The sequence below is a fragment of the Narcine bancroftii genome, chromosome 11, assembly GCF_036971445.1.
Source record: "Narcine bancroftii isolate sNarBan1 chromosome 11, sNarBan1.hap1, whole genome shotgun sequence".
NCBI classification, from domain to species: domain Eukaryota; kingdom Metazoa; phylum Chordata; class Chondrichthyes; order Torpediniformes; family Narcinidae; genus Narcine; species Narcine bancroftii.
This window is the reverse complement of record NC_091479.1, coordinates 6,815,046-7,062,909: the sequence shown is the minus strand read 5'-3', so window position 1 is coordinate 7,062,909 and position 247,864 is coordinate 6,815,046. Positions and strand designations below refer to the sequence as shown.

The 247,864-nt window shown below is 42.4% G+C and overlaps 3 protein-coding genes across 9 annotated transcripts; 1 reads left to right on the top strand and 2 right to left on the bottom strand.

Moving 5' to 3' along the window:
* Positions 1-10,664: 10,664 nt before the first annotated feature.
* Positions 10,665-16,666, bottom strand: senp8 (SUMO peptidase family member, NEDD8 specific). The gene is made up of 2 exons (XM_069902411.1): positions 16,589-16,666; positions 10,665-11,808 (listed from the first exon to the last, which is right to left on the bottom strand). The coding sequence occupies exon 2, from the start codon at positions 11,799-11,801 to the stop codon at positions 11,166-11,168; it is 636 nt and encodes a 211-aa protein (XP_069758512.1). The 5' UTR covers positions 11,802-11,808; positions 16,589-16,666; the 3' UTR covers positions 10,665-11,165.
* Positions 16,382-193,291, top strand: myo9aa (myosin IXAa). Of its 7 annotated transcripts, none has more exons than XM_069902406.1 (43): positions 16,382-16,551; positions 40,931-41,846; positions 75,595-75,689; positions 77,280-77,342; positions 79,709-79,808; positions 81,470-81,526; positions 92,660-92,757; positions 95,510-95,636; positions 96,667-96,756; positions 102,153-102,266; positions 102,892-103,026; positions 116,322-116,443; positions 119,764-119,905; positions 121,283-121,478; positions 127,136-127,255; positions 129,469-129,544; positions 134,530-134,673; positions 136,434-136,473; positions 138,897-139,019; positions 142,178-142,258; positions 143,679-143,789; positions 144,575-144,697; positions 145,385-145,534; positions 146,377-146,681; positions 147,021-148,685; positions 149,922-150,027; positions 151,391-151,603; positions 158,605-158,711; positions 159,231-159,442; positions 159,629-159,858; positions 160,250-160,366; positions 160,665-160,853; positions 161,498-161,545; positions 165,678-165,789; positions 166,698-166,759; positions 167,664-167,856; positions 168,247-168,375; positions 169,090-169,195; positions 172,704-172,835; positions 178,126-178,249; positions 186,130-186,332; positions 187,786-187,928; positions 190,152-193,291. In XM_069902406.1, the coding sequence occupies exons 2-43, from the start codon at positions 41,004-41,006 to the stop codon at positions 190,622-190,624; spliced, it is 8,019 nt and encodes a 2,672-aa protein (XP_069758507.1). In that variant the 5' UTR covers positions 16,382-16,551; positions 40,931-41,003; the 3' UTR covers positions 190,625-193,291. The 7 variants fall into 7 exon arrangements, with proteins under 7 accessions (XP_069758507.1, XP_069758504.1, XP_069758510.1 ...); XM_069902403.1 differs by having other exon boundaries at positions 92,657-92,757; XM_069902404.1 differs by lacking the exon at positions 16,382-16,551 and adding an exon at positions 16,574-16,919 and having other exon boundaries at positions 92,657-92,757.
* Positions 193,292-200,636: 7,345 nt separating this feature from the next.
* nr2e3 (nuclear receptor subfamily 2, group E, member 3) lies at positions 200,637-216,276 on the bottom strand. The gene is made up of 8 exons (XM_069904526.1): positions 216,219-216,276; positions 214,678-214,828; positions 209,906-210,009; positions 209,488-209,730; positions 208,121-208,302; positions 205,450-205,690; positions 203,560-203,665; positions 200,637-200,769 (listed from the first exon to the last, which is right to left on the bottom strand). The coding sequence occupies exons 1-8, from the start codon at positions 216,274-216,276 to the stop codon at positions 200,637-200,639; spliced, it is 1,218 nt and encodes a 405-aa protein (XP_069760627.1).
* Positions 216,277-247,864: the final 31,588 nt, after the last annotated feature.

Genomic DNA, 247,864 nt, shown 5'->3' with positions numbered 1-247,864 from the left:
TAACCTTTCCTTTAGAGAATGGGAAGAAAAAGGGATTAAAAGAATAGAAAATTGTTTTTCAGGAAATAGATTCTTATCCTTTGAACAAATGAAAGATAAGTACAATATAACTGGAGATACAGTGCTGGCATATTACCAATTGAGATCCTACTTGAAGGATAAATTAGGAAGCAGTTTGAGTTTGCCAGAGGGAAGTAACCTTGAATATGTGATTACAGATACAATGTTAATCAAAAGATTTATAACAAGTATGTATATTAAACTGCAAGAAAAGGAGAATGAGGAAACAAATGGTAAAACTAAACAAAAATGGGAACAAGATTTAAATATAAAGATAAAAAAGGAAACATGGGAGAAGTTATGCTCCGGAACGATGAGAAATACAATAAATATGAGGTTACGTATGATACAATATAACTGGATACACAGGCTATACATTACACCTCAAAAGTTAAATAAATGGGACCCAACAGTATCTGATAGATGTTTTCGATGTAAAAAAGAAATGGGAACAACAATTCATGCAATCTGGACATGTGAGAAAGTAAAAAAATTTTGGGAAGATCTAAATCAGATATTAAATAAAATAACAGAAAACAATATACCAAAGAATCCAGAGATCTTCCTCCTAAGTGACGTAAAAAACAAAGAATTTGGAATTGATTTGGAGGATGCACAAAAAAGATTTGTTAAGATAGCTCTAGCCGTAGCAAAAAAATGTATTATGTCAACCTGGAAATTGGAAGATAATTTGAAAATACAACAATGGTATATAGAAATGAATAAATGTATTCCATTAGAAAAAATAACATATAGTTTAAGAAATAATATTGAAGTATTCGAACAAATATGGGAGCCTTACATTAAATACAATAGCGAAAACCTACCGGGGACAATCATTACCTAAGTTAACGGAAGGAAAAGGAAATGAAAAGAATGGACTCAGTAGAATTTCTGGTGTATTTTTATTGAATGACAACATTGTCTGACTGGTTTAATGTATCCTAGATTGTATACTTTAAATGGACGGGAGGGGGGAGTTAGGGAGGGTGGGATGGGAGGAGGGAGTGGGGGGGGGAAGAAAATGGCACTGTATATGTGTGAAAAGGAAAAAGTGTGTACCATGGTTAATGTGATTTATGGTGCGAAAAATAAAAAATTTAAAAAAAAAACAAAACATTGTGCTTCTGCATTGAAGAAGCAGATCCATCTTTTGTGTTTAAGGCTCTGGAGGATGAATGAAACCAGAAGCTGCAGAATCAGAGGTTTACAGGTGGACAGGGTTGTGAAGAGAGCTTTTGGCATCTTGGCCTTCATAAATCCAAGTCCTGAGTCCAGGAGTTAGGCTGTTATGGTAAAGTTGTACAAGATATTGGTGAGGCCAAATTTAGAGTGCAGCCTTTACCCTACTTCCGACCATCCGTACATACGGCTGAAAAATAAAGACAGTACAAATTTTTTAAAAAGAAAAAATAATTAAATACAAAAATTACACTTGGCCATCTGCCCACCAGTGCTAACGGTGCGTGTGATAGCGACCAATAAAATTGAAAGAGTGCAGAGAAGATTGACTAGGATGTTGCCAGGACTTCAGGAACTGAGTTACAGGGAAAGGTTAAACAAGTTAGGACTTAATTCCCTGGAGTGTAGGAGAATGAAGGGAGATTTGATAAGAGGTGTTTAAAATGATGAGGGGGTAGACAGAATAAATGCAAGTTGGCTCTTTCCACTGAGGGCAGGTGAATTACAAACCAGAGGACATGGGTTAAGGGTGAAAGGAGAAAAGTTTAGGGACAACAATAGGAGGAATTTCTTCACACAGAGAGTGGTGGGAGTGTGGTACAAACTACCAGCTGAAGTGGTGAATGTGGGCTCAATTTTAGCATTTAAGAAAAATTTGAAAAGGTACTTGACTGGGAGAGATATGGAGGGCTAAGGACTGGGACCCGGGAGAATAAGAGCTCAGCACAGACTAGAAGGGCCAAAGGACCTGCTTTCTGTGCTGAAATGTTCTTGGATCTAATAGTGAGGACAGTAAACTTCAGTTAGATCATGAGATGAGATGAACTGTGCGAGCCCTGAAATCAGATCAGGGCTTATCTTTCATCTAATGGACACAGGAGTGTGACGAGGATGGAGGAGTATCTCTCTTGCGCTAGGAGCTGAGTTTTTGTTTCATTTTCACATCATGTTTGGCACTGACTGACACAAAGACTGAAGGGCCTGTTCCTGTGCTCTACTATTCTATGTTCGATAAACAGTAAAAGTCCTAACATTTAAAAAGAAAGTAAATTTTTTTTAAAATCTGGACTGCTCGGGAATTAGGTCCATCTGGACTTTTGGATTTTCCTGATTCTCAGGCAGTACATCTGTAGCGATAATGCAATGCACGCTCGCATGCAATGCAGGCAAGCAATGCACGCATGTAGGCAATTCATATTTGCCACCACGCACGCACACTAAAGCCAAGAGTTGTCGAGAAGTCCAGATTCTCGGGTGGTGCAGATTTCTGGCATCTGGATTTCTGGACTTTTACTTTATTCTAATTCATGCTTTTCCTCACATACTTCTGGTTCACAAAACATTCTGTTCATCTCAGATTTAAAATTAACAATCGGCACATTATCAATTGACATTTATGAACGAGATCTAAGTTTCCACTTCTCTCTGTATGCTTTTAAAATTCATTCATGGAAAACTTGGCGCTAATTTTTAGAGTCCAGAATTCCCCAAACAGCAGAAATCACCTTTAATCTCCAAACAACCAATTGCAAATTGTTTTGAAAACTTCAATCAACCCAATGAATATGCAGGTTGATACAATCTTGCTTCTTGTGATTTAATTTTTATTGGAGCCTGGGATTAACCTGGTCACTCTCTCGAGGGCCAGCCTATCCTGGATGTGACGACCAGATCTCTTCGATATGCTTCCACCATGGCCTAACCACTTCAACGCCAGCATCTGTTTGCTCTGTTTTCCCTCTCTGCCTGTGGCATTTTAAACATCCACAGGCAGCCAGAGACTCACCCAGCTCACCTGCAGCAATCCCAAACTTCTTTGAACCATCACTGTTTTTGTTTTTCACCATTTGCTGCGTCTGCGAGGCCGACATTTAATGATCTCATATTTGCTTTAGTTGCAACCCACACCAGTCTTTCACAATCACATTCGATGCTTATAATGTGGCCTCTGTGTATCAACATTAAACAGATATATGGATTTATGGTCTATTATCACAATTATTTATAAAGAGTGAACATGAGCAGTATCCTGTGGGATCCCCACTGGTTTCATCCTGCCAATCTGGACCCTGCCGCTTCTCGAGTCCACCCAATAATCGGCCTTAATCGCACAACTTCAGGAGATTGCAAATTTCCCATTGTATCTACAAGGCAGTATATTTAGAAGATGAAATATTTGCATGAAAAATATTATTATCTTTGATATTTAATGGTGAAGAACAAATCATTTTAAATCCTAAAATTGAAAAAAAGTATCTTAAAATTGCAAGTTTTACATTTGGTTGAAAATCAAGGCCGAAGTGAGATGCAGATTTTCAAATCACTTTGAGTTAGCTGACAGCCCCACCTGATGGATTTGGGATGAACTGTGATTGGGTGGCAAACTTTGGTGAGGATTGGGGAGAATCTGAAATTTTCTGCTCTTGGCTGCCACCTAATGTAGTTAAACACGAAAATCTACAGATGCTGTGATTGGAGTGAAAACACACTGAAATGCTGGAGAAACTGGGTAGGTCTCACAGCATCCATCGGAAGGCTGGACTGTAGCTCTGGTCTGCTTTATATACAAGGTCACCGGGTTGACCCCTGGTGACCTAGTGGTGTAATTACATATCACCATATTCACCCCCCCCTTTAAAAATTGTTATTCCCCCCCACCCCTCCCCCCTGTCCTCCTTCCCTTGTTTGTAAGTTCTTGTCCAAAATTTTCCGTGGCTTCCGATGTCTTCTGGACCTCCTCGGTAGTGGTATAGGGGTGGGGAGTGCGGTTTTCGGCCTTTCTTGGTGGAGGTGTGGGAGTGGAAAGTACAAGATGGCCATGTGGCCGTGTGAGCAGGGATCCTCTTGTATGGGATTATGTCCTGCCATCAAGTCTAGGGTGGTGATATTTTTTGGGGCGGGTGTACCCAGGGTCCTGATTTCCAGGGTGGGTGGTATAGTCTTCTGGGGTGACTCGATGGACGACTGTTCTAGTGACTGCTGCTGTGCTCCTTGTGGATCTGTAGACATCTGTGTTTCCTCCGCATTGTTCACACATCTGGCTGGCGCGAGATCCCTGGTGAGATCCGAGTCTTCTCTTCCATCCGGGAATGTGATGAAGGCGTACTGAGGGTTCGCGCGCCTCAACTCCACTTGATCCACCAGCGGGTCCACTTTGTGGGGTCTGCAGTGCTTCCGGAGGAGAACAGGTCCTGGTGTCATCATCCATTTGGGCAGCACTGTGCCCGTCGTGGCTTTCCTTGTGAAAGAAAAGATACGTTCATGTGGGGTCATGTTAGTGGCAGTAGACAACAAAGAAAATATAGAGTGTAGGGCTTCTGGCATCACTTTTTGCCATCTAATAACAGGCAGGTCAAGAGGACCGTTTTCCAGATAGTGGCATTTTCCCTTTCGACTTGTCCATTTCCCCTGGGATTGTAACTTGTAGTGCGGCTGGTCGCAATCCCTCTCTCGTGCAGGTACTGCTGTACTTCTGCACTCATGAATGCAGCTCCCCTGTCTGTGTGTATGTAGTTCAGGTACCCAAATATGCTGAAGATGGGTTGGAGGCACTTTATAACAGTGGCTGCAGATACATCAGAACACGGGATTGCGAAGGGGAAATGGGAATATTCATCTACTATTTGGTCCATTTCTCTTTGAAACAGGAACACTCCACTGGAGACACCGAAGGGGAGTCACAGAAATTGATACAGCCTGCCGTCTGCCTCAAATGCCGTGTAAATGGGATCGCTGTTTCTAATGGGCAGTTGGTGGTATGCTGCCTTCAGGTCTATGGTGGAGAATACCTTATACTGCGCAATGTTGTTGACCATGTCTGCTATGTGTGGCAGGGGGTAGGCATCTAGTTGTGTAAATTTGTTGATTGTCTGGCTGTAATCCACTACCGTGTGCAGTTTTTCTCCTGACTTTACTACAACCACCTGGCCTCTCCAGGGGCTGGTGCTCTGCTCTATGATGCCCTTCTGTAGTAGCCTGCAGACCTCTGTCCTAATGAAGGCTCTGTCCCTTGGGCTGTACCTCCTGCTCTTTGTGGCTATTGGTGTGCATTCTGGGGTCAGGTGTGTGAACAGCGGAGGGGGTTCTATGTTCAGGACAGACAGGCTGCAGTATTGTTTCTTTGTAAGGCGTAGTGGGGGGTGAGGCCCGTTGTGCACTATTGGAATGCTTTCTAACTGGCACTGAAAATCTAACCCCAATAGTACCGGGGCACAGAGGTGAGGGAGTACTAGTAATTTGAACCCTTCGTATGTTGTGCCCTGGATTTCTAGATTAACCCTGCAAAATTGTTTTACCTCAGCCGCAAGGCTGCTGGCTGCTAACAGGATCTGGTGCTCACTCGGGCATGTGGGGAGGCCAAGGCGGTTGACTAACCCTTGGTCAATAAAACTTTCAGTGCTTCCACTGTCTATTAAGCAATTTAATAGCCCTCACATCATTAATTTTGATGCTCACAGTGGCATCAAATAAGTTGTTTGGACTCGCCTGATTCATGCGAGTCTGGCATGAATCTGGGAAGCAAGTCTGGCGTGTCCTTTGATCCGATAGTACTCGGCGTCATATTCATCTCCTGAAGCCTGTGTCCTCTGCTCTGTAGCATTTGTCCAAGATGGCCGGCTGCACATGGCATTCTTCTTCTTCTGTTTGTCTTTGGAGAAAGAAGAGCTTTTTTTGTCCAAAGAAAAAGCACTTGGGACCCTCAAGGTGCTGCTGTGAATTCCTGCGAAGCAGCATACTTTTCTTTTCGTGGGGCTCAAGAGTCCAGCAGTGTGACGTTTGTCCCAGCCCCAGGGTCCTGTGAGTACTCCTCCAACTGTTTCCTGGTGCTTTCTAAAGCTTCTGCAGTAGTCTCTGGCTCTGGAGTAGTCGGGAATTCTGCACATATGCGGCGATCAGGAGCACGACTTGTGGAGATCCTTCTACCTGCGCTTGTAGTGGCCCTCTTCTCATCGGACCGGGGTTCAGGGTCAGCGGTGCCTGTACCAGCGAACCCACGGGCAGGCAGGGCTCTTGGCCATTTCTTACCTGCCCTATCGTAGTTCTGTGATCTTCCCCATATTCCACCACGATTCCAGAACAGCGGTCCCTCTGTCCTTGGATGCACGTGAGTGCTGGTCATCCCCGGATTCCATTCCTCAGGAAGGTCGGGAATGCGCGTTGGAGCAGAAGCAATCTAGTAGCTATGATATTAGCTTATTAAATTGTACTGACAATAACCACACCAGCAGTGTGAGTATAAGACAGCTTTAATAAACTAATATGTACACTAAGGTCTTGTCTCTCTGCAAGACAAACCTGGAAGGCTAGAGTGAAGCTCTGGACGGCTTTATATACAAGGTCACTGGGATGACCCCTGGTGACCTAGTGGTGTAATTACATCTCACCACAAGGTGAAGATATATTACTGACATTTTGGGCCTGAGCTCTTCTTCAAGCAAAAAAACAAGGGGGTGGGGTGGGGTGGGTCAGATCAACCATCTGATGTCTCTTGCTAAAAGGTGCATGAGTAAACGAGCACTCTCCAAGCAGATGTCATTAACCTTGACCTCTCGTTTCCGGCCCCTTTCTCTCCGCCTCCTATCATCCAGCTCCCCACTCCCTTCCCTCCCCTTATCGCTTTTTTGTTCCACTCTCCAACTTGTATCCACCTATGACTCCTTATCTGTTGGCCTGTACTCCTCCCCCTGTCCCTTCTTCCCCCCTCTCCTCCCCCCCCCCTTCTATCTTTATATCCAATTTACACCTTTTGTTGGTCTGGACTCCTCTCCCCTCCCTCCCCCCCCCCCCTATTCTTCAGTCTTTACTGATGCTTTCCTGTTCTTTGCTTTTACCTTGAACCTTTGGGCTCAGGCCTGAAACCTCGGTAATATATCTTTACCTCCTGTGAATGCTGCGATACTGGCTGAGTTCCTCCGGCATCTCTGTATTTTTACTGCAATCACATCCACCCAGCCTGCTTTTTGCTCATACCTTGAAAAGGGCAGAGATCCAAAATGTCAGTAATGTATCTCTACCTCCTATGGAGGCTGCCTGACTGGCAGAATTTCTCCAGCACTTTTGTACATTGAGCTGTTGGAGGGACTCTGTGGATCAGGCAGAATCCAGGGGTAGAAATGCTCAGTCCACATTTCGAGTCAAAACCCTTTATTGGGGCTCAGGGCACATCTCTGGACGTTCACTTGAAAAACACCCATTCTTCCTGGCAGTCTGTTGACACTCTAGTTACTATTGAATGGGGCAGGAGTTGAAAGGAATAGAGAAAGGTGGAGAAGTTTGGGAGGCAATTCTTGAGCTCATGGCATTGACTGCTGATGCATGGTCACCAAAAGTGGAAGAAGCTCAAGACATTGGAAACCCTGGCAAATTTCTACAAAAGGTGGAAAGGCTGCATCACGGTCTGGTACGGGGACACCAATACCCCCAAATGTAAAGACCTGCAAAAGGTAGTGGACACAGCCCAGGACATAACAGGCCAACCCCTCCCCACCATCGAGAACATCTATGGGGAATGCTGCCGTGGGAGAGCAGCAGCAATCAAGGATCCCCACCACCCAGCACAGGCTCTGTTCTCGCTGCTGCCATCAGAAAAGAGGTATCGGTGCCACAAGACTTGCACCCACCATGTTCAGGAACAGCTGTAAATGTTGAGTAATTTTTTTTTACTCTATCAATAAATGGCAATTCTGCTTCTCCCGAAGGAAAAAGAATCTCTGGGTTCTATGGGATTTCATGTATGTACTCTGACAATAAATCTGAAAATTTTGGGGGGGGGGGGGGTTGTAGAGCTCATGCAGTTTACAGCTGGACTATGATTATTTATGAAGAAGGACGACAACTTTAAAATTAAGGCACAACTTACCTTGGAGCCAATGTCGATCAGCAAGTTTTGGATATTGGTGAAAGCGAGGCGCACATTAGGATGTAAACCTCTCATATTTAACATTGCAGCAAAGACCTCTCAATCTAAAGGCAGAGACAACTGGAATGTCAGCCGTGACTCTATTGTCTCTATTTTCAGTTTTGATTCAGTGAAGAAATCCTGGCCAACATCCCAGTCCAGAATTGAGGGCATACAAGCTTGTTGGAGGTGCCTTCTTTTGGACGAGATGTTGCAGCGCCCTTTCTGATAAATAAAAGAGATTGGTGAAGCTGAGCAGTGGAATTCTCCTGAGTGCCCTGGCCAGCATTTATCCCTCATTCCACAAATGAGAAAAAGAGATTACTTGGTCATTTTAATGCAATACATGGAACCTGTACTCATCACGTATCAGTGAGATTTCAATACTGCCACTTCAAAATGGACTCTCCTACTGATGCACGTCAAGTTGTGTACTGGTAACTGTGCCTTGAAATGCTCAGATGCTGCAGAGGTTCACGGGTGCAATTCTCTCCGTGCAGTGAGTGGTCTGATTAAAGCGAGCATATTGGAAGGCACACTTATAGTTAGCTTCTCTGGAGAGGATGTGGTCAGCCAGGGCTTGTGTTTATGGCTCTGTGAACTGGCCCTTTTCATGATAATGTGTGTGAAACTCGACCAGGCGCTGGTGTGTTACTCTCTGACTTCAATTTGTAATGCAAGGATCCACATAAAAATCAAGGTAACAAATATTTTTGTTGTTTATATTCTGATAAACCCGGCTCCAGGAAAGATGGCATTGATTTAAAAAGGGTGCAAAAAGGATGTTTGCAGGATTGGAGATTTGGAGTTATAAGGAGAGCCTGGATTGGTGGAGCTTATTTCCCTGGACTGTTGGAGCCGATGAGACCTTTAATCATGGTTCGTTTCCCTCGGCAAGGGAGTCTAAAAGTGATTTAAAGTGTGAGGGAAAAGATTTAAAAGGGACTGGAGGGCAACCTTTTCTCACAGGGGGTGGTGAATATGTAGGAAGTGGGAGAGGCAATTACAACATTTAGAAGACATTTAGACAGGTCCATTGAGATGAGGTGTCAAGGGAGATGGACCAAATGCAGATAAATGAAATTAGCTCAGGTAGACAATTTGGTCGGCATGAACTATGTTGTAAAATAACTCTGTGTAACTAGAGTTACCATATATACTCGTGTAATAGTTGAACTTTGTGGACCAATATTTAGTGTAAAATTTAGGGGGTCGACGATTACATGCATTGGCGCCTCACAGTTCGACGGGCAGCAACCTCCTTTGAAGAAGACCGCAGAGTCCACCTCACTGACAAAAGGCAAAGGAGGAAAAACCCAACACCAACCCACCAATTTTCCCCTGCAACCGCTGCAACCGTGTCTGCCTGTCCCGCATCGGACTTGACAGCCACAAACGAGCCTGCAGCTGACGTGGACATTTACCCCCTCCACAAATCTTCGTCCGCGAAGCCAAGCCAAAAGATAACTTTTGACTGTGGTAAGTGTCTACGTCATTTGAGGCATCTGAAGCTCAGATGGGTGGGCAGCCAAGATGTCGGGTGCTTGTATAGGCTGATGGCCTGGGCTGAGGTCAGAGTTCACGGTGGGGCATTGGGAGATCTGGTGGGTGGGCGTCTGAGGCCCAGGTGAGAGTCTGCGGTCAGGGCATCAGGAACACGGATGGTTGGGCAGTTGGTCCAAAGATAGGAAGGGAGTGCGGAGTGGAACATTGGAAAATGGAAATCACGTAGAGGTCTTTGTGGTTCTAGTCACCACATCGTTACCTAATTGAAGAGGGCACAGAGATTATTTACCAAACTGCTGCCCGGTGAGGACTGTTTCAGTTACAAGAAGAGTCTGGGTTTCCTTTCCTTGGAGCAAAGGAAGCTGATGAACCAGACAAAAGTACTGAGATATGAGGGTTTAGATAGGGTCAACTGTAGAATACATATCCCATTGCAAAATATCTAACTCTGGAGGACATAGGTTTAGGGTAAGAGGTTCAGTGAAGATTCAGATAAGAACTTTATCCACCCAGTGTATGGTTGGAATCTGAAATTGACTGACGGCATGTGTGGTGGAAGTACACACTCTCAAAGTTTAAGAATATCCAGATGAACACTTAAATTGTCATGTTCTGGAAACCAGGGTATCTCACGGTCAGCAAGGATATGATGTGGTGAAGGGGCAAGGTTCTGCTACACAGTTTCAGAGATTCCAAAGCATGATTCTTGCAATTCCAGAGATCATCAGAACATTGGATGTAACTTGGTTAAGGTGAATGTAATGATCCATAGCACAAAATGTACCGTTAAACATTTAGATACTGGTTTAAAATGTACTTTGTGAATATGATGCTCTCAATTCCTTCTGCCCACCCAAATAACAAAGAGTTAAAAATGACGACTGAATCGTCATCAATCAATCACACCATGATTGAAACCAAAAAGAAAGATAAGTTACCGTCAATCAAATAACTATCATTTGAAAAGTCTATGGTTCTTGAGGATACTATCTGAAAAACTAAGGCATTGCAATGCAAGTTCTTTGTTAATTCAATTTCTATTGTTGCATTGAGTCACACAAAGTTTGCAGATTCAAAATAAATCAAAGAGAAAACATCAAGGAAAATCTGTTTGTGTAGCATTCAGCTACAGGTGAATGCAGGGTGGGAGAGAACCAATAACATGGGGTCAAATAATGAGCTACATGTTTCACATAGACAGTTGCGACATGTCGCTATAAAGTCTACTTTTTTTTTCCCTCGGACCAATAGAGATGTAGCTTTTCTTCATACGGTTTTCTGCAAGCAGTTCTGTAATCCCACTGCAATGTCACCTCAATATTACAAGGGAGACAAGAAGCAGGAAGATACTTTCGTGGAGAGTGGCAGATGTGGAGGAATCAGAGTCCCCTACATTCATATAAAGGACAACTTTCACAACAGGCAGTCCACACAGCCTTTTATATTGTATGGAAAGATAAATTCCCAATGTCCATAAAAATAGTGCACAAATCAAGGCCAACACTTTTGCAAGGACCAGTTATTCCTTCGACATACGTTCAATCAGCTTTTTCCAGTTTGTTCGCTTCAGGGTGATGTAAGGTGGAGTGACAACTGTTAACGGTGGTTTCTGGTCCCTCCTGAGATGCTGCTCACAGAGAACCTCTGCGTTGCATATGACGTACATCCCACAATCATAGCTGTTCTTCTGGACTGGCGCCAACTCTTCTACGAAAGGCACTTTGGATTTGGCTCCCAAGAAGTGTTGCAGTTTCCTGGCTACCTGACGGGCATGGCTTTCATTCATATTGCTGCAGGAATCATAGTGACTGAAACAATTCTTGTCTCTACTGTAAAACAGCAGGCTCCAATGAGACCCTCCAGCTGCCTGCATGGAGTTGTCATTGACTGCCAGGAAGACCAAGGACTTCCGGTTCAGGGCTAGTGGTTCCAGGAAGATGGCGAGCTCATCCTGACTGGTTGTGCACTTGATGAACTGAGTAACTTCAGGGCTGATGAAGCATATGTTGTCCAGTAGCTCCTTGTACTGTTCAGTGGCAAAATATTCAAAGGCAAACCCTATGATATGGTCATTGAGCCAATTGGGTGGGTTGAGGAGGAGTAGATCTGAGTGCCGTATTAAGCTGTCATGGTAGCTCAGGATCACTGAATTCATACTGTGCCTGTGAAGTTAAAAGATACATTACACTCTTCAGTCATATCGACTTCAACTTTATATAGATAGTTTCATGTCAAAGATAGATGACAAATTACACAAGATAATATCGAGAATGAAAGCAAGGAAAGTCATCTTTAATCATCTATCTGAAAAGGCTCTCATGATCCCCCATTGCAACATTCTACAGGAGCTCTGTCGAGAGCATCCTGGCTGGCTGCATCACTGTGTGGTATGGCTGCTGTAGAGGATTCGATAGGAGGTCAATCCAGAGGACCATAAGATTGGCAGAGAGGATCACTAGAGTCTCCCTCCCTCACTCAACATGATTTACCGGGATCGTTGTCTGAAGAGGTCACGCAAAATCGTTCAGGTCCCCAACCACCCTGCACGCAGCATCTTTCAGCTACTCCTGTTGGGGAAGAGATCCAGGACGATCAGAGCCAGCACCACCAGGCTGAAGAACAGCTTCTTCCCACGGGCAGTGAGAATGCTGAACGACCAAAGGAACTGCTCTCACTAACCATGCGAGACTCTCATACTCATGTCACATTTATCTATTTATTCGTAGAGATGAATACTTGTCCTGCGTATGTATTGTGTGTCTTTATGTGTGTTATGTTTGGTTGTGTGCCTGCATGTTTTTCACCATGAACCGGAGAACACTGTTTTGTTGGGTTACACTTGTACAATCAGATGACAATAAACCTGCCTTGACCTGAATTGAACTGGTTCTTCACTAGTCCATGTTCATAGTTACGGAGTCCTTCAGCATGGAAGCAAGCCCATATGCCCTGCTTGTCTACGATGAACAACATGCTCTCTTACTTCACTTCCACTTGCCTGCATTAGATCCATACACCTTCCATTACCTCCCATTCATGTACTGTAGTTATCCACATTTTTTTTAAAAGGAAGCTCAGTCTGTCATTTACTAACTCAGCAAGAAATATGGCTCCTTTCAATTTTATCATGTTGCATTTTACTTCGTATTCCAGCTAATTATTTCTTTACAAACACCTTTTAAATGATCTCTGGCTTGATTCCCGCCGAGGCTGAAAAGATCCAAACATTCCCAGGCTTTTGATCTGTGATCAGCTTTCTGGCTTCCCCGTGTATTCTCTCTAATGCTCAAATGTTTCCCATATGTCTTGATATCAGAAATTGATCAGAATATAATCAGGATATAATCTGATCAAAGAACTTTTGATCAGATATTTTTATTTTGAGGTGGATTCTGCAGCTTAGATCGAATGATGTACACTTTATGTAAACATTCCAAAAATACTCAGTATTTCCATTATCCACTGCAGCAGATAACTTTACGTTTACATTATTGAACTTCATCAAACATCCTGTTGGCCATTCACTGTGCTTGTCCAGGTTCTCCTCAGAATCAGGAGACAAGGAAAGAAAGGGTGGGGTGAGAACAGACCAACAGACAAAAGGTGCTCATTGGGCATGGGTAGGAAAGATGAGAATTGATCGGGGAGGGGGTGGCTCTGGGAATGCAGAATTGGAGGAAAGGAGACAGAGGGAAGGGGAAAGAGAGGGAGAGAGACAGAGGAAATGAAAAACGGGGAGAGGAGGGAGGCTAACAGAAACCGAAGTCTATGTTACTGCATCTAGGAGGGTGCCCAGATGAGGTGTGGTTCATCCATTTTGCTGGCGGTCTCAGTCTGGCAATGCATGAGACCGTGGACATACATGTTGGCATGGGAATGGGGCAAGGAATCGAAATGGGTTGCCACTGAGAGATACTTGCTATAGCAATGGATAGAGCTATGTCACGAAATTCATTGTTTTGCAGCAGCGTCAAGGTGCAAATGTTAAAGGAACCGATGGTGTTTTATAAAAACTCTGTGACCATGGGGTCTGAGCCAGAGAGGGTGGGACCTGTGTTCAGCAGCGGCCTCGAGGGGCTGCAGACTGCAGAAGAGCAGTGGACTGGTGTGCCGGGCACCATTAATAGGATGAACACCATCTGTTGAGAAGGAGAAGCAGAGGAGACGACCCTAATGAGGGTAACCATGGTGTCAGACGAGAGAGAGGCTCTGAGGCTGAAGGGCACACGCAGGGGGTGAGCTGTTGTTGACTTGCGGGCAAAGAGCCCAGACAGACCGCAAGCTGCTGACGACTTGAGGTCGAGGGACTCATGCCAGGCCACGGGACGCTGGCTTACGGGGGATACGAGGACATGGAAGTGCTCCTGAAGGGCGCTGGGTGCTGAAGGCTTCTTAATTGTGTCGGAGATGTGGATCTGGAGCTCGGGTTGCCGATGGATCAAACACAAGTTTGTGTGGCTGCAGAGTCTGCGGGAATACTGGAGGTGAATCCACAGACACTCAGTGACTCGGGCTTGGAGGGGGGAACTCCCTTTTGCTTCTCTTTCTCTGACCGTAAGGGGCACTGGGCAATCACAAGATACAGGAGTAGAAGTAGACTCATCAGCCCATTGAGTCTGCTCTGCCATTCTGTCATGAGCTGATCCATCCTCCCACTCATCAGCCCCACCCCTCAGCCTTTTCTCCGTAACCTTTGATACCCTGACTAATTAAATACCTGTCAATCTTTGCCTTAAATACACCCAATGACCTCACTTCCACAGCCGCCTTAGTAACAAGTTCCAAAGACTTACGGTCCTCTAACGAAGAAGTTTTTATGCATCTCTGTTTTAAATTGATGCCCTTTTATCTTGAAGTTGTGTCTTCTTGTCCTAGACATCCCTACCATGGGAAACATCTTTGCCACATCTACTCTGTCCAGGCCTTTCAGCATTCAAAATGCCTCTGAGGACCCTCTCATTCCTCTGTACTCCAACAAGTTCAGTCCAAGAGCTGACAAACATTCCTCATCTGCTGACCCTTTCATTCCAGGTATCATTCTAGTAAATTGTCTCTGAACTTTCTCCAACACCAGTATGTCTTTTCTCAAAAAAGGCATCCAAAACTGCTGATATGGTGAACCTTTGTCAGTAGAGTCATCTTCGTGAAATATTACATTTCTGTTTATTTACGTGACATTTCTGTTTTACTAAATGAGAAATGGATTGGAGGTCAATCCACAAGACATTAAGAGTCTCCCTCACCCCAATCAACGTGATTAACTGGGATTGTTGTCTGAAGAGGGGACGCAAAATCATTGAGGACCCCTTCCATCCTGCACACAGCATCTTCCCCTGTCGGGGAAGAGATCCAGGAGGATCAGAGCCAGCACCACCTGGCTGAGGAACAGGTTCTTCCCACAGGCAGTGAGAATGTTGAACGATCAAAAGAACTGCTCACACTGACCACTGACAATTTTTACTGGATTGATGAAATACTTGTCCTGTGTATGTATTGTTTGTCTGTATGAGAGAGATGTCTGGTTGTGTGTCTGCGTGTTATGCATCGAGGACTGGAGAGCATTGTTTCGTCAGGTTGTACATATACAATCAGGTAACAATAAGCTTAATTTGACTTTAATAGTATCTTATCTAATCTGAACAAATTTATCTTCCTTAAAAGACCACCCTTCCACTGACATGTCTCTAATAAGCAGCTGAAAGCAAATCCCACCCTAAATGACAACTCTGGAAAACTTGCTTTAACCTTGAGGTTAAAGCCGGAGCTGCTGTAACACAGCGTGTGGCGTGGACCCGCGGAGTGGAGGTGCAGCATTCCCACAGGGTCCAGCCGTCTGCTCCGCAAAGGCTTCGAACAGCTCGTTGAGGGAGCCAACGGAAGTTTTAGTTGAAATTCTATGATTTAATCAGCAGGCCACGAGGGGTTGCAGGCTCTGGGGAAGTGGAGGACTGGAGCAGGGCACCAGAGGACAGGAAGATCATGCAACTTCGGAGAGGGAGAAGCAGAGGAGACGACCCGCGGGGACGGTGATCGTGGCGACAAACCAGTGAGGGGGCTCTGCGCCCGAGGGACCAGTGCATGCGGAGGGCTGTTGGCGACTCGAGGTGAGGAAGGTGTGGGCTGCTGGAGACTGCCGTCGGGACACTCGCGCCGGGGGCTGCGGGCTGCTGGAGACTGGCTCCAACTGGCTGGAGGGGTAGCGGGTATCGGACCTGGGACGCGAGGAGGTGCCGAGGGCACTGGAGGGTCCTTGACCGTGTTGGAGGTTCGGATCTGGAGCTCGGGTCACCAATCATTTGGAGTGGACTCCATGTGGCTGCAAAGTGCTGGAGCTGAGTCTTCGGACACTCAGTGACTCTGGGGGGGGGGGGGGGTCTCTGCTTCTCTCTCTCTGACTGTAAGGGGCACCAAGGCAATTCCTGCTGATGGCAAATCTGTCTGCAAATGCAGCAGGCAAAAAGAAATTTCATGTAATACGACACTGTTTTATTACAATGACAATAAATTGAATCTTGAAGTCCTGTTCGAGGAAAGCCCCGCCTTCCACAGATGACTGACACTCGAAAGAAACCCCGCCTCTCGTTTCATCTCTGACCACTCAGTGAGAGGCAGTGCCGCTGATTGACAGCGGAACCCTGACGACCAATGGCCGTGAAGGCCAGCCTCCCACGGTGATTGGCAGTACGCCGTCGCCTTTCATTGGAGCATAAAAGCCAAGCCCCGCCCTATCTCTGATTGACAGCTCACTTGACTCAGACTGCGGGACACCCGCCCACCACGGTGATTGGCACCATTGTCGGAAGGACGGCCGCACCCGATTGGTCACTCGAGCGCCGATGTACCCCGCCCCGCCCCGCCGCCTCAGCAACACGGGGATCCCGTCCAGGAAACCAGTGGCGGCCAAAGTTAGTAGGATGCTTCGTCGGCGCCCAGCGCTGTTACCTGACGCCGCGACCGGCCGCCGCTGCCTTGCTCGCACGTCGTTACAGCCGCTTCATGTTGCCGCGCGGAACCCACCCCCCCCCCCCCCCACCCCTTCCCCGGCCAGCCGCTGCCGTAAAAGCGGAGCGCTCTTTTCGCGACCGTCGCTGCCGGCGTCGCCAGGTGGCGCTGCAGCGCGGACCTGGATGGGCGGCGAAGGGCGCATGCGCCAGCCTCTCGCCTCTCCGTGCCCGCCGCCTGGGTGAACGGGGCGCCGGCGGCTGCCGAGCGGAGGAGCCGAACGGGCGATGAGGGAGCGGCAGTGACGGCCCGGGCTGGACCGGTCTCGGGGGTGTGTGCAACGGCCGGGGCCGGGGGTCGGGGTGGGGGGGGGGGGGGGGGGCAGGCGGATGAGGGGAGGGTGCCGTGCTGAGGGACCCTGGTGAAGGGGCCGGGCCTGGCAGTGCCCGGGGGCACCGCGACCCCCCCCACCCGAGCCCCGACCTGCAGCCCCCCCCCCCCCCCACCCCCAGCTCCCCTTCAGCCCGAATCTCCCTGCTGCAACGCGGCCCCTTGAGTGTTCGGACCTTGCCTTGAGCACCTCTCACTGGGAAATGCCCCAGTCAACCCGGGCTGTCCCTGCCTTCACCCCACTTGGCTCCCTGTGCCCCCCAGTCTCCACTGAGTCGTCTGGGTGCCAGATGTGCCCTGGGTGGCTCTTCAACCGGACTGCCATCTCTCAGCCTCACCCTAACCCATCTCTCAGCAGCACGGATGTCAAGAAGGCATCTTGGGGCTTTTATTATTGCCCTTTTATTGTCTTCGATTATGTTTCCAGTCGAGGACAGTGGCTCTCAACCTCCCATTGCCATCTTCAGGAATCCCTTATTAACCTCAAGAGCAGCAGTGCCCCTCAGGTGCCACCTTGAGTCATAATCCCTGACTAAGCGCAGAGCATGGTATGGGTGAAGTGGGGAGAAAGGGGTCTCGGACCGGGGGTGGGGGGGGGGGGGCAAACAAAAAAGGGATGTCCTTTTGGAGCAAAGAAGTGACTTCAGTCAGAGGACTGTGGATCCATTAAATCGTCTGTGGAGTACTTAAAGCGGAGTTTGGTAAATTCTCAAGTTAAATAAATCGGCTGTGGTTGGAATGCTGGAGCAGATTTGATGAGCTGAACCTCTTCATTCTCAATGTGTGTGGTGTTAATATCTTGTGTTACGTTATTTCTACTCACCATGACTTCATGTTGCCTTTCAAATATTACGATGCGGCACGCTTTCATGCTATTGTGGATTTTTTTTAAGGTCAGAAATTGTGATGTACAAGATTGCCTTGAGCTACATCTTGGGACAATAATTTTTTGATGCAATTTCATTAGAAATCCCTCCTGATATTCAAGAAGGCTTTTATGGAGGTGCAGATTGAGTCTCCGAGATCTTCTCATCTTGATCGATTGATAACGTGACAATAAATTTTAATTTAGGTTGCATGCATCTTAGTTGTACTTCAACATCTAAAGTATGGAGACGCAAGACTATGTAGTTTGGAAGTCAAAATAATGCTTTGGTGAAGCAGAATGCGTGGAGGTCAAGGATAGTTCAGATTTTGGACCAACTAATTTGATAATGTGCTGTGATTTCTCCACCCATCCCTCAAAATAAAATCTTGGTTAAATTATGAAGGATGTCAAGTTGAATATGGCTTGAGATGTTTAAGGTTTTGTGTGAGAGTCGGGAAAATGATATAGTTATCTTCGAAATTGTGGGTTTTTGGCACCACAAATCATTTGGACAGAGGTTGAAATGTGGGATTTTCTGCCTTTGGTTGAAGCCAAGTTTTATCAATGGTAATCAATATAGAAGGAAGGGTGACTGACATGTATGGCAACAAGGGACAAATGTGCAGGTGAATTGTAATGTTAATATTGATGATGGGCTATGTGCTGGAATGTGCTATAATTTTAGAATGAATTAAAACAGATTATTGAATCTTGTCATCTGTAAAGATGAATTTCATAGGCTTTGCTACTTTGACATTACATTTCCTTTCATACCTAAATCTCAATGTTGCTACCTGGATATCAGGTGTATACAGAACAGTGTGTTAAATCTATTGCAGAGCTTCACTCTAAACACTTACCTGAAGAGCATTTTCTGATCATTGTCCAACTTATCAAATGATAATGCAATGCATTTAATCTTTCCAATCACTGACATATGATTATTGTATTCAGAAAGAAATTTTTCTTTTGTAACAAGTTGAAAACACGTACTTAATGGGGTAGACTAAAGTTATCTGGACATTTTAGTGGGAATGAAATATTTAGCAAGATGATTTCAGAAAATAAATACTGTAACTTGTTAAAAGCCATGAAGATCAGAAAATGTGATCCTGCTTCCACTCCTGGGAGTCGACAAACTAAGTGGCAAATGTTTTTGATGTTGTCTTGAATGAATCCAGTGAGATGAGAATTTACTTGAAGATTTAGAAAATGCATCCTTCTACCACATAGTTACTTCAGGCGAGGTGAGGTAGTAAAATGAAATAATAATGTCAAAGACCCTTAGAAATCTTTAGAACATTAGAAACTTTTTGAAACATCATTCATTTATGACATTTTACTCCCGATTTATCACACACCTGACCCATGTTGTCCTTTTGTTCCTCTGTGCCCACTTCAGGGTCCTGACCCTCGTGTGGGAATTAGGACAACACGTTATATTTGACAGCACCTTTATTCCCCCTGGTTGAATCCTCAAGCACTTATTTTCCCCTGGGCAAATCCTCAAGCCCTACCTTGTTTTCTATCAGCGAATCTTCAAGCCTACCTTCTCTGGACAAATTATCAAGCCCTACTTTCTGTGTGCCCAGGATGCAACACTCGGTTCGTCTCGATCCCGTCAGACTTGTACTACTGGAGGAGGGAGATCAGTTGGACTGACACCTTAATAGGAGAACCGGGAAAGAGTCCCATGGCCCATTCTCTCGTCTTTGGTTGCTGACTCAGTCGGTCACTTACACCGTTTAGTGAACACTTCTCATTTGGGCTCCTGGCTGGCTTGTCAAAGGGGAAGCTCTTTGTGGACATGAGCAAGAATGAAGAAGAACTATCTTTTAGTCGAATTAGACAAAGTTAACAGAATTATGCAGAGGACTTGCTGGTTTCTGTTTGAAATGTCCCTTTTTTAAAATTTTAAAAAATTTTTCACACTATAAACCATATTGACCAAGATACATGCAGACATTTTTCTTCTTAAATATATACAGTGTCGTTTTCTCCCCCTTTTTACCCCCAAAATGTCCCTTTTTTTTACTGGGTAGTTCTGTTCGCTTATTGCACTGTAACTTTTTATTTCAGTTTGAGTTTTTGTGTTGAGCTTTTTATTGCTGTATTTGCATCTTGCCCGAGTTAATGCTGGTATCTAATTTGAAAGCTTCGATTTTTTTTGCTCCATGACTTTAGATAATTAATCTATATAAACCATTGCTTATTTTTCTCTATAATTTCTGGATACTTAAACTGAAAATCTCTTCTTCATTTGTTGTGTTAGTGACCTCTTGAGATAAATATATGGCATAACTTGATTATTTTGTGCATCAGTGAGAGCTTAGAATCTCTTGCCTTTCTGGTCCACAATGAATTTGCTCAACTTACCAGATGGAGAATAGAGTAGATCTGCGATTCATCTTCCAGAATGTTGTTAAAAATTCTAAATGAGCTTGTTTAGAATTGGCTGAGGATATTTTGGGATTTTCTGCAGTCCACTCTTCAATTTGTTTGCTTTGTCTGTTTTCATATCTAGCTGTCCTTCCTGTCTGAAAGATGTGGATAGATCCATTCATAAAATGAGTTTTGATTTTTGGTCTATTGTACTTTGTACTTTGATTTTGAGTGATCATTTATTTTGACTTGATATTTATGCATAAAGGCAATATAAAATAATAATTTTTGAATAGATGGCCATTTGGATCTCAGACTCGTGCTGAATTTTGTAAGAAGACTTGAGGTTTTATTTCCTGATACGAGTAGTGTGTTCTGATGGGGTTATTTTGTTTCATATCTACTTGTTCCATGAGAAAGATTTTTCTTTTTGTCTCTTGGTTTTTTACCATTGACTTTTAATGTGTGGTGTGGTTTTTTTTCAACCCATTGATCAAAGGAAACAGGTTTTTAAAAAAATTTGTACCATTGAGACTTCAAATAATTTTCAACAATTCATTCAAATCTGGATGATTCTACTTCCAAATAGTAAAACACTTTTTACAAACTAACTGTAGCAGCCATTGTCCATGGCCCTGAGCCCTCATGTATGTATGTACTAATTTGAAACTTAGATTTGTTTATAAATTCCTTTGTACAGCTGTTAAAATAAATATTTGATTCACTCTGTTAGAAAGAACCATTGTGTAGCTGAAATATCGTCAATTAATTTTGTTTTCAAGGTTTTTTAATGCCATCCATGTAAAATTTGTAATTTGTGGTGTGGTAGAGTTCTGCAAGTATTCAAATTCCAGGGTATTTTGGAACAGTAAGTATTCCTTCTGTAGTAGTTGAAGTGCAGTTCTATACTTGTCTAAGACATCTTTCTACATGCAAGGAGTGTTATACAAAGGCAATGAATTGTTGCTGGTTTCCATATTGGCAAGCTTTCCAGCAGAGATTACTAGAGAAGAAACAGGTTTGGGAATCTCAAATAACATTCATTTCATAGCCAGGGAAAGAGGCCAACTTTTATCAGGTCAAACTGTAATCAGTTAATTGTAGATAGAATGGACGACAATTCCTGGATCTAGTTCGAGTTTATTGATATCTGACTACAAATACAACCCGACGAAATAACGTTTCTCTGGACGCACATACACACACAAAACAGTGCTTAATGATCACTTTATAGACATAAAGATAAAAATTTTGGGACAATTTTACTCTGTTTCAGGATACTGTTTATCAATCTCACAGCCTGTGGGAAGGAGCTATTTTCCAGCCTGGGAGTCCTGATTTTGGTGCCCCTGTACCTCTTCCTTCAGGGTAGTGGGTCAAAGATCCTGTTTGCTGGATGGAAAGGGTCTTCTATCACTCTTTGAGTAACACTCCAGATAAATGTTGTCAATAGAGGAAAGGGAGCCCCAGTGATTCCCTCTATTTACTTCTGGTCCGATGCTTTATAGCTGGACAGGACCCTCTTGATTCTGCTCCTTTAAAATGTCGAGATGGAGACTGGAAACATTGCCGTCAGCTGGCTTTGGAGGTTTAGGTGCTGTTGTTAATTGCTGTTTGTGAAACACTTCTTCACAGAGCATTGTGCTGTGACACTGAGTGATAGGGGCATCACTTTTATCCCTATTTTGGGCTTGATGTGATCGTGATGAAGGGCTCAAGTCTGAAATGTTGGTTATGTACCTTTATCTTTGTTATATAAAGTCCATTATTTGCCCTGCTGAGTTTCTCCGGCCTTGCATTTTTACTAGAATCACTGTCTGCAGATGGACATGGTTTTGCACCTGTCGTGTGCCCTGTGAAGCACCAGAAACTGCAGATTCTGGTCAGGCAGCATCTGTGGAGGGGAAGCAATGGTCGATGCTTCCAGTCGACAGCCTGCATCGAGATATTTTTGTAACATGGATTCTGAAGCAAGGATCAAAGCTTGCCATGATGCTGACTTTCTCCTCTGACAAAATAATGATGGTCTTGACAAGATTGTGATTCAGACCTTTTGCTGCAAAGAAGTTTCTTGGGAGTTAACTTTTTCCATTCCCTCGTTGGTTGGTCCTTATCAGAGTTGTATGCCTTGGCTCACTTGGGTATTGATAATTTTGGAAGCACTGAGGCAATCATGAATAGATGACACACAAACCTTTGTGCACTCTATTGGTATGACAACACTGATGTGTTTTGAATCCCATTCCTGTGAAATAACTGATGTCTCATATTAAAAACAAATTAATTTTATTTCTGAATAGATGCCAGAGTGGTTAAAAAAGCATTGCTCCCTCCCCCCTATCCCCACAATGGTTTCCTTCCACATCCTGATTGGTAGGTTCATTTGCTTTTGGAAGAAACCCCAAATTGAGGTCACTGGTTGGAGGATTGGGTTGGAATTGATGGACATGAGACAGAATGGATTGCAGGGAAATAAGTGGGGGTATGGGATTGATGATCTCCGAAGCATAAGAAATCTGAAATGGAAAAATTGTATTTGAATTTCTGTGTCTCTATTAGTGCGTTGTTAAGGTGTCTTCAATGTGTCAAAGCCTATATTTAAATTACTGATGAAAGAATGAAAGGTCACGTTTTTTTTGGCATCTGGGTGTCTTTGTGTACATATTACTGCAAATTGACATGCAAACAGTACTCACAATTAGGAAATCATTTGGTATACTGGTTTTGCTTCTGGACCACAACGGGTGCAGTGACTGTATGCCTGACTTTCTTACCCCAAGGAACAACGTACTTGAGGCAGAGGCGAAAGTTCACCAGATTGATAACTGGGGTAGGGTCAGTCCCAAGAGGACATGTAAGCAGACTTGATCTGTATTGCCTTGAATTTTTGAAAAATAAAGTTGAATCTTTTTTTAAAAAATAAAGTTGAATCTTGAAGCGTACTCCGTTCTCTTGGGAGTTGCCAAGGGAGATACCAGAAATGTGTGTCTTGTGGCTGGGGAATCCAGACAAAATGATTGCAGCCTTAAAATAAGGGGTCAGGTGTTGTTGTATATTTATTTTTTTTCCACCTTGGCGATGGTTAAGCTTTGGAACTCAGTGCTCAGTGCTCACAATAGATTGGAGAGAGCTGGAGAGGGTTGGTACCTTTTGAGGTCCTGGGAGTCCACATGTTGGAGGACCTCTCCACACCAGTAGCTCAACTCTCGATATAATCTCAGGAGATGAGGCATGCTGACAACTCCATCACACTTTGATAGGTGTACTACTGGGGGTAATATACTGATTGGTTGCATTAGGGTCAGATTTGGTCATTTGAGAATGCCCAGCAATGCAGTAGGTTGCATTCATGATCAAGTCCACCACGAGTTCCAGGCTCCCATCTTTGATGACATCTATATTAGGCATTACCTCAAGGCAGCCAATATCACAAAGGACCCCCATCATCCGGATGCAGCCTCTTCTCACTGCTACCTTTGGGAAGAAGGAAAAGAAGCACCTCTTGGTTGAGGAATAGTTTTTATTCTAATGACTATCAGGTTCTTGAACCTTCTCTTGCATCCCCTAACGATAAACTTACTTCAGGGCCACAAAAGACCTGTCAGTGCTATTCTGCGATTTTTATCGACTGAACTTTTTTCTTGGACTAACTATAACTTATGGGAGAGGAATGGAGGGCTATGGACCAGGTGCAGGTCGGTGGGACTTGGCAAAAAATAGTTTGGCACAGACTAGAAGGGCCGAAGGGACCCTATTTTTGTGTTGATTTGTATATTTATTTCCTTTCTGGGGTAATTTAATGTTTACTATTTTATATTTTGGCTGTCATCAGTAAGAATTTTGGTGGATGGCTACGTTGTGCTTGTGCGCACCACAATAAACTCATGATTGACATTATATTCAAGATCACTGGGTTATGGGTGGCTTGGTTGATGCAGAGAAATGACAGAGGTAAACGATCACCCAAGATGTTGCACAATTGAGCAGGCACAAGGAGGTGAATAGTTTGTTCCTGTTTCTTAATATGGTCTTGTTGATAATATATAGTGGAGTACCGTGATTGAAGGATCGCTGGCGAGAGTTTTTTGGAAAGATTTTTCAGCTATGTTTGACGTATATCCTGTGAACACTGGGTATGTCGTGGATGGTTGTGTGATGGTGACACAGGATCTAATTATAGTATGAAAAGTATTTACTGGGGTCATGCAAAAATGTCTTTAAAAACTTCCCCTTGCAAAGTAGTTTTTCAAGAGCCGCGTCTATTTCTGTTGTGGTGCACCTTCAGTTCACAAATATATTTTCAATGGATTTGATTATATCCTTACTTCGATAATTTTTTCATCCTATTTTCAGGTTTCTAGTTCAAGTTCATCATTATCTGACGACATAGACAACTAGACGAAACACCATTTCTGCAGATCACAACACACGTTACATGCACATTACATTTTATTTTAAAAATGCTGTTTTTCCACTAAGTTTGGATGACAAAATGGTGATACACGTGGTTGCAGTGGCCACTCTGGCTCCAAACAAAGGTTTGTTTGTCCTGTCTATGATCAGAAAACACTGAATGCTTAAACCCGCTGGTCTACCAAGCGAAAGGTCCAGTTCACGCAGGTACTGTGCGAATATGAGTCGATGAAGGAAGCGAGCCCTCGCGTCGAGCTGAACCCAACATCAAGTCCAGAGAAGAGATCATTGAAACTGTATGCAAGTTGAGGAAGAGGTCATCGGAAATGGTGTGCAAGTAAGCAGAAGTGTGTTAAGGGCACCGATATTTGTGTAAGATTCAAAGTGAATCGATCCAGGACTGCATTCAAGATGACTTTCCTTGCAAACGTACAGTTTTTGGAAAAGTAACTGGATTATAGGCGGCTGCATCTGAACCCGGGGGAAATGAAGGGATGCTGTAGTCTGGAATTAAAGAAATGCGGCTCCAGGACTCCACTCTGGATCTGGCCATCCAGCGAGCAATAGATTTGATTGTTTTCATGATTGTTGTGTACTGGGTTTTGTGTTTTTGTGTGTCCACTTTGGTCCAGAGAGATGTGTTTCAGGTTGTAAAGTACAATCAGAGGATAATAAACTTGAACTTGATATACATAATACAATTTAAATAAATATGTATAAAATATTTACTCAGTTACAGGCTACTGTTGATCAATCTCGCAGTCTGCTGGGGGAAAAAAAGCCTGGAAGTCCTGGTTTTGATGCCCCTGTACCACCACCTTGATGGTAGTGGGTCAAAGATGCTGTATGCTCCATTGAAAGGGCCCTCAATAATTCTTTGAGCCCTATTGAAGCAACACTCTGGTAAATGTTGTCAATGGGGGAAAGAAATTGAGGGAGTTCCAAGTGATCTTAGCCATTTTGATGATCCTCTGTATCGACTTCCGGTCCGATGCTTTAACAGCTACCGAACCACACAATGATGCAGCCAGGCATGACATTCAATTACATGCTCCTCTAAAATGTTGTCAAGATGGGGCCCCTCCTCTACCTCCTAAGGAAGTATCAGTGCTTTCCAAACTTCTCCCACTCTCCAGCCTACATTGCTCTAATGTTGCCTCACAAGCTTGAGAAACAGTACTTCAATTTCCAGCTTTGGAATATTACAATATTAGCTCTCCAAGGGGTAATATTGAATTCACCAATGTTGTGTGACCAGAGAGTATCATTCAATTTTTCTTTTGTCTCTCGGTGCCATTTTCAATGTAATGACTGTTTTGACAACTTTCATTGATGCCCAATCACAGATATATTCCCTCTGTTCTATATTCAATTTAACTATATAAACATTTTGGGACAATTTGACTCAGTTACAGGATATTGTTCATCAATCTCACAGCCTGTGGGAAGAAGCTATTTCCTAGCCTGGCAGTCCTGATTTGGATACCTCTGTACTTCGATTTATCTTCTCAGCTTTCCAGTTCTAATGAAGCATTCTTGACCGGAAACAGCTTCTTCTATTTTTGTCAATGGTTTAGGCCACTTAGTTATTTTGAATCTTGGATCTCCCAGTGGTCTAAGTCGCAAATGAAAATGCTTTTGTAAACCAAAAGTAACTCGAAAAAGAATAGTACATTTGCAGTAAAGGCAAGCAAATCTGCAGACACTGATAGTAGCAAATAAAAAAAAAATTACTGGAGGAACTCAGCAGGTCCTGTGCAATCCATGGGAGGCAAAGATATGTCACAAACATTTCGGGTCTTAGTCCTTAAGGTAGGGCTCCAGCCTGAAACTTTGGTTATATATCTTTCGATATATGGATACTGTTGAGTTTCTCCAGCAATTTTGTACAGTAAAAGCCGTCTGCTGGAGGAACTCGATTGGTCGAGCAACATCATTTTGGGTGGGGAGGGGAAAGAAGAGGTGAAAGAAATTGTCGTTTCTGGGTTGAGAGCGTTGAAGTCTCAAGGGGTTTGACCTGCTCAACTAGCTGAGTTATTCCACCAGATTGTTTTTTGCTCCAGGTTCCAGCATCTGTAGTCTTCCACATGTTTGCAGAGTCTGATTTGGAACTGCTTTGTACACATTTTGCAAATGGGAAACCAGTTCCAAATTTCTATGGGCATTTAATGTCTTCTACATTTTAATCAGCTCCATTTGAATCCCAGATTTTTAGGATGGTACATGAACAATTCATTTAAAAAAAAAGCTCCAGCTCTTGAGGCTTGACCTAACAAAGAACTAAATATTTGCTTCCTTTGCTTTTACTTCTGTTGAGGTAATTTCTCATTGTTAAACGGAAATTGGTGTGAGAGAGGTTGAGGAGAAAGGAAGAGATTGCTATATATGTCACATCTGGAAGGCAGTTTGTTCAAATCTACAGTCAGTATCACAGTTTCCTGACTAACTCTTTCAAAAATAAAAATCAGTTCCTTTCAGTAATGTTTTATTGTTAGGAGTTATTCCAAGCTTCTTTGCAAATTTACTGCAACATCAGTTCTTCCCTCTGGAAGCTGTGTGTTTGCAACTCTGGAAACAATGTAGAGACCAAGCTCTTGCACAATTTCTGAGAAAGAAAGCTGTGTGTATCTGAGCAGCCAACAAGCTGTGGCGTGGTTGGGTGAAAACTGCTCCTGTGGAGGTGTGTGTGTGTGAACCCATGGCTTGATAACTGCTAAATATGTAAAGGAAAGATTCAGAATTTGCATGAGCAGTGGAAATCATGGAAAAGTCCTACTCATTCATCCACTTGGGCATGATCTGCTTTCTGTTTTGAGTTGAGTTTTGCTGATCACGTGTGAAAGAATTGTTCCTCTCTGTTGAATGCAATAAAAAATCCCTTTAAACAAGCCTGTTTAATTCTGAAGTAGTTGTTTGATTATGCAGTGTTTTCATGTGGAATTTTTTCCCCAGCCTTTTTAAAAAAAAAATCCTGGATATAGTGTTGGGTGCAGTTTGCAAAACCTCTGAGAACTTGCAAAATGGTGATTGGTGACATTTGATTCACTGCTCTGTCGAGCTGCATAATGTGGAAAAAAAAATCATGTCTAGGTGTGGCATTGGACGGAAGGCTGGTGACCTTGCTGGAAAATCCTTTTCACTTGTGTGATGTGGATGCTTGGCTCCTGTTGTTGCCAAGGATGCAGTGATTTGTTTTCATTTCATAATAATGTATATGTTGAAAGTGGGGATACGAAAGTTTCAATCAGTTCCATGTAAGGTAGGTATCTACAGGAGTCCTTTCAATAGAATGTTCTTGCTTAAATTTTAAAGGCCAAACAAAAAAACCAAAATTTTTCAAAGGAATTCTTGTTCTTTGAATACTCTCTGGTTATTCCCATGGCACGGTATAATGCAGCGTGCATAGATAACCTGGTGTTATTTGTATTGATGATGAAAAGTGATTTTTGTTTTTGGCAGATGTGAGTCAAGATTTTGCATATAATGAGCAGAAACAAGGAAGTTAGGAATTTACAAAGGTCATTAAAGTGGTGTCTTTGGTAAGGGTTTTTTAAATGGTATCAAGTAATGGTATTTGATTAGAGGCAAGCAAAGATATTCTGTAAATGGTGCAAACGGCAGTGTTGTGTTTTTATTCTTTTGAAATTGGTGGGGCAGGCTTTAATTTAAACATTTTAGAATGTGCAGAGCTTAATTCTTAGTGAAATCAACTCGAGTTGTGGGTTAAATATTGAAGTAGCTAAATATTAAGGAAGTAATTTCAAGGTACTACGATAACTTGCTGGACATTCACTATGCAAAGTTATTAAAATTTAAATCGGTGACAATCCAGGGGTTGTTTTTGTGCAGGTTGTGATGAATGGAAAACAATTATGGTTAATCACCCAGCTCTGAATTTGTAGGAAAACTACCAAAGTCACCTTGAGAGAAGTGAGATTTCCATCTTGTGTTGGCATCGTTTTTAATGTTTCCATTCCCACTTTTTTTGCCTTCCCCTGTTACGGAGTCCAGAGGACACCCCCAAAACCACCAGCAATGGATACACACCACCACATTAAACAAAAGTTGTTTTTAATTATATCTGAACAAGAAAACAGAATTAAACTTTAATATTACTTAACCTACCTAACTAACCCACGTAATCCCCCCTCTAATACTAAGTGCAGGTGTGTGTTATGTGTATTTCAGATTAGAAAAGTTCTTTGGATCACAGTCCAATCTCACTGGTTGCAGGCAATTCTTGGACTGTGCACAGAAGTTAGCATGAACAAAGTTCACCAGGCTTTGGTGCTTAACAGGCAAATGGTTACCATTCAGGAGGGTTCTTGCTGGTTTTCAGAGAGAGATTCCTTTTCCAGGACATCCGCAACTGATTCCTCCTCAATCAGTCTTGCTGACGAAACTTGCGATCCGAAACGAAAGATGATCCTCTTTCTTTCAGGTCACCTTTTACGCCGCCAGTCTTCTCCTTTGACCAGGCAGCCTTCCAAAGTTTGCCAGCTTGTCCTTTTGGAATAGATTTCTGTCTCTCTCCTCTCTGTTTCACGGCCTCCCTCTCTGAGAGCAAAACTCTTCTCCTCTGCTTGCAAAGATCACGTGCTCTCCCAGGCAAGTGTTTGCCTCCTGCATTCTGCAGAAGTCCTGTAAATATTCTGTGTTTTTAAAATGTTTGTGTGCAAGCTGCTCTAACAATTCCTCTCAAACCACCTCTAAATACTCTGTCACACTCCTTTGACTTGAGGTGTTTTTCTTGACCTGCAAGAGCAAGATGTTAACCTTCACTGGCTTGGAGGAGGGAAGTAGTTGCATTCGATTTGATTTTATCTGGTCTACTTGTCATCCTGTCTATTTCATGCTCTGATGGAAGGGAATGTTTCTGTGCTCTGCTTCTGACTTGGCAAAGGTGTGTTTGGGGTTATGATATTTTACTTTCCATCTCATCCATTTTGTCGCATTATGAAGTTATTCCTGGAATCTCCTTCGGGGGATGAAGATTGAGATTCATTGAGTTGGATTTCTTGCTCATTCACCAAATTTGGCTCTTCTGGAGGGACAATCGACTGTGATCATTTAAATAATGCTTTGTAACAGTTTCTGTTGATACCTGGTACTCCAAATGAATAGTCGGCTTTGATTTTGATATTGTATTGCATGTAGGATAGAAGGTGCTTTTAATTTGAAAGCAAGATTCAAAATCACAGAATTCTGAGTCTAGATAGAGTAAATGCAGGTAGGCTTTTTGCACTCGGGTTAGGTGAGCTACAAACCAGAGGACGTAGGTTAAAGATGAAAGGAGAGCAAACAATAGGCTGAATTTCTTCACACAGAGAATGGTGGGAGTATGGAAGGAGGTGCTGATGAGGGGAATGTCGGCTCAGTTTTAACATTTAAGAAAAATTTGGACAGGTACATGGATGGGAGGGGTAGGACTGGGTGCAGATCAGTGGAACCAAGCAGAATAATAATTCAACACAGATGAGAAGGGTTTGTTTTCTGTGCTCTCACGTTCTTCTCTGGTTTTGTGATTCGGTTTAATGAGTTAAAGACTTTGAAGCTGAACGAGAGCCCGTCTGCTGCAATGGGAGTGGAGTTTCTGTCTGATGTCATTCTGCTTTGCAGATACTGCCTCTCGCTCGCTGCAGTGTTTTTGATTCAGTAATAACACAATGTGCTGTAACTAGGCGGCTGCCTAGAACAGTTTGTATAATTGGGTTTCAGGACATTGATTTCTGATAAAGGTTGTTAATCTCGTTAAGTTACTAAATCAGATGCAAGTGACACTAAAGGAAATGCTAGTCTGTGAGTGTGTGTGTGTGTACACATTGTGTGAAAATCTGTCCTATTGGTGAATTGTTTGCTTTTTGCCATGTTTCAGATATTTTCTTGAATGACTACTTATAAACTGGGGAGATGTACCATTCCCTACTTATTCAATGATGGAAAATTAATATTGATGTGAAAAGGATTATGTTGACCATCGCGATGTTGATGTTTATTCTTCGAAATTGCAAGGGGAACCGACAGGTCTGTCTCTGAGGGGCGTTTGGCAATTGACTGATTGTGTTGTGTATGGAAAAACAAGTGCCAACATTTGTTAACAATAGAATTCCTCCTCTCAGTTCAACTAATTATTTTTCACTTTTGCTGGATGCGACACGACTTATTTTTGTATACCAGATGTTAAAGAAAACTTGTATGTACAAGGAACAATTGAGATGAAACTTGGTTATTTTTTTCCTTTGCTGTGGAATTTTGCTTTCTTTTCCTATCTGCTTCCTTCATCTTTGTTTCACAGGACTGTATGTGCACTCTTTTCTCACGTTCTTTTTGCTTTGTATTCATCATCCTATGTGCTTGTCATCTTGCTTTAATCTCTTCTTGACATACTATTGCTTGATTTTTTTCAATGCTGTTTTTACCTATATATTTAAATTTCTTGTTTGCCGGTTTCCAAGCTACTAGTCCTTGTGTACATTGCTCTTTTTCCCATGAGGTGTGACTCACCAGTGAGTGTTTTCAGTTTTGATCTCCTTATCTCACTGGTTCTCAACCTTTATTTCTACTTGCATACCACCTTAAATAATCCCATATAAGAACAGAGCATCTATGGCATAGATTCTCTGTGGTGAGTGAGGGATTACTTAAGGTGGTATGTGGGTGGGGGAAAAGTTGAGAACCATTGCCTTATCAAACAGCAGATGTTTGCCAGAGAGGCAGTGTAGCAAAGATTCACAAGACGGGTTGTGGCAATGGGTTTGAGGAAGAAAATCCGTTGTGATCTTGGTGAATGGAAGAACAAGTGTGAGGCTTCCAGCTGGACCTAATTTTTAGGTTCACATTGTGCAAATCATCCTTCACTTCCGTTAGCGACAAATTGATTATTTCCCGTGGTTTTTGTTTCTTAAAAGGGAATACATTCATTGTTTCAACTGTAATTCTACGTCTCAAAGAAATTTTCCAGTCTGTTTGTTTTATCACGTAACTGCTTTTATTTGACTGTAATTTTATATCCAACATTCTTGTTTCTAATTGCTTGTGACTTGAAGAATTTGAGTGAGACATCAAAATGCTCCAATAAAATTGAAGTTCAGGGGTGAAACAATGAAAAGGTTGGACAAAGGAACAAAATAGGGAGATGCTTGCTATTAATTACAGGTTGGTCATCACAACTCCTGGCTATGTCCTGAGGAGTCACTTAATGACCTGTTCCCAACCATCTCCCACCACTGCATCAGTTACCAATCTGGCATAGTAGGTGAAGCAGTTGAGATGTTTGCTGCTCAGTGTTCAGTTCTAATGGCAGCATAGAAAAGGAAACGATTAATGCTTGCATGCAGCAAGACTGAGATTAGGTTGATGCTTGGCTGAGAAGTTGCAAGTGGCTCAACTCTAGTGTTGGGTATAATTTCCAAGGGAGAGTAAAAGAATATAAAGATGATGAAAATGTGCAGACTATTTGGGAGCAAAAGAGATCTTGGGGTTGAGATTTTCCAGATTCCTTCGACAAGCAGCTATATTTTTGTTTTCAATACTAGGGTATCGTGCAAGAAAGATCAGTGCAAACATGATTAGAATATAGATCCATTTTGATTTTTGTCAATTGTTATTTTTCAAAATCCTGCTGGTTTTCAACACTTTTTGCAATAATCAGAAAATTAATGACCATAATATTTCTGTTGGCGTCAGAAGAACATGGATTTCAGAATAGACCATTTGTCCTCCCTGAAATTTTTTTCTGCTTCCCATTTAAGCATCAATACCTTTCTATCTTTTCTACTCTTGTGTTTTTCCACATTAAATTCACGTGTTTTTGGTTGGTGGCTTCAGTTCAGTTTGGTCCTTTTGTTGTTGAGATCACAAGATATAGGAGCAGAATTAGGCCCATCCAGTCTGCCATTTAATCATGAGCTGATACATCCTCCCACTCAGCCCCACTCCTCAGCTTTCTCCCTGTAACCCTTGATGCCCTGACTCATCAAATATCTATCAATTTCTGCCTTAAAAACACCCGAACGACTTTGCTTCCACTGCCGCCTCTGGCAACGTTCCACCTATTCACGACCCTCTGAAGAAATTTTTCGACGTTTCTCTTTTTAAATTGATGCTCTTTTATCCTGAAGTTGTGCTGTCTTGTTCTCTAATCCCTTACCATGGGAAATATGTTTGCCACATCAATACTGTCCAGGACTTTCAGCATTCTAAATGCCTCTGAGGTTTCCCCTTATCCTTCCGGACTCCAACGAGTACAGTACAAGAGCCGAGAATTGTTTCTCGTATACTAACCCATTCACTCCTGGTATTATTCAATTAAATCTCCGAATCCTCTCCAACGCCAGCAAGTCATTTCTCAAATAAGGCGGCGAAACAACACAGTACTACAAATGAGGTCTCACCAATGCTTTATAGAAGTGGATGGGCCTCGACTTGACTGTCAATTTATGCAAAGCATTTGAATAATTAAAACAATGAGTGACAAACTTTGCAGTGGAAATAAACAGCCAGAGAACTATATCGATGGGGAGAAAATTCAATCCTCGGAGGTGCAGAGAGACCTGGACTTACTTGTGTAGAATAATCTAAAAGTTAATGCACAGGTAGGATTGGCAGTGAAGAAGGAAGGCAAATGCTATGCTAGCATTCATTTTGAGAGTTATTGTGTTTAAGAGCAGAGAGGTGTTGATGAGGCTCTCTGGGGCACTGATGAGACCCCATTTGGAGTGCTGTGTACAGTTTTGGGCCCCCTATCTTAGAAAAAAAATTGATGATGTTGGAAAGGGTGAGAAGGAGATTTACCAGGATTATTCCTGGAATGCAGGGGCTGGAGTATGGGGACAGTTTGGCAGCTCTTGTTCTTGTTGCAGTATAGGAGAGTGAGAGGGGAATCTCAGAGACATTTTGAATATTGAAAGGTTTTGACAGTGAATGTGGGTAAGATGTTTCCCTTGATGGGTGAGTCGAGGAGAAAGGGTCATCGTCTTAAAATTAGAGGATATCAAATCCAAACAGCGAGGAGAAAGAACTTCTCTCGACAGAGGATCGTGGATCTGTGGAGCTCACTGCCGCACAAAGCAGTGGAGGCCAAATTACTGGGAGCATTTAAACAGGAAATGGATCTAATTAGTAAGGGTATCAAGGGATACGGGGAAAAGGCTGGTAATTGGAACTAGGTGTGAGTTTAGTTTAGCTTGGTGCACAGTCACAGAACAGACCCGATGGGCCTCGTGGCCTGCTTCTGTTCCTTGACCTTGTGAAAGTTGAAAAGTTGCAGATTGGGTGGTGCTTAAAGAGCTGGAGTATGATGACTAAAGTCCATTTCTGAGAACCAGTGTTGCAGCAGACATCAGGAAATAAAATTAAGCGAGCTTTATTTTTAGGAAAAATTGTTTTTTTTTTGCTAAATTAACAATTACAGATTTAAAAAAAAATAAGTCGGAAAGTTAAGTTTCAACTGATGAGTCGAGCAGTTTTTTGGGGGGTTTGGTTCATTCCCATGTCTACTTCCAGCAATCCATATTTTATGCAGAATGTACTGAAGAGGGAAAATAGAAACTAAATGTCAAACTCGGGGCATAACCAATGGGAATCCTCTTCAGCCTTGGGATTTGAACCATGCTAAACTGTGGAAAATACTGATGGGCTCCTTTACTGAGCCCCCCCGGCATGAATGATTGTTTCTGTCCAACTGTTTACGACAACCTTACCATTTCTGACCAAAATGGAATTGATTGTATAATTTCCTCATCAATCAAGTATGATTGCAGTTTGATGGAGAAGTCACCGTGTCACTTGACAGAAGCCCATCTTCATGCAGCCAGTTCTGTTTTGTGTGTAGCTTAAATAGACTCTACTGAATAAATACTGTTTGCTGAGTAAATCAGTTTGTTGCAATGTCAACTGATAGCGGTGAGTTTTGCCGTAAATTTGGCTTTGCCTCCGCACACTGGTTGACATTGGTGTCTTTGTTTCAATCATTTTAATGTCTCACTAAGTAAAGACTGACTGATTGTGAATAATTGTCACTTTTCATTTGGACCTGCAGTCGTGGGTCCTTTGATGTGCAGATGATTTGTGAGCTGCTTTCAACTTCTTTCCTTACACAAAGCTGGGTAGTAAGCATGGTTTTTTTTAATTGCGGCCCTATCCTCATGTTTCTTATGTTTTGTGGTACAGTATCTTCTTGAAACAATTTCTGCTGTCCTTTTGTATTGCTGAAGTAGATGACTGGATTTTTGTGTCGTAAATGTGTAAGGAATATTTAAGTTTTAATCTCAAAAAAAATTAAATGACTTTAAATTATTCCAGAATCTGTGAAAGACAAGTGAAATCTATGTAATATGTTTTTGTTTTATTACAATTGCTACAGAAATTGACAAAAAACCTTATCAAAACTTAGCAATATCAAAATCTCCAAACTTTTAAAAAATGCTGAAGTTCAGACAGCAGTGGGAAATTTGTTTTAAAAAAAAAAAATCTCTCTCTTGGCCTCGCCTTGTATTCTGAGGGACAGTTGACATTGATGCTACTCTAGATTCTTTAAGGGTGTGCATACAATCTTGGTGAATGATTACTTCAACCTTTTGCTTTCTCAGGACCTATTTGGACAGCAGGTGTTACTAACTCAAAGCTTTCAGAGGACCTGGGGAAGATTTAACGTTGTTATTTGGCAGAATTTGCCGTTGACCAAATAGAACCGATGATTGGAAGTGAGCAGCAGGCGAGGCGACTCTCAGGTTCAGGTCAATGAACTGAAAGACAGCTGTGTTTTTTGTACAGTTGTACTCGTCCCAGGAAATTACACCATGTCATTCAGGTTCTGAGTGGCTTGTATCTCCCCTATGTGTTGTAACTACTTTTGTGTTATAATTTTTTTTTCACAGCAGCTGAGTTACAATCTTTCGAAAATCGTTAATTTCTGTCAAGATCATCAACGAGACAGAGTTTCACATCAGTTTTTGAAATTTCTTCTTAATTGTGTTTGCATTCAGAAAATGATGAAACCGACTTTTATGTCTGATTAAATCTGTGCTTGGAGCACATAAGCAAAGCACTCAAACCAAGTTTTAAGCATTCCTTGAAAGAGCAGTTTAGAGAGAAAAAAATACGTTCTTGAGGATGTTTCCTAAGAAAATATTCTCTATCTGCAGAAGGTTAAAGTTTGATAGAAAGTTGAAAAGTTTTAGAAAGGAATATTATTTTGTAGTTTATTGTGATGTTTTTAATTTCTTAAAGTCCAACAGATTGTTACTCAGACAAACTGCAGTCTAGTTTTCACAATCATTTGATTTATTTCACAATCATTTGATTTATTTATTTTGCCTTCACTACAGATTGAATGGCATCTTTTAGAAGTTTTTTTGACATGGGAATCATTGAAACCAAATTTTAGTGGGTTTTTTTGCAATACATCATTGCAGAATATCTTAAAACTCTGCAGTCCTGCCTTTGAGTTGAGTGGCCATGGACAATTAAACAACTGCCTTGAATTATCTGTTAATTGGTAAATGCTTGAAAGCAAAGTTTACGGTGAGAGATTATGACCCAAGGCTGATAAAGCAATGCTGAGAATTGGCTGAATCCTGAAGAAGGTTGTTGTACTGGCCTTGCAGGACAATGAGAGAAATGGCACATGGAAAAACCACTTCATCCTTGCTGATATATTTGCTGCAAATGCATGTTTCCCTTTTGGCATTAATAAGGGAGAAAAGTCCCCAGTCCTGAGAAGAGCTTGATGCTGTGTATAACCTCCATTGTGGCATATCGATAATATCTCTTGTGTTCAAAACTGCTAACTAATGAACTTGGTAAGCATTACACTGGGTAACATTTTTTCAAAAGGTTTGTTTCCTGAAAAAACGGGGGATTTTGATAGATAACTTCAAGCTGAACACGAAGATAATTTCAGTTTTGCTGTATGGGAAGTTGGAGAAACATTAAATTAATGAATTTAGCTTGTTTAATCGCAACATAGCCTAAGTTCAGCTGGCCTAAAAATGTTTTGCCGCTGATTTTCGTTTGTACTCCGCGTTTGATGCCTCTCGTGTCAGTGTCCAACAATAGTTGGATAGCATTGATGGATTCCAGTTGCCCTGATGCCTCTTTTCCATGGTCCCAATGTCCTGGTGAAACCTTTCACCCTGTTTGTCACTGACGGCACCGAGATAATCAGGGAAGAAGTGATATGTTGCACTCGTGGTTTTTTAATGCTTGGTCGACTTGAAATATGACAGAAAATCTCAAAAATAAATTATGCCCTTAAAAAAAAAAGGGACTAGATAGGAAAAATTTTAAGTTACTTTTGTGATCAGCAGGCCAAATTCAGAAAATAAATGCAAAAGTGGACAGGAAGAAAAACCTTTGTTGTCCAGTGTTATCAGTAATTGTTGAGTTGTATTCAAAACCGAATACTTATTGTGCATTAGCAGATCCATCCCTCCATTGTAGCAATTAAACTCTGGCTATGAGGAAGGACTCGGGGTTAAAATGTTGGTAATATGGGCCCAGAGGACCCCCCCAAACCCAGCAGCAATAGAAATTCACCAAGACAAATGGTTACTTAAACAAAACTTGCTTTTAATTATCTTAAAACATGAAAATAGGATCACACATAAACTGATTACTATGAACTTAACCCCCTTCTAATCTTAAGTGCACATGTATGTAATGAGTAGATAAGTTCAGAAAAGGTCATTGATTCAGTCCAATTTCACTTCTCATTCCTTCAATTTCACTGGTATCAGGCAATTCTTATTCTGTGCACAGAATTGAACATTAATGAATCTTCACCAGGGTTTGGTGCCTGAAAGGTAAATAGTTACTGCTCCGGAAGGTTCTTGCAGGTTTTCAGAGAGATTTGTTGCTCGTTGGTCACGCACACAAACTGATTCCTTCTGATCAGCCATGTCAGTGTCTTGCCAAAGAAACTTGCCCCATCAGGGTTTTCCAGATGTTAACCTCTTTCTTTCATGTCATCACAGCATGTCCAATTAACACCTACTTGTGAAATCTCTATAGGCGTTCTTCAAAGTTTTTTGCAAAGGCACTCGGAGCCTGGACTGTCTGCCTTGAGTAGAGCTCTAGCATTTTAAATGACATGTTTGTATCTGTGTGTGATCCAACTAAAAACCCCACAATCTATCTCCTTTAAAAGCTATCTATATACCATACAAAATATAACCTAATCCGTCACTTAATCCAGCATTTTATGATTCAACATTATTTTATTGTCATGTCATAAAACAAAAAAATGTGTTATGACATGAAATTTCCTTTAGTCCACCATAAAGTGGACAACGATTCATGATTTGTATATAACTACAATCATGGTGTTTGGAGAATTTCTTGTTTCGGTTGAAGAAGGCAGCTTGCCACCACTTTCTCAAGGCATTAAGGGTTGAGCAATTAAATACTGACTCAGCCTACATCCCTGGAATAATTTATATTAAAAAAATCAAGCCGGAAGACAAATCGTGAGTAAAAAAGAAGTTTCATGGAAGAAGCAGTAGGCATTTTTGAAAATAATTGGCATCAGTTTGATAAAGTAACATTTCAAAGTAACATTTTCCACACTGATCAGAAGCCTTGTTTTGCAGACAGCAAGGCAATATATCATTGCAGAATATCTTAAAACTCTGCAGTCCTGCCTTTGAGTTGAGTGAGTGGCCATGGACAATTAAACAACTGACAGAAAATAGATTTGTGAACACATTTGGCAATGAAAAGGTTGAATCCTTTATAGCTACTTCCAGCATGAAGTGCTTCTTGGATTTCCACCATCACAAAATAAGTGTTGGCCAATTTACTTTATTCCATGTGATTTTTGGAAATGCTTAAGCACACGAGATGCAGCTAAGGTTGAGGAATCTGACAACAGACTGGCTGCCGTGCTGAAGACTTTCTTTCTCCAAATTCTTCCAGGTCCTCGACAATGCTGAGAGCCACCACAGAAAAGAGCATTGCGTTTGTTTGTCACGACTGAGCTTCTCATTCATCAGCAGGAGAGGGTATAAAGTGATCAAGCACAATTTCCACTGAGTTTCCTTACTGTCTCACGATGAAATAATGGGGAAATTAACCTCCCCAAATGCAGAAAATGTGATTTCATTTGAAGCATTGTTTTTCCTCATCAATGGATTTCTGTGCCCAGTTACAACATTCTCCGTACTCCATTCTGTAATTTTCCTAATCACTTTCAGGCCATCTGGTCTGGTTTTCTCTCTCTCTTGAATACTGCAGTTGATTTAAATTAAATTTAGACATACAGCACGATAACAGGCCCTTCTGGCCCATGAGCCCATTCTGCCCAATTGACCTACAACCCTGGTAATCTTTGAAGAGTGGGAGGAAAGGGAAGCACCCTGACAGACACAGGGAGAATGGACAAACTCCGTGCTGACAGCATAGGATTTGAATCCCGGTCACTGGTGCTGTCACAGCATTGTCCTGTCCTTCAATTTGCTTGGATGGTTCCAGAATTCAAGGGATTTTGCAAGATAATCACCCATGGATCTCTAAGCTGTTTTAGCAGTTAGTTTGAGCAATTGGAGAAAGGTTCCAAATACCTGCATTGTAACTGTATCAAATAAAAAGAAAGCAAACATTTGTAAAACTTGTTATAGCAATGGTGCTTGTGGAATGGTGCACTGGACCACTGTAAAATGGCCTTGAATATTTTGTGTGCATTGCGTTAGTTCAAATGATGAATCATGAGTGGTGGCATTATTTCTGTGGGGTTTTTTCTTTCTCATTCTTTTTAGATAAAGATATCAATGTTTGTGAATATCTGACTGAGAGGAGATGATAACCAATACACTTTTTTTTTTGGAAAATGAGACTGGTTTATACCTCAGGCCGTCAGGGCCCCACATCATCGAGCGCTAGCCTGGGATCGTCCGGCATTCACACCACAACTCACTGACTTACAGTGGGCAGGTCACTGCCCCCTGGTCCGCATGGTCGCCAAGTACTTTGGCCATATTGTGGGCCAGTCTGCATCTCCCTCCCCTCATGCCCATCTCCCTCCCCTCCATCACCCTCTCCCCTCAACCCTATCGCACGCTTCCCTCACCCTCCTCATCTCTTCCCTCACCCTGTCTCCCTCCCCTCACCACCATTTCTCTCCCCTCACCTCCATCACCTTCTCCTCTCACCCTTCTCCCTCCTCTCACTCTCCTCATCGCTCTTCTCACCTTCTCTCCCCTCACACCCATCTCCCTCCTCTCACCCCCAACTCCTTCCCCTCACTCCCATCTCCCTCCCCTCTGCCCATCATTCCCTCCCCATCCCATCACCCTCTCCCACCCATCTCCATTTACCCCCGTCTCCCTCCCCTCCCCTCCCCTCCAGTCATCCCCATCACTCCCTCCCCTCACCCTCATCTCTCCCCTCTTCCCATCCCTCCCTTTGTGACCAATACACTTCTTAAATCAGTGAAGTGACGGGAGTTTCAACCTCTGTGTACTTGGATTTTATTCCTCTTTTGTCGTGGACCTCTCTTGCATGTTGATTAGCATCAGTGGATTGGGGTTTCTGATGAGCCCAATAAATAGTTGTGGTATGCTAACTTCAAACCAAAATTTGGAAATCCAATTGTGCTACTTGTTGAGATGCCTATTCACACGAAGGGCAGACCAAAGGCACCTGAACATTGAAGACTGGTGCAAAGATGATGAAAGATTTATGATGAAAGATTAAATCATCTAGGATTGTATTTGCTCGAGTTCAGAAGAATGAGAGGAAATCTTAGAGAAACATTGAGGATTATGAAGGGTATGGATAGGATAGATGTAGGAAGGTTTTTTGAGCTGGCCGGGGAAACTAAAACGAGAGGACACAGTCTCAAGATTTGGGGGAGTAGATTTAGGACAGAGATGAGGAAAAATAGATTTTCCCAGTGAGTAGTGAATGTTTGGAATTCTCTATCCAGGGAAGTGGTTGAGGCTGCTTCATTAAACATATTTAAAATTCGGTTAGATAAATTTTTACATGATAGAGGAATTGGGGGATATGGAGAGAAGGCAGGTAGGTGGAGTTGGGTCATAAATTAGATCAGCCATGATCGTATTGAATGCGGAGCAGGCTCAATGGGCCATTTTTGGCCTACTCCTGTTCCTACTTCCTATGTTCCTATAAAGATCCACAAATATTTTGTTTACTTCACATTCTAAATATCCGGAGCTGCTAAGGTGTTCATTATTTATTCATCTTCTGTTGTCAGGCCATTGGATTGTTATGACAAAATTTTATTTTCTCAAAAGAGCAGCTGATAAATGGGATTTTTGGTTGTATTTTAGGTCTGATCTCCTGAAGAAGGACCAGTCCCCTGTCTGGATGTGTTATCCGTGCTGATGGCACAACTGATCCAGTATGAATGTGCATGATGTTGGTGGAAGGCGACGCTGTGAAAACAATGAGTTGACGTTGCAGATTTATCCAGGGAATATTGCGGAAGGCACCATTTATTGCCCCGTTGCTGCAAGGAAAAGCACCAGCGCAGCAGAGGTTATAGAAATTCTTATTTACAAATTGCAACTGGAGAAGACAAAATGTTACGTCCTGGCAGAAGTGAAGGAGTTTGGTGGGGAAGAGTGGATACTCAATCCAACCGACTGTCCAGTGCAACGTATGATGCTTTGGCCACGCAATGCCCTAGAAAATCACTTTAGCAGCGAGGATTATCGCTTCCTGCTGCGAGAAAAAAACCTTGACGGTTCTATTCATTATAGCAATCTCCAGTCATGGCTGAGGGTGACCGAGGAGCGACGGAGGATGATGGAGCGAGGTTTTTTACCTCAACCCCAACAAAAAGATTACAGTGATCTGTGCAATCTACCAGACTTGAATGAAAACACACTTCTGGACAACCTGCGTAATAGGTTTAAACAAGAGAAAATCTACACTTACGTGGGAACGATTTTAATTGCCATAAATCCTTTCAAATTTCTTCCTATTTACAACCCCAAATATGTAAAAATGTATGATAATCATCAGCTGGGTAAACTGGAGCCCCACATTTATGCCATTGCAGATGTAGCCTACCATGCTATGTTGCAACGCAAGAAGAACCAGTGCATAGTTATCTCGGGTGAGAGTGGCTCAGGAAAGACACAAAGTACAAACTTTCTCATCCATCACCTTACTGCTTTGAGCCAGAAAGGATTTGCCAGCGGAGTGGAGCAGATTATTCTTGGAGCAGGACCTGTGCTGGAGGTAAGATGCATCACATGATTTCCTCTTGAGGGAATTGAAAGAAAATCGTCCTTAAAAGTGAACAGATGTGTGCTTTTCTGTTATTCTAAAGCCAGTTCTGCACAGGAAGCAAGTATCGTCATGTTAATTGTGAGACGTACCATTTACATCTTGTATTTTATTTCTAAAAATTTGAAGCTCAAGCCCTTGCAAGCATATTAGCTATATAAGATGCCTCATCAGTTGTCTTGAGTTGAGACTTATAGACTTCCTCAACCTTAATCTTACTATCAGAGCTTTTTTGTACCCCATCCCTTCATCATTCTTCATATAAGTAGTGAATAATTCATATTTTTGAATTTTCCCACCTTGGATTTCTCTCTTCTCCACCCCACCACCTGTTTCTTTTTAAAAAAAAATTAAAAAATTTTTTTTCACACTATGAACCATATTAATCAAAATACACACAAACATTTCCCTCTTGAATATACACAGTCTTTTTTCCTCCCTCCCTTCCCTCCCTCCCTCCCACCACCTGTTTCTTGATTGGAAAACCAAGGATCTGGTCTATAAAGTACACTGATTTATTTGAGAGCTGTAAAATGTTCTGTATAATTAGGGATTAAGTATTCTTCACTTCCTTTTCTCTTAAAGATTTTAAATAAATTGGGTTAAGTAGTGCCAAAAAATAGTGATTCAGGATCTAGGAATATTAAGGAATGGGAAGAAACTGACTTTTGCAATAAACTGCATTTTGTTCAATATCAATGAAGTTATTTTGAAGTGAATGTTATTGTTATTTCAACTGGAAGAATGTTGGCATTTTAAGTGCAGAATGGACCAAAGGGAATTTATTTCTTAATTGCCACATCCCTCAATCTCTTTCTCTCCATAATTAATTTAAAGGTATCCTTAATGCAGATTACATTTCTGATTCTGATACAACTGATGGCCTGCAATTTATTCCACTAACATAGATCACTGCAGCACAGCGCAGGCCCTTCAGCCTTTGATGTTGTACTGACCCACGCATTCCTTCCAAAAAAAGTAAACCCGTTCCTACCTCATAGCACTCTATTTTTCTTTTATCTGTGTGCCTAAGAATCTTAAATGCCCCTAATATTTCAACCTCCAACACCACACCACCATCCCTGGCAAGATGTCCACAACTTTATGTATTTATATGTAAAAAAAAACACGTTTGGCATAATGGTTACCACATCGCCTTTTCAGTACCAGTGATTGGGACCAGACCGGGTTTCGAATCCCGTGCTCTCTGTACTCTCCGGAAGAAGTTTTCTCTGGGCACTCTGGTTTCCTCCCACCGCTCAAAAAGTACCAGGGTGTAAATTGGGGGGCACGGACTTGTGGGCTGAAATGGCCTGTTACCATGCTGTATGCCAATGTTTTAAAAAAAACCAAAACACTTCCCCCTGATGTCTCCCCTTCACTTGGTACACATGTCCTCTGATGTTTGTTCTTCCTGTCCTGGAGAAAAAGGTGCTGGCTGTCCACCTGATGATTGAACTCCATCTGCCACTTTTCTACCCAACTCTGCATCCTGTCTCTATCTTTTTGTAACCTATGGCAACTTTCATATCATCCGCAAACTTACTGATGCTTCCTTCCTCCTCTTCACCTAGGTCATTTATAAAAATCATGCTCCTCGAGTTAAATTTGGACACAAAAACCCAAGCAATGTAATTAAGATTCCAGGAATAATTATTGTATAGGCAGAAAATTTTGTGAACATCGTTCTCCTTTGATAAATGAGAAATAAATTGATTCTGACTTTGCTTTCCCTGAAGTGTAAATGTTTTAGATGACTGCCAATATGCTTTGAAGCTGGAATGCTCTAAATTTCAAAACTAATTGTCTTGAGCAATCTGTTTGCGATACTTGAAGGGCTGATGGCCTTTTCACTGATCTCTCCAGGACCGTGCAATATGCTACAATGCTGGCAATTTGGGTATGAGGTGAAGTGAATTCAATGGGGAAACAAGACACAACAAAGTACCATATCAGAGAGGAATGGAAATTAAATTCTCAAACAAGTTATTGAAGTATGTCTACTAGACTTACTAAAAAAACACTTTTTGTGTCGACTGTCTCATGGATTATTCTCTTTGTGCAATTGGGTGCTGCTTGTCGTTTCTCGGTTTTCTTTTAAAAATAATTTTATTAATTTGATAGAAATGTTAAGTTTAGATTATATTACTTTTATATAATGCAATACAGAATGAGTCACGTATCAATTATCCATGAATTTCACCTCCTATTCTAACACATTGTGATTATCTAAATAGACCAACTCGTAAAAAAAAGAAAAAACCCATACTAATCTCACCCCTCCCAGAAACTTGGTCACCAGCAAATAAATTGTAAGGAATGGAGTATCGGCTCTCGGATCTCCTCGTTTCTCGGTTTTCTAAAGTGGCCTTTGAAACCGTTTGCAGGCCAGTTTAAAATCTTAAAGCCAGGAGATGTTGATTTTGCAGACCCATTAAGACCTTTGAATAATGATAATTTTGTGTGTGTGGAATATAATTTGTATTGATCTTTCAAAAAATTAACCCAAAGCAGTAATTTTACTGGAGCAAAAAAAAACTGCTGGTGGGTTTGGACCCTGCCACAGAACTGAGTGGAGAGGTTAGATGGTCTTGTAAATCTTGCTTTGAACACGTTTGGACTGCATCATTATAGAGTCAAACGGGGCCTTCAGCCAAATCTGCCCATGCCAACCAAAATATCCCATCTGATTGGCCCATGTCTATCCAAACCTACTTTAGACAATAGACAATAGGAGCTGGAGTAGGTCCTTCGGCCTGTCGAGCCAGCACCGCCATTTTACAGATCATGGCTGATCACTACTATCAGTACCCCTTTGCAGCCTTATCCCCATAACCCTTAACTCCTTTGCCTACAATAGTCTTATCTAACTCTCTTTTGAACATAATCAGCGAATCTGCCTCAACCACCCTCTGTGGCAGAGCATTCCACAGATTCACACTTCTCTGGGTAAAAAAATGTTTTCTCATCTCCGTCCTAAAGGGCCTACCCTGTATTCTTAAACTATGCCCTCGAGTCCTCGTCTCCCCCATCATTGGGAACAAGTAATCCGACTTCACCCTGTCTATCCCCCCCTGATAATTTTGTATACCTCAATCATGTCCCCCCTCATCCTTCTAAACTCCATCGGATACAAGTCCAGTTTTTCTAGCCTTTCAGCATATGTCAACTCCGCCATCCCTGGAACTAACCTTGTAAATCTGCGCTGCACACCCTCTATAGCTAGTATGTCCTTCCTCAAAATTGGAGACCAGAACTGGACGCTTTATCCATGTGTCTGTCCAAATTTTTCTTAAATGTTGCAGTAGTTCTTGCCTCAAACTACATTCATGTCAGAATACATACATGACATTCACATACAACCCTGAGATTCCATTATCCTGCAGGCACAGCAGAATGACCACTAATTGGTAGTGCAAAAAATTGTACACAGTGTAAACACATTAGCAAATAAGGAACAGTAAACAGATAATGAATGTAAATAAACTGCAATACAGAGAGACCACAAGAAAAATCAATAAAGTGCACAAGTAAGAGTCCTTAAATGAGTCTATGATGGTGGAGTGGTCGCAGCTGTTCCTGAACCTGGTGGTGCGAACCTCTTTCCTGATGGCAACAGCGAGAACAGAGCTTGTGCTGGATGGTGTGGATCCTTGACGATTGCCGCTGCTCTCCAATGGCAACATTCCCAGTCGATGGACTCAATCAAGCAGCCTGTTCCAAACTCTCACCACTCTTGTGTAAAGATGAGGAGCAGCAAATGGGATAGAATATTACACAATCGTCAGTAACTGTTTGGACCTGAGCCAAAGGGTAGGAGAAGGGGCAGGACAGTTGTAAAATGCAAGCATAATTGAGCCAAGATTAATGGAGCTGGAGAATTTGCATGTTATATCGTGGGGTCGAACAAAAGCACACAAGATAGGGTTAGAGGTAATGGAGAGGATTCTCCTTGAATCTTTGTCTAACTTAGAAGGTGGTGGTGATTGTGGACATGTATCCAGAATTGTGTGGTGAATGGAAGAAGTTAACAAGGTGAATATTTTTAATATCTGTTCCAAAACCAAACCCTCAGGAATTGATTCTGATTTGAAGATGGAGCTGCCAGATTAAGTTTTTTTCATTCATCATCACACTGGATGGCAAAAAAATTTCAATTTGTTGATAATTTTGAAAAAGTGTCACAAATGTTTTCCAGCTGTGTGAAAAGGATGGATTGACCTAAGCTTCGAACAGCACAGGATCATACGTCCGCCGCGCTCTACAAGCGCTAACGCTGGATGAGGGTCTTTGTAGTGATAGCTGGTGATTTAAAAAAAATAAGAACAGCACAGGATCATGATGCCCAAACGAAAAATCTTGATTCAAATATGTCAAATCTTTTTCAACCTGTGTTAACTTTGTTCTTGTGATCTACTTGTTACTAATGCTCCCTCATTTTTACTTCTGACTTTCATGTTTGATTTTGAGTACAATCCCAAAAAATTCTTGTGTTCTTTAGCAACTTTTACACTTGCAAGTGATCTCAGGAATTAACAGTCAATCAGCCTTTAAAGTGCCTGGTGTGAAAGCAAAATCAGGTCAATGCTGGCGTCAGATGATGTCATCTCACGCTGGGGATTGACGGCCTTGACCTCTCGTACAATCCCCGGCCTAAGTGCAGGAAGGTGAAGGAAGAAAAGATTAAAATGAAGGTATAAACTTTTCCGTGGGAAAAGCGCAGAGGAAGAGAGAGGAAATAAATAGCAATAGCGGACAATTTTTAAACAGCGTGGGAACGTTTGTGGTGTTGTTCCTCACAATTTATAAAGAACGTGGGGGGAAAAGGCAATGGCGAACCTGAATTTCAGAATGCCATGCATGCTGCCGTGCATACAGCCCTTTCTCTGCCTCATGGAATTCTGGGAGGGCAGGTCCGCCATCGCTTTTTCCCATGGTATTTATAAATGGTACGCTATAGCGCTACAACTTTCCCTTTATAACCATATAACCACTTACAGCACAGAACAAGCCAGTTCGGCCCTACTAGTCCATGCCATAGCAAATCCCCACCCTCCTAGTCCCACTGACCAGCACCCGGTCCATACCCCTCCAGTCCTCTCCTCTCCATGTAACTATCCAGTCTACCCTTAAATGTAACCAATGTTCCCGCTTCCACTACGTCTCCCGGAAGCTCATTCCACATCCCCACCACCCTTTGCGTAAAGCAATTTCCCCTCATGTTCCCCTTATAATTTTCCCCCTTCAATCTTAAACCATGCCCTCTAGTTTGAATCTCCCCCACTCTTAATTGAAAAAGCCTATCCACATTGACTCTGTCTGTCCCTTTTAAAATCTTAAACACCTCTATCAAGTCCCCCCTCAATCTTCTACGCTCCAGAGAAAAAAGCCCAAGTCTGCACAACCTTTCCCTGTAACTCAAACCTTGAAATCCTGTCAACATTCTTGTGAACCTTCTCTGCACTCTCTCTATTTTGTTTATATCTTTCCTATAATTTGGTGACCAAAACTGTACACAGTACTCTAAATTTGGCCTCACCAATGCCTTGTACAATTTCATCATAACCTCCCTACTCTTGAATTCAATACTCCGATTTATGAAGGCCAACATTCCAAATGCCTTCTTCACCACACCATCTACCTGAGTATCAGCCTTGAGGGTACTATTTACCATAACTCCTAAATCCCTTTGTTGCTCTGCACATCTCAATAGCCTATCATTTAATGCATGTGACCTATTTAGATTTGCCTTTCCAAAATGTAACACCTCACACTTATCTGTATTAAATTCCATGAGCCATTTCTCAGCCCATACCTCAAGCCTTCCTAAATCACCTTTTAATCTACGGTAATCTTCCTCACTGTCCACACCACCACCAATCTTTGTATCATCCGCAAACTTGCTTATCCAATTCTCCACCCCTACTTCCAGATCGTTAATATATATAACAAATAATAGTGGACCCAAGACCGATCCCCGAGGAACTCCACTAGTCACCGGTCTCCAATTGGACAAACAATTTTCTACCACTACTCTCTGACACCTCCCATCCAACCATTGCTGAATCCATTTCACTACCTCCTTATTTATACCTAATGCCTCCACCTTTTTTCCTAACCTCCTGTGGGGAACTTTGTCAAAAGTTTGACTAAAGTCTAAATAGACAACATCCACAGCTTTCCCTTCATCAACCTTTTTTGTAACCCCCTCGAAAAACTCAATCAGGTTTGTCAAGCATGATCTACCCCTGACAAAACCATGCTGATTTCTCCCTATCAATCCCTGTACCTCCAAATATTTGTAAATACCATCCCTCAGAACACTTTCCATCAACTTACCCACCACAGACGTCAGACTCACGGGCCTATAATTTCCAGGTTTACATTTGGACCCTTTCTTAAACAGCGGAACCACATGGGCCACCCTCCAATCCTTTGGCACTACCCCAGTGACCAGTAACATCCTAAATATCTCTGTTAATGGCCCAACTATCTGTCCAAAAGTCTCCCTGCGTGTCCTTGGGAATACTTTGTCCGGTCCTGGAGATTTATCCACCTTTATCTTTTTCAACACAGTCATCACTACCTCCTCGGTTATCCTTATATGCTTCATTACCTCCCCACTATTTTTCTTTACCTCAACTGGTTCAATACCGAGGCAAAGAAATCATTCAAAATTTCCCCCATTTCCTCTGACTTCTCACTCAGCCTACCCTCACTATCTACAAGGGGTCCAATTTTATCCCTCACTAATCTTTTCCTTTTAATGTATCTATAGAAACCCTTTGGATTTATTTTTACTCTGTCTGCCAAAGCCTCTTCGTGCCTTTTTTTTGGCCTTTCTAATTTCTTTCTTAAGATTCCTTCTACACTCCTTGTTGTCCTCCTTCAAACTCTCAGCTCCCTGCTCTTTATACCTCTTGTACACCTCCCTTTTTCTCCTAACCAAATTTCCAATATAAAGGCTTATTTCGGTTGGCCGAACAACAACAGGGGCTGAAGAACTTGTACTGTGCTGTACATAAAGCTTAATTATGTTATAATTAGGCATGATTAATTTTATTCAAATACAAGATCATAATACATTGACCAGGATTTAAGGCAAATCCATCGTTACTCTGTGTCATGAAGATAGAACAGTTCTAACCCCAAGGATGGCTGAAAGCATTCATTGTCCCAGTTAGGAGTGATCAAGTGTGAAAAGCTATGCTATGTAGAATTAATGTTTTGTTTTTAAAAAGATTTCTGGACCCATTGTTTCTAAACTAAAATGTTGTTAAATTGTTCTCTCTTTGTCACAGATTTCAATAACTTGATATTTTGAAAGTCTTCAGTAAGAAATCAGAAAATAATTTGTCCCCCTTCTGGTGCATGGAAAATTTAGATTAATTTCTTGTTTAAAGTGGCTGACAATCCAAGATGATTAAATATCAACTTGATAGTTAAATTTTTGAAGTGCTTTTGGCTGAAAATCTAAGGTCATTAATTTTCAACATGGCAGTTAATGTCAAACTGTTTGGGTTTATAAAAACAGTTGAAGTGTTATGCATTGGGAATAGTTATTTGAGAAATCTGATTTGCTATCAGTCTGTTACTGATTGATTTGGTTATCAGAGAATTGAAGTGCCTGCTTGGAGGATGTTTGATGAGCTGGGAAGTACTGAAGGTCAACGTATTGCAAGCAGAGTTCATGTTGGTGGGGCATGTGGGTGGAAAGCCAGTGTTCTTCATGTTTCACAATATTAACTTGAGTAATTACCATTACTTTTGATTGGTTTTGTTTATTTGCAAGATTTAAGTCCCTGAATACTCTAAAAAATAATTAATTGGTATTCAGTGTTAGGTACGTAGTTCTCTGATTTCTTTTCACTTTCTTGATCACTTGGTTTATTTTCAAGATTCCTGTTTTGTCATGTAATAAAGATAGTGCAATATTGCGCAAAAATTGTTTTGTCAGCTGTAAAATAGACCGATTTGCCATTGGCATAAATTGCCTGAAGCGCCTCTCTCAGTCAGAGAAAGAAAGTGAGAGTCCCCTGAGTGTCACAGAGTGTTGGTGGGTTTGCCTCCAGTGCTCCTGCAGCCACACAGAGTCCAGTTGAAACCATCAGCACCCCAAACTCCAGATCTGAACCTTTGTTCTGCACTTGTCTGTCTCTAGGCTCTTTCAGGTGGCCAGAATGCCCCAAAGTAAAGCCGCATATTCTACCCTGTGCAGCTCTTGAGGTACACACCTGAAAGAGCAGGAGGCGTCTCCAAGGGGCACTTTCTCACTCTCCTCCGGGAGGGATAATCGCCAGAGCACTGAAGTCCCCCATGGCACCTGAATGCAACTGCCTGAAAGCGGCTGCTAAGGGGTGGACTGATGATGTCGCAGTGACGTCGTCAGCCTGAGACGCTTGGCGTGAATTTGGAAACACAGTGTGCAGGCAGGGTATCTCGTTCTGAACACTGAGAAAGACTGAAACCATCATTAGTATTTCTTTTGCCTGCTCTGGGTCCGCCATAATCCTGTGTTCCTTCTGCTTCTCCTTTGTCGCGCTTCAAATGACGCCACGTCAGTGGGTGGGAGTACAGCTACAGTGGACAGGAGCCAGAGTGCGCTCCGAGGCGGCTCCCGTGCAGCTGTCCTTTTCAGGTGGATAGTGCAGCGCTTTCAGGGCTGCCACCTGAATGATGATTCCAAAACTCTGCATCTGCTTCTGCAGGCACATTCTTGGCGGAGGATGCACCCGAAAGCAGCTTCTGTTAAAAACAGATTCCAGCTCTGGTTGTCTTTCCTCCCCATTACCCTGCCTGTCTCATCTTCCTACACCTGACTGCTTTAAAAAAATTTTACTTCTCCCTCTCCTTTACGTCTGGCACTTCCCAGTCAACTGCCTCCCCATCTGAATGTCATCCTTCACCCTTCCATCATTTACTAACCCTCTTACTGGCTCCTGTCCAACCCTTCCCACCCTGTTCTCATTCCTTTGGCAATCTTCCCTTTGCACTTTGCCTTAATAACTGGTTCTGAACTAAAATGTTGACCATTCTCGTTCTCCCAAATATCTTTTTCCAGCAGATATTTCTTTGATCCAGATTCAAGCATCTGCAGTATTTGTGTACACGTTTTGTCAAATGGAAATGTAGAACTTGTAGCCAAATCTTAAGAAATGAAGGAAATTTAACAATTTTTTGTTTTTTTGTTTATCCATCTTGTATTTCCATTTACCAAATGATCCTCAAGCAGACATCGAGATAACATACCAAAAAATCCAGAGATCTTTCTTCTAAGTAATATAAGAAGTAAAGAATTGGGCCTCAAATTGGATGAAGCACAAAAAAGATTTATGATGATAGCCTTAGCTGTAGCAAAAAAATGTATAATGTCAACTGGAAATCAGAAGAGAGTCTGAGAGTAGAGCAATGGGACATGGAAATGAATAAATGTATTCCATTGGAAAAAATAACATATAATTTAAAAAATAAAGTCACATTATTTGAGCAAATTTGGGAACCGTACATGGAACACCACAGAGAGGGCTTGCCTCGGACCTCCACCCCCTAAAATGAATGAATGAGAAGAAGACGAAATGAACTGAACCCAGTGACCCAGTAAATGACACAATTTTCTTGCTTATTTTCATGGTGTGATGACATGGTTTAATGGGTTTAATGTATTGTATATGTTGAACGTTTAGTGGGTTTGGAGGGGGGTGGGAAGGAGGGAGGGGGAAAAAGGGGAGAAAATGACACTGTATATTCAGGAGGGAAATGTTTATGTGTATTTTGGTTAATGTGGTTCATAGTGTGAAAAAAGAAGCAGACAGAGAGATCATTTGTCACTATATTCCAGTTCAGGATCTCTGACCAAAGCATGCCAGATTTGCAATACTGATACCGTATTCAGGATACTAGGTTCTGTAAAATTTGATATGTGAAAAGTTGCATCTGTGAGATGGCAACTCCCAAACTCTGTTGTTCACTGAAGAGTAATGATAAAGAAGTCAGTTTGTTTACATTTCTTTCTTGTTTATATTTCCCTTTTGTATTCTTATCTTGTACAATTTTTTGCACTATTGTTAAGTAGTGATTCTGCCTCACCCACAGGAAAAAGAATCTCAGGGTTGTATGTGATGTTGTATATGTCTTTCTTTAGCTTGGCTTCGCGGACGAAGATTTATGGAGGGGGTAAATGTCCACGTCAGTTGCAGGCTCGTTTGTGGCTGACAAGTCCGATGCAGGACAGGCAGACACGGTTGCAGCGGTTGCAGGGGAAAATTGATGGGTTGGGGTTGGGTGTTGGGTTTTTCCTCTTTTGCCTTTTGTCAGTGAGGTGGGCTCTGCGGTCTTCTTCAAAGGAGGTTGCTGCCCGCCAAACTGTGAGGCACCAAGATGCACGGTTTGAGGCGAGATCAGCCCACTGGCGGTGGTCAATGGGGCAGGCACCAAGAGATTTCTTTAGGCAGTCCTTGTACCTTTTCTTTGGTGCACCTCTGTCACGGTGGCCGGTGGAGAGCTCGCCATATAACACGATCTTGGGAAGGCGATGGTCCTCCATTCTGGAGACGTGACCCACCCAGCACAGCTGGATCTTCAGCAGCGTGGACTCGATGCTGTCGGCCTCTGCCATCTCGAGTACTTCGACGTTAGGGATGAAGTCGCTCCAATGAATGTTGAGGATGGAGCGGAGACAACGCTGGTGGAAGCGTTCTAGGAGCTGTAGGTGATGCCGGTAGAGGACCCATGATTCGGAGCCGAACAGGAGTGTGGGTATGACAACGGCTCTGTATACGCACATCTTTGTGAGGTTTTTCAGTTGGTTGTTTTTCCAGACTCTTTTGTGTAGTCTTCCAAAGGCGCTATTTGCCTTGGCAAGTCTGTTGTCTATCTCGTTGTCGATCCTTGCATCTGATGAAATGGTGCAGCCGAGATAGGTAAACTGGTTGACCGTTTTGAGTTTTGTGTGCCCGATGGAGATGTGGGGGACTGGTAGTCATGGTGGGGAGCTGGCTGATGGAGGACCTCAGTTTTCTTCAGGCTGACTTCCAGGCCAAACATTTTGGCAGTTTCCGCAAAACAGGACGTCAAGCGCTGAAGAGCTGGCTCTGAATGGGCAACTAAAGCGGCATTGTACTCTGACAATAAATCTGAAATTTGAACTTCGAACTAAATTTCTAATTTACTCTCATTCCACCTGAACTATTAAAAATAGTGTTTATTTTCTATGAACCTGGAGTCCGATTTCTGTGTTTCTCTACACTGCTAAGAATTCTGCTGTTAACTATTTACTCAACCTTCAAGATCAATCTTACAAAGTATATCAGATTTTTCAGATTTATAGTCAGAGGACAAACATGACAACACATACAATCCTGAGATTCTTTTTCCTGTGGGCCAGGCAGAATTTCCATTTATTGGTTGTGCAAAATAAAACTGGACTTGTGTAAAGTACAGAACTATAAACAAACAGTACAGAGAGGAAAAAATCAATACAAGTGTAGAAGTGAGAGTCCTCAAAAGAGTTTTTGATTGAGTTTGTTGTTGAGGAGTCTGATGGTGGAGGGCGAGCAGCTGTTCCTGAACCTGGTGGTGTGAGTCGTGTGGCACCGAGACCTTTTTCCTATGGTAGCAGCGAGAACAGGGCGTGGGCTAGGTGATGTGGATCTTTGATGATCGCTGCTGTTCTCCAACAGCAGCATTTCTTGTAGATGTTCTTGATAGTGGGGAGTGTGTCCACGTTATTTTGTAGGACTTTGCGCTTGGGGGTGTTAGTGTCCCGGTCAGCACATTTGCACTTCTCTGAATTTAACTGGTAAAATTGAGAATGTAGTTTTAAATATTTGCACCCCTAACACAAAATCTAGTCTTACAACCAATCAATATTGTGTTTTTGTAGACATTTGGAGAAAACTGCAGTCAATTTTAACTAATTGCTCATCATACCACATTTTCTACATTTTTTTTGTGCATTTTTGTGGACCAAATAGGACAGGGACAATGGAATAAAAGAGAAGGCAGGGTTTATTGTTCATGACAACGTTGCATTGTTGAAACAGGGTGGGGTGGGGACAGGAAACTGCATAAAAATGTGTAGGAAATAACCATGAACATTCCTCAGTGGTTGAGAAGGTTATTTCCTTTCTGAGATTGTTGGAAATATTTTTGGGAAACCATTCATATTATTTTTTTTAAAAAGCTATCTTTAGTTTCTGCTATTGATAAAGTTTTTTGATTAATTGAGTGGGTGTATCTCAGGTCAACTCAATACTCCAAGAATGTCTTATGAAAAACCACGAGTGAAAGATACATTCCCAGAATCATCCTGTAGGGAGTTTGGGAGAAAATACTTAAGCTATTCCATGTATTAATAATAAATTTTAAAGGTTTATGTTAAACTGGAAAATACTGGAGATTGGATTAAAAAAAAACCTTTGGACAAAGCTGTGAGTTGTTATAATACACAGACCACGCCCTTTCACCCAACTTGTCCATGCTGACCAACACCATTCTGGGCCAGTTCCATTTACCTGCATTGAATTCATTATCCCTTCCAACCCATGTATCTGTTCCAATATCTTTTGAACTGTAATTGCATTTACTGGCAGCCTACCATCTAAAGTGGAATAATATTGTCCCTCGGCTCCCTCTTGTCTTTCCCATTCAACTTCAACCTTAGCCTACTAGTTCTGGAATCACTAACCCAGGGAAAAAGACTGAAAGCATTCACTTAATCCATGGTCCTCATGATTTTACACTGCTCGGGTCACTTCTCAGCCTCCTTTGCTCTCAAGAATGATGATCCAGCCTGTTGAACCTCTTATTGTAATATTAGCTCTTCATTGATGAATCTCCACTATACCCCTTCCAAAGTTATCTTTCCTGTATCTTTCCAACCACAAGACTCTGTGGTCTAACCAAGACCTTTGAGGTGACATGAGGTCCCAACTTCAATGACCCATCCAATGAGTCCACCTGAATGGCCACTTTCAAGGAACTGTGCACCCATGCTCCTCGATCTCTCTTTTGTTCTACAACACTCTCTGACCTTGCCAATTAAAATGTGCAAGTCCTCTGGTCTCACTTACTAAAGAGCAACTTCTTGCCCTTGTCAGAGTTAAATTCCATTTGCCACTCTTTGACCCACTTCCAAACTTGTCTGGAGTTGCTCAGTTGAGGTTAGGAACCAGAATTGAGATTGGTGAATGAAAGAGTTACATCTTGTCTGAACAATTCGGGTGTTATTTCTGAGGATTTGCTTTGTTGACGGAGTAGTTCGGAGAAAATGTTAGTCTGGTTTACTGAGGTTAAATGAGAACTCTGCAGTTGATGGAGAACTGGAACAATGTACAAGAGTGCTTGGTCATGGCAGCATCCTTGCGAAGCAACAGGTAGTTCATGTTTCAGTCCTCAGTGTTCACCTATCACCCTACCAGCCTCTACATCCAACAGATTCTCTGCAGTTTCTGCCTCCTGCAATGTCTTCTCATCAGCAGGCATATCTGCCCCCATCTTCAGTTTCTTTTGGGTTTGCTCTTTCTGTGTCTCCCTTGTCCACTCATTCCTTCCTGCCAATTGTTCTGGTTAAAATAGAAAGGAAAGATTAAACCTTCCATGGATACAAAACATGGGCAACATGGGATAGTTGGTGCGGGGTGTTTTGCCATTGAATGTTTAGTGTGACGATGACTGCTGAACTCTGGATGTAGGATGCAAGGATTGTTATGGCTCTCAGTTCAGTCCACAATTTAATGTTGTTGTTGAGGCAAATAAAGAAAGCTCTGGTCAAGTGTAAGAAATGAGTCTGTAACTCGAAGGAAAATGGAAATTATATTTGTATTTGGGGAAAATCTAACAAAGAAGTCAGATTGTTAGAAAAGATTTTATCATCAAACCAAATTTAAGAAAAAAACAGCAGGGAAATTTGTTTAAGTCCCAAAGATATTGAAGCTTCAAATAAAACAATCAAGGATCAAATTAATTAAAGTGGAATTGAATTAGATTTTTTTTTGTCTCAATTTTGTGATAAAACACCACACTTCAGGATGTGAAAGGTGCAGTGTTTTACTAGTTGTTTCTAGGAATGAGCACCTTTGTGGGAAGGCTGTGTTAAATCTGAATCTTGGATTCACTTCTAATTCACAAAATTATGATTGAATTGATTTTGAAATTCATGAGATTTAATCATTTTGTGTTTGATAAGCTGGCACAGTTATCACAGATGGACCTGCAATTGTTTTATTTCTGAAAATTTGATCAGAATTCATTATACAAAACCACACAGACTGTTTGTCTGTGTTCACTCATTTACTCTCCGATTATCTGAAATTGGATTCATTATCCAAAATTTCATATAAATGAGGATATCCCAAACAAATCAAAAATCCTCATTTACCTGAATTATTACTCTATCTCAATTCTGGTTCCCAACCTCAACTGACGGGCTCCTGGCATGAGCGGGTCCTTGGTGGGGAAGTGTCGGTGATTGGCAGTGGCTCGCATTTTTTAGGTGAGAATCAAACATTATTTTAATACTCTAAAAAGCCTTCCCTTGTTGTTTGTTGTTTCACCATTAATACAAGTGATTTGATGTTGCTACTGGGCTATTTTTAAAAAATGACAAATTGTATGAAATAGGCCTGGTCCGACCTTTTTGGATAATTGGAGTTGTGCTGCATCTCTGGACCTAACTTTTCCCTCATATATTCTCTCAATTGAAAATAACAAAAAAGAGTATTACTAGGTTATATGGTGAGCTCTCCACTGGCCACCGAGACAGAGGTGCACCAAAGAAGAGGTAAAAGGACTGCCTAAAGAAATCTCTTGGTGCCTGCCACATTGACCACCGCCAGTGGGCTGATCTCGCCTCCAACCGTGCATCTTGGCGCCTCACAGTTCGGCAGGCAGCAACCTCCTTTGAAGAAGACCGCAGAGCTCACCTCACTGACAAAAGACAAAGGAGGAAAAACCCAACCCCAACCAACCAATTTTCCCTTGCAACCGCTGCAACCGTGTCTGCCTGTCCCGCATCGGACTTGTCAGTCACCAATGAGCCTGCAACTGACGTGGACATTTATCCCCTCCATAAATCTTCATCCGCGAAGCCAAGCCAAAGAAAGATTTATTCCTTAATTGCTCATATTACATCATTTGACCTTCTTCATAATAATATTCAATATTTTTGATATCTTTGCTAAACCAAATATTTAAAAATTGATTGTCCTTTGAAAAAGGTACAAGACCGTTTTAATTCAAAAGCACCTTAAGCAATGGGCCTAGTGGCCTGCTTCTGTTCCTTTATCTTGTGAGAGTTCCTCTTGTTCTAATTAGTTATCAAATGTTTTAAAAATGGTGTTTCTTTAATACCAATTATTAATTTTGAATATTATTTATTTTATCCAACTCTATTTTAACCCATGCTGGTTTTTCTACTCCTTCAAAGAAAGAAGTAAGGAATCTTCGGTCAAACTTTTGTAAATTGGATGAAGGCTTTATATAATGATAAAGTAGTAACCAATAGACAAATAAATATTCCGTTCCAACTGGTAAGATCAAGTGGACAAGGGTGCCTCTTATCTCCAGCTTTGTTTATACTAGCTATAGAGTCCCTCGCGGAGGTAATTAGGAGTGATTTGGAAATTAAGGGATTTAAAGTTAGTCAAGAAGAACCATAAAATTAGTTGCTGATTGCATTTTGATATATTTGTCAGAACCTGAAACTTTTGAAAATTACATTTTAGTTTGGAAGAATATAGTATGATTTGTGGTTATAAAATCAATTGGGACAAAAGTGAAATTATGCCCCTTAAGGAAGGAGATCAAAGTCATTGTCGAAGAAGTGGTCTGTGGCCAAACGATGGAATTAAATATTTAGGAATTTGTGCAGATAACAATCTAAAATGTTATCTAAATTAAATTACTTGCTATTACTTAAAAAGATTGAAGATTTAAAAAAAAATGGATGCATTTCCCTATAAACCAGGGGTGTCAAACTCAAATTCACAGAGGGCCAAAATTAAAAACTTGGACTAAGTCGTGGGCCAAACTAAATATTTATTGAAAATTTTCAACAACATCTGCATGTTTTCTCTTCTTTAAACATATGTAATGTTAAACTTTTTCTTATTAAAATAAAGTTTAATAATTTGGTTAAACTCTTTCCAGAAGAAGCATTAACAAATGAGAAATAAAATATTCAATCAATAATATTTCTCTATAGCCTTTAAACTCCTTTTAAATATATATTTTTTCACAAGCCAACAAGTCAAAAAAATAATAACTTGCTTCAATGAAAATTCAATCTTTCAACTATGAACAGTCCAAAGTTAACCAAAGAAAATATTAATCCAAGCTTAGCTTGCTCCACTGTGATTTACTCTGATGCACCTCGGTCTAAACCAGATACTTGGCATCTCATCTTAGATGCAAGTTCATCAAACTGTGGGGTCAGAGTTTGCCTCCCACCTGTCTTGAAAGGTCCTGTTTTCTGTCTTTTGTTTGGCCATTTTTTGTAAGGGGTTTATTACATGTGAGTTGGGTGACAGGTCACAGATGGTAATAAAAGTAAAGAGAGGAGGTGGGGGCGATTAGCGGGCTGATGGACCGGCGTCAACGCATTTGCAAAGCATTCTGGGATTTGTAGTATTAGCATGCATTATACTGGCGTGGCGGCCAGCGGGCCAGCTCTAATACATATTTGATATGATCTTGCGGGTCAAATATAATTATATCACGGGCCAAATTTGGCCTGCGGGCCTGAGTTTGACGTGTGCTATAAGCGATAGTAGGAAGAGTAAACTGTATTAAGATGAATATATTCCCAAGAATACACCATCTTTATCAAACTTAACTATATTATTACCACTGAAACTTTTTCAAGTATTAAAGAAACCTGTAAGGAAATTTCTTTGGAAAGGAAATATATCAAGAGTTTCTACAGAAAGATTAACTTGGAAATTAGCTTTCATTTTCAAGAGAGATTTTTCTGTTGGTCAGATAATCACTTTGAAATGCATCTAATCAGGATGATTATAAAGTGATCCTGATTCATTGTTAATTTCACTGACCTAATCTTGCTTGATTATCAATTTGGAGATAATTTTGTGGTCCCTCACTTACTGTTATATAGTTAATAATTTGATCTGTATTTTCTTTCCACAGCTTCTCCCCCACCAAAAAAAAATGGCGTCCTTAATGTGGCCATTCCTGAATTAATGTTGTACCAAAGTTTTTCAAATAATTGCCAAGTCCAATAATGTTTTTTAAATACAGTATAATTTTATGGCTATTAGTTTATGGAATTGTACAGTTCAGCCTTTACAGTGCATTATTTATGGTGTTGCTTTCACCTTCCTGAAGTTTGTCACAATTCAGAATGAACATCCAAGTCATTTTCATTAAAATTTTCTTAACAAGTTCAAATTAGTATAAAACATTTCTTTGCATATACTCCAGGCAAACTTTGGGAAGCTCTTCACAAATTCATATGAATTTTCTTCCTGCAATGAACTACACAAGAGTTGGCAGACACGGATTCTCCTCAACTCTTGCTGAAGTTCTTCATTGTCGGGAGTGGCAACTTTCAACATTAACATATCTCGCTCTCATTCATGTCTTCTCCTTTAGACTCTGCTTCCTTTTGCCTACTCCCTGTCTGATCATCCTCAAACTCAGACTCATCCAGTTCATTTTTACTTCTTTCCTGTCTTGTGGAGCTTCATTGTTCATTTTTTAATTGTTGCAACATAATGTTATTTGTATTTGCGCTGGACTTTCTTTCCTGTATTGTTTCTTGCCCTCTTAAACTCACTGAGCCCACCTCACTGACAAAAGGCAAAGGAGGAAAAACCCAACACCCAACCCCAACCCACCAATTTTCCCCTGCAGCCGCTGCAACCGTGTCTGCCTGTCCCGCATCGGACTTGTCAGCCACAATCGAGCCTGCAGCTGATGTGGACTTTTACCCCCTCCATAAATCTTCGTCCGCGAAGCCAAGCCAAAGAAGAAAAGAAGAAACTCAGTTCCTGACTCCATTCTTGCAAACTCTATTGTTTATGGCTATGTTTTCAACAATAGATCTGCAGCTTCTGCAGTTAAATATTCTGCTTTAAACCCAATACAGGTTGAGTACCTCTTTTCCAAAATGCACAGGACCAGAAGTGTTTTGGATTTTGGAACACTATTTAAAATGCACTAATTCATTCAAACTTAAAGATATTACAATACAAATATTTACATATGCACAATTAACTGAAGTAGATGTATATTGAAAAATCTACATCAATAATGCACAACTTGTGTTCGCTCTGTCCCGGTCACTGATCGGGATTTCTGAACTCTATTACATATTGCCTTATAGGACCACAGACAAAAAAGTTTTGCATTTTGGATAAGGGGTACTCAACCTGTATATAAAATGAGTTTTGTATCACAAAAGTGCAGTATGAATCAAGCTTTGATTGCTCGCTCGAAGTACTTGTACACATTAGGTTTGTAAAATCGGGTTAACAATGTATAATTTTAATTTTTGTTCTTTTGGCGAAACTTGGATTTGAGAATTTGCTTTGCATTAAATCTGAATCAATACGACAATGATCTGTTGAACTTGGTTGGTTTTGATTACAATGGATCCAAAAATTCCAATGCATTTTCAGTGAGGTGTTAGCAGGCCGAACTGGTGACAAAAGGCAGTTTGGAATTGCTGATTTTTAAAGAAAGAAGAAAAATCAGCAATTTTTTCAGATTATTGTTGCTATTGACAAAAGGCAAGTTAAAATGCGTGTTCAATCTTCAAAAGGCCAAAATTAACTCGTACCCAAGTTAAAACCTGAACTAACTGTTATTCGCCTTCCGCCCCATTTATTCCACAGCAGATGCGATCTCACTGGTTCTCCCCTCAGTCCTGGATCACCTGGACAATTGGCACATGTACATCAGGCTGCTTTTCCTCAATTCAAGCTCAGTTTTCAACCCCATCATCCTCTCACTCATGGTCAGCAATCCTTCCTTATTGGAAGACTACAGTCAGTGCAAATCGGTAACAACTTCTCCTCAAGGATGTGTGCTTAATCCACTGCTCGACTCTCTCTGCATCGATGACTGTGTGAATGCCATTTGCACATTTGCCAATGACACCACAGTCGTCGAATGAATCACAGATGGCAATGAGGAAGTGTGCAGGAGTGAGATTGGAGTCACAACAATCTTGCACTTGGCATTAGCAAAACAAAGGAATTTGGGGAACTAGGAGTACATCAACCAGTTCTCATTGAGTGGTCAGTAGTGGAAATGGTAAAAAACTTAAACTTCCTGGGTGTCAACTTCTCTGAAGATCTATCTGGGGGCCATCATGTTGATTCAACCATGAAGGCTCGCTAACCTCTACTTTGTTAGGGGTTTGAGGAGATTTGCTATGTCACCAAAGAACCTTGAAAATTTTTACAAGTATACCGTGGAGATCATTCTGACTGGTTGCAACACTATCTGTTATGGATGTGTCAATACACAGGACAGGAAAAAAACTGCCGAGTTATGAACTCGGCCAGTGCCGTCACAGGCCAATGTCTTCACTCCAAGGACATCGGCAAGAGGCAGCTCCTGAAGAAAGCAGCCTTTGTCCTCAAGGATCCCCACCACCCAGGCTACTGCTACCATCAGGAAGATGGTACAGGTGTCTGAAGATGAGCACCCAACATTTAAAAAAAAAAACCCCAGCTTCTTCCCCTCTGCCATCAGATTTCTGAATGGACAATGAACCACATAGACTACCTCACTTTTTCTCTTTATAATTTATAGCAATTTCTGCACCCATGACGCTGTTGCAAAACAACGATTTTTAAAAAATTTTTTTTTATTTTTCACACCATAAACCACATTAACCATGATACACACTTTTTCCTTTTCAAACATATACAGTGCCATTTAACAACAAATTTCTTGATGCATGTTCATGACAATAAATTCTGACTTTGATCTTATTTAGGTAACTGAACATTTTTCAAAGCAAAATTGTTGTTAATAAAAATATGGTGTAATAGAAGATCTTGCTGAATGAGATTGGGGGATCTTGTCCCGAGATTTGCCAGCAATTAAACCCACAATGCCATCTATTTCGGAGCTTGTGCTAAAATGCAGCCTACAGTTCCGACACAAGGATAGTTGTGGACTTAGTTGGAACATCTTTGACTTGCGCCGATTTCTCAGCTGCCCGTTTGCACCAACAATTGTGTTTAAAATTAAGGGGGATTCAGTGCTTGATGAAGGGAAAGTTAATTTTACTTTGACTAAGTTGGTTTAATATTTTAAAATGTTTTCTGTCTTTCATTTTGAAAAAATTTTCAACACTTTTAAAAAAAAAAAGGATCCAAGTAGTTTTGAATGCTATGAATATTATTGCCAACTCTGGGAGTATTGGCCAAGAGTAGCTAAACCTGTTCTGTCAGTGCAACAGATTGTTAATATGGAGAGGGAGAAAGATGAATTTCTGCACTGAACTGCTCAAGTCTTGCTGGTTACTGGTCTCTGAACAGAAGAATGTGTTCAGGACTGGAAATGACAGCATGGTCTTGGGCAGCCAACCAGTGATGGCAACAGGTACAAAGTCTTGAACACGATTGGTACTATTTTGTCAGCCATAGTCCACCCACAGTTTTGATATTGCAGGAAAACGTGGGTTATATTTCCCTTCACTTTGCAGTGCCTGTCTGCAGCACATGACATTTTCTAATACACTGAGATTGTGTTTATCTTTGAGGAATATTAGTAAATTGTATGCCCTTCAAGAAGCCACGGAGAGAAGTCTTTTGTGTCGTAGCATCCTCTTCATTGATCATATTTGTAAGTTTTAGCACATTGGATCAGTTCACAAGTGATAGGGCCATCGAGTCAGCTCCACCATTCTAATCATGAGCTGAGCTCATCCATCCACTCAGCTCCACTCCCTGCCTTTCTCCCTGTCGCCCTTGATGCCCTGACTAAATACTTGTCAATCTCTGCCTGAAATACACCCAACGATCTCCCTTCCACAGCTGCCTGTGGCAACAAGTTCCACAGACTTGCGACCCTCTGATGAAGGAAACTTTTCCACAGCTCTGTTTTAAATTTAAGTTGAATGGAAGAGGAACAAAGTAAAGAATGGCACCTAAAATGCAAAACTGTTGCACAATTCTCAAGGTGTCCAATCAGGCTTAAGGATTTCATTCTAGAGGTTTAATTGAAATATCCTCTGCATGTGAATCACAGGGGCAAGAGGGCCTTGTCTACCTCATCAATAAAATTAACAAAACTGCAGACATTGGAAATCTAAAATAAAAGCAAAATATGCTCTCGATCAGGCCATGTTTCTTTGTGAAAGGATTGTAAGAGAATGACATCTCTTAAGGTGGTGACCAATGAGATCTGAAAACCCCTCTTCACACCCAAGTTATTTGCAACAGGTCTCTGGGATGTTATATCAGGTAAAGATTGAGTTTTCAAAAGAGAATGGAATATTAGAATAATGAGATGAGACATTTATAGTTATTTTCAAAAAAATGAAAATAGGTTGTGTTTTTCTTGACAAGTTATGAATTACTTTTATAAAGAAAATGGTGCATTTGACCAAGATCTTTCTTTCATGTGAGCAGTCTGAGAAATGCTGTACAGTTCTGGAACTTACACAGAAAAGTTTAATTAAGAACACTTGGTTCCCAGAAGTTAAAATGTTTATTGCCACGTGTACATGCCTGATGTTTTCACCTGATCTACCCTGAAGTGATTGAGACTTGAGGGCCAATTAAAAATGCTAAAAGTGAGAATAATACATTTTTTGTTAGGTTGTCGAAAGGTATGGAAACAAAAAAGAAAGTGGAGAAAGATTATTGCATTGCAAGTAGTGAAGGGTCACTCCTGTTTCCATATTTTTATAGATGGTATGAAAGAATACAAATGTCATCTCCATTCAGACCTAATTGTGGGGGAGTGGGGGAGGAGGTGGGTGGTGGTCCTGTCCTCCCCTCATCGTTCATCTTTGCCACTGCCTCAAAAATCATCATCAATTTTGTGAGACTCTGCCACCCCTGACCATCCCGAAGAGGACCACATTTTTGAGTGTGAATAAATCATAAATTTTCTCCAGTCGTTACCTACCACTGAAGAATGGCTCACTGACCCATCATTTCCTGGTTTTCCCCGTTGCCCTTTTTAAATAGAGGAATATCGTTATCGGTTCTCCAGACTTCTGGTACTTCATCAATGGCCAAAGAGGACACAGATCTTTGTCGATGCCCCAGCATCCTCCCTTGTTTTCCTCAATATCCTGGGATAGATCCCATCAGGCCTTGACGACTTTTCTACCTTCATGTTTTCAAGATATCCAACACTTCTGCTTATACCTACCATTGTATGGCTCGACTCAAGGCCCTGGAGCACCTGGACAGTAAAGATGCTCTTTATTGACTGCAGTTTGGCATTTACACCATCGCCCCCTCAAAACTGATCAGCAAACTCCAAGATCTGGGATTCAACACCCCGATAATTGGACCATGAATTTCCTCAATACAATCAGTAAGGATTGGTAAGAACATCTCCACAATCTCCATCAGTACCAGAGCACCATAGGGCTGCATTCTTTGCCCCCTGGTCTATTCACTTTACACCTATGACTGTGGCTTGGTAAGACAATAACACCATCTACAAATTTGTTGATGATGCCACCGTGGTGGGTTGTTTCAAGGAGGGGGATGAGTCAGCGAACAGGATGGGGTTTGAAAATTTGCACCAACAACAACCTCAAAGTCATTGTCACCAAAACCAGAGAGCTGATTGTTGACTTTAGGAAGGGAAAACCAGTGGTATACAATCCACTGTTCAACGGGGGATCAAAGGTGGAGAGAGTGAGAAAATATAAGTTCTTGGGAGTCACTGTCTTGGAGGATCTTGACTGGACCCAACACAAAAATAGCTGTGAAGAAAGCATGTCAGTGCCTCTACTTCAACAGGAGTTTGCGGAGGTTTGATATCACACCAGAAATCCTGGTTGCAGGCAATTCTTATGCTGTGCACAGAACTTAATGTGTATAAAGTTCACCAGACTTTGGTGTTCAAAAGGTAAATAGTTACCGCTCAAGGAGGTTCTTGTTGGTTTTCAGAGAGAGATGTGTTGTTCCAGGACATCCACTATTGATGTACTGATGTACTTCCATCAGTCAGCTCAGTGTCTTGCTGGCATAACTTGCCCCATAAGGGTTCTCCAGATAACCTCTTTCTTTCAGGTTACCACAGAGTTCCTTTCTGTTTCCCTTATTCCAGGTGAAACATTAGACAGCCAGTCCTCTCCTCTTGCATGAACCACAAGGGCTTTGACCAGGTTGTCTTCCAAAAGCTTGCCAGCTTGTCCTGTTTCATTCCCAGCAACTTCTGCTGGCTGACACTGTCAAGTGATCTCTGCTTCTCTCTCTTTCTCACACACACACTCTGAGAGAAAGCCGATTTGACTCTCTCTGCTTACAAAATCACATGACCCTCTTACAACCGCAAATTTTCCTTTTAGATGGCAGTGGCTCCAGTCTGCTCTTTTATCTGCTGCCTTAATAAACAATAATCCATTAGTGATATCTCTTGAGCACGCTTCAAAGCTCTTGCAAAAAGGTGTGTGAAGCCACTATGTTTAGCATAGCTCCAGTATTTCAAGCAAGATCTGTTTTAAAGTGTTTGTATGTGACCTACTCTAACAAGCCTTTCCCAATTCATCTCCCAAAGACATTGCTATGTGCTCTGTTACACTGACTTGTGAAAGAACCTGTGTAACAAAATTTTGTGGGGGAAAAAAAGGTTGCACCACAAAATTAGAATCAGAATTTATTGTTATGAAATGTGTTGTTTTGCCGCAGCATCACAGGGCAAACATCTATATAAACCACCTTACAAAATAAATAAAAATAGTGCATGAAAAGTCCAAGGTAACGCAGTGTTGTTGGTTCATTGTTCATTTCAGAATCTGATGTCAGTGGGGAAGAAACTGAGTGCTTGTCTTCAGGCTCCTGTACCTTTTTCCCGATTGCCTGGGTGGTGGTGGGGGGGTGGGGGGGTGCTCCTTGAGAATAGACGCTGCTTTCTTAAGACACCACCTCATGTAGATGTCCTCAGTGGGTGAAGTCTGGCACCTGTGGTTTTGCAGGCCGAGTGATCAATCTTCTGCAGTTTATTCTTGTCCTGAGCTTTGGCATCTCAGTACCAGGGCAGTGATACAACCAGCCAGAATTCCAAAATCATTTAACAATTCTGATTTGAGTTGGGGTTGATTAGAATTTAAATTAAATCCAGATTAATTAAAATTGGCTCAAACCTGTGAGAACATTCGTGGCATCCAGAGATTTCTGTTTTGAAATGAGATGTGTAATTATTCTTCGTTGAACTGTTAAAGCTTGTTGGGAGGGAGTGTCTGGATTGTGATGTGTAAGATGGAATAGCTCGTTTTTCTTGTTCAGGTGGAATTGCGGCCATCGTGAAATTCTGAGTTGAGCTGTGTACGTTTTAGCAGTGCTACACTTTGAATATTGTAAATATTTTAATAAACTTGCAATGATGAAATAGTTTCAATTGGATCTACTGGTTTTGGGTTAAACTGACTACTGTTCATTGGAAACGTAGAGTAAAGCCCCTGGTATCCGGAATTCAAGCAACCTGCAAAAAAAATTAGAATAAAATAATAGGTAAAAAGTACATTCATTTAAAATGGTAAAACCAAATTTTCTCTGAAGTAAAAGATGAGCTTTTGGTGAAGATGGAAGCAAATATTCAACCAGTGAAGGGCCTTGGTCATGCTTTGCTCATGGAAGCTGTTTGAATAAAATAACGTTGCCCAGGATGAAGGGCTGGTTGATGCTGCTCACCATTGGGGTGACTCTCAAAGTATCTTCTTATCCCTGTTTAGTAAGAGTTGCTCCGGTCAGAGGCTTTATCTGTAAACTTGGGTTTAATTTTAGATAATGTTATTGCTTATCTTTCGGGCGGCTTTGTGGAGGGAGAGGAATCTGCAGATGCAGCGACAGTTAAATATTTTCTTTCTTTTTTTTTTATTTTTTTTTTAAATTTTTTTTTCACACCATAAATCACGCTAGCCATGATATACACTTTTTCTTTTTCACACATATACAGTGACTTTTTCTCCCCCCCCCCTCCTCCCAAGCCACCCTCCCACCCCCCCCTCTCAGACAGTTAAATATTTTCAATGTATGTGACTGACATCCAACTCCACAATATTGCTCTCTTTACACCACATGGGTTATTGGAGACATCATCATCGTCTCCCATGTTCACTATCCACACTTGAAAATTTGTAGTTTTCAAGACTTACTAAAAGTCAAAGTACAAGTTGTAGGTATTCTATCTTAAGGATGCGTGCTTAGCCTTCTGCTCTACTCGTTATACACCCCGTGACCGTGTGGCCAGGACAATTCCAATGCCATCTACAAATTTGCAGATGGCTCCACAGTTGTCGGCAGAATCACAAATGTCAACGAGGAAGTGTCCATGAGGGAGATCAATCAGCTCGTTGAGTGGAGTCATGTTAATAATCTGGCACTCAATGTTAGCAAAACCAAGGAGATAATTGTGGACTTCAGGACCAAGTCAGGGGAACATGATCCAGTCCTCATCGAGGGTTCAGTCGTGGAGAGAGTCAAGAACTTCAAATTCCTGGGTGTCAACCTCTCCGAGGATCTGTCCTGGAGCTTCCATGTTGATGCAATCACGAAGTAGGTTCGCCAGCGGCTTACTGAGGTGTTCTGGCTGGTTGCGTGACTGTCTGGTATGGAGTCGTCAACTGTCAGGATAAGAAAAAAAAATTCCAGAGAGTTGTTAACTCTGCTTGCGACATCAGCACCAGCCTTGGACATCTACAAGAAGCAGTGTCTTAAAAAAGCAGCCTCTATCCTGAAAGACCCAGGCCATGCCCTCTTCACCCTGCTACTATTGGGGGAAAAAGGTCCAGGAGCCTGAAGACGAGCACTCAGCGGTATCAGGGACAGCTTCTTCCTCTCTGCCGTCAGATTCCTGAATGATCAACGAACCAGAGACACGGCCTCACTATTCTTGCACTATTTTGTATTTTAAAATTTATTGTTGTAAAAATGGATTATATGAATGTTTACACTTTGATGCTGCCACAAAACATCGAATTTCACGACTTGTTCATGACAACAAATTCTGATAATTGATGCAAGTATTTTCTGATTCTGGTGGAAACCAGAATTTGAGCAAATCATCAGTCAGATGTCGATGTAGTTTGTGGTAGTGGTGTTAACATTTTTAACATAAGTGCATGGAAGATCACCATTTACTTTTAATATCTTCTTTTGCAAGGAGAAATTGCAAACATTTATTGACAAGCAGTGTCAACATTCCCAAAATGTTTTGGTTGTTTCAATAATCATTCAGAAGAAGAGCAGAATGTGTGCAATCCAGTTGAGACTGCCCAAAGGTGATCTGGTGTGGTCCACCTTTTAGCAAAAAAATCTTGTTCACAACTTGATATGGAAGAATTTGTTCTGACCTTGTTTTCACTGGAGTTTCCAGCACATTGTATATTTTTTAATGATTCATCAATGGGTGTAAAATTACGTCAGAAGACGAGAACGTAATCGGGAGCAAGAGTAGCTTTCTCTGTAATTCATGGCTGATCCAATTCGGGCCTCAGTGCCACAATGCCCTCTTCCCATCCTCTTGTTTGCTGTTTAAGTATGTTGTAAATGTGCCGAATGTTTTGTGCTGTGCATACGATGAGTGAAATACCAGCTTCCACTTTGTTAGACCCAAAGGGCAACGACTGACACCAGTGTTTTCCGAAATTCAAAGAATGAACCCTTTTATTTACAATTGGAGAACCATTTATAGAGTTTACAATGCCCTTGGTGCTGAGGGGACTCTCGCGAGCCACCCCACACGCGTGACTGGTTGATGGCTCAAGTCCTGAGAACTGGGTAACACCCACTCCTAGTGACAGTGGGGGGTCACTCCAAACACACATCAATTTCATCCTTGCATAAATTCAGTGACTTCACTTCCACGGCTATGGGAATAATTCCAAAGATTCACCGCCACAAACGAAGGAACTGTTTCTCATTTCCATCATAAATTATTGGCCCATTTATGTCCTGCTTCTCAATAACCCAAGAGAGGAAACATCATCTCAATGCTCCTCAGAATCTTCTTTCAGTAAGATCATCTCTCATTCAATCTCAAATGCATGCATGCCCACCTTGATCAAGCTTTGATCGCATGTCATTTTTTTCATCCTGGAAACACATTGGACTAACACATGCAGCACAGAAACAGGCCCTTTTGGCCCATGAGCCTGTGCTGCCCCATTGACCGACAATCCCCGTAAGTTTTGAAGGGAGGGAGGAAGCCGGAGTCCCAGGAAAACTCGTGCAAACACTGGAAGACCTTACAAACTCCTTACAGACAGTGTCAGTTTTGATCCTGTGTCATTCGCACTCTTAACCATGCTGAGGTTAGTGGGGACGGATTCGCTGGATAGATTTGAGAGAGAGAGTTGGATAAGGCTCTTGAGGGCAGGGGAGTTGAGGGTTATGGGGATAAGGCTGGGATTGGTTCTTGAAAGAAAAAGATCAGCCATGATCTGATAAATGGTGGTGTTGGCTTGACGGGCCAATTGATCTACTCTAGCACCTATTGTCTATCGAACCTTCTCTGCATTGCCTCAAATACAAGTTATTCTGGCGTAAATATGGAGAACAAACTGCACGTTGGTACTCCAAGTGAGGGTTTGTCAGAGGCCTGTAAAGTTGTTCCAAGGATCCCTTCTCTCTGTGTAATTTTATTTTTTTGCACTACCAATTAGTGGTAATTCTGCCATGGCCGCAGGAAGAAAGAATCTCAGGGTTGTATGTGATGCCATGTATGTACTTTGACAATAAATCTGAATCTTGTATTCAGTATACCCATTAACCTTCCGATTACTTTTATTTAACAGTCCGATGATCGAGGCTCGAGATTGATTTCAGTTCATTTTGAATGTTGTTTCCTCTCTCAGACACTTGTTCCTTATGAATCTTCACATTTTCTTTGTATTGCTTCTGCTGTCAATGTAATCTTTCTGACCTCCACCATGTCACAGTCCCTGAGATTCCAGTCTTCTCACCTGCAAATTAAAATATTTTATGTCCGATTATTCCCTATTCAATCATAAAAGTCATGAACCTGAATGGTTAATTTTCTTTGATAGTGGCCTATTTCTAACATTTTCTCTTTTATTTCTTAGTTTAAATATCCACAAAATGTAGCCTTTGGATTCCATTTGTATTTAAATTGATGTTACTTTCCTGAATTGGTTGCTTCATCATCGATTTCCTAATTCTGAGCACAGTTCTTGACATCATTTGAAATTGAAACATTCCTCAGCAGAAATGATGGTGGCATCTTTTGATGTGATGTAATAGAACCTTTCCCAATTTCCAGAATTGTTTGTTTTAATGCTCATTCCTGTAAAGAAGAGGGAATTGGCATCGTAACGACAGAATGTAGGAATCTCGGGTCTTTGAAGGCCGCCAGAAACTTCTGGCTGGAGCGAAGAAGTGGTCAGATTTTGGCGACTTGCTGCTCCTTTCAGGTAGTAAGATCTGTCCCAGAGGAGTTGTAAAGTGTTGGTTTAAAAATACTTGTGTTTTCTCTCCTCTTCTTTGTTAAAGCCAAGAATGAGCAGCATCTTCAATGTAGAGCCATTATTGTGAATCTCAGGATATGTTTCCCATTTTTGGGGTGTTGGTTAAAAATAATCTTCACCTCCACATTCTTAGGCATCATCGTCATCTAAGGAATTAAGCAACAAATTTCTTCTTGAGTGCTTTCAATACTCGTGTATCCTTCCGTAAATAAATAAAAGTTGGGACGCCCTGGGATGTGAAGGACCTGAGTGACAGAAAACTAACTTTGCACAGGTTCTCCCACATATAAAAGGTTTCAAATTTATTTCATTCATGCAGCACACTTACAGTCCCTTCTGTCTCACGAGTCTCTGTTCCCCAAATACCTCAATTAACCTATGCCCCTCATATGTTTTGAAGGGTGGGAGAAAACTGGAGCACGCAGAGAAAATCCATGCAGGCACAAGGAGAATGTACAACCTGACAGTGCCGGATTCGAACCCCGGTCGTTGGTGTATAATAATAATAATATTTTTCATGGTATTCATTAAATTATAGGCAGTATGAGGGCAATTAAGAACGTAGACTTGTTCGTAGAGATATACGATATGAACTAAACTTTTTTTAAAAAAAAATGTTTCTGACTTGAGGAGACATCTGTTTCTGGGATATTTCTCAGGAACAAAATCCTTGGGTAACCCAAGAACTGCCGTTCTTCGTAAATGCGCTTTCTCCTTGTCACTCAAGCCATGTAGTACTGGTAACGTTCTCATTATTTTTGTTTTTGCACCTTTTCCAGCTCAATTCCAATATTGTGGAATAAAACAAAACTCTGACCGTAAAGCTGTAATATGTCCTGACTTCTGTCCTAAATACTGATGAAAGCAAGCATGCCCGTATGCTTTCACCGCCCTGTCGACGATCCTGAAACACTGGTTACTCTTTGCTCTCTCGAGATGCTGCTTGTCGTGTTGGGTTTCTCCAGCAATTTTGTGTATTCCAGCTTCTGCAGACTTGTTATTCAATACTGTACTCCCTGTTTACTATGCTCTTTTTTTACTGCATCTCGTCTGGCCTTTATGTGCTGCACTGCTTGGTTATAGGATTCAAATTGTGCACACCATTCTGGGCAGTCTCACCAAAGCACTAAAATGGAACCAAGACTTTCTCCACTAATGCTCGCATCTCTAGGGAATCGGGGCCAACAATTGCTTTCTAATTGTGTGCTGCACATTTGTGTTGGCGTTCATCGTCACTTGGTTTGAATCCCGACCCAAAGATTGTATGGGAAGACTGCAGCAGGTCATGTAAGTGGCTCACCATGAGCCCATTAGGTACTTGGTGATGGCCTTGCCATGAAAGCTAAGATCATGAAACATTTTATTAAATCAATAAAATAGCTCACCACCATGACTAACTCTATTCTATCTGTTCTATTACAAATTTACTGGTACCTTGCATGGATTTCAGCTGTAGATGAAGCAATTGACCTTGCTCGAGCTCACGGTTCTGCTCTGCAACTAGAGATGTCCTTATTTTGCACATTGACTCATTCCACATGTGAAATGCTGAATCCTTCCAGCACTCCCACCAAAGGAACGTGGCATGTGATGAGTGGGTATATCAGATTGATGAATACCGCTTTCCAGAGCTGTTCATTTCTGAGACAACCGGCTGAACTTTGAGCAGGATGTGGGTGTTGGACTGGCATTAGAAATTCAAATATTTGTTTAAACAAATCGAGCATTGTACTTGCATTAAAACAAAAGCAAAACAAGCTAAAGTCAGATTAAATATTGCTTAATGACTGAATGATAACGTAAATGAATGCAGTTGGTATACACAGATTGGAAGCAATTTCAGGCCTTGGAGCATTCTGAAGTTTTTATAATGTTAGATTTGAGAAACTATCCAAGGCACTGAATCTGATGCTTTTTATCAACAATTCACAAAACTATCCCTGTGACATTTTCATCGTGTTTCTGCCACTTCAGCTGTTGCCACCCTGAAAGGTTGTGGTGTCATTTATGGAAGGCGGCTTCAGGTTGAGAGCAATGTTGTTTTAGGACCACAGACTCGTACACCCCAAAAGACTATTTGAATGTACAAGATTTTAATTGTTTATTGAGGTGTAATTGCTGCTTGACTGCTTGCTTGGTCTGGTTATTTTGTGTGGACAGTCATTACTTTGGGAAAATACTTAAATTCTATCCCATTTTAAAAATATCAATAATTTCAACATTTCGAGATTTTGACTATAATCTTGTGAATGATTCAATTGACATTTTTCTCTAAAATCGTGTTTCAAGGTTGTGCTTTTTTAAAAATTCCTGGTCAGTGACAATTATCGAGTGATTAATCACTTTGACTGATGACATCATTGCTGGTCAAGAATTCCAAGACCTGTCACCTGATAGCATCCGATGTAAGGAATCTTTGCCAGAGATAACTATAGATCTTGACAATCAGATTTCTTTGTGGTCAGCAATAAATACCATTTGCTCATTACTGAAAAGAAGTTGTATTTCAGGCTTCTATTTTAACATTCATTCCACCCCTTGAACTTCCTTTCCTATCTTTCTCACTTTCCAAGAAAATTAAAAAAAAAAGCTCTTGGCTTCTGAATTGCAAATAACAGGACTCATGTTTTGGCATTAAAACTGCACAGTTTATGGATGTACATATAATTTAATAATAAAGTAATCCCATGTTTGGGGATTTCTTGCATCATTTTGAGTTGTTAACATTCACATTTGTCTGGTTAATGTGAAGTAATCTCTAAGGAAAATAATTAAAACAGTAAATCATTTGTCCTGTAAATGAGGGTGGGGAAGTTTAAAAGTTGTCCCAATGCAGCTGAAATGCGGTGTTAGTACAAATGAAGGACAAGTGAATATGGTGTTCAGTAAGAATGAAAAATCAAATCAATGTCGGTGTGGGAGCAATGCTGTGCTGTGCTCAGATTGGATTTGTTCCAAGAACCTGTGGCCTTCTATTTCGAGTTTTGTGTTTGTATACTTTGATTGGCTGGCAGCCATTCAACTGCACTCCTTTTCAGTCACTTTAAAAAAAAATGTTTGAACCCTTTCTTGCATATTTTAATCCTGTAACAAATAAAACCCCCAAAAAGCCACAGACATTTTACCTCATTCATCCGGATAAAGTGGTTGCAAAATGTTTGCATGGGTGTAGTGTGATTTGTTGAGCCTACATATACACAAGTAAAGTCTACACAGAAGACTGGTCTAAAAAATTTCAGCTATGGATTCCAAGGCAAGTTGGCAAAATCATTCCAAATTTGGCTTGGAGATGAGAGGCAGAGATTGACCCTTGTTTTTGTGATTAGATGCCTGTGACCAGACGTGTTGCTCAGGGGTCGGTGCTGGGACCCTTATTACGGTATTTGTTATATACTTTAACAGTTTGGATACGAATGTACAAGGTATGATTTGTAAGTTTGCAGATGATGCAAGAATTGTTGGTTTTGTTGACCGGGAGGAGAATAATCTTGCACTAAGGATGATCGTGAACAGATGACAAGATAGACAGTGTAACAGCATGAAATTAAAACTTGATCATTGTGAAGTGGTGGACTTTGGGGGGGGGGGGGGGTGTTGGGGAGATGAATAAAAGTACCTAATAATTGCATATTTACCCAAATCAACAATGGTGTCTCTCATCACAGCTCACAACCAACCATGAGATGAAGAAGATCATTAACTTGCTGGGAGGAGTATTGGACATCTGTTGTGCAGATGACCGACTATCGAGGAATGTGGATGGGTCAAGTTAATGGGCTGACAGAGTCAAATGCTGGAAATGTGAAATTCTCCACTTTAGCAGAATTTAAAAAATCTAAATGATGAGGGGATGCAAAGGAATCTGGGTGTCATGTTTGGATTTTACGAGAGAGGAGTGTGCAGAGAAGCAAATAATTGGACAAGTTAACATTGACACAGAAGTTGAATGGAAAATCAAGTTCAAATTTATTATTATACCATTGTCAAGTCCCCCGGGTGAAATGGCGTTCTTTGTCTTGGTGTGAAAACATGCAAGCACGCATAGAGACAGCACACACATTTACAAGCGAACTTATATGCAGTACATACAGTATATAAAAAAAATAAATTATGTTAAATAATAGTAGATTCTCGGAGGGATTGTATCAGCTGTTCAGCAGTCACTGCCCATGAGATGAAACTGTTTCTCAGCTTGGTGTTTCGGGCTCTGATGTTTCTCAGTCTCTTTCCCATCAGGAGTAGCTAGAAAATTACTCATACTATGTTTCCGTTTTGTAAAGATTTGATTAGACCACATCTGGAGTACTATATATTCATGTTATTTTAAGGAAGGACTAATTGTGTTTGAAGCATTTCAAGGATTTGTAAGATGAGATGAGCATGTACTGTATGGAAAGGATGAACAGCTAGACCTATATCCAGCTAAGAAGAGTGAGAAGTGCCATGATTGATATACATCTGGTTCCTGAGGAGACATTACAAGGTAGGTGCAGAGAATGAGGAAGGATCTTCAACGAGGTCACTGTGTAAACGAGGGTGTTGTGAAAAAGGAAGACATTGGGGCACAGATGCATATCTGTGCATAGTTCCTTGAAAGTGGCACCACAGGTAGACAGTCATAAACAAGGCATTTGGTAGGCTTGCCTTCATCAGTAGGAGCCAATTTCAAGCAGATGTGCCAGAATTATTTCTCTAAGAGACCATGAATCTTTGGAACTCTTTCCCCAAGGGCATTGGAAGCAGAGTTGGCTAGATTCCTGAGGAGTGAGGGTGTGAATGGTTATCAGAGTGAGTTGGAAATGCACAACTGAGATGAGAAGCAGATCAGCAGGCTCAAGGGGCTGAGTTGCCTTCATCTCCAACCCTAAATTTGTCAGTTTGGATGTTATCATTTTGAATCTAAAATAGAGACACATGGGGAAACTATGAATCCCTTGTATGTAGTAAATTTCTTAAATGATGGTAAATATTCCGTGTTCAGTAGAAATGATGAGGATCGAAAGTAGTCATTTTTCCAATTTTTAAATGGTGATGCTCTTTGTTTTTTAAAAACAGGCTTTTGGGAATGCAAAAACCGCTCACAATAACAATTCCAGCCGATTTGGTAAATTCATTCAAGTCAACTATCAGGAAACCGGCACTGTGCGAGGGTGAGTACGGTGTGAATGTGACCTGGTTGATTTTTGTTGGAGCTGGTCATCTTGTTGCTCTTAGCTCTGGTAAGAACATTTTGGAATTAAGCTGCATCAAAGAATTGAGCACAATGGTTCAGGCTTCTGTGTGAGTGGCAGCAATGGTGAATTGCAGGGCGTTCCGTTGAAATCTTAAACCAAGGCCTGCTTGCTGTCTTGGGTGGACATGAAAACTCGCAAGGAGTTGGATCAAGAGTTGTCCTGACAAATAAATTACATCTCTCAGCAGAGGTGTTTTAAAGCATTAGCTATATCATTATCTCAGTAAGTTTGTGGCCCAAACTGTGAGCAAATTGACTGCCATGTTTCCTTTCTAATAACTATAATTGTATTTCAAAAGTACTAATTTTGCCACCTATAATTTTGTTGCCTTTCAGTCATGAAAGGCAAGACTGATGTTATGCAAAGATTAAGGGATATGGTAGAGCTGGGGAACGTGCTACCTTCTCTTAAAAAGTACTTATTTTTTTTTTGGACCTCAAAATACTTCTGGTGTTCAGGCAATTGGAAACTTTTGGGGTGAGTTGAGGACCAGGTGTGTGGTGTCAAAGTGCCTGCAGGCTGTTCAGATTTGAAGTAAGGCATTGCATCTGTACTTGAAGGCATTGAAATAAAATCAATCATCAATTTTAAATCTGAGATTGATGGATTTTGTTACCTTTTGGCATTATTGAAAATAGTATGTACACCACAGATCATCCATGGTCTCATTGGATAAGAGTACAGGTTTTAATGGGTTTCTGTCAGTCAGTTTTACAGCATTGAAAACAGACCTTTGACCCCATTTGTCCAAGCGAAACCAAGATTTCTCCCCAAGCTTGTTCCTGTTACCTGGTTCCCCTCTTAGCCTCTCCTATTCATGTACTTGTCCAAATATTGAAATTGTACCCAGTTCTATCGTTTCCTCTGGCAGTTCATTCCACATACCTCCCACTCCATGGAAAAAGTTCCCCCTTAGGTTCTTTTAATATTGCTGTGCTCTGACCGTTTGGCTGTTTTCTTTGCCCTGTGGAAAAAGACTGTGACCATTTACCTTATCCATGGTCCTTATGATTTTATATACCTCTACAAGGTCACCCTTTGATTCAGGGAGAGAAGTCCCAGCCATCTATTCTCTCCATATAGTCCTCCTGTTCTGGTAACATCACTGTGAAGCTTTTCCCCACTCTTTTCTACCAGCCAGGTAAGCAGAACTATGAACAAAGACCATCCTTTGTCTTATCTTGACATCCCAGCTCCTACTGATGAAGGCAAGCCTACCAAATGCCTTGTTTATGACTGTCTACCTGTGGTGCCACTTTCAAGGAACTATGCACAGATATGCATCTGTGCCCCAATGTCTTCCTTTTTCACAACACCCTCCATGTCGTGATGCATCTGTGCCCTGATGCTGCCCTCTTTCACCGAACTTTCCACGCAGCGATGCATCTGAGCCCCAACATCTCCCTCTTTGGCAGCACTCTCCACGGTCGTTGTTTAATTTCATTGATGCATTTTTGTTCTTGTATTACCACTGATCAAGCCAAGAGCATCAATTTACTTTTTCAGAGCTTACGTTGAAAAGTATCTGCTGGAGAAGTCGAGGCTCGTCTATCAGGAACAAAATGAACGGTAAGAGGCAGGCAGAATATTTCCAGAGGCAATGTAACATTGATAGCTTCAAGAGCAGCACAGGCAAGTGGTGTTCATCTCTCTGGCACAAATATAAAACCAGACATGCAAAACAATACCATATGGTGTCAAGGTTGCGCTCAATATTAATCTGAAATGTGTATTTTAAAATACAAGTAGGATGCCCTCATGTTCATAATAATTCTGATACTGATACCGAGCCTTTAACCAGGTATCAAAGAGAAACTGTTGAGATTGATTATAGGCTAAAGTACATTTTCTGGGTGATGACATTAGCATGTTTATGAAGATGTTAGAGTTTAGCAGTAAGATTGGGACTATTTGAGCTGAGTTTCAACCTACATCTTATTGCACAAAATTGTCCTCAAATTAGAATACTGGGGAGGAGGACTGACTGAGGTTTGAATGGACATTATTGAGCAGAATTAAAAAGGACTTGATGGAATCCACCTTGCAATAAATCTGATCTGCCAGTGGTTGAATCATGATGGACTTTCAGGACATGGAATGTTTGAAAGCAAATGAACAGAAGAACCTTCACTCCAGAATGTAAATTGATAGGGGGCATTGTGGGAAAAAATGTTCCCCTTTAACTGGGTGATTTGTGCATATTTGTTACTGCTCAGAAGAATCTGAATTGGGAAGTGTTTCCATTTGTCAGGGAGCATCATCTGAATGACGATTTTTATCTTCAAAATGAGAAGATTTGGGTCAAAATTTTAATTTTTTAGACCTACAGTACAGTTACAGACCCTTTCACTCTCCGAGCCCATGTTACCCAAATTGCGTTCAATTGACCTACAACCCCGGTCGGTACATTTTGAACAGTGGGAGGAAACTAGAGTGCCCAGAGGAAGCCCACGCAGACACAGGGAGAACATACAAACTCCATACAGACAGTGCTGGATACAAATCCTGATCAGTGGTGGTCTAACAGTCTTCTGCTAACTGTGCATCTCCTTCGCCTGTTCCATCTTCACACCATGTAATTTTTTAAACCATTTCATCCAGTGGTTTTCATACATTTTCTTGCCACTCACATAATGCCTTAAGTAATCTCTATGCCGGAGGTGCTCTGATTCATAAGGGATTACTTAAGGTGGTGTGTGAGTGCCAAGAAAAAGTTTGAAAACCACTGTTTTAATCGTCCCTCATTGACTCGTTATGTGCAGGGTTTCAGAACTCCAAAGAAAATGGGCCAATGACAATTTTTCTCAAGCAAAATATTTCAGTAACAATTGGGTCCAGAGCAGTGCTTCTCAACCTTCCCCCCCCCCCCCCCCCCCACAAACCACCTTAAGTAATTCCTTGCTAATCACAGCACCTGTGACATAGGGATTACTTAAGGTGGTATTTGAGTGGAAAGAAAAAGTTTGAAAACCACTGATTTAACCATATTTATTGTGCATTATTTGCAAATGAGTGGCCATGGGTGAATCCACTATGTTGTTTGTGTTGCAGTGTTTAATTGAACCTTTTCCAGTCAGTCTTATAAAAATTGGATTAAAGGTTCTAAAAGGTGTAATGATTAACACAAAACTGAAACCAAAAACTGGTGAATTCTCCTTGAAAATGTTACTTGATTGACACTTTAATGGATTAATCTAAGTGAAAGGATTAATCAGGAATTGGTCTGAAATAGAAATGGAATTCATTGTTTCTGAGGAAATTTGTTTTAGCACAATTTGGGCTTTTGAATGAATAATTTAATGATGTGAATGTTTTGATATGTACTTGGTTATGGCTGAGTGTTCAAGGGGAAAAAAAAATCAATAGACACGTCACTTAAGTTGCAAAATCATGTTCAGTTCCTGCAGCTGATGCAGTAACTGAAATGACTTTTTGTTCACATGCCCAAATGTCGATTTGTATATAAATTATGGTCTATGTGCTTTTAATTCTTGTGGGTGACTGAGAGATCCTTTGTTTGAAGGCATTAATGAGGTGATCAACAGAGATATCCCCCCCCCTCCCCCCATCAACTTCACATTGATGTACTGTTCCAGAATTGGTGTGTCCCAGTCCTGTTGCATAATTCATTTAATTAGATCATATACTTCCTCATGCATTTGTATGAGGGTCCAATATTGAGATAAATGATCAATATTAAAAGCTGAATAGAAAATGAAATTATAGTTAATAAGGACACAATTTTGAGTAGATTTTCCTCCTCATGTCGAACAACTTTAATAAAATAGTGCACGTGTTTATATCTCCAGCTCTGAGTTGACTTGCCTGGAAAGTACACAAAACCAAGTTTTTCTTTTTTTTGATGATGTCATTGCTTTCATGTCCTTTAGTCATTTACTGAATGCAGTTTTCAATGTCATCTCATTGCAATTTAGAAACTATCATGTATTCTACTACCTACTGGCAGGAGCCAGTGAAGAAGAGAAAAAGAGATTCCACCTGCTGAAGCCTGAGGAATACCATTATTTGAAACAGGTCAGCTCCAAAATCTCGATTATTTGCATTGCACATTTGCAGGTGACGGACTGGAGCCTGCAGATACGGGAATATGGAACAACAAACAATCTACTGGACTAACCAATGGAGGGAGCAGTATCAATGATACAAAGAGAATGATCAGCTTTGGCTGGAACCCTTCATTAGGGCTATGAGGAGAGGTGGGTAGTATTATGTTGGCAGGGGTGGAGGTTTGATGGGAACAGTGGAATTGGTGAACCAGGGAGGGGTGAAGGAGGATGCACAGAAGCAGCTGATTGACAGGTGTCAGATGAAGGGAGAGAGGGTCAACTGGAAGATGAGTTGTACAGCGTGTCGTGGAGTAATATGTAGAGGCAAAGTAAACTATTGCAGCGCTGCTACCATTTTGTTTCTACTTATCAGGGAAAGCAATATGGCAGTGCTCGGGGGGGGGGTATCTTGGAAAGATCAGTTGATAGCAGAACTTTGAAATATCGAAGGGCTAACAGTCTATGCTGTTGTCCTAATTGCCAGCAGGAGGCAGAACCGATCTGGAGACAAATCACAATCGGGTGGTAACAGTAAGGTATTTTATTTTTCTAGTTTTAACTGAGATTGCTCTAGTGCAAGGGGCTTGGATGAGATGGTATTCATCCAAGAGGACTTTTTAATGCAGTCTATGCAGGAGTCACATCTGCACTTGATCTTCCATTTAGAATTGGGGATGAACAAGAGGAAAGATTTCAAGAGGGTTTGTGAATATGGGATATTAAATCTCACGTTTAAGAGATTCAAAAAATTTGGGGAATATTGATCTAGTTTTTAAAGTACTGAGTCAAGTCGATTTTAGATACAAACTGACAATTTTGCACGAGGGTGAATAATTGAAAACATTAAAATAAACATGATTCAAGCAGAATTTGAGCTAACCGATCTACCATTGTTAGCAATCTAAACTACCTAAACCAATGGAACATCATTCAAAACAATAAAAATTGGGTTGAATTTCTCATGAGAACAAGGACATTGTTAGAAATTGGCTTATTAGTTAAATTTAAAAAGTTGGTGCATATTGGGGAAAAATTTCAGTTTTAAAACCAGGGCATCAAAGGTAATGTAACATTTGTGGATTCGTGGTTTAGTTTTTCATTTTGGTTCCTATTTTAAGCTGTTGAGGTTTTATATTCTCTGTTGGGTTTGCAAAGAGAGTTAATTATAATTTAGCAGCTTTGCTCAACAGTAGAGTTGGTGGGGTCTGGTCTGCAGAAAAATTGGATTTCATGCTTATTATGTCTCAAGTTAGATAAAAGTAAAACATTCAAGTTTGCAGATGCCGTGGTTAAAGTAAAAACACAAAGTTGGAGAAACTCAGCAAGTCAAACAGTGTACTTTATGTAGCAAAGATTAAAGATACATAAGCAACGTTTCAGGCTTGAGCCCTTCGTCAAGGTATGAACCAGGTTAGATAAACTTTATCGCCATAATTGCGGAGGCACAATGACCTCCACGCATGTATTCTGAAACATTCTTATGTTGTGAAAAAATGGCTATTGGGCAGAGAGCATGAGGTAGCTGCAGCTTAAAATTGAGCAAGGATCTTGATGCTCTGTCAATAACTGCAGAGCTAACTTAGATTTTAGGAATGCACTTCTATAACATCATTTTGCTTCTTTTCTTAGATGACAAAGAAACAGGTCAGACAGACATGGAATGATTATTACAATGACTCAGAGCCGGTTAGTATTCAAGTTTCATATTGCCAATGGCAAGATCTCGAACTACTCCGATACATCCTCAAAACGCAATGGGATAATTATGGGGAAAAAAAAGTAATTTTTCCAATCGACATTTGTGATTTGTATTCTATGTAAAGAAACCCAAATTCGTCATTCCAGGTGATGTGATGGGGGGGGGGAGGGGGGAAAAATTAAATGTTGATTTTTGTATCTTTTTCTTGGTTAAAAGGATAAACTTGCTTTCCAATCTCCAACAGTCTTTCCAAACACAAAAAAACCCCCAAAAAACTGCAGATGCTGAAAATCTGGAGTTAAAAACAAACTTTTCAGCAGGTCCAGGCTGTATCTCTGGGTACAGAAGCAGGGTCAATGACACCTCGTCTTCAACTTGATGAGCAGACAAAAGTCATCACTTAAAATTTAGAAAAGTTACCTGCAGTAAAAGTTTAACTTCATTATCGAACTAAAGGAAAATCGATTTTCTCCATTGTTTGAAATATGCAAAATATTTTAATGTTTAACACTCTGGGGTCACCTCTTGTAACATTTTCCAAGTCTTGTGCATGTACTAACATTTGTGTTTGTGGTCACTACATTTCTTTTTACAATGTGAATAAGTAAATCTAACCATGTGAACTTAAGGCAAAGAGGAGATTCAGTAAATTAGGTTGTTGGGATATTTGTGTTCTTTGAATTGGTTGAGACCGAGACAATCCTGCTCCAACCATCGTTATTTTAAGATCTTAAGTGACATTCAACTTCAAATACACTGAAAATCCAGATTAGAATGAGACTTCTAAAGTTTGCAAATGTATTTGAGATGGTCAATATTATCGCAATAGGCTATTTGCAAATTATTAATATGGATGAATTATTAATAATTCTTGAGAGAAGGATTATTGAGGGTTACAGTAATTAAATTGTTGGGTGAATGGGGAAGAGACAAGTCCACAATGGAAAAGGTTGCACAAAGAAGGCAAAATATTCAAATAACCATTGTCTTTGTTCAATTAAGGCTAAATGTATGAAGAATAGTTTCGATATTTACCAACAAAATAAAAGCAACGACACATGAAAGTAATTGAGTACATATGAAGTCTTTTGATATGTTATAAAGTGCATGTGTCAATCCACACATTTTTTTTGCAGCAATAACTATTATCTCAGGAAAAAAATATTATTTATCGCAGTCGGATCTCTGACCCACTTTCATATGTGTGGTGATTATTTTTATAAATTCTGTAATTACAGATTTTGTTTATAGACAGCACTCACTCTGGTCACACAGACACATGAGAAGATAATTTCAGCACATTTTTTTAACCTATCTTTTGCAGAAACAAATCACAACATGCCTAAATTGTTATGCAAGCAGAGCATCTACTGAACTGTAGTGAATCAATTTGAAGATCCGTCAGGATTTTTGAGATCCGTGATCATTGATGTTAAGCCTCCAGTTGTCTCATTGAAATAATGAGATATCACACGGTCATTTGTAATTAAGAATGCATATTTGGTCTCGTCCTTCCGCAATGCCTATCCTGTCATATGAGTTTATCTTCAGTTGAAGTCGTCTGAAGCAAGTAGCTCTAACTTTGGAGTGTGACCAGAGCATCGCAATCAAATGAAACCACTTCTAATTTGAAGTTCCAGCATGGAGCTGTCTGTTAGTTCCATTCAGACATCTTTGCCTATCTGAGTAAGTTGTTTAATAAAACGATCATTATTAGATTTCAGATTTATTGTCAGAGAACCTACGTGACATCACATACAAGCTTAAGATTCTTTGGGCGAGGTAGAATCTTCACTTATTGGTCATGCAAAAAACTGTACACAACATACACATGAAAACAAATGAAGAACTGTAAACAAAATGAAAACTGTGCAATAGAGGATTTTAAAAAAGTCAATTGTCTAAAAGAGTCCTGTAATGAGTCCCTGACTGAGTTTGTTGTGGAGGGGTCTGATGGTGGAGGGGGAGCAGCTGTTCCTGGGCTGCATCCATAACCTTTGGGAGGACTTTGCTCAGGGCTATTGGTGATCCCACACCAGTCCGTGATGCAGCCGGTCACCTGTAGAAATTTTTCAGGGTTTCTGATGTCACACCAAACCTCTGCAAACTCCTGAGGAAGTAGAGGAGCTGATGTGCTTTCTTTCCAACGCCATTAATGTGTGGATCCAGGAAAGATCTTCCGAGATGGTGACTCCCAAGAACTTATTTCTGTTTCTCTACACTTCAGGACTCTTCCTGTCCATCAGGGCTCATTCTATCCATCTGTTTGTTTGTGTTCCCATTGCAAGCCACCCCTCTTGCACTGCCTGGCTAAAATATTTAACCTGACCTAGTAAGTACTCAGCTGAACAATTTCATTATTTAGCTCAACAAAAGAGCTAACTTTAGGAACATGGATGTTATGTGCTGTAGTGGATACAGATGTGCATGCCCTAAAGTTAGCTTGCTCAGATAGGTGGACAAAGATGTCTGGATAAAATTTGCAGGCAGCTCCATGCTGCAACTTCAGTCCACTAAAAGGGTTGATTTACATTTGTTTACATGCTTACGCTGTGTACAGTTTTTTCTCTTTTGCACAACTAATAAGTGGTAATTCTGCCTGGCCCACAGGAAAAAGAATCTCAGGGTTGTATAATGTTATGCATGTGGAACCAAAGAACACTACTCCACAGAAACAGGCCATTTGGCCTTTCTTGTTTGTGCCGACCATTATTCCGCTAGTTCCATTGACGTGCTCCCATTCTGTAACTCTCCAGACCTCTCCCATCCATGTATCAATCCAATTTATTCTTAAAACTTAAGATCGAGCCTGCTCATTCCACACTCCCGCAGTTCTGTACAATAAATCTGAAATCTGGTTTCATTTAATTGTGATGTTTATGGTCACACTACAAAGTTAGCTACTTGTCATCAATGAATTTACATTCTTGTGGACTTGTACTCTGTGGTTTGCCCAGAATTACCCAGACTTGCCTTCAGAGTTCATCTTTTGGCACCACATTCAATGAAATATGTTTAACCAGCAATAATCAAGATAGTTTAGGATGAGGGTAACTGCTCAGGTCAGCACTCAGTTGGAATAAAATAAGGCAATGCAAACACTGTGAATATGAACCTTGGGTTTTTCATTGGTGAAAATAGCAGATATCCCTCAAACATGGTTGTAACTGAAATTGTATGTTTTTAGCAGAATCATTCCCTTCCATTAACCTGGATATCAGAATTGCCCTCTCAGTATTTGTAATTACTCTCATTTAATGACTCGCAAGCCCGAACCTTGCGTCATTGCCTCACATACAACAGATCTGCCATTTTCCATCAGGTTTAACAAACCTGTTGTTTTCTTGCTCCAGCCCAAGTGTTGATCAGTATGATGTGAATGAGCTGGAAGCTGCCTTATTTGAGATGACACCGACCAAAACACTATCGGTTTCCTTTGGTGTCGGTGAAAGATCCTGTTATATTATTCAGAGTTGGAGCATTTTCCTGATTAACTCATTTCATGAAAGCAGTTCAATTGATCATTTACTTCTGTCCCATTTTCTTGCACTGCAAAAGAGACTATGAAAAGTTCTTCATTTGCTTTGAAAAGTAGCCTTGTATCTGAGGTCATGAAAAGAGCAATTTTCAGATGTATTGTCTGAGTTTTTTTTTAACTGCAGGCGAGGCACAATTACCACTTAATGGTAGTGCAAAAACAAAACAATGTACGCATAAACAAATGTAAACAAACTGACTGTAAGATACAGAGAGGAAAAAAATCAATAAAGTGCAAAAATAAGAATCCTTAAATGTGTCCCTGATTGAGTTTGTTGTTGAGGAGACTGATGGTGGAGGGGGAGCAGCTGTTCCTGAACCTGGTGGTGCAAGACTTGTGGCACCTGGACCTCTTTCCTAATGGAAGCAGCGAGAACAGCGTGTGCTGGGCGGTGTGGATCCTTGATGATCGCTGCTGCTCTCAACGGCAGTGTTCCTCGTAAATGTTCTTGATGATGAGGAGGATTTTATATGTGATGTCCTGGGATGTGACCACTACCTTTTGGAGGGCTTTGCACCCGGGGGTCTCAGTGTCTCCATACTAGACTGTGATGCAGTTGGTCTGGATACTTTCCATCATGTATTTGTAGAAATTTGCCAGGGTTTCAGATGTCATACCAAACCTCCACAAACTCCTGAGGAAGTTGAGGCGCTGATGTGCTTTCTTCACGATGCCATTAGTGTGTTGGGTCCATAAAAGATCCTCTGAGAAAGTGACTCCAAAAAAATTAAATTTGTTCACCCTCTCCACCTCTGATCTCCCAATGATCACTGGATCATGAACATCTAGTTTTCCTTTCCTGAATTCGACAATCAGTTCCTTGGTTTTGGTGACATTGACTTCAAGGTTGTTGTTGGTGCACCATTCAGCCAAGTTTCTGATCTCCCTCTACGCGGACTCATCACCCCTTTTCACAACCCACTTCTGTGGGTATCGTCAGCGAATTTGTAGATGGTGGTGCTGTCATACCAAGACACACAGTCATTGTCAAGTCACCTTTATTTATCATTCATACCTCACTTGCATGGTAAAGATGAGATGACGTTTCTCCAGGACCACTGAGCATATTTACATAAATACATTAGAATAGAAGTTAAGCAGATTAAAACATTAAAATAGTAAGACGAATTCAGTTACAGCTCATGGTACTGTATCCACATCTGTTCTGGGAATACAGGAATCTGATGGTTTGGGGGGGGAAGAAACTTGCCCAATCTAGATGTAAGGGCCCGAGTGCTATGGTACCTCCTACCAGATGACAGAAGGGAGAACAGTTTACGTGAGGGGTGTGGAAAGTCTTTCACAATGTTTATTGCCTTTTGCTTGCATTGTGTTATAAATGTCCTTCACGGTAGGAAGAGAGGCCCCCAATGATCTTTTCCGTTGACTTCACCATCCTCTGCAGGGCTTTGCTGTCCGAGGGGGTACAGCTTCCAAACCAAGTGGTGGTGCAGTTGCATGGGATGCTCTCGATACATCCTGTGTAGAATGTAGTGAGGATGGAGGGTGGGAGATGAGCTTTCCTTAGCCTTCGCAGGAAATAGAGGCGCTACTGGGCTTTCTTGGCTATGGAGTTGGTGTTAAGGTGAGATTTTCACTCCAAGGAACTTGATACTCTTGACAACCTCAACGGTGGAGCTGTCAACGGTCAGTGGAGCGTGGTCCTCCCGGGCCCTCTTGAAGTCAACAATCATTTGTTTCTTTAGCATTCAGACACACAGGTTGTTGGCTCTGCACCAGTCTGTTAGCAACTGCATCTCATCTCTGTATGCTGATTAGGTCATCTCATCAGTGACCTTGATGTGGTTCGAGCTGCGTTTAGCTGCACGGTCATGGGTCAGCAGAATGAACAGCAGTGGACTAAGCACAGCCCTGGGGGGCTCCCATACTCAGTGGGATGGTCTTGGAGGTGCTGTACCGATCTGGACTGTCTGAGGTCTCCTCAACAGGAAGTCGAGAATCCAATTGCAGAAGGAGGTGTTTAGACCCAGCAGGCTCAACTTCCTTATCAGGTACTGAGGTACGATTGTGTTGAATGCAGAGCTGAAGTTAATAAACAGCATTCGAGCATTCAAGTCCTTTTTTCTCTGTGAGTAAAGGAGGGTGGTGGTGATGGTATTGTCAATAGAGTGGTTGGATCTGTATGTGAACTACAAGGGGTCCAGTGACCGGGTGAGCAGGAGCTTGACGTGCCCCATGATGAGCCTCTCAAAGCACTTCATTACAATGGATGTGAGTTCGACAGGCGGTGGTCATTGAGGCAGGGTTCAGACGATTTCTTTGGCATGGGGACAATGGTGGTGGATTTGAAGCACGTTGGGACCACGGCGCTTCTCAGGGAGATGCCAAAGATGTCAGAACATTTACTAGCTGGACCGCACTTCCCCTGACTGGTCCAGCAGCTTCCGCAGGTTGACCTTGCCAAACTCTCTCCTCGCGTCGGCCACTGCAAGGCACAACACCTGGTCATTTGGAGGAGAGGTGGTCGTCTTTGCTGAAACCTTATTTTTCATTGTTCAGTGCATCTAGGAGAGAGGCATCACCAGCAGATGGTGCAGACTTGTGGTTGGCGATATCTTGGATGCCCTTCCACGTGCGCCGCGTGTCATTGCTGTCCAGGAAGTGACTGTGAATGTGCTGGCTGTGCGCACGCTTTGCTTCCCTGATGGTCTGAGACAGCTTGGCTCTTGCAGTTACTAGGGCTACCTTGTTGTCCGCTCTGAAGGCAGCGTCCTGGCTCCTGAGCAGTACGCGCAGTCATCCATGGCTTCTGATTAGAGTGGGTTATGATGGTCTTGGGCACATGCACCCTCCCTGATTGTTCAACCATCCATCGACGGGAGGGGGAATTCAGTGGTCATCAAACTGCAAGCTCGGTGTGGGATGCAGGAGGAACTTGGATCACCCGTGTGTAATGCATGCAATGACAGGAAGAGTGTGCTCAATCCATATGGGCAACATCAGTGGTCAGGATTGAACCTGGATCACTGGGGCTGTGCGGCCAAACAAAAATGATGCCTCTGCAGAGTTTCGGGGATGGCAGTGCCACTGTTGGTGTGGAACAAGGGAGAGCGGGGAGCAGAGCTGCAGCACTCCCTCACCCTCTCCTACTGCCAGGCTTTAAACTATTTGTTAAAGGAGCCAACATTGTTTTATTTTAAAATCCTGTGACCAAGAGAGCAGCGCCTGGGCTTGGCAATGGCCTCGAGGGGTTGCAGACTCCAGGGGAGCAAAAGACTGGTGCAGGGCCCCAGCAACAGGGAGTTCTTCTCCACCCCTCCCCCGTTGAAAAGGGGAAGCAGAGGAGATGACTAAGGATGGTGACCACGGTGGCGGACCAGTGCAGGGCTCTGCGGCTGAAGACCGCACACACACATTGAGCTGTTGGCAGCTTATGGGTGAGGAAACCTCACAAATTATGGACTGCTGACGACTTGTCGTCGAAGGACTCCTATCGGGCTGCTGGAGACTGGCTCCTGAGAAACAGATACTGGATCTGGAATTCGAGAGGTTGCTGAGGACAAGGAGGCTCTCGAAGGGCCTGGTTGCTGAAGGCTTCCTCATTATGTTGGAGGTTTGGATCTGGGCTTGGACTGCTGATGGTTTGAACTGAACAGGAATCTTGTGTGCTGCAGAGGCTGCGGTACTGCTGGAGGTGCATCCACGGACAATAAGTACTCTGACTGTAATTGACCCCAGGCAATGGTTATGGAGAATCTTTGCTTTATGGCAGACTGAAGGCAATTTTGTGCAATATTACATCTGTTTTATCACATGACAGTGAACAGAATCTGATCTGAAATCACCAATTTGACCTTTCAAAGGGAATGACTATCTTGAAGTTGATGAGAAAGGTGCATTTATTTTGTTATCCTTTGCAAATTGTTTCAGTGTTCATCCTAATTAAGAAAAGGCCTTGCAGATGTAAAGCGCAGAAAGAGATGAAGTTTCAATGTTGCAAGACCTTTCTGCACCTAGAAATGTACGTATGAGTTTTGAGATTACTGGCAGGTGAAATATTCATTTGCATAGCAGGAATCTCTGAACTCAGTTGCCAGAGAGACAATTTGGTGTTGCTTGTGCCGAAATTACAAGCTACAATTGTCCACGATTTGATTTCTGACAGCTCCTCGATTATGCCGGGAAAACTGAAACCGAGGCCAAGCAACAGTAGCAAACCAATTTGTTTGCTGGTTGTTGTGAACTTTAATAACCTGCAGCGGCTTCTCCAGGTTCGGTGAATTTTTTAATGTTGTGGATGAAGTCACCGGAACTCGGAGCTCAAGAAATGAATCTTGTGAATCTCCTCATTTTCTTTTGTATTGAACTTCCTTTCAAATTTTTTTTGATTTTCCAAGACACTCAGAAATCCAAAACAGCAATACAATCTTTCTCAACAATGACATTACATTCAGAGTCCATTTTCCCCCTGTCCATCCCTCTCCCTTCCCTCCCATACCACAAGGAAAAGATTATGTAAATTAAACAAACATAAAGAACCAAATATAAACCCAATGTAACCAAGTAAAATGAAGATACGAAACAAGAGCACGTCATCTATGCCATGACCCCACTTCATTTATCTCAATCGTTTGGATTTTTACTTTTCTATTTGGAAGGGGTGTGACTATATCTGTGTACCTATAGGTTGCAGATAAGGCTGCCCCACCCCATATTTTCTCTTTAAATTGTATGTGATTTTCTCTCGGGTAATACAACTCTGTATCTCTGTTTTCCATCATATAATGTTTAGTTAGGAGTCGGACTTCCACATGACTGTTGTATACTACCTGGCTACCGACAAGGCAACCTTCACAAACTGATCTTGATATCTGGACAGTTTAAAACTCGCATCCATAATGTTTTGTATTGAACTTTAAAATCTATTAAACAGGTTTCACAATCAATAGAGGATATATTTTAAAGTGACAGAATGTCAGGGCAGATGTTCTGAGCTTGTGGTTTTAGCTCCTTGGTAGCTGAAGATCCAGCTGCGCTGGGTGGGTCACGTCTCCAGAATGGAGGACCATCGCCTTCCCAAGATCGTGTTATATGGCGAGCTCTCCACTGGCCACCGTGACAGAGGTGCACCAAAGAAAAGGTACAAGGACTGCCTAAAGAAATCTCTTGGTGCCTGCCACATTGACCACCGCCAGTGGGCTGATATCGCCTCAAACCGTGCATCTTGGCGCCTCACAGTTTGGCGGGCAGCAACCTCCTTTGAAGAAGACCGCAGAGCCCACCTCACTGACAAAAGGCAAAGGAGGAAAAACCCAACACCCAACCCCAACCAACCAATTTTCCCCTGCAACCGCTGCAACCGTGTCTGCCTGTCCCGCATCGGACTTGTCAGCCACAAACGAGCCTGCAGCTGACGTGGACATTTACCCCCTCCATAAATCTTCATCCGCGAAGCCAAGCCAAAGAAATTGATTACTGATAGGAATGGTCCAAGATGCCACTCGTACGGATTCAAATTGTTTTCCATTACTGTCATTTATAGTTTGAAATGTGTGGTCTTGCTTTGCTGTGCTCGCATTTGCTGGTGATTCTGGGAGGATCTTCAGGTTTCACTTGGTAATTTTTAATCCCTTTAAGCAAAAGTAAAACAAACCAGAAGCTGGATCCTGTTGATTGGTATCAGACAAATAGCTTGCTTTCAAAAATAGAGTGAGCTTTTTGGACAAGTACATGAAGAAAGCAGGAAATTGATGATGTTTTGAAGACTTGTATAATGGTGGCAGTTGGAGAAGGTCACCTATTCGTCAGGCTCCCATTCCCAATTTTTTTCATCCACTGACTCTTCCTTGAAGTCTTAAAAATGTGGAATTTGGGTGATGGTAGTATTTGTTTCCAAAATAAAATTTTATTCACAATAAAACTATCTACAGAAGAAAGTGCTTAGTCTTTTTATATTCTTTGTGTCATGTTTCTACCATTTAATTATATAACCTTCCATCATTATCGCAAATATGGTCCCTTCAGTTATTCCCCCTTCAGTTCTTTGATGGGCTTTCCCACCAGTATTAGACCTTCAATGCTCAGTAGTGGAAGACCCAGGCCTGTGGTCCTTTCCAACAAAGCTGCATCAAACCTCAGCATGTACTCCTGCAGCCTGCAATTCACTGGTTGGTAGCATTCCCTCACTGATATCTCATAGCACTGCAAGTCCAGGTTTCGAGGTCCAGTCAGCTCAAACCGAAGTTTGAGCCTGCAACGTCCCAGTCAGCTGCACATGCTACATTTCCTATCCCTCATGGAAAAAATCTTTTAGACATTAGGGTTAGATCTTTGACCTCGTCTATCAGGCACTAGTCAGCATATAAGTCCTTATCACTCAGTGTCTACAGGACATTAATAGATACCTTGGATGGTTTCCGGAGTAGACCATTCAGATCATCTGGCAGAATGCCTCATCAGGATAGCTCCAGAACAAGCACCAGGACCTGGCATAGCGAGCACCCACAGGAGTACTGCCTTCCTGCGTAACTGGAATATCACCCCAACACATGTTGCCCTTGAGATGTTTGATGGGAGGAGACTGTTGCCAGGCTCTTGACAGACTTTCCAAAGAATGTGTGGAGAAGGATGCAAGTCACAGTTCATCCCTAGCAGCAACGTAACAGAAGACTCTCCGATTTACAGGCTGTTCCCAGGGGCACATGGAAGGTAGACATCCAGTGCAGAGGGAAGATGAGTGAAAGAAGCAGTTTAACATAAACTGCAAAGTTTATTGTAGCCAAACTAGAGGAAATGGGGTTAAGGGTGAAAGGGGAAAAGTTTAGGGGGAAACTTCTTCACAAATAGAGTAGTGGGTGCTATCAGCTGAAGTGGTGAATGCAGGCTCAATTTTAACATTTAAGAACAATTTGGACAGGTACGTGGATGGAACAGGTTTTGAGGACTTTGGACTGGGTGCAGGTCAGTGAGACTAGGCAGAATAGGTTTGGCACAGACGAGAAGGGGTGTTTTCTGTGTTGTAATGTTCTATGGTTCCACGATTCAAAGCCCAATAATATTGTGATATTTTATCTGTCCTCGTTGTGAACATAGGAACATAGGAAGTAGGAACAGGAGTAGGCCAAAAATGGCCCATCGAGCCTGCTCCGCCATTCAATACAATCATGGCTGATCTAATTTATGACCTAACTCCACCAACCTGCCTTCTCCCCATATCCCCTAATTCCTCTATCATGTAAAAATTTATCTAACCGAATTTTAAATAACCTTTGCACTTGATGTTAAACACAACTTGTGTTTAACAACAAGGTTCTTGCTCAAATGAAAGCCACTTTCAGGTGATGGTGACTCATGTATGAAATAGAGTGGGAGGAAGGAGAGAGGGACCGCCAGCGTGCAGAGGTGACTCTGGAGCAGGAGAGAGCGCTGCTCAGGGAGCCTGAAGAGGGCGCACAAAATCAATGAACCGGTGCGGACTCGAAAGGCCAACATGGCCTGTTTCCGCTCCGTGAATGGTTATATGGTTATATGGAAAGAGCCAATGTCTTAGAAGTTTGAACATTGATCTTAGAATTTCTGTGTAATGATTCCTAACTCAAAGTTATTTGATCTAATTTAGCAGGACGGTTTTACAGTTGAGGGAGAAGATCTGAAACATGACTTCGAGCGCTTACAATTGGCAATGGAGATGGTTGGATTCTTGCCTAAAACTCGAAATCGGTGAGTTGATTGGTCAGAAATATGCAACATGATTGTGTATTTTTGAGGCAAACCTTGAGCTGCCTAATAATATTCCATGTGAATGTGTTTCTGACTGGAGAATTCAGAAGCTAAATGGTGGATCATTTCTTGTAGAGAAACAAGAAAGACTGCAGATGCTGTGATTGTAATAAAAACACACAGAAATGCTGGAGGAACTCGTCTGGTCTTGCAGAGACCATAGGAGGCAAAGATCTATCACTGACATTTTGGGCCTGAGCCCTTCTCCACATAATCTAACAACTGCTCTTCTAGTGTGGGGTCTAACTCCATCGCTTTCATTGCAGATTTTGGTTTTTCAAAATGGGAGTAAAAAGGGATGTTATCCAGTGTTGTTTGGTTTTTTAATGTTTTCAATTTTATTTATTTCTGTTTGACAATGGTTACCACAATGCAGTTACAGCGCCAGTGATTGGGGTTTGAATCTGGCACTGTCTGTCAGGAGTTTGTATGTCCTTCCCATGACGGGTGGGGGGGGGGTTTCCTTCCACCCTTCAGAACGTACTGAGATGCAGGTCATTTGGGTGTAATTGGGCAGCATGGGTTTGTGGACCGAAATGCTCTGTTACCTTGCTGTATGTCTAAATTTAAAAAACTGCACAGTATACCCTGACTGCTGTCTGCTGAGTGTGGACAACAGTCAGTGTGTTCTTGGCACCAGAAAGCCCAGTTAACGTCATACCATCGAACTCAAGGCTGGGTAGAATTGCAAGATTGTTCCGCCTAAATAATTGCTGGCACAAAGCAACTGCAGGCAGTGATACTGGGCAAGGAGCCAGATTTATGAAAATTGGAATTCATGTGAGAGTGCTCCACATGGGGCTTTGACCAGGAAGTGAACTTTTGCAAATGTATTTACTGTTTTTGGAAGAGTTGGGTTGAACTAAATCAGTGAAATAGAAGCAAAGCTTCTCTGATGGAGGAGCAAATAATCATCTCTGGAAGAAAGGCCGACTACTAGACGTACTTGGTGGCTTGGGCACCATATGTGGCAAGAGACAATTTGATGACCTGTCATTCTGATATTGGTTCCATTTACAGTACTGGGAACATAATGCCTGTGTGAGAAAGAAGATGAGGAGTTAAAAGTTGTGCAAGGAATTATAGACAAAAAAATGTTACAGTGGTGGCAGTTGCCACTGAGCTCAATGTGACTTCTACTTTGTTGTGCCATGAAGGTTATTGGTAGACAATAGACAATAGGAGCTGGAGTAGGCCCTTCGGCCTGTCGAGCCAGCACCGCCATTTTACAGATCATGGCTGATCACTACCATCAGTACCCCTTTCCAGCCTTATCCCCATAACCCTTAACTCCTTTGCCCACTAATTGGTCGTACAAAAATTAATGTAGAATAGATGCAAATTTTCTCTATTTTAATTCAGTTTGATGTAAACATAGTGAGATATGAAATTAAAGCATGATAATATTTTCTGAGAAAGACTGAAATGTATGATGTATAAAAGGCTTTTAAATACTAGGAACAAACAATAGAATTCATTAGATATCAAACATTAAATCTTATATATTCATAATTTGTGATTGTAGATTTTGACCTAGAAATCTTTTTTTAACTATTAAATTGGTACCAGTGACTTAGGAATATGAACAGAATATTTGTTGGTGAACGTGTATGGAAAAAATAAGTCTGATGCAATATTATTTATCCTCCTTGGCTCATCCTAATTTGTAAAGCTGAAATGGTTGAAGAAGTAAATGGTGCTAAAGTTGAGTTCAAACCTATAATTTTCACATGAAAGACACTGTTTATCATCCTGGTTCAGAAAAAAGGCTTTGCTTTATTTGGCCTGGATAAATAATTATTGCTCAAAGGACATTCTTGTGTGTAAATAAGTCCATAACAAATTGCAGAAGAAGACCAGATGAGCCCTCGGGTCATTCTACAATGTCATGGTGGATTAGATCTTGGCCTCAGCTCCACTTCCATGCATGTTTTCATGATTTTTTGGCTTCTTTACAGTATAAAAGTCAGCCTATCTTGGCCTTGAATGCATTCATTGATTTGTTCTCTAAAGCTGCCTGGAGAGATAATTCCAAAAATTTACAGTTCTCTTGGAGAAGAAATGTCTTCGTCTTGGTCTAAAATTGAATTGATTGTGTATTGTTCATTATTGTCATGTGCACTGAAATTCAGTGAAAAACATTGAGTGCCATCCAACCCATAGTGCAGCAAGCTCAGGCAAAAAGCCAAGGTGCAGTAGGTTGTGTTACAGAGAAACTGCAGATAAGAAGGTCAAGGGCTGTAATGTGGTAGGGTTTTGGTCACGCTGGAGTCGACTTGTCCTTGACTCCAGTGGCACAGTTTTTCAAACTCCTGTACCTTCTGCCTGACGTGACCAGGTTGAGATAGGCCCTTTATTATGCCGGTGCTTTCCCGAGACAGCAGCGTGATGGTCTGGGCCGCATTGACAACTCTGCAATTTCTTGTGATCTTGGGAGAGGAGTTCCCGGACATGTCGGTGAGCCTTTATTCTGAAACTCTGCCAGCTGTTCTCGGTTCCAAAATGTCGCTGTCAGGATTGATTTAAAAAAAATTCCTTTCTTGATGAATTATGTTTGCAAAGATTTATCCCTACGTTAGATGGGCTTTCATAGACAAACAATTTCTGCAGGAGGGCATTTTTGGATTCAGAGACAGTAGAATGTCTTGAACGCCATTAAAATGATTTTAATTGAAACATGTTTCATTTGCAGAATATTTTCTCTTCTGTCTGCAATATTGCATCTTGGGAATATAAAATACAAAAAGAAATCCTACCGCGATGATTCCATCGACATCTGCAATCCAGAAGTGTTACCCATTGTCTCTGAACTTCTGGAGGTAGGATCATTAACTCAAAGCCAAAGCAGAATTGAGCTGCAGTTTTCATGTGCAGAATTGCTCTCGGATATGTCCTTTATTTGACCTCTGAACATTTTTTTGTTGCCCTACAAAGTTCATGAATCCTAATTCCATGCAATGGTTGAAAAAAGTGGGCTGTATTCTTTGAATGTCAAAAGAACAACTTGTGTTTATTTTGCACTTCTCCTGTAATTTATCCCAAAGTGTTTCATGAGAGTCCAAATAAAACAAAATTTAGCACATTGTGTTCAGCTAGATTTGGTGACGTTAGCTATGTTGAGTTTGTTTTTAGGCTGAGAGGAGGGTAACATTTGCAGAAGAGAAAGGAATTCCAGAAGTTTGGACTTTTGCGACTGAAGACGTGACATTGATTGGTGAATTAGCTCCAATTGGGATGTGCAAAAAGCTAGTACTGGATGAGTGCAACATTGGTATTTTGTACTGAGTTTCTGCTCATCTCAAGATTCAATTTGTCGTCGTGCGATAAAGACAGTGCAATATTACACGGAATCTGGTTTTGTCTGCCTGAAGCAGTCCGAGAAAGACAAGTAAAAGAGAATCCCGTCCCCCCCCCCCCCCCCCACTCATCAGAGTCACTGAGTGTCCATGGATTTGCCTCCAGTGCTCCCTCAGCAACACAGAGTCTAATCCAAGCTATCAGCAGGCCCGAGCTCCAGGTCTGAACCTCCGACGTGGTCAGGAGACCTTCAGCGCCCTTGGCACCTCCTCGCATCCCATCTCAAACCCTTGAGTAGAAAAGGAATCACTCTGTATTTTGATTGCAAACAAGATTTTCGATGTGTAGTTGGAGATTAGGTTAATCTCTAAAGTTGGGAGAAAGATAAACTATGTCAAATCCACCCTGATCAAAAAACAAACTACAAATGTAAAGTGGAGAAATTACCAAAGACGGCTCAAGTTTGTAATAATAACTCAAATACCATGATCTCTGTCAATAACGAAGTCTGCAATATAGTACTTGCTTTGATATGCAATGTTCTTAAATTAGGTTAAAGAGGAGACGCTGTTTGAAGCTCTGACCACCCGGAAGACTGTGACAGTTGGAGAAAGACTTATCCTTCCCTACAAATTGTCCGAGGTAACATAAAATACAATTTCACATTTTGCCTTAATTAAACCATAATACAGACAGTGTATGAAGTTAAAAGAAGTTTAAAATCGACATTTCATTGCAACAATCTTTATGGTTTGAGTTTCCTTTGCACCCGGAAACTGAATTTTCATTGACCTTTCTGAGATTGCCGTCTTTAATTTCCTGGTCTGTACCTTTAATTATTTGAAAGGAAAGGGAGAATTAGTTGCTGATTCTTGTAATTTTTTGCAGGAATTTGTCCTGTTCTTTCTTCCTCATGTCATATTGACATGTAAACTCCAAGCATCCTTTGCATCAATGTTGGCTCAGTTGGTTTGACTCCAAATTGGGAACAAAATGAACAATTGCACTTATAATTCTGCTGGAGAGGGGAATGAGTTAAAGGGGACTTGGGTAACAATTTCACACAGGGTATGTGTGTGAGAGGAAACTGTAAAGACGGGTGTCATTAATTTATGTTGAAAATAGGGTAAGTTCAAAAACATGTGGGCCAAACTCTGGCAAGTGGGACTACCTTAGATTAGCCACTTGATTGGCATGAACGTGTTGCCAACGGGTGTGTTTCTGACCTGTATCCCAAGGTGGCACGATCTTGCATTTTACATCTCTGAAGTGAATCTTGGGCGAATTGACAGGGAAAAAAATTTGCAGATGCTGGGTTAATGAGAAATCTTTCCAATTTGAAATACAATTTCAGTTTTTATGCCCAATATATCATTTAATAGAATGAGTGGATTAAGTTGGAAGTTGGAATAGTACTTTAAGGTCTTTTAGAGGAAAGGAGCCACATCTAAAGGAAGTGACCACAGCTCTCAAGTGCTGCCTGGAGGTTAGAACTTTGGCTGTATGCTCACTGAATTCTTCATGGCAATTCAAGATGGAACTAAGATATCAGTGCTTCTGAACAGAATTTACAGAAACCCATTGATTTTTGTTGTGTGTGCCAAGCAGATTGATGAGCTGTTGTCGTTTTTATGTTGGATGCAACACTGCAACTTGAATTGCAAATACTGGAAGACAGATGACACCAATGTCATGATTTTACAGCTCCGAAACAGGCCCTTCATGCCAACTCATTCATACCGTCCATGTGTCGACCAGATCTAGTTCTATTTGCCTGTGTTTGGCCTGAGTTCCTCAAAACACTTCCTGATCATGGCCTTGTCTGAATGTCTTTTGCAACATCGTACCTGCATCAAACAACGTTCTCCATCAGCTCATTCCATTTTAATGTTTGCGTGCTTTTCAAAAAAAAGTTAAACCTCAGGTTCCCTTCAAATGTTTTCCATGCCTTCTAATTTTAGATTCCCCTACCCTGGGAAAAGGACAATGATCTTATCTCTGCCCCCTCATGATTTTGTATCCGTCTAAGGTCACCCCTCAGCTCTGAGGTTCCATGGGGAAAAAGACCCAATTTCTCGTCTCCTTTTAACTCAAACCCCCAGTCTTGTAAATCTTCAATGCATTATTTCTAGCTGACTGACATGTTACCAACAGCTAGGTGACTAGAACTGCAGACAACTGTGGTCGCACTAATGTCTTGTGCATGTTTAACATGATGTCCCAGCTCTGATACTCAGCACTCTGACTGATGAAGGCGAATGCCACCTTGTCTACTTGTGTTTCCAAATTGGTTAAACTATGTACCTTTACCCTAAGGTCTCTTTATTCAACAACTTTCTCCAGAGCTTTGTCACTTATTGTGTTAGTTCTGCTCTGGTTTAACCTCCGAAAGTGCCACCTTGGATTTATCCAAGTGAAATTCCACCTGCTGTTCATTGGACCCCTCCCACTCGTAATCTTAGATAACCTTCAGTATCCACAACATCACCAGTTTTGGTGTCGCTAACGGCATTCTCATCCAAATTATTGATATGGATGATGAACAGTGGTGGACCCAGCACTGATCCCTGTGGCACACCACACCACTGGTTACAGACTTTTGAACTGGGAAAAAAATAACCCTTCCCTGCTACTCTCTGACTCCTTCCACCAAACAACTTTTGCATCCAATTGGTGAGTTACCCCAGATCCCATCTGACCTGACCTGACCTATTGGACCAGACTACAATGAGGGATGTTGTCGAAGGCCTTACTGCAGTCTGTACTGGGGTTCTACATCTTTTATGCATTAACAATTCATGTCATGCTTTGTAAAATGTGAGCAGGGCAACAGAGCAATCAAAGCCTTTTCAGTTCAAAAGCTGCCGTTAAATGAATAATTAATGTGAAATGTGGTGGATTTCTGCAAGGTTCTTTGCTTTGGATCTTTCCTCCTGTGTTTGATTCTGTGCTATTGATAGCATAGACAAATAGCTCTTCTCTTCCTCTCGCACTTCAGTTTTAAAGTGCTTATTATCAAGATCCTGATTGCTTTGTCTTGTCATGATCAAACAGTAAGAATGACTCTTGTGTAATCTTTTACATTGTCAGTTATATAATTGTTCAGTAATTATTGAGATTTCATTGTTTTCCTAAGGTTAACTCAGCAGGTTTCATGAGTCACTTGGTAAACACTTTGAACGCCCATCGAATTAATGTTGGGAATAGAGGAACTTTTTCTGTTATGGATGAAATATTTAAAGTGGCATGGCTACCACTGTGCGATTCCTGCACCGTCTGTAAGGAGTCTGTATGTTCTCCCCACATCTGCGTGGATTTCCTCTGGGTCAAGATCAGGATTCAATTTATTGTCATAGTAATAAAACAGTCAGGAAATTTCTTTTTGCCTGCTGCAAGGCAGACCGATTTGCCACTGGCAGGAATTGCCCAAGCGCCTCCACAGTCAGACAGTTGAGAGAGAAGCAGAGTCCTCCCAGAATCACTGAGCATCTTTAGATCCACCTCCAGCACTTACGCAGCCACAGAGAGTCCAGTCCAAACCTTGGGCAACCTGAGCTCCAGATCCGAACTTCCGACGCAGTCAGCGCCCTCGCCATCTCCTCGCATCCCAGTTCTGATACCTGGTACTCCTCCAGCCAGTTTGAGCCAGTCACCAGCAGCCCACAGCTTCCATGGGTTCCTCCCCTCGAGTCGCCAGCAGCCCACTGCACGCACTGGTCCCTCAGCCGCAGAGCCCCCTCGCTGGTCCACCACCATGGTCGCTGCCCCTGTGGGTCATCTCCTCCGCTTCTTCCGCTTCGACGGTGCGTGAACTTTCTGTCCTCTTGTGGCCTGCTCCAGCCCTCCTGCTTCCCTGCCGGTTAATAGGCTTTGCCATCTTTGGCACAGACTCGCAGTTGCGGAATTTCAATGAAAGTCACCATCGGCTCCCTCAAAGGGCCATTCAAATTGGGTGGTTGGACCCCGCGGGACCGCTGCATCTCCACAAGTCCACACCAGCGGCAGCGCTGCCATCTTCAAAAGATCTGGTTTACTCCCCACTGTCCAAAACAGATGGGGTTGTTGGTTAATTTGGGTGGCACAGGTTAAAATTTCTGGAATCGTCTTCGACTATGCAGTAAATAAAACTTAAATGTGAAATGCTGGAAAGTTTTAAGCTGGATTTTGGTGCGTCTCTCAGATGGGAAACAGCTGAAGTAAAATGGTAGCATTCCTTCCTGTCAGTGCAACAGCAGGCATGGCTGGGTTGTATTAGCTCTTATCACGTGTTTGGTTTCTGAATGAGGTGTTACAAATTTGATGTCCATTTATTGGAACTTCATTAAGAAAGCTAGGCTTCAAGACTTTTTTTCTTTTATCAGATAATATGCAAAAATATTTGTTGGAAAATACTGGAGGAAATCCTTAAAAATAATCTGAATTAGAAAGCATATCATGTGAAAAATACATGGTGGTAATGAAAGAGAAAGAAGTTATGATTTTGGCTGCAGACTTCAGTGAAAACCCAGAGGTTTTTCCCTTTACATGCGATCAGAGCTCTGACATGCTGCGGCTTTAGATTTCTGACATCCGCATTTTTTCTTTTCATCTCGTTGCGAGCAAATTTTGGAATATTTAATTTATCATTTTGAATATATTTAACAATCAACAATTATACCAAATACCCAACATTAATGGAAATCCTCCCTCCACCCTTTCCCCTCGACACAAGTCCTATTAAACAGAGAAAAAAAATGAAACACAAAAAGATCATCTAACTGTCAGTGCACAACAATAAAACATGGAGACCACAGGGTTAAAGTCTTTACACAGGTCGACTGGCGAGGCGGTAACGTTTGGAACCCTACATTGGCGCCAGTGAGGTACCTATATGCTCTCAAGAAGACTGCCAGATTATAAAAAAAAAAAAGAAGACTGCCAGATTAAATTTGACACTCTTAACTAACTGTTAACATTCCAATTAATTTGCCCTTGATTTTTTTAAAGCATGCAAACGTGTTTTGTATTTTTCATAAGAAAAGGTTTTCATTTCTTAATCACTTATTTAAAATTGTTATCAAACCCTTGTCAAAGACTTGGAGCTTTTTGTATTTTGTGCCTGGCTGAATGTGGCCAGCTGGTCCACATTTGTTATGCATTCATACTTCCAGTTTATCTCAGAATACCTTATGATGTTTCACTGCGAGTCTGTTGAGTTCTGCTTCTGGCCAGAAGAGGCAGCCAACACCATGGGGCGGCGTGTGCCAGCGATCGGGACCGGGGTTCAAATCCTGTGCTGTCTGCAAGGAGTTTGGACGTTCTCCTTGTGTCTGCTTGGGTTGCCTCTGGGGGCTCCCCTCCCACCAATGGGAACGTACCGGAAGTTATAGGTTAATTGAATGTAATTGGGTGGCGCGGGCTTGTGGGCTGAAAGGGCCTGTTACTGTGCTGTTTGTCTACATTTAATTTTTTTAAAAATTAAAAAAAAAAGAAATGACATGAAATGCAGTGAATTAGCTTTTGACTGGCTGATTTAGTTGGACATTCCCAGATTTCTTTGATTAGTGCTATGAGCCTTCTACCACCAGTAAAAATAGTCGACTCACTCAAGGCTTGCTGTCTTTTCTCAAAGGCGACACTTCTGCCAACATGGTAACCTCACTTGACTGCATTACAGTTGGCCTTGATTAAGGGCTTGTCTGGAATGCAATTGAACCCATAGTCTTTTGGCTCTGGTATGATTCCTTCCAATGTGTCAGGACTGATGTTTTAATAAACAGATCAGTCAATATGCCAGCTTAGTCAGAAGGGAGTATTTCTTTTAAAGAACTCATTAGTTCAAGCTTTAAAGTGTCTGATTAATTGTCAGTTTAACAGCTGATGCATGCAAACTGTTGAACAAGACTGGAGCTACAGAAGCATTTTTTCTATTTTAATTCTCTTAACCCAAATGTAAAAAAATTAAAATCAGCTAATGAATGATCTGAAAAGTACCGTCATATAATTTTCAATTCATACTCTAAACATGGCCCATCATTGATTGTTTCTTTCTATTGCAGGCAATAACTGTACGAGACTCTATGGCAAAGTCATTGTATGATGCCCTTTTTGACTGGATTGTGTTCCGAATTAACCATGCTCTTCTCAACAATAGAGACCTGGAAGAGCACAAGGTGAGTCGCATTGACAATTTGGTAGATTCATTTTCAGGAGGCAGTTGGCCAGATTATCATTATATGTAAATAAAGTTCAAAATATATTTAACTGCTTCCATGTTCTTTTCCTCAATATATCAAAGTGCAGTAAAACCCTTGGTATCTGGCACCTCCAAGGATTGGCAGATGCCAGATGAGCGAGTTTTCCGGTTGCTTGAGACTGCGTGATGCGTGAATGGAGAAGTGATGACGAGGCGGGCCATATTTTTTTACTTCTGTGTTTTTTTTTACACATTTATTTTCCACAATTATTTTTGCCATTTGCTTGAGGTTGTTGCTAGAATTCTGGATAACGGATTTTTCTGTATATACATTCTCAGTGAGAATGTGGACATTGTAAATATTACGCAACCCTGCATGTTTAGAAATTGCTGATTTCACTGTCTGACCTGCTGGGTTTCTCCAGCATTGTGTTTTTACTTCAACTACGGTGTCTGCAGACTCTCGTGCTTGACTTAAAAACAGGAAATGCTACTTGGTCAGACTCAGCCTGTCAGGCACTATCTGTGAGAAGAGAAACTGGGTTAACCTTACAGGTCTATAAATGCCATCAGTTGCCAATAAAAGAAAACTTTTTTTGTAGATTCTCTCAATTGGTGTATTGGATATCTTTGGCTTTGAGGACTACGAGAATAACAGCTTTGAACAGTTCTGTATTAACTTTGCTAATGAGCAACTTCATCACTACTTCAATCAAGACATCTTCAAACTGGAACAGGTAAAATTGAGTTCATGATCCTCATCTCCCAGATCCAGATTTATCACCAGACTTCATATGTGACGTCTCATACAACCCTGAGATTCTTTTTTATTCAAGACGAGGCACAATTATCTTAAGTGGGCAGTGCAAAAAATACTAATTCAACAAGTCAACCAATAAGAAATGTAAGCAAACTGACTCTTGATTTTTTTTCCCCCTCTCTGTCTTGCACAAAGTGCACGAATCCTTAAATGAGCCCCTGATTGGGTTTGTGGTTGAGGAGTCTGATGGCGGAGGGGGAGCAGCTGTTCCTGAATCTGGGGGTGTGGGTCTTGTGGCACCGACACCTCCCTAACGTCAGCATTCCCTGTAGATGTTCTTGATGGCGGGGAAGGTTTCGTCTGTGATGTCCTGGGCTGGGTCCACTACCCTTTTTCAGGGGTTTACGCTCAGGGGTATTGGTGTCCCCATACCGGGTGAAAAGCTGTTGTGAGTGAAGCTCATTACCAGCAAACTGAGCATGCAAGCCAGGAATCATAATCAGTTATTCTGCCCCAGAACCAGTCTTGGAGAAACCCATAGCCAAGCAAGGCTGCACCATTGCCCAACAGTTTTCTTGTCTTCCTTGCAATAGCAATGTCTCTCACAACCAGCAAACTTTCTGTGGGAGTGGAGCTAATGTTCAGAATTAATGTGGAACTGTTCAATATTTGATGATGAAGTACCAGAACCAGGGTCACCTGAAAATTGATAGTCGAGCTTGACATTTGGGTTTAGACAATAGACAGTAGGTGCTGGAGTAGGCCAATTGGCCCGTCGAGCCAGCACTGCCATTCAGCGGATCATGGCTGATCTTTCTCTTTCCAGCCTTATCCCCATAACCCTTAACTCCCCTGCCCACAAGAGCCTTATCTAACTCTCTCTTAAATCTATCCAACAAATCTTCCCCCACTACCCTCTGTGGCAATGTATTCCACAGATCCACAATTCTCTGGGTTAAAAAAAAAGTTTCCTCATTTCTGTCTTAAATGGCCTTCCCTGTATTCTTAAAATATGCCCTCTAGTCCTAGTGCGCAAAAGCCATACTTTTGAGTTATCATTACCTCGTCCTTTGAGACATCTGAAAGTTCAGCTTTGCTCTCGACACTTGCTCGACCAAGGTCTTCTGCTAACCAGCTCTTACTCCACCGCAGTGCCGTATCTCGGGAGTTGCCCTAGGTGCAGGTAGATATGATGAACTTCATCATTGCCTTCGAATAAGAGCAGACACCTCTTGCCACTAGAAAGATCTCTCCAGCAAAGCCTCTGAAGAATTCTCCAAATTCGTAGGATTAGTGAAACAGTCATTGTCACTCCCAGATCAATATTCTTAGCATTGAGGCCTTATTTAAGCTCAATTGGTGCCATTGGGAAGGCCATGTAAAATGTTCAATGATCTTTTCCTTGAAATACAATATCCCCCTTCTTCCTGGAAAGCTCTGGCCCGTGACTGATTGAAGTCAAAGGAGCAGTATTTAGAATGGTCTTGAGAACGTAAGAGTGGTTGCATTAGGAGTATACAAAAGTTCTCTTTGTCAGCACAGAACACCTCATAAATTGCACTCCTTGTCAGGGATCCTTCGCTCAGACCCACGAAGGGTCTGTTCTTCTTTCACCCACCACAGAATCCAGGAGTGCAGGATTTCTTCGGGATTTTCTGAGAAGAAGATCCAAAACTGGGAATAGCACTTCAGATAATTTTAAAAATATGAAATAAGACTGGTATCGTTTGAAATTGATCCGGAAAAATCCAGATTGTCACCAAACTCACCTGAAGTCTTTTTGGTAAACAAAGCAGTCATCCTGTCCTGTCTGACTCACGAAAATAAACAGTGAATAGAGAATGAATATTAGTTATTGAAGAATGGCAGTTGATCTCATTGAGATGTGTAAACTTCTTACCATCTTGACTGGGTGGATGGATGTGGGCATGATGTTTCCCAGAGATGAAATGTTCAGAACCAGGGGAGTCAGGATCAGATTTATTGTCAGAATATATGTATGACCATCACGTACAGCCCTGAGGTTCTTTTTCCTGCGGTATGGGGACACCAATACCAAGAGTTCAAACTCCCTCCTGCATGCTGACTCATCAGCCCTTTTTGTATTGTTTTCCTTTCTTCTGTGCTCACATACGAAGAGGGTGACTTTATTGTTGCATACCTGAAGATTGTGTCACGGCAAAGAAACCGCTGACATTTCAGGTTCTTGATTTTATGTCATGAGCTGCGTTCTTTGAAGTCAAATATTACAGAAACCCTTCTGTCTATTCTGGTCAGCTGGTCCTGCTTTGTAGGCCCGTAATGCTAGTCAATCTGAATGAATTCATTCATCAGGCAGCATTGCATGAGGTGCAGTCATCCGCTCCTTCAATTAAAACAGAGGCATGCCCACAGCTCTCAAATGTAGACTGCAGTAAATTTTAACCAGGAGGTCTTGCATGTTTTTTGGACTAAATTTAATCGTTTACATTTAGATATACAGCACGGTAACAGGCCCTTTCAGTCCTCAAGCCCATGCCATCCAATTAACTTACAAGCCCTGGTACATTTTGAACAAAGGGAGGAAACCGGAGGCCCTGGGGGAAAACCCACGCAGACACGAGGAGAAAGTACAAACTCTTTACAGACAGCGTGGGATTCGAACCGTGGTCCCAGTTATTGGTGCTGAAAAGGTGTTGCACTAATTGCTATCCAACCGTGCTGCCCCCAGAATTGAAAATGTCTGAGAGTAACTTTAGAATTGTTTTTCTTTGCAATGATCTGCACCATGTTTTACAGAGAAAATATTCATTCATCAAGAAAATCTTGATGGTTGATCTTTGCATCTCTCATGAACTAATAGTAGAAAAAAAACTTTAAAAGATGCTTGGAGGACTCAGAAGCTTGGGTTGCATTGGTGGAGAGAGAAATTGTTGATGTTACAGGTCTGTGACCCTTCATCAGAACATGTGTTGAGTCTTTCCAGCAGTTTGTGGACTTGTTTTTGGTCCATTTTCCTTTGAGTAGCACCAGAACTTTCAATCTGCTTCAGCATGATGCTGAACCAAGCCATGAAAGACCCCAACAATGAAGACGCTGTTTACATCTGGTACCGCACGGATGGCAGTCTCTTCAATCTGAGGCGCCTGCAAGCTCACACCAAGACACAAGAGAAACTTGTCCGTGAACTACTCTTTGCAGACGATGCCGCTTTAGTTGCCCATTAAGAGCCAGCTCTTCAGCGCTTGACGTCCTGCTTTGCGGAAACTGCCAAAATGTTTGGCCTGGAAGTCAGCCTGAAGAAAACTGAGGTCCTCCATCAGCCAGCTCCCCACCATGACTACCAGCCCCCCCACATCTCCATCGGGCACACAGAACTCAAAACGGTCAACCAGTTTACCTATCTCGGCTGCACCATTTCATCAGATGCAAGGATCGACAATGAGATAGACAACAGACTCGCCAAGGCAAATAGCGCCTTTGGAAGACTACACAAAAGAGTCTGGAAAAACAACCAACTGAAAAACCTCACAAAGATAAGCGTATACCCACACTCCTGTTCGGCTCCGAATTATGGGTCCTCTACCGGCACCACCTACGGCTCCTAGAACGCTTCCACCAGCGTTGTCTCCGCTCCATCCTCAACATCCATTGGAGCGCTTTCATCCCTAACGTCGAAGTACTCGAGATGGCAGAGGTCGACAGCATCGAGTCCACGCTGCTGAAGATCCAGCTGCGCTGGATGGGTCACGTCTCCAGAATGGAGGACCATCGCCTTCCCAAGATCGTGCTATATGGCGAGCTCTCCACTGGCCACCGTGACAGAGGTGCACCAAAGAAAAAGTACAAGGACTGCCTAAAGAAATCTCTTGGTGCCTGCCACATTGACCACCGCCAGTGGGCTGATATCGCCTCAAACCGTGCATCTTGGCGCCTCACAGTTTGGCGGGCAGCAACCTCCTTTGAAGAAGACCGCAGAGCCCACCTCACTGACAAAAGGCAAAGGAGGAAAAACCCAACACCCAACCCCAACCAACCAATTTTCCCCTGCAACCGCTGCAACCGTGTCTGCCTGTCCCGCATCGGACTTGTCAGCCACAAACGAGCCTGCAGCTGACGTGGACTTTTACCCCCTCCATAAATCTTCGTCCGCGAAGCCAAGCCAAAGCACCAGAACCACACTGTATGTCATCATCTTGCATATATCTCTAGGAACTAGACTTTCAGATGATTAATTTGAAACACAATTCTCAATATTTCATAATTATTCAGAACTCCCAAGAGTCACAGTTAATAGCCCCTGCTGAAGGTTTGAATCTGCCCCCTGGTGATGAATTGATAACTTCATGTTACTTGAGAGATTTTGCAATAAAAGGTAAAGGTTCCATTATTGGAACGTAATTACCTCATTCAGAATGTCACATGTATGAAATTCTTGAACTTTTGACCACCATAAGGTGGACAGAGAATCGCCACTTTGTCCAGCGCCCCTCAGAAACCCACAGCACCTGGTTTTCCCGGGCGGTCTCCTCCCCTCCAAGTACCGACCAGGTACTGAGCCTGCTTAGCTTCTGAGATCAGACAATCTCAGGCATATTCAGGCTATTAGGCCTCTGCTGTTGTGGCATGTCCTGTTCCGATCACAATATTATACTCTGTGCTCTCCCTCCTTTACCCAGGGTGCAGGGCAATAATGTTGTCATCACAGGTGCTCCAACTTCAGCTGAGAAAGCTCAAATGAGGGTGTGTATTTAAATGGGAAAATTAATATGCTTGAGAGTGTGTTTTTCAGGTTCTGTCACACTCATTTTTTCAATATTTAAAAATCATGATTTTAAATCATATAATCTTGAAGTCAGTAATTTGGTGACCAATGATTTGGTGTGCATTTTAATGTAAAACTAATGCTTTTGAGGGTTATTTTCTAGGTTCTGTGTCTCTCATTTTTGCTTCATTCAAAAATTATGATTGAAATGATTTGAAACCATTTCAAGTCGAGTTTATTGCCATCAGATTGTACAAGTACCGCCCGGTGAAACTGTTCTCTGGTCCCCGGTGCAAAACACGCAGACACACAACCAGACTTGACTCACATACAGACAAACAATACATATGCAAGACAAGTAGTCATAGATATAAATAAATAAATAGTTTTTAATGAATAAGAGGGTCTCGGGTGGTTCGTGTGAGCAGTTCCGCATTTAAACTTGAAGTCAGTCGTAGATCTGTTAATTTGAACTGAAGCCCTTGTGAGATGTTGGTTTCCAAGAATTGTCCTAACAGATTTTAAATAAGATTGCTCTTGTGGTTGCCCATGTAGAGTTTTGCAGTGTCAACTTCAGTGTGAAGATGTATTCAGCCTCAACTATAACTGGTGCATGCTCCAGTTGGACGATGACAAATACAAGTGGCTCTTCCAGTCCTTAGCAGAGTCATTATGAGAACTCGCAGAGCATTAAATATGATGAGACCTATTGGCTTGGGGCAATTAAGGATTGACCTGCATTGAGAGTGTTAATGTTTTGATAACATGTACACACATACGAGGTCTGACCTATTGGGACTCTGTGCTCTCCCTCCTTTACCCAGGGTGCAGGGCAATAATGTTGTCGTCAGAGGAGCTCCAACTTCAGCTGAGAAAGCTCAAATGAGGGTGTGCATTTAAATGGGAAAGTAAATTTGGATCCCACAACTGCAGCTGGGAATTTAAATTCAAGTGATTAAATCATTTGGCAATCAGAATATCAATAATGGTGACCATAAAACAACTGGACTGTTGTTAGAACTTGAACATTACAGTACAGGAACAGACCCTTCGGCCCTTCTAGTCTGTGCCAAACTATTTTTCTGCCTCGTCCCACTGACCTGCACCCAGTCCATAGCCCTCCCATCCACGTAGCTGCTCAAATTCTTCTTAAGTGTTAAAGTTGAGCCCGTATTCACCATTTCAGTTGGCAGCTCATTTCACACTCCCACCACTCTCTGTGTGAAGAAGTTCCTCCTCTCCCCCCCACCCCCCCACCAATGTTTCCCCCAAACCTTTCCCCTTTCACCCTTAACCCACGTCCTCTGGTTTGTATCTCACCCACCCTCAGTGGAAAAAGCCGACCTACATTTACTCTGTCTACCCCCCTCATAATTTAAAAAACCTTTATCAAATCTCCCCTCATTCTTCCAAGCTAAAGGAAACCCTTCCCTGTAACTTTGTTCCTGAAGTCCAGGCAATATCCTAGCAAATCTTCTCTGCACTCTTTCAATCTTAAAGACATCCTTCCTAGGGAGTCACCTGATGGAGTAGTGGCCGGTCGGGGAACTCCAGCCCTCTCCGGTTAAAGTTTAAAAAAAACAGAAGACATCCCTCCCACAGTTATGTGACCAAAATTGCACACAACACTCCAAATTTAGCCTCACCAATGTCTTATCCAACTTTGCCATCACATCCCAACTCCAACATTCAGTACTTTGATTTATAAAGGCCCATATGCCAAAAACTCTCTTTTCAACACTCTCCACCTGTGATTCCACTTTCAAGGAATGATGTATCTGTATTCCCAGATCCCTCTCCTCAATGCCTGACAATTTCCCGAACAAGTCCTTCCAAAAAGAAACACCTCCCCTTTTCTGCCATTTTTCAGCTCATTTTTCCTGCTGCTTGAGGTCCCCTCTGAGAGCTTTGAAAACCTTCCTTGCTGTCCACAACGCCTCCAATCTTAGTGTCATCTGCAAACTTGCTGATCCAATTCATCACATTATCATCCAGTTCATTGATATCGACGACAAACAACAATGGTACTAGTACTGATCCCTGAGACATACCACGAGTCACAGACCTCCAGTCTGAGAATCAGTCATCCAGCACCACACTCTAGCTTCTCCTGCATGGCCAATGTCAAATCCAGTTTACTACCTCACCATGAATACCAAGCGCCTGAGCCTTCCTGACTAATCTCCTACGTGGCATCTTGTCAAAGACATGATGGAAGTCCATGTGGACAACATCACCACAGCCTTTTCTTTGTCAACTTTCCTGGCAATTTCCTGGTAACCAATCTGATTAAACGCTAAAATTTTTGACTATTATTTTGTAACATACACAAAAATGCTGGTGAAACTCAACAGGTCACATGGCATCTACAGGAAGTAAAAGGGAACCAGTGTTTCAGGTGTGAACCCTCAATCTCACTTGGTTGACCAATATCCTTTTTTTAATATTTTTATCAAGTTTAAGATTTGAGCATTTATATTCAGTGACTATTTCATAATTGAGTCAATTGTTTACAAGTAAATACACAGAAGGGAGAAAAAGTAGAAAAAAAATGAAAAACGCATAACTACATTATAATAACAATCTAGAGATAAACATAATGCAGCCATGTCAGATCCATTTATTGGACTGTTATATTAAAATTAAAAAAAACTATTTCAGATCTTTAGTTTTTAATCTGATCTTTCCCCTCCCTCGAATCAAGGTCACCCTTTGTCATAATGAGAGAAAAGAAAAATCATTCACGATCTGGAATACCATTATATCCTTCAGTGAAAGGAGATCTTCCACCACGGCCTGTTATCTTCTGTGTGTCACTGTGAGCTGCTTTTCTTCATGTATTTAGGGGCAGACAGTAAAGGTTTACATTTACATTTTGTGAAAGAATAAACTAAAAAGTACACACAAGGGTGTAAAGAGGTACATACAACATGCATACTTTGCCCAAATGCACACCTTGATAAACAAGTTTGATTTGGTTGTGAAACATAGAACATTGGGGCACATGTTAATATCAAACTGCAGGGTGACCCACCTTCTTTATATATTGTCTTCGATCATATTTGCTGTGATGTCGGTTGATAAATTCATTTTTGAATATGATACTGAGCCAGGAGCCAATGTGCCCGATTGTATTCCCAACAGGTGCTGAACCAGGCCATCTTGTTCCTCTATCATAGTTTTATCATCCCTCTCCCAAAAATTCTTTTGCAAAGCGGCCAGTGAAGTCATCCATTGTTGCTCTAAAGTTGAGCGCTGTCTTTTGTGATGTGTATAATTTTAAGATTTTCAGACAGCCCAGTAGCCGAGCTTATGGGGCTTGCTGCTCACAGCATCAGGCTTTAATTCAAAGCACTGACACGGAGTTGGTTTCCTCTGGGTGCTCCATTTTCCTTTCCCAACCCAAAAATGTGTGGATTGATAGATTAATTGACTGCAGTAAATTTGCTTTGTGTGTAAATGAATGTCAAAATCTTGAAGTTGATGAGAATGTAGGAGAATTTTAAAAAAATGACATTAGAGTAAATGGGGTGGTACCTAGCTGGTAAAAACACGATGCTGGAGAAACCCACCAGGTGGAAGATAAAGATACGAAACCAACGTTTCGGGCCTGAGCCCTTCTTCAAGGAATAAGCAATAAGGATTCTGCTTATTCCTTGATGAAGGGCTCAGGCCGGAAACTTTGCCAATATGTCTTGGCTTTTTATGGACACTGAAAAGTCCGGCTGAGTTCAGTGTGTTTTAAACTACAATTGGTCTCTGCAAAACTTTCGTGGTTCTCTACCTTGTGGTTCTCCAGCCCGAAATGTGGGTTCTATATCTTTACCTTTGCTATATAAAAGACACTGTTTGAACTGCTGAGTTTCTCCAGCGATGGGGTTTTTACTTCAACCACGGTGTCTGCAGACTTTTATATTAGAATGGTATCTAACTGGCATGGGTCCAATGCTCTTTCCTCACTGAATATTTCAGTGAATATGATTTTGGCTTCTAAATGACAGTGAGTTGAGAGCAATTTTAATTTACACTTTGGTAAAAATGTGTTGGCGATTGTGATTTCTGTGTTGAAATGAACATTCACGGGGAAGAGCAAGGAGTTGTATTTTGTACATAACTAATAGGCTGACCTAGTTTTTAATCTACCAAATTGATTCATCTCTAAAAGACAAGGACACAGGCTATAAATTTTTATCTGCTTCAGTGTCTCCAAACCAAGCAGCAGTGATTTGAATTTCAAATTCTCCTGCTTGTGTTGTCTTCCTTTCCTTCATTAATTTCCCCAAACCTTTTCTGACTTTCAATGTCTGGCCTCTTCCATATCCTCGATTTCCTTTGCTCTACTAATATTAGCCAGGCCGTTATACCAGAGTTCAGGGATCCAACCTCCTGCCTCATCCCTTTGAGAATATTATTGTTGCCTTTGATCGTGCTATTGTGCCTTTCACTTGTTTCTGGTTTTCATAACTCGTATCAAATTATCCTATGAAAAGCACGGTAACAGGCCCTTTTGGCCCACGAGCCCGTGCCCCCCAATTTGTACCCAATTGACCTACAACCCCAGTACATTTTGAAGGGTAGGAGGAAAACCGAGTTCCTGGGGAAAACCCACGCAGACACGGGGAGAACGTGGAAATTCCTTGCAGCATTTGGATTCGAACCCCGGTCCCGATCGGTGGTGTTTTAACGGTGTTGAGCAGTGAGCTCAACACTGCAAAATAAGGACAAATTTCCTTGTTATTTATTATCAGTAGCTGAATCAGAAATGTCCTTCAACTTGAGGGCAATTTGTTTACACTGTCCTGGCTATTTCACAAACATTTTTACCATTTTCATTTTCTTTTTATTTTTCATATTCTGAGAACACTCCAGCACAGTACTGACCCTTCAGCCTTTGATGTTTTGCCGACCCATATATTCCTTTTGGAAAAAAAAAACTAAACCCTCCCTATCCTGTAACTCTCAATTTTTATTTCATCCATGTGCCTGTCAAAGAGTCTCTTAAATACCCCTAATGTTCCAGTCTCCACTACCACCCCAGGCAATGCATTCCAGGCACCCACAATTCTGTGTTTAAAAATAAAACACCCCTGATGTCTCCCTAAATTTCCTTCCCTTCACTTTGAACATATGTCCTCTGGTGTTTGCTGATCTCGTCCTGGGAAACAGGCACCGGCTGTTCACCCTATCTTTGTCTCTCAGAATCTTATAGAGTCCAGTCTGTACTCCTTTCCCTGCCCATCCCTCCCTTGTTAATCTCTTGACCAATTGGTGGACAGGGTGCAGAAAAGATCCATGAGGATGTTGCCAGGACTGGAGGGCTTGGGTGATCGGGATTGGATTGGTGGAGATTGATGAGAGGCATAAATAGGATAAATGATCTGTTTCCCAGCATAGGGGAATAAACAAAAGACCATTGATATTAGGTGAGAAGGAAAAGATTTGAAAGCAATTTGAGGGACCCGTTTCCATGTTGTGAAACTTGGTTTTCCGTGGTCAATTCCAGATTTATTGACAGAGGACGTACAACCTTGAGATTCTTTTTCCTGCAGGTGTGGCAGAATTACCACTTAATTGTCGTGCAATAAAAAAAAAACTGTACTCATGGAAACAAATAAAGAAATGTAAACAAACTGCACTACGAAGAGGAAATTAATGAGGTCCAAAAATAAGAATCTTTCAATGAATCCCTGATTGAGTTTGTGGGATTCTGATGGTGGAGGGGTCTGAGAGGTGAAGACCATGATGGGGAGTGGGTTTGGAGGTAGCAGTGTTGCATGTCGATCCAGAGTTTCACCGAAAGAGGCTTGTGCAAATAGCCGCAACGTGAATTTTGTCTCAAACGTAAAAGGATGAGATTGATTTAATTCCAGGGCATCAGATTTAATAAATAACTTGCCGGAATTGATTTGAAGGCAGACGTGCCAAGTAGATTCAAAGGATTTGCATCATAAAAGGGCCAGCATCTGATCATGTACTTTGAAGGGGGACCTTGTTTTATATCTCCTGGAATAATTGTGCTGTATTCAGAAATACTTGAGAGCAGTGAATAAAATATCTTGAATACTAATAGGGGAAAATAATGAATTTTAAGCTTGGAACCACTTGACTGTCATCACCAAAAAAAAGATAAAATGAACCATGTCCTGATTTTGTGTGTGTCATGTGGAGGTCAAGTAGGATTATGCTTTATCTTTAAGCTTTGAAAACTGTTCAAGCAAAGCAGTTCCAAATAATAGTAGAGTTAAACTTGGCTGTGTGATTGAGAGAACATAAAGATGCTGGTTGCCCAGAACGGTCTCGCTGCACTGTCTGTGCACTTGCCTGAGTTTGCTTTGAGAATTACAAATAGTTTAAAAGCTTTCAGGCCATCTGCGACCCAAACACTAATGGTGCTAAGCAGTTTACAGCCTTGCCAGATCCTTAACCACATGTCTCGAGGGAGTGCTGCAATATTAATTCATGTGAGTCTCCTTAAATGGTAAAGCATTGTCATTGGATGGTGTTATCTCCTCGTTAGGCTATCTTTTAGCCGCTTCATTTATTAGTTGATAAACCTGCTATTTGATGGTAGTGTTTTAGAAAAAGATTTTGTATTTTGTGACATTTATATTCGAAACAGGCGATTAAAAGTCTTATCTGTGAGGTGTAATTTGCTTTTCGACATTTTTTTTGTTTCAATAAATTCCAGGAAATGCAGGCCATGCATGGAAATGTTACAAATGCCTTTCATATTAATAAACCCTATGAGACCAGAGGCTGATTTAAAAAAAACTACAACTTGCTGGAACACAAAAACACAATACATTGCTGTTATTTTGTTGGCTGGAAATGGGCCAGTGTCACTTTGGCAAACAGCTTGGAACCTTAAAGGAGAGAAATGAATTGTAGATGAGGTCATACATGGCAGCGATAACTCCATGTGATGCCCTTTCTCTCCAGAATCACTTAGGAAATGCACACTGTGTAGTGGAGAAGTGTTTCAATGGTGTTTAAATTTGCTGAATGATTGGGGGATGAGGAGAGTCAACTTTACAGAAGGGATAAAAATGTTCATTTATATATTTCAGTACAAAAGAAATAAATCAATTCTGTAGGCACTGCAAGTTACGGGCTGGACAGTATTCATTTTGAACCTAACAACACTGAATAAATTGCAGTGTGACAACTGGTGTTCTTAGAAATGGTTGAGGGACAACTGTTGGGGAGTTCCTTGTATCTGTTTTGGTAATGGTGTGAAATCTGTGATGATTACTTGAATAAGTGGAACTGGCATTTGGACTGCCCCACCAATTTCTCCTACAAGATTATTTTGCTGATATTAAATGATTCCCATATTTCTCTTCCATTTCGTTTTTCCAAGATCAATGAGGAAATATCTAATCCTTATTGGGCAGCACGGTTGGCAGAGTGGTTAGCGGAACGCCAGTTTGAATCCTGCACTAGCTGTGAGGAGTTTGTACGTTCTCCCCATGTCTGCATGGGTTTTCTCTGGGGAGGGGTTCCAGTTTCCTCCCACCCTTCAAAACATATCGGGGTGTAGGTTAATGGGGTGTAAATTGGGCTCATGGGCCGAAATGGCCTGTATGTCTAAATAGCTGGAAGAGCCATCCTATTCGAATGGAAAGACTCTAAATCTCCAACAGTGTTTCACTGGTTTTCTCATATTATGTCCTGCTTAAGTTCAGAAAAAAATGAGATGTCATGTATTTGATTCATCAGTGAAATTTGAAGAGGCGCGGTGACCTTTTCTATCTCATTTTCATATGACGTAAATGTTTTTAATGTGATGGGATGTACTCACTCTTCCAGATAAGATCTAGTCTTACCCTTATTTTTTTTGATTCACGGTATGAATCAAAAACTCCAAAATATATGTAACCCTCAGGATAAGTTTATCAGATATATTGCCTTTTCTGTCTTTCCCCAGCAGAATGGTGTAAAGTGAAAAATCAAGAAAGTTTTTCTTAAAAAAATTTGAAAAATGATTTCCACTTCTCTCCTGGTTGCTCGTGGCATTGGAAGGGGCCATGAATATCACCAAGCCTGTTGGAATTTTTCTCAACAGCTGGAATAGTGGCTTGAGAAACATATCAACGTGAGCTTGCCTTGGTGGTTCCCCCCACACTTTTACAGGGTCAGCGGCCCAGGTTTGAATCCCGTGCTATCTGTCAGGAGTTTCTGCGTTGGCTCCCTCCTGGGACTTCGATTTCTTCCTACCATTTAAAATGTACAGGGGCAGTAGGTTAATTGGGACAGCATGGGGTTGTGGGCTGGAAGGTCTTGTTACTGTGTTGTGTGTTTAAATTTAAAAAAAGTTAAATTTACAATAGATTGGGAATAATGTTGAATGTGCAGATTACAACAAAAATCATTACCTGTCCACTCTGCATTAAAGATATTCACAGGAAAGGCTGAGGAAGAAAGAGTGAAATAGTAAAGCATTTTCCACGATCAATCATTTCCTCGTCCTTTGGATTCTGTATTCGATTTGAATGTCTGTAATCTCAACTGAATATTTTGTGCCACAGGCAGAGTACAGAGGAGAAGACATCAGTTGGCACAATATCGATTACATCGACAACAGTGGTTGCATTAATCTCATCAGCAAGAAGCCCACAGGCTTACTCCATCTACTGGATGAGGAGTGCAAGTAAGTACTGAGAGTTGCTGATTGACAGCTGTGTGAGATGATGGCTGAGCTTTTCTTATGGAACCAAAGCTTCATAGTCTTCCTGGTTTGGTAACTCAACATCCCTCCTCTTAAACATTTTGCGATTCATGCTCTGCACTCGATCCCCTGGCTCAGTCATCTCTCTCAATTTAGATACAGTAAAAGTCCAAAAATCTTGATACCAGAAATCTGGACCACCCGAGAATCTGGACTTTACTACAATTATAGTGTGCGTGCATGCATTGAGTAAGCGCCATTAGTGTACTGCCCAAGAATCTGGAAAATCTGAAAACCCAGACCAACCCGATCCCTGAGCAGTCTGGATTTTAGGACTTTTACTGTAATCGTTCCTCTCTGTGACATCAGTGACGTCGCACTTCTCCACTTTAATCTATATTTGCCAGGTTTTCACCCAATCCCTCAATATATCTAAGTATCTTTGTAGAATTATAATGTCCTCATCATAACATTCCCTCCCACCTATTTCTGTATCACTGTCAAACTTGAATTCCTTGCACTTCGTTCTCTTCTTTGGGGCATTAATATAATTAGTTAACAAGTAGAGGCCAGGAACCAATCACTGGAGTTTGTCTCCCTACAGCTTGAAAAGACATTTAAAAAAAAAATCAGTCTTTCTGAAGCCTTCAAAGTGTTTTCAGCAGATGGGCTCCTCCCAATCAAAAAGTTACATTTTGGGGGTGGTGGGGCCTGTGCTCCCACCATGTTTTCCTTTCCCCTTGTGTTCATGAGTTCAATCCAAACCAATTCCACATTAATGCTCTGACACCCCTCCTTTCACTTTTGGCTGGACCCAGTCCTTGTCACCCTCCAACCATGTCTCTATTGTATGTATTAGATTTTATTCATGTGTTGATCTGTGTGCTGTCAACTCATGGCAAATGCTGCTTGCATTCAAAGAAACTTGGATTTTTTGGACAGATTTTACTAACCGAATTTGCTTGGTATTGCAGACATCTGTTTAAATTTTCTGCCCCAGCCTGTCACACCACTTGCCGATTTACCCCTCACTATTCTGTGACACCACTCTCTCACTTCCTCTTGCCATATTAAACATCCATAAATCAGGGTTGATGTGAGAAGATATCTATTCGCAGGGCATTAGGATAACCGTGGGGGTGGGGGCACAAACTGCCATTGGAGAACTCACTCAACGGTGGGGGAGGAAAGCAGTGCCATACCTGCTGCGGACCTCCTCTGTCCGCTGCGCCATCACACTTTCTCCCCCCCCCCCCCACCCAGCATTTCAGACAAATGTGCGTGGTTATAGCACATGGGGACTAAACCACGTGATTAATTTGGTGATACCTCCTCTGATGGTGTCACCCGGTGTGGACTGCAACCCCATAGTGATATTAGGGTGGATGGGGGGGAGGGGTGGGCATGGTCCATGAATGGCTCCATCCCCCCACCCCATGACGCCAAGTCCCTTCTGTTTAGCTTAAAGCTCTGTTTCTAACCCTTTTCAAGCAGTTTTTGAAGTTACTGTTTCTGGATTCCGGTGAAGCCTATCCCATTGATTAGCTCTCTCCTTCCTCAGTTCTGGCGCCTGTGACTTTGAATAAAATCCATTTCGACCACATGACACTTTGTTTTTCCATAATCCTATTTACCCTTGCCGATTTGCATATGGACCAGGTAATAATCCTGAGATTTTTAAGGTTTGTGGATCTGCATTTCAGTTTTGCCTCAAGCTCCTGGCAATCCAGTTTATTACGATAACTGGATCCTTTCCTCCCCACTCCCAAGTTTTTCAGTCCAGAAGAGTCAACGCAGCAATGCATCCTTCTGCACCACTGTGTGGAAAACAGGGTCTCTTCCCTCAGTTATTATTCTGACCCCCCTATGGCTGCTTAGTTTCTTCTCTCCCTCCAAATGGAATGGTTTCCTGTGCCTTGGACAGTTTGCACGTACCTACCTTTAGTCCTCACTCTCATCACAAGAACATTCACGAAGACATGAATAAACACTGATCATCCTTCAGAACTATCCTCTGGGAACCCTCTACCTGCCTCTTCCACAGCCGCACTTGTCTGTGCCTGACCATTTGCACATTTAGAGATGGTTAATCTCGGGAATGTGTCCTGTCCCAATTGTGTCAAAGTGTTTGGAGCGTGAAAAGTCACTGTAAATGTGTGGAAAAGAAAAAGTGTATATCATGGCTATTGTGATTTATGGTGTGAAAAATAAAAAATTAAAAAAAAAAAAAAAAAGTGTTTGGAGCGTGGACTCTAATTTTTAGACCTTGAGTCAACGTTCCTCCAGCAGCCAAACGAGCTCCAGTTGTGACCACTGTTTAGTGTGGTGAGGTTCAGCAGCTCCAACACGTCTGTCTCGGTCTATTTGTACTGTATTTATTACTTTAATCTGTTTGTCTGAGATTTCACCCCTTGAAACAGGAAGAATTTACTCATCCAGATGTGTCCTGATTAGCCAGGCAACATCCTTAAAGTCTGTGAACTAGAGCTGAGAGCTGGAGCTTCCAGATGTGAGAGGTCACAGGATACCAAACTGCGACCTGCATAACTGACTTTGACTCAGGCCAAACCTTGGTGGCACACTTTGGCGTAACTCAGGCGATCGTTGTTGACTTCGGCAAAAGGTTTTTTTTCCTTGTCCGCGTTTTTCCATTTTTCTCTCTCATTTTCCTGTTGTATTCACGGTGAGAATTGGCTGTGTTCCTCTGTTGTTTGAAGAGGAGCAATCATCGTCACTTTTGCTGCTTCTTATAGGCCTCTTATCGTTGAATGGAATAAAATGGTTCAATTGGTTTGATAGCATTAATCAAATTTGGAATCCAAATGATGAACATAGAACATTACAGCACAGTACACATACCCTTCGGTCGCAATGTTGAGCCGACCTACATAAATCCACAATAATCTAATGCTTAAATCGTTGTGACTAACTGTTTTTAGCAGGAGCTGCTTGGCTCAGATGGCCACATGGCTGAGATCAAGTAGATCTGACTGACAAATTTTCTCCACAGCAGAAGCAGTGGCGTCAACTTCAATAAATATATTTAAAACAAGGTTGGATAGATTTTTACATCTGTGGGGAATTAAGGGATATGGGGAAAAGGCAGGTCGGTCGGTAGAGACGAGCCCATCATCAGATCAGCCATGATCGTATTGAATGGCGGAGCAGGCTCGACGGGCCGGACGGCCGACTCCTGCTCCTATTTCTTATGCTCGCAATGAATAAATGATCTTTGGTGCAACAAAGATGTTGATTCCTTTGTCTTAGCTTTTAAAAAAATAATTGTTTATCTTTCAATTCAGTTTTCCACAGGCAACAAATCAGACACTGCGAGACAAATTCAAGCGACAACATGAGGGGAATAACTATATCGAATTTCCAGCAGTAATGGAACAAGCGTTTATCATAAAGCATTATGCAGGGAAGGTCAAGTACCAAGTGAAGGTCGGTGCTGTGTGAAAAAGTAGCGTTGATTATTTGCATTTGTGAAATTCGTTGTTTTGAGGCAGCATCGCGGCAAACATTTATATAATTCACCTTACAAAATAAATAAAAATAGTGCAAGAAAAAAAGATAAAGTAAGCCCATGTTTATGGTCCATTGTCCATTCAGGAATCTGATGGCAGAGGGGAAGAAGCCGTCCTTGTGCCGTTGAGTGCTCGTCTTTGTTCTCCTGTACCTTTTTCTTGATGGTAGCAGAGAGAAGAGGGCATGGCCTGGGTGGGGGGATCCTTGAAGATAGATGTTGCTTTCGTAAGGCACTGGGAGACAAATGATAAAAGATCCTGCAGTGCCCTGTTTGAGAAACTGTCTGCATGTACATTTAACCAAGCCTTGAATTAGAGGAACTGGGTTCTTGAAGATTTGGGATGTTGACGTTAACATTTTGTGGAGACTAAAAGGATTAATTAATGAGTGGTTTATATCTGAGATATGCCTTCCCTTTGGCAGAGTGATCAAAGAGAATCGAAAATGCTACAGATAATAACAGAAAACGCTGCAAACACACAGCAGGGCAAGCAGCTAGCATGGAAAGTGAAATTGAAATAGGACTTCAGGGTCAAGGAAGAAAGGTACAAATTCCTTTTGTGGAATGAAGGAGGCACAGCCAGTTCAAGCTGGGTTTTTAGATGATACAAGTCTAGTGGAAATTGTAGAAAGCAGGGTGCTGAGTTGGGAGCATAAGTAGCGTTGGGTGTTTGCTGGATGAGGTCAATTAAATCTACGGGCAAGAAGGGGATGAGAACTAAGGCAAATAAGTGAAATTGGGAAGAATGCTGGAACTCAGCTGCGATCAAATCAAGTGACAGAAAGCTTCAACTGTTGGTTATTTCAGTTGCCCATATGTTGAATAGGACATGGAACAGCATAGTTAAGGAGCAGGCCCTTCGGCCCTTAATGCCTGTGCCAACCGTTATGCCAATTTAAACTCATCTCGTCTGCCTGCACGTGGTCAAGATCCCTCTGTTCCCTTCTTCATGTGGACATCTCGAGCTACCACCTCCCCTGGCTGTAAGTTTTAGGCCCCTTTTTAAAAAAGAAGCTACCTTCCAAATCTCCTTATTTCAAATGTATTGTCAGAGTATATTCATGACATCACATGCAACCCCAATTCTTTTCCTGCGGGTGAGGCAGAATTACCAGTTATTGGCAATGCCAAAAAAAAACTCAACGTACACACGTAAACAAATAAGGAAACGTAAACGGATAATGTGGGGTGCTAATTATCTTCAAATAAAAAAAAAATTAGATAAATTTCAAAATGAATTACAATTCAAAATATGGACAGAGACTAAGCTTCATCAATCTATGTTGATGTAGGACTTTCGTGAAAAGAACACAGATCACATGCGCCCTGACATTGTGGCCCTTCTGAAAGGCAGCAAGAATGCCTTCATCTGCAGTCTGATTGGTATTGACCCAGTGGCTGTTTTCCGCTGGTCAATGCTGAGGTCCTACTTTCGAGCAGCCGTGGCCTTCCGCGAGGCTGGAAGACACTTTGTTGAGAAGAAACCTGGTAAGCGACAGGGTGGGTATTTTGGTGATTGACAGTGTGATTGATGGCGCAGCACCCACTGTATGTTGTCAGCTGTTCTGATAACACAGAATGATGTGTTGAAAGTTCCTTCGAAAGATACTGCACAGTTCATTCCAACTGAGATTGAGCATGTTGATATAGAAGTTGTTTTGATATCCTCCAGTGGACTGCAGAAGTTGTTAATGTTAATAAAAAAACGAAATGCAGGAAATAAATTTAAAATTAGACATACAGCACAGTAACAGGCCATTTCAGCCCACAAGTCCGTACCACCCAATTTACACCTCCTTTGAAGAAGACTGCAGAGCCCACCTCACTGACAAAAGGCAAAGGAGGAAAAACCCAACACCCAACCCCAACCCACCAATTTTCCCCTGCAACCGCTGCAACCGTGTCTGCCTGTCCCGCATCGGACTTGTCAGCCACCAACGAGCCTGCAGCTGACATGGACATACCCCTCCATAAATCTTCGTCCGCGAAGCCAAGCCAAAGAAGAATCTACACCCCTGGAACATTTTGAACGGCGGGAGGAAACCGGAGCCATTGGAGAAAACGCATGCAGACACGGGGAGAATGTGAAAACTCCTGACAGACAGCGTTGGAATTGAACCCCAGTCCAGTCCCGATCGCTGGCACTGCAAAGGCGCTGTGCTAACTGCTGCATCAACCGTGCTGCCCTAAACAGGTTCATGGAGAGGAGAATAATAGTAACTTTTGGGCTTGATGCTCTTTCAACAGAACAATTCTGCTGGAAGGCCACTGACTTGAAATGTTATTTTATTTCTCTCTCCACAGATGCTGCCTTACTTGCTGAGTATTTCCTGCATTTGTTTTCTTTATTGCTCATATATTTTTCAAAACATATTCTCATCATTGATTCTGTTTTCTAAATTCTGCTAGTTAAGTTTGATGCAATAAATCTTTTGAATGGTTCAAAGGATGAGTGGATATTCCTGATGACGTTTAACCTATTGCATGCATTCTTCTGAAATGGATATGCAGGTCTTTTTTTGGTCTGACAACACTCAACCAGTCAGGCAGACTCAGGGAAAGAGAATCACAGTTTGGTTCTTAGTACAGAGTATTTTATGACGTATGAGAGATGAGCAGAAATTTAAGTGGTTTGTCCAGCATATTGCATCAAAATGTTATATCATTTACACTTTTAGATTTGATATCTCTATCATCAAATGTAATATTTTTTCCCAAAAAAAGACTTTCATCACAATAAATTAGTCACCGGCATCTCCATGTGCCGAAAGCCCGACAAGGTTTGGGCAGACCAAGAAGGCATCTTTCACCGAGTTGATGGTCTTCAACATTTCTGGATTTCTGTCTCTGCATTTGTTCCCGAGAGTCACAAGTTGTTGCTGGAGATGATCCATGACAGGGACCCTTGCATCCTTCTCCACACCCTCTTAGCAAATCAGAGGTGGGCGACTGTCACCTCTCCACCACAGTCATCTCAGAGACTGTGTGTTGTGGATGATATTTTTTATTGTACAGGAAGGATATGACCAGGTGAAGTCCTGGTGCTTGTTAGTAAGTACTTTAAATCAGGTTAATAAAAACAAAATAACAAAAGTCAGATGAGAATAAACATTGTACCTGTTTCAGGACAATATGTGGAAAACTCTCTTTGACAAACATGGAAAATTCGATCATTTCTGCAGGTGGTTTTGGAAATGTCATAATGGATCACTTCAGTTATCAGGTTATTTTCACAGCAGATTTTTAAAAAAACTGGAAGCATTTTGGTTCGATTTCTGGGTCCTCTCAGTCATTTCTTGAATTTTCACAGCCCAACTCATCCATCTGACCAAGTTGCTTATCTCCACTGATCCTATTTGTGTTTGTTCCAGTTCCAATCCATGCACCTGTCAAATACTTTTTATACACTGAAATACAGTAAAAACCCCTGGTATCTGGCACATTTGGGAGTTAATAGATGCAGGATAAGTGAATTTTCCAGTTGCTTGAGCATGTGTAATTGGCGAGGCTCTAATGACGAGGTGCACCGATTTTAAACTTCCAAACTTTTTACCTATTTATTTTCAGTGGTTTTCTTTGGGCGCTGGTTGGTTGAGGTTGCTGGAATTCCAGATAACAGGGGTTTTATTGTTTATCTGTCTCGACCACTTCCTCATTCAATATACCCTCTACCTTTTGTGTCAAAAAGCATATCCCTCCAAACCCTTTTAAATATTTCCCCTCTCGCCTTAAACCAGTGCCCTTTAGTTTTAGACTCCCCTGGCCTGGGAGGAAGGCTCTGACTGTCCAGTCCATGGTTTTCATAATTTTATAGATTTCTGTAAGATCACCACTCAGCCTCATCCAAACTCTCCTCCACCCCTCAAGTCCATTTGTCTGTTCAAAGGCATGACAACCAGGACTGCATACAAAACTCCCACTAACAATGTGTATGACTGAAACCTGACATCCCAACTCCAGTTCTCAATGTCATGGTTGATGAAAACAAGCATGCCTTCTTCACCACGGTCGACTTGTGCTGTCCATCTTGAATACTCAGCTGGGAAAATGCATTCACTCTGCAAATGCAGCCAGTTCACATGTGGATCTTAAACACTTCCCCTGACGTTTAAAAGTGGGCAACTTGTCTGGAGTGAGAGATGAATGCACTCAGCTTGGCTAATTATGGTTATCCAGGTCTTCTGAATAATTGGGTAGGAAATCTCTGTGAGCTTCTTTATCTTTCACTCCATAAAATAAGATTAAATTTAGTAGATTCTGTTTTTAAATAAAGCAATTTCTTCATTTTACCCACCCCATCCCATTTTGCTTCTGGTTCCTGTCTGTGTGGCTGGTGAGCAGATACCTATTCTCAGTGATTAATCAATGTATCTGAGCCAAGGAGTTGGAGGAAAATGGAAAAACAGCTGACACCGATCTTGCTCTATTTGATAACAACGCTGCGATCTGGACCCTGAATTTTGAAATCTGGTGAATTATTTCTCATCGTCAAGTTTCCTCAGATGGATGTGGCAATCTGCTTCATCTGAGGGAATGAAGCTGGAATCCTGGTGTCAATGTCACGCTGGTCATTCAGCTAAAAGGTGATAAGAAAGCTAACTGAATAAACCAAAGTGAATTGTCCCATATCGACCAGCTTGTCAAATGAACCATCAATTAATGGAAAGCCTGGAAGCAAGAAAAAAGTTTTTGAATACAAGTAAAACATTTGGTAGCTGAAGTTAGGATCTGACTTTGTGCAGTTTCAAGTTTTTAATCGGCAAACAACTAACGATTGGAAAAATGTGTTGAAAGTGACCACCTTTCCATTTTCTGCACAAAGGCTCTGACTTTGGTCAGAAATACAAGTGCTTTGGAATTGACGAAGAGGTTATTTTGCCAAGGAAATTGTTAGAAATGTTTACATGCTGATTTGAATATAGTGTGTCATTCCAATGACTTAGATATCTGTAACTTGCCATCTTGGAATGGCTTGTCTATGGATTCAATCCTCTGATTTACTGTTGGAAGTTATTATTGGATTTGGGCAGTTTCTGATGGGTTAAGTAGCTATTAAAGAACTTAAAAAGCTATTTTACAGCATGCAATTATTTGACCTAATAATGATAAACTACGGTAACTATTATCAATGGGATCATCTGGAATATTATTTCAAAAATGAAACTATCATGTAATGTTTCACTATCAATAAAAATCTGTTATTTATCTCATACATAAATAAATAACAGCTTTTGAATATAAATACCTGACTTCAGAAGGTGGAGGATACATATTTCTTGCAACATGCTATGATCGAGGACCTCTTCTCATGAAAAAATTCAAGCTCCCCAACATTAAACATTATTTAATGGTGGAAATGTTAATTTTTGTGGTGTTTCATTTGAATTTGATTTGGTAATCTGCGCCTGACCTGTTTTTGTAAATCAAACAACTTGTGAACAATTCAGATAGATGCCCATCTGTACTGTTGTGATGTCGGTCAGCTGCTTCTCAATTTAATCAGTGCACATCTTCCTTTCCAAAGCGAGGGAGACATATCCATTTTGCAGAAAGACACATCATGGTGTGGCAGCTGCTCCACACACTGATGGCTCTGCCTTGTACAGCCTTGCTCTGCATGGATCTACTCCTGCTGCAGAAATAGAACACTGCTCTTTATATCTTCAGCTGTTTGTAGAGTTACATCTATTTCTTCCAGCTTCTCCGTCCCGAAACTTGTGAAAACTGACAGTCAGTCGATCTGTGAATAACCATTCAGTTCCAATAATTTAAAACTAAATTCATCATCTCAGTTTAAAACGTATGCACTTAATTTGGTGATCTGTTCTCTTTCACAGGCCACTTACTGATATTTATTGCTCTCTTGTCGTTGGGAATACAGTGCATGCGTGGCATTAACAGCCCCATGCAATGTCAACAGTCGGTCACCCTTGGTGTCTGTGCTCAGTTAGTTTTTAGTACCCCCTTTTGTTTGTGGAAGAGGACAGGCTTCATGTGAAGTTGTATCAAAAGTAAAAACATAATAGTGGGGAAACTCAGCAGGTCAAACAGGGCACTTTATGTAGCAAAGGTAAAGATACATCATGAGCCCTTCATCAAGATAATGAAAAATGTTGGCAGACATCGGAACGAAAAGCTGGGAGGGGGGAGGGCTGGGAGGAGGAGCATGGTCCCAAAGGCAGGAGGTAATGGTGGAGGAGGGCACAGCAGCAAGCAGGGGGAGAAGGGATGGCTCAGTGAATAGAGGGGGAAGGGGGTGGAGAGCTAAGGGAAAGAAAATGAGGGGAAGGGAATGGAGGGAGAATGGAGAGTAGGTTAGCATAAACTAGAGAAGTCGCTGTTAATGCCATCTGGTTGGAGAGTGCCCAGACGGAAAATCAAGTGTTGTTCCTCCAATTGACGGCTGGTCTTGGTGGGACAGTACACGAGACCATGGACAAACATGTCAGCATGGGAGTGGGGCGCGAAATTGAAATGGTTGGTCACTGGGGATCCCCGTCACTGACTTTGGTGTGTTCCATCATTCAGTTCATTGGTTTTGCTGATTCACAGCCTCCGTTTCTAGATTACTTGAACAGGTCCAGTTTAGAGCTTCCAGTGCTTGAAAATTGCAGAAGGGTTTGAGTCAAAAACTGGGATCAGCAGAGATTATAAATAAAATGGAATATTATTGTTTAAAAATTATTTAGCTTTACTTCTGAAGAAAAGGCTTTTGAGAACCTTGTTCAAGGTAATGGTTTGTTTCAGAAAAACTAATCAAGATGGGTGGCAAATGATGAAATTCTTACAAAAGGGGTATTTTTCTGTATTTTTATGCATTTCACTGCTGGCTGGTTTTTTTTTTGGTTTGTGCTGACGTTAAAAAAAAGTTTGTAAATTTTGCTTTTCTCTCACATGTCTTTACCTCACTCAACTGCACAAATTTGTTTTTGCAAGTCACTGGAGATTTAACTCACAACCGTTAAATTAGATGCCAAGGCTGTCTCATTCTCTCACTGCAAAATAGATATTAATGATTAAACATGCTGTACTATAATTGTGTTTAGATCCTTGTAGTTGTTTCTCAACCTTTTCATATTCCTATCATGAATATCTTTACTTTGTATCTCTTTTATTTTTTATTTATTTTCAATTTGCTTTCCAAGGACATGATGATGCTGTTCCGTATCCGGTTTTGAAAGGTGTCGATAGTTTTAGCTTTCTGCATCATCCAGTCCATCAGAGGAGTTTAGAGATCCTCCAGAGATGCAAGGAAGAGAAGTACAGTAAGGCTCGAAATCCAGCAATATTCCACTTGCCTGCAGGAACTAGAAGCCCAGGAACATCTACTCGGGGTCGTGGTCTTCGTTCACTCTATTATCTGCATTTAAAAAAAAGTTGTTGATCTTACCAAGTAATTGCAAGTTAACGTCCAGTAATGCCAGTTGGTACTTTGCTGGATCATGCTTTAAAATGATCCAACTGAGTGCTTCACTCACCGTTGATCACTCTGGGTAATGAAGACCACTGACCTGAAGCCAAAGAATTGTGGGATGTCTGTGGTTTTGAAACCACAAACTTTACAAACAAGGCACGTTATGTCATCAATATTCATATGTACTTCGAAATCTTGCAGGAATGATATGAGAAACTCTTTATAGCTTTGGAAAAAAAATATTGTTTATTTAAAGCACTGAAACTCTACAATTTCATTTTTAACCAGAGCAAATAAGCATCCCTTGGTTCTTTGGCTTTGGGTTTCGAGTGAATGTTGCTGGCCTTATTATCATGTCTCTCCTTTTTCCCAGCTCTTGTGTGTCGACTAACTCTCGTTTTGCATGACCTAAGCAGACCTCCTTGCCTGTGTGCTCATAATTTCATTTACCTCCTAATCCAACCAGGCAGTGCCCAGCAACACTCCTCACTGCTTGCACACAACATTATTCATAGAGAAATGGCAGACATAAAATGATGAGTTCTTTTTCTGTTGGACATCTCCCACCCTGTTCTAGTCCTCAGCTGTGTGTCTTTAGCTGAAGATGTGGTGTCTCAATAATTTCAAGCAAGAAATAAAATTTGACTTGGAATGAAGTTTCATTAAAAGCTCAAGTGATCTCTATTACATAATAAAACATAGTGGTAAGAAAGCATTCACTTACATAAAGTTGTAGCGTTTTGCTCCAAAGATTCATTCTGTTCTAAACTTAAAAACAATATGGGAATTATGCAAAAAAATGTTGAGGATCCAACATTAAGAATAGATGTTTTTAACCACAAGATCTATTTTAGATTTCCAGAAATTAAAATAAATCCTCTTGTATTTTTATGTTGGATATTTTTTCCTAGTTCATGCCAAGTAATTCATATTTGAACAGATTTAACGATCTTGAAAGTTAAGATAAATTTTCCCCAGTTGTCAGCTGAGAAGATTGTGCTACCTGAGAGTCGAGGAGGAGTTTGTCGACAACGGTGATGTTCTTTCCCTCTTCAGTGGGAAGCGATAAATAAACGTTCATTATCAAAAAGAGATGGTTGCATGTTAATCACAGGTGACCGTACATTTATTTGTTGAGAGAGTTTGATCCCATGTGATATTTTCCCCAAGCTAACTTGAAACTTGTTTGATAGATATTTGTATAGAAATAATGAATTTGAGCCCTTGAGTTTGAATTCCAAACTAGACTTCTCGAGTATTTTCTTGTTGAATGAGCTTCAAAGCACTTTTTATTCAGACACTTGTTCAATTTGTTAAGTAAAATTTGCATGTTAAAGGAATAAAAAAAAAAGCTGGCCCTAATATTTGGTCAAGCCTACTGAGATAGATACCTTCTTGAAATTGGTTTTGTTTTGGTCATTTGAGCTCGTTTAGTTGCGCGATGTGGTTTCCTCTGGCAGCCATTTCAAAGCTATTCCACTTGTCTATCTGATGGGACTCGCAAAGATCGAGCAAGAGCTTTCAGTTGAAGAGATGAACAGAGAATATGATTCAATAGGCTTTATTTGCTCTGGAACCCTTGCTTCTGTTGCAACAAAGGGTGGTCCCCAGATCTTTAAACATTTTCGTTTGTGTTCTCTGCTTTTGATTTTGTGGCCTCATTGACCATTGTTTTATTTTGTATGTGATGCATCTTCACTTCTGTGCTCAATCCTCTACAAATCCATTATTTTCTGTGGATTAGGCATTGAAAATCTAAATGTTTTGTCTGTGAATTTAACCTTAGAAACTGGATCTTGCACTGGTATGGCGAATAAAACAGCTGATCTTAACACCAGGATGTAATTTACCAATTGTTTTTCCCTTTTGTTCGAAAGTGCTTGTTGCAACTACTTCCCGCTCCTTGGCTGCGGAGTAGTTCTGCATTGTACCTGCAGTAAAGGAACATTTAGGTTGTGACTGCTAATCTGCCTGCAGCATGCTGTAACAAATGCATGCTTCTTTTTGTCCTTGTTCATTTCTGTCCAATTAACCAACATTTTAGCCTTTGTTTTTGTGTGATAGGTATTACAAGAAAAACCCCCAGGACACCATTGTCTAGTTTGCAAGGAACAAATACCATCAACGACAAACCCCCACGGTAGGGACAGATCTTTTTATTTCTATCTAAGACGGTGTTCTTAATCACAATGAATTATTTGTCTTTTTAAATTCAACTTGCTGCAGATATAAATGAGATTCTTTAACTGAATAGAAAGGAGAAAATTTGAGAAAACAGTGGCTTCTTGACCATTTCTAGAATGTAAAACTTTGTGATTTTTTGACATAAGAAACTGCTATAAACTTGGAGTTTTCATGTTCAGGTTAGTAACTCAAATTATTGTTGGTGACAAGGTGAGAAAAATAATTCTCCAAATAATTTCAGTCGATTGTGTGAAGGATGTTCAAGCAGCTTTCAAATCCAACTGTCGCCGTGACATCAGTTATTTTCTTCACTGCCCTCCTGGTGAATTCAAAATTCACAAAAAGGTGAAACACGGAAATGATATTTCATCCGTTAAGTCACTGGGTTAGAGACCAGAAATTGTCCATGAGACAGTGAATGAAAAGGGTTTGCTGTGTGCTCCTGCTCTGCCTGAATCAGAATTGAATTCACAATGTGATGGTGCTTTCGGCACATGGCCATCTGAGCACTGTCAATGCTGGAGGTAAAGCAGGAAATACTGAAAATGTGCATTGCATTTGTTAGTATCTTAGAGAACAGTGTTGATCTCAAAGTTTGGTGTTTCCTTCTCTGAGGCTTGCTTTTTTAAAGTTATAAACGCAAACTGCAGGTGGATAATGAGCTTTGTCAATCGATGTCTAGGAATACAAAGTTAATGATCGTACTGTCATGTCTTCCGAATGTGTTCAGAAACAACTGATTAATTCATTGCATTTGGGCTGAGTCTTTGGAAGTTTGAATTCATTTTCAGCCTCACTGATGTGGGAGTGATTTGATTTTTACCTTGATAGATCTTTTTCATGAATGTATGTCACACCAGGAATTCTTGGAAAGAAAAGGGTTTGGATTATTTTATCAGATCGGCCTTGATTAAAAATAGTTCAGTGCGGGCAAAACTGAAATTGGATCAAATATGGGTCTCTTTTATGATTCATTGTACTGAGTCTTGTCAAACCTTTCAGGAAAAATGGAATGCTTACACACTAAAATATAGCATTGTAATGTATATAGAAAATGCTGCAAATATTTAGTAGTTTGGAGCTCAGATTTTGTGTTGGCGTCCTCTCCTCAGAGAAGAGAGGTTAGAAAACAGAGGTTAAGCAGGCACACGGTACAATTCTCTTCTAACAAGGCTGCATAAAGGGCTTTTTGTGTGGTAGATCGTGTTTAACCAATCAGATAGTTTTCCAAGGTTAACAGGAAAGTTGATGAAGGAAAGGCTGTAGATGTTGTCTACATGGGTCATTAGTAAGGCCTTTGACAAGGTTAGTCAGGAAGGTTCAGAAGGGTCGGGTGGCACAGGTGGCAGAGCAGTTATCACAAGGTTGTCACAGCGCCAGCCACCTGAGTTCAAATCCCGCGCTGTCTGTTAGGAGTTTGTACGTTCTCCCTGTGTCTGTGTGGGTTTTCCTTGGGGGGGCTTAGTTTTCCTTCCACTGTACAAAGCGTATCGGGGGTGTATTGGGCAGCACCCTGAGATTCTTTTCCTGTGGGCCAGGCAGAATTATCACTTATTGGCAATGCAAAAAAACTGTGCTCATGAAGAGGTGTATGCATGGCCGGCACCGGAGTGGGGGGGGCATTTGCAGGTATGCATGGAAACATTTAAAGGAATACAAGAGAGGAACAAAAATCAATAGAGAGCACAAGTAAGAATCCTTAAATGAGCCCTTAAATGGGTGGAGGGGTAGCAGCTGTTCCTGAACCTGGTGGTGCGAGTCTCTCCTGAGGGCAGCAGCGAGATCAGAGCAGGTGCTGGGTGATGTGGGTCCTTGATGATGGCTGCTGCTCTCTGACGGCAGCATTGCCCGTAGATGGTGGGGAGGGTTTTGCCTGTGAGGTCCTGGGCTGTGTCCAGATTCTTCTGCAGGGCTTTGCACTCGGGGTATTGGTGTCCGCGTACCAGACCGTGATGCAGACGGTCAGACTTACAAGCTACACTACCCCACTTCCTCTGTCGTGTCTGTAAGCCAGTATTGTTACCCTCACCGTTCAAAATGGTGGTATATTTTGTCACGCTAAAATAGAAATTGTCTACATGTCACAATTTTTATGACTGTTTTGGCCACATGTTAGCCAAGTGTATCTATCTTTAAAAAAAGCATCAACACAAAATATTTTCTTTCTTTACTTTGGATACGGGTCAATTAAAAGATGGCTCCCTGTATTTACAGTGTTAATTTACCTTGTGCTGCCTAATGATTAAAGTAAAAATGCTACTTGGAATCTAATGAGAGAGGAATAAACGTAACTTGTACCTGCTCTTCACAAGTCACGAATCAAGAGCACATTTTTTTTTCCAAACCTAGAGGCAGTGAGATGAATTGTTGCTGCCCTCGGTGGTGATTACAAACATGGAGCACATCAAGACCCAATGGCTCTTTGTAAGACCAGCTGAGGACGTGAGCTGGATGTCTGCATTTCTCACAAGTGCAGTTGGCATTGAGAGTATTTCTACGAGTTTGGCATTTAATTGTTCCAGGAAGTTGATGTTTTAGTGCATTTCAGTAATGTAGCTTTAACATGGACACTATTGCATTTGAAACTAATTGTTTAATATTTGCTATTTTTATTTAATTTCACCAATCCTGTTATAACAAGACCAATCACATCCATTTTTAAGTGCTAGGTTATGCAGAAACAATATAGTAAAGTCCCTGTTATCTGGCACCTATGGGTATTGGCAGATGTTGGATAAATATTTTCCATTTGCTTGAGACTCACTCTTACAATACCTAACTAATACATCTCCATTAAGTATAAACAGTTTAAAAGACAGGTAATACCACACTGTAATTATATTGAACAAACTTCACATGCATGAAAGCATTTTACTTCATCTCTTTGTCCTGGGCGAAGCCATCACTGTTTCACACAACTTTATTCCAACAGCTGCTACAAGCAAAGCCCGACCAAGGCACTCGCTGGCTGAATATTTGCTCCCATCTTCACCAAAGGATAATGTGTTACTTCAGAGAACATTTACTTTTTCAATTTTTAACTTGTATATTTTTTACCTATTATTTATTTTAATTTTTAAAAATTTATTTTCCTTTTTTTTGCCAGTTGCTTGAATTCCAGACACCAGGGGTGATACTGTATTAAGCAAATTTTATAGCAACAAATTTCAGACTGCAGTAGTTATCTGATAAATTTGATTGTAACAAAAAAGGAAATTAAGAGGGGTCTTAAATTAACTTGTATGAGAGTTCTTATTCTGGATGAGAGCAAATGGAGAGAGGCAGTGGAGTTAAAATGGAGACAGAGTATAAAAGGGTAAACTGATCTCATTTTATTGCTAATCAATTCTGGAATCAGTTTGCATCAACATGGGTGAAGGCAGACTTATTTTGCATCCTTTTAGTTGTTTTCATAACCTCATAAAACTTACCGCTGCGTCCTGTGTGACCATTCTGAATGTATAGGATTGTCAGCAAGTTAATAAAAAGAATCTTGGGTTCTTTTCTCCCCGCTATTATAGCTGTGATAATCTTTTCATTTTGTGTTAAGATGAAGAATTCAGATCTTCCTCCGAAGTAACATAAAAAACAAAGAATTTGGACTTGATTTGGACGGTGCACAAAAAAGATTTGTTACGATAGCCCTAGCCGTTGCAAAAAAATGTATTATGTCAACCTGGAAATTGGAAGATAATTTGAAAATACAACAATGGTATATAGAAATGAATAAATGTATTCCATTAGAAAAAATAACATATAGTTTAAGAAATAATATTGAAATATTTGAACAAATATGGGAGCCATACATGAAACACAATAGCGAAAACCTACCGGGGACATTCACTATTTAAATTAACGAAAGGAGAAGGAAATGAAAAGAATTGACTCAGTGGATTTCTTGTTTATTTTTATTGAATGACAACATTGTTTGACTGGTTTAATGTATCTTAGATTTTGTACTTTAAATGGATGGGGGGGGGAGGTAGGGAGGGTGGGATGGGAGGAGAAAATGACATTATATATTTGAAAAGGAAAATGTATGTATCATGGTCAATGTGGTTTATGGTGTGAAAAATAAAAAATTTAAAAAAAAGATGAGGAATTCAACCTGCACATATCATGAAAAGATTAATTTTGTTGCTCTTGCTTCAAGAAGAAGTGATTTTTGCTTGTTCAGCAGGCACTCATCATGGACCACCTGCGCCATTTTAAAAATTAATCAATTTGGACCATTCTCCCCTTTGTTTTACAACCCCTGCTGCCTGCTTATCTCTGGGGCACGTCCAAATCTACAAAGCCTTGGCAATCACAGTGTTCTGGTCAATTTTGGCAGGTCAGAGCATTAATTGGCCATGGCGTAGCATTGGCACACTGGTGGTGCGTTTAAGTCACTGTGTTTATTACAGAGACAATTCCTTACAGAATGATTTCAATTTGGTGAAATTGAGTTTCTTGAGGAATGGCAGGTTGAGGCAGTTATTACAATCAGCGGAGAGGTTCGGGCATGGTGATCAAATCTCTGGCTTTCGATTCTTATCCACTGAAATGGAGTCATCTTGGTTTTCCATTAAAAATAAAATTAGCTGGTTAAAGCACATTGAATCCAGAAGATGTTGGAAACTCTCAGGAGGCCGAGCACGTCATGATGAGCCCAGCAAACCTCACGGTTAATTTGAGAATGATGAAATATGCCCAGTTTCACTGTTGCAAAGTGATAAACATACCTGATGCTCTTTATTACATTTGATAATTATAGACCGTGCGCATGTATAATAGGATTTGCAAATCAATGGAGTTGTGTTTTATATAGCACCTGAATTAAGCCAAATGAAGGGCAAATGTTAATCTGCTTTGCTTTCTCCCGCTGATAGGTGGGATCTGGGTATCGAAGAGTTGCCTTTCTATTTTAGCAATGATCGTTTTTCTGTTTGTTTCATGCAGTGAGCTGCAGGGGATAAGCTGGAATGGAAGAGCAAGTATCCAGTCTCCGAGGCTTACCTCTAGCCATTCCCTGATTGAAGATGAAGGGATCTTTCTAAATTCTGCCAGCACCAAGTTGTTGGAAAGAGCTCACGGCATTCTTATGTAAGTTTGAAGCGGCTGCACTGTCGTTCAAGTGCAAATAGCTTTTGGGTTTGGCTGTCTTGTTGCATTGCACAGGGGCTTCTTTTTAAAAATTTTAATTTTAATTTTATTTTTATTATTTAAAAAAAAAATATTAAATGGCAGACTGCCACGTGCAGTGCCTTGCTTGGATGTGTTTGAAGTCTTGGAGCTTGACTTCCCTACGTGCTCCGCCTTTGATGAGGTTTAGACTAGCAGGGGAGTAGCTATGTCATATACCCTCGACCGGCGGAGCGGTCTTCTTCTAGGGGGCCATCCTCTGCAACCGAGCGCTGAGCTTCGGGAGGGACGCACACGGAGCTGTGAGGGAAGGGTGGCAGATCTAGCCAGCCAGATCAGCCGAATCAATGGGGTGACAGATGTCGCAGCCAGATCGCCCTCACACCCAGTACACAGGGGCTTGATGAAACCACAGCTGGAGGTTTGTGCACTGGTTTGGTCACTTAACCAGAGAAAGGATTCACTTCCAGAGGGAGCTTAACAAAAATTCACTGGACAGGTTCCAAATGGGTTTGGTACAAAGTTAGATTGATCAGACTGTTTACTTTGTGGACTCTTGCATGAACCATCAGCGCGTATGAAATATATTTTCACAGAACTGTTGACTTGGCGACATAAAATAAATGCTAGCTCTTTTAAATTGAATCTGAATCGTTGCTGCTTGCGTGCGCACACGGAGATCCACTCGGACTCGCCCACTGACCGCCCACATCCTTGCACCTGCACACGCCGGCGCAGGCAGACACACACCTCCAGAAGGAGACCAGGGAGAAGCAGCCAGTGTCCTCTTCTCAACTGGTGGAAAGTGAATGATGCCGTCCCTCATCATTAAAAACCTTGACCGTGCAATGCAAGGATGTCACTTGATGAGTGACCCTGCTTGTGGCACTGTTTTTTTTCTTTGGCTTGGCTTCGCGGACGAAGATTTATGGAGGGGGTAAAAAGTCCACGTCAGCTGCAGGCTCGTTTGTGGCTGACAAGTCCGATGCGGGACAGGCAGACACGATTGCAGCGGTTGCAGGGGAAAATTGGTTGGTTGGGGTTGGGTGTTGGGTTTTTCCTCCTTTGCCTTTTGTCAGTGAGGTTGTGGCACTGTAGACAGGTCAAAAACCAGGGTTTTCAGGAATAGAAACTGGAAAGTAACAAGAGATTAATAGATTTAAACATTCTGGCACAACAGCACTCGTCTGAGGTTTTTGTGGTGCCATGCAACACACTGGGGAATGAGTGTCTCGCTGCAGTCCCCCACAACATTTTTGGTTTGTATCTTTCTCCCAGAGTTTATCAGGAAGTCATGTCTTCCACATATCATGTTTAAGAGGAAATATATACAAGACATTAGATGTCTGTCTCCAGATCCTTGTGAAAGCTGGGGATTCCAGGAGGTGACTGAAGGTCCAAATGTATTTAAATTGTCGAACAAATGTTTTATTCATTTGAATAAAACATAACCTTGGACATTCTGTGAAAGGGATTAATTGTAATATTATGTGAGTAATTAATTTACATGCGCAAGGTTTGCCTCTTTTGCCACCTCATGCTCAGGAAGTCTTTCCGATATTTAGAGGGTTTTCACATGAAATTATTTTCCCACGATTATCCTCACAGGTGAATGTTTGAAGAAACCCATTGGGATAGTTTGTTTTCATGTCTCTGACAATATCTGACCAAAGGAGCAGATTGTCGGGTGTTTGTTCTAACCTCTGTTGTTCTTTTACTAGGAGGAGTAAGAACACAAAAACCAAGCCAGTTTTGCCGAAGGTAAGAATGTGTCCAGATGCACGCTGCTCCTCTCGCCCTTTCCAAGTCGATTAGAATCTCACTGTCAATTGTACAAATAAAATAAACTCAAAAGCAGTTTTTGCTTCCTGATGTGGCAATTGGAGAGACATCTTTGAGCCTTGTGAATTCATTACTCAGAACCTTTGTTTTTCTGCCACCTTCCCGAACCCCATTCAGTCTCAACTCAGTTCGTGGGACAGCTCGAGTTGTGGCAATAAAGCTCGAGCTCGAGTTTGTGGCAATAAAGCTGCAAGTGATTAATTGTCTGTGAATGATGAATAACAAACACACCGTTATTTTTGAGGTGGCGAACAGCTTCCCTCCTTGCAGTTTTGTGACCGAAGATGGAAACTAACAGGATTTGCTGATGAGTGAAATTTGCCAGGTCGTCCAGTAAATCCACATCCCTGTGACTCAACTTCAGTTTCATTCATTGAATCGTAACCCTGCACCGGATGTGGAGCAAAGTGTCCGTTAAGTTCCCGGCTGTTTGTTGAAGTATGGAAAAATACTGCTCATTGATTAGGATGTTTTCCGTGCTCCTGTAACTGGGAAAGGTTTGTCTACTTGTGCTGAATGAAGGATAATTCACAGAGGTGAGGTATGATTCCTCTGTCTGACTGATCCCATCGCAGGGCAGGAAAGAACTCCAGGGCAGAGTCCTGAATCCAATGACCTTCCTTTCATCGTGAGATTGGTGAATCCATTTCTAAACTTAATCACAATTGGGCTGATGGATCAATTTAATAATTTCCCCTTTACTTTAGAAACAGACTCCAAATATCTCACATGGTAGTAAATATTTATTTATCTTTTTTATCTTTACTATTTCTTTTCCTGCTTCATGGTGCGTAATGTTAATTTAGTTCCTATTGTTTCTGCTGGAATATCTTGTGAACCTGTATGGCGACACCAAGTAAGTATTTTAATGAATCTGTACATTGGACTTGTACGACATTGAAATCTCATATCATTCCATAAAGGGGCAGTTAACATTTTCTCCTCTCGTACCTGAGATTTTGAAAATTGTTTTCTTGTTTCCCTCCCCCATCAGTCTCTTTTTTTTGTTCATGCCACCATTCTCATTCTCTTTGTCGGATTCCAGCACTGGCACCCACTCCCCCCTGTATGGCATCCTCCTGACCCCTTTTTTCTTGCCCTTGTCTGGCATCTGCCCACTGCCATGTTTCTCTAATTCCAGATGGGCCCCTGTCCCACCTTCCCACGATGACCTCTTTACCTTCTCGACTACATTTTCCCAGTCTCAATGAAGAGTTTCAGCTTCAAATATCGACTATTCTTTTCCTCCCACTGAGCTCCTCCAGATTGTGTATGGCTTCAGATTTCAACTAGGCTGAAGGCGGGTGTTTCTTCGCCTACTCTATTCCTTACGTGCCCATGATTACCAAGTAGCCAAGTTCAGCTCCAACACCATCAAAAATTCACTGACAGCACCTCCATCATTGGCCAGATAATGGGAAACGATGAGTAAGAACGTAGGATGGAGATCGAGGATCTGTTTGGGTGGAGCCAGAACAACGTCACCAAGACCAAGGAGATTCATGTAAGTTTTGGGAAGGCGAGGCCGAAGGCCCACGTGCCTGTCTGCATCAAAAGATGGAGAGGGTTTTTACTGGGCATCCACTTATTGGAGGACCTATTCTCGAGCTAATGCATGAACCATGAAGAAGGCACACCCTATGTCTACTTTTGAATATGTGTGAGGAGATTTAGCATGTTGAATGTCTGCAGGTGGACTGTGGACTGGGTGCATCACTGGTTTGGAAATTCAGGAACCCAGGAATGCAAAAAGCTGAAAGATGGTAGCAAACATAACCAAGTCCAGCCGGGCTCCAACCTTGATTTTATTGAAGACATCTGCATGAGGCACTGCCTGAAGAAGCCCCAGCCAGCACCAAAAAAAGACCCCCATCAACCTGGCCACAGCCTCTTCTTGCTGCAACTTGTGAGAAGATAGAGAAGTTGGGAGTCGGCCTCTCTCGTTTAAAAAAAAAGGTTTTTTTTTCAACAGCTGTCATGCTCCTGAACCTCCCCTAGCAACTCAAATATAAACTACTCGGATACAAACCCCAATCTGCATTATTGAACCATTTTTTCTTGCACAAACTGACTGGATTTTATATTGGGTATCTCTGTCCTGGGGTAATTTAATGATACTGTGTTTTCAAACGTCTGTTTAGCTGTAAGAATTTCACTCTGTACTTGTGTACATGACAATCAATTCATTATTATTACAGTTGCATATTCCTCTCACTGCAGTTTCCATTCCAACTTGCTCCTCATAGAAGCTGATGAAAACATGCAGGTTCTGAAGTGAACATTTGTGAAGTTGATCCCAGCTGGTTTGAAAACGGTCATTTATGTCCCTCTTCATTCTGCAGCACTTATTAGATGTGAGGTCACTGAAGTACCTGGCGAGCCTGACCCTTCACGACCGTATTACCAAGTCTCTACTTCACCTGCACAAGAAGAAAAAGCCGCCCAGTATCAGCGCTCAATTCCAGGTCAGTGCACCATGGGCTTCCCTTCGTGAATGTTGCACATGGTGTCAAGAGTTCACCTACTATTCCACGTTTCAGTGTTTGTTCAGGGAGTAACCAATACTTCAGTGTTACTGGTAGCTCATTGAATGACCTTATTGTTTTGGGACATCCTTTCGGTCTTATCAGGCTAATAAAAGCACACAGAAATGCTGGAGGAACTCAGCTGGTCTTGCAGTGTCCATTGGAGGTAAAGATATGTTCAGGCCTGAGCCCAAATGAGTCAAGTTATCTTCACCGCCTCTGGACGCTGTGAGACCAGCTGAGTTCCTCCAGTATTTCTGTGTGTTTTGACTACAATCACAGCTTCTGCAGACTTTCATATTTCACTGCGTAATTAGGCTGCTAATTTCACTGAACAATTTCTAATCTGCCCTATTAATTTAAATTTAGATGCAGGCCCTTTCGGCCCATGACCCCATGCCACCCAATTGACCTACGACCCCCATTACATTTCAAACAGTGGGAGGAAACCAGAGCCACAAAGGAAACCCCTGGAGTCACGGGGAGAACTGACAAACTCATGACGGACCCCGTACTGATCGCTGTTGCTATCACAGCGTGGTACTAACCGCGAGGCTAACTGTGCAAGAACTAACTTCCAAGAACATGCAGAAAAACCAAACAAATTGAATGTAGGGATATAAATAGTTTTGGAGGAGAAAAACCATGGATTTATTGTGCTTCCCTTGTACCGTGGAGTTCTGTCCACATTTTTAAGCCCATTTGGTTGGCTTCTTGCTACATCATGCCTTGAATGAAAGTTTTATTTCTGGCATGATATAGCACAGCATTGAATTGAAAATTGGCACAAGTTGCTGTTGGAGGTCATCATCACACACGTGCAGCTGGAGAAAGACTAACTGTGAGCATTGCCTCATCAGAATCCTGTACTTGCTTAAAGTGCCAGTTGCATAGATTTTAAAATCTTCCTTTCTGATAACAGCAGCCCCCTCATTATGGGATTACGAATCCTCTTCCTCGGCAGATGTTTTACTCTCCTTTATCATTTATCAAGTTCAAGTTTGTCAGAATACATACATGACATCACATCCAACCCTGAGATACTTTTTCCTGCTGATTGGTTGTGTAAACTATACTCAAGAAAAATACATGTATTCAAAAGAGAAAAATGTAAATAAGCTGCAAATATTAAAAAAAAATAAATTCAGTAATAAATGATGTGCAAAGTATGAGCCCTTAAATGAGTCCCTGATTGAGTTTGTTGTTGAGGGGGAGTAGTTGTTCCTGAACCTGGTGGTGCGAGACTTGTGGCACCGACACCTCTTTCCTGATGGCAGCAGCGAGAACAGAGCGTGTGCTGGGTGGTGTGGATCCTTGATGATCACTGCTGCTCTCCGATAGCAGTGTTCCACATAGATTTTCCCAGTGGTGGGAGTGTTTTGCCTGTGACACAACAGGCTGAGTCCACTACCTTTTGAAGGGATTTATGCTCAGAGGTTTTTTTTTTACCCCATAACAGGGCCAGACAGCACACTTTTAGAAGCTTGCTAAAGTTTTCGATGTCATATCGAACCTCCACAAACTCCTGAGGAAATGGAGATGCTGATACACCTTTCTTGACAATAACATCAGTGTGATCGGTCCGGGAAAGGTCCTCCAAGATGGTGACTCCCAAAATTTAAATTTGTTCACCCTCTCCAACATTGATTCCCCAATGACCACTGGATCATGCACCTCTGGTTTTCCCTTCCTGAACGTTTTGGTGACACATTGATAGAGAGGTTGTTGTTTATTCGGCCAAGATCTACCTCCTGTGTGCTGATTCACGCTCTTTTATATTGCTCATTACAATGGTATCGTCAGCAAATTTGTAAATGGTGTTGGACGTGGATCTTCAAGTAAAATGAGATTTAAATATTTTTTTTCCCATTGCTCTCCAGTAGACCTGTCCATTTTTATTACATTTTTAGGATCTGGGCATTGCTGTCCATAACCGCTTCTATTGCCTGACTTTATTTATCTGAGGGCAAGTTGGAGTGAGCCACTGTCTTGATCTGTTGCTGTCTCTCCTGACGATGCTGTTTGGGAGGACGTTCGAAGTTTAGACCCAGCTCAGACAAAAAGGAACAGCATTGCACATCTCTCTTAACATGGTGTAGAACTGGGAGGAGATCAAGCAAGTGACGGTGTTGCCATCTGACTCCAGATTCTGTCCTTTTTGCTGTTTGAATTGGGAGGCGCTAGGAGGGTGTCTGGGCAAGTAACTGTGTGGAGATGATGAGAGTTCATTGTCATCACTGCTAAAGAAGTGGTCCCTTGATCTTCCTTTCCTCAAGTGCTGATGTTGAGAAGAAGATTATTATTCTGGAACCTCTGAGCCAGATTCTCAATCTCCATCCTCTATTTTGACTCAGCATTATCTGGTAAGATGGATGTCCTTTTGAATCAGGTGTGATCCTGAGACAACAGTTATGTACTGGGTGTAGAGGGACTGCTTTGTCTGTCAAACTGCTTGTGTGTTTTTTGCGGCTGCATCTATCCAAGCAAATGGAGAGGGTTCCTTCCCTTTTCCTTGTGGATAGTTAAATGGTTTCTATGGTATGAGGAGATGCAGATTATCCATCCTCTTGTCTGGTTTTGTTATCACGTATTTTTGTGGCTGCCCCATTTGAATGGCTCTGCTCTCATTGAGGATGGGATGTTCTGGAAGCATCCTTCTCTCGTTAATTCTTTAATTGTCTATTGTTGTTCAGCTGGATATTGTAGGACCACAGAGCATTGATCTTTGTAAGTAAGGACTCTTGTGGACTTTATTGATTTTCTTTTTATTCTCTCTGTATTGCACAGACACATTGTTTACATTTGTTATCAATTTACTGATCTTTGCATGTTTTACGCTGTGTACAGTGTATTTTTTGCACCGTCAATTCGTGATAATTCTGCCGTGCCTGCAGGAAAAAGGAATCCGAGTTGTATGTGATGTCATGCATGGACTCTGACAAAATCTGAAAATCTGAATAAATTTACAGTCAGTGTAATTTTTAGCTGTAAAGTAAGAGATTAATTCAATTCTGATTTTCAATGTTATACATTTGATCTTGATCCTTTGACTCAAAATAAGGAAATTCACTATACTCTGGTATTTGTTTGTCACACAGGCTTCTCTCAATAAGCTCATGGAGACCCTGGGACAGGCGGAGCCTTATTTTGTCAAGTGCATTCGATCAAATGCAGAAAAGGTCTTGGATTTATTCCTCAACTTTAAAAAAAAATTTATTGAACCATATTAACCAAAATACACACAAACATTTCCCTCTTGAATATACACAGTGTAATTTTCTCCCCTTTTTCCTCCCTCCTTCCCACTATTTATTCCTCAACTTGAAGATGAATTGGTTGAGAAATCAAAATTGAAAATAAACATTTGTAGCGTACAGCAAATTGACCTAATGGGAGAAGGACAAGACGGTTGTTTGACCGAAGTGCGTGTGTGTGTGTATATATATATATATATATATATATAGCCTCCTTTGAAGAAGACCGCAGAGCCCACCTCACTGACAAAAGGCAAAGGAGGAAAAACCCAACACCCAACCCCAACCAACCAATTTTCCCTTGCAACCGCTGCAATCGTGTCTGCCTGTCCCGCATCGGACTGGTCAGCCACAAACGAGCCTGCAGCTGACGTGGACTTTTTACCCCCTCCATAAATCTTCGTCCGCGAAGCCAAGCCAAAGAGACAAAAAAGACATATATATATATATATATACATGCCTGTCCCGCATCGGACTTGTCAGCCACCATCGAGCCTGCAGCTGACGTGGACTTTTACCCCCTCCATAAATCTTTGTCCGCGAAGCCAAGCCAAAGAAGAAAGAAATATATATATGTGTGTGTGTGTGTGTATGAAAGCAGAAATTGCCAGAAATATGTAGAAGGTTGGATTGCATTTCTGAAGAGAGTAGAATGATAATTCGTTAGAATAACAGCTTGCACTTGCATAAAGAACTTGAGGTCCAAAGGCAAAGTGCAGTAAAAGCTGGAGGAGATTACAGCTATGGGAGGTTGGGTTTTATCAAGACGAGTTTTGCTATAAAATCAAAGTTAGTGATATGGTAATGGAGTGTACACGTGAAAGGTTTTGTCACTTCAAGATGACGTCAGTTCAGCGATTCAAGAGTAGAGATAGATGTATGCAATTTGGAGAGAGCTTTGAAATAATGTGCTGGGTGAACATGATAAAATTATTGTAATAAGAAGATAAATATGGAACAATAGGAAAAGCAGTTTGGACAAAATGCTGTGGTCTGATCCGGAGAGATAATTCACTTTGCAAAAGTCTATTTATGGTCCTGCTGAGGCTTGTTTCCAGAGAAACCAAATTGGAATATTTGAAGCGAGGATTCCGAGTGAGACGGACAAACCTGGCTAATGATGTAACGTTCTTGGGCGAGAGGAAATAAAAGTGGAAGTGTGAAACTGCAGTGGGGCTTAAGTGTGAATTTTTGGGGAAACCTTGTGATGGGATTGCGGGGTGAAAGAAGTGTGGTCAGAAATTGAGTGAAAGTGGGATCAGGGGAGCAGGTTGAGGTTTGTTGGCAAGCTCCGGGAAATGCTGCCTGCAGCTGCCTGTGACGTTTACTTCTGTCGTCTTTGTAGCTTCCCTTGCGCTTCAATGATCATCTCGTCCTGAGACAACTGCGGTATACAGGCATGCTAGAAACTGTCAGGATACGACAATCAGGCTACAGTATAAAGTACACGTTTCAGGTGAGTGGCTCTGGTTACTCTCGAGCTTTGCTGTTTGTTCTATTCAATTCGGCATTGAATCAAATTTAGAAATTATATCTATTTGAAAAGTGGAAACCAATTGATTACAATTTGAATTAAATTCCAATGAATTGCACATCACTGAAGCCGAATGATGGTATCTGGCCCATTTTGAGTCAATAGACAATAGGAGCTGGAGTAGGCCCTTCAGCCCGTCGAGCCAGCACCGCCATTTTACAGATCATGGCTGATCACTATTTGAATTTGTCAATTTACATTTTTAAAATGAAAAATTGTATCAGATCGGGTAAGAAATCAAAGACTAAACTGAGATTTTGTGGACATTAAAGTTGAAAGATCTGGGGATCTGTGCATGGCCGACCATCTCCCAATCCATACCCATTTTAGCCACTTTACCTTTGTCAAATAACTTCAAAATGCAGGGCCATAGATTTTGTCACTTTTCCTGAAGATATTCAGTCTGTAGTTCATGGGTGATGTTATTTTCCCTTCTGCCCCACTCCAAATTGGCTCGTCTTTAAGTACAAATCCAGAAGTGAGTGACATTGGTTATTTGAACGTTTATAATGGCATTTAATGTTCACGGCAGGGTTCAACATTAAATCATGAGCTATATTTTTGGTCCTCTTTGTCTCCTGTAACACCACTGAATAAACTGGGTTTATTCTCCCAGTTGCTTCATAACGTTCGAGCACTTATTTAAAACAAATGATAAGAATTGAATGTACTGAATATAGCTAATGTAAGATTTTGAAATATTTCAGGAATTTGTGGATCATTTCCATGTACTTTTGCCGCAAGGTATCACAACTTCACAAAGCAGCATTCGGGAGTTTGTGAGAAGCGTGAACCTCAACGTAGACAGTTATCAAGTGGGCCAGACAATGGTGCGTTTTATGATATGAATAGCAACTGTTTAAAATTGGGAATGCAAATTGATATTGGCAGCAAAATATGAGGTGCGCGTGGAAACCTTACTTTGTTGGCATTATAAAGGTTATATTGTTTATATTTTAATATGTCTAGGACAAATTGCATTACTTCTGCCCAAAGTAAAAGTTTTCATTGCTCATCGAGAGGAGACGGGGTGTTTTTGGAGTAAAAGCTTTGTTTAAATGACAAGTATCTTGTATTTTTTTTTGAGTACATTTATTCATGCTAGTTCTGAGTAGAACCATAATTTTCCCATGCCAGTTTGATGGTCATAGTTTGTGGATTTGGGGATTGATCGTGACCATCATTCTTGCTTGACTCAATATCCATTATCGTCAGAGGTCCTAGATGAGAATTTCAGTACCCCATTTCTAATTCTCCATTTTCATAAATATCCAATGACGCCAAACTCAAGAGCCTAACTTCTTCTCCATTCTTTACCTCTTTAAGATTCCTGGTCCACACTTTAGTTCAATTCTTCTGACCGCTTTCAAACACTGTTGCAGTCCCCTTTTCTCCCACCCTGTCATACACCACGAAGGTTTGCTTCTTTGGAGGTGCAGTTGCATCTGCGTACTTAATTGTTCATCCTTCCATTATGGTGCCATACTTCTGCATTTGTTCTGCGTGTTCCTCCATAGATATTTATGAAGGAGAGTGAGCGAAAAAGGCTTCAGAACATGTTGCATGAGGAGGTCCTTCGGAGAATCATTTTGCTTCAGAGCTGGTTTTGCACTGTGCTTGAACGGCGGCAGTTTCTCCAGATGAAACGTGCAGCAGTCGTTATACAGGTTTGTATGAGATTAAAAGTTTCAGTGGTTCATTTTTAATCTATCTGAACCCTGCATGGTGGTTTAATATTAATCATGGGAAGAAGGCAATCTGGTGAGATCAGCAAGTGCTGCGTGCACTGTCCAAACTGTTGCTTGTTCGCTGCCCATAGGCCACAAAGCTTGATTGATTCTCTTTTGATTGGACTGCTCTTTGCTACTGGTTTATTCTGTTTGAATCTTCTGAGAGGGGCAGCATGGTTGGCGCAGCAGTCAGCTCAACGCCTTTACAATGCCAGCGATCTGGTGCAGGGCTCGAAAACCGCGCTGTCTGTAAGGAGTTTGTTCGTTCTTCCCGTGTCTGCTTGGGTTTTCCCCGGGGCCTCTGGTTTCCTCCCACTGTACCGCGGTGGGGGGGGGGGGGGTAGGTCAATTGGGTGTAAATTGTGCAGCACAGACTCGTGGGCCGACATGGCCTGTTACCGTACTGTATGTCTAAATTTTAAAATGTAAAAATCTGACTTTAAAATTTTTTTTTTTGTGCGAATATTTTAATTTAATTGTCAATTCCTTACCAGATTTACATGAGATCCTTTTCACTTGGGATTGGACTAAGACTGCCCAAATAACTTTTCTTTAGGATTCTTTGCAGATTGGATTTGAATATTTGAGGTGTCTAAAACCAGCTCTTTTTCAAACCTATATGCTCCCCATGGCTGGTTATTACATTTAATTTTGTTTTAATATTTAGGACATCATGTTGAATGTCCTTTTTGCAAAATGTTATTTAACTATTTAATTTTTTTTACGGCAATGAGACAGATGTGATATATTCCGATTTTCTTTACAATATTTCTCTGCAGAATTATTGGCGAAGCTACAAAATGAGGCAGAGCCTCATTTGCACAGACCTCAATGTCTCCTATATAGCAGCAACCAGTATTCAGGCAATGTGGAAAGGCTACACCCAGAGAAAGATGTACTTGCGAATGCGTAATGCAGCTATTGTCATACAGAGGTGTTGGCAAAATTATTACAGATGCAAGCTTGCAGCACTCTGCATCCAGACCTATTGGAGAAGGTACAAGGAAATGCAAATGTACAGAGCTTTCAGGGACAGTATCATTAAGATTCAAGCTGCAAACCGAGGATTTGTTGTGCGACGCAGGTAATTGCACCGGACTTCATTTTTGTTTCTTGTTTGAACAGCCAAAATTCGAATCGTAGTTAGACGGATAGACTGGTGGGTGCATATTGCAGGTGGTTTGTTTGAATAACCGGATCGCAAAAATTACACATTCGCGCACGCTCTCTCCCATTTGGTGGCTGAGGTTAATTACAATGTTTTTGCAGTTGTGAGAGTGCATTTAGTTTCAAATTGAACTTGGAACAAGTCTGAATGGATGTTAGGTTTGAAAATTGATGGCCTTCACTTGACTTTCTAATTGAACGAAAACAAATCAAATTGGTAGATTCCACCCCCTTGATGATTTCTTGCCTTTTTCAGATTTCAGGCGTTGAGAAGACAAAAGTGCAAAGAAAAGAGAAAACAACTGGATAGCGAACAGAAAAGACCATTGGATAAGCACTTGGATGGAAACCTTTCTCAGCGCGCTGCAGCTGATCTCAACAAATTAGAAGCTGAGCTGAATGAGAACCCTGCCTCACAAGAGTATGACCTGCAGGCTGTACCTGCAGACCGTAATGACGGATCTCTGGATATGCAGGGTGGAACTTTCAGATCTGCCGATGGTGCAGATTTGCTGCAGGATGTTGTAGTGAGGGAGAGGCCAAAGTCGCTGTCTGGAGACCCTGAGAAGCAAAAAGTGGTGCGTGCCAAACGACACAGCCGGAGAATGAGAGAATTAGAGCAGGCCAAGTTCAGCCTTGAACTACTGAAGGTGAGATCCGGAGGTGTGTCCCCCTCGGAGGAGGGGCGCTGGTGCAATGAAATGATTTCTGACGGCGTGAACTCCTTGTCTCCTCAACGAACACCAGATAGTGATAGCTCACGAGGTAGTTTTGAAGTCCCCAGTGGTGATGATGGCCAGAGGAGGCAACTTTCTTTAAATGCTTCTGATGACCTGGTTTCTGATTCTGGCCTGCATAATGCTCGTGGGAATCTTTCAACTAATCCAAAGCTCGATGATCACGGTGTGCTACTGAATGAAACTGACCTGTCTTCCAATTTTCCTTCTATCAATAATTGCAAAGGTCGTATTACCCCATCTTTAGAAATAGCCAACCAAGAACCTAGTTTTCAACGACTGAGTTCTGAAGGTCGCTCTCCCAGTTCTGGAATTCTAGTTGGATCCAAGCTGGATTCTAGTCTCTCAAGCTTGTTGCCAAATCATGGTGGTGTGTCCAGGACCCCAGTGCCAAATGACACTGCTGTTGTAGGTACTGACAACTATAAAATTGAAGGCCGTGCCATTGGAGCCAAAGCTTACAGAGCAGAAGGTGACAAAGCTTTGCCACTCTCTTGTGAATCTGCTGTGCTGGATGATGCATGCGCAGATTCCCTGTCGTGTACTACAATCCTGGAAAAACTGGAATGGCTAAATGTCCAGCAGGCAGAGAGGCAAAAGCAAAAGCGGCAGCAGAATGAGAAGGAGATGATGGAACAGATAAGGCAACAGACAGAAATCCTTGAGCAACAACGCAAAGTTTTTGAGAAGCAGGAGAAGGACATGTTTGAAAGACAGCGAGGCGAAGCTCTGCAGAAAATAGAACGTAGCAGACAAAATGATTCCATTCAGCTCCCTTTCAAATCTGCAAGCACACAGGCGGATTTGCACTTCCTGCAAACACACAAAGAACAGGATCCAAGTATCAGTTCAACTGCCATTGAGCCTCAGCTATTGAAGGCTGTGGAATCTTCTGATACTGAAAATACTTCACGTCAGCCTGAAGTAAAAAATCGACCCATCAGCATGTTTTTTGAAACAAAAGACCTGCGACCAAGTGGCCAACAGGAAATCAATAAGCTGGACGGCTGGACCCCCCAGCTGAGCTTGGAGACTCATGAACCTCTCTCAAGTGTCGAGCGCTTCAGACGTGCTCAACCTCAAAGAGGGAAAGCAAACACAAAAGGAGAGTCTACCAATAATATTGCCAAGGACAAAACCAATGCCTTGTTCTTTTTGCCAAAAGACAAGAATATAGACAGCAAGTAAGTGGTTTATCTCGATTATTGAGGAATACAAGTCAAAAGTGAAGGTTTGTGTGAAGTGCACTCAAATTATTTCGATTATTGAATACAAGTCAAAAGTGAAGGTTTGTGTGAAGTGCACTCAAATTGAGAGGTGAATTATAGTGTACTAATGCACAGCACCCGTGGAATAACCAAGTACTTGACTGTAAGATGAAGCTCTGCCCAAAAGTAATGGAGAAATTTCCCAATTTTGGTAGTTAAAATGTGGGATGGGGTTAGCATTTTGGATACTGGAAAAATAACATCCTAAATGATTCAAGAAGCTACTGAACAAAATATATGGACCTTTTCTTTGGTGTCCTAATATATTAACTGATTAATTCTCTTTTCGTCATCATAAACGAGCACCAGTTGAAAACAGGAGAGGTTCTGTCAGGTGACACCTGACTGAGATTTGAGGCAGAGGGGTTGTGGACAATTTTGTAAATCTGGGAGAAATGTAGAAAGTAATGAGATGAATATTGCCTCCCCCACTGTAAAGGTACAGGTAAAACCTGCAGACTGTAAGTAAAACTTGGAACTTTTGAGAAGGGTTGTAATAAATGTTATTGTCAGATAATGGAAGACAACAAATGTCTTGCTGTTACTTAACATTTTTTTTTCCATACCTTCCCTCTAAACAAATTAAAATTTTTAAAATTTCTATTTAGATGTACAGCATAGTAACCAAGCATTTTGGCCCAATTACACCTACAATCCCCAGTATGTTTTGAAGGGTGGGAGGAAACCGGTGCACCCGGAGGAAACCCACGCAGACACAGGGAGTACGTATAGACTCCTTACAGACGCAGCGGGATTCGAACCCATGACCCGATCGCTGATGCTGTAACAGAGTTACGCTAACTGTGTCACCCCATCTGAAAGTGCTGCGCTTCAACATTACTGAACTGGATTACCATTTTGAATTACATGCTTAATTTGATGCAGCAGCTGAGAACAATTCACCAGACAAATTTGGGACGGGAATCCAAGCTCTTGTGTCTTTTCCAGTATTTCCTACTCTTGCCACCCTCATCTAAGCCAGGGAGAAGACCGTATTTGGTACTTGAGCACTCTTAGATGTATGGTTCAGTCTGTGATGGTCATTGTGTTTTCCCGTGGCCATTAAGTACCAATGTTTCCTGCTGTTAGATCTTAGAAATTTGTTTTCAGTGTATTTGCAACATCATTCATTATTAATACTGCACTTTATAGGATTGACAAAGATTCTGTGAATCTGGAAAAATCTCTTGCTTTATCCAAAGAAGATCAAGCTTTCAGAGAAAAGATGATGAAAACATTACCCCTGAAAGTAACTGATGTAAGCAATCTAATCCTCTACAGATTATATATTGAGGATATGATGAAACTGTTGAGAGAGCATGAGCTTGTGGTAAATTAGACGTTTAAAAAAAATGCATCCAGCATGGTGAGCAGCTGCGGAACCTATTAAGACAAGGGTGGCCAAACTATAGCCCGCAGGCCAACTGTGGCCCGTTTCCCCTTTTTAAGTGGCCCATTGGAGCAAATAAATTGGACTGTATGTACAACCGCACTTTGTAGTTTCAACACTAGACGTCGCTGTCATGTGAACAACGACTAGACCAACTGTTGCAATGTTACTCATTGATGAGAACATTTATCTCAGTTTAAGAAAAAGTTAACTTCAAATTAAAAAAAAAACAGTTGGTCTCAACACCGCTTTCTTGCATTGTAACTGGATGAAAACTGCCAGGCTTAATATTGTTTGGGCTGTATTTTTCTGTATGTGGCCCACAACCAAACAAGTTTGGCCACCCCTGTATTAGGACCACAGCTTAAAACTGGAGGTTTGGGATATTAAAGTCACTTTGGCACGAGTTTTCAGAAGCACCGAAGGATTCTATTTTTGAATTTGGCTCCTTATATTTTTCTTTTACCCACACCCCGATTTCCTGAATGAGCAACCTGCTTTTGTTTGTTCTGCCAACCTTCCTGCATCACTCCCCAGTAGCCACTGTTCATGGGCAAATTGGTGTGTTGGGGCTGACTGTTGAGGGCACGGGTGAGGAACAATACTTCCTCTAATTTTTAGCCGTCAGTGTGTGCAAAAATCTTAGGTGGTGCAATTTTTTTTCCCCCTGTGACAAAAGTCTGTGAACACTGAAGGCTTGAAATTGTTTCAAGATAATTTTTGGCCCAGCCTACCTCTCATGGCTGATCAAACTCTATTGGCATGTTTTAATATAATACAGATATGTATTTATTTCAAATTTTATTCTCGGCTTAAATTTCATTTGTGCGCTGGTTACAAACTACGTGTGCACATCTTCGAGGGAACAGGGTGGGGGGGGGAGAGATAATATCCAAGCACAGTTCTGCAGGGTGGGGGGGGAGAGGGGAGGGATAATATCAAAGCACAATTCGGACACCTGAAGACACCTTAACATCACTTTCCAGCAGAAGTTGCAGGTGCCATCGAGAATTCGGAGGAGGTGCTGTGAAGCTTGACGTACCCAGACCGGTTCACGAGATTCTTTGTTTTTGTTCTGCATTCGACCTCTTGCAGTATTTACATTCTTCCCCACTATAACAGTGTGACTGTGATGTGTGTGTAGTCTCCATCAGGTCTCATGGTGGTCCAGTGTGTTATATACTCCTCACAACTACATGTTTTGATCTTTGTGTGTTATTCGGTCAATCAGGTTGCAAGACCAGTGCACAAAAAGAGAGCCCGCATGTCGCGGACCCGCTCTGATTTCTTGACTAGAAGCTCTAATGCTGAAGGGGAGGGAGAGACTGAGGAAGAGGAGTGTGATGACCCCTCCATTGAATCCCCTCTCTCCCCCAACCAACCTAGATCTGAGCTGAGGCCAAAGGACAGTGCTGGACAGGCCTGTAAGAGTGACTCGGAAATGGTAAATAAATTGTGGCCAGTTGGGTGTGAGTCAAATCTGGGAGCATCTCCTTGCTAACCCTGACTGTTGAGCAGAAAGCAATACTGACATCTGGAACGGCTTAATCTCCCCACCTTTCGAATTTAGAAGGTAGCACTCAATGAACAAACGTAGTGCTTTTTCCTGTGGATTATTGTGTCACGCTCACTGTGTTGTGTACTGCGGTTATATTTCTATACACAATACTGCTCTTAACGCAGGACTTTTCAGTTTGTTGGGCACAGTGTTAATTGGATGATTGAAAGTGGTGCAATTTCATGCACATCCCATATCCTTCGATAGAGGAACATTTCATTTAAATAATAAATTATGGATTTTGCTGCCAAATGACCAATATTTTAAAAATATTTTTTGTTCAAATTGTAAACCACAATAATAATGACATTACATTCAATTCAAAAATGATTTCAAAAAGTTATACATGTGGTATATAAGACCCCTCCCCTCCCACAACCCCGAGAAAGAAAGAAAAAAGAAAATAAACTAGAAAATGAAAGACCGGAGAATGCCAAGGGAATAGAGTATTTATATCCATAAAGTATAATACTGGAGGTTACCAAGAAATGAGGTGTTCAGAGAGTTGATTAGTATACAAACCCACATTTACAATGTCGAGCGGATTTTCTGCACAATTAATATAAAAATATTTTGGGGGTGGCACAGTTAGCCTAGTGGTTAGCGCAATGCTGTTACAGCACCAATGAGAGAGACCGGGGTTCAAATCCCACACTGTCTGCAAGGAGTTTGGATGTTCTCCCTGGGTCTCCGTGGGTTTCCTCCAGGGCGTTGGTTTCCTCCCACCGTTCAAAACGTCCTGGGGGGTTGGAGGTCAATTGGGCGGCACGGGCTTGTGGCCTGTACTGTGCTGCATGTCTAAAAATAACATTTATAATGAAAAGTACGAGAAAATACTCAGCAGGTCGCTGAATAGTTCTGTGAGGAGAGAAACAGAGTGAACAGTTCAGGTTGGTGATCTTTCACGCCTGCCCTGCTGAGTATCTGAAGCCTTTTGCTGTTTTCATTTCAGGTGTCCAGCACCTGGAGGGTTTATCATTGTTCAGACGACCACAGATTGTCATGTATTGGACCATTTTCTCAGTTCAAGCTGCACAAAATATTACATTGGCACCTCACAGCACAGGAGGCCCAGTTATTCCACATATTTAGTCTCTTACCTGAGGATTAATACACAGTGTATTCCATAGGTTTTTAACGTGACACTCAGATTTACACCAGGATATTTTGGTAGTTCCCTTTTAACCACTCACCTGTTGAAGCATTGAAGCATTCACTTTCTGCTTCACCCAATAACGCTGATGTAATATTTCATCCTCAGTAATAACACCATCGATTGGGATTAAATGGAGAGATGGATGAAAAACTCCATTTTTCACATCATTTTGCTTAACAATTGCAGTGATGCCTGGTGAACTGAGGCATAATTCATGAGTGAAGTGTAAACTGCAGCACAGTAAGTTATGGAGATATGAGATAAATACAGTAAAATCCCTGTTATCCAGAATTCAAGCAGCCTCCAGCAACAAAAAAAAATGTGGAAACGAAATCGTTTAAAAATACGCAAGTTTAAAATTGGCGCACCTCACTATTATTTCGCCTATCACACAACACATAACCTCAAGCCACTGGAAAATACCTTACTTACCTGGCATCTACCAATCCCCATAGTGGGGGGGGGCGGGGTGGGGGGGGTGAAGATATCCCACAAAGTAAAGGCTATGTTGAGAAAGGTCCTTTTGAATGCGATTTGAGTGTTACCTTTTAATTGGGACGTAGATGTCTGCTGCTCTCACAATTCCTGCTAAACACTAGAAGATCTGGTCAGGTTATTCTTGAACTAAATATGGGCCGTTCTAATACTCAGCCAACTTTCTTCACCAGCCACAACTACTACCCAAGACGGTGACCACCATAGTATTCTGGTCAATTGTATTCACCAAATTACTGCATGACAAAGCTTAACTAATTCCACTGCTTGGATTTCATTTCCGCATCTATTTTACTACTTTCCCATTTAACACCTGAAATCAATCTCTATTCTAATATCTGAGATTTATTAACAGCACGTTAGGTGGCTCAGTGCTACCACTTTGGTTTTCATTCTTTCACTGCCAATTTTGTGATAACTTTACAAAAAGTGCTGAATTTTTGTTTAAGTTTTTAATGTGTGAAGTGTCAATACTAGTTATGTGAATATCTTATAAGGCACCTCGTGGATGTCTTTCATGTGGTTGCAGTTTTCATTATCTGCCCAAAGATTATTAATTTTTTGCAAGGAATGAGAAAAGATCCATTTTAAGGTTCCAGGTCCATTCAAGAAGTTACTGTATGGTGCCACCCATGGCTGATTCCCCCCTCCCCAACCTTTTGACCTATGCCAAGCTTGATGTTGCAAATGTTGGCTCCATTTCCATTATTTGCACAAATGGAAAAGCGGTAAATGCTGGAAAACCTCCACAGGCCAGGCAGCATCTGTGGAAATGCAAGGCAAGAAAGATTGGGGAACCCTGGTGTCCATAGATAGTGAGGTCTGTGCAAGTTATGGGCAGGTGAAGTCAAGCAAATCTATTCAGTAGTTCAGAGGATGTAGCAATTCACAAGAGGACAGAGAGAGGGTATGAGATGGTCTTGGCAGATTAGACAACAAAGACTCCCAAGAAATTCTGCATCTAATAAAGGCAAAAGAGTAGCTATGGAAAGAATGGTCAATGCCAACAGAACCCTGGGGAGTGTGAAGAGCAAAGAGACTGAGGGGTACAGGTACTTAGTTCCACGAAAGTGGCGGCAGAGATAGACAGGGTGGTAGACAGGCATTGACAGCACAAAAAACAGGCCCCTTCGTCCCTTCAGTCGTCATTGAGTCCAGGTGGAGGGATATCATGTTATGATTGCACTTGGGAGTATTATGCACAATTGTGGTCTCACAGTTATTGGAAATGAGGCATTAGTCTGGAAAGGGTGCTGGTCAGATTCACCAGAATGTTACGGCACTGAATTATACGGAGAGGCTGTATAAGATGGGACTTTTCCTCCCTGGAACCAAGGAGACTAAAGGAGACCTTTGAGGTTTATAAAATCATGGTTTAGGTAGGAGAATCTAAAACTTGATGGCAACATGAGAGGGGAAAGAGTTAAAAAGGACCTGAAGACCATCTTCCCACAGCAGGTGGTGCTCATTATATGGCAAAGGCTGCCAGTGGAAGCAAGGACGTTTGTGGTATTTCTGAGAAATCAGGTCCAGTAAAATCCCCGTTAACTGGAATTCAAGCAACTGGCAAAAAATAAACCGTAAAAAAAATACAAAAGTTTAAAATTGGCTCCTCTTTCGGACAGTTCACCAATCCATGCAACACCCGAGCAGGAAAAAAACCAAAAAATTCACTTGTCTGACATCTACCAATCCCCATAGGTGCTGGATTCCAGGGGTTTTACTGGACATGGAAAGGCTGCAAGGGACATGGGCCAAATACAGGCAGATGGGACTAGCTTGGTTGGCAAGGGCTGAAAGGGCAAAGAACTTTTAATGAAAGAGAAACTGTTCACTTTGTTCATTTTGTTCTCTTGGCCTTGTGACTGGACAATATAAACGGAGGACAGATTTGTGAGGTTGAACTGTGTTGTACGAGAGGCGAGTGGGTGTTTAGCCACATCTTGTGTTAACTCTGCTATTAAATTTGATGGGTTCCAAACTAGAGCAATTTACTTTCTAACAGAACCTCATGATCCAATTAAAAATAAACTTCCTGCTGGTATGAATGAAGAGATGTTTTTGGGGAAGCACCTCGAGGCTGGTGATGTAATTGTTCTGTTTTTGGAAAATCTGGCATCCATTGTGATGAGAGTTGAGAGAATCCTGGCAGCCTTTCTCCGCACAATCACTTTGTTCTGTTCCTAGTGCATTTCCTCATCCTGTGTTGAATGGCCCCTCCCAAAACATTGGCCTTTGTTGTCAGTTGTAGAAGATCATTGGGGAGAGGGGCTCAAGATGGGGAACAATGTAATAAAACACAATGGTATGGGATTTATGAAGAGTGTTGTCCCTTAAATTAAAATGCAGGTCATACTGCCTCTTAGGGCCACAGAACATTACAGCACAAAAAACAGTCCCCTTCGTCCCTTCTCGTCTGTGATGAACCATTTTCTGCCTCGTCCCACTGACCTGCACCCAGTCCGTTGCCCTCCACGCCCATCCCAATAGAACCATAATTCTTGAGCCTTGACTTTTAATAAATTAGGTGTTGTGTGACATAGTTACAGATGCTCATTGATGTTTCACAAATTATAGCACTGAGATTCATTTTCAATTTTGCGTCAATATTATTTAAGAAAAATCCCATTTATTTATTCCTGGTCGCCGGTCAGTGGGAGTGATATGATTTCCTTTGAAGCCCAAGCCTGGTCCTTAATTGGAACAATAAACGACTGTTTTTCGCTCTCTGAGTTTTGACCTGCACTTAGCTCCATTGAAGAGCATTCAGGGCTCGGAGAGTCATGATCTGATCCCAGTGATGCACTGCCACCCTCAGGCCTCTGGGGGCATCGCCGGGATTCTTCACATGCCACATTTAACTTCTGTGGATGTTTCAATGCAACTCCACGCACTTCATTCAAATCATTAATATACTTCAAGTGATTGGGTCATTTCAATGCCTGTCTCAGAAGATTTTGCTTAGTAAGTATCATTTTAGTATTAAAACCAGGAAGGGCATGGATAAAGTGAATGGTCAGTCTTTTTCCCCAGAGCAGAGGAATCTAAAGCTTGAGGGCATGAATGAAAGGTGAGGTGGGAAGGATTTAAAGGGAATTCCGAGTTGGTGGGTAGATAGAACAAGTTGCCTAAAGTGGTAATGGTGGGGACAATCGGAACTTTTAAAGATAATTTAGGTAGGTTTGAACAGGGAAAGTTTAGAGAGTGACAATTTCAGAATACCCACGTGACGTCACATACAACCCTGAGATTCTTTTCCCTGCAGGCGAGGTAGAGTTGCCCCTTATTGGAAGTGCAAAAAGAATGGTACATAATGTACACAAGTAAATCAATAAAGAAATGTAAACACCGAGACAAATAAAAGTACGGGTCCTTAAATGAGTCCCTGATTGAGTTTATTGTTGAGGAGTCTGAGGGTGGAGGGGGAGCAGCTATTCCTGAACCTGGGGGTGTGAATCTTGTGGCACCTAGACCTCTTTCCCGATGGCAGCAGCGAGAACAGAGTGGCTGCTGGGTGGTGTGGGTGATTGCTGCTGCTCTCTGACGGCAGCGTTCCCCGTCGATGTTCTCGATGGTGGGGACGGTTTTGCCTGTGAAGTGCTGGGCTTGATATGAGGCAAACTCGGGCAAATAGGACTAGTTGAGGTTGGCATGGATGATGCAGTGCTGTAAAACTGACTACAATTAAAAAGTTAATGACAAAAAAGTACAGATTTTAATTTGATCTTCAGGTTTGCTTTCTGCATTTGCTGTTAAGTAATTGAGAGGGCATCCCTTTAATTGGAGTGGTGAATGGACATGGGCCATTGGAATTAGGATTGTTCAACATAATACTGTTAATTTCCTGGAGGGAGCCCTGGAGTGACAGCCTAGTTGTTTGCACCCAACTCACTAATTAGATTGGGGCAATTAAAATCAGTAATAGACTCTGCAGTGTTCCTCGAGTTGTGATACACCAACGTGATGTGGACCTGAGATCAAGTGTGGAACTTCACTCCTTGTCATTCCAAATGGCACTTTGTTCAGTGAGATATTTCAGTTTCTCACCCATTCATATGTTCACGCTGAAAGACCATATCTTTAATACTTTATATGGAATGTGAACAATTAACAGTTTTCTAATTTTGTGTGTGCAAAGCAACAAATGTTGGTAATTTGCATAACTAGTAAATAGAAGTTCTTTTTGCAGTTTCAGGTTTGCATCCTGTTTGGAGTTGGCCTAATTTGAAGCCAATGAGGCTTCTTCAACACTAGAGAAGAACCTGTCTGCCAATAATTCAGCTGTTTCATTCTCCCGTTATGCTGCCATCTGGAGAGATACATTTTTCAATAATTTTTAATATGTATAAAATGGCCCAGGGTCAATTTTGGCAATTACAGGACATTTTACCTTTGTTCAGTGTAGAGAATCCGGCTCTGTTTATCATCCACCAATATTAGTACACATTCATTCCAACTTGCCTATAAACATGAAGCGAAAAAGAGTTTATAATTGTTTTCAACGCAGGTACGTCATTCACCTTGGGCTACCACAACTGCGCCATCAGTTTCCTGATTACTTTCCCACCCCACACCACTTGTTTGCAAAATGTAATACTTGTACAATAAAAGCATAAACATAAAGCCAACAGCAAAACTATTAAAAATGGATTTATGAAGTTATTTTCCTTTTTAAATGTGTTGGTAGGCTCTCAGCTTCATTGTAGTATATCTAATAAAGGAACAATTTTTAGCTTTGTCGAGATGAATACGTAGTTGAAGTCGAACTTGAATCTCGAACAGACTGATTTTCAGGTTCTGTCAGTACACAGTAAATTTGACCTTATTACTGAACTTCATTGTGTGTGAAGCTTCCTCAGTCTTCCATGTGGACCTGATGTTTGGTAGGTTTGGGTATTTGCAGATAAGCTAACCTTACTCCCCAAATGAGAGGCACCTTTTGTTTGTTTGCCAAGTTCATTGTAATCGAATGCTTCCCAGTTGAATCAAAATCAAAGTTGACGTTCTAGTTTCTGATTTGTATTCTTCGGCTCCTGTTCTCTGATCATCAAACCCTTGTTTTCATTGGATGCTTCAGTGACTGTGCGCACAATTTTAAACTTCCATTCATTTGATTGACTGAACTCTGCAAATGAAACTAAGGGTAGTTTTCCTTTGGATCAGTAAACCACCAAATCAGCTGTCGGCAAAGAAAATCAATAATCCCCACGGTGCTAGTTTGTGCTCTGTGTTGCAGATACAATCGCCAAGAAATGAAGACCTAAAGAAACTCCACAAAGCACAGTCTCAAGATGAATTGGGCAGATTGGACACTGTTCAGAAGAATAGTGTCCTGGATGGCAGGTGATAAAGATGAGCATTTTAAAAATTGTAAACAGGTGGTGATCCACACAATATTTGAAGTGGCCGAGTTCATCCTCCAATCTGATGCAAAAAATATGATTTCACCAGATCATGTCAATTATTATAGGTATTTTTATTCATCTGATTGAAGGATACTGTAAATGTGTTGATTCATCAGCCACCATTATCTACAGTGGATCTTGTATCAGAATTACTTGTAACAGTGATGTGAAGGACAGCACAGGATCAGGCCCTTTGGATCGTGTGTCTGTTCTGAACGTGAGATGCAAAAACACAGCAACGTGGATTGAAGCAACTGGCAACACGTTGCTCCCATCCTATCATAGGTGTGTTTTTGATCCACTGCACGAACTACTTTTACTGGTATGGGAAATAAAAGTTTACAAGGAGGCTAAAAATTGATTGAAACAAATGGCCGTTCCTTTTTGCAGTTTACGGCCAATGTTGGTTATCCAAGTTTAATGATGCGTATTTTCCTGACTTGATTTCTAAATGTAGAGCTGTGAAGGGTCGAATGAGATTCTGGGGAAATAAAAAACAGGGAGAAAAAAAGTTGTCAAGAGAGAAACTGGCCACTCAGTTGGAGCTCCAGGAATTGAATACGGATCAGGAGATCCCAGCACCACTGTGGCACCGAGAGTTTACACCCAGCGAGATCTCACTCAGTCTGCCACTGCCAGAAGGAAGAGAGAGCACATTGAAAGGTCAAGGTAAATAACCCAATTAAGGTAAATGTGGAAAGTTTGAGTACATTTAGTCTTGAATGGTGCAATGAACTGCAAAAGTAAAATGGACTGTAATTTCCAATAACTTGAAAGATTGAATAAGAAAATCAGTAGCTACACCGGTGTACAGAGGCTGGTTTCATGATTCTTCTGAACTTCCTGTCACCACAGGTCAAGCTCCTTCACCTCCCAACCTAACTCCACCAAGGAGTCCTGACTTGGGAACAGAGCGAGGGAAAGAATTTAAGGAGAACAGAGAACCATCACCCAAAGTAAAGAGGAGGAGAAGTGTGAAGATCAGCAACGTGGGCCTGGAGCCAATCCAATTGCAGCACGACACCTTGCAGATCATTACTTGTGCCAACGATTTCAAGTGTCTGAATGAATTCCTGCAGAAGAAGGTAAATCTGAAAACGCGTTCACCAGTCTTCAGAAACTAAAATGAAATTTTGTGGGAGTGGGGCAGTGAGGTGGAATGTGCACAGAATAAACCCATGAGCTATTTTATGGTCCTGCACAGGTCAATGGGTTTTGGACAAAATCAGGATAATGCAAATTAGACTGAGACTGGGTGGGGAGAAGTTCAAGGTCAGGAAATATGTTATTTGGAAAGAATGGAGTATATTTTTCTTTCTTCAGTACTGCTGTAATTCTAGATTTGTGCTGAACACCAAGACATTGCTCTACAGAAAATAATAAATTTCCAACCATGCATTATTTTGTTTGACAAAATAGAGATTTTCTGACATTCACCACTGTTCACATCATCATTTAAGAGTGTTTTAATTGCAGATCACTGACCTTGACACCGATGATTGCAAGAAAGATACATTTGTGGATGTCGTTTTCAAGAAATCTCTTAAAGAGTTTTGCTTAAATATATTTAACTCTTATTCAACGGCTTTAGCGGTGAGTACAGGACTGTGGCTTGTTGAATGAGATGTGAAGCCGTAAATCACAATAAGTTGTATTCCTCATGGCTTTTGGGTTTTCTGGAATGGCAGTTCCTTCATTGCTTCTGTGGGAATGCCTGAAACCTTACTTGTGAATTTATTTTTCCAGGATGGAGGAACTTGCTCTTCTGTCCCATGCAGGAGTAAATGAATGAAGTGCATGTTATGAGTGATTGTGCACAAGAGGTTCATGATGAAGAAGAGGCTCTGACACCCCATCCCACTGTTCAGTTGTGACGCTGTTTCTGTTGCAGATGGACGATGCGAAGAGTATCCGGTACAAAGATCTGTATGCACTGTTTGAGCAGATTCTGGAGAAGACCATGAGGCAGCAGCGACGGGATTGGAATGAGTCACCTGTCAAAGTATGGGTCAACACTTTCAAGGTGTTCTTGGATGAGTTCATGCTGGAACACAAAATTCTTGACAGCAGTACTGGAAAGGTGAGATGTTTGAAACATCACTCTGAGTAATATTTATTATATTAGTGAACTTCCAACGATCTACACTGCAAAGCACCACCAGGTTTGAAATAAAAACAAAGGAAGCAAAATAGAGAAATAATGTTTTGAGAAGCCCCGAGTTTACTTTTCAACTTTCTTTGGAAAAGCAATACGGTGGAAGGTCAGGAATCTAATTTTAAAATCTTGATGGAAATGATGGGTGGCTTGAGTGGAAGATACAGAGCATTGGAGATGCTTTGAAAGAGGCACTGAAACTCAAACATCATATTGGGTAATCGAATGAATATAGGGCCATCGAAGCTTCATGTTCATTTCTATTGCTTGTGTTGAATTAGGGATCTTAGTTGCAGAGGTATTACCTTGCCCACAATGGATGTCGGTCGTTTTCAGTTTATCTGCCAATCTTTCAATGAGTTCAAGCCTGTCAATGCTCGAGGTTTCAGCTGGCAGATGTTGAATACATATTAGGTCTGGCTTCAATGATGTTAATCCTCAAGTTGGAGCAGCAAGTTTTCAGTTGGATTCAAGGGCTTTTATATTCTCATAGAAAAATTAGAATCAAGAGTTTCATGCATGCATGTATGTACATATTCACTCATTTCAAAATCAAATTTATTTTTCAGGTGCAAAAAACTGAAAGAAAAAAGAGACGGAAAAAAGAGACGGATATTGTAAGTTATCTGATTCTCCTGTCATGTTCTGGACTTGGTTCTGAGCCACAATTCCTATATACCCAATGATATCTTTAAACTGCACATAATTTTGGCATAGCAGCCTGTCTTGGGTCCCCTTCTTCCCACCTGCCTCCATCACTCTGTAATTTGAATAGAGCTGACACCATCTGCTGATGCAAGGTATTTGCTACTTGTGCCTTCTTCAAACAACTTGACCAGCTCACAGCTTTCATTTTTCCAATGTTGCAGTGTCCCTAATTTCGGGCAACATTGTTCTATCTTGAGCATGTATTGATGGTCTTTTACCCAAAGATGTTCACACTCTTGTTACCACGTGTTTACTGGCAAAAACTTATAAAAGGGGTTCTCTCGGAGTCAAAAAAATGCAGGTTGCTTTGGGAACACTGCTCATCTGCACATTAGACACTAATTTTGCATCGGATTACAGAACGTGCCAGTGGATTGGTTGAAGGCTGACATTTGTTTTTCTGGTCTGATAGCCCTATTTTCCCACGTTACGTTAAGCAATGGATGTCTTCCAGTTTGTCGCCCACATTTCATCCGTGAGCTTCACTTTTCTGGTCTGATAGCCCTATTTTCCCATGTTACGTTAAGCAATGGATGTCTTCCAGTTTGTCACCCACATTTCATCCGTGAGCTTCACTTTTCTGCCATCTCAGGAAATGTTGACTCCTTCCGCAAGGTAGAAAGCTCAGCTGATTGTGATCCATCATGAAAAGATGAGATCATTCTGTCTGTACAATAGTCACTGGTAGTTGGAGGTCATGACTTTACCTTGGTACAGTCTGCGGTGCGGCAACATTCAACATTTTGTCCTTTCGCAAGGTTTTGTGCCTTGATTAACAATTAAATGGATATTCATTGTGCTTTGATGCATGTAGCTGTTCAGTGTTAAATCCCTTTTTATCTGATATAACTTTGAAGTTATTTGATTTTAAAGAAGACATTAAATTAATAGTCTTACCTCGATCCTCCTCAACTGAGAACGTAGTGCACTATCCACATTTAAGTTTGCCCCAAAGTATTCCTTTGCTCTACCTGATATTGCACTTAAATCTGGTGTTGATCTGTTTAAAGCACTCGCTGATACTTTTAAAGAATGTTGGGGATCAACTGCCTACCCTGACTCCAAGCTACTGTTTGTAACTTTGAATGTAGGTCTTTTAAAAATATGTACAAAATTGTTTTTTTTTAAATGGAGTTTAATTTATATTGGAGTGATTTTTATGTTTCAAGGAATCTATCTCAAGCTGATTTTCGTTAAGTTCCATTGAAGTAGATGTGCTGGTATTCTTTTGATTTTGACATCTCGATGTAGCTGGTCCATGCTTTAAAATATTACCGTTCCCTTAGTGCCCTAGAGAAGATGGTGGTGAGCCATTTGCTTCAACCGCCTTGAACTTCCTGATTGTTTTTTCTTTGTGATATTGTACGTGCAGCTCTGGGATTTAGACCAAGTGATAAAGGGGGAAAAATAATATGTTTCTTAGTTTGGATGGTCTGGAACTCAGAGACCCTGTGGACCTGCTCCTTTAGTCTTCCTCATTGGTGTTGACAATGCACCTTTGGGAAATACCATTGAAGTTGTCTTGAGGAGTAAATGTAATGCACTTTGTTGATCATGCACAATGCAACCATGGCATGCCAGCAATCGAGGGAAAAGATGCTTTGGATGGATTGGGAATAATCAGGCCTTCATGTCAATCTTGAGGGTTACATGGTGAAAAGAATTGATGGCATCAGAAGGATGTGTAGAGTAGCTCATCAGTCGACTGGCCCAACTGAGATTCTGGTCAAAGGTAGCTGTTTATGATGGTTGACTGAGAATTACTAATGCTATTAAATGGTAAGCGTTTGTAGCCAGGCAATTTCTTGTTGGAGATGATCACTGTTAGGCATTTGAATGCACAGATTGTTGCTGTGAAATGCTATCTCGTCTTAACCGTGTGAGCGTGGTACCTGTGATATCATGTTAGCAAATCATTTATGAAACAATATGCTTGGGCCTGGCTTACCATCCTGAGAATCTCCAGGTGCTTGCTTTTCAAAAAAAAAATTAAACTTAGACCTACAGGATGGTAACAGGCCCTGATCCCGTACCTCCCAATTACACTCAATTGACTTAGAACCCCCGTACATTTTGGAGGGGGCGAGGAAGCCAGAGCACCTGGAGGAAACCCATGCAGATTCAGGGAGAACATACAAACTCCTTACAGGTAGCCAGGTCTCTGGCGCTGATGCAGGGTTGCGCTAACCGCGCTGCATGTTCAACCTTCAACTGCCACAACCATTTCCTTTCTTTCCTCCTGCCATATCAGTTGACCATCATCGTGTCACACACGGAGTTAAATTTGCCAACAATCGTGTGGGGAAGGGGATGTGGGGAAACGTGCTACTGTATCCAGTTTTGCAGCTGACAGAAAACTGAATCAGCATTTTGCTGAGAAGCTGAAAGGGATAGAACTGAAAAGGTAAAAGCCAAAGCAGCTGAAATTGTGAAAGGAGAGAAAGAAATGGCTCCAAGAACCTCTGCAAGCCAGAAGTATTTCTGGAGTCATTGTTTCAGATTGAAACCAGATTGTGAGAATTGGCAACAACATGGCAAGTGAACTGTGATGTGGAAAAAGAATTGATCCATATTTTGGTTTTGGGGGGGGCTAAAGTGGAAAATTTATTTTTTAAAGAAATGAAACATTGCAAAATTTCAGTGCCCTGTGTATCCCTGAACATGAAATCACTGAAAGTTCACATGCAGTTAAAACAATCAGGAGGGCACGAATTATATTGGAGTTTATTGCAAAAGGATTGATTTCAAGATTAACAATGTCCTGATGAAATTAGTTGGAACCTCAGCATGGTTGCAGTCCCCCAGCTCCAGAATATTGTCAGCTGATAATAGTGGGAACACAGCCTACTGATTCCTGAATGAGAGTGATAAGACAGAAGACATTATAACCATATACAGCACAGAACAGGCCAGTCTGGTCCTACTAGTCCATGCCGGAGCAAATCCCCACCCTTCTAGTCCCACTGACCAGCACTTGGTCCATACCCCTCCAATCCTCTCCCTTCCATGTAATTATCCAGTCTTTCCTAAAAGGTAAATAACGTCCCTGCTTCAACCACCTCCGCCGGAAGCTTATTCCACATCCCAACCACCCTTTGCGTGAAGAAATTTCCCCTCAGGTTCCCCTTATAATTTTCCCCCTGCAATCTCAAACCATGGCCTCTGGTTTGAATCTCCCCCACTCTTAATTGAAAAAGCCTATCCACGTTGACTCTCTCTGTCCCTTTTAAAATCTTAAACACCTCCATCAAATCCCCCCTCAATCTTCTACGCTCCAGAGAAAAAACCCCTGGCAGCTCAACCTTTCTCTGTCACTCAAACCCTGAAATCCTGTCAACATTCTCGTGAACCTTCTCTGCACTCTCTCTATTTTGTTTATATCTTTCCTATAATTTGGTGTCCAAAACTGTACACAGTACTCCAAATTTGGCCTCACCAATGCCTTGTATAATTTCATCATAACCTCCCTACTCTTGAATTCAATACTCCGATTTATGAAGGCCAACATTCCAAATGCCTTCTTCTCCATACAGGCCCTTCGCTGTCTCGAAAATTGAGAAATGACCTTATTACACGTACAAAATTCTTAAGTGCCACGATAAATGAGATGCAGGAATGATGCACATTAGCGCATACAGCTGTTGCAGCGCCAGCAATCTGGGTTTGAATCCAGCGCTCTCTTTCGGTACGTTCTACCCGTGTCTGCGTGGCTTTTTCCCCAGGTGTTCCAGTTTCCTCCCATGTTCCAAAATATACAGAGCAGTAGGTGAATTTGGGTTTAATTGGGTGACATGGGTTTAAACCGCCGCAGTCTGTTTTTACCGTGCTGTAAATAACATTTTAAAAAAATATTTACCAGCTGATGGTTCTCCTGTTGCTTTTGCTGTGCAATACCTCATGGACGGCAAGATTTAACCTGTCAGAATTCAGTGCAGCGGTAGTCCCACAGAACACCATAGCTCAGGAATCGTGCACGGTTTTATCTTTATTGCCAATTCTGAGTCGGAATGATTTAACCAAGCCAAGTATCTCTAATTGTAGGTGGAAGAGTACAACGGTCATATTTTCAAATCCACACAGTACAGTATTCCCACTTTTTGCGAATGTTGTTCCTCTCTCATCTGGATGATGGATCGAGCTTGTGTCTGCAAATGTAAGTACCCAGAGATGTGGAAACAAAATGTAAGGAAAGGAAACGCCTCTTGGTCAATGCATTCTTATTCCTTGATTCCCTTTTCCTGTCTCCCTGTTTTGATGAGAATGTTTGTACTGTCCACTTCAGGGGCTTACTGACCTTGTCTGGTAACTTACTTGATCATAGTTATACAGCACAGAAGAGGCCCTTCAGCCCAGCTCATCTCTGCTGACCAAATTTCATGATCACAAAATCAAAGTTCCTGCTAACTTTTCATTCCATTGTACATTTCTAACGATATTGATACCCAGGGCAAAATGTGGCAGCACTTGGCATTTTGGAAATAGTGCGTGATTTAAAGATCAAAGTTCCTGCTAACTTTCCATTCCATTGTACATTTCTAACGATATTGATACCCAGGGCAAAATGTGGCAGCACTTGGCATTTTGGAAATAGTGCGTGATTTAAAGATCAAAGTTCCTGCTAACTTTCCATTCCATTGTACATTTCTAACGATATTGATACCCAGGGCAAAATGTGGCAGCACTTGGCATTTTGGAAATAGTGCGTGATTTAAAGATCAAAGTTCCTGCTAACTTTCCATTCCATTGTACATTTCTAACGATATTGATACCCAGGACAAAATGTGGCAGCACTTGGCATTTTGGAAATAGTGCGTGATTTAAACATCTTCCTGCCACGAGTGTGACAGGGAGCAGTCCCTGCGGAAGGTGGCGATAATGAATAAAGTTATCTGTTATTATCAATTTCTTTTAAAATCACATCAAAATGCTGGAGGAACTCTTTTGGCGTCCAGCGGAGTCAAAGAAGCATTGCCAAAGTTTCGGGTCTGAGCAGGAAGGAATAAGCAGAAACAATTTCTTTGCAGCTTCATATGAGCAAGTTAACCCACTTTTGTTTTCCAGTGTGTCGGCATGCTTGTCATAGGAAATGCTGCTTGAAAACTGTCAACAAGTGCTCCAAAAAGGTAGGAAATCCTGCATTGATAGAGGGTATGGCATATGAATGTCAGCTTTTTAATTATTAAACTATAATCATTGTTAAAATATAGTGACAGTTGTACAGCACAGAAGGAGGCTGTTCAGCCCATCATCCAACTGCCGACGACCAATACTGATCCCATTGACCAGCACTTGATTTTATTGGGTTTGCATGGCCAACAACGCTGACTGTTATGTTCTGATAAAGGATCTTGGACCCGATATGTTGGGTTTCTTTTTATTGCCCCATTGAAGATTTTTAGATCTTTCCAGTATTATTGACTTTTGTTCCTTGTGGGACGCAGCGGGCATTTGTCCATGATTAGTGTCCTTTAAATCATGAATATTGACAGTTATGTTTGCCTAAATCAAATGTCCGATGGAGTAAGTGCACAAAATCAAAAACACGATCCTGGAGAAACTCAAAAGATACGGCAAAGATACATCTGTGACGTTTCGGCCTAGAGCCCTTCATAAAGGTGTGTAGAAAGTCAGCGTATCCGAATAAAAGGGTAAGGGGGGAGGTTATAGGTGGGAAGGGGAGGGAGGGCACAGCAGCAGACGAGGGAAGGAGGGATGGCTCTGTGAAGGGAGGGGAAAGGTGAGCAGGCTAGCAGAAACCAGAAACGTTGATGTTAATGCCATCTGGCTGGAGAGTGCCCAGATGGAAAAATCAGGTGGTGTTCCTCCAGTTTACAGGTGGTCTTGGTGGGACAGAGGCTGCATAATTCTGCAGGCCCATGGCTAGTTTGTTACTGAGGCCACCTATGGTTTTAAGTTTGGATCTTCCTTTCGTGAATTGCTTTCTTTGTAGGTTTGATTCATTGGAAATGTTTGAACTCCTCAAATTTCGCTGCCAATTGCCTGAACCCTGTCTTTTCATTCACACAGAACGAACCTGAGCTATCATCTCGGCAGTTTGGAGTGGAAGTCTCCCGTCTCACCAACGACGAGAGGACAGTGCCGCTTGTGGTAGAGAAGCTGATCAATTACATTGAAATGCATGGCCTGTACACCGAGGGAATTTACAGGAAGTCAGGATCGACCAACAAAATCAAGGAGCTAAAACAAGGCCTGGATACAGGTAATGGGCACCAACTAATCGAGTGGCTGCATTGACAGACTCCTACACCTCTGCAGGAGGGGTGAATGGGGATCAGTGAATTTAAAGCAGAACAATATACTGGGGATTTGATTGTGATCGAGGATTGTAACAACGGTTGGGTGCATTTCAGTAATTCTAGAAATTTTATTCTAGAAATTACATTGTAGAAATTCTCACCCACATTTTGGGAGTCCCTTTTATCACGTGCGCCACAAATTTTGGGGAAAAAAGCAGAATGGCAATAGGGACGTGGAGTAAATATTGACTCCCGGAGGGCCACACACGAAGTTCACTTTTCTATTTGTCAGAAGATGAGAGGAAATTATATGGAGAGCTGCTTCTGGATCTGACTGGAATTTCTTTCTGCAGATATTAACAGCATGAATTTGGATGAGTATAACATTCACGTCATTGCCAGCGTTTTCAAACAATGGCTGCGAGATCTCCCGAATCCTCTGATGACCTTTGAACTCTATGATGAGGTTCTGCGTGCAATGGGTAAATGCAAGTTATCCTTCCATTTCTGTGTTAATATTAGAAATAGATTCATTGGCAAAGTGAAAAATAAAAATTAAATTTGAAAGGAGTTGCTTGTCGGCTCATCTTTTCCACTAAAGACTGAACTGCATTCCTTGTGTGACGAAAGTTTCTGGAATCATGTAGCATTTTTACTCTATTGTACTTTCATCAAATCAAATGTTATGGGGCAAGGCCAACTTCTCCCGCATCCCCACCCCCCCCCCAACTCTTCCCGTCTCTCTCACCAAACCCTTGTGCACTTTTTCCACGTGGAATTACAAATTAATGGTCTTGAAAAGGAACTGACTAATTTTCATGTTCTCAAAGAAAGAGTATATGTTATGCTGTATCGAATTATACAGTTCAGAATCTAGAATATATAGACATACAGCACAGTGAGAGGCCCTTCCGGCCCACTAGCCTGTGGTACCCAAATACCCCAGTATGTTTTGAAAACCGAAGCACACGGAAAAAACCACGCAGACACAGCGCCACAGCTGGGGCTGTTATAACATTGCGCTAACTGCCACGTTAACCGTGCCACCCTTAACAGTCTTGCTTTGTTTGTGAAGCATTTTTGAATACGTTAATGGAGTTTATTATAATTGCAGCTTTCTTGTCTTGATGTGGTTTGCTTACGTCTAATTAAGATGTGACTTTTGCTGAAGTGAAGGTTGTTTCCATTATACACAGGTCTACAGGATCGGAAGGAAATGATTCATGGTGTATATTCTATAATTGATCAGTTGTCACGAACTCATGTCAATACGCTGGAGCGACTCATCTTTCATCTCGTCAGGTAAATATTTAGATGATTTGGATATCTTAATTCTGCAGTGAAGGATTATGTGAAGTCGATACATTCTTGAATTGATGACGATGGGGAACTGGCAGAGAAGAGGAGATTAAGGCTGGAGCAAATTAGCCATGATCACGTTAAATTGTGGGGCAGTCTTCAGGGGTCAGGTGACCTCCTCCTGCTACTTTGTTCTTTTGTATTCCAAAAATTTGTTCTTACTAGTAACAATGAATGAATGAGTGGCTCTACACAGACATCCATTGCGCAGTCCAAATCAGTGGGTGGGAAACAGTTTCCCCATCAAGTCTAGAGTTAGGCAAGGCTGCTCACTCTCTCCAGTCTTGTTTGTGTACTGCATAGAGCCCTTTACTGAATCCACCAGGATGGATGAGGGCATGAGAGGAGTGACATTGCCAGGCAGTTGAGCCATTCAGGTCAAGTACTGCTTGACTGTTGACAAAGTCCACACTTGGAGATCCTTCTGAGCAAATCTCTTGAACATGGTGTCACTCAGGATCAGAATTTATTGTCACGAACATGTCACAAAATTTGTTGTTTTGTGGCAGTGACACAGCGCAAACATTTATATAAACCACCGTACAAAATTAAATAAAAATAGTGCAAGAACAAGAAAAAGACTAAGTAAGACCGTGTGGTTCCTCTGTTTAAGAAAGGGTCCAAATGCAAACCTGGGAATTATAGGCCTGTAAGTCTGACGTCTGTGGTGGGCAAGTTGAGGGAAAGTGTTCTGAGGGATGCTATTAACAAATTTTTGGAGGTACAAGCGTTGATAGGGAGTAATCAGCATGGTTTTGTCAGGGGTAGATCATGCTTGACAAACTTGATTGAGTTCTTCGAGGGGGTTACAAAAAAGGTTGATGAAGGGAAAGCTATGGATGTTGTCTATTTGGACTTTAGTAAAGCTTTTGACAAAGTTCCCCACAGGAGGTTAGGAAAAAAGGTAGAGGCATTAGGTATAAATAAGGAGGTAGTGAAATTGATTCAGCAGTGGTTGGATGGAAGGTGTCAGAGAGTAGTGGTAGAAAATTGTTTGTCCAATTGGAAGCCGGTGACTAGTGGAGTTCCTCAGGGTTCAGTCCTGGGTCCACTATTATTTGTTATATATATTAACGATCTGGATGTAGGGGTAGAAAATTGGATAAGCAAGTTTGCGGATGACACAAAGATTGGTGGTGTTGTGGACAGTGAGGAGATTACCGTAGATTAAAAGGTGATTTAGGAAGGCTGGAGGTGTGGGCTGAGAAATGGCTGATGGAATTTAATACAGATAAATGTGAGGTGCTGCATTTTGGAAAGGCAAATTTAAATAGGTCATATACATTGAATGGTAGACAATTGAGGAGTGCAGAGCAACAAAGGGATTTAGGAGTTATGGTAAATAGTACCCTCAAGGCTGATACTCAGGTAGATAGTGTGGTGAAGAAGGCATTTGGAATGTTGGCCTTCATAAATCGGAGTATTGAATTCAAGAGTAGGGAGGTTATGATGAAATTGTACAAGGCATTGGTGAGGCCAAATTTGGAGTACTGTGTACAGTTTTGGACACCAAATTATAGGAAAGATATAAACAAAATAGAGAGAGTGCAGAGAAGGTTCACGAGAATATTGACAGGATTTCAGGGTCTGAGTTACAGGGAAAGGTTGTGCAGACTGGGGCTTTTTTCTCTGGAGCGTAGAAGATTGAGAGGGTGTCTTGATAGAGGTGTTTAAGATTTTAAAAGGGACAGACAGAGTCAATGTGGATAGGCTTTTTCACGTAAGAAAGGGGGAGATTCAAACTAGAGGACATGGTTTAAGATTGAAGGGGGAAAATTATAAGGGGAACATGAGGGGAAATTTCTTTACGCAGAGGGTGGTGGGGATGTGGAATGAGCTTCCGGCAGACGTGGTCGAGGCGGGATCATTGGTTACATTTAAGGAAAGACTGGATCGTTACATGCATAGGAGGGGACTGGAGGGGTATGGACCGGGTGCTGGTCAGTGGGACTAGGAGGGTGGGGATTTGCTACGGCATGGACTAGTAGGGCCGAACTGGCCTGTTCTGTGCTGTAAGTGGTTATATGGTGTCTGTGGTTCATTGTTCATTCAGCAATCTAATGGCAGAGGGGAAGAAGCTGTCCTTACACTGCTGGGAGCTCGTCTTCAGGCTCCTGTACCTCCTTCCTGATGGTAGTAGAGTGAAGAGGGCCTGGCCTGGGTGGTGGGGGTCCTTGAGGATTGAGGCTGCTTTCTTAAGTCATTGCCTCTGTCGATGTCACAGTGTGTAATTAAAAATCCCAGGATTTTGTAGCTTGGTAGGGGAAACTATAACTGATGATTGAATTCGTTTACTTTTATGGAAAAATACCTTGGGCATTTGACATTCATGGGTTAAGTTGGCCCATGAAGTTGTGGCTAACATCAGAAAAACTCTTGACTGTTTGGTCAGACATTTTGCAGATTTATTCAGAGGTTATCGATGTGAGGGATCTCTCATCAGATAACTGCATAAAAGCAGGTTTTTAAAAGTGTGGTGGCTCGCATAATCTTCTCCCTCTTCTCTTCTGCTCTGCTCCAGTCTGGCAAATGTAGATGTTTTGAAATTTACACTGATTTGGGAATGGTGGAGAGAGTGAAATATATTAGAACCAGAGAATATTTCAGTGCAGAAAACAGGTCCTTTGGCCCTTCTAGTCTATGCCAAACTATTTTTCTGCCTTGTCCCACTGACCTGCACCCAGTCCATAGCCCTCCATTCCCCTCCACTCCATGTACCTGTCCACATTCTTAAATGTTAAAATTGAGCCCACATTCTCCACTTCAGCTGGGAGCTCCCACCACCACCACTCTCAGTGTGAAGAAGTTCTCCCTAATGTTCCCCCTAAATTTTTCCACTTTCACCCTTAACCCATGTCCTTGAGTTTGATTTTCACCAATCCTCAGTGGAAAAAGCCTATTTACATTTACTCTATCCATACCCCTCATAATTCTACGCTCCAGGAAATCAAGTCCTAACTTGTTTAACCTTTTTGTGTAACTCAGTTTCTGAAGTCCAGGCAGTCTTCTCTGCACTCATTCCATCTTATTGATATCTTTCCTGTAGTTAAGTGACCAAAACTGCACACAATACTCCAAATTTGGCCTCCTCAATCTTATACAACTTTACTATAACATCCCAACTCCTTTACTCAGTCCTTTGAATTATGAAGGCCAAAAGCTCTCTTTACAGCCCTATCTTCCCGTGGTGCTGCTTTCAAGGAATTATGTATCTGTAATCCCAGATCCCTCTGTTCTCTCACACTCCTTAGAGTCCTCCCAGTCATGACATTTATTGAAGAATTCAGTTCACAATTCTCAAATATGAAATGGAATTTTGCTCAGAAATATATTCTTCAGGAGATCTCTAGCGAACATGTTCTGACAATACACTGGTGAGAGAGGAGAACGATTTTCATAATTCTCTTTTTTGTTACCCCCCCCCCCCCACCGTTGTTGTGCTACTTTCCAGGATTGCCCTGCAAGAAGATACAAACCGGATGTCCTCAAATGCATTGGCCATCGTCTTTGCTCCATGCATTCTTCGATGTCCCGATACCACGGATCCTTTACAAAGTGTTCAAGATATTTCAAAAACAACTGCGTAAGGATGCTTTCATTTCTTAACAAGAACTTTGGTTTAAAGAGAGTAATATCACTGCAGTGTTTATTCCATTAGCTTGTTTTCCTAGTGATCGGAGAATAAAATAGTGGTTGCTTGGGTTTTCACCTTGTGATGAGAACTCATTACATCTTGGCTAAAATCTGAAATTTCGATTGACTAAAATTGGCTCATTTGGCCTTTGTTGGGATAATATTGTTCAATAAGTAATTTTAATGGATTCAAATCAGTTCATGACATTTGTGGGAAATTGGGAGTACTCAGAAAAACCGAGAATTATAATTTGCCTCTGTCAGCCCTTTCCTGCTTCATCTGTTTTAAATTCTATTTGAGTGTGCAGTTTTTCTGTTTTCGTTTGGCCACATTGAGCCAAATGTTGTGGGTAAATATTGCATCAGTTAAATTGTACTCTTCTCAGAGAAAGACCAGAACAAATTCCCATCCATGCAGTTTTTGATTGGAATAATCACTACCAGGTTTGTAATGCCCTTCATTACAAGGGGAGTTGAGTCTAGGAGCAAAGAGGTCCTTCTGCAGTTGCACGGGGCCCTGGTGAGACCACACCTGGAGTGTTTTGTGCAGGTTTGATCTCCAAATTTGAGGAAGGACATTCTTGCTATTGAAGGAGTGCAGCATAGGTTCACGAGGTTAATTCCTAGGATGACGGGACTGTCACGTTGAAAGATTGGAGTGATTAGGCTTGTACACACTGGAATTTAGAAGGGTGAGAAGGGATCTGATTGAAACATGTAAGATTATTAAGGGATTGGACACGGTAGAGGCAGGATACCTGTTCCCAATGTTGGAGGAGTCCAGAACCAGAGGCCACAGTTTAAGAATAACATAACAACATAACAATTTACAGCACGGAAACAGGCTATTAGGCCCTTCTAGTCCACACCGAACCAAACACCCCTCTCTAGTCCCACCTCCCTGCACAATACCCATAACCCTCCATCTTCTTCTCATCCATATACCTGTCCAACCCTTTCTTAAATAATACAATTGACTCCGCCGCCACTATTTCTCCCGGAAGCTCATTCCACACGTCTACCACTCTCTGAGTAAAGAAGTTCCCCCTCATGTTACCTCTAAACCTCTGCCCTTTAATTCTTAACTCATGTCCTCTTGTTTTAATCTTTCCTCCTCTTAACAGAAATAGTCTATCCACATCCACTCTGTCTATCCTTTTCATAATCTTAAATACTTCTATCAAATCCCCTCTCAACCTTCTACGCTCCAAAGAATAAAGTCCTAATCTGTCCAATCTCTCCCTATACTCTAGATGCTTAAACCCAGGTAACATTCTGGTAAACCTTCTCTGCACTCTCTCCACTCTGTTTATATCCTTCCTATAATTAGGTGACCAGAACTGCACACAGAACTCCAAATTAGGCCGCACCAACGTCTTATACAGTCTCAACATCACCTCCCAACTCCTATATTCCATGCAATGATTGATAAAGGCCAGCATACTAAAAGCCGCCTTCACCACCCTATTCACGTGAGTTTCTACCTTCAGGGAACGATGTACCGTTACTCCTAAATCTTTCTGCTCTTCTGTATTCATCAATGCTCTCCCATTTACCACGTATGTCCTGTTCTGATTCTTTTTACCAAAATGAAGCACCTCACACTTATCAGCATTAAATTCCATCTGCCATTTTTCAGCCCACTTTTCTAAGCAGCCCAAATCCCTCTGCAATCCTTGAAAACCTTCTTCATTATCCACTATTCCACCTATCTTAGTATCGTCTGCATATTTACTAATCCAATTTACCACCCCATCATCTAGATCATTAATGTATATAACGAACAAAAATGAGCCCAATACAGATCCTTGAGGCACACCATTGGTCACCGGCCTCCAACCTGACAGACAATTATCCACTACCACTCTCTGGCCTCTCCCTTTCAGCCAATGTTCAATCCATTTGACTATCTCAAAATTTATACCTAAAGACTGCACCTTCTTAACTAACCTTCCATGTGGTACCTTATCGAAGGCCTTACTGAAGTCCATATAGACAACATCCACTGCGCTACCCTCATCCACATTCCTAGTCAAAAAATTCAATCAGATTGGTCAAACATGACCTTCCTCCCACAAATCCATGTTGAGTGCTCCTGATCAGACCCTATCTCTAAGAATTTTCTCCATTAATTTACCTACCACAGACGTCAAACTTACAGGCCGATAGTTGCCAGGCTTCCTCCTCGAACCCTTTTTAAATAACGGAACCACATGCACAATGCGCCAATCCTCCGGCACTATCCCCATATCTAAATGGGTGTAGGCCATTTAGAATGGAGTTGAGGAAAAACTTTTTCACCTAGAGAGTTGTGGATCTGTGGGACGCTCTGCCTCAGAAGGCATTGGAGGCCAATTCTCTGGATGGTTTCAAGAAAGAGTTAGATAGAGTTCTTAAAGATAGTGGAGTCAAGGGATATGGTGAGAAGGCAGTGAATGGCAGTGCAGGCTTCAAGGGCCAAATGGCCTACTCCTGCACCTATTGTCTATTGATGTGACTCTGTAGGTAAAATAGCCTGGATCCTAATATTGAAGAGAGGAAAGCTGAGGCTTGTCTGTTCTATGAATGAGAAGGATGGAAGCATCAGCAGAAACCACGGCCCCTTTGATGCTGCTCAGTCATTCAGTGTGACTGCAATTGCTCCTCTGCTTAGTTGCATTTTCCCCACCTCTCCTCGCGCTCCTCTAGCCTCACAAATCTTGTGCATTCCTCTTGTCCATTACATGTTTCTTTTTATTTCCTCATTTTATGCATTCATTAATTTGACTTCCACAACGTTTTGTGGTAGACAAGTCCATAGGTAGCAGTGAAGCAGCATCTCCTCTTCTCATCCTAAACATCTCCACAATCTCCATCAGGAAAAATACCGTACCGGTACATCACAGCGTCCCCGCTCAGTGCAACAGTAACACCATCGACAAATTGGCCAACGATACCACAGTAGCGGGTTATATAAAGAATGGGGATGAGTCGGTAGACAGGATGGAGATTGAAACCTTGACTGGATGGTTCACCAACAACAACCTTGCACACACTCAATGTCACCAAAACTAAGGGGCTGATTGTTGACTTCTGGAAAGGAAAATCAGAGATCATTGGGGGGGATCAGAGGTGGAGAGGGTGAGCAAATTGAAGTTCTTGGGAGTCACTGTCTCAGAGGATCTTTTCTGGACCCAACACACTCATGCATCATGAAGAAACCACGTCAATGCGGCGATTTCGTACGACACCAGAAAGTCTGGAAAATTTCTGCAGATGTGTGGTATCATTCTGACCACTCTTCAGGCACTCTTGGAAAAAAACCATATCCACTCTCTGGTAAGGAGATTAAAATTCCGGGAGTCGTTACACAAGGTAATTGTGGAATGGCATCCTCCTTCTTTACTGAAAACCAGCTGCAATGAATTTTGGTATCATTTGCTTTCTTTTGACTGCCATGTTTGCTTTCAGCAGTGGTGTGTATGGACGTCAAAATCTCTCTCAACATCTTTTCGTTAGTCACCCAAATGATGAATTCACATTTCTCCGTGTCATACTAGATCTCCCATGTATGTGCCCATTAGTCAACTTGACTGAATTTACATACTCACAATCCCCATCCAAATCCAGATAAATTGATGTGGTTAGCCAACTAAAAATATTTTATTGAATTCCGACATTCAAATAATTTATGTAAACTGCGAATATTTGGGGCACAGTGAGTGGCTTTGATATTCCGATGAGTCTCCCCTTGCTAAAAACTCACTGACATGCTGGAGGAACTCAGCCGGTCTTTTCAGTGTCCTTAGGTTATATTGTCAGTGTTTCAGGCCTGAGCGCTTCATTAAGGAAATAAGCAGAATAGGGCCAGATGCAGGGAGTCTCAGAATCCAGACATTGCAGCTGGGGGAGGAATCCAGACCAACAAAAGGTGTCAATTGGATATGATCAGGGGAGAGGTGAAAGTCCCTTATTCTGAAAGTGTGATCAAGCCCTTTTTCCCTTTCATAAACCTTTGACTGATATTTTCCAAGAGTCCTGTTATCAAATCCAGGTTTGATTTTTGTCTAATTCTCTGATGTTCTGTACGTGTCCAATTATCGTCACCTTTAATAAATAAATAACCAGCTGACAGTTCACTATAAGTCCCTTTCACACTGGCACTTTAACCCAGTAATTAACTGCCAATCTACCAGTTAACATGTCAGTGTGAATGCTTGTGAACTGGCACGCAGGGATCAAATCGCCCTAGGGAGGTGGTATCATTGCCATTTCATTTTGAATTGGCGTACCAGTTCGCCCAACAGGTCAAAGATCATGCAGGACGTCACCACTGGAGGATAGGTGCCCCTTTGCTCTGTGATGCCAGGTGGTGAATGTGAAAGGGTGCAGAGAACCAGTTAACGTTGGTCCAGTGTGAATGCTCTACCAGTATTTTAAAACGGTTCGTTGAACCGCCAGTTTAGGGATTCGCCAATGTGAAAGGGGCTTATTTCTCTCTTCTTTCTCTTTTAAATCTTTTAAACCTTCCAATTTGGAGGAACCGTTCCACGATCTGTAGGATCATGGCCAACGACAATCAATCTATTCAGTCTTGTTAGTGCTACCATTTTGTGGGACTCTGGGGTTGCAGATTGTCACGCTCTTGGGATTTGACATCTTTCCGTTTCTTTAATTTCTCCATCGCTGGTTTCACTGGTATCACTTTCCTTTAATTCGACTCTTGGTTCGCCAACATTTTGGTCAGTAATGTGTGCCCTCTTCTGAAGCTTATTTAATTGCTGTGCGTGGGACCTGAGTTTGTCTTTACTGGTTGTTATCGTTTAACATATTTGTCGGTTTTACAGCTGCTTTTATGCTCTTTTCAAGTTTACTCTGCTTCTATCATCAAACATTTGTCCTTTTGTTTTCCCGAATTCCAAGTGAATAGAATTGACAACATTTCATTCACAGAAGTGATGGGCTTCAATGCTGAGAATATAAGTGTGTAAAATAATTTTGGAATAAAGAGTAGGACCTTGACATGCAAAATTTGAATTGTGGATTTCTGCCATGAGATATTGTCAACAAGGCAATAAGACTGGGTTGTTAATTCATTTGGTTGTGTTTCTGGAGAAAGGCTCATGAGCTTTGATTTAAAAAAACAAGATGATAGCTTGAGTAACTGAAGTGGAATTTCCCTGGATCTGCAAGATCATTCTTTGGTGAAGAGAGATTCTTCAAAAATAAATACTTCAGCAACACACTGATCTTCTCTGCAGGTGTGTGGAACTAATCATCATGGAGCAAATGAACAAGTACCGAGCACGTCTCAAGGACATCAACAGCTTGGAATTTGCCGAGAACAAAGCCAAGAATAGGCTGTCACTCATCCGACACTCCATTGTAAGAATTTTACTCATATCTATGATACTGTCATATTGTTTCTTGTTCTAACTGCATTAAATGAAGACCCATTTCCCACTGAATGTAACAAAAATTTATATTTGCTGAGAGTCCTTGTACTTTTGGAAATCTTGTGCATTCCTCTTGTCCATTACATTGGCTGGTCAATTATTTTTATGTTTTCTTTGAGTACAGAGTCTCTGTGGCTTTCCACCGCAGTGTTGGTTCAGCATGAATGTATGTTCTCGCTGTCCTGAGGTTCTCCTGCTGCTTCAGCTGTTGATATCGATCAGTCGCTATTTTTAGGACCAACAAAGATTAAGTGACCTGAGAGACCTTTGGATTAGGACTGTGCAGTCTCCTGGTGATTTTTATTTGAGTTTCCATTGTATGTTTGGGAAAGTGAGCTGTTGGTAGAGAAAACGTGCTCTTCTGTGATCTTAAACTATATGTAGATATCTCTCTGGAGGGTAAAACACAGGATTCTGTTGACACTGTGGTTAAGCAAAAAAACACAAATGCTGGAGAAACTCAGCAGGTCGAACAGTGCCTTTATGTTACAAAGGTTATGTATACAGAACCAACGCTTCGGGCTGGAGCTCGTCATCTCTCTCGAAGTAATTGTAGCTGTTGACATCTTGGCTTGTTGCTCATTTTGACTTCTGTCACAGGGCAACATTTAGTCACCAAGGGTAAACCCACTCCACTTGGGGCAGCACGGTTAGTGTAGCGGATAGCACAATGCTCTTATAGCACTATCGGGACCAGGGTTCTAATCCAGTGCTGTCTGTAAGGAGTTTGTACATTCTCCCTGTGTCTGTGTGGGCTTCCTGTGGGTGCTCCGGTTTTCTCCCACCGTTCAAAACTTACAGGGGTGTTCTAGGTAAATTGGGTGTAATTGTGGGCAGCACAAGGCTCATGGGCTGAAAGGGCCTGTTAATTAAAAAAAATTAAAATAATTTGGAATATAAATTCATCGTGGCATGCATTGTTTGTAGAGTGGTCAGGATATTTCTCAAATCTTTTGGAAGCTGTGAATAATTTCAGGAATTTGAGATTTCCAGCTGATGCACAAAAAAGGTACAATATTCACCTGGCAAGTTATGTTGTGCTGTTAGTTTGGAAATCCATATGCACAGCTTATGAAGCAATGTGAAGTCTCCTGTTTTGGAATCGTCTATTTGGCATGGAATCATAATTATACAGCATGGACATTTGTCCCTACCAACCAGCGGGCATCCTTCTGTATAAATTCCACCACCCAGCACTTGGTCCATAGCCCTTGATCACAAGGCAATTCACGTGCTCCTCTGAGCATTTCTGAAATGCAGTTTTTTTCGACTTGGGCAGTGCATTCCAGTGACTTGCACTCTGAGAGGAGGTCCCCCTCTCTGATCCTCTCCAAATATCTCTTTTCTTGCCCCATACTTTTCCTACTTTTATCTACCTCCGATATGGGAACCATTTCCTGCTGTGTACAGTGTCCAGAAGTTTCTCCTTTGCCGTACCACCTGTTGCAGAGAAATAGACTGTATTTTTATTTGAGGCAAAATTGCCTTGAAATTTTACATGGCTCTGTGTACGTCAGGATGAAAGGACTGATATGCACATTGTTTGCAGGGTAAGAGCCCTTCATTCCATCACTCATGGTTGCAGGATTCAAAGTCCCATGCAGCACTGGTTCTTTTTTCCTTCATTCTTCTCAACTGGAAATATCACTGTTCATCTCTTGATTTTTGTTATGTTGTCTCTGTGATTTTGGCACGTTAGCTGCCCTTTCTTTTAACCTAACAATGCAAATAATCACTGCAGCAGAAAATTACACTAACATTGGAAAAGCAAATGAAATATTCACTGGTGCCTCTTGTCAAAGGCACCTTGTTGTAACTCCCACCCCTCAAAATGTGGAAGAGGTCCAGAAAAGGTAAAGGCATTCCTCCAAAAGGAAGCACTTCCAGAAATGCTCTGAGATTCTTTGTGCTATTAGGTCAAAAAAGTCTTTTACCTTCCAGTATGTGTTCGCACAACTTTTCCCTTAGTTTCCAACTGGCCTGGTCAAAACTGCTGCAAAATGAAAAGCTGATTAAAAGGTGAGATTTAAAACAAAGTTTTAAATTTAATAATAAATTTGAAGTTCTCCAGCAGCGTAATGTGTAAAAGATTCTGGCAGTTCGTCTGTGATCTGTGTACGAGTTGATCTCCATTTAATTGTAATGCAGAGCCCACCTCACTGACAAAAGGCAAAGGAGGAAAAACCCAACACCCAACCCCAACCCACCAATTTTCCCCTGCAGCCGCTGCAACCGTGTCTGCCTGTCCCGCATCGGACTTGTCAGCCACAAACGAGCCTGCAGCTGACGTGGACTTTTACCCCCTCCATAAATCTTCGTCCGCGAAGCCAAGCCAAATAAAGAAAGATGTTTCAAATCAGTGCGAGTTCTTGATTGCTGCCCAGTGAGTTCTATTGAACTGTGTACGCATGAACACAGATGAAGTCAGAGTTAAGGGGACCTATTGATAGTTGTGCGATGCTTCCAAACATTGATATTGACCATTGAGTTCACCTTATGTAATCTTAGAGTTTTAATCTGACTGAAGTTATCTTCATTAAGTGAGAGAGTGGGGATGGGTGAAAAGTGAAAGGTACTTGCAGTTTACAGAATAATAATCTTTGAAATTTGGTGAAAAGAAAAAAAAAAATCTGGAAACAGGCAGCATGAACGGAGGGAAGAGAGCAGAACTTGATATTTCAGGTCAAAGATCACTATCTGAATTGGAAAAATGAGAAACAATTGCGCTTGAAGTTGCAGGGAGTGGGAGGGATGGAGTGAACAGAGGAAATAGACTCTTTGGTGACTTACAACAAGAAACATTCATTTTCCTTTAACCTGTATGTGCCTGTTGATTGCATGGTCAGACTAACCTGATCCTCTACTTTTCATGTTCTTTCTACTATAGAAACCAGTTATAATAGCGGTTAGATTCATGAGCATGAATCGCAGTTTGATTCCGGTAGGTATTCCTCCTCCACACCACCAATTCCTTTCCATAATCCCATTCATCACTTGATAATTTACCTCAAGCCTTGGAAATCGACCAGATGTGCACTGCCTTGGAAAAGAATGAGTTGTGTTCTCTGGAGTTTTTGTTCTTGTGATTTGTGTTTATTTGTGGTAGTTTGGTTATTGGACTTTGGTTTTGGTCTGAAGGTTGGATTGTTTGAAAGGTTAATGCTACAATAATGTGAGCTCCTGTTGCGTTATCTGTGAAAGATTTTCACGTTTACACAGAGCAAGGTGTTTGCTGTTCACTTGAGATCACTTCTCCAAATTATTTCCACATTGAGCCCAGGTGATCTGGTCACCATTGTTTGCAATGGTCATCTTCTCGAAATGATTAAATAGTAAAATCCTTAGCTTAAGGGACATGAATTCTGTATCAACTGCACACTTCTCAATGAAATAAGTGTTCTTCATGTTTGGGTTTCTGCCCCAACCTTTGTGCCCCTGGAATTCTCCAGGGCCAATTAATTCCCCACATCTTGGTCAAGTCTTGGTTTTAGTAACGTTAGTTGATGATGAGTATTTTCAAATCTTCGTCCGCGAAGCCAAACCAAAGAGAAGAAGAGATATCATGTGGAATCTAAATGGAGTCCTTGCAATTGAACAAGAATCAGATTGACTACCATTGCGCTGTATCCATACACATTTTATTGCTTAAGTTATATCAGCAAACGTGAAGGTTGAAGGATTTACGAACTTTAGCCAGAAACGCTGAGTGGATGACCCATTTCTTTGCCGCCTCAAGCCCCACCACAGCTGAAACTGGTCCTCAGCTAATTTGATTTTTCTCCATCTGTTTATCAAGAAATGGTGGAAAGCGCCCTGTGGTGCAGTGCTGAAGATAGATTCAACCGGCAAGCATCCGGTCACGATAAACGGGGAAGTTGAGATTGTCATGCGAGGTACAAAGGTGCTGGAGAAACTCAGCAGGTTGTCAAGGGTAACAAATGTTTTGGGCCTGAGCCCCTCATCAAGAGCCTGATGAAGGGCTAACCTTGATGAAGAACTCAGGCCCAAAACATTGGTCACCCTTTTGGGGCGGCATGGTTGGCGTAGCAGTTGGCGCAATGCCTTTACAGAGCCAGTGATTGGGGCTGGGATTTGTGGGTTCTGCCTGTGTCTGTGTGGGTTTTCCCTCAAAATGGACCAGGGGGTGTAGGTTAATTGGGTGGCCCAGACTCAAGGGCCAAAATGGCCTTTACCATGTGGTGTGCTTAAAATTTAAAAAATCATGTCCTATAGATGGTGCGTGACCTCCTGCATTTCTCCAGCAATTTAGTATATTGCACTGCACCCCAGCATCTGTAGATGTTCTTGTTTACCTTGGGTTTTACGGTACCCCCCCCCCCCCCCCCCCGACTGTTCACTCAGAGTTTGATAAAATATCGTACAGAGCAGTCAGACACTGGGTTTCAATGTTGGCGCTTGTCAGATGGGTGAGAGCTCAATTTTAACTGATTACTCCTGTGGTTCCGAGATGAAAACTTTGCAGAGATCTGTGCCATCTGCTTGAAAGGCAGCTGAGGTTGACACCGGCCTGGATTCTGAGCATTGCAGCAGTAGAGTATTTTTGCCAGTGGCACCTGACGTGCAAGTTAAGCACAAGCCATCAAAACTGAGTTCTTCAAGCTCCTTGTAGGAGCACAGTTTGTTTGGTTGTTAATGACAGCGCCAAACGTTCAGGTAAAGCATTGGAAGTGGTAGTATGAGAGAATACCAATAAAGGAAGAGCTACTCCCAAAACAGTACTGTCTAATTTACTCAGGAACCATGGGCTGTTCAGTCAACTTTCTTTATTTACATTAGCATCAATTTCCTTTGTTAAATGGTTTGTTCTGGCAAATTTCTTTGCGCATAGGATAGCAATTGAGAGTTGGAAGAGTATATTTTTGGTTCATTTGTTTTCACTTTGAACACGGTCAGTCTTTTTGGACCATGAGAGATTGCTTCACAGAGGTTTGGATATTTTTTGGAAATCTGAGCATCAGGTTCGTGGATTCCTAGTCTAAAGACACAGAATAATACAGCAGAGTGTGAATCCTTTGGCCCATGATGTAATCTATCCCTTCCCTCCCTCACAGCCCATAACCCTCTTGTATCCACATTTAAGAGTCTTTTAAATGTTCTACTTTATCATCATAAAATAAAGTTAAACCCTACCTCTGGCACCCACCCCTCCCCCTGAACTTTCCTCTACTTGTCTTAAATGGATGTCCTCTGGAATTGGCCATTTCCAACCTGGGGAAAAGGTGTTGACTGTCCACTCCATCTATGCCTCTCATAATCTTATATACCTCTATGAAGTCACCTCTCATCCTCCAGCCTTTCTGTCATTGAATACATCCAAGGCAAAGATCCTGAGGTATTTGAATACCAAGGAAAGACACAGTATGTGGTGGAAGGCTCAAAGGAGTTTGTTTATCCAGGCCTCTTGGTCTGGAATGCAGCAACATCAATTGTTTTTGATTTTGGGTGAACATTTTTAATCCCCATTCAATTTAGCAATCAGATTCTGGGGTATGATCTTCATTTGTTAATGCATTAAGATTAGATTTCCAGGTGCAGGAATAACCAAGATCAATCTGCAATTCAGAAATGTGTGTTAAAGTTACAGTTTTAACTTTTGATCCTGTTCTTAATTCTGCAGATTGATGGTATAAAACTAAGCAGCGTATCTACACAAAATAACTCCTATAGCAGGGGGTGGCCGAGGCGTCAAAATAAACAGCGATAAGGAGGTCTCGTGAGACCTGGTCTTGGTGGCCACCATGCTGTATTTGTATAATTGAGAGCGAACAGTAGGATGAGGAAAGAGGGTGGGAATACCAAACAGGTGTGTTCCTTGTATGTCCAGGGTTGGGGGGTGGGCGCTCCATCCCCTTCGTGGACCCCCCTGGGCATGTGCCATGCCTGCCATACCCCAGTATATGGCCATGGGAAAACTCGGGTGTTTTTTTTTCCTTTCAAAGAGCATAAGCCGAGGTATTTTAATTTCCGGAGAGTGAAAATGAAGAAGAGTATGAAGGCAGTTGTTTAAACACGAGGCTGCTGTACGTGATGTTGAAGTGTATCTATCACAGTCAGTAAAAGACGAGAATCTACAGACACAGAGAATGAAGTAAAAACACAATGTTGGAGAAACTCAGCAGGTGATGGAGCAAAGATTCATCACCAATGTTTCAGGCTTGAGCCCTTCATTAAATTAACACCGATTTCTCTGGTTTCTGCGAGCCCACTCCTGGTTCTTCCTCTCTTCCCCATCCCTTTATCTTCTTTTCTCCATCTGTCCAGTCCTTTCCCTTTCCATTCATAGAGCCATCCCCCCCCCCCCCGCTTGTTTCCTGCTGTGTCCTCCCTCATCCACCAATTTCCTTCTGCCTGTGGGCCTGTGCTCCTCCCCCTCTTCCCCTTGTCCCCCCACCATATTGTTTAGACACCTGCCTGCATGATGAAAAGTTGGTGATGTACCTTTATCTTTGCTGAAGTCCACTGCTTGATGGGCTGAGTTTCTCCAGCATTGTGTTTTTACTTTCTATAGTTGGGTTAACTAATGTGAGACCACACAGCTCTTCGTCTATGCAATAATAATGTAAATAATGAATATCACAATAATATTTATGAAATAAATTGAAGGGAGCATTGAACCATCTTGGCCAACACCATATCTGTGCCATTTCACAAATCACATGATCTTTCTGGAAAGAAGTTTAGCAAAAGTTGTTGAAACTTTTCATGTTTTCTCTTTGTTGCTCACGCAGCCGAATGGTAATAAAAAGGTAATTTGGTTTGTCTGTTGTATGTGCTTTTTGTGATGTCCTTTTCTTGGCGATGGGCTCTTCCAAATGCAGCACCACATTGCAACAACTCTAGTACACAAGGGATGTCCATCAAATGTTTAGAATAAAGAAGAAAGCTATTCTCAACCCATTTCCTCTTCCTATTGGGTTCAGTCTGAACTTGGACTTGTAAGTTTTACTGTGATTTTGAGGTTTGTCCTATCACAGTTAAATTTTAATTGTAGATTTAATGTGCTTTGACCAAAATACCCCATGGGTGCAGTTTGTGTGGGGAATAGCAATGTTGACTTCAGGAGTAAAAGCACAGAAGTCTACAGTCATCGTGGTTGAAGTAAAAACACAACGCTGGAGAAACTCAGCTGGTCGGTGTACTTGATCTAGCAATGATAAAGATACATCACCAACATTTCGGACTTGAACCTGAAACATTGGTCATGTATCTTTTATCTTTCCCATGCACTGTTTGACCTGCTGAGTTTTTCCAGCGTTGTGTTTTAACTTCAGGATTTGATTTACTATCAAGTTAGGGGTAATCTTAAACTTTTCCAGCGTGTATCCAAGCTGGAGTGAGATGAAGCGAGGTGGGGGGGATAAACACTTTTCTGGTTTATTTTCTCTTCGTTTGCTGTTCATGTCTTCAGTTAGAATTCTCACAGAGGTGTTGTCTTCAGGCCACGAAACCTCTGGTGCATTCTGTGAGCCATTTAACTAATAAGGTGTGGTTGCAACAGTCTGAACCTCGCCAAATGTTCACATCTGCTTTTGGCGGTAACCAGTGGAATGTCGTGACCAGGAACCCTGCTCAATCACACTAAAGAATTGCATTTTAAATTTTTTAGGTCTATGCACTTTGAATGCTCACAGCTAAGACATTCCTGATCTTGCTGACTTCGATGACATTTTATCATAATCTTGACCCTTTGCCATGATTTTTAATGTTGATTTTTTTCACAATTGATCACGCTTTGTATTTTAATTCTTTTAATCTTTGACTGACTGGGATCTTCTGCAACTTTCATAGGGAAAAGGTCGGCTTCGCCGCTCCAATCACAACAGTCCTACCTCTCCAGTAGGAATGCGTCTGCTCTCAGTTACAGATGTTCCTGAAGAGATGGCGAGTGCTGATGAGTCGATCGATGTTGATCTGACAGAGCAACAGAAAGCTGCTATGCAGCAAGAGGAGCGAGTGTTAACTGAACAAATAGAGACGCTACAAAAAGAAAAGTAAGAGGGACAAAGTAGTTGGAGAAAGTGAAAGGTACTCCGTGCAGAAGCTGTCGAGAGGTGCACAGAGTTAAAGTAGCCATGTGCTAAAATATCTTGATTAAATAGCAGATTATGTGGATGAAGAAAGAAAATATCATAAGGTATTCGATCAAGTCCCCCAAAAAAGTTAGCAAAATGGAAGCTGACGTAACCCTAGATGATAAATTACCTTGAAACCGAAAGCAGAGATTTGAGGTAAAACATTGGTTTTCAGGCTGGAGAATGTCAGTTGGTGGTGTTTCTCAAAGATCAGAGTGAGGACCATGTATTTTTTAAAGATCTATACCCCTCGGTCTGACCATCCTCAGTGATAACCATCCTAAGTCATGTTACACCTCAGGAATGAAACAGTCGATGCTTTGAAACAGCAAAATATTAGGCTGTGAGCTGATTGCTGATAAAATAACATTGGCCACATATTCATTGCTTTTAAACAAGAGAGACTGTAACTATCTGTCCTCAATGTTCAGATACAATTATGTTGATCAGTGTCCCATTGTAAGTATCTATCAAGTGTAACCATGGATGTGTCTGATCAAATCAAGTGTGCAGAGAAACGAGTCCAGACACAGGCTAAACAAGCAAAGGATCATCTTTATTGCACACTTGGGGAAATTGTAACACAAAACAACACGAGGTCCTAAAACAATGCAAAAGCAGTGACATCAGATGGTGCAACCTCCAAAACCAGTGGCCACCTACTCTTTCTCTCACGTGCAATAATATTCAGTAACTAGCACCCTCTTCAACACCTGCTTCCCTGTTCCAACAGGGTATGGCTCAATGCTAGGTATTGCCATAAAGAACTAAGGTCCCGTTTTAGTGCAGTCCACACCTGACGACGACTCCTCCAGCAATGTCCACAGTTCGCGACCTAGCTTGGAGCAGCGTTCGTCGTCAGGACCAAGGAGCAAAAAGAATGGGCTGATGCACGTGCTGGGCTTTTAAAGTGCAGTAAGCTGGCAAGTCTGGCCCAGTAATCAGTAAATGATTTAAAGGGGCCAATGGCCAGGAATGCTCTAATGAGGGGGGGGGGGGGGGGCATAGTCCAACCTTGATCGGCGGGTGATGTGACTTTCGACTGGGCTCCAGGCGGAGATGTCACGTGACCCGCCACAATCCAACTAGGTTTCAGACGGAGAGGTCACATGACCGTCCAGAATCCACACGACAACCACTGACTGGAATCTCAGCTGGAGAGTGAAGAACGATGAGGTTGGATAACTGCTGAGAATGACTTGCTTTCAGATGCTGAAACGCTTCCACTTTTTCGTGCAAAATGCTCTTTGCTTGAATGTTTGCAGCTCTGACCACAGTTTTAAAAAAAAAGCAGAATGTTTTATTTCAGTGCACATACATCTCATTGTCTGTATTGATGGCTCACACTTTGACAAATTATACCCTGCTTTAGGGACGAACTGACATTTGAAATGCTTGCTCTGGAGCCGCGAGCCTCAGATGATGAAACCCTGGAGTCAGAAACGTCCTTTGGAACTACTGAAAGCCTCGAAAATTTAAATCTGGATTCTGAGGGTGCGTTGTCGGAATTTTCAGGTAACTGACATTTGCTCTCAAAATAATTCTGGATGGTAGAAATTCATACAATTCGAATGGAAAGCGAGAGAGAGAGACAGTAATGCCAGGTTATATGCAAGATAGGATTTAAATGCTCAGAACGCATCTCCTGCCTGATACATGGCCAATTGCAAGGGGCAGGCGGAAAGTCCAGCAGGGCACATAAGCTCACGCAGCCAAATGGAAGAAGAGCACAGTGGTTTGGAGGGAGCAAGAGGAGAGAACGTAAGAAATAGGAGCAGGAGTCGGCCATCAGGCCCGTCGAGCCTGCTCCGCCGTTCAATGCGTTCATGGCTGATCTGATGATGGGCTCATCTCCACCGACCTGCCTTTTCCCCATATCCCATGTAAAAATAAAAAAAACTCTATCCAACCTTGTCTTGCATAGATTTACTGAGGTCGCCTCCACTGCTTCATTGGGCAGCGCATTCCACAGATTCACCCCCCTCTGGGAAAAGCAGTTCCTCCTCATCTCTACCCTTAATTGACTACCCTGAGGTCAAATCATCCAGTGCCTACAGAAAGAGAACGTTTCAGTTCAAGAACCCTTTGCCTGACGTAGGGTGTTCAACCAGAAATGTTCATTGTTTCTCTTTCCTGAGGAGTTTTTCCAGCCTTTTCTATGTTTGGATTTCCAGCAACTGCAGTTTTTTAAATTTACTGCAGGGGCAAAGAGAGGGTCATGGGTCTGATTGAAGGGAGGAGAGTGCAATGTTGGAGCTACAGGGATCAACTGTTAGATGAGGACAATGCAGAAAAGGAACAGTGCAACACTAGGTCTGGCTTTTCGGCCCGCTCTGTCTGCACCCAACACAATACCAAATTCAACAAAGCTTCTCCTGCCTTCTCATGATCCATATTCCCCCCCCCCCCCATTTCCCTCCTATTTCTGCATTTTATCTAAAAGCCTCATTTTTAAAAATTTTACTTTGTAATATTTATCATTTTAAATATATTTAACAATCAAACCAAATACAAAACATCAAGAGAACTCCTCCCTCAACCCCCCCTCCTCGAGACGTCCTATTAAACAAAGAAAAGAAACACAAAAAAGATCATCCCATTGTCAGTGCGTACAGTAGAACTTGGAGACACGATAATATCACAGCTTTAACATTTTTACAGAGGTTTACGGGCTAGCCAGTAGCAATCGTAACCCTATATTGGTGCCAGTGAGGTACCTACATGCTCTAAATGTGGCTGCCAAATTTTTTAGGATGGCGTTATGTCCCTTCCTGAGATTGTATGTGACTTTTTCAAGTGGGATGCAGCTATTCATCTCCAAAGACCACCATCCATGATTAGATGGGAGTCAGACTTCATGTTACTGCTATGCACTTCCTGGTCATACATAAGGCAATTTCTGTGAATTTAATTTGAGAATTAGTCCATAAATCTAAAAGCCTCTTAAGTACAACTATCATGTCTGCTCCCACCACTATCCCTTGCATTCAGTTGGTATAACCAGTCCTTTATCCTCTTTCCTTCAGTTACTTCTCCCAGTCCTTGGAAATCTGATGTATGGTTATTAATCTTAAGATGCATCTTGAGTTTGATTCAAATCTCATTAAAATGTTTAGAGAGCAGGATATTCGGAAGAGACCACACTTCGAGTGTTGTGTTCAGTTTTGGTCACCTCATTGTAGGAAGGATGTGGAAGCTGTGGAGAGGGTGCAGAGGAGATTCACCAGGATGCTTCCTGGATTGGAAAGTAAGCTTCATGAGACAAGGTTAGCAGAGCTGGGACTTTTCTCTTCGGAGTGAAGAAGGATGAGAGGAGACTTAATAGAGGTCGACACGATTCTGAGAGGGTGAAATAACAAACACCAGAGGACATTTGTGCAAAGTGAAGGGAGGGAAGTTTAGGGGAAACATCAGGAGTAAGTTTTTTTCCACACAGAGTTGTGGGGGCCTAGAATGCCTTGCTGGGGATGGTGGTGGAGGCTGAAACATTTGGGGCATTTAAGAGATTCTTAGACAGGCACATGGATGGAAGAAAAATAGAGGGTTACAGGGGAGGGAAGTTTTAGTACTTTTTCTTATGGAATATATGGGTTGGCACAACATCAAGGGCTGAAGGGCCTGTCCTGTGCTGTATTGTTCGATGAAATTGGGTAGCTTTTGTTAGCACCAATATTCGAGTTGAATCAATCCAACAGAGAACTCGTTGATACTGACATCTCTTTTACTGTTCATGGACAGAAAGAAGTTCAATTGTAAGTTCTGTTGGTCAACCCCAAGCTGAAGCAATGAGAAGGTTGAGGCGGCCACAGAGGAAGAAGATGGATCCTGTAGTGTCCACTGAATTGACTGTGCATTCGTCACCCACAGTACCACAATCGTCTGGTTTACCTCAAGGAGGAAAACGTTTCCGTTTCCGCTCAAAATCACCTTCACCAGCATTTTACCGCTCACACAATGTCACGAGCAGCACTGAGCAGAGGGCGGATGGAGATGGAGCGAAGAGTCAGGAAGAGAAGGCGCAGTTTACAAGCAGGGGGACCTTCAATCCGGAAAAGGGCAAACAAAAACTGAAGATGATGAAGCGCTCGGCGCAGAAGTCCAAAGACGCAAGTGATGGGGCTTCGGGCACAGAGAAAAAGTGCAGTACTGAGCCTGACTTTGGTGCTCCCCAGCAGTTGGTGGTGTTCGGGAATAATGAGTTCATGGTGTGAGACCAAGAGTCTTGTAAGTTTCTGTCTGAATCGAGTGGAGGTCTTTCATCCATCCCAGCACATCTTCCTCTGGTCCCTGCTATCTCAGTGCATCACACGCAATACGTCCAATCCTCATTGATGGCATTGCTGCGTCAAGATATGACAAAGGGAAGTGAATTCTCTATTTAAAGAAAAATCCGCCAGAAGGTTTACACCGTGGCCTCAATGATGTAAACACTGAGGAGACATGAACTCTGCACCTGCCGCGTGCCAAGAAGGATCTGGGCTGCAGATGCATTCACAAAGAGCAGTTCTTGAGGATCAGAAAGCAAGACTGCAGTCCAGGGGAGGCCATGCTTAAAGAAGCACTTGTTTAAACGGTGTTTGCCATTCAGGGGACTTGCCAGAATGCTGAAGGAAGAAAGTGGATTAAAACTGTCATTGCAGTCACACTCCATGAACACTTTATGGTCAAACAGTATCAAGAGAGCTGATTTAAGAAATCACAAATGACCAAGATGCTTACAATCAGACTCGAAAGCACTTCTCATGAACTTGAGCACTGCTGTTGGTTAAGCATTTTTCAATGTTTCAGAAACAGCCCGTGAATCGTAAGCCAAAACGTCTGTGTACAAAAATGCATTAACCGTACGTCCTGTGTCTGACATTTTTACAGGGTTTCAGGAACCACTTTACCAGTCAAGTTATGCTGCTCCTCCCTGCGTGTGTAGAACTTGGGAAGCGTGGAGTTGAAGGGACCAACATGACCAGTCTTTGAGCTTGCCGATCCAACACCTGTCCGCGTAGCAGTGGGCATGGGCAAAAATACCGTTATGTTACAGCTCATCGACTGTGATACATGGTAATAGTGTAGGTAAGGCAATATCATACATGATCCTTGAAACTTAGCCCAGAAAACAATCTTTTTGTCGAACTGTCAGTATTAAAAACAATAAGGACTTTAAGAATTTTTAGTCTGATTTCAACTCGATGTTTTTTTTTAAATATCTTCCATTTTATTTGATTTTTCTTTTCACATTTTGATTTCTGTGATACAAGACTGTAGCTTCCTGTCCAAAGGGAGTATCTAAGGAGTAGATTAGGAACCAAACTGAATGTGACAATCACTGGAACGGGCATGCTGGGCCTCTTGTAGCTTATAGTATGCTCATGACTGTATATTTCAAGAAATCTGTTTGTAAAGGATATATTATCCCGTGTCATATTCTATAGTAAGTACTTGTATAGCCCGCTCAGTAGCCTCCATCCCCCACTTACGAGAGGTTCTTGTGCAGCTTCAACTCTGTAGTTTTGGACATCGCCAATTGGGGTGGCCATCTTGTGTATGGAATGCAGTTTCTTAAATATCTATCCATGTGTGGCATACCACAGCCCACAGCTTATTAAAGAACAAGCTGTACAACTTGCATCCTGATTTTATTGTGCTTCAAGGAGGAATCTGAAAGATGTGGTCACAAATGTGTGGGGCCAGGAAGACTAAAAGCATCATTGCATAAAGAAAAGAACCTTTATGCCCCATTCCCGGAGACAGGTGATGGGAGAGTGTTCGCTCTTTCTACATGTGTGTGCCTTTATATAGGTTTGAGTGTGTGTTAATGATCCCTGAAACACTTTGAACCATAGTCGAGGTGATTCGAACTGCTTCCGCATACATCTTTAGAATTCATTCAGTGGCCTACACCCTTGGATTTGTATGGTTCAAATCTTCTTTGTTCAAAGCTATTTATTCATTGTAACTTGCGAGTTTACCTTTGCCATCCTGGCACGTTTTATGGAACGCGAATGGTTCAACGAATCCAATTTTTTAATCTCTCTGGCGACAGAAAAATATTTATTAAGATGATTGTCATTGACTGTTTTTCATTTGAGTGGGAATGTAGAATAAAACTGGATCTCATACAGGATGAGGTGCGGGAGGAGAGCTGACCCTAGGTTGTTTGAATGAGCAAATATATTAGCGTTGCCGGGATCATTAGTCTTGCTTGTTGTATTTTGCATGAAAGTTTATCGGGTTTTTTTGTTCATTCTTTGCCTCTCCAGCCCACCTGACCCCCCCCCCCCCCCCCCCCCCCCCCCCCGCCCCACCCCACTGCTCCCCTGAAACTCTGATTCCCGATTTAATGCTGCCTTCACCTAATATGTTCAAGCGTACTTTCTGGCAACGATGACTGCTGAGGAACACAAGCCATTACAGACTTTTTTTTTTCCATTTTGTGTCCTGGGATGTTGACTTTTTTTTTTGGACCCTGTTGGCTGATCACCCACCGGGTGTGAAGTAGGCCACATGGGTATGTGGGATAAGATTGGAAACTAAGAACAGCCCAACGTCTCCAGGACGGAACGGGTTAAGTAGTGTTGAGTAACCTGGAGTAGCAGGAATGGTTGCAGTTAACCCCATAGGAGCACGCGACCCTGCCTCCGTGGATCTCCTTCTTGTATCTGACATGATTAGGGCACATCTGGAGGAAGAACCTTTCCCTTTCTGTGAAATAAATTTCAACAAAAGTGTTATACAAAGTTTATAAGGAAAGTGTCCATGAAATGTGACTGAAACATTGGTATTACAGGGTTGGTTTTTTGGAACACGTTTCTGGGTTACTGTTTTAATTGTATGCTAATTTAATGATTTGCCATGAGCTAATAAAGTACTTTTCTGTCTTTTGATGGAGTTGTAGCCAATATTTTTTCTTATTGAGAGAGGTGATAGCACATCATGTTTGAAACTTCTTCAATCTTTAATAATTTCTCATCCTTTTCTCCTGAATGCGTTGACTTCTTGGAGTGTACACTTTCATTATTCTTTGGCTGACGTCTGATGCTTCATCAAGAAGCAGTTCTTCAATATTTGACATTGAATTGAAAGTTTGGAAGACAGTTGGTGTCGCAATTGTGCGACATTCAACTGGATGATTTAGCGATATTAGATTTTTAAACTTTTCTGCATTTTAAAAAAAAACAATCACTCTTCGCATTACTTTTGTGCCATTTACCCTCTGGTTGTTAATTTGTTCCATCGATGAAAAATGTTTCTCATTTATTTTTCCAAAATACAAACTGGCAATGCTGATGATGTGTTCCAGAGACACGTTTAGCGGAGTGGTTACCTCAACACCGTTACAGCGTCAGCGACCAGGGTTCAAATCCCACGCTGTCTGTAAGGATCTTCTCCCTATGCCTGTGTGGGTTTCTCCCTGGTGCTCCGGTTTCCTCCTCCTCTTCAAAACGTACAGGGGGTGTTGGTTGATTGGGTGTGATTGGGAGGCACTGAAGGAGAAAGGGACCAATGGTTGGAGTCCAACTTGCTCAGAGAAAGATGATTGAGCTTGCTGGTTGATCATCCAAGCCCTACGATTTTGCAGCATGAGGACCTCATCACAGTGTTGGAAGTCCAATCATCTTTAGTTGCTTTCCTCAACCTCCTTCCTGGCATCATAATATTGGAAGTGGGATATCCACTGCTGATTGCACAACTTTCAACTCCATTTGCAACTTGGCAAGTGAAGTCGTCCATGCCTCCATGCAGCAAGACCCTAGACAAAATCCGGTTTCCTTTCAACATTCAACTCATGCCAGGGTGTAATTTGGGCCAAAAATACCATGCTCTGTCTAAATTTAAAAAAAAAAATTCTGCCATCGACTTGTAAGCGGCAAATAATATTTACATTACAAAATTGGAAGGCAATGACCATTTAACATAACATAACATAACAATTTACAGCACGGAAACAGGCCATTAGGCCCTTCTAGTCCGCACCGAACCAAACACCCCTCTCTAGTCCCACCTCCCTGCACAATGCCCATAACCCTCCATCTTCTTCTCATCCATAGACCTGTCCAACCTTTTCTTAAATAATACAATTGACTCCGCCGCCACTATTTCTCCCGGAAGCTCATTCCACACGGCTACCACTCTCTGAGTCAAGAAGTTCCCCCTCATGTTACCTCTAAACCTCTGCCCCTTAATTCTTAACTCATGTTCTCTTGTTTTAATCTCTCCTCCTCTTAACGGAAATAGTCTATCCACATCCACTCTGTCTATCCCTTTCATAATCTTAAATACTTCTATCAAATCCCCTCTCAACCTTCTACGCTCCAAAGAATAAAGACCTAATCTGTCCAATCTCTCCCTATACTCTAGATGCTTAAACCCAGGTAACATTCTGGTCAACCTTCTCTGCACTCTCTCCACTCTGTTTATATCCTTCCTCTAATTAGGCGACCAGAACTGCACACAGAACTCCAAATGAGGCCGCACCAACGTCTTATACAGTCTTAACATCACCTCCCAACTCCTATATTCCATGCAATGATTGATAAAGGCCAGCATACTAAAAGCCTTCTTCACCACCCTATTCACGTGAGTTTCTACCTTCAGGGAACGATGTACCGTCACTCCTAAATCTTTCTGCTCTTCTGTATTCCTCAATGCTCTCCCATTGACCACGTATGACTTCACAAGTGAAGTCATCAATTTGAAACAGGAACTCTGTTTCTCTTTCCTCATCTGCCGTCTGGCTTCCTGAGTTATCAACCAGCATTTTGTTTTTCTTTCTCTCCATCAGCTACAGAATTTTGCTTTTAGAACATCTATTCACAATCTACCCATGACATCCATTGACGTTATCCCTATTAAATTCCTGGGGTTCAACATTGACCAGAAATTCAATCGGGCCAGTTACATCATAAATAGCCTGTCTGCAAAAGCTGGAAGAAGCTGTTTATCCTGAGATGGCTCGGCCCATACACCCAAAGGTCTTTCACGTTCTACAAAATACAAGTAAGGAACATGATGGGATATTCTGCAGAAAACCATCAGCTCAAAGTCACCAGGCCATCATCCACCACCCAAAATATTTACTCTCTCCACGACTCGGCCATGTGACATCTGAGTAATGAACTGAAGTTGCTCACTTAGCCAACATCAAGGAGACCTCCAACAGTTGTGGTTTCTTATAAGAATAAAAGCACTGATTGTTTGGAAACAGTAATTTCCAAGCTCATCTCCAAGTCCCACACCTTCATGAATTAGAAATATATCACTATTAGTTCTAAAGTCCTTGAGCTGCCCACCAACAGCATTCCAAAACTTCCAAAAGTAAAACACGCAAGTCTGCAGACACCATGATTGAAGTAGAAGCACATAGTGCTGGAGAAACTCAGCAGGTCAGATGGTGTACTTTATTTAGCAAAGATACATAACCAATGTTTCGCACTTGAGTCCTGGAAAAATGTCTTTGCTATATAAAGTACACTGTTTGACTTGCTGACTTGATCCAGCATTGTGTTTTTACTCCTAGAACTTCCACAACCTTCAACAGAAGGCTGCAATGGTTCAAAAAGTTGTCTCATTTTCTGAGAAGTTGTGAATGGATTTGAATGTTCATCCTCAGCGGTGTGGTGGGAGTACTTTCCCACACAGAGATCTAAACCGTTCACAAAGCTCACTCACTGCTGAGTACTCGGGCATCTTGAAATTGGAATCCAAGAGTATCCTTGACCTCTGAGTGAAAGTCAGAAATCACTGCGTAATTCTTCAAATGTCTACATTGCTACTTCTCTCAGTTTTACATTGGACCAATCTGTAAGTTTACTTCAATATATTTTGTCCTGGATATGGCTCTTACTCAGGTGATGCACCTGTGTGGTTCCCTTTTTCTTCCAGGGGCAAATATTCAGAATAAATAAATTAATACAGTGAACTTTTGGATTGATAAAGAATGTTAAATGCAACTGTCTTAGGTTCTTTTAAAAAAGAAAAATCATGAAAAAATAACTTCTATAGTTACCTTGCCATCAATTCCCAATTCTCTGATCTCTCCAGAGAAGACTAGAACATTACAGCATAGTACGGGCCCTCGACGTAGTGCTAATTTGTATATTCCAACCCAAAAAAAAACCCTTTACTATCCCATAATTTTCCATTTTTCTTTCATCCTTGTGCCTGTTTAAGAGTCTCTTAAACACCCCTAACATCTCATCCTCCACTTCCATCCCAGCAATGCATTCCAGACTCCCACAACTCTCTGTCAAAACAAAACTTGCCCCTGACATCTCCCCTAAACTTTGCTCCCTTCACTTTGTAAACATGTCCTCTGGTGTTTGCTGATCCCACCCTGGGAAACAGGCACTGGTTGTCCACCCTATCTATGCCTCTCAGTATCTTGTAGACCTCTATGAAGTCTTCTCTCATCCTTCTTTGCTCCGTTTGAATAGAGCTCGTCAATGTCCTTGAAGCCAGAAGCTGCTTCAAGTTTGCTATTCCCTTTTGTCTGGTTAGTCTCATCTGTGCGTTACTTCACTCGTATACCCACTTTCTCTGTCCATGAACCACGAGCCAGTTATTCCCTTGCAGCCTTATTGTCAATACGCAGCTTAAGACCCAGACGACTTCCCGCTCTTAACTGACAAATAATGATGGCTCTTTCTTTTCCAGTTCTTAATCTGTCCTCAGAAGCCTTCACATAGCTACCCAGTGAAGTTTTAAATTCCTTGGTCTGGGACCCTTGGGACCCGATTGTTACAATAATGTCTCTGATCATCTTCCTGTGAACAGAACCATTCTTTTTAAGTATTGACACTCCCTGGGGAATGGAAGGGTTCCGAGAATTGTCTGTAACCCAATGTTTCTGTGAGTTAGAAATGCTGTCAGCTGAGATCGTAACTGTTGGATTGGTAGATTAAATATTTAAAACTAGATATTAGATAATTTTATATCTCAGTTACTGCTGTTTTAAGACGTGCTGGAAGAGAGTTTTAACCTATTATTTTTTTCTCTTGCAAATTGCTGCTTCCTTCTCTTGCCGACCTTGAAGGTGTGGTCTCTGGAATCTTGGTCTTTATCCACGAAAGGAGTAGCATGTTCAAATTGTACTGCGCTGTTAGAAAATTATATGGTAGTAAATCAAAATGTAGAATTGTATTCATTCTTCTCATTTTAATGGCAAAATATTATCAGTCATGCAGCATTTCCTGTTGTTTACATTCTTCTCCCTGCCCTGGGAGATAACAAGGCTGAGTGGAACCACTTGACCTGATCTCCCTTTCCAGTCCAGTTCAAATAGATTATCCAATTCAATTGACGGTATGTCTGAGGACTTTGGCCATCTGCCAATGCTTGAACAATCATGCGATCCTCCTCTGTTTTAATACCTTGTTTATACAGAGGAAAATAAGTTTCGAGTGTTTGCAGAATGAACAAATCTTCTCTAAGCTGATTTTCCCAGTGGAGCACTGAGCATTGCTTTGTTCAGAGTTCCTAAATTGCAGTTGAGATGTCAGACCGATGCCCATATGCTGTTTTTAGTGTATTTTTCAGACAACTCCAACTAATGTCCTTTTAAATAATGACTGCAGTCTTGGCCAATGTTCATGCTGTCTAAAAATAGACGCGAGGTCATCATCTTTTGGAAAGGCTTGATGCACATTTGCTGCCCTCTTCTACATTACAGCACTTACCGGACTCAAATATTTGATTAGCTGGAGAGCCCTTTCGATCATGGAGCAAAGGAAATGAGACTTTAAACGAAATGTAATTTCACTTATAAATCAGTATTGTGCTTGCACTTCATTGGAAGTGCTGTTGAGGTCCAATGACCCATCATATCCATTTCCTCATCCTTGGATCTGCTGATTTACTGAACTGAAGCCTGTCACTTCCATTGCCTTGTCCTGCCCTATCTCCACACCCTCCTCATTCTTAGATCCCCATGATAAAAGTCTTGGTTCCTGGTTCAGTTAAAGCTGTGGAAATGAAGAATTTTCCACGTACAAGCAAAAGCGCTGCATTGTTTAACTTGCTGATATCTACGGCTGTGCACCAAGCTTCCACAATTGGTCAGTCCAAGTGCCCCCAAGAGATGCTCCTGAGAGGAGATGTGAAGACTAAATAAACCATTTTTAGCCCCAACTAAACTGATCTTCCCCAAACCCCTGGATCTCTCTGTAATTGCTTTTCTCCCCTTAATTTATCAACTAAGAATCTTTGTCTTGGGTTTTATATGTGGAAAAAGATGAATGCCAATGTGCTAGAAAAATAAAAATCAATTTTTACAGAAATGGCGCAAGTTTATAGTGGATTTTGACGTCGTGAATGGAAAGCCTGAGTTTCCTACCCCCTTCCCGCTGAGATGGGAGCTGGTTTCCTCTTGGATTGGCATAGTTGAATTCAAAGCATGCCTCTGGTATCTTCCAAACAGTCTCTGCAAGAGAGATGATGAGCAGTGTGTCTGTTTGCAATGATTTGGAGACCTGTCTTGGTCCACTGTGGCATGTTTACTTCCATGGCTGACCACTATGACGAAACATTGACTGGATTTGGAATCAGGCCCAAGTGGAATTGATTTATTTGGCCTGTCACGGAAGCCCTCACCTTCTGTTTGTGGCATGCTCTGTTGGATGTGGTTTAAAATTCATTTGATGTTAAGCACCGATCTACATATTATGTTTGCAATATTGGCAGCTTCTGGACTTTGAACTTCTGGGCCTTTCACATGGCCTTCCAGTCAAAAACTGTATTTCGCCTTCCAGTTCTTTTTTGAAATAATTCCCTGAAGGATTCTACACACAGAAATAGGATTTTTTTTTCTCTCTGTAATTCATCTCCTGATCTATACAAGAGTTGTATTAATTATTGTCACCGAGTTTCTCCTAACTCTCCATATTCTGTCATTTCCTGTACTGGTGATGGTCTCCGAGCTGCAGATAAACATGGTACAGATTGGATAACATTACAATAGAGAGAGAGGCAGTGAAGCTTTCACGTAATTAACCCAATGAAATGTAATTGATTGGAACACTGTGCTTCAGCCGACATAGATGCTTCCTGGTCATAGCGGTTAGCTATGTTACACTGTTACACTGCCAGCGATCGGAGTTTGAATGCAGTACTGTCTGGAAGGAGTCTGTACATTCTCCCCGTGTCAGAGTGGGTTTCCTTCCACCCTTCAAAACCTACTGGAGCTGTCAGTCAGTTGGGTGTAGTTGGGCGGCACGGGCTCGTGGGCCAAAAGAGGCTGTTGCCATGTTGCATGTCTAAATTTAAAATTTAAATTCTTAATCTCAAATGTCCAGCATCTGTATTTGTTTTACTCTTCACTGAGCTTCAGTGGATTTGTATTTTTCATGCAAGGATCTGTCTTCCTTGAATTTTATTCATAATTATTTTATTTACTCAACTTAATTCTTGAAGACGGGCATTTTCTTTTATATTCCTAGTAATATTCCTAGTATAGAACGTTTCAGCTGGTTGCATCACTGTCTGGTAAGGAGGGGGCCACTCTCAGGACAAGAATAAACTCCAGAGGGTTGTTAACTCAGCCTGCGACATCACAGGGACCAGACTTCACTCCATCGAGGACACAGGCAAGAGGCGCTGCCTTTCAAAAGCAGCCTCTCTTCTCAAGGACCCACACTTCCCAGGCCATGCCCTCTTCACTCTGCTACCATGGGGGGGGGGGGGGGGGGGGAGAAAGGTACCGGAGCCTGAAGACGAGCACTCAGCAGCAGGAGGACAGCTTCTTCCCCTCCGCCATCAGATTCCTGAATGATCAATGGAAAAAAAGACCCTGCCTGACTTTTCATGCACTGTTATTTATTTTTTAAATTTATAGTAAGATGGTTATTATACGTTTCCAGTTATGACAGAATTTCATGACGTTCTTGACAATAAATTCTGATTCTGATTTGAATCTTCAATTTGGTGGTTTTCCTTTTCAACAATATTTTTCTGGTTGGTTAAAAAAAATTGCATACAATTTGGGTAACCAGATTCTAGCTTTATTGTAATCTAGAAATATATTCCTGTGTTTTGGAATTTATCAGGATATCTGAATGTAAAGGGGGGATATACATGGAGATGATAAATGGTTAAAGTGACAAATTGGGAAGATCAGGAAAGACACAGAAACACAGCGAAGATTGCAGGTGTGGGGGGGGTCTTTTTTTCTGGGGCGTTAGCAAGTGCATGCTAGAAAATAAGATGAGAGCAAAGGTGGGGGCACACTTGTGAAGTTCAGCTCTTAAACATATCGCAAAGAAGCTTTTCCATGGGAGTATTGCCGATGGTCCTGTGAAAGAACAACAGTTCAATTCGTTCTGCTGGGACAAAGCGGAGTGAAGGCAGGAGCAGGAGCAGCTTTCCAAATCTGAGGAAAGAGATGGCAAAAAAATAAATTATGGAACGGATAGTTTTCTCCCCACCCTAACCACCTCGAGGGTAAAATATCTTGCAGATACAAACCAATAGACTTGTCAGCCAAAAAAGCAAGTGGAGAGAACCTCTCTTTAAATAGTGTCTTAACGTGATTTTGAAAAAATCCAGAATACTTTCCATATTATGAATAATATTGTAGAATTATGCAAACTCGGCATTTTAGCAGAAAATATTGGGATGCCACAAACTGCTGGAGGAACCCTGTGGGTCAGACAGCGTTAGTGTGGTCGGTTTCTTTGGTCTCCAGGGACATTGTGGTGTTGGCTGAGTCGGGACTTGCTTTTTTTTTTCCCACCATTTAAAAAAAAAATGCCGTGGTATCTTAAGCGGTCGCTTCAGAAAATTGTTAGAGCCTGCATTTAAGATTTCATCTGTAGGAGTGATTAAGGGCAGCATCGTTAGCATCGAGGTTAACACAATGCTATTACAGTGCCAGCAACTTGGGTTAGAATCTGGCACTGCGTTAGGAGTGATGCTGGAGAAACTTAGCAGGTCAAACAGTGTCCTTTATATAGCAAAGGTAAAGACACAGAACCAATGTTTAGAGCTTGAGCCCTTTATCAATCAAATACTAGCCCTTGATACTGTCTTTGCTGTAGAAAGGACACTGTTTAACCTGCTAAGTTTCTTCAGAATTGTGTTTTTACTTCAGCCATGGTGATTGCAGACTTTTGTGTTTTACGTTTGTCTGTTAATCCTGTATCTGTGTGGGTTGCCTCTGGACTCCAGTCGGTTTCTTCCCACTCCAAAATGTACGGGGTTGTAGGTTAATTGGGTGAAATTGGGCAGCGTGGGTTTCAATGGCTGGAATCAGTTTCTACCGCTCATAAAATAAATAAGAATGTGAAAAAAATGTGTTTGAATTGGACAGCGGGTCAAGACAAGCTGCACCATAAGTACCGAATCTACTTAGCTGTGGAGATGGAGTGTGTTTACAGTCTGAAGGTCTTTCAACTTGCTGCTGTGTGACTTAGTAAACATGAGGAAATCATGAAAACTTTGATAATTGGGAATGATTGACAGATATAACTTTAGTCATATTGGGTAGCTATTAACATAGAAAAGTAGAGGATGAATAACATTTCAGTTAATATCTATCAAATAACATCAGGTTCAAACTGATTTTAACATGTTAATCTATGGCTGTGACACACACTGGATCTCTGGATGTCCTTGATTGAAATAGGAAAGAAAGATATTAAATATCATTTTCAAGAGATGTTAACCTGGCAATGCCGAGTGTATCAAATTCTTTTGTTTAATTTCAGATTTGCAGCATCTGTCGTATTTTTGGTTCACGTAACAATTGTGCATTTGCTTAAACTTGTTTGATGACACTGGACAGTGAAGATTTTTCTTCCTGTAGGTGTATTTGATGGATTTTAGGCTGCTGATCGCAAAAATCACCTGAACATTTTCCTATCACGTACTGTCTTTTAGATATAACCTTTTTTTTGTGATTTCCTCTCATTTTAAGTTTACTTCAAACAGACAAAACCATAAAGTGCAACATGTCAGTGAATTTTCATTTTCTGCATTTACACTTGGACTTTTTCCCTGCTGATCTTGGTGCCTAGTAATGAACACAGTGAAAGGTTTCACCAGGACATTGTGACCCTGGAAGAGCGGGATCAGGGCCACTGGAATCCATCATTGTTGGACACTGACATGAGGGGCATCAGATGCTGAGTACAAACGAAAATCAGCAGCAAAACGTTTTTAGGTCGGTTGAACTAACGCAACGTGTCAGCGTCACGATCCGATTACACACGCTAAATTCAATAAAAGTTAATTTAACGTTTCTCCAACTTCCTACGTGATATAGTAAATCTGAAATTATCCCTGTGTTCAACTTGAAGTTGTGCAGTGTGGATTGTGGAGGGTCACGTGTCCGGAATCTAATGGGAATGTGGATTGAGGAGGGGCCGATGACCTCTCCATCTGGAACCTGATCGGAAGTCACCTCACCTGCCAATCAAGGTTAAGCCCTACCCACAAGTCAGAGCACACCTGGTCATTGGGCCCTTTAATTGCCCCATTGATAGCTGGGCTGACCCTCCAGCTAATGGCACTCTAAAGCCCCCACATGTGAGCCATCTTTCTCTTCTGGGACGTACCCAAGCTCCACTTCAGGTTGGGAATTAAGGACGATGCTGGAGGATCATTGGTAATGTGTGTGCAGACAAAGGGCTGGGAGCTGTTGTATTGTGTGCCTAGTTCCCCTCGTTAGATAAGAGCGTGCCTGCCAGGGCTATCGAGGGGAGGTAGATATCATGAGTGATAACTTGATTGTAAAGCTTTTTACCAGTAAGTGGCTGCGGGTGTATCTTTAATCTGATGAGTGTGCATGTGTGTGTCTTTTACCCTGTTCCAACTCCCCTACACGTGTAAATAAATCTCTACTGTTCAATCATCTGTGTTCAAACTCGTTACCCCTGGGACCATTATAATCCCCAGTTTTTATCAGGAAGCAAACCTTGTGGAAAAAAATTGTTGTCCAGTGTTATAGAAAATAGTGAAGATTTATTTACATTTATCATTTTTATTTTTATTTTTAAAAATTAGACGATTTTCTTTGTATTTCTCAGGAGTTAACCATTACTCATGATCGAAGAAAGGCAAAGTTGCGATCTTATCATTAAGGTGGACACTGATATAGTTTGATGAAAGAAACTAATACAGAAGAAACGCTGGCCTTGCTTTGAGATTTGCCTCTCCTTACCTGACTGGGTGGATTGGGTAGTGTGTCCGACTGTGCTGACCCAACATCACTTGTGACTGATCCTGCAGATTTTCGACCTGCTCAGGGTCCTTCAGACCCCGTGTTTCTGAGGGAGAACACAGATTTAGTCATTCTTTATTTCACAGCTGCAACAAATTCTTCGAGCTCATTAAAAGTACATGTGCATCTCCCGTTCCCATTATGGTATAGTTGGTAATGGTGATTTGTATGTCCAGGGAAGATCCCTGCTCCCTTTTTTCTCAATTATCTGATGTTAGCTGAGGATAGGAATTGGCAAGATGTTCAGTAAAATCCCCGGTGTCTGGGGATTGTGGATGCTGGATATGCGAATTTTCCGGTTGTCTGAGACACAGTCTTACAATGCCTTAACTAAAACACCTGCATTTAGAATAAATAGTTTAAAAAACACAAAAATACCACACTGGCAAAATGTAAAGTACTTTGGGAAAAATCAGTATTGTAGTCCTTAATTATGTAAAGCCACTTTAGTCGGGTAATTCCCATAACTGACTAAATTTAAATTCGAACCACAGCCACTAACACTATAGCAGCATTGTGCTAACCACTACAGTAACTGTGGAGCTGTCCTAATTAACGCCCCAAGTTTACAGATCAAGTCTTACTAATATAATTACTAATATACTAATAAGGATAAAGTCTCTGACTAGGCAGGGAGAGGGACGCACTTTGGGAGAATCACCCCAGCGGCGAGCAACATTGGCTGGCTCTTCATCCTGGGCGTCACCATTTTATTCAAACACAACTTTGTTGAAACTTTGTTCAAACAGCTGCTGTGGACGGGGCATGACCTGGGTATTCTGCCAGTTGAATGTTCACTCCTACCTTCGCCAAGAGGTTGTGTGTTGCTTTGGAGAACATTTACTTTTGCAATTTTAAACTTATTTACATTTTTATTTATTCTTATTTATTTTAATTTTAAATGTATTTATTTTTCAAATTTTAGCCAGTTGCTTGAATTCCGGATACTGTGGATTTAATTTAAATTGAATTTAGACATAGAGCACAGTAACAGGCCCTTTCGGCCTACAAGCCCATGCCACCCAAATACATCAAATTGACCTACAACCCCTGGTATTTTTTGAATGGTGGAAGGAAATGGGAATGTCCAGAAGAATCCCACGCAGACATGGGGAGAATGTATAAACTCCTTACTGAGAGCGCGGGATTCGAACCCTGGTCGCTGGCGGTGTAACAGCATTTTGCTAATCATTCCTCACGCCATGCGGATAAGGGAGAGGAAAAGTTGCCAGCTATCAAGCTGCTCTGTGATCTCTTCTGAAAATGTGTTTGTGAGCAGCAGGTTGGGATTCGCTGGGGATCTGCTCCATATCTGGGATGACGTGCTGCAAGAGCATCAGCAAATGTGGGACTTGATGTGGAGAGCAACAACCTGATACTCAAAGTGGACAAGACAAAGGAGGTCATCATGGACTTCAGGAGGACCAGGAATGACCACCCTCCACTGCACATCAGCAACTCTACAAGAGATTTCCTTGGAATTTGATGAACTAGTGACCAATCATGGACACTAAGAAGGTGCAACAGCGACTGCATTTCCTAAGAAGACTGAAGTGGGCAAGGTGACTGGCCACCATTATGTCAACCTTCTACAGGAGCTCTATGGAGAGTGTCCTGGTACGGTTGCTTCAGAGAAATGGATTGGAGGTTAATCCACAGGAACATAAAAGTGGCAGAGAAGATCACTGGAGCCCCTCTCTCCCTCCTCCTCCTCCCCCCAAACAATGTGATCTACCAGGATCATAATCTGAAGACAGTACGCAAAATCACTGGGGACCCCTTGCTCTTCCCACAGCACATTTTAGCTGCGCATCGGGGAATGAAACCCACCTGGTTTAAACAGCACTACAGCCTTCAGGCAGGCAAACTCTGTGGGATCCACCATAAGGACCTTGAACCGGCTTATGATCTCTTGCAGAATGCGAACATCTGCCATGGTGGAGCTGCTCTTTCCTTGAGGGCTATGGGAGAGTTCAGGTAATGATAATAAAGGGCACCCTTCCAGGGGCATAGACCACTGGATAGCACAGAGCAGGAAGAGCTCATTCCACGCTTCCTCCAGCAAGATCACCTGCAAAATAAAAAGCCTTCAGCTGATCCATGGACAATCCATCAATATCCCGGTCAGAGCTGTTTCCCACCTTCCAATGTCATTGCTCCTCAGCTCTTGCAGGAGGAGGTCATGAATGCAACTCAAACCGTCTCATTAAATTTCTAATTTTCACCACCTCCTGACTATTAAGCTTTAACCTCCTTGTATATGCTCTTGCCCACAGGCAGTTGATATTTTAAATTAAAATTACATTTTTAAAATTGGACGTACAGCACGGTAACAGGCCATTTTGGCTCCCACTGCCCAGTTACACCCAATTCACCTACAACCCCCTGTATGTTTTCTATGGTGGGAGGAAACCCAGGCAGACATGGAGAGATCGTGGGATTTGATCTCCGGTCCTGATCGCTGGCACTGCAACAGCATTGTGCTAACCGAACCGCCTGTATCTTCCCTGTAGTTTATCTGCACGGAAATCAAGACTCATGGCATCATCTCCCACCTCATTTACTTTTCCAGAACTTTGGTGGTAGAAACCTGAACTCCCTCCGCCTTGAAGTACTTCAATAAATCAACATTCGTGTACCTTCTTCAACTCTTCCACCATCTGCTGTCACTCTTTTAAAACAGTGATGGATTGTCATGTTATGCATTGACCTTGATTTATCTGCTCATCACAGGAATGCAGATCACTGCAGGTGAGACTGCATGGTAACATCAGCAGAGAAAAGCTGGCATAAAGAGCTCAACAACGCAAAAGGCAGCAAAGTGATCCACCAGAAGATCAGAGCAAGGGATGTTTGCCGTTTCAATCGATTCTGAACTTTTCAGCAATAAAAGCAGACTCTTCGTATTTGGGCAAGACACAAGTCGGTCGAAGTAAAAACACGATGCTGGAGAAACTCAGCAGGTCAAACAGTGCCCTTTATGTAGCAAAGATAAAGGTACAGAACCAATGTTTCAGGCTTGAGCCCTTCATCGAGGTAAATAAAGAGAAGGTTGGGTATCCTGATGGCCGATTGACCTCCTGAAGTCTTCCCACCTCTGCAGGGAACAACTCTGAAGTGCAACTCCCAACAACTCTCAAGCAACTTGACACCAACTAGAACAAAGAAGTTAAACAAGAATCTGCAGACGCTAGGGTCGAGTGCGACGCACTGATGTGCTGGAGTAACTCAGCAGATCACACAGCATACCTGACAAAGGACCCAGGCCCGAAATATTGGTTACTCTTCCAATGGATGCTGTGTTTCTGCAGCATGTTAGTCTAGAGTAGTGATTCTCCGCCTTTTTCAACTCACATACCACCTTACTAACCAAAGAGCACCTTGGCATTCCATCAAGTCCCCTGGACCTTTATTCGCTTGTGCCACCAGTGCATAGTGCCTGCCACCTACAAAATTCACTGCGCCGGACATCTCCCAACTTCTCCCAAACCTCTGCCATTTACCCCCACCAAGAAGAATGGGTGCATTGAAACACTGCCCACCTGCAGATTTCCCTCCAAGTTGCACCACATCCTTGATGGAAATATATGGCTGCTCCTCTACCATCCCTGGAACTTTCTACCCTATAGTCAGTACTGTGGTGTACCTTCACTGGCAGGGTGACAGCAATTCATAATGGTTCTCTAACACTTCTCGAAGGTCAGTGACACCCCAAATCCTGAAAAATGGGTGAAAATGAGTGTTCAGTCCTGATTCCAATCTCCTGAATATGCACTTATTAGTGTTGCAGGAAAATCCCCAGGTATCTGGCACCTACAGGGATTGCGGATGCCGGATATGCGAATTTTCCGGTTGTCTAAGTAAGACTCACTCTTCCAATGCCTAACTAATAACATCTGCATCCAGAATAAGTGGTTTAAAAGACAAAAAATAGTGCAAAATGTAAAGTAATTTGAAAAAGAGTCAGTATTATAGTCCTTAATTAGGTAACATTCACTTTAATCAGGTAATTCCCATAACTTGCCATTCAAACCCCGGTCACTGGTGCTGTAACAGTGTTGTGTTAACTGCGACTCTAACCATGTCACCATCATAATTAACCCCCCCAAAAAAAGTTTATAGATAAAGCCTAACATGAATAAAGATGAAGACTCTGACTGGGATAGGGAGACACTTTGGGAGACTCGCCTCAGCAGCGAGCGGCGTTGGCCAGCTCTTCATCCTGGGCGCCGTCATCTTATTCAAATGCAACTTTATTGAAACTTTATTCAAGCAGCTGCTGTGAGCAGGGCACAACTGGGGTGGGTGGGGGGGGGGGGCTCCACTGGCTGAGTGTTTTCTCCCATCTTCACCAAGGAGACGCGTGTTGTTTCAGAGAACATTTTGCAATTTTAAACTTGTATTACATTTTTATTCTTTATTTCCTCTTTTTTCTGCCAGTTGCTTGACTTCTGGATAGCGGGGATTTTACTGTATTTTCCCCAACATTTTACAGACGTACCTGGTCTCTGAAGGGCAGGTTGGAGAATACAGGAAGGTTCTTGGCCCATTTCACTGCCATAAAGAGCAATCTGGCTGAAGCTTCGTACACATTTTCAGGGCTGCTGGGTGGGTAGGCGGACATCTGGTATTCAGTCGATGCCCTCTCAGGTTCATTACTCATCACATCAATGTTCTCGTCCACTGCAATCCCAACATACAACAGTGAGATGTAAACCCTGCACTCTCCTGGCTGCTGTCCATGTCTTTCACTTTGCCAGTTAGAACCAGCAGAATTATTTACATGGTGGCACAATGGGATGTTTCTTGTGAACCCTCTTCAAGTGAAGCAGCTCTATTGTGGTGTATATTATCCCATGTTCTTGAATATTTGATCAGAATCCATTAATCACCCCCTTTGAAGCTATCAAATTACATTAGCCCATGTGTGAGAGAGTAGTTGTAGGTTCTCACTCCCAGTGGTATCTGTGAGGCTTGTGTGTGCAGGATTGGGCTCACATTCTGAGGAGTTCCTCTCACTCTCTCTTTGGGCTGACACCGCGTGCCAGCTTTGGTGTGTCTGGAAGCCAAAGAACGAACAGAGAAGAGTGAAATGGGAGAAACCTGTATTTGTATTTAGTGTATTTTGTAAATTCACCCCAACCCTAATTTTAATGGAAATAAAATGTTCTCTGCAAAGCAACCATCATCTGAGGGGCAGAGAGGTCATTGACATTTTTAACAGACTGGATTAATGCTTTAATCAATGAGGGATTGAGTCCAAGAGTTGAGAGGTGATCTTACAATTCTACAAATCTCTGGTGAAGCCGCACTTGGACCATTGTGTTTAGTTCTGGTCGCCTCATTACAGGAAGGATGTGGACGCTGTGGAGAGGGTGCAGAGGAGATTCACCTGGACGTTGCCTGGATTGGGAAACAAGGCTTATGAGGCAAGGTTAGCAGAGCTGGGACTTTTCCAAGCAAAGAACGGTGAGAGATAACTTAATAGAGGCCTACAAGATTCCCAGAGGCCTGGATGAGGTGGATGGCCAGCGCCTTTTTCTCAGGGCGGGAGTAGCAAACACCAAGGGATGTCTGTACAAAGTGAAGGGAGGGAAATTTAGGGGCGATGTCAGGGGTAAGTTATTTTACATATTGTGGGTGTCTGAATGCCTTGACAGGATTGGTGGTGGAGGCTGAAACATTAGGGGAGTAAGGCACTCTTAGGCATGTGCATGTAAAAAAAATGGAAGGTTATGAGGTGGGAGGGGTTAGTTTTTTTGTAGGTCAGCACAACATTGAGAACCGAAGGGCCTGAACTGTGTTTAATTAATTGAGTGGTGAGATGGCAAATAATAGTTTTTGGATCTTTAAGACTGAGCAACTGACCATCCTCGGGCTCCAGTTTGGCACAGGTCTCTGCGGTCATCAGACTGGCCATGAACCTGTGGTGGTTTTGTGGGCTGATGGTCCTCTGGTTACTGCTGAGATTGGTGGAGATTGGTCTCTGGGTGGTAACAGCCGCCGATGTCGTCTCTCTGGTTGTGGCAATGTGCTCCTTGTCCGAGTCGAGTTCAGCTGCGTCCACCCGGACTTGAGCAGTGCTCCTGGGCTGGCGTTCATTCTGCACAGCTGGAGGGATAATGACCCACGAGTCAGCAGAGTGGGAGTGAAGACAAAAATCAGGGAAATGGGCAGAACAGCAAAAGCTAAAGCACAGTTCCAGCTGCTTTAAACCAGAACTTTCAAAGCAATCGTTTCGTGCTTGCTCTCAGACGCTTGCCCAGAGACACTCGCATCCACTCACCGTCTTTCTTCATGCCGGCGTGCAAGCACTTCTTCAGTCTACATGCTTGACACTGATTCCGATGGGCTTTATCGACAGGACACACCCCTGTACCAGCCTGGCATCTGAAAACAGAAAAGCAGCAACAGTCCCATGAAGTCAGGCACCTGACGCTGGAGGGCGCTCTGGATGTGACGGCCAGGAGCACTGAACCGCCTGAGGGTGTTGGATGCATCACGGTAATCTGCTCTCACTCCTGACGCAGAAAGGGGGAGAAAGGAAATGTCTTGGGCTCTTGTCCACGCGTCATGATTTAATTCTGTACGTTATACCTAATTGACGCAGGTTGTCAACGGACATGATGATGAGTTCCAACTCATTCAATTTTTTTCCATTGAATAATATTAGCTTGACTGTCACGTACTTACTAGAATATTGAACATTCAAGCCCCACAGTGGAATTTCACTGCAAAATTCGATCTTTTTCTTTGGTAAGCGAGTTGTCAGAAATGTGATCTCACAATTGAGATGTTATACACAGACTTTATATGCAAACCTCAAGAGGTCTATTTGAGGAGTAGGAGATTTTAGCAATCTGACCGACGGCTATCTCAGCCTTCACCATGAGGCGGTCTTTTGTTTTATGATATCTTGTTGGTGCCACCGCTTCACATGTAATCAGTCAGCTGCCTTGAAGAATGAACAATGTTTTATAACAGATTGGTTCTTTTCGAGAGTATTTGTATCTCATATTGTTACCCACCCCTCTTTTGCTGAAATTACTGATGCATGCCCTGGACATGGATTGTAAAATTGTCCACAATTCTGATTTTAATGGTTATAATACTTGGGAACAATCAGCTCTCAATCCCATAAAAATATAAATCTTGATCTTATTTTCCCTTCTTGACACCTCACCATCTCACAACGACTCTCGCTGAAATTATATGATCTAAGAAATGAGCAAATTCAATAAAATCTATCAGGAGGACATGAACAATTTGCAACATCAATGTCCTGTACGTGCAAACACGAGCACATAAAAAAATGGGAGCAGGAGTCGGCCATCCGGCCTGTCGAGCCTGTTCTGCCGTTCAATGAGATCATGGCTGATCTGATGCTGGGCTCATCTCCACTGACCTGCCTTCTCCCCATATCCCTTAATTTCCTTCCTTTTCCTGCAACTCATGGGAATTTTCTCCGGGTTGGAAAACCCCTCCCCTCTGCCAACCCTGCATCCTTCCTCACTCTTCGTCTTCCCTGCTTCCACCTTCCATCTGGAACAATGGACCATGTCCAATGTGAACTGCAAGGAATTGTTCAATGGAATTTGATGATATTCATGGAGCTGGGAAGGAGCCAGTGAAACCGATAATATAATTCAGAGAGGGTCCTGATTAGTGTTTTACATCTCAAACTGAAGAGTATCAACTGACGCATCCAAGCCATGGTACTGAATGCGCAAGAATCCTGTTCTCAATCCAGTGTTTGGCTCTATTCCAGATGTTATGCTTCTTCACATCAGTTTATTATGCTTTCAGATCCAGGCACCCCCCTCACTCACCCTTTTATTTGTACTTTGTATTTCGCCTGAATGAGATTTTGATTAACAATTCTAAAGATTAACAATTCAATAGACAGGTTCAGGCACCTGCCAACATTTTAACAAAGGGCTGTGATGGTACAGACCTATCACCAATGTGTATAGTTACAGTATCAAGAGTGTAATGACTGTGCTTACAGCGATTGGCTGAGAGCTTAGCCACGCCTACTGTCTGGGCCTTAAAGGGTTGTGTCCCTAGCCAGGTCAGACTGGTCGGCCACCTGTGAAGAGCTCCTGTCTTTTGCTAATAAAAGCCTTGGTTTGGATCAACAAGTCTTTGGTTCTTGCGACGAGCTCTACAATTTTATTAGCAAAAAGAATTTTTTAAAAAGGGATGGAGCGTCTGACTCGGCCTACAGTCAGCTACAGCCTTCAAAGCCTTTATGTTCTGGCTGATGAACTTTGAAAACTTCCTAAGGCTCATTGAGGTGGAGGAGGATAACCAGCGTCTAACAGCATTGCTGTCTGTGGTGTCCTTGAGAGTCTACGAGAACATCCAGGATGAGACCACTTACACCGCAGCCATAAAGGTACTGAAAGAACTGTATGATCAACCAGTGAGCAGAGTTCATGCCCGGCTCGTGCTTGCGTCGAGGAAGCAACAGCCCGGCGAGTCCAGCAGGGCATATTTACAAGTATTAAAGGCGTTGGGCAAGAACTGTAACTGTTCTCTAGGGACTGGACCCCACGTCCTGATGTGAGTAGAGTGCCCTTCTACCCTACCACCCCCCGAGATACTGACGGCCTGTCGGCTGCTGCTACCCTGCCCCCTGCGAACCCAAGATGTTATTTCTGCAGGAGGGACAAGCGCAGCAGGTCCCAGTGCCCAGCAAGAAAAGCCAGGTGCCAGAACTGCCTTAAAAACGGTCACTTTGCTGCAGTCTGTAGGTCTAAAATGGCCACCGGCAAACACAGTGCCTCGTGTGAAGCCCAACCGCCACTATCCCATTCAAACTCTTCTTCCCCAGAGCTCTCGTCCAATGAGAACGAGGGCTCCCCTGCACGGCAACGCCTGACGCCACGGAGACACCGAACCTGGAAGGGGCAGCCAACCCTAGCAACCATGATGTTGACCCGCCTCTCGCCCCCGTGCGGAACACTCGACCCGGCCTTGGTCCCGACTGTGGAGCCCACTATTGCCACGGCCACGACCATCCCCGGGCCGACGCTGCCGCTGCCACCTTGAACCAGGCCGGTCAGCCTGTAGCCTTCTTCTCCGGAACCCTCCAGGGTCCAGAGAGTAGACTCTCCTCGGTCGAGAAGGAGGCCCAGGCCATAGCTGAAGCGGTGCGTCGTTGGAGACATTACCTCGCTGGGAGGCGCCTTACACTGTTGACTGATCAACGCACGGTCTCCTTCATGTTCAGCAGCACCCAGCGAGGTAAGATAAAAAACGACAAAATCGCCAGATGGAGAATCGAACTCTCCCACCTTTAACTATGACATCCTGTACCGGCCTGGTAAGCTCAAGGACCCGCCTGACGCGCTCTCCAGGGGGACGAGTGCCAGCGTACAGATGGACAGATTACAGAAACTCCATGAGGCGCTCTGTCATCCAGGGGTCACTAGGTTTGCCCACTTTGTGAAGGCGCGCAACCTACCCTACACAGTCGAGGAGATTCGCTCCATTACCCGAGCCTGTTCGGTGTGCGCTGAAAGCAAGCCCCACTTCTTCCGTCCGGCGAACTCCCACGTTATCAAAGCCACCCGCCCCTTCGAGCATCTTAGCGTAGACTTTAAGGGGCCCCTACCGTCGACCAACTGTAATAACTACATCCTTACGGCCATCGATGAGTACTCCCGCTTCCCATTCGCCACCGCCACCTCAGTGATACAGGCCCTTCACAGTATCTTCGCCATTTTCGGGTACCCCAATTCCATCCACAGTGATAGGGGATCCTCATTCATGAGTGCAGAGCTGCAACAGTACTCTCTGGAGTGTGGTATCGCTTCAAGCAGGACCACCAGCTATAACCCACGCGGTAACGGACAGGTTGAGAGGGAGAATGCCACCATCTGGAGAGTGGTTACACTGGCTCTCCGGTCTAAAGGTCTCCCCACCTCTCACTGGCAGGAGGTTCTCACTGGTGCCTTACACTCCATCCACTCCCTCCTATGTACCGCAACAAATGCCACCCCCCACGAAAGGATGTTCCTTTTCCCAAGGAAATCCGAATCAGGAACCACTGTACCGGCATGGCTCACCGTCCCTGGCCCCGTCCTTTTGCGACGCCACGTCCGGCACTCAAAGAACGATCCCTTAGTCGACCGAGTGACTCTACTCCACGCGAACCCGCATTACGCCTACGTTGAGTTCCCAGACGGATGGGAGGACACTGTTTCGGTGCGGGACCTAGCTCAGGACGTGGTAGGCCCAGCAACCTCCCCAACCCAACCTTCCCCAACTCTTTATTCCCCAAGCCCCGTGCCGGAACAGAAGGACCAACAGCACCCCAATGACCCGGGCCTCCCTGCCGACATCACGGCTGGGGAATTGAGCGAAGGAGCGGTCGCACCTGATGAGCCTGCTGGCGACACCACTCCAGCGACCCCAATCCCGGCACCACGGCGGTCACACCGGATGGTCAGACCCCCTGACCGCTACAGTCCTTAACCTACCCCTTCCATTCATTCTCTCCCTCGTTTTTTTTTCCTTCCCTTCTCCCCCTTCAGCCCTTCCACCCCAGGGTCAGTTCTCCAAGAAGGGGTGAATGTGATAGTACAGACCTATCACCAATGTATATAGTGTATATAGTTGCAGTATCTAGACTGTGCTTACAGCGATTGGCTGAGAGCTTAGCCACGCCTACTGTCTGGGCCTTAAAGGGTTGTGTCCCTCGCCAGGTCGGATCATTCCGGACTGGTCGGCCACCTGTGAAGAGCTCCTGTCTTTTGGTAATAAAAGCCTTGGTTTGGATCAACAAGTCTTTGGTTCTTTCGACGAGCTCTACAAGGGCTCAAGCCCAAAACGTGGTTCTGTCTCTTTAACTTTGCTACATAAAGTTCACCGTTTGACCTGCTGAGTTTCTCCAGCACTGTGGTTTTACTTCAATCACTGTGTCTGCAGACCTTCGTATTTTACTTGCAATAGAATTATTCTTGACACGTTAGGTTGTGAATTTGTAGAATTGACCCATGATCCAATTTCTGCATGATTGGCAGATATGGCAGTAACCGAGTCACATTTTACCTGTAAATGAGCTTTCTTCTGACACTCCTCTTGAAGAACCCACTGCAGCCATTACAAGCGTAGATGCCATAGTGTTTCCCGCTGCTGGTATCCCCACACACCTTACACGTGAGCACAGGGCTGAGCGACTTCCCTGGACTTGGACTCTTTACTAAAGCAGACACACGAGAGAAAAAAAAAGCAAAATAAAAAATTACCTTGGTGCTGGAGTTTTACAACGTCAGTAGAGCAAAGGGGTTAGGTCCATCTCCACCACCAAGATTTAGTTTTGACTCCTGATTGAATGGCTGCGTTCATCTCTGCATCAAGAAGTGTTCACTCTTTGAAGTGTAGCATCAGTGAGGTTTGGACTTACCTTGTCTGAAGACAATTAAACATGAATGACACCATATCAAAAATATAGATGCTTCATAGTACGTAATGCGAAAGAAGAAACCACACTGTATCTAAGAACAGTAAAACATTGATTAAAGAGATGTTTCTCTCAGAACCTCAAAGGTGATTCTTGCTGTGATCCAAATATTTGGGAAGTTGGTTTGAACTGATTTTAGAGCTGAAGGGCTTCTTGAAAGTCTTCTGTTTCATTGACTGAAAATTCTTGCTGTCACATTACACGGCTCATTTCTGCAGACATTCAATCTTCAGATCATTAATACATAGATAACCAATAAACAAATACTTTAATTCCATATTCATCTTATAAAATCAGCATCTCAAAATCTTTATTATAATTAAAATGGTTTCATGACGCAGTCTGGATATAATGACATTTTCTGAAAGGGATGGTGGTGTTTTTATTTAAATCTTTTTAGATTGATGGCTCGTACACATTTGCAGTTACCTTAATTAATATTTAAATGCATGCTTGCTTCAGGAATGCTGAAATATTCTTACTCGCCCACCAAAGTGTCTGGCTTTGTTCGTTCTAACGCTACTTGCAGCCAGGACTTGGCCTAACTGCATTTCAAATACTGGAACGTCCGAACCTTGTTACTCTCAACCTTTCCACCTCTCTCTCGATGTGTGTTGCTGACTCTCTGTTTTTCTCCTCTCATTCCCCAAAATTCTTTCCCCAAAAGTATTTTATCCATGATTTCTCATTGAGGTTTCACTTTATTTTACTTCCTCTCTCATTTGTGGCTGGCTGCCCTTTTTGTTTTGCTGGCTTTCGATCCACTGGCAAGTCCGTGCACTTCTCTCATTCCTATGTCCATCGTGAGCCATTTCTCCTGGCTTTTCTGTTCTCTCTCTCTTTCTCATTCCTGTGACCTTTGTGGTGAGGTGTAATTCCACCACTAGGTCACCAGGGGTCATCCCGATGACCTTGTCTATAAAGCCATCTAGAGCAACAGTCCAGCCTTCCAGGTTCATCTTGCAGAGAGACGAGACCTCTTAGTGTACATATTAGTTTATTAAAGCTATCTTATACTCGCACTGCTGGTGTGGTTATTGTCAGTACAGCCTTGTTATTTTTTCTGCCTTCAGTCCTTCACAGTTTCATTCTCTCATTCAGATCCTCATTCATCCTATCTTTTACATACCTGCATTGCTGTCCTCCAACTCTGGACTGACTGATAATTCTGTTGGGGATCTGCTCATGTTTCTGCTCAGAGGAAGATCTGGCCCCAGTGCAGAAATTCTTGCAGCTGGGGCTGGCAGCCACGGATCAGTAGAAACCGATGTCCATGATCCAACTTTGGGAATGAAGGTAAAATCCAACTCCTCAGTGAAAGCCCGGGTGCAGCGTTGAATGTGGGAACATAGCTGTCCAGATATCTCTGCCACACTCCTCTCACTTAACACTGGAAGGTTCACACTGCTGTGTGTCTGAGGATTTGATGAGTGAATGAGCCTTGCTAGTCTCCCGTGCTCCTCAAACCCGCAGAGCAGATTAGCCTCTAACACTAAGATGCCTATTTGTCAGTCTCTTAATCTTTACTGTCCACTGCAAAGGTGGATCAATCAGTCAGCAGACAAAAAATGTGGATGCTGAAACCTTCTCTTCCTTAGAACGAGAATCTTAAACTCGTTAATGCACCACTAACTCTCTTCCTGATGAATACTGTTAGAATCTGCATAAAAGTGCTTCTTACATCCCATTCCATCCTTATTTTCCATAGAATAATGGCTATGTTATAGAACATTACAGCACAGTGCAGGCCCTTCGGGACTAGAGGGGTATGGACCGGGTGCTGGTCAGTGGGACTAGGAGGGTGGGGATTAGCTACGGCATGGACTAGCAGGGCCGAACTGGCCTGTTCTGAGCTGTAAGTGGTTATATGGTTCGGCTCTCGATATTCTAATTTTTAAAAAAGTAACCCTCTCTTTTTGTTTCATCCATGTGCCTGTCTGAGAGACTCTAAAATGCCCCTAATGTTCCAGCCTCCACCACCATCCCTGGCAAGGCATTCCACGCACCCACAACTCTGTGCAAAAAAAAAACACCTTTGATGTCTTCCCTAAACTTCACTTTGTACAGACTTCTTCTGATGTTTGCTGTTCCTCCCCTGGGAAACGAGGGCTGGCTGTTCACCCTATCTATGCCTCTCACAATCTTCTAGACCTCTATTAAGTCTCCTCTCATCCATCTACGCTCCAAAGATAAAAGTCAAAACTCCACTAACCTTGCCTCATAAGACTTATTTTCTAATCCAGGCAACATCCTGGTAAATCTCCTCTGCACCTTCTCCATAGCTTCCACATCCTTCCTGTAATGAGGTGACCTGAGATTTGTAGAGATTATTCAGGTAAATTTGAAAAACATGAATTATACCGTTTGTTAGCATTAGGAGAGTTATTTCCCTGTGAATTTAGGCAGTTTCCTAATGTAAAAGTGATCTATTTGATTGCTTTGGATATAATTGGACACCATTTGCTTGGATGCTCAGATGCATTTTCCTTTGAAGGCGAACAGGCGTTTTGATTACACAAATAATTGAATTTTTAATCATGGTGTTTTGCTCACACAAAATTAATTTCATTTTCTGGCTGCAACGACAGCCCATGAATTTTGAAACAAGCAAAAGTAAATGACATCATACTGCACTAATTATAAGCTCTCTTGAAGGGAGTTCTTCTTGGGATGTGAACCTTTGACAGCTGAACTGTAAAGTTCAAAAATTGTCGCGGTACATTCAGAGCCAGTCGGGATTCAAGCAGCATCTTGAATTATTATTTTTTTCAAATATAATTTTGCTTTAAAATTTGGGCATTCAGCATGGTAGCAAGCCCTTTCACCCCACGTATCCGTGCTGTCCAATAACACCCAATTAACCTACAACCACCAATACGTTTTGAATAGGAGGAAACCGGAGTCCCCGGAGGAAATCCATGCAGATGCTGGGAGATCGTACAAATTCCTTACAGATAGTGCCACATTCAAGCTCTGGTCTGATCGCTGGCACTGAAATACTGCTTGTGGGATTTATGTCAAACTTTAAAACATTTTCCAGTGGACTTAAATAACATATTTATTTTGCTTATTTGCCTCCTGTTCTCTGATAACATGTACCCTCTTCTTTGGAGATTTAACTTCTCCAGTTTCTGTTAACCCCTCCCCCCCCCACCTTTCCTTCTTCCCTCTGTCACCTATCCCCTCTCTCTCTTCCTAGTTCCCTCTGTCTCCTTTCACAGAGCCATAATCAATTCTCACCTCTCCTCTTACTATATCCAATTAACACCTTTTGTTGGTCTGGACCTCCCACAGCCAGTCTTCAGTCTTTATTCTGACACCTTCCTGTTCTCTGCTTATTCCTTGAAGAAGGGCTCAGGCCCGAAATGTCAGTAATGTATCTTTACCTCCTATGGACACTGCCAGACCGGCTGAGTTCCTCCAGCGTTTACTGTGTGTTTTTACATGTTTGTGTCACTCTCAGGGTCTTTTCACCTTCTCTTCCTCTGTGTTTATTGCTCATCCCCTGAAAAGCAAACGATTAGGAAGGACCAATAATGTATTGGTAAGACAATAGACAATAGGAGCTGGAGTAGGCCCTTCGGCCCATCGAGCCAGCACTGCCATTTTACAGATCATGGCTGATCACTACCATCAGTACCCCTTTCCAGCCTTATCCCCATAACCCTTAACTCCTTTGCCCACTAGAGTCTTATCTAACTCTCTTTTGAACATAATCAGCGAATCTGCCTCTACCACCCTCTGTGGCAGAGCATTCCAGGGATTGGGCTACTGCACTTAGAGTGTCTGTAAGGCAGGACATACAAAGCTGAGTGAATTCATTAGATTGAATTGTGCGGCAGGTTCCTGTACCTTTTCTCTTCTGATTCCCACGATAAGCGAGATTTTTAAAGAGGAGGGAGAGAGGAAGATTGGCCCTTAGTCACAAGAATTTAGAAGTACAACAGAAGGGAATGCTGTTCTCACACATTTTCTGCCTCCCCCACTTATTTTGCTTGCTGCCCATTGATGTTCCCAGCTGGATATTGCCCCACCCTTGTCCACAGCCATCATCTATCTGATTCTTTGGTTTTTCTCTTGTTCTTGGTACCATGGAGGGGTTTCCATTCTGTTCTCGGTTCCAGTTCACTCTTTATCTTCTCCTTTTCTATACATTTTGCTGCAATTCCCTTCACTCTGCCCTAACTCTACTTTCTCCATTGCACCTTGCAAACCTTTCCCGGATTTTGCCCAAACATAAGCTGCCTGGTTTTCTCTCCATCTGATGATATTGATCTCTTTGTATGTTTGGAATTCCCAATCTCCCTCTAACATTCTATTTCACCTTTAAACCTACTGCTTCCAAAAATCTTGATCCCATTTTTTGCTCTGCCCCATGCTCTGATCTTCACAGTTTATCCATCAATTTCTCAATCTGCTTTCACAAGTCTCTGTCCTCTTGCCTCGCTCCAATTAACTTTGCTGCCTTCCTTCTGATCTTTCCCCCCACATCATTTCAGAATCAGAATTTATTGCTCTGAACAAGTCACAAAATGTCACAGGGAAAATATTCATATAGACCACCTGACAAAATAAATAAAACTGGTGCAAGAAAAAGTGAAAGTGAGGCAGTGTCTGTGGTTCATTGATCATTCAGGAATCTGATGGCAGAAGGGAAGAAGCTGTCCTTGTGCCACTGAGTGCTTGTTTTTCCCAATGTGCAGAGTGAAGACGGCACGGCCTGGATGGTGGGAGTCCTGGAGGATAGAGGTTGTTTTCTTAAAGCATCGCCTCTTGTCGATGTCCTCGATGGAGTGAAGTCTGGAACCTGTGATGTTGCAGGCCGAGTTAACAACCCTCTGGAGTTTTTTCCTGTCCTGAGCATTGGCACCTCTGTACCAGACAGTGATGCAATCAACCAGGGTGCTCTCCACGGTACATCTGTAGGAGTTTTTGAGAGTCTTTGGTGACGTACTGAATCTCCTCAAACATTTTGCAAAGTCTAGTTGCTGGCGAGCCTTCTTTGTGATTCTATCTCTGAGTGTGTCACTGGGATCAGTCCATAAATCAGTGAGTCCTCTGTTGCTCGGGATGAACTATAACAAGGAACCTTGCATCCTTCTCCAGAGTCTCTGTACAAAGAGGTGGGTAACTGTATTAAGGTCATCTTGAGGACCATGTGTTTTGTGGGCGATATTCTGGATGTACTGAAGAATCTGGCCAGTTCTCCTCTTCACCAGCCAAATGAGGGTGTTGATGGGTTCTTTTGGTGAGGCATTCTTCTACAAGATCTGGACTGCTCAGGCAACCACAGAATCTTATCAGTTAAAACAAGAAAGTGCAGACCCTGGGCTCGAGCGGAGCACACAAATGTGCTGGAGATACTCAGCAGTCACACAGCATTCACAGGAGGTAAAGGGACAAAGAGCCCAGGCCTAAAACATTTGTTACCCTTTACTTCCTATGGATGCTGCGTAACCCTTGAGTTTCTCCAGCGCGTTTGTGCATTGAACTCGACCCCGCCGCACGTCAGACACTCATTTAACTCTAAGAAGCTTCGTACCACCTTTTGTTTGGGCACCTGCCTGCATTATGCTCATCCCTTGATGAAGGGTTCAAGCCTGAAATGTTGGTTCTGTATCTTTGCTATATAAAGTACACTGTTTGACCTGCTGAGTTTCTCCAGCGTTGCGTTCTTACTTCGCCCACTGTGTCTGTAGACTCTTGTATTTTACTCCTTTGTATCACCTTGTATTCCCTCCAAATACCCTTTTAGGAAATGAAAGGAAAGCAAGGCAGATCCACAATGGGGAAAAGTCATTGGTCAGCTGATGTCTGTATGGTTGGTTATCCTCTCTTTTAATGGGTTGGCCCATCATCCAAGATTCTTGATTCAGCCAAGTCATTGACAATCTGCTGTGACTGGTTTTGCAAATATCTTGGAATGCTTCCAACCCACTGTCGTGTACCCTGTCCAATGTGTCCGTGTGTCGTGGCCCATCACTGTTATTCCAGAGTTCTGATTGTCGTGACATTGGAGTCGGTGATTCAGTCTAAATCCAGCTGTTGACTTTGTGAATCGCTGACAGTGTTTTCGAACCAGCAACTGCTTGTACAGGTGCACCTTGTCATATCACAGTCTCTTAAGCCTTCACAGTGACACTTTTGTACTATTTTGGATTTAAAATGCCAGCTTATCACTTTATCTTAAAATCTCTCACTGCGTGCGCCTACACAAGTCTACCCTCCAGTCATTGAGAAAACATGAGAAAAGCCACGCATGTTAAAAACCCATCAAATGTTTGCTTTCAGCAGAAATGTGAGGTATTCCATGGTGATCCCTTGTCCATTTATCCCCTTGAGCCTTGATTATGCTTGAATGGATCAGTTAAACAACTTCACAAGTTAGCAGTGCGGTTAGCGCAAGGCTATTACAGTGGCAGTCACCCGAGTTCAGATCCAGCATGGTCTGTAAGGAGTTGGCACGTTCTCCCTGTATCTGCATGGGTTTTCCCTGAGGGCTGCCATTTCCTCCTGCCTTTCAGAACGTTTTGGGTTGTTGGTTAAATGGGGTATTGGGGCGGAAAGGGCCCGTCACACGGAATCAGAACCTTGACAGCGTGCACAGCGGCATATTTGGGAAGGTGAAAGTCGGTTGTAAGGGCCAAGACCCCATTACCTTTAAGCACATGCTCCCTCTCCTGGAACTGTGGCTCCCAGGGGAACTGCAGAGATGGAGTGGATCCCTGATCTGTCTTTCCTTTCATGGCAGGAGAACCTCACTGTATGGGCTTTCTTTCCCCCTCTCTTTGATCTAGACCACCGCGTTTGGCTGATTATTTTGGGTAGAATAGGAGATTGACGATGGGATAATTAACTCAAGACTCAGAACAGATGAAAAGAAAATTTTAAAAACCAGTGAAAGAGCAAGATCTACAATCCCTGGTTCAAACACCCTTTGAAGTTTGGTTTCTCAACTTTTATTGTTGAAGATCACAATCTCTCAGGATCATTCAGTGTCTGAAGAAATAGCTTTCAGTTCCAGTGATTTTGTCAAGTGGACTCTCCTTTGAATGGATGCCAACAGAAATGGTACCTTTGCTTCCAGAAACATCAAACACCTGTGAAAAACTTGGAGCATTCACTTTGATGCTAAATTAGAATCGAATACATACCAGAGGGCATTTCAGATTTATTGTCGGAGGAGTCTGATGGTGGAAGGGGTAGCAGCTGTTCCTGAACCTGGTGGTGCGAGTCTTGTGACACTGAGACCTCTTTCCTGATGGCAGCAGCGTGTGCTGGGGGGTGTGGATCCTTGATGATCTGGCACAGAGATGCTGGTGCTCTCCGATGGTAGTGTTCCCTGTAAATGTTCTTGATGGTGGGGAGGGTTTTGCCTGTGATGCCCTGAGCTGTGTCCACTACCTTTTGCAGGGCTTGACGCTCAAGGGTATTGGTGTCCCCATTCCAGACCGGGATGCAGCTGGTCAGCACACTTTCCACATCTGAAGAAATTTGCCAGGGGTTTCCAAAGCACACCAAACCTCTGCAAACTCCTGAGGAAGTAGAGGCACTGACGTGCTTTCTTCACGATGCTATTAGTGTGTTGGTTTCAGGAAAGATCCTCCGAGACGGTGACTCCCAAAACTTGTATTTGTTCACCCTCTCCACCTCTGATTCCCCCAGTGATCACCTGGATCGTCCACCTCCGGTTTTCCCGACCTGAAGTCAACAATCAGCTCCTTGGTTTTGGTGACATTGAGTGCGAGGTTGCTGTTGGTGTTCCCCCCAGTATGCCGACTCATCGCCCCTTTACATCCAACCTGCTGCCATGAATTTGCAGATGGTGTTGTTGTCTTTACCGAGCTACGCAGTCATAGGTGTAAAGCAAGTAGACCAAAGGGCGAAGAATGCAGTCCTGTGATGCTCTGGTGCAGGAGATGTTCTTACCGATCTTTACAAGGTGAGGGGAGGAAATTTTAGGGGAGACGACAGGAGTGAGTTATTACGCAGACAGTAGAGGGTGTCTGCAATGCGATGCCGGGATGGTGGTGCAGACTGGAACAATGGAGACAGTTAAGAGTCTCCTGGACAAGTACATGGATGCCATAGATGCCATGACTGTGTGAGGTAAGGAAGAGTTAGTTTGTTGAATGAGTTTATATAGGTTGGAAAGAGGTCCAGGAGCCTCAAGGCTCCCTCCACCAGGTTTGGGAACAGCTGCTCCTCTTCCACCATCAGACCCCTCAACAACAAACTCACTCAGGGACTCTGACTTGGGCACTTTATATTTTTGCCCTTTCTGAATGGGACGGTTTGTTTACATTTCTTTATTTGTTTACATGTTTACGTTGTGTCCAGTTTTTTTTTGCAATACCAATAAGCGGTAATTCTGCCTGGCCCTCGGGGAAAAGAATCTCAGGGTTGTATGTGATGTCATGTATGTACCTGACAATAAATCTGAACTTTGTGGGCTGTAGGGCTTGTACGGTGCTGTAATGCTCTATGTTCTACACTTAAATCTTCTGACCACAGACTGCAGATGCCATCTCTGTTCCTTGTTTTAGGTTCTTGTCTCTGAGGATGTTGCAGTCAAGGTCATAGGTCAAGGGCAGCTTTGTCACTTGATACGCTTCTGTTTTTCCAGCAAGGTATCAATAGCCGGATATTAGCCCGGATCACTGGCCTCTGAGCTGCTGTCATGCGATGGTGTCCAGAGCATTCCTCCTATCATCCGCAGACTGGTGACGTTTTGCTGGGTTGAGAGGAGATTACTGTCAGATTGCTCTTGCCTTGATCCCTTTGACAGGACTCATCTGCTTTGATACCATTTAGAAGTCCCCTCAGCTGTTGAAAACACCAACTGTCCTTCTGGCACAGAGATGCTGCCTGCACAGAGGAAGATTTAATCAATTTGCAGCCTGTGATCAAGTTAAAACGATGAGGTGGCACACACATTGCCAGTGTGTGAAGCGATCTGATCCAACACACACACACACACACACACACACACTCACACACATTGCCAGTGTGTGAAGCGATCTGATCACACACACACACACACACACACACACACACACACACACACACACACACACACATTGCCAGTGTGTGAAGTGATCTGATCCAACACACACACACATTGCCAGTGTGAGAAGCGATCTGATCCAACACACACACACACACTCACACACATTGCCAGTGTGTGAAACGATCTGATCCCACACATACACACACACATTGCCAGAGTGAAGCGATCTGATCCCACACACACACACACACATTGCCAGTGTGTGAAGCGATCTGATCCCACACACACACACACACACACACACACACACACACACACTCACACATATTGCCAGTGTGTGAAGTGATCTGATCCAACACACACACACATTGCCAGTGTGAGAAGCGATCTGATCCAACACACACACACACACACACACACTCACACACATTGCCAGTGTGTGAAACGATCTGATCCCACACATACACACACACATTGCCAGAGTGAAGCGATCTGATCCCACACACACACACACACATTGCCAGTGTGTGAAGCGATCTGATCCCACACACACACACACACACACTCACACACATTGCCAGAGTGAAGCGATCTGATCCCACACACACACACACACATTGCCAGTGTGAGAAGCGATCTGATCCCACACATACACACACACATTGCCAGAGTGAAGCGATCTGATCCCACACACACACACACACATTGCCAGTGTGTGAAGCGATCTGATCCCACACACACACACACACACACTCACACACATTGCCAGTGTGTGAAGTGATCTGATCCAACACACACACACATTGCCAGTGTGAGAAGCGATCTGATCCAACACACACACACACACACATTGCTAGTGTGTGAAACGATCTGATCCCACACATACACACACACATTGCCAGAGTGAAGCGATCTGATCCCACACACACACACACACATTGCCAGTGTGTGAAGCGATCTGATCCAACACACACACACATTGCCAGAGTGAAGCGATCTGATCCCACACACACACACATTGCCAGAGTGAAGCGATCTAATCCCACACACACACACACACACACACACACACACACACATTGCCAGTGTGTGAAGCAATCTGATCCAACACACACACACACATTGCCAGAGTGAAGCGATCTGATCCCACACACACACACACACACACACACACATTGCCAGTGTGTGAAGGGATCTGATCCCACACACACATTACAAGTGTGTAAAGTGATCTGATCCAACACACACATTGCCAGTGTGAGAAGCAATCTGATCCAACACACACACACACACATTGCTAGTGTGTGAAGCGATCTGATCCCACACACACACACACATTGCCAGAGTGAAGCGATCTGATCCCACACACACACACACACACACACACACACACACATTGCCAGTGTGTGAAGCAATCTGATCCAACACACACACACACACATTGCCAGTGTGTGAAGCGATCTGATCCAACACACACACACATTGCCAGAGTGAAGCGATCTGATCCCACACACACACACACATTGCCAGAGTGAAGCGATCTGATCCCACACACACACACACACACACATTGCCAGTGTGTGAAGCGATCTGATCCAACACACACACACACATTGCCAGAGTGAAGCGATCTGATCCCACACACACACACACACACATTGCCAGTGTGTGAAGCGATCTGATCCAACACACACATTACAAGTGTGTAAAGTGATCTGATCCAACACACACATTGCCAGTGTGTGAAGCGATCTGATCCAACACACACACACATTGCCAGTGTGTGAAGCGATCTGATCCAACACACACACACACATTGCCAGTGTGTGAAGCGATCTGATCCCACACACACACACACACACACACTGTCAGTGTGTAAAGTGATCTGATCCAACACACACATTGCCAGTGTGTGAAGCGATCTGATCCAACACACACACACACACACACACACACATTGCCAGAGTGAAGCGATCTGATCCCACACACACACACACACACATTGCCAGTGTGTGAAGCGATCTGATCCCACACACACACACTGTCAGTGTGTAAAGTGATCTGATCCAACACACACATTGCCAGTGTGTGAAGCGATCTGATCCAACACACACACACACACACACACATTGCCAGTGTGAAGCGATCTGATCCCACCCACCCACACACACACACACACTGTCAGTGTGAAAAGTGATCTGATCCAACAGACACACATTGCCAGGAAGATTTGAAGAGATAGGATTGGCTGTGGTGGTGGAGAGCAGAGGAAGGTGCGAGGAGGATGCATTACATTAGTTAAATGCAACTAGTCCTAACCGGGGAGAAAGTGGGAAAACCTTCCTGCTTCCAGCTCACTGGGTAATATTCTTGCCTCACTGAATACTCCAGATGATGAAGACAAAAATCTGAAAGTCAGAGTTCTCAAGCAGATCTCTGCAGTATGATAAGGCAAAAAATGCACTGATGCAAGCAAACAGAATGGCAGAGGGCTGGACCAGTGGAAAATGTTCACTGTGTTCTGGTGTTATCACAGCATTGCCACTGGCGCAGACCTGTAGAGAGCGGAGAAACAGCGCTTCTCCACGGGGTCCAATTGCTCTCAGCTCCGTGCAGGTTTTAAATGGCCTGTTAAAGGAGCTGACGGTGGTTTATTTTCAATCCTTCAAATGCGGGATCTGGGCCCAAGATGGCGGTGCCTGTGTAAGGCAGCGGCCACTTGGGATTGCAGGCTCTGGGGAAGCAGTGGACTGGCACAGGGCACCAGAATATGGGGAGACCACCCCTCCCCCAGAAAGGGGCTCTGCGGCTGAAGAACACACAGGCGGTGGGCTGTTGGTGACTCAAGGCGAGGATCCCGCACCAGGCTGTGGGCTGCTGGCGACTGCGGTCAAGGGACTTGCCCCAGGCTGGGGACTGCTGGAGACTGGCTGAAGAGGTACCAGGGATTGAGAGGTGCGAGAGGGTGCCGAGGGTTTGGACTGGACTCTGTGTGACTGCGGGAGTGCTCAAAGCAAATCCACAGACACTCGGTATTCTGGGGGGGGATGCTCTTTGGCTTCTCTTTCTCTGACTGCAAGGGCGCTTCAGGCAATTTGTGTAGATGGTGAATCTTTGTCTGCCTTAATGTAGACTAAAGAAATTTAGTCGAATATCACATTTTCTGTTTTATTACATTACCGTAAAAGAATCTTTAATCGAGCATAGAGTTGTTCCAATGTTTGTTACTTTCACACCTTTAACAGCAATTTGCTCAAAGGGGAGGCTGGAATTGCTGAGACCTTTCTCTACAGATGAGGAGATGCAATGCAGATAATCAACAAGCTTGATTTTTAAAGTGTATTTTAGCAAACTATCGGAAGTGTGACACATGCAGATTCGAGCAGGTGGATTTGTCTCATGCGAACTATTTGTTAATAAGAGTACAGGGATTAAATCAAGGGATTAAGTGAAGCATTCCAGGTGCAGAGACAATTTAACTTGTCTGGTCAACACCCAGAGATGGGTAAAACATCAGCCTTTTTTGACATTTTTTGGTGTGAGAATGGAACAACAATCCCTTGCTCACTTCAGTCTCCTTCACCAGTTGAGAATGTCCCAAAGTGCAGTGTCATTGAACGGTTTGTCATCTGCTGCCTGAGAGGTGAGGTACCATTCCAGACCTTTGTTTTCTGCCTCTCCCTGCAGCAATAATGACACAATCCACAGAATCTGAATGCCTCCAGGAATACAATGTGAAAAAGTGCGAGGCCATCTCTACTCTGAAAGGAATAACAGAAGCAAGTGGTTTTTTTGTTAATTGATGAGGAAAACAAACTGTTGATGTTCAAAAAGGTCAAGGAGTCTGTGGGCAATAGACACGAAAGGCTGACATGCAGATACAGCAACCAATTAGGGAATCAAACTCAACACGGGCCTTGATCGCACGAGAACTTGACAACATGAGCAGACAGGTCTTGCTTCAATCTTGTTGATCCCTGGAGAGACTGCATCAGGAATATTGTTCTAGTTTCCCCGCCTGAGGAAGAGGCAAGGCTCACCAGATTCATTCTTGGGATAGTGGATTCTATGTCAAGTCAAGTTTATGGTCCTCTGATTGCACAAGAACCAGCGTTCTCCTGTCCTCGGTGCAAAACATGCAGACACACAACCAGACAGAACTCATGTACAGACAAACGTACAGGACAAATATTTCATCTATACAAATACATAAAAACATATTGCTTTGTGAATATGAGAGCCTCAGATGGTTTGTGTGAGTAGTTCCTTTGGTCGTTCACCATTTTCACTGCCCGTGGGAAGAAGCTGTTCCTCAGCCTGGTGGTGCTGGCTCTGATCCTCCTGGATCTCTTCCCCAACAGGAGTAGCTGAAAGATGGTTGGAAGGGTTCCTCAGTGGTTTTGCATGCCCTCTTCAGACAACGATCCAGTAGATCACGTTGATGGCAGGAAAGAAGACTCCAGTGATCCTCGCTGCCACTCTTATAGTCCTGTGGATTGACCTTTGATCCATTTCTTCACAGCAACCGTACCACACTGTGATGCAGTGGCCAGGATGCTCTCAATAGAGCTTCTATGGAAGTTTGACAAATGGTGGCCAGTGGCCTTGCCCGCTTTAGTCTTCTCAGGAAGTGCAGTCGCTGTTGCATTTTCTGACAAGTGATGAGATGTTGCGTGTCCACGATAGGTCATTATTTAAGTGGACTCTGGTGCTCTCTGCTCTCTCCACTACAGAGTTGTTGATATGTAGTGCAGGGTGGTCGTTCCTGGTCCTCCTGAAGTCCACGATCATGTGAGGGGAGATTAAGAAGATTGGGTTATAATGTCTTGAGTTTAAAGAATTGGACTTGATATCATGAAAATGCGGCTTGCTGGAGAGATGGTGTTTCCCCTAGGTTGGATGTTAGGAACCGGGGGTCACGTAAAGGGTTGGCCGTTCAGAACAAAAAGAGGCACCTTTGTAATTCAAAGGTAGAGCCAGTATAAAAAAGAAGGGGGGGAGGGGTGAGATGGGATGGTGGTAGATAGGGGGATGAGGAGACATGAAGCCAGATGTACATAAGGAGTGGAGGCAGGTGGGCAATAGGTTGAAGCAGGCAAATAAAAGACAAGAAGCCGGCGGGGGGAGGGTGGTGAAGGTGGGAGCTTGGGAGGGTGAAGGTGGGGGGTGGAGTAAGGTGGGGGAGGGGAGGCTGAAGGCGGAGGCAGGTAGAGGGGATGGGGAGGGAGAAGGTGGAGGCAGTGGTGGGGAGGAGAGGTGGAGGGAGGTGGGAGTGGAGGCAGGTGATGGAAGCTAAGAACCACCAAGACAAAATCTTCAAGTACTGGCTCCAGATAATTAAGGAAGGGTGGTGGGAAAGATGCCAGGAGAGAAGAGGAGCAGATGGAACGATGGGATGGGGGATCCTGTGGGAGAGGTCAGTAGATGGGAGCAGGAGAGGGTTTAGTAAAGGAACAATAATGGGAACAGGTGAATCAAATGGAGAGAGAGAGAGAGGGAGAGAGAGAGAGAGGAGGAATTGGAAACATTCAGTGATCATACCCAAGCGGACGATGAGGTGTTGGGTCTCATGGAATGGGAAGGGGAGCTGAAGATGGCCATTGTGGGCAGAACACGTGCTCTGCAAACTGCCTGGTCTCAGTGGAAGCCAAGAGGTGAAATGATTCCATGTTTACAGCCCCCGCCAGCCGCAGCCCACGCAGTACTTCTGAATTGTAATCACCATTGCAGTATGGGTTTTGTGGCAGCTGAATTAATACAAATACCTGAAATCATCTCAAACAGAGCAACTGTTTCGCTTAATGTTGATGCAGAATGACCCCATGACTGTTTTCATTATTTCTGGTGCAAAACAGAAGAAACTATGTCAACTTCTCATTCCTCCCAGTGTCATTGTTTTAGCACAAGTTCATAACTACACACACCGCAATCAAAAACATTATCATATTGTATTTTGAAGAGTATTATTGATGTACGTAAGCATTATTTTAAAAATTCTAAATATATGAACATGATGCAAATGTCAAAATTCCTTTGAGGATATAACCAGATTAATAGATAATTATCTATTTCTCAATATTAGGATTTGCAAAAATGTACTGCTAGAGAGATCACCAACAAAGAAAATTACCTGCATAATTTAACTACGCAAACTCCTGGCACCGTAAGTACAGATGTTATCAATTATAGAATCAGTTTTACCTGCAGTTAATTGAATAATTAACTGCATCGTAATCCAAACTCACCCCACTTCCCCAATCCCAGCCTCTGCATCCCCTGCAATGGCATAGAGTCCAGATCTAGTATTATTCCAAAGTTTTGAAAGCACCCCAGCCCTTTATTATGTGACTGTAGATGGCTAAGTGAGTGCAATGAACCTTGCCATATTTTCACCTGATGCAAACACATGGCCTTGAATTAACTGGAGTTTAGAAATTGTATTGAAACAAAGGGAGTGAACTTGTAAGATTTTGAAGTGCTTCGCAAGATGGGGGTTATCAAGGGGCGAAAATAATTGTGTTACAATGAAGAAGTTCCCCATTTAAGATGGAGGTGAGAAACATGCAGGTAAATGGAGTTAAGATCAATGGCCAATCAGTGGCAAACAGGATCAAGGGGACAAACGGCCAAGCTATGTTTTTTATTCAGCTCTTGTCTCACGTTCTTGCATGGAATGACTTGGAAATGAGCAGAGTACACGTTAATTTTTCAGCATTGGTAAATGTGACGTGTAATTGATGTAGAAAATGGTGGAAGTAGCAGCTGGATAATATTTGTAATAAAAACACACCAAAATGCTGGAGCAACTCGGGCAGTTTTTCAGCGTCAAAGATAATATTGCTGACCTTTCGGGCCTGAGACCTCCTTCAAGGAATATTCCTGCTTATTTCTTGAAGACGAGCTCAGACCCGAAAGGTCAGCAATATACCTTTGTCTCCTATAGTCGTGGAAAGATGGGCTGAGTTCTTTCAGCTTTTTGGTGGATTTTTTACTACAATCACATCTGCAGACTTTTGTATTTCACTTAGATAACATTTGTGGACAGTGCAGAGGGGTTAATATTTTAAATCAATGGCAATTTGTCCTTTTCCAGAAGGCTTGATGAAAGAAATTCTAGAGGGCAGGCATGGGAAGCTGAATGGAATGTATGCTGACACGAGTAAACAATAGGGATATTGTGACACAAACCAAAGATTTTGATTAATTTTCTAATTTATAGGCAATTATCCACCATCTGATGCAGGAACCTTGTGTTCCTCAATCCTGTCCTTTAATGAGGCTTCTGAGCCAATGCACTGAATTCAGGAGAACATGAACCAGTCCTCATTGAGAACTTAGCAGGGGAGAGGGCCAAGAACTTCAAATTCCTGGATGTCAGCATCTCTGAGGATCTGTCCTGGAGCCTCCATGTCGATGCAATCACGAAGACTCCCCTGTGGCTTTACTTAGTGATGTGTTTGAGGAGATCTGGTCTGTCACCAAAGACTCTCTGAAACTTCTACAGGTGTACCGTGGGAGCGTTCTGGCTGGTTGGTTCACTGTCTGGTATGGAGGTGTCAACTCTCAGAACAAGAAAAATCTCCAGAGGGTTCTTAACTCAGCCTGCGACATCACGGGCACCAGACTTCACTCCATCAAGGACAACTACAAGAGGTGGCGTCTTAAGAAAGCAGCCTCTATCCTCAAGGATCCCAACCACCCAGACCATGCTCTCTTCTATTTGAATGGCAATAGATTAAGAGATGGGGAAGTGCAGAGAGACCTAGGGGTACTTGTACATCAGTCTCTGAAGGCGAGCATGCAGGTACAGCAGGCGGTTAAAAAGGCAAATGGTATATTGGCCTTCATATCAAGAGGGTTTGAGTCTAGGAACAAGGATACCTTACTGCAGCTGTACAGGGTCTCCGTGAGTCCCTACCTGGAGTATTGTGTTTTGGTCACCTTATCTAAGGAAGGATGTTCTTGCAATGGAGGGAGTGCAGAGGCGATTCACCAGGCTGATACCTGGAATGGCAGGAATGACTTAGGAGGAAAGATTGTGCAAATTGGGATTGTACTCCCTGGAGTTTAGAAAATTGAGAGGGGATCTCATAGAGACCTATAAAATTCTGGCAGGACTGGACAGAATGGATGCAGATGGGATGTTTCCAAGGATGGGAAAATCCAGAACCCGGGGCCATGGTTTGAGGTTAATAGGCAAATCATTTAGGACCGAGATGAGGAGGAATTTCTATACCCAGAGGGTGGTGAATCTGTGGAATTCATTGCCACAGAGGGCAGTAGAGGACGGTTCATTAAATCTGTTTAAGAGGGAATTAGATCTATTTCTTCAATATAAGGGTATTAAAGGTTACGGAGAGAAGGCGGGGACGGGGTACTGAACTTTAAGATCAGCCATGATCTCGTTGAATGGCGGAGCAGGCTCGAAGGGTCGAATGACCTACTCCTGCTCCTATCTTCTATGTTTCTATGTTTCACTCTGTGACCATCAGGAAAAAGGTACAGGAGCCTGAAGATGAGCCCCCAGCGGCACAAGAACAGTTTCTTCCCCTCTGCCATCAGATTCCCGAATGGACAATGAACCAAAGACACTGCCTCACTTTGACTTTTCGTGCACGATTTTTATTTATTTTGTAAGGTGGTTTATATGAATGATGCTGTCACCCAACAACAAATTTCAAGACTTGTTCATGACAATAAATTCTGATTCTGAAAGCTGGAGATGTCCTCAGCAGGGTGTGCACCATCACAATCACAGCATCTGCACTTTCCTGTCTAATGTCATTGAATTGCATTTACAGGGAGAAAGATGTCACGGTAAAGGTTGGTGCAATGCTGTTACAGCGGCAGCGACCAGGGTTCGAATCCCGGGCCGGCTGTAAGGAGTTTGTTCGTTCTCCCCGTGTCTGTGTGGGTTTTCCTCGGGGGCTCAGGTTTCTTCTCATCTTCCAAAACGTAGGTTAATTGGTTTATTTGTGGAGGTGGGGGCCCCGAAATGTGGGCCGGAACTCCTGTTATCGTGCTGAATGTCTCAACTTAAAATTTATAATAAAATAGGAAACAAAATGATCTTTTGCAGTACTTAGAGGCAACAAAACGGACAGAGGATTGCTGCATGTGTTAAGGTTGGTGATTAATGTTTAGTGAGCTCGGTTGTGATCAGTGTCTTGTTGAAGGATTAAGACATGCAAGCCTGTCTGTTCAAAGGGGAGGGGGTGTGTGTGTGGGTGATGGTGGTGGAACAGCTGAATCTTTCTAAGCAGAAGGCTAAACATTGATCTCCCATAAACTCCTTCAATCAGCAAAACAGAACCAAATTTGGATTGGGGAGGATTAACTGTTGTTGCCATCTGCCGCTACCATCAATAATTATCAAAATGTGAACAGCAATTGATTAAAATTGACTTAAACAAATATAAGGGCCACTTGAGACCATCTAGTGAAATAAATTAATTAAAGAGGCCTCTTCCTCATGGTGTGAATGTGTGAGAAATAATAGATCACTGAATTGGTCATTAATTCTGGGCCCTAAAAAAAATAAAAAAAAAAATTCTGGGCCCTGATGGTTGAGGTAATTAACACTGAGGAAGTCCGATCACCAACACCTTGCCAGACACTTGGAAAGAGAAGATATTTAACTTGATCAAAGGAATGTACTGAGGAGATCAGGATGCAGGCTTTGTAATCTTCACTCACACCCAGTACTGGTGTTGAATCAGACTGATGGAGATGAGTGTGTCTTGCTTGTTCCTTCGGCTTCCTGACCACAATCTCACAGTTTTGGTCACTTTGTGCAGGCAATGAAGAGTGATCTCCATTCCTTGACACCCATTCTACCCACTGGAGAATCTTGCAAGCACTCCGTATAACCCTCACTACAGGGGGCCAGATGGTGGTGGTTGTGGAGATCCAGGTGCGGCGAAGATGCTGACCTCGGCCACAGTTGAAGACTGAGCAAGATGGTGCTCCCCCAAGGGAGGGGTGGGGTGGGTCAAGTGCTCACTTCTGATGGCAAGCCATAGAATTACATGAATGTTTGCACTGTGGATGTTGCAGCAAGACACCAAATTTCGTGCCTTGGTCATGACAATCAATTCTGATTCTGAATTGTCTGTCCTTCGCCGTTCAGGGTCATGCACGAAGAAAGTCCCCTTGTCTGAATGGTGGAAAGCAGAATTGTATCCAGCAAAAATCCCCAGCCTGACAAAAGAAACAAATGGCAGTGGGAGATTCTGTTAGATAGATGATTTCAGCTGACAAGCATTCCAAGAATTCAGCGTGCTGCTTGTTTACCACAGATTCCCCATTTTGAAATTTGCGAGGAATTACTGACTTGAGCAGTGCAAACATGGCAGTAAACATTCAGCTTACTGAGCTCATCTGAAAGTTAGGATTTGGCCTGACTGCATCTGCTTTTAATAAGTCTGCAATTAAGGACAGCCATTGGAACATAAAGCATGTGATGAGCAAGAGAGGCTTACCCGCGAGCATCAATACAGCCAATTGCTGGAATCAACCAAAATGAGGTCAATCAATTCCCCCTAATTTGACCGAAGATTAGATCCTTCCTGGGAACGGTTTAGTTTTTCTGCGACTGGAAGATAATCTGCTGAAATTTTCCTGTGCTATCAACCGAGCTTCAGTTGTGTTTATATAAACATTTATCTGAAATCAGCTTTACCACTGACAGCTAAATTACAACACAGAGCAATGACATTATCCTTAAAGAGCCACAATCTGATCCCCAGCCAGGCTCTCTGCTCACTTTTTGAGTACCATCTTCATCTTGTAGATCATAGACATCTGCATTAACTCTTGTATAACTTCACTGCCCGTTACATATTCATTACTTATTCAATGATCATGGATCAGGAGTGAGTCTATAGCCCCTCAAACCTGTCCCTCCATTCTCCTCGTGTCTGGACGCAGACTGGGAGATCACTTTGTTGAACACTCTTGCTCTGTCCACATCCATGACAGGATCTCCCAGTCGCCAACCACTTCAATTCTACACTCCACACCCCATGTTCACATGTCTGTCGATGGCTTCATGTACTGTCCCACCAAGACCACCCATAAAGTGGAGGAACATCCCTTGACTTTCTGTCTGAGGACTCTTCAACCAGATGGCATTAACATCAACTTCTCAGGATTCTCCTCGCCTACTCTCTGTCCTCCCTCCCTCCCTTCCCTTTCTCTCTGTCTTCTTTCCTCCAGCTCTCCATTCACAGAGCCACCCCCCCCCCCCGTTTGCTGCTGTGCTCTCCCTCCCTTCTCCACCTATTACCTCCTGCCTGTGGGACCGTGCTCCTCCCCCCGCCCCTGTCCCACCCTTTTGTTTGGGAGCCTGTCTACATTTTGCTCATGCTTTGATGAAGGGCTTAAGCCCGAAATGTTGGTTCTTTATCTGTATCTTTGCTACATAAAGGACACTGTTGGACCTGCTGAGTTTCTCCAGCTTTGACTACAGGCTTTTGTTTTTACTTCTGAGCTTCAGTATAACTGTCTTTGCAGCATATTTCTCCATATTCCTTTCGTTATCAAAGATAAATCAATTTCAGATTTAAAATAAGTGCAGAAAAGTTTCCAATTTCGACTCCATTTGTCAGGAGCACATTGAAAGGCCTGGTCCTGGTTTTGCTCCATCCCTTCCACCTCATCCCTCTGACCCACGCTCCTTTCTCTGCATCCGCTCTGGCAATTCCCTTCAATAAATTGTAAACTTTGACAGTTTGAAGGCAAACAACCTGGATTCAATGGCAGTGTCCTCGACTTTAATAGGAGCAACGTTAGGAAGGAAAAGCTGGCCGGATGCAAAGGGAAAATAAGCTAATAAGCTACAAGGACTGCCTAAAGAAATCTCTTGGTGCCTGCCACATTGACCACCGCCAGTGGGCTGATAACGCCTCAAACCGTGCATCTTGGCGCCTCACAGTTTGGCGGGCAGCAACCTCCTTTGAAGAAGACCGCAGAGCCCACCTCACTGACAAAAGACAAAGGAGGAAAAACCCAACACCCAACCCCAACCCACCAATTTTCCCCTGCAACCGCTGCAATCGTGTCTGCCTGTCCCGCATCGGACTTGTCAGTCACAAACGAGCCTGCAGCTGACGTGGACTTTTTACCCCCTCCATAAATCTTCGTCCGCGAAGCCAAGCCAAAGAAAGAAAAGTAGAGATATTGAAGCAGCTATTTCATAAGTCTCAGCAGAACATTTATGTGGAGAAAGAAAAAGGTCAACCATCCCCTCCCAAAGGAAGTCAAGGAAAATATTGGATCAAAACGCTAATGTTGACAATCTCAGGGTTGTATGTGATGTCATTAATGTACTCAGACAATCAATCTGAACTGTGAACTTTGTGTAAAGTGACAAAAGCATGTGGTCAACCAGAAAAGAGAGTGTTGCAGCAAATCGTAGCAAAGAGCACGAGGTTACACAGATAAAAAGGAAGAGGGGAGTGAAGGTGGGTATGTGACTTCTGGAAAGTGTGACTGGGGAATTAGCAAGAAGCAGTAGAATGGCAGGAGCACTATCCAGTTTTGGGTCTCAGTTTTCATGGTGAAGCGGGAAGCTGCAAGTATTCGGACGAAAGCAATGGGCTCGTTCCAAAAAGGAGAGCAGAACTTGTCGCTCCCCCCATCACCAGTGACAATATATTGGGGAATACAATGGGACTAAGTCATCTGGATCCAAAAATTTTAAAGGCAGTGGCTACAGAGATAACAGAGCCATTGGTTTTGTGGAATCCAGTCCCAGGAAGGTTGCAGCATTTGAAAACTACAGATGTGAATCCCTGTTCAAGAAGGGAGCAGGAAAAAATGTAAGAACCTACTGGCCTTTAGTTTAATGACTGTTGTTGGAAAGATATTGGAGGCTAAAATCAGACACAGCTAAATCATTTAGAAAAACCACTGTAGTCAAACCAAGACAAGGTGGACTTATAATCAGTAAATCATGTTCGATAAATTCTTTACACGTGAGGCATTAACATTCATTGAGGGAGGACTGTCGATGTGGTGCATATGGATTCTCAGAAGAATTTTCTTGAGGGCCATGTGAGAGGCTTGGACAAAATTGGTTCGTGGTCCTCCAAAATATTCTGTATGGAATTTAAACTGGAGGGGGGTGAACTGGAGGTGGAGATGAACTGGAGGTGGAGATGAACTGGAGGTGGAGGTGAACTGGAGGTGGAGATGAACTGGAGGTGGAGGTGGGGTGGAGGTGAACTGGAGGTGGGGTGGAGGTGAACTGGAGGTGGGGGAGATGAACTGGAGGTGGGGGAGATGAACTGGAGGTGGGGAGAGGGTGAACTGGAGGTGGGGAGAGGGTGAAATGGAGGTGGGGAGAGGGTGGAGGTGGGGGAGATGAACTGGAGGTGGGGAGGGGGTGAACGAGGTGGGGAGGGAGTGAACTGGAGGTGGGGGTTGAACTGGAGGTGGTGATGAATGAGGTGGGGGGGTGAGGTGGAGATGAACTGGAGGTGGGGGAGATGAACTGGAGGTGGGGAGAGGGTGAACTGGAGGAAGGGGAGATGAACTGGAGGTATGGGAGATGAACTGGAGGTGGGGGAAATGAACTGGAGGTGGGAGGGATGAATGAGGTGAGGAGGGTGAACTGGAGGTGGGAGGGATGAATGAGGTGGGATGGGTGAACTGGAGGTGGGAGGGGTGAACTGGAGGTGGGGGAGGGTGATAAGAGCTGACTGTAGAAGGAGGTGTGTGAAGGTGGTTAGTTAACTGGTTGTCACACAGATGGAAGGGAGTGACAACAAATGAGCTTTTTTTCATTCAGGAACTACTGGGGTGCCCCAAGAATCTTTAATGATCCACTCTCTTACATTAGTGTCTTGGAAGAGGGGGCAGTCTGCAAGCTATCCAAGTTTGGTGATGAGTCGAATGTAAGTGGGAGGGGTGCAAAGAGGAATTTTGAAATCTACTTGTATAAAGGTTGAACTGGTGGGCGAAAACTTGGCACATGTTATTTCATGTAGGAAAGAATAAGGCCATATATTGACTTCAGTAAAACTGTATCCAAATGGGAGAGATTGCAGGAGGGATCTAATTCTTGTGTCTGAAATGCAGGAAGTTAGTAGGCAGGAACAGCAAGGAGACAAATCGAGTATTGGACTTTATTGTAACTGGGTTGGAGTTTATTGTTCCATTTGGCCAGGCAATTGGTGAGCTGAGATATGGAGTAATGTGTACTGAACAGGTCCCCATATTTCAAGGTGGAGGCAGTCTAAACACAATTCACCAGGTTCGTTCCTGGGATGAAAGGGTTGTCCTGTCTTTTTAAATTTATATTTACACATACAGCACAGTAACAGGCCATTCTGGCCCATGAGTCCGTGCTGCCCGATTACACCCAATTGACCTACAATGCCCAGAATGTTTTGGATGGTGGGAGGAAACTGGAGCCCCCAGAGGAAACCCACAGGGAGAATGTACAAACTTCTTCCAGACAGCGTCGGATTCGAACCTGCTTTACTGGTGCTGAAACAGCATTGCACAAACTGCTATGCAAACCATGCTGCGTCTTGAATGGCTATAAATGTGGCATCTATATTCCTTGGAGAAAGATGGGTGACCTTATTGTAACATTTTGAATCCCCAAGAAATGGAGGATTTTGAGATGTTTCTACTGTTGGAGAGTCTCAAATGAAGGTATATGATAAGAAGATAAGGGGCGGTCATTTCAAGCTGAGGTTTGTGGGAATGTAGTGCCCTCTTTCAATCATTGCACTTTACAGAGAGCCCTAATGTAGCCCATGACTCTGTCAGCTCAGCTAAAGTCACGTCAACCAAAAACAAAATGTTCCCTGCTATGATAGTTGAAGATTGGTTTGATTTCCTGGATGCAGTTGTGAGCAGCATATCTGGGTCTTCAGGCTAGATTTTTGAGAATGTGGGGGACCGGTGGGTTTGGGAGCACAGCAGATCTCTGTGTGTGCTTGTGTGTGAAGTTTCATGACGTTATGGATGTGTGAGGTTAACCTTGTGGCAAGGTATGAATTGTTCCTTCATGTAAAGACACACCAAAATGCTGGAGGAACTCAGCCGGTCTTTTCACCATCCATAGGAGACAAAGGCATATTGCTGACATTCGGCCCTGAGCCCTTCTTGGGTCCTCCAGCCTTTTAGTCTGTTTTTATTACAATCACAGCACCTGCAGACTTTTGTGTTTCACATTGTCCCTTCATGACCTGTTTGTAGCAGTGGGTGGCTCCCTGTGTTTTTTGGATTATGCCAGGTGTCCCTCTCTTGTTTATTTACTCAGTTTGAATCTGCTGGACATTTGGATGGTTCCCTCCAACTTCTGACCACTACATTCCAAAACCAGAAGGCATGGTGCGGTGAATGTATTTTCCAGAGAATTGCAGAGCACTCTGTCTCTAAGTGCAGGTGAAATGCAGGCCCCTGATGTAATGTTGCTTTGGAATCCAAATGGTGGTTCTTGAGTTTTAAGAATAAATTGGATCGATATATGGATGGGAGAGGTCTGGAGGGTCATGGAATGGGAGCAGATCAGTGGGACTTGTGAAATAATGGTCGGCACAGACTAGAAGGGCCAAATCACCTGCTTTCTGTGTTGTAGCATTCTATGGTTCTTCACTGAGAGAACAGTTGTTACTTCGACATTGCTGATGCTATTGAGGTGAACTGGACACCTTAAAAACAGAACTAGGGTACAAGAAAACCTCATCCCAATATTAATTTAAATTTAGACCTACAGCACGGTAACACAAAAAAAGCTATCTCGTCTTTACCATAGTTTGAACGATAAATATAGGTGACTTGACTTGGCAGCATGGTAACAGGCCCTTTTGGCCCATCCAAATACACCCTATTGACCTACAGTGGAGGGCGGAAGGAAACCAAAGCCCTCGGAGGAAACCCATGCAGACACGTGGAGAACGTAAAATCTCCTTACAGACAGTGCGGGATTCGAACCCAGGACACTGGCTCTGTAATAGCGTAGCTCTAACCGCTATGCTAACCGTGCCATGGCCTGCTGATAACTCTGGGGAAAGATTAATACAAGATTAATTGGGACTACAGTTTTTCTGGCAGCATGAGAATGCATATTGAGCCCTCGGATTTGTTGGCATGCAAAGCACCAGTTTCACTTCATTCCCACTAGGTGGCAGACTTGTTCCACTCGGATCCCAAATCTGGAACAGGCTGTAGAACCTCATCCCAGTTCCTCCACCCAGGCATACCCCCCCTCCCCCCCCTCACCTCAGTTCAGCCACTGCATCCAGTGGTCTGCTCCACCTGTGTCCCCATTGCTGTTGCTCTACGTCAGATGTCTTCACTCCCTCTCCTCCTCAGTGACTGGGCTTTGCCTTTCACCATTAGGGTTTCGAATGACGGGTATATTGCTTTGAGCTTTCTTGTACAATTACCGTCAAAATGTTATGAATTCAGGTCCATATCCAGCACAGGTGGCCCTACCTAAAAAAAAAACACTTTCTACAAATAAAAGCAAACGTAACTCCACTGTTACTGTCATCTAAAAGCAAAATGATGCATATACTGGAAATTTGAAATAAGAATCACTGCTGGGAATATTCAGCATCTGTGGGGAGGAAAAAAACAGGGGTGATTTTTTGGTTTTTGTCAGAAATGTAGGAGTAGCAGAGAGAGTGAATGTGAGGTGTACGATGGGACGGGGACTCTCATATTTATGAAGCAACATTTATTTGTATATCCTCTCCAAATGGATGGGCATTAACATTGACTTCCAGTTTCTGCTAACCTACTCCCCGTTCTCCCTTCACTTTCCCTGTGTCTTCATTCCTCCAGCTCTCCACCCCCTTCCCTCTCCCTTCACAGGGCCATCAACCCCCCCCCTCGTTTGCTGCCCTCTCACCCTTCTCCACCTATTACCTCCTCCCTGTGGGAATGTGCTCCTCCCCCGCCACCACCTCCACCATTTTGTTTGGGCGCCTGCCTACATTTTGCTCAGACCTTTATGAAGGGCTCAAGCCCGAAACGTTAGTTCTGTATTTTTACCTTTACTACATAAAGGACACATTTGACCTGCTGAGTTTCTCCAGTGTCCTGTTTTTACAACCGTGTAATGTCACTGACCCACTTCATCTCAGGGTAACTCCTGCTAAAACCTTCAGCTCTGCCCTTTATAAGCTGTACACCATTCATGGGATGTGGATTGCTGACAAGGTCTATTCGTAAATATCCTTAAGGAGAGAAGAAGTAATTTTAGATAAATGGCCTCTCAATCCTGCTCTCCATTGAATAAAACAGTGACTGATCTGACTTTGCCTTCATGCTTGTTTGTTTGCCTGTACTCGTAATCCTTGACTCCCCTCTGGATAAAACTGCATCTCAGCCTTACATATATTCCGTGACTTGGCCCCACAGCTCCCTGAGATGGCGAGTTCCAAAGACACGACCTCACTTTACCTTTTTCATGCACTATTTTATTTATTTCGTAAGGTGGTTTATATCAATGTTTGCCCTGTGATGCTGCCACAAAACAACAAATTTTGTTACACATTCCTCTCCATGGCCTCGTGTTTCATCCCACCAAGACCACACGTAAATTGGAGGAACAACACTCGATTTTCCATCTGGGCCCCCTCCAACCGGACAGCATTGACATCGACTTCTCCGGTTTCTGCTATCCTTCTCCCCTTCCTCCCTCCCTGCCTTTCTCTCTCATCTTCTTTCCCTTAGCTCTCCACCCCCTTCCCTCTCCATTCACAGAGCCATCCCCTCCCCCTGTTTGCTGGTGCACCCTCCCTCCCTTATCGACCTATTACCTCCTGCCTTTGGGACCGTGCTCCTCCCCCCTCTCACCCTCTCCCCCACCATTTTGTTCAGAGGCCTGTCGACATTTTTCTGTACGTTGATGAAGGGCTCAAGCCCAAAACATTGGTTCTGTATCTTTATCTTTGCTACATAAAGGACACTGTGTGACCTGCTGAGTTTCTCCGGCGCTGTGTTTTTACTTCAACCACCGTGTCAGCAGACTTTCGTGTTTTACTTCTGAACAAGGTCAACATCAGTTTCAATGACAAGACAGAATTATTAATCCAAGCCGTCTTGAGGTTTATTGTCAAATTGAGGTTCAGAGTTTGGTAAAATTGATACATGCAGAGGACCGGGGTAAAATGTTGACGTTTTAGTACTGCTGCTCTTCCTACGTGTCCAATAATTCACAAAGCTTTCGATACAATTACTACATCAAACTCAATTCTTATAGATAGCATCTATACCTTTGCTCAGAAGTTGTCAGAGGAAAGGTTATTTTTAATGGAATATTAATGAACTGACATTGAAATGAAAATTCCAATTTGACTGTGACATTCAAGTGAAAGGTACAAAAGACAGCATTGCCAAGACATGAACAATATACCTCTTTGGACATGAGAGCTCCATTCTGAGGCTGGGTGCTTGTGATATAAATTATAATGGAAATCTCTTCTATTTTCAGTTAAGGTTACATCTGAGCGCTGTAGATCAGCTTAGAATTCCAGAGCCCATATGCAACACCTCATTAGATCTGAAAACTCTTGCTCAACTAAAGCATCTTGTTACCTCCTAAGCAATGTACCAAGTTGATTAATTCCCTCTCCATTGGGGTGGCACAGTTCGTGTCGCGGTTAGTGCAACGCGGTTACAGTGCCAGCTTCTGCGCTGTCTACAAGAGGTTTGTATGGTCCTCCCCGAGTCTGTGGGGGTTTCCCCTGGGGGCTGCAATTTCCTCTCACCTTTCAAAACACACCAGGGGTGTAATTGGACGGCACGGGGTCATGGGCCGAAATAGCCTGTTACTGTGCTGTATGTCTAAATTTTTAAAAATTACAAATAATCTATGAGTAATTTCTCAGGTCACTGTATGGTTGCAGATAGCCAGCATCAGGCAACTGTGGAGGACCCACTGTCATGGAAATTTTCCCCAAAAGTAAGGCATTCTGTGAAAATCACAAGCCTCGACCCAACACGTTCTTCCATTACATTCCACATGAACAGTCCCTGACTGACCTCCTGATAGAGAGGGGTGAGAAAAATTAGTTAAAGTTTCAGAAATTTCTCTGAAAGAACATGTAAGTTGGTTCAGCTTGTGTTGGATGAGAGGTGGCCTGGTTCAAGATTCTGGAAATATTAAATCAGGGAAATAGATCCACGTAACAAGCTTTAGGCAGGAGGTCAGTGTGAAGTCTTCCGATGCTGGAGAACCAGTACAATACGCAAAGTGCTGGGGGAACTCAGCATCCATGGAAAGCAAATAAGGTCATGACCACTCAATCCAAATGGCAATTTGGAGGAAACTCCTTTCTCCAGAGACGTTGAGAATGTGGAGCTGACTGCTGAAGGAAACAAGTAACTTTGCTGCATTGAAGTGGTGCTAGACGTGCTCACGACAGAGAAGGGATCGGAGGGTTAATCTCTGAGGACTGGCTGACAAAAGAGGAGTCTAGCACAGTCTGTTTGGGCCAAATGGCCAACTTCTGTGCCTCAATTTGAACGCATTCCAAGCAACCTGGAGAGAAGATTCAGACGCTTATTGTGAAGGGGCAGATACACGGGCCTGATTAATCTGAGAGAGAAGACTTCACGGGACTCAAGCAAGATGCTCCAGTGACTGCTTTGTGTCCTTGCTTCTGATTCACGTAATTGTGACTACTCTTCACGGAGCCTGATCTCTGTGTTGAAGTGGGTCATGACTGAATGCAAGATCAATGAAAAGAGGGCTCGAGTGAGAGGACAACAGACATCACACCGAGAAACAAATTTCAGTCAAAGCACAGCTGCATTAAATACATGCTCAGCAATTCGTTCCCAATCAGCGCTAATTGCTAGAAACATTTTAAGCATCTGCTGGTTTGGTAAACTTAAGCAAATCAGATGTTGCTTGTATTTAAATGATTTCCGGTGCTAATTATTACTGCTGGAGCTCACAACAAACCCCTTCAAACAAACGAGCAATTAACTATAAGAGCAAATACTCCATTGGGAGTATTGGTTTATTGGTCCAGAGGACACCATCAGCGGAGACAAGATTTTACTTATCATACAGGTTCATGATGTTCTCATTACAGAATCCTTTCACAAAAATTGGCAGGGATGACCGTGCATGGACCCAGAGAGCAGTGGTGGACCCGGAAGGAGTGGCAGTAGATCAAGTTGTCAAGGTTCGCATTGGAACAAGGTGGGAACAGGAAAGACATCCCCCAAAAAGAGCAGCAGGAATTTGATTGTGAATTAAAACCCTGGATCTTGAGGATAATAATCTTTGCTTTCACTGTAGGAGCAGATTAGAAAGATTAATACCTGGTGAGAGGGACTTGGAGCAGTTCAGAGAGAGTCAGGAGATATATCAATGCAGGAACTCCACCCTCCTGGAAGGCAGTGAGGAAGGAGATGAACGGCCAACAAGTTGTAGGAACAGGGCTGGAGGAGATGTACAAGAAATTGAAGCAGTTTAAGTGAAAGCAAAATGGGGAAAAAAAAGCACAGGAAAGAATATAGTAACGAAAAACAATAGCAAATGGGGGGGAAAAATAGCATTCTAGAATAGGTGTAGATATCGAATCATAAACTGAGAGGAAGTCCTATTTAAAGTGAATGACCCTGCCTGTGTGATGCACGCAGCTCCTGTAATTCCACAGGGGAACTGGATGCGACCGTGTATTTGGAAGAGCGAAACATAGCGACCAGAATATTGAGATATGATTTCAGGAAAATCGGAACTGGGAATTAAGGGCAGATTCCCCTCCAGAAATGATGGAGGGTGGAAAGGGGGAGGTAGACTAGCCGTGTCAATGAGGGCTAACACGATGGCAATAGCTTCAATAAAATAGTAATAGAATCCTAAAGAAAGGAGATAAAAAAGGATAAAGGATCAATGTTACTGAGGCAGCTTCTGCAGACGACATTGTTGTTGGTGAATTGTGTTTGGGGAAATAAGGAGACAAATCAGTGAAATCTTCGAATAATCACAGTGAATTTTAACCACCTTGTAATATATTGGATGGCAAAGGTTGGCAAAAGAGACTTGCAAAAAAATATTTTGGCCTCTTCTAAACTAATATGTTACTAGCCCAACAAGAGCTAATTTTTCATTGAGTCTGAAGTCGAGTTTATGGTCATCTGACTGCACAAGTACAACCTGATGAAACAGCGTTCTCTGGTCCTCGGTGCAAAACACGTAGACACACAACCAGACAGAACACACGTATAGTCAGACCATACATACGCAAGTACCAACTAAATAAATATTCTTTTCTGAATGTGAGCATCTTGGGTGGTTTAGTGTGAGCAAATCCTTTGGTCGTTCAGCATCCTCTGCCTGGAGGTGCTGGCTCTGACCCTCCTGTATCTCTTCCCCAACGGAAGCAGCTGAAAGATGCTGCGTGGGGTGGAAAGGGATCCTTAATGATTTTACTCACCCTCTTCAATGATCCCAGTAGATCATGTCAATTGGAGTGGGGTGGGGGGGTGGAGGGAGACTCCAGTGATCCTCTCTGCCACTCTTATGGTCCTGTGGATTGACCTCCGATCCATTTCTCTGCAGTAACCATACCCACACTGTAATGCAGCTGACAAGACGCTTGATAGAGCTCCTGTAGAAGGCTGACATAATGGTGACCAGTAGCCTTTCCTGCTTCAGTCTCCTCAGGAAATGCCATCTTCCTGACAAGTGAGGAGATGTCGAGTATCCACGATAGGTCCACTCTCTCTGCTACTGTGTTGTTGATATGTAGTGGAGGGTGGTCGTTCCTGGTCCTCCTGAAGTCCGCGATCATCTCCTTTGTCTTGTTCACGTTGAGACTCAGGTTGTTCCTCTCGCCCCATTTCACGAGATTTTCCCACCTCTTCTCTGCAGGGCGACTCATCGTTGTTGCTGATGAGGCCGACGACTGTCGTGTCACCTGCAAACTTGAAGACACTGTTAGAGCTGGATGTGGCGATGTGGTCGTGGGCCTGCGGCGTGAACACGAGAGGCTGAGCACACAGCTCTGAGGTGCGCCAGTGCTCAGCGTGACGGTGCTCGTGGAGCAGGTGAGGAAAGTGGAAGTATAGGTAGCTCCTAAGGAGCTTGACAAATTGGATTGGGCTTTTTGAAGAGGTGACCAAGGTGCGGGAAACACAAATTCCATTACATTGCTCATGAGATTTTGCAGCTGATAAAGGCACAAAGAAATAATATTGGATCAGCAAAGTGCTATGTGTTAAATGAATAGGACAGAAGAGAGCATGTTGTTAAAGACTACGTGGCTGGGAGAGAGTTCCAAAGTCAGAACTGGTGAAGGTAAAGGTCACGCAATACTACATTTAGAATGTAACATATATGAAATTCTTGAACTTTTGTCGACCATAAGGCAGTCAGAGAGTCACCACTTTGTCCAGTGCTCCTTGCATAAACCTATGCATGTGCTATGGTAATTCTATGCATGCGTTCCCAGGCGGTCTCCCCTCCAAATACTGACCAGACCTGAGCCTGCTGAGCTTCTGAGATCAGACAATCTCAGGCATGTACAACCTATTAGGTGCTGTGATACTCAATTAAGAAGGAACATAAAACAAAGTAGTAAAATATTTTATACGTCGATGATGGGAATTGAGCCATTAAGGAACAGAAAGATAACAGAGAAATGGGAGAAATATTTCTTCATTATTTATTAGTGTGACAGAACAGGTGAACATGAAATAGGATAATGAGCAAAGAAATGTGTGCTTAAATAGATATATATATAATATTTTTTAAAAATTAGATACACAAGCCTGTGCCTGCCCAATTTATGTCCCATGAACCCCCGGTATGTTTAGAATGATGGGAGGAAACCAGAGCCCCCGGGGAACATCCTAACAGACAGTATGGGATTCGAACCTGGGCACCGATCACTGGCGCTGTAAAGGCATTGCACTAACCGCACTGCCAACCGTGCTGCCCTTTTGATATATTCTATGTTAATATATTAAATTAAACCCCAAGAGGAATTTTGAAAGCCCATCTCCAGACAGATGACACCCACAAATTCTGATGGGATGTGGAGAAGCAATAGCACAGGCAACGATAGAGAGATTGAATAATTCACCCAGAGATGGGGAGGAGTGCCTGAGGACTGGCAGATAGCCAGAGTAATACATGCATTTCAGGAGGTGAGGTAGAATACCTGCATAGAATTACAAATCAATTAACAGGTGTTAGAAAGAATAATGTTATCTCCAAGAACAAAGAACATTTCGACATAAAGAATCACCAATGTGGGTTTCAAAAGGAAGGATCTTGCCTGACCTAATGCATATTGAGTTTTATGAAGAATAAATAGAGAGATTAGACAATAATAATACACTAGCTGGGATTGAGTTGGAATTTCAAAAGGCTGTTGATAACAGATACTCTATAATAGACTAATGAATTTAAGGGTATGCGGAGTCATGGGGCAAGTGGCTTCAAGGCAGCTGTTGGAGAGTGGGAGTAAAGAGTTGTTATCTGCTGTGGACGAAGGTGGGTAGTGTATTCCACAGTGGTTAGCACTGGGGCCACTGCTGTCATCAACTGCATTCATGATTTACAGTGTAGTCGTGGTGGGAGCGGGGGGGGGGGGGGGTGGGGGGGGGGATTCAATTACTAAACAAACAAATAAAAACTCAAGGAAACAAAGGAGGATCTGGAATGAAGCATTTATTTAATAAACAGGGAGCAGGGGGGTCCATGATATTGGAGGCTACTGTGTAAGGAGCGCAGCAAAGGTTCGCCAGACTTGTTCTGGGGATGGTAGGGTTAAGGC

Excerpts from the sequence above, each read along its gene's own strand:
- myo9aa (XM_069902403.1), top strand. The coding sequence starts at position 41,004 with ATGAATGTGCATGATGTTGGTGGAAGGCGACGCTGTGAAAACAATGAG. Across the intron at positions 95,637-96,666 it reads TTGTCTCTGAACTTCTGGAG|GTTAAAGAGGAGACGCTGTT; the intron begins GTAGGATCATTA and ends TTCTTAAATTAG. Across the intron at positions 143,790-144,574 it reads GTATAAAGTACACGTTTCAG|GAATTTGTGGATCATTTCCA; the intron begins GTGAGTGGCTCT and ends GAAATATTTCAG.
- nr2e3 (XM_069904526.1), bottom strand. The coding sequence starts at position 216,276 with ATGAGCAGATCCCCAACAGAATTATCAGTCAGTCCAGAGTTGGAGGAC. Across the intron at positions 214,829-216,218 it reads GTTGGAGGACAGCAATGCAG|TAAAGAGTCCAAGTCCAGGG; the intron begins GTATGTAAAAGA and ends TGTCTGCTTTAG. Across the intron at positions 208,303-209,487 it reads CAAACTGGAGCCCGAGGATG|TGGACGAGAACATTGATGTG; the intron begins GTCAGTTGCTCA and ends TTGGGATTGCAG.
- senp8 (XM_069902411.1), bottom strand. The coding sequence starts at position 11,801 with ATGAATTCAGTGATCCTGAGCTACCATGACAGCTTAATACGGCACTCA.